This window comes from Phyllostomus hastatus, unplaced genomic scaffold (genome assembly GCF_019186645.2).
Source record: "Phyllostomus hastatus isolate PE091 unplaced genomic scaffold, TTU_PhHast_1.1 phas_scaffold_93, whole genome shotgun sequence".
NCBI lineage: Eukaryota > Metazoa > Chordata > Mammalia > Chiroptera > Phyllostomidae > Phyllostomus > Phyllostomus hastatus.
The window spans coordinates 33400057-33688414 of record NW_025334042.1 but is presented as its reverse complement, the minus strand read 5'-3'; the positions used below and the strand labels follow the sequence as shown (position 1 = coordinate 33688414).

Sequence of the window (288358 nt, the reverse complement as noted above, 5' to 3'; positions counted from 1 at the left end):
TAAATCTATCTACTTTTAAGAGGAACTGTTTGGAACACATCATTCCATTTAGACACTTTCTAAGCATCTGTTATCTTTTTCTCAAAGAAAACTCAAAAGGAACGTATTTCATTAGTTCATTTATAGTTGAATATGAACAGATGCTCTGAGCATCGAGGTGCTAAGGATGGGAGTCATATTCATCCCTGATGACACCAACAGCCAGAGGAATTCACAGTCCACTGGGAGGGAAAGAGAGATAAAAGGAGGCTGTTAAAGGCTGTCTTAGAGACACAGAAAGGAAGTACCTAAAGCAGACTAAGAGTTAGAAAAGGTTTCTTTCTTTTTTTATTTTAATCATTGTTCAAATACAGTTTTCTCCTTTTTACTCCCAGTCCAGCCCCCCCTCCCCACTTCCCTCCCATTACCACCCTCCCCCTAGTTTTTGACCATGTGTCCTTTAAGTTTGTTCCCGTGAACCCTTACCATACCACCCTGAACTCGCCTGATCTCGTCTGATCTCGGAAGCTAAACAGGGTTGGGCTTGGTTAGTAGTTGGCTGGGAGAAAAGGTTTCTTGAAGAAAGTACATCTAAGTCAAGGCTTGAAGCAGGAACTTGAATTAGCCTGATAACATGGTAAGGAGAGAGTGCCAGAAGCAGTGGGAACAGCCTTTAGCTATAGATACACTCAGAAGATATAAAATAAAATAGGCTTCCACACAGAGAAAGACAAATATTTCACAATCTCATATATATGTATGATCTAAGAAGGAAAGATAATGTTGAACTCATAATAACAGAGTTGAATGGTGGTTACCAGAGGCTGAACGGTCAGGAGAAAAGAAGGGATATAAAATCAAAGGGCACGAATTTTGAGACAAGGTGAGTAAGTGATGGAGTCCTAATGGACAGCATGGTGACTGTAGTTAATAATTTATTGTATACTTAAAAGAAAACACATGTCTGAACAAAAATGCAAGAACACAACTGTTTTAGCAGCCTTATTCACAATATCCAAAGGATAAAAACAACCCAAATGCGTAACAATGTATGAATGGATAAAATGTGACATATCTATGTGTTGGGTTGGAATATTTTCTGCTATAAAAAGGAAGTACTGATCTGTGTTACAAAATAAATGAACCTCAAAATGTTATATTAAATTAAAGAAGCCAGTCACAAAAGGCCACACACTATATGATTCCATTTATATGAAATGGCAAGAATAGGCAAAGTCATGGAGACACAAAGCAGGTGAATGGTTCCCAGGGGCTAAGCGAAAGGAGGGGAATAAATGAGCAATGGGTAGAAGGTTTCCTTTTGGGGCGATGACAATGTTTTGGAACTTGATAAAGGTGGTGGTTGAGGGTTTTCATGGCTACATCGTAAGTCATGTGCAGAGGATGGGAGAAAACTGGGTGGAGAGTCTGCTTGTTTGCATTAATGCAATGAAGGAGACTATAGCTTGCACTAGAATTTCAGGACCACTGGCAGTATTTAGAGTCTGTAGATGAAGAGCTGGTTTTATATTTGTAGAAGCAAATATAAAAAGTATGAGCACTATAGGAGAACCTCCTCAACATATCATTTTTAAAAGAGTATGGCTTTCTTGTTTCCATGCCTCTGGTTCTGTTTTGCTTGCAGTGACCAGAGGGGAGAGGGGAAGAGGATAAGTGGGGGAAGGAGGGGAAGGGCCTAGTGAAAGAACAGGTATAAACGACCTATGGACATGGACAACAGGGTGGGGGTTGACTGCGGGAGTTGGGGGGTGGGCCAGGCAGGGGTGAGCAACAGGGAAAAATTGGGACAACTGTAACTGAATAACAATTAAATAAATAAATAAATAAATAATAAATAAATAAATAAATGTATGGCTTTCCAACCAGACTGCCTGGGCTCACATCTCAGCCCTGCCATTTATCAGCTGTGATCTTGAGGAAATTTATGTGACCTCTCCATTCCTTGGGTTTCTGATCTGTGAAATGGTGGTAATCATTTACCTTGCAGTGTTATTGTAAGGATAAAATAAATTATCAGGCTTTAAAATCACAAGATAATTCCTTGCATATATGAAGTGCTTACTAAATGTTTACCTATTTTTTTGTTACATGGTTTGCTGAGATTCAAGTGACCTTACCATCTCAGAAAACCCTACCACGGTTTACAAGGAACTCTTATCTGGCCTGCCTTTCTCACCATGGAGAACTTCATCCTCAAGGAAGGAGACTCTAAAAAAAAGTTTCCAGAGTGTCATTCTAAAATTCACATCAATTACCTGAAAGGGGGAAAAATCATTAAACATTAAAAGGTGGTACGATGGTTGGTTTTATGTGTCAGCTTAACTGGCTAACAGGTGCCCTAATTGAATATTATTGCTGAGTGTCTTCAAGGGTGTTTCTGGATGAGATTAGTACTTGAATTGGTGGACTCAGTAAAGCCCATTCTGTCCCCCGTCCCCCCACACACACTGCACTTGAGCATCATGGAATCCACTGGAGGCCTGAATAAAACAAAAGGTGGAGGTGGGAGGAACTAGCTCTTTTTATCCCTGCTTCCCAGCTTGAGTTGGGACATCCTGTTCTATCTTCTCCAACCCTCAGATTAGAATTACTCCATCAGTGTTCCTGGTTCTCAGGCTTTTGGACCTGGACTGAGTTACACCACCTGCGTTCTTGGGTGTCCAGCTTACAAATGTCATACTGTGGGACTTCTCAGCCTTCATAATCACATGAACTCATTCTTCATAATAAATCTCCACCTATATCTATATCTATCTATATCTATATCTATATCTAATCTACATCTATATCTATATCATCTATATCTATATCTACATCTATATCTATATCTATCTCATCTATATCATATTGGTTCTGTTTCTCTGGAGAAACCCTGGCTAATACAGTGGTCCCAGAAAAGTCTGTGAGTACCTTGTCCAACCTCATCATTATCACAATAAGGAAAATAGGTCCAGGGGAGGTTAAAGTTGCCTCTCAAAGCATACTCATGGATCCAAGATTATCATTCCATGGATCTACCTCCCAATCACTTTTATTTGTTTTCCTTCTGCGTCAAATTTTCTTCCATAATAAAATTGCTAAGATAATAGTATACTGACTGGCTGATGCTAAAGGCCTTCAGAAAAGACTGTGGAGAGCTGAAGGGAAAGTAAGGGATATCCTACCAGGTAGGCAAGGGACAGCAAAGATTATCAACCAAGGAGCACCCCCAGAAAAGAAAGAGAAAGAAAGGAAGAATAAGGAAGACAGAAGAATACACCTAGCTCAGAAGGTTTTTCCAATACACGTAATGGTAAGACAGGCCAGAGAGAGATGATTGGTGTGCTTCCTGGGGGTTTGGTTGTGAGGATGGAAAGGGAAGAGACAGGAACCAGTGATGCTTGGGATGACTGAATCTGACTTTCTTCGGGGATTTCCAGAGAATCTATTCTGGAACTTCACAGTTGGAGGGAAGTAAACGCCCAAACCCAACAAACGCTCTAAAAGAAAAAGCATCCCTAGATAAAGAGCTTAAATGTCGGTTACCCTCTCGACAGAAAATTGGAACCTGGTGGGACTTTTTCTCAGCAAGATTGAATGTCGTACAAGAAATCTCAACTCACGTGTCGTTTCTCTTCTGAGAAATCTGAGGGTCTTTGAGTTTTCCTGTCAACAGTTAATGACTGCAATGTGACTCCAGAACAGCACAACTGTGAGTAATAGTCTAAGACATTGAAATGTTTGGACTCGATGTCTTTTGATTTTCTACAATATGCAAGCAACATGTTTTACTGGTAGATTGGATTTTAATTTATGTTTATTCTTTGCCACTACCATATTATAAGACTACATAGTAGTTTTCATAGTTTGAGAGAGGACACCAGATATTTGCTATGTAATTTTTTTTATATACTCAAATGCCTTTAGACAAAACAAGAACTTAATTTAGTCACCCACTAGCCATGAAAGCATCTGGGGTACATAATATTTTTTCCACGGGGCCTGGATGACTGCTTTTAGTGCTTGTTTATTTGACCTGGGAAAACACAGCTCACAAACAGCATCTGGATTTCAGAGAAGGTTCCTATATTTGCCCCCAAATTCTCCCTTTCATTCAATGATCTCCAACTGACTCATCTACAAGGTCAAAGAGTTGACTCGCTCGGCAGAGACTAAAGCATAAGCGTCTCTGGCTGGTTCCCTGTAACCACCAAACCCCACAATCTTCTCCCTGGGTATGTGGCATGGGAACCTGCCTGAGGTTTTGCCAAGACCACCAGAGACCAGAGGAAAAACAGATCTCATAGCCAAAAGTGGGTACCACGGTCCTGACAAGGGTAAGAAGGACGGTGGAGAGGTTTGGGAATTTGTTTGTTTTATTTAAAGAGTTCACTGTTAAGAGCAGAACGTAGGGTGGGGTAGGAGAAGGGACTTTTTTTCCCCATTAAAAGGTGTGACTGAGAACTTGCAATATTTGATGACATGTTTCTCCCTGAGAGATCTTCACCCTTGGCCGTCCCATTTGAGACACTGATGAAAAGCTGTGAGCACAGTTTTCTGAGGTCTCCAAGAGAAACCCAATAGATTTAACTTAATCCAGTTTCAGCAATGTGAGGGCCTCAGAGTAAATGAAGAAATAAACAGCAAGAGGTGTTTTTGAACACATGAGCAAAGATGAAACAAAGCTAGATCATGAGAGTGTCACCTTGACCTATAGCCCCTAATCAGCCTGAGAATTATGGCCTTCCTGGTTTTTGCCCAGTTTCTTCATTTCCTTTATTGTATGATTTCTGGTAACAGGCTGCTGCTTAGCTTAAAGCACTTGCCACTGTGATTTTTAGCAACACCAGACTGAATTCCATAGTTGATTTATTGTACTGCTATTGCATCATCAAGACATATCTCAGCATAAAAGGAGGGTTCAAGGAACATGGACACTTGTCATTTTAATAAATACATAATAAGGCTAGATAAAGTGAAGAAATACCTACTCATTTTTTAAACAAGTTCATTGGTGACCTTGGTTAATGCTTAAATTGAGTCTTCTCTCACATTTTTTATCTTCTTTTCTTGTTTCTTTCTTTCTTAACTTTTGATGTAAGGAAGAAAACTCCAGTTATTCTACAATGTGTGAAGTCAAACCCTAATTATACCTACAAACCTGTGAGAATTGAAATTACTATTATGTTTAGAAGAATATATAAAATAAAAAATAATACTTATAAAAAAACAATTATATAGGGATATATCCTCAAAACAAAATGAGAAAATAAGCTTTTCCCTTTACCTTATAAGTGGAAAAACCTAATTTTTAATCATTCCTAACTTCATACAGGCAGAGTTAGTATTTAGCTCCCTCAACTCCTCCCACAGAAGGAGGCTGGACTGGAGCCCCTGGCTCTATTTACTTCTTTTTCTCTCTATTTTTTGTCCCTCTTTTCCTCCTTTCTTCTCTTCTTCTCTTTCTTTACCCATCAGTTCATATCTTTTGGCTCCAGGTCATCATTTTATTTGTGGGGTTTTTTTGCCTTAAATAACTGTGCTTTTCTTGTCTGCATGTAACATTATCTTCTTGAGACTCACAGCTTTCTTTGTATTCTTAAAATGAATTCATTGTTACAGACAAGACCTATGCTTATGTTGGTATCTTACAGTTTTGAAGAAATGTGCATAGCATTTAGAAAACTAGTTAGAATTCCTCTCAAATCTTCCCAGTGCTTTTATGTTGAAACCCTATCCATCCCAAAGCTAGGTACAGTACTATTTGTAACAGACCTGTTCCAGTGCTGAATGATAGTACTGGCAAGGAAACATTAGAGGTGATTGAACCCAGTTTAGTCTGTGAAGTAATCCCATATCACAACATTTCCTTCTCAACATGTGCATAAATTCTCATGATTAAGGGAGGCAGATTGTAGATTGAAACAATTACAGCTTTTGAAATAGATGAATTTTGCTTAAATATTACCTCCACTAGTCAGTAGCTCTGGAATCATGGTTGAGTTAATCTCTCTCCCTCCGTTTTTTTATAATCTCTGCTACATAGTACTATGGTGAAGATTATTGAGAAATTGAATTGCCATGTGCAGTATTAATGCAATGCCTATCACATAGTATGTGCTTAATGGACAAATATTTTTACTGATAGTAAAGAACAAATCAATACAATCACATTACATAAGCTTAATAGTGGGATAAGAGAAAGGCATAGTTCCTACAAGGTAAATTCAATACAGGTAATTATTTTCCATGGAAACTGGATTTCAATTTGAGTCTTAGCTCAATTAATTTGATCATAGGCCCTGGATTTGGGGGGTCTGGTAATTCACTGTAGATGCAAACCTCTTTTCTGAACAAAGTCCACTCCCTATGGTGGTCCCTAGTTGGCTAACGGTAAGGCAACACTAGTGAGTGTATTAGTCATCATAATATACTAAGTGCATTGGCATTGCAATAGCAAAATCCACAGGGCTCTATTCCACCATTTCTATAACTCCCCAGGAAGAACTGCTTGAGCTCACTTACAAGCCTGGTCTAGAAAACCAGAATGTCATAAACAAAGCCAAGAAATCCATGTTTCTCCTGTTTTCTAAGTGTTGTAGATACACTTAAGAATTGTGACAAAAGCTATAATGTGACATCTACAACTTTTCTTATCATGTCCAGATTCTTCATGGGTTTGCAATTTTGAAGCCTGCACAGCCCACAAAATCACAGGTGTGGGATATAAGTGCCCCTTACTGGATCCTAACCAAAAGAAAGATGGGCGCTAGCTTCGACGGCCCATATACTAAAATTGGAACAATACAGAGAAGATTAGCATGGCCCCTGCGCAAGGATGACATGCAAAAGACAGATGGTATATCAGACACATTTATTTAACATCTGACAAAGGACACCTTAAGAGAAATAGTATTATAAAAGATAAGGATATTTCTTTATGATAAAAAGCTTAGTTCATGCATGGGATATCATAAAAAATTGCCTGTTAGAAATGAGGGGAGACAGTAAACAAATAACAACCAATTTCAAAAATTTAAAGTATACAGGATATAATTCCTCACTACATGGCAATTAAGCTAGGAACCAATAGTAAAAAGATGACTGGAAAATCCTCCTGTGATTGAAAATTGAAATTTAGTTCTAAATAATCCATGTACAGAAGAAATCCCAGTGAATATTAGAAAATAGTTTAATCTAACTGAATGTAAAGGTAAAGCATTTCAGAACTTGACTAAAAAATAAAATAAAAATTTGGAAATATTTTTACCTGACTTAAATTGTACATGGAAATTTGTGAAATGCCACTAAAGCCATACTTAGACATCTATGATGTCGATATTTGTTTTTTAAAAAAGAGAAAGAAAGCTTGAGAGTCAATGAGCTAACATACACCTTCAGAAGGCAGAAAAAGAACATCCAGTTGAACAAAAAAAAAGTGGAAGAAAATAAATACAAGAGAAGGTGGTGAGATAGCAAACATATAATAGAGAAGATCAATAAAGAAGCAAGTTAATTCATTGGAAAATCTAATAAAATAAATAAATGCTGGGCACTACTATCCAGAAAAGAAGAGCGTAAGCACAAATAGCCAGTGTAACCAATACCAAAAAATGGGAAAGAGGCAGCACCACCGAAGACCCTGCAAACATCTGAAAGAGTCTTCAGATGAAACAAAATAGTGACTGAGGTTTACTTTAAAATGATCCAAGGGAACGGGATAGTGGGAAGACTGCAGATGAAATAAATTGGCCGGGTGTTCAGAGTTTTTGAAGCTGTGAGATAAGTACATTAGAGTTCATCATACCAGTCTCTCTAACTTGATAAATGCTTGGATTTTTTCAGAAACAGGAGGATAAGGAATAGCAGGAGAACAAAGGAATGAAGGAAGAAACAAAGGGAGAGAGAATTTATTAAAGAGTATCACTGTATTTCCCAGTTTACATCTTTTGCCCTGCTTCTTCCCATTTCACCTGAGTTTTCCTTTTACAACAAAGTAGTGTTTTTACAATTGCAGTAAAACCACCCAGGACGGGTTGAGTAGGTGCTTCGTTGTATTTTCACCTTCCGTCTTGGCTTTATCTAGTGGTATTTGAGATGTATGTTCAGCAAGCAAAGTTCTCACTATTGAACTGAAGAGAGTAGAGAATGCCCTCCCACTCTGGCTAACTCTAACCAGACACAGCATAACACTTCTCTTCACAGGCAACCAGCAAGTGCCCGACTGATTAAATGAGGTGCACTTTGCAGGAGGGGCAGCAGTAGCTAGACTCTAGGTTCTGGTGGGAGGCTATTCAGCACAACTGCCCATCAGCTACTCAGTGTTCTAGTAAGTTTGGCCATGACTCATGCTGCAACCTATGAGATGCATGAACCATCCAGGCTGCCAGCAGCCGAGTCTTTGCAAAAAGTGAAAAATTACAGTTCAAATGAGAAATTTATGTGGGAAAACAGCTGTGTGGTCCAGCTATAACGTGTATAGACTTGAGAATTCTTAACTCTCTTGTTAAAGTGCTCTTGTCATTTATTAAGTGAAGTAAAATCTAGAACTAAATATTTCTTTTTTTACTCTTAGGTAATGCTTTTTTATTTTCTGTTAAACACTTTTATATTGAAAATATATATTTGGTTAAAAAATGTACTGAATTGTAGTTTCTCAAGCATGTTGCTCATAAACATTACTTACACAAAATGTAGAGCTTACATTTACCAGTCATCAGGGGAGTTACAGTGCCATTCCTGACTGCACACACAAAAAAGGCAGAAGATACAAGTCTGCTAGCTAACATATTAGCATTCTATTTCAAAATTAATAGTCATTTTGAGAAGACTATTCTTGAAGCCGACAACTATCAAAAGCAACTGCAGAAGGTGTATTTATCTATCATTCTGTGAATATAGCTTTTCATCTGGATCAAACAACTGCTCTAAATTAATTTTGCTCATTTGTTAATATAAGGCTTCTTGTGCACGTCTGAAAAGTGAAGTGACAGCTATGAACATATTGGTTCCATTAGTTCACTAACTCCTGAAACATGTGAACACTGGTTTCATACCAGTGTCATCAGATGCTACAAACAGAAATTTAGTTAATCCAGTAATGCTTTCTTGCTTACATGGAGTCAAATGTGTAGGAGTTTATTCTGTTGAAAGTCAAAATAGCTCATTTTTGTGAATACTATTGTAAATTGTGTTCAGAAATTCAACAAGGAAGACAAAATTATTTGGGGTTTTGATTAAAAAAATACAAGTTTTGGTAAAGCATGACACCAATATAAGGCAATTTTCTTACTAAACTTCAAACAGGAGTCTTAATCACTGGCTGTGATACACACATAATTCATAATTATATCCAAATAAGCTACTATATTCTAACTAAAAGTGCTTGTTTTCAGTACTTAGCAATATATGTAAATTTTGAGAATGAACTACAAAAAAATTTGTGACAAACTTGTTATTAAAGTAATATAGTAGAAAGCATGTTCTGTCTTTGCCATCCACCATCAGCTTTTAGATATATTCAAGGCTTTCAAAAACTCCTTAATAATTCAACCTCAACATCTTACAATACTTTTGAAGTTCTTCATAAACAAGACCACTAAGGTTCAGTTTCATTTTTCCGAAAATCAGTTTGAAATCTTTAATGAAAATATTCAACAAATGGAACATAAAACTTCAACTCTTGTAGTGACCAATTGCAATTAAGTAACAAAGCACTCAGAAATATAAATATATCACTTTAAAAATAAGAAGGAACTAAAGAAATAAGCTATGAAAATTCAAATGGTGTCCAAGATTTAAACACCATATTTGAGATTTGTGATATTTGAGCTTGTCATAAAAATCTTTTGATGGAGCTCCCCTTTCTAATTGGATAAATTTATATTCTGAACTAGAGTGCAGTGAAATTGAAAAGCCCCACAATCTTACAGCATATAAATTTAGTGAATTCTCAAAAAAATCATAACCTAGACAACTTGTTTGATGAATTTTGCCTTATAAAAATATTTTTCAAAGAAATGTACTCTGAATTGAAGCAAAAAGACAGAACCTGTGAAAATATTTGGACTAAAATATTTATAAATTTCATTATGAAATAAATAATAAAATTTATTCCAGGAAACTACTATGAGCTTTGAGGTACTTCAACACCTGTAGCATGCTCTCAATTAAAAATATTTTGATCTATAGAGAAAAGTCAATTGAAAGTGTCAACCATTTCAAATTTAGAAAGATAAAATTCAATTTTGAAAACACTGCAGGCAATTATAATCATGACCCACATAACAACGTTTTGTTCAATGATGAACTACATGCACAATGGTGGTCTCTTAACATTATAATGGAGCTGAGTTTCCTGTAAGAAATGGAACAATGTGTCATTCAAGAGGAATTTTATGTTTCTGATGGGAGCAATATCTATGGGGTTCAGGAATAGATTCCCTCTCAGTCACAGCACCTCAATTTTGAGTGCACAGATTACATCCCAGTAAGTTAGCCATCGATTTATTTCAACACAGAGGAGCCTGTCTCTCCAGTGCTATATATTTGGAAGGTGCTACAGCCCTCCCAGATCTAGCTTGGTGGTCTTCAGAGGACATTGTTGTACATATTTTGTTGAGGACCCATGATCTTTATATGGCAAAGGTCCCCCGGAGATTCCTTAGCAAGTATTGTGTCACTGTCACTTTAGTAAAAGCTCTTTGTGGTAGAGTGAAGCCAGCCTGTCCCTGTCCTTTGGAAATATTTTCAGGTTGTAATGGTGTAAAGCACAGATACATTTTATTTCTTTCATCAGTTCAGTGACATAGAGAGCCCTTTGTGCCAGACAGGGTCAATGGGAAAAAAAAAATTTCCAAAGTCAAAATATTGAATCCTCCATGTAAAACACCTTCTTTTTTAAAAAAATGAATAAACAGAGTTAATAATGCTACAACATGCAATAGCCAAAACCATACCATCACGACAATCCCCTATGTTCCTTTATTTCTCCATCTTGATTTCTTATTCTACTGATCCTCAGGCCACTTTTCGATCCCTACCGACAGTCACTATTACATCGATCTACAACTTCCCTGGCTGGTTTCTCCTCGGTATTTCCAGTTAACCCAACCCACATTCCTGTTTATGGAGTAGCATCAACAACTTCTATGTTCTATTTCTGACCCTCTCAGAAGGAAGCAGGGGGATGGTATGTGGGACTGTGTTATATGCTATGCAGTAGGACATAGCAATGTCCTTGGCCTTCACACTTAGTCACTGCTCACCCACTAATGCACCCAGGCAGAGTTCTGCAAGCTCCATTGGTGATAAGTGCCCTGTACAGGAGTATCATTTTGTATCTCTTATGTTGTAATTTTACTATAACTTTTCTTTGTTGAGATACACAAACATTTATCATTATGTTAAAATTTCCTACAGTATTCAGTATTGTAAAATGCTGTACAGACTTGTAGCCTGGGAGCACTGGGCTGTACCACAGAGCCCAGGTATGTAGTGGGCTGGACCATCTAGGTGTGTGTGATTGCACTCTATGATGTTCACATAACAAAATCACCTAACAATGCATTTCTCAGAACATGTCCCCATCATTAAGCAAAGTATTACTGTATATGAAAAATTAAAAATATGATAATATTGGAAAACATTTTCTTAAGGAAATATCAGGGATCCAGTAAAATTAGTGACAAATACAGCCAAAGAACTTGTTGAGTAACATGAGGATTCACTAATGACAAATATTTTAGGTCATTTAAAAGTATGGTTATTCTACATAAGAAAGTTTTTTGTATTAATGAAAATAGATATGCTATTATATATTATAGAAAAACTTTTCTCTCTTGAAAATAGACTTTCAATGAAACCATTTTATAAGTATACTGAAATAACAATCAATCTTAGGTCCATAAATAAACACTTCTAAAATTACACAACTTCAGTTATTTGTAGTACCCCTCTCACTCTCAAGAGTGTTCCAGTAGGATTATAAATTGTATGGTCTTTATAGTTATGAACAAAGTAAAGGAAATAAGCTTGCAATTAGCATGAACAAATTTTAAGAAAAAGTTACTTAAAAATATATAGCTATCAAAGATGATAGAAGGAATGAAATTGTAAACAATATTATAATTATTAAACAAAAAACTGTATAAAGAAATATCTTCACCCAAAGAAAATTCCAGGTAGAGAGAAGTTAGCAGTGAATTTTAGCAAACAGTCAGAAAGGAATAATGCCATATTTACACAAACACTTAAAAATATATAGTGAAATAGCTTCCCATTCTTATTTTATAAGGCCAGTAGAATCCTGATAATAAGAATTGAAAGAAAACATGGGGGGGGGGGTGGAATTACAGATGCATCTAACTCATGAACATAGAAGCAACACTCTTAAACACTGTAGTAGCAAGGCATGCCAAAGTTAATATTCAATACATCACATGCCCAATTTGGGTTTAGACCAGGAAAGCAAAGTTGGTGTAACATTAGAAAGTCAATTAGTGTACTTTACCACATTAAGAAAATCATGGAGAAAAATGATATGGTTACCTCAATATTTGCAGAAAAAAATTGAAATGATTTCATTTATATTTATAATTATAAAAAGCCTAGTGAATTGTGAATATAAAAGAAACTTTCTTAATATAATGAAGGCCATGTATCCACAAAACAAAACTTCAGCAGATGTCTGACTTTATGGTAATAAATTTTGAAAGCTTTCCCTTTGAGGTCAGAAACAAGAATAAGATGCCCACTAATGTCACTTCTACTCAAAATCATAATGCAAGTGCTAGAAATGTAAGTTCTGTAGGAAAAATAAGAGGTATTAAAAAGGAAGAAACCAAATTCTTAACATTTACAGATGATGTGATATAGAAAAATCAAAATAACAAGTAACTTTTTAAAAATTTCTAGATAAAAATCAATATGCAAAATATCAATTACATTGTGTTTAATTGCAGCTAGCAAAAAGTGAAGTTGAATTTTTAAAGATGTCATTTTCAGTAGTATCAAATAACAAAAATTTTAGGAATAAATATAAAGAAAGCTTTGTACAACTGCTACACAGAAATTTATTAAATATATTGCATAAGAAAGAAAGAAAACCTAATAAATAGGTGGCCATATCGTGCTTATGGAATAGAAGAATTAATATTGTTAAGATGTCAATTCTCCTCAGTATAATCTTTAAAATTTAATGCAACTTCCCCCCTCAAACCCTGAAGTTTGGGAGAGGGGTTTGGATAACTTTGGTGGACCCTGTAAAGCTAATTCTAAAATTTATATTAAAAGATTAAGAATGCCAAGGCTTCCTGAGGGCTATTTGAAGGAAAACCAGGTGAGAGGATTTGCTCTCCCAGATATCAGATATCAAGACAGTATAAATCCTCAACAAAATACTAGCAAATTGAATACATCAATGCATCAAAAAGATCATACACCATGACAAAGAGGGATTTATTCTGGGAATGCAAGGTTGGTACAACATTTGCAAATCAATAAATGTGATTCACTGCATAAACAAAATGAAGGATAAAAACCACATGATCATATCAGTAGATGTCAAAAAGCACTTGATAAAATCCAACACCCATTTATGATAAAAACTCTCAGCAAAGTGGGAATAGAGGGAACATATCTAAATACAATAAAGGCCATGTATGACAAACACACTGCAGGCATCATACTCAATGGGCAAAAACTACAAGCACTCCCATTAAGATCAGGAAAGACAGGGATGTCCACTCTTACCTCTGTTATTCAATATAGTGCTGGAAGTCCTAGCCACAACAATCAGACAAAATGAAGAAATAAAAACCATCCAAATTGGGAAGGAAGAAATAAAAGTGTCATTTTGCAGATGACATGATAGTGTACATAGAGAACCCCAAAGATCCCACCAAAAAACTACTAGTACTGATAAATGAATTCAGCAAAGTAGCAGGATATGAAATTAATATCCGGAAATCAGTTGCATTTTTATATGCCAATAATGAACTAACAGAAAGGGAAATTAGGAAAACAATCCCATTCACAATTTCTATAAAAAGAATAAATATCTAGGAATAAACCTAACCAAGGATATGAAAGACTTGAACTTGAAAATTATAAGACACTGAAGAAACAGAAGAAGATACAAATAAGTAGAAGCATATACCATGTCATGGATAGGAAGAATTAATGTCATTAAAATGTTCCAAATTACCCAAAGCAATCTATAGATTCATTGTAATTCCTGTCAAGTTTCCAGTGATGTATTTCACAGAATTACAACAAATATTTCAAAAATCTATATGGAACCACAAAAAGTCCTGCATAGCAACAGCAATGCTGAGAAAGAAGAACACAGTTGGAGGAATAACGCTCCCTAATATCAAACTATACTGTAAGGCCATAGTAATCAAAACAATATAGTACTGTCATAAAAACAGACACATAGATCAATGTAACAAAATAAAAATCCCTGAAATAAACCCACATCTTTATAGTCAATTAATATTTGACAGGACACAAGCACATGCAATGGGCTAAAGATAATCAATTCAATAAATGGTGCTGGGAAAATTGGACAGATACTTGCAGAAAAATGAAACTAGACCACCTTCTTATACCACATACAAGATTAAATTCAAAATGAATCAAAGACTTATATGTTAGACTTGAAACTGTAAAAATCTTAGAAGAAAGCATAGGCAGCAAAATCTTGGACATTAATCTTGGCACTATTTTATCAGTCATATACCCCCAGGCAAGGAAAACAAAAGGAAAAAAAAAAACAAATGGAACTATATCAAACTAAAAAGTTTTTGCACAGCAAAGGAAATCAACAACAAAATAAAAAAGACAACCCACAGAATGAGAGAACATATTCACCTATACATCTGATAAGGGGTTAATATCCAAAATTTATAAGGAACTTACAAAACTCAACCCCAAAACAAAAGACCCAACTCGGTTGAAAAATGGGCAAAGGACCTAAATAGACACTTCTTCAGATGGCCAATAGACAAATGAAAAGATGCTCCAAAGAGGACACACAAATGGCCAATAGACATATGAAAAGATGCTCAATGTCACTAATCATCAGAGAAATGTAAATTGAAACAAGATATCATCTTACACGTGTTAGAATGGCTATCATCTATAAATCAATAAAGAGCAAGTGTTGGTGAGGATGTGGAGAAAGGGGAACCCTTTTGCACTGTTGGTGTGAATGCAGATTGGTGCAGCCACTGTGGAAAGCAGTATGGAGACACCTCAAAAAATTAAAAATGGATCTGCTTTTGACCCAATGATCCCACTTTTGGGAACATATCTGAAAGAACCCAAAACACTAACTTGAAGAACATAAGCACCCCTATGTTCACTGCAGTGTTATTTACAATTGTCAAGATACAGAAGTAGCCCAAGTATCCATCAGTAGATGAGTGAATAAAATAACTATGGGACATTCACACAATGAAATACTGCTTGGCTGTAAAGAAGTGGAAAGTTTTATCTTTGCGACAGCATGGGCAGACCTGGAGAACATTACACTAAGCGAAATAAGCCAGTCAGAGAGAAACAAACAGCATATGATTTCACTCATATGCGGAATCTAATGAACAAGCTGAATTAATGAGGAAAATGGGGACAAACTATAGATAGAGAGCAGGCTGGCAGCTAGTGCGGGGTGGGCTAAGGTGTAGAGGGATTGAGCAAAAGGGGGAAAGGACTCATGGACATGACAGCAGTTGGTGATGATTGCTGGGGGACAGTGTATAAGGGAACTAAATGGTAATAAAAAATACAATAAAGATTAAATTTGTACAAAGACAGTATAAAATGGCAGTAATTAAGACAATATGATATTGGCTCAAGGGCTGACAGATCTATGGAAATAACATAGAGTGTGTATCGGCTTACCCTTATGGTGACTCTAGATCAAAGACAAAGGTAACACTGTACAACCATGGAAAAAGAAACACCTTTTTAATAAGTAGAATTGGGGCAGTGGTGGGGAGGGGTGGAGGGAAAAGGCAGAAAACTGCACTTGAAAAATAATTAAAAAATAAGCAGTATTGGGACAACTGGACATACATATGGACAAAATGAACCACTTCTACCTCATATTATGTGCAAATATCTACTTCAGATAGATTGTAGATCTAAATGTGAGAGACAAAAATAATAAAATTCTAAAATACAATGTAGAAGAGTATATGCAATCCAAGAAAGGAAAAGATTTCTTAACCCAAACACAAAGAGCATTATTATTAAGGGAAAATATTAATAAATTGGGCTATATTGACTTTAAAAACTTATATTCCTCAAAAGACATCATTAAGAGTGAGAAATGCAAGCCACAGGAGGGAAGATATTTATAATCCTTAAAACTTACAAAGGGCTTATACCCAGAATACATAAAGAAGTCCTACAAATCAATAAGACAGTCCATGATAGAAAAATGAGCAAACAATATTTCACAAAAGAGGATATATAAATGGCCAATAAGCATATTCAAATATGCTCACCTTCATTGTCATCAGGGAAATGCAAGTTAAAAATCACAATGCAATAGCACTACATACTTGCCAGAAAGGATAAAATGAAAAAGACTTAACAATAACAATGGTTGATGAGAATGTGGAACAACTGGAGGCCATTGCTGGTGGAACTGTAAAGCACATACCACTTTGCAAAACTGAATAGTATCTTCTACAGCTAAATATACACGTCCTGTATGGCAATAATTCTACCCCAACAGAAATGCAAGCACATGTTCATCCAAAGAAAGGCACAAGAATACTCATAGCAGCATTATTCATCATAGCTCCAAACTGAAAACTGTCTGAATGTTCAGCTATGGTATACTCATCCCAGGGAGGCTATTCATCATTGAAACGAATGAACTACAGTTGTACACACAGCTTAAATGAACTTCATAAACATACTGTTGAATGAAAAACATCAGATACAAGAGAATATTACTGTTAAGTGTCAGGACAGTCACAGAGGAAATGACCAGATGTTTTTTAGATTACCCAGAAATCTCAAGGTTTCTTAAGGTAACTCAGAAAATAAAATTAATCTTCTCGATCATTGAGTAAAAAATACTCTTTCTTCTTGATAAAATCTGAATTAGAGCTACAAATATTTTCCCTAAACATAATTGTGCACGTTTGGTTAGCAGGCTCAGAGGGAAAAAATAGAGTACAATATTTTAGTGTCATAGTGTGTAGATTCAAATCTTGATACTACCATTTACCAGTTGTTAGATTTTAGGTAAGTTACTTACATTTTCTGTGTCCTAATTAATTAACCTATAAAAAGAGGATGATAACATTTACCTGACAGGATCATTGCAAGAGTTAAATTACAAAATGCAGGCAAAATGTATAAAGCACTTAGAATTTAACAGTCATTCAATGACCCTCAGTAAGTGGGTGATAGAGTCATTCTTCTACACTTGTGTGTTTTAAAAGTTAGGTTCAAAGAAAGGAAGAGAACTAATATTCTCTTAGTTTCTTATGCATTAAGTACCACATTTGCCAATTTCTATACTTTAATTTAATCCCCCAAATAATACTATTGTATAAAGAAAATCCCTGATTGTATGAATGAAATATATTATGGAAGAAGTTAAATAACTTGCCTAAGATCAGACAGCTTGTTTTGGAGTAAAAGTCTCTTTGTCATAAATAATTTGAATATAATTTATCAGGCAGTAAAACTTGATGTCTTTTCCATCTGCCCGCTCTTTTATAGAAAAGCTCCCCATTTTTCAGGTTCAGAAATATTCTCAGACTCCACTTCTTCACCTGACCTTGCGTTTCCTGCCTAGGCTGTATCTGAGTAGCCAAACCCCTCCCAGACCCCAACCAATTTCTTGGGATCCAGACCTACTTTTCACTAAAAGGTAGAAAGGGTGAAATGGATAAAACGGGACATCCTACTACTTGCTTGTTACATGTCCCCCTCTAGGGGATGAGGGTCATTGGCTTCCCACCTTAGGAGGAGCGGGACACTTATCCATTCTGGGTTCACGCCGCACCCTCCTAACTACACACCCCTTTGTGGTTGTTTGGGGGGTTGATTAAATTAGCCTCTAGGTATAAAACGTGGAATAATGAGGTTCTAATATCCCGAGGACCCCGTCAAGGAGTCGAATTCAAGGGAACAGAAACCAAGAACAAGACACTGTGGAATGGAGGGGAGGGCCCTTCATTTTTATTAGGAAAAATAAATGCACTGTTTTTGCTTCCCTGAGAAGTAAGGGACACAAGCTGGAAGAAATACAGTCCTTAATGTGAGGTGCTCAAAACCGCCCCAGTGGCGAAGTAAAGGGAAAATAGTCAGGGCATCATCACTCCTTGGCTGAGGCTGCTCCCCAGAAGGGCTGCCCGGCTTCCTGTGGTCGGAGGGAAGCAGCGGCGTCTTCAGTGTAAGCACAATGGGCGCTGCTGACAGAGCTGTAAAAAGGCATCTGCCAACTCGGACCTCGTGAAGCTCCTAAAGCGTCTAAGCAAGATGCCAATTTTCTAAACCCCTCTTTCCGAGTTAAATCATGCCACGTATCATTCAAATTGCGTAAGTGTTCGTGTAAAATGATCATCAACGTTGTCTTGATGCAGTTGTAGGCACGAGAACTGAGCTAATTTTATCTATACTTAGTTTGGCCACATCAAGACCTATTGATAAGCAGGTAGCTTAAGCAAACCAGACTGTAAAAACCAACAGTTTCAAAACAAACAGATCAGGGAGTGCTTTTTCATGTCAAAAAAGTCTTTGTTTTTCTAAAGCATTCACCATAGGATTTCTTTTTTGAAATATAAGAGCTCTCTGGTGCATTCAAAGTATGACTCAAAAAAATTTTCTTTCACATCAGGGACTCCAACCAAGTGAAATATCATGTCAGGTCAAGTTGGGTTGGAGAATATTTTGATGTTCTGATTTTGTTCCTTTTTAATTGCTTTAGAATAATTTATAATAGTCATCACTTGAACTGACTCACCGAGGCTTTGTGGAGGGAGGGGGTTGAGAGCGGAGGGAACCTGTGGTTTGTTCACAGTGCCATAGAAAAGAATAATTCAGGGTTTTAATTTCTCTCCAAATTGAATCTATTAATGGAGTTCCTCCTGCTTTTTAGCTCATAGTTTGATTTTGGTAAAACCTCTCGATTTACGTACTTTTTTTTTCAGAAAAGAAAACTTCTTTGCCTAATATGAGGCAAATCTGAAACAAACCCTGATCCTTCTCTCTGTAAAAGTAAAAGGCAACAAAAATGCAATTTTTATAATTAGGTATATGGTAAGTGCTACTATTATTGTTCTTTTCTCTAAACTGAACAACTCAAATGTCATTAACACTTACCCATCATTCCTATCTTCAATTTCTCCCATGTATTCGTAGTTTCTTTACTGAAACATCTTTAACTTTTCTATCTTTAAGTGTAAATGAAGTTTGCCTATAATATGTTGACAAGAAAAGGCTTTATCATTTCTCATATATGGTAAAAGCTCATTTTCCTTGTCTTTTTCTATTCAATCCCATCCCATAAACTGTCTTAATTTTTTTTCTTTTTGTTTCTGTCTTTTGTAAAAAGGTAATACAATGTATGTTTTGTTTCCCAGATCATTTTCAGATGAATTGGTGTCAGTCATTCCATGTTTTGCATTCTATTGCTTGTATTAATTAAATCTTTGCATTTCTCTATTAACCATCATTCCATTATTAATATTATATATTCCTCTTTTTAAAAAATAATGGGCCAGGATATGATCAATGTCTTAACATAACATTATCCAGAATTCTTTGAGCTAATTTCTATGTTTATCATTCATGTCACTGGAAAGAAGATGTAATAACAGCAACCCCAAGATCTAAAGTAGATAACCTCCTGGTCTGGTCCTCCGAAGTCACAGATCAACCTTGCTCTTGTTTGAACGGAGGAGACTGAGGATGTCCTGCTGGAGAGCATGGATTTTGGAGACAGCAGACCTGGATTTGAGTTTCAGCCCTGCTACCTTCTCAACATGTCACCTTGGGACATTTACTTAACCTGTCCAGAGCTTCAGGTCCTGTATTTTAAACAACAGGATCATTGAGTTACTGGAATGAACAGATGTCATATCTATAGAAACTGTTTAGTGAAGACATAGTATGTCTTGAACAGTATTTTTATTTGTGTAGTCATTTTCCTTTTGCCTTGTCTGGGAAGAGTTGTGAGAATGTGTAAGTCTGGTAAAGAAGGCAATGAGAGATTCTCTAGGATCACATGAACAGAGAAGTCTGACTATCTCAAAAATTGCTGGAAGATGAACAAATGTACTAATTCCTATTAGACATTCATATGCCATCATGAAGAGACTTCAGTGTAAAGTCTCAGACCCTGAGCTTAGATTATGTTTGCTTTTACCTGGTGACTTGTTGATTATTGTTATTCTGAGCCCTTACTGAACAGATGTCCAGGGACTTTGACGATGTGCCCCATTACCCCCTGAACTCACCACACCTCTTTTACTGAGGGGGATTCTAATTCAAATCCTGTTTTATGGTTCAATGAGAAGGCTAATACTATTAACTCTACCTCTTATTCTACTGTAGGAAAGTGAAATAGTGGAAAAGCAGAGGTACACATCCCCTCTTTTATAGACTATTGGCCCTTGTTTTGACTTCCTTTTGCTCTTAATACTCTATTATGCTGCTTTTGAGAGAAGGTCCTACTTTATTTTTTTAAGACTAGATGTTATTATGAACTGTGGTATCTCTGTGGGTTTGTCCACACATGTCCATCATCCTGGGATGCCCTTCCCTCTCTGTCTGTTGACATCTATGTATGCTTCATATTAAAGAATAAATGTGTTTATTCAGAGAGAGTATTTTATGACCCGTCGCTGAGCAGAATCAATAGCTTCCTGCTAGGCATTCCTCCTACACCTCATTTAAACACCTGTCTGACTTATTTAATGTCACTTGTGCTATACTAGTAGAGGTCCTCATGAACAGCAGTGGCACCTCAAACAGCAGTGGCAGTGGCACCTCAAACAGCAGTGGCACCTCAAACAGCAGGGGAGGCACCTCTGAGGGTCAGCAGTAGTGGAGGCTTCCGTGGATTTCGATCAAGTCAAGAGGCATTAATTACCACAGTGAACTGGAACAGGAGAGAAAAAAAATGGTATTTGCAACATGGTGACCAATGGCTTAGTGAGTGGGTCACTCAAAAACAGCTCTTAGATACCTGTGTCAAGAACTTGAGCAGTAATAGAGACAAAGAAAAACTTTTTTTTGTGAGAATCATTTTGATCTCATTTTAACCCCTAAAAAAACACTGGTTGTATTTATGAACTCATCTTTTCCCCTTTAAATTGCAGCTCTTGAAGGCAGGGAATTTTTTTACCCCCTCTAAGTCTGGGTCATGGTCTTGCATATAGAAGCTACTCAGAAAAATTTGTATGAAATTACATTATTTCAATCTGATTCTTTGAATATTATAACATTTAGCATATTACTTTAAAATTTTTGAGGAGTCATTCATCATAAAAAATCAATGATGATTTGATGATTTTTAGTATTTCTCAGACTGAAATGTGCTTTGGCTTACAAGCTGAACAAACCAGAAGATGAGAACATTTGAGGTTTTATTTTTCTTTCTTCCTGTGCACTGATGAAACTTAATTTCCTATTGTCAGTTTTTGTCCTTTCTCCCAAAATTACTTTCAGAAAACATAGCTGTTTTTGGCATAGCTCTTTCTACACAGAAATTTTCTATTTAGCTCTGAGCATAAGAATCACTTCATTAAATAATAATAATAATACCCCTAATTTATATACCACTTTATACTTATAATACACAGACATATGTTCTCTTATATGATATTCAAACCACCTCTCTTGAAATAATCAGGATAACTATTACTGAAGCCATAATCTGTGTGGAAACTGAAATCATTAGAAGCAAGTAAGAGTTTAAACTAGGTCTTCTGTCCCATATTTATATTTTTTCCATTGCAGTAGAAGACATCACCTCCTGGTACTGTCCTCCAGTTTTGTTCAGGGAACATCTAGAAAGCACTTGTGAGCTCAGGTTTCCTATTCTCCACCATCTCTCTCTTTCTTGACCACATCCCTTCAAACTCTGCCCTTTTCAGATTTTGACTTCTGAGTGTCTCTGGACTTACATAATGTATTTGTTCTTCCCAGAGTAACCAAGTGAGATATATCAAATACAAGGAACAGCAGAGTGGGCAAATACAAGTATGTATCAGCCTACTGAATCATCTATTCCCAAGAACAATGCTTCACAGAAATTGGAGATGGAAAGGACCTATGAGGTCATCTATCCACCCCCAGGCCCGAGCAGGTTGAAGCCCAGAATACTGACAGCCAAGTTGTTGTTTAGTTTCCAGCCCAGCCTCTTGAGGTTCTAGATTGTATCTGCCATTGAAATGGGCTGGAGGGGAAACAGCAAAGTGATCTCAAAGTTGGAGCACTGGCTGGCGTCCCAAGGGCCTTTTTGCTCTGTGCAAAGGACAGTGTGACAGTGATTGACCAGTTCTCCCTTGATGGAAGTGATCCTGATCAGGAATGATTCCCACAGAAGCATTCACAGGTAACTAGCTGAGAGTGAAAAGTCCAAATGAATAAAAAGCACACACACTCAAATCCTTTCCGAAGTCAGAAGTGACCGATGGAAATGTCATCCCACACACAGAGGCGGAGTGACTAGGCAACATGCCCAAACCAATGCCTTGCTTCTTTCTCTATTGTTTCCTAATTAGTCTCTGAGGCACATCAGCAGCTGGAATGCAGAAAATTGCTAGAGGTCTCAAAGGGCCCCCAGAAAAAACAGCTATTTGAAGAACAGCATTAGCATAGAGGAAGATCCTTTACATAGGTCTTTTTTTCTTTAACTCTGCCCTTATTTGAGAAAAGACCTCATCCCGTACTTGGGCAAAACATTACTGAGAGAAAGTAGTTACACCATTTTAGAGTCAAAGGAAAAGAATACTGCACTGAGAGTTTTCAAAAACGAAATAATAACCAAGTTCTAATCTAATCACTCACCAGCTATGTGACCAGAGGCAAGCTGACTCCCTCTCCTCTCCTATAAAAATAAGAGCATACAGTCATACTGCCTCTAAGATGTTTTCTATTTCTAAAACTCACAAAAGAGCCCAAAATAGCTGTTCAGTTTAAGCAAAGGCTGTGGAAAAATGACCCCCCACTTTTTTTCCTGGTTTGCCAACATGTTCTCCACCTGACCTAGGAGAACTTGAAATGTTCAGAGATGGGGATCCCCTTTTTATGCTTTGGTTTCAGAGTTTAGTTGCATTAGTGTCTTCTATGGAGTGAGATTTCAGAAAAGAAAGAATATGTTCAGGAAACACGGTGCCCTGTATGAGTTTTGATTCTTACAGAACCTTTGGGCAGGAACAAGCTCCAAAGGCAGCACCTTCCCCCACCTCCCTCAGCCTCCCTCCCTCCCCAGCCGTGGCAAGTCCATTTGTACCGCATTTGAGAAATACTTTCATGCCATGAGTGCATTGATATTCTTAAAGAACTGCTAGTCTGAGCCCCTTCTCATTAGAAAATTCATTGCTCAGTTGCAGCCTCAGAGGCAATAAAGATTTATCCCTTCAAATAATCAATCTTTGGCCAAAGTTGATGTTTAAACTCAGCTTCATTTGAGGGCCAAGTTGTAAAACTTTCTTCTTCTTACTCTTTGTCCCTCTTCCCTTCCTTAGTCAGTTTCCAGGTTACCATTTGCATCATATGAACCCTCTCCATGAATTGCCTACCCCTCCTGGGACCAGCCTCTACCCCACTTATCTCTCCCTGCTCCCTCTCCTTCTGCCCTACTCCAATGGCCTCATTGTCCCTTGACCATTTGTCAACAGGTGAGATGTTAAATTAACACTCAGTACACTGCAGGTTCTAAGAATTCCAGGGAAGCTCGGCTCTGCCCCCTGCAGCCCCCAGTCATCACCTACAGAATATAGTCTGCCTATGTCTTCAGTGGTCAACAGTAGGTAAAATAATATATTCACTTGCACACATTATCATTTATGTTTGCAGATATTTTATTGGTAGAAAAAATAGGATAGCATATTGAGAATAAAAAAAGAAGAGGAGAATGGAAAAATTGAGTAAATTTTCCCAGGTCATCTTTGAACAAATTAGGAGAAGCTGAATCAAAGTATAAGTGGCTCTTTACTTGAACTCCTAGGTTTTCCCAGGGATGCAAAGAACTGACTTAATTATATCAGAGGGAACTGCTAAATGTTCATCGGGCAGAAGGAAGGCAAAATAAGTTTTTACGTGAGGACACAGCTGGGGCATGATAATTTTGGATACAAACAGGGTCACCTATCCCAAGCACCTAACTTACTGAGATATGTATTTGGAGACATGAGGAGGTAGGAGCTCACACCATGGTGATGGGGTAAGAGTGAGGAGGTAGGAGCTCACACCATGGTGATGGGGTAGGAGGAGAAATATCAGGAATGGTTCTGTGCTGCAAATATCCTCAGTAACTTAAATGGGTTTGTTACCCTGTCAGTCCCGTTTGTTAAGCAAGTGTGAATTAGAACGGAGAAAATGAGATTCCATTTAATTTCAAATTTTATTTTTATTTTTTTAAGATTATTTATTTATTTATTTATTTTTAGAGAGGAGAAAGAAGGGAGAAACAAAGGGAAACATCAATGTGTGGTTGCCTCTTGAGGGCCCCCTACTGGGGACCTGGCCCAAAACTCAGGCATGTACCCTGACTGGGAATCAAACTGGCAACTCTTTGGTTCACAGGCCAGCACTCAATCCACTGAGCCACACCAGCCAGGGCTTAATTTCAACTTTTAGATTTGAATATTTGCAAAGAGGGGGAAAACTCGGGCAAATATTACAGTCACTAACCACTCACACACACATGCACACACGCAGAGGTTAGTCACGGTCTACTTGCTGTTCAGAGGATGATTCCTGAACCAGAAGCATGGACCTCACCTGGCAACTTGTTAGAAACACAGAATCCTGGGCTCCACACTGGGTCTATGGGCTCAGAATTTGCGTGTTCACAGAAAGTCCAGGTGAACTGTTCAAGAAGCAACCCAACAAAAAGAAGCAGTCCTGAAAAAAGGAAGGAGGAGCAGGAAGTGGAAAGAGAGTGGTGAATGCTGGGCAGCATTTTCCTAACACTGTTTTCAGCCTAGGTGAAGCAGGCCACTCACCCTTTAAAGAACTCCAGTGTAGGACAATAATTAACACTTTGTTGTTTTTAAGGCAAGTCTGAATGTGTTATTGTCATCCTAGAGAGCAATCTGAAATTCAAATGGTGCCTCCAGCAGAACCAGGGTGTTTCATACACAATTACAGGCTTTCCTTGGGGACTATAACTGGGTGCCCATTATGGTACCCAATCCAATCAATGCTGCTTTTCTGAAGAAAAAAGAAAACAAATAAACCTTTAATTAAAAATAAGCATAAATACGCATGGTACTTAAGGCACTAACTGAAACAATACTACACAATGTAGTGTAAAAGGAAAAGAAATACCATTGGGTATCCTTTTCACTAAATAGTTTTCAATTGCTGTTTAACCTAATTGCTTTATTTCCATAGAAACAAAACTCACAGCAAGCCTTTCCTTAAAGTCCAAATAGCCTTTCACGGCTGCAGGGCTTCAGAAGCACTTTGAAGCTTAAGAGCTGTTTGGCAGACCGCTGTCTTCTCCTTGTGAGCGGTACCTGCACACAAGCCCTTCAGTGTGCCCTCTCCTCGCTCCAGGTATCGAAAGTGCTCCCCACTGCTCCCCTCGGGGCTGTGCTGGTGGGAGAAGAAGCTTCCGCATCCCAGCCCCCCTCATGAAAGAAAGCCCCCTCTCAGCATTCACCTATGCAGCAGACCACACGTTCCTCCCGAGGAAGCCAGGCATTCATTCCACCTCCTTCCTTTTTCCTCCAAGAGTCGGAGCTCGTGTTGCAATTGTCCTCAAGACTGATTTCTGCACCAACCCCACTAAGTGTCTATATGCTTTCTTTGTTTTTCCAGAGACTTTAGAGATTTCATTAAAAGAAACAGACTGTGTCCCCCTTATGAACATTTTTAAAATAGGTCTTTGTATCAGCCTACAGTGTAGTTTTTCCCCATGAAGACAAAGCATGTTTGTCTGAAGATGGCTTCATTGGCAGTGAGTATGGAGATGGCAAATTACAGGGAAATGGTTTGTGTGTGTGTGTGTTGCTTTATTTTAACATAATTATTTGCTTGTGAAGTACATGAGTGGGGAAAAATTCATGAGGATATTTGGAGATCAGAGAACTCAGAGGGAGGATTGGGATCACCTGGCCCGAAGATGAAAGGGCTTCACCCTGTGGACATTAAGACCAGGGACTCTGAAGTTGCGTGGTTCAAAGTTTGGCTCTGCCCACATGGCAGTGGCAAATTGCTTATCTGTGCCTTGGTTTCCCCATAACAATGATAAAAGTACCTACTTATTAATGTTGCTGTGAAGATTGAATGAGTTGATATGCATAAAACACCTAAAATACCTGGCATATAGGAATAATTACTACTATTAATGACAGGAAGTCCAGATGAAGCAATTTTCCTAACACATTCAGTGCTGCACTTGATTTCACTATAATTCTAGACTTTGTGTAATGCAGTTTGTTATTGTTTCTTTAATCCAACAGCTTTGCCCTCAAGAAGTTTGAAGCATTTCACATTATCCTCCCAGCAATTATTCAGATTTGGATACATGCACACACATTCCTCTTGGAATATGGGAAAACTGAGGAAGGAATAGTACAACTGACTTAATTATGGGGGAAAAAAGGCCAACCTCCGCCCATTTCTTTTGATGCCTAGCTAAGTGCTCTTTCAACTAAAATGTGCTTCTTTCAGTCTAGTTCTAATCTGTTTTGACCTTGTCAGGGCTGAGAACCTCCGGTTTCCAACTTTTCTATCATTGGAGCTTACCAACCAATAAACAGTCCCGTTGCTGGAAATCCCCTAAAGGCTTAAAAAGAAGTAAGTAAAGGGGCCTGAACTAGGGCAATTTGCACTACAGAAATGAAAAATATTCTCATACTTTTATATCCCTACTAATCCACAAAAAGTGGCCAGGTCTTAGATAACTGGGAGTATAGTATACAGCTGAAAACAGGAATCTTTGAGAAGCAAAGGGAAAAGACCTACATCATCTTTTTAAAAGGCAAACAGGATGTGAAAAGAGGGGAAATGTCTTTAGTCTCTTTGGGGATTCTTAGTTTACTGGAAAAACTGAATTGCTGGGCGGCCGGGCTGCTTCGGGTCCCTTGTTCCCTTTCCAAGGCAATTGCTCGGTGCAGCATGATCCACGTGCCCCTGAGTCAACCTCAGCAAGTGGGGGATTCCCAGGAAAGGCTTTCGGCCCCTAACCCCTCCAAATCATGGTGCTGGTGCTCCTGTGAACCACACTCAAATCTTTGCCTTCAATGAATAGAGCCGGAAATCTTGTGACAGCGTTTCCTGGAGGGTGATTTGGGGACTTCTTGCTTCTGGTCTCAGCCGAGATGAGAAGAGACAAAAGCAGATGCTGGATTAAAGCGGGGGAGAGAGGAACATATGGTTGGGGGAACATCTCCATGCTTAGTAATTGTCTGATTAAAGTGCAGTGTAGAGGCTTAAGTTGGTTCTCATTTGTGGATTCAGTTGAATCCATTTTATTGCAATATCATATGTAAGAAATTTGTGTTATCAGGCCCCCCAAAAGCACAGCCAACTGCTTTTCTTATGCATTACTCAGAGATGAAATACTTGGGCAAGGGGGTTAGGCATGTGCCCTGTTTGGGGTTTGGACAACCCCAGCTTTGCTTCCAAGTTGCACTGCACCATGAACTTCGTGTCTCTTTGCCTATACAAACACCGCCGCAGTTTGGGAAATGGGTGTCTGCCTGGCTGCGAGTTTGCCGTTGCCATCCCGGGTGGGCCAGCCCTGTAGGGTTGGGCTTACTCGGACACCTCAAAGTGCTTTTCGAATGTTTTGGGTTCAGCAAAACCGTAAAGTGTATTTGGCCTGCTTTTTCCCTCCTTTTTCAAACCCCTGCGTGTTTCAAGGGAAATTTAATCCATATGTTTCTGATACATTTACACTTAACTCATCAAAATATTGTTTTGTGAAAAACCACTGGATGTCCAGGGCTCTTTAGGAGTTCTTTTAGTGGAACTTTCTAAAGCTTTTTTTTTTCTTAGAAACAGGAAGTCATATCTGTGCCAAAAGTTAAAAGAACTCGAACCTCAAAAAAAAATGGAATTCTATTTGGAGTTCCAAATCCACAGGTTTCCAGGGGGTTCTAAAGTTGGCAAAGCATCCCATGTTTTGCAAACCGAAGGCCTATAAACAGAACCCAGCACTAGGTTCCACATTCTATCCATGAGCACACCCACTTCTATGCTACTTTTTGTGAGACATAAAATGCACTCAGCAAGGGAGCTAAGGTGATTACCACTGCACATAAAAGAAAACCTTAAGTGCGTTGGTAGGACCATCAAAACCTGTACAGGAGGATCTGAGCTCCATCCGTGCCTTGAGGTGGATTTGATTGTTTCAAGTGCTGGGTAAATTATAGGCTCCCCTTTACTTTTAAATCCTTGCTTTTTAAAAATAGAAAGTGAGAGATTTGGGCCAAAGGTGCTGTGTTGCTGCAGAGCCCAAAATGCAAACCAGGGCCAGGAGCTTCAGTTGTAAAACCAGAGGTTTAGGGCTGCAGGGGAGAACAAGTCTCTCCCCTCCCAGCACTGTAATTACTATTACTTGGCATTGGTCTTGCCAAGGGCATTGCTCTCAGGCCCTACTCTCTCGCCCTCCCACTGAAGGTTTTATTTTCTTGCTCAGGGTCTCTAACTTAAGCACTTTAGAGACGGGTTTAGTCATCTGAGTTATCCCAAGATTCATTAGTCCTCTGCCAGCATTGTACTTTAGGATTCTCATAAAAGCTACCTTACTATTACTGCCTTGACGTGATTCTCTACAACCCCTCCAAATTAAACACTTTTCATCCTGGTAAAACACAACTATGTTTTCCTGTTCAAGTCTGGGGTGATCCTAAGCTACTGTCCTCTCAGGCCGAAAGTGAGGGAAGAGCGTTACAGCTCACGTTGGCACCCCTCTTCTCACAAACTGGCTCCCCAACCCCATGCGGCACTGCTAGCCAGCTTCGCCCTCCTGTGTGTGCGGAGCCCATGGGAAGTGCACAGAGACCTTAGGTGAGCCCCTGGATGTGGCCAGGGAGAGCTCCAGAGTTTCCATGCATTCACACCACTGAGCACTCCCACTGTGCAAAGAACGGAATGAGTGTGTCCCCCTAAAATCCAAATGATTTGGATTAGTAGAAACCCTAATCCCAACGTGATAAGAGGAGGTGGAGCCTTTAAAGGATAATTAGGTTATGAAGGTGGAGCCTCCAGGAATGGCATTGCGCCCTTATAAAAAGGACCCCAGCGAGCTGCCTCACTCTCTTCCTGCCCTGTGAGGACACCGAAAGTCAGCAGTCTGCCACCAGGAAGAAGGCTCTTACACCCAATAGCGATGGCACTCTGATCTTGGACTTCAAGGCTTCAGAACTGTAAGAAAGAAACCCCTGCTGTTCAGAAGCCACCCGGGACTTTGTTACAGCAGCCTGATCTAACACACAGCTTTTGGGGCAGGCATTCCCCCGGCAGCGAAGTAATAGCCTTGAGCTTTAGGATAAAGACTTGCCAGTCCCTTGTAGGACAGGGAGCAACATCTTGGTGTTGTCTCACCCCCACCCCATATGCGCACTCAGGAATCTATGTTCACAGGGTGCTTTGTCATCCAGAAACCATAACTTTCCGTATGGCTCCCCCATTCAGAGCATGGTCGGGACAACTATCAACCTCTTTGTCAGCGCGGTTCCCCGTGTCTCGTACTCCAAAACTCGTACACTCGTCGAACTACTCCGGTCCCACCACGCGCATGCTCTGAGGGCTCATTCAGGGATGTGTGCATGTATTACACACACACACACAAACCCCCCATGCACACATGCACACAAACGGCGCACATGCTGTGACCAGATCAGGGCACCGGAAGCAGCTGGCCGGGGAAGCAGCACGGGTGATGCAGAATGCTAAAGGAGGTGTTCAATTTGCTCAGGCTCGGCCTCATTCCCCCCACACAGGGCCCCAGCGACTGCACATGGAGAGGAAAGGCCCCCATCTAGGACCCAAGGCACTTTCCTGTTTGCTTGGCTGCATTTGCACAATCTCTCTGAAAAATCAACTGTCTCCCCTTTCAGTCTCCCCCAGGGAAGGCTCTGGCAGTCCATGGATGTACTGTGTACAAGGTCTGTGAAATGAAAAAATTCCCAGGAAAACAGTTTTGGCCCAAGCCTCTTTTCTGTTAACCTTGGGTATGCACTGCTGATTTGAAAGCAGGAAAAAAGAAATGCCATATTGTTTCCTCTCAACTTCTTTTACCTTGCTTGGCATGCCATTTGCCAGTTTGGACCACCTATCATGCAGACTTGCCTTGGAAGAAAAGGCTCTCTGATGACAAGAAAATCCAAGAATTCATGAAGCAAGAATGCCCTCTAATGGAAATGCAAAGGACACATGTAATTCACAAACTTACTTATCCTACCTGGTTCTTTCTCTCAATCTAACCGGCAATGGAACTGGCATACATTAGAGATCTTAGGCTCATATGTAACATTTATTTTGCATGTGATTCCAAAAGAATGACTGCTTCAAATGATCCTGGCCTCTACAACTAAGCCCCTTGTAAACTGTGTTCTGAGAGAATCTTTGGGGTTACTCCAGCCTCCTATGTCATTCCAGCCTTTGTATGCAGCAAATGATCCAGCCATGCTGTGATAGAGCAGTGCTGAGAACCAACAAAAATTATTCCCTGACTTTTCTAAAAGCGTCTAAGCTTTGTATGGCGATAGTTCTTCTTACTACTTTCCCTTATATTTCTGTTTAAAAGTGTTTCCCCTACTCTGTGCCCCTGTGGGTTGAGAAGCATAAGTTTTCCATGCTCGATTTCTTTCAAGTTCAAAATGGAGTACCCAAGTTCAAGATGTGAGTACTTTACATTCATTTCCATCAAAGAAACTTCAATTTTCTTTCAGAAAGGCACACATCCACCGTTGAGCCAATCTCGCTTGGCCCAGAGTGCCACCAGAGCCCTCCTGGTCTCGCAGTATTGCAGGATGTGAGTCCAACTATAGTTGTGTCAGACAGCACAGGAAGGTTTGGTTCAGACTTGCTGGCTGCCCTTAATGAGAAAAACCCACATAGGCATTTTCCAGAAAGTCTGATGATTAGCTTAAATTGAACCTAGGATAACGCTAAAGCTCTTTGGGTATTACGTATCTATTTCCTCTGTTAGTCAATTAAATAATTAATACTGAGTGGTGCGGAGGTGGTTGCCTTGGGACTTAGCAGTCCATGTCTCCAAGGCCTTTCCACCTACAGGTACTAAGCCATGATGATGGCTCAGGCAGCAGTGGGATCTAGCCAGGGGAGGACTTACTCCGCATACCACCCAAGCAGCAGCCCAGAATCCAGTCCATGGGTGGAACTACACACAGACCAGGGACTTCTGAGGGTGGAAATTTCTGAGATAAAAGCTGCAGAGATTGGTGTTGGCAATTTGATGTCATTAGAACCAAACCCCACAGACAGACACTGCTGCTGACTTCTCTCCCACTGGGGTGGAAAATTGCTGTCGGGCAGACAGGTTGGTGGGTATTTGCTTGACTTCTGACTGGACAAGCCAAACCTGAGCCAGTAAAAGTCTCTGCCCTACTCTCAGGTTTTGATTTGTGGTCTTGTTTCTGACTTCTCTGATTTAGAACATTAAACCACGTGGGGGAGGGGCTCCGTGAAAGGTCTGTGTGATTGTGCTTATATAGATCTCTTGCCAAAAGGCCTCAAGTCTTGGCTGGAGGGGGTGAAGATACAAAGTACAATAGCACTGGGACCTAGTTACTTCACATTAAGTACACCTGTGCAAAAATCAGGACATAAGCCACTTTCATCACCATATCCCACAGCAGGGCAGGCCTGAGTCAATTGCTTGCCTGGCCTCGGCCTCTGTCCTTCCATCTCCAAAATGAAAATGATTATTTCAACTCATAAAGGTACCAAATGGTAAAGTAGATCAATTACCTCTAAATGAATAGATGGTTTGCATTTGGTCGGTCACCTTGGAGATATGCTTTGCATTAGAGCTCTTGTCTTGAAAACTCAATAATGAACCTGATATTCAGCGTTCCATTGTTCTCAAGTTTTGTCTGCTGTTGATGATTTGACCCAATAGAGAAGCACATAACTAGTTCTTGTGTCTACCTGACACAAGAAGGACATGACCTTTGTCACGAAGGACATGACCCTCCCCTGATATCCTCCAATGGGTGAAATCACCCTGTTAAAAATCACTCCAGAGGTAGAGTTATTTACTTTCCCATGAAATAATTCTTATTTACACTTCGGCAGAGTCAGAGTCTTTCATTGAGAAGACCCTATTTAAAGTTCCACTTTAGTTTCCAAACAGCTTTCTAGCAAGATGAATCTTCCAAAATCATTTTGAAATGTTCAGCTCTCCTCAAGCAGTTGAACACCACTGTTCACTATTCTATTTGGTACACTTTGGCTAGCTCTGAGTCTTTGCCCCAAAATCTCACTTGCTGCAATATAAATTCTGCCATCACAGTACTACACGGTGTTCAACTTTTCCTTTGCTCTCTGTATTTTAAATTGTAAATGCACCAGGCTGGGTAACATTGATCAGCAGGGAAAAGTTGTGGAGAGTAGAGTGTGTTTTGCCTGAGAGCAAACGGGAACTTCCTTGAATCTTCCTAGGGGCCTTCTCTTGCTTTGAAGCAGCACAAGAGCAGAGCCTGGACGGCCACTTTGAAAAATGCTCCCAGGCTCTGGCAGCGAACAAATTAGTTCCTTGCCCTGGCTGAGGCCTCAACCCCTAGGGCAGAGTCCAAGGTAGAGCACAATGAGAGGCTGGTGGCCAGTGGAGGAGGCACAATGTAGGCGCAGTGCTGTAGGCCAGACGAGTAGGTGTAGTGATTGAATTATGTGTGGGCTGAGGATTGAGGAGCAAAGTGTGGGCAGCCTGGCCTCAGGGGTACATGAAGAGCTGTGTGGCAAGATCCTTGTCTGACCTCTGCCCAAAGTTGACTCAATCTGGTTCAGGCCAAATATTATTCATCCCTCATTTTTAAGAGTGACATAGTCACTCACCAATTCCCAAAGTCCTGGAATTAATCAAATTTAAGAGAGAACTGAAAAGAAGTACTGCCTCGTGATTGCCTATAAAGCTTACGGTGGGGAGCCCTCCAGTGGCTGTGGGAAAAATTGAACCCTGTTCAGATTGTTGCCTCTCTGAGAAATGGCACAACTGACATCACAGAACTGCACATGAATTACCCTCAGTCATGTTATAACATCTAAGAGTAAAATGAAAAGGATATCCAAGAAGAGGTAAAGGAATCTTGCTCTCCCGGGAAGATACAGGTCACAGCCAGGGAAAGAAAGCTGACATTGATGTTGGCTACCTGAGTCTGTTCTGGTTCCCTTTGCAAAGTGCCTGACATAGGGGCTTCGTTGCCCCTCTCTGCTCTCTCAGTTCCTCCGTCTGTTTCTTCACTGCAGCACTGTTATGAGGATTCAGTAGCATAGGGGATTGACCAACTGGCACACGAAAGGTGTCCTAAGAATGATAGTTCTGCCTGCTTTTCCCAAGACCATAATCTATGGTTGTAGCCCTAACTTTGGACTGTACAAAAAAAAAACAAACCCAAAACCAGAATTGTTTAGTTCTTGTCTACTTCTATGATTGAGTGTTGCCTTCCCAACCTGATGACTAGCTCTTCAGGCTTCTTTGCAGCCACCACCGAGGGTCTATCGGGTACTCAGTCAGCACCAGGTCAGTGGTGCTTACATTTAACTATTTATATAATAAGTATTTCTCAGAGTCTACTGTATCAGGCACTCTGCTGGGTTACCTGGACTGGGATTCACTTCCATCCCAGGAAAAAGAGGCACCTTCTTGCTCTCCTGCTCTCTTGCTCTTGTGCTCTCTCTCTCGTTCATTTAATTAAACACAGAAACAAAATCTGACCTAGGGAGGTTTAAGCTAAGATAATGATTCCACACCTTTTATAAGGACCAGTGTGGACACAGAAAGGTTAAAATTTACCTTTTACGATAGAGGCTGAAATGCTTCTTGCCATCAAAACCCCTTGCTTCATTATCCCTAGATATTATGAGTAACTGTCAGGAGTTTCTGAAACTCGAAATCCTCCTTTACATATTGCAGGTTCCCAAGTCTTTTCTGCCTGGGATGGTGAGATGTGAAGATGAGGATACTCTGAGAGTACCAAAGAGGAAAAACACAGCAAGCATGTGGAGCCATCTTGATAAAAGGTTAACAAAACAGGCGAGAGTACTGAGAGATCAGAGGAAAGAAGGAAGAGTAGAGTAGTAAAACGGACAAACTTAAAGAAATTCCTCCCTGGCTGGCGTAGCTCAGTGGATTGAGTGCGGGCTGGGAACCAAAGTGTCCCAGGTTCGATTCCCAGCCAGGGTACATTCCTGGGTTGCAGGCCAGAACCCCCAGCAACCGCACATTGATGTTTCTTTACCTCTCTCTCTCTCTCTCTCTCTCTCTCTCTCTCCCTCTCTCCCCCCTCCCTCCCTTCCCTCTCTAAAAATAAATAAATAAAATCTTTAAAAAAAAAAAGAAATTCCTAGGATTATTGCCTCATCCTTCCATATTAGCATTTGAGGGTAGAGACTCTGAGCATAACTCAGTGGATAAGTATAAAGCCTGACATAGAAATGCATAGGTCAAGTTCAGAAGGTTGTACAATAAAAGAGAATATAAAATATGAATAAATATGACCATATTTTCTTTGGGGTTCAAAGTGTATCTTAACGTGTTTTTTAATATGTGGCAGGTTGTATTTCCCTAAAAGGTCAAGTCTAATTCATACCTCTTCGAATCTGGGTAGGCTTCAAGAATAAAGTATATCAGAAGTGACACAGTGAACTTTTAGGGCCAAGTCATACCAGGCAATGCAGCACCCACTTTGCTTGAACCTTGCACTTGGAGCCCTAAGCCTTCACATAAGAAAACCGATGACTCTTACGTTGATTGCTACACTAGAGAGGCTACATGTCGGTGTCCTGAGCCAACCTAGACATCAGGCCCAGTTGAGCTGTCAAATGATAGGAGCTCCAACCAACATCTGATTGTATCTGCGTGAGGGACCCTAAGTGAGAGCTATGCAGATAAACCCTGTCTGAATTCTTAACCCACAAATCATGAGCACAACAAAGTCATTGTTTTAAACTGCTAAGTTTTGGGGTGTTTTGTTATGCAGCAACAGTATTCAAAACAATATGTGTAGTTGGTGGTTTATCAGGCTTATTTCAAACACAAGGGTGGTGTCACATCATTAACAAGAGCTAACGTGAGCCCTGCCTCAACAGCCTACCAGCCTACTAGAGAAAAATGCCTGGTGGGTAACGGCTGTCAGAGGGCCATGAATAGCATACCTAAAATACTATAGAAATGACAAGAAAGAGCTGGCTTTAATTCTCTCGATTAGAGAAGACTTGTTATAGTTGGTAACATTTGAAGTTTGAACAATAAGATGAAATATCATAGTGCATTAACAAAGATGCAGAGCTAGGAATGGGAAGTGGTTTTGTGACAGTGAAGTCTTTAAGCAACTGAACGTTGGCTCTCAGCCTTACCGCTCCGTCTCTGATCATTGTGTACTGCTCTCTCAAGTTAAGCTGCCCATCAAGAAACCGAAGGAACAATTCCACCAGGAAGAGCAACGAGCCTTCGCAAATGCCCAGAACTGCCAATAGACACGCTCCTGGCAGAGTCTCCAAGGCTGAATTTACCGGGGTTTTAAAAATAATTGTAATATAAACTCTCTGAGGAAGTCTTTGGAATTGTCTGGGACACTCAAAAAACAGCTAACAAATACCCATTCCTCTTTTCTGTTCAGCATTTTACATGCTAACTGTTTATTTATAAAGCAGTATAATTTGACCTTTAATCAATGGCAAATATTGCTTATATCCCAGGACTTGATATCTGAGCTCTCCCAATTGGTTGTTGTTAAGACAGTGGTTTTAAAATTCAAGACAATTTTTATTACTTATGTGACCTTTTAACTTTGAAAAATAAGTAATTCCTTCTCTTCCTTTTCTAATCCTCCACCCCTTAAAAATACCCACTTTAGTACTTATGAACTCACAGTCATATCCAGGCTCTCAGACACTGAATAAGTATTGAAAGAAACAGTACAAAACATAATAGAAAAATTAAATGCAAGGGAAATAAGCAAAAACCATTAGTTTAAAAAAATTATTTAGATAGCATGGTTTGTAATAGCTATGTTGCAACAAAAATGTTCATTTGCACAATGACAACAGCTTAGGGGGAAAATGCATTTAACTGGGGAGGGAAACATCCCAGCATAGTTGATAAGTGCTGAAACAATACCTAAGAGGCAAAGATATCTGAGGAATCATCGATGAGAACTGCTCCAGGTAATTTGGTGGACAATAACCACTTGTGGCCATCTAAACTTAAATTAATTAAAGTTAAATAAAATAAACAATTCCATTGCTCTGTTGCAATACCTACACTTAAAGTGCTGAATAGCTGCATGTGGCATGTGGCTACCAGCTACCATGATAGACGGGCAGGTGTCAAACATTTCCGTCATCACAAGACGTTACATTGAACAGCTCTGCTCTAAGGAAGTAGCTGTTTCCCTTCCTTAATATTCAGACAGCGGTGTGGAAGTAATTTGAAATGGAAAGTATCTAATAATTCTTGAATTACAAAACACTATTTGTTTGTTGAAGGAGCACATTAATGCCAAAGTAAAAGGCCTTATTTGTATACTTAACTTTGGAAGAGGGATAACATTTCAAATGTGACTATAAACTTTTATTCATTTTGAAAGTATCCATCAGTTTTGAGTTTGTGAATATCCAAATAGGTGTTAAGTCAAAAAAGCCAGTTTTGAATTTGGAGGGCATTTAGAAATTATAACCTTATAACATACATCTTAAACAAAATGAGTATTTGCCCACACCTTCCCCAAATCTGCCCAGACATCAAGTAAAAACAATTGAAAGACAGTAATTGCTTTTTCTAAAATTAGCAGTAAGATTTGATATAGAGACCAAATTATTTACCTTATTTTATATGTCAGCTTTCTATGGCAATAGGTTTCATTTATTCATTTACTCACTCAACAGATGTTTGACCATTATCTGTAAGTCTTATGTAATAAAAGTTTCTCTTTTCAAAAGATTTCTGCTCCTTCTAAAGAGGGCAGCCAGGATGGAAAAACCATGCTAAGTGGGAACAGTTGAAAGGACTGCAAATGTTTTCTCTTGCAAGAATAATTCTTGGGGGAACTACTACTTTCTAAAAATACGAGGAGGACTTTCATGTGGAGAAGACATGAGCCTAGTTCTTTGTGATCCAAATGGAGAAGCGGAATCAATGTATGAAAGCTGCAGAGAAGTTGATTTGGAATCAAAGTTAGTTCAAAACTATCTAAAGTTAGAAAAGATGACTTCAAAACAGGGACTTAAAAGCCACAGAAGAACTTCAAATCCAAGTTGGGTTGTCGGGGATGTAATGCAAGGAATCCAAAGATCAGATATGTGATTACTCAGGAACTTCTCTCAGGTTCTTTTGAATTCTGCACTTCTATGATGTCAAGGTTAATCTGATCACAGAAGTCTTCTGAGAAATAATAAATTGTTTTCTGATGTTCATGACTAATGATATTTATCTATGGCAAATAGGTAAGATTTGTGGAATGAGTTTATTTTATATGATATCCTGTTTTATAATCTAGTCATTCTATTCATACATGAAACTCAATAAAAATATCTTTAAAACTATAAATTACAGCATTTGGCAAATTATATTATTTGCAATTTTAAATCAAGAAAACAGAATGAGTCATAGATTGACTCATAAAATTGGATAACTCTGGGACATCTAAAGTTGTCAAGGGACTAATAAACTGATTAGTAGTAGATAAAACTTGATAAGCAAGACGAGAGGCCGTGCTTCCTCTTCTGGCGGAAGACAAATTGCAGTGCTATTTGAAAGACTCCCAATGCCACAAATTATAGACTTGACATTGCACAGTACCCGTGTCTCTCCGACTGCTATGTAACTACGGAACTGTATTGAAATCTCTTATAAAAGGGTGATGGCCATCTCCATTTGAAAAACTAAATAACTGAGAAACCATTTCTGTTTCAAGGTGGCAGAATGAACCAGAAAGCAAACTTAAGAATATGGGTAAATTTTGAAATGTTTCAAGTTTTGTCAGAATCTGCCCACTGTTTTAAAAGTTATTGTGAAACAAATGCACTGACAGAGAAAAGGGAAATGTGAAGCCATCCAGAGACATTTCCTTTGATGGTATTGGAGCCTCTGTGAGTGTTTCTTCATGTCCCTGCATTGCGGCCTGTTAACTTGGAGTGAATCTCCCATTCAGTGGCATGAGCACTGAAGCAAGGTATGACCTGTGTGCTGTAATTACTTTATCACTGTTTGGCTTATGTTAATAATTCTTTTAATTGGTTATTAATTAACACTAAAAGTACATTGCCTTTGATGTCTTCATCAGAAAGAAAGTTTTCATTCCTTTCCTTCTTAGAAGCACTGGCAATAGATGAATATAATTAAACACTTAAAAGCCCATCAAAAGAAGAGTTTAATTATAGTCACCTGTATTGTCCTGGCATTTTTTAGAACAATGAAACCCCACAAAAATGGCATCCTATCTCAACTGGGTAACACATGTAACAAAAAAAATCATAAACAAAGTTCTTAATTTAAATGACTAATGTCATTTGCACTTTCATTTCTTCGTTGGTTTCTTGCCATCCATAGTTAAGGGTGTTATACATTTGGGTACATATTGGCCTTAATTTGGAACACTGACAGAATAGCCTTATAAAATTCCTCTGGGATACTATGAAAGTCTAAAATGGCTCCTCGTTAGTTATATAAAAGTTTCCACAAGATTATGACATTTCTGTCCAACTTCTTTTCAAATTCCTCACCCAGGTGGTTTTTAAATTTTAATCCTTTGACAACCTATAGCAGAATATTCAGGAAAATGCATAAAAATGCAAATACCCAATTTTTTCTATACGATCATATTAAATAGATTTCTATAGGAATCAGAATTTTAAAATAATTCTTAACTTATCAAATTTGAAGAACCTTTTCTTTATTAAAAAAATAATGAGGTTTTCATTTTAGCAAAGACGGAGAGACCAGGACCATATTTACCCTCCAACATAAAACTCTTTTTAAAAAAACAGGTAAAATATAATAAAAAGTAGTTTATGTACATGGGATATTAGCAGTGCAGTAATCTCTAAAAGAGGGGAAACAAATGAGGTGATCCTTACACTTGCCCCCGCAAGAGTTTCCCTGCCAGCGTGCCAGCGTACAGGAAAAGGGTAATGCAGGTAGAGCTTAGTGGTCCCCTTGAGTAGAACAGATAGATATGAAAGTCTGGAAAGCCAAAAGGGCTAGAGTTTGCAGGGAAGGGTGCCAGAAAGGGGAAGGCTGCAGAGGAGGAAGCTTCAGAAATCAGCAGAGGCTGCACCTCATTTCCTCAGCTGAATACCATCCAGCATCCTCACATTTTTTAAGGCAGAGGTGAAATTTTTGAGTTAAGGTTTTTTCTCTTTTCTAATATAAGCAGTTAATGCTATAAGTTATCCTTTGCATGATGAAACTCAATAAGCTGCAAGAAAACTCAGAAAGACAATTCAACAAAATCATAAAAAAAACATAGTGTCAAAATGAGACGTTTTTCAAAGAGATAGAAAGCATAAGAAAGGAACCAAACAGAAATTCTGGAGCTGGAAAATTCATTGAGCGAAGTTAAATATTCAGTAAAGAGCTTCTGCAGCCAAGTAGAGAGCATGGAAGGCAAAATAAGTGAGCTAAAAGACAGGGATTTTGGAAAAAAAACTGTTGAAAATAATAAATCCGTTTAAAAGAGTTGCACAATAAAAATGCAACATCCAGAAATCAGTTGCATTTCTATACACTAATAATAAAACATCTGAGAAAGAAATAAAGAAAACTATCACATCCACAGTAGCTTCAAAAACAATAAAGTACCTTGGAATACATTTAACCACGCAGGTGAAAAATCTTTACACTAAAAACTAGGTGGAAGAAATTAAAGTCACAAATAAATGGAAAGATATCCTCCACTTACAATTTGGAAGAATTAATAGTGTCAAAATGTCCATACTACCAAAGCCATTTATAAATTCAGGTCAATCCCTATCAAAATTCCAATGGTATTTTTCACAGAAATGGAAAAAAATCCTAAAATATGTATAACACTACAAAAGACTCACAATAGGCAAAACAATCATGAGAGAAAAGAGCAAAGTCAGAGGCATCACACCTCCTGATTTCAAACTATACTGCAAAGCTATAGTAATTAAAACAGTATGGTATTGGACAAAAATAAGCACATAGACCAATGGAACAGAATAGAGAGCCCAGGAATAACCCCCCACACTATGGTCAACTAATATTTAACAAGGGAACCAAGAACACTCAATAAGAAAATGATAATGTCTTCAACAAATGGTGCTGGAAACACTGGATAGCCCCATGCAGAAAAATAAAATTGGATCCTATTTTACACATTTACAAAAATTAACTCAAATGTTTTAAAGACTTGAACACAAGCCCTGGCTGGTTTGGTTCAGTGAACTGAGTGCCAGCCTGCGAACCAAAGGGTCACAGGTTTGATTCCCAGTCAGGGCACATGCCTGGGTTGCAAGCCAGGTCCCCAGTAGGTGGCGTGTGAGAAGCAACCACACGTTGATGTTTCTCTCCCTCTCTTTCTCCCTCCCTTCCCCTCTTTCTAAAAATATTTTATTTAAACAAAATATTTAACAAATATTTATTTAAACAAAATATTATTAAATATTTTATTTAAACAAAAAAAGATTTGAACACAAGACATTACGCCATAAAATTCTTAAAAGAAAAACATAAAGAAGAATTTCCTTGACATTCGTCTTGGCAATGATTTTTTAAATGAGATGCTCAAAGCACAAGGAACAAAAGCAAAAATCAACAAGTACATCTACATCAAAGTAAAAAACTTTTGCACAGCAAAACAGGCCATCCAAAAAAAAGCAACCTATGAAATGGGAGAAAATATTTTCAAAGCAATTATTAGATAAAGGATTAATATCTATAAAATACAAAGAATCCAAATAATGTTTGTTCTGTAATCTAATATGCTTAAGCATTCCAGCCCACTCTTTATGGCTGATCCCCCAGGCAAGAGGTTGTTGTCAACCTCCTACAGCTGTCCAAGAGTACTGCTTTCTTTCTTCCCCTGTGGCCCTTCTTCCAATTCCAAAGGTTGCTCCTCTACTGACCATCCTAAACCCAAAAGATACAGTATTAATTTTGCTCTGAAATGAGTCAGACCAGGGCATACATTAAAGTATCCACAAAGCCACTCTGTACTCGGAGGCCAGAAATCCTTGATCTCCCTCCTTTTACAACTGATGTCCAGCCACAGTCTTCATTACAGTTCATTAGAGGTTATATAATGAATCCAAATAACTACATAAATAACCCCTAATAGTGTAGTGCCAGCAATATTAAAAGTCTCTCAAACTGGAATATGAGCATCCTTCTAGTAACAAATTCCTCAAAAAAAAAGCCAAAAATTAAATATCCTTCCTTGGTCTATGTGTAAAATGCAAAAAAATTTAAAAAAACAACAATGTTCTTTCTTTACTTCCCCATTTCTTATTCTGCTCAGTCTCAGCCACCCTGATTTCATTTTAAATATCTGGGTAGAACTGGGATTCTGTACAGGGCTACAGCCAAGAGCATTTCACCAAAACAAGTCATCCGTTCAGCACCTCTAGAATTGAATTAATCAAATCCCCAACTCTTAAATAAGTCTAACAAGTTAATCAGAGATATGAAATTATCAAAGCACCAGCCCTGTACCAAGAAAATCTAAAGAGCATAATAAATGCTTATTAGAGTAGAACAAGAATTCCCAAAGCACGCCTAGCATAAGGTTTGACCACGTGAGGGATGCTTCAAACACTGCCGCAGACACCTGGTGGGCCCTTGAGGATGCAGGTCTGATCAAGCAGTCTCAGCTCATCAGTCTGCAAACATGACGTGGGTCTGCGTATTGCCCATAATCACCACCATCTTTGCATTGCCGAGATCTTACCCTAATGGGTAACGAGGCTGCTTAAACTTCACAATTGTTTCTTTCGTTTCAGGTCAGTTCAATCCAATGACGCTTCCCCCAGCTTTACTGAAATATAATTAAGCAATAAAATTGTAATCCAATGACTTTTCTAGAAATCTTGTTATAAATACCTTGGTCTTATTTTGGTTCAACATCTTCCCCCTTCTATCTCATAAATATACACTATTCTGCCCCCCTTCGTTCACTTTCCCACTCTCTTTCCCATTCTCTTTCCCATTCTCTTCGCCTTTCTCCAGCCTCTTGTAAGGGATGACCCATCTAGGAGTGGCCAGTGCTTTATATAATTGCCTATTAAGTAAATTTGCTGTTTTCTGTTTTCTTTTTTTAATTAATCATTTTTTTTGTTTTATATTATGTATTACTTGTACATTTGTCTATTACCTCTCTCAATGAATGGACAGGAGACCCTGTATCTGTATGGCTTACTGTTCTGTCCCTTTGCCAATAGTAGTTCTTGGCAAGTAGTAGGTACTCAGTAAATACTCTGTTGACTGAATGAAGGCCTGCTCATCGAGCTCAGCTTGCGGATTCTATATGCAGAGGTGGCTGAATGATCCAGTCCCTCAAAGGTTTCTTGTCACAAGTAATTGATCCTCTTGAAAGATGCAGTTCGAGGTCACCAGATGAAGGCATCACATAAATATTTCCTTGCTCCATGGGCCTTTTCCCCCATGCTCTGAAAATCTCTGACAAACTTGCAAATCAGTAATTTCACCTGTCCTCTCTAACCCTAAACTGGGACCTGTGGACAGAGGCTGGAGCCATTTTCCTGCAGGGACTTAGGATGAAAGGGGCACTCCATTCTCCTGCCTTAAGGGCCTTCCCTTTTGCTGTGGCCCTTACACAGGTCACCATGTCCTTGTGCTCAGCAGTCATCCTTCTAGGAAACATGATGCCAGTCCTTGTTTTCTACAGACATCTGCAAGCTTCAGGAGCAAGGTGGCACGCTACCCCACAGAACAGTTACTACTTCCAGCCCTCCGCTCTCCTTCAGAAGGTGGTATGTATCATTTTCACTGTCCCCAGCTTCTTTGGGGTGTGTGTGCAGACTAGACAGAATAGGGCTTCCTGTGATGATTTTTCTAGAATTCATCTTTGGACTATTGTCACTGTGATATCCACCCTCAGTAACTCTGGGAGAGCAGAAAAAGATTATATGTAATTCATAGCTGCATAATCCAATGGAGAAGGAAGATAGACAAACAATGTGATAGTAAAGATAACTTATTCTGTTTCCAGCCTTGCCAGCCAGTTTATAGAGCTCGTGTTCACTCCCCCATTTCTGCTTCTGGAGTGTCCCTAAGAGTGCCAACGGGAAGCAGAGACCCAAGCCATGGACGTTTCCCCAAACTCTGCTTTTGCAATTGTTAATCCTAAAACACTGAATAAACGTTATCTCCCTGTGACAGTCTGAAACCCCCTTTTCACCACCTAGTACCTTTAGCAGCAGAACCAGAACTTCTATAAAGGCCTGTCCCTTAGTACAAGTTGGGAGACAAGTACATAGGGAGGGGGGATTAAAAGGAAGAATCAGATACATTCTCATGTCCTCGTGGTCAGCATTCCCAAGGTAAGGAACAGGGGAGATAGGTCAGTACCTGCTGTAGAGCTCGGTGTGCCGAGTCCCGCCAGAGGTGCTGGAAAGGAAGCACTGCCTCTTAGAGGCGAGCAGGTTCTAGCTCAATGCTGGTGTCCCCCGACTCCTGAGGGAGTTTGAAATCCTCCAGAGATAAGCTTGTTCTCCAGAGTCAAGATAGTCTTTTCTGACTACTGGGAAGAAATCACCATTTCTTCCTGAGTCCAGAAATCACTCACTCAATTGAATGCTCCAATTACTTTAATTCCTAAACTGAATCCCTTTATTTACTAAACCCAGATAGGGTTCCATGCTCAAAGACACCAGGCAAAAATCGGGCGAATCCTCCAAACTTGGCAGTGCTTTTTATAACCCATCACATGCCTGCAGACACCAGCCACAATATAAACTGCTGCAGTCCACAGATTCAAGGACCAGCAAGGCCTGTGTTTAAAGTTACTACCCAAGCCACTCCAAGACACGCTTTCTCATTATTCTAACTTTTATGTTGATTTCTTGAGGTTTCCAGACTAATGTGCCATGCATCAGATTCCTTGTCCTTCCGGATTCTGATCCATTTAAAATAAAAAGACACAAAACCTTTGGCCACTGACACAGCAATGATTGGTTAAGTCAAGAATCAGCAGTGGAAGCTACCACCAATGAGTCACGTTCTGTTGCTCAACATAATCAAACTATTTAAATATAGACTACACATTAATTACAGAAGGGAAAATGGTTCCTTTATGGTGGCAAAATGACACTAACCAAGTGATCAAAGTGAAGGTCATCTTGACTGAGACAAACTAACCCCATGTGCCTCCTGATGTAATAAACTGGGAAAAACTGATCACCTATATTATACTTTTGACAAAGATACAAAACCTAAATCCAGTCCTGAGAAGGCAATCAGATACCCCCCGTGAAGAACATATCCATTAAAAAAACCAAAATTGTGTTCTTCAGTAATGTCAGTGTCACAAAGCCAGGGAAAGGCTGAGTAGTTCTTTCAGATTAAAGGGGATTAAAAACACAAATGCAGTATGAAGCCTGGATTAGAACATGGATCAGGAATAACAACTGTTATAAAGAACACTCCTGGAGCAACTGGGAAAACTTAAATACGAACTGTCTTGAATTCTATATCTTTCTTCTTAGATACGTGTACACAGGAGAATGTCTTTGTTCCTAGTATGTATGTACTGAAGTATTTAGAAGTTATGGCTTATGATACCATCAACTTACTCTCGAATGGCTCTGAGCAGTAATAATTATATTCATATGCACGTATTTGTAGAGAGAGATAAAATGTGAAAAAAATTAACAATTGCTGAACCTAGATAAAAATATATGTGTTTTATTGCCTTATTCCCACATGTTTTTGTAGAATTTTTCATTTTATTTTTATTGTTCAAGTACAGTTGTCTTCATTTTCCCACCACCACTTTCCCCTGCTGCACCCACCCCCACCTCCCACCCTCCATCCTTCCCCCCTTTGGCTTTGTCCCTGGGTCATTCATTATACTTGTTCCTTGATGACCCTTCCTCTCTTTCCTCCACTATCCCCCTTGCCCTGGTTACTGTCAGTTTGTTCTTTATTTCACTGTAGGTTATCAGTTTTAAACAAAACATTAGAAAATAAATTCAAAACATATTAAAACAATAAGAATAAATCTAAAAAATAGAAATGGCTCAGATTAAGGCAAAATTGGTTTGGAGAACAGTAAAAGTAGTGGAGAAAGAAAAGTGTGCTTCGACTCCTTCCCGAAGTGATCTGCTGGAGACAGAGCCCTGAGGAGCCCCAGACATTCCCCGAGCTGCCTCGCCCCCGTCTCCTCTCCCAGGAACAGCAGGCTTCTCCAGTGGGTTTAACCACAGAGTGCATTCTGTCACTTCTTTCCACTCTTTATATTGTCACTTCCAACACATGCACAATAGTTTTTATTCCCAGAACTCCTGTTTGTCTCTGAAACATCTGTCTGTTCATTCTTGATATTATACTCCTCACTGTAATTGCATACTATATTGTAATATGTACAATATTTTCATACAGAGTTCTTCTGCATCCTGTATCTGCCTATTCTAACACTGTCAGTCTTTCAGAATTTCTGTATTTTGCATACTGTTTCTGTTAACAAGCATTTACTATGATTGCTTGTCTCTCGTTTTTCAGCAATCTTGTTTCCGAAATCATTCTTATTTTTACCTTTGAAAGTCATATTCTGAGGGAGTTCTGAGCAACTCTTCAAATTGTTCTCGTCCATATGATTGATCTCCCTGCACAGGGACAAGCTCAGATTCCTCAATTATTTTGGCTCAGCACAGGTGTCTCAGACGCAGCTTCCCCCCTGTTTGTTTTTATGAAATCGATATCCCCTCCACTCTGATGCTATAAGAATCTGGACGGCTTGAGGGAAATTCTCACTGCCTGCTGGCCCAGACAGGGCCTCTGCCAGCCTGGCTTCGAAACTCTCCCTCATTCCACCCTGGTTTGGCTTCCAACTATTCCCCACTTCAGTTCTGGTCATAAATATCTGGGCTCTGTACCCTAGAAAATCCAGGCTTGTTTTTACTACTGTCATTTTTAAGTGATTGCTAACTTGGGTGATATGCCCTCACAGTGGTATATTTCCTCGTGTATTGTTTAAACTTAGATTGGTAACCCATCTTCAGTTTTTTCTCCTCCTGGGAAGGTTCTATGTCCTATGTAGGTTGTGAAAGTGCTCCCTTCAGAATGGTTTTGAATTTTATGCTTCAAAAGACCCCCAAGGTTTTAACTTCTTCTGACTAATTTTCTAGTTTGTATTGTTGACAACTAGGGGTGACTTTTTTCTATACACATTTCCAGGTGGATGACGAGTATATTGCTGTCATTTCCTGTTTCTAGATCTGTAGGTGGAGTTGCTCTAGTCCTTCTTTCCACAGGCGGAACTTCAAGGTTTCCAGCTTTATGTAGGACCTGAGTTTCAGCGTTCCTCCTTACACGGATTCAAGTCCATATCTTCCGTCCCTCATTTCACGCCAGGGACTTGTGCTCCTCTGCACAGCTGTGTTATCAGCTCCTGATTCTGTCTGTGTCTTGAGTTTCCTCTGAGTTCCGACACCTGATGATATCTCATTTTTTCTTAGAGTTAGGTTTAACCATATGTTCAATGTGTTGGTAACAAAGGATGAAAACAGTTGTGGAGTTCGTGGTCTATTTTATTTCAACCCCCGATTTTTCTGGCTATTTTCATGGTAATTCCTCTATAACACCATTTAATCACATGCCTGATTGTAATTAGGTTGACAGCTCGGTAGGATTGAGCCTACCCTTAAATCTGTGGGTAGACTTAAGCCAATTAGTGACTTTGTCCATAACCCTGGACAAGGTGATCGCCTTAGAAATGGTCACATCCACTCAGTAGACGTCAATGAGATGAGAGAGGACATTTTCTGAAATACTTGATAAAAGTTAAATTTAAAAAGATACAGGATGGTAGTACCATAATGTTATTGACCGCAATACATATGACAATTTTTATTTTAGTTTTATGTTAAATTTTGTTGATTATGCCCACAAATCACTCAAATTAATGCAATTGATTTATTACAAAAATGTAATGTTTATTTACTTTGGACCCAAGAAGCATTCACATGGAAACCTAGAAACCCTTTTCTGAGAGGGCTTTTATCTGAAGATTTGTTTGTTCTTAATTCTATAACACAGTTTAATTTTGTTCTTCATTATACAATACAGTTTAATTTTCCTCATACCATGTATCACAACCTGAGATTAACAGTTTCTTTGATTACTTATTTTGTCTACTCCACAAAAGTTCAATCTCTAAGAAATGAGGACCTTCTCTCTTTTATGCACCACTACATGCTCAATGTCTAAAACGGTACAGGACACTTGCCAGAGGCTATGCTGGGTGAATAAACCTTAGCTACAGCTCAGGCTTTTTCTGCTGCACCCCTTCCCGATAATTTGTTCATGTCACAAAAGAAAATATCATCTCTGTTAATAACAATTTCAGGAGTATAAGGTTGCTTTTTTCCCAAGAAGTCACCAAAAAAAATGTCTGTCTGAGTTCACTGGCCTATGTCTGAGGCAACTGCATTGGCCAGAACCATGGTTTTCACTAACTGACTTCAGCCAAGCAAGACCCATCCATATTGCTGAGGGGAGGAAGAAGCTACTCAAATCAGTTTGGTAAATATGTGAAAGAGGCAGGGACCCCAAGGAATATCTGGTGTCGTTACCATGAAAATAGAGGGATTTTCACAAATATCTCCAAAAGCCGTCCTTTATACCACTGAATCTGTAAAACAGGATCTTACAAATGATGATTTTAGACCAAGAGGGCAAGGGACTCACACAAGGTATTAACGAAAATTTGCCCTGACTGGTGTGGCTCAGGTGGGCAGCATCCCACAAAACGAAAGGTCACAGATTCGACTCCCTGTCCAGACACATGTCTCAGCTGTGTGCCTGGTCCCTGGTTGTGGTGCATGCGAGAGGCAACCAGTGAATGTTTCTCTCTCACATCAGTGTGTCTCTCCCTCCCTCTTTCTCTCTCCCTTACCCCCTCTCTAAAAAATAAATAAATAAAAATTAACATAGTAACAGGGCTAAAATTGGAACAGAATCTCCAAACTTTTTTCCAACTATTTAATTATTGTTTAAATTACTTATTATTTAATTTATTGGTATGCATTCATTAATTATTCATCCACCAGCAAATAGTTATTAACCATCTACTGTATAGGTGGCAAACACAAGGCCCGTGGGCCTAATCCACCTTGTTTTATCTGGCCCAGCACCTTATTTCTACCCGGCAGCAGCACCAAGCTCTCCCTTAACTGTTAAGGAGTAGTTACATGCATACAGTCCTAAAATTACATTCAGCCCTCTGAAGGCAACCACCAGGCTGATGTGGGCTCTGGTGAAAATAAATTTCACACCCCTGGTCTACTGTGTGCTAGACATGTGCTACACTGGGTATTGAGGCTGGGGCCATAAACTGTATAAGAAAGGTCCCTGTCCTAATGGAGTTTATATTCTAGGGTGAAAGACAAATAATAAACCAATGACTAAGAGCTTATATAATGTAATGGTAAGTGGCAATAAATGCTATGAAGAAATAGGCAGAGTAAGTAGATGACAAAGAGTGATACCTTATGAACGGTGATCAGTGAAGGCCCCGCTAAGAAGGTACAGTTGAGCAGAAACCTATTTACAACAAGAAAGTGAGACATGAGACTCTCTGTTGGAAGGGCATGGTAAGCAGAAAGAACAGCAAATAGCAAAGGACTTGAGATAGAAACAAGCTTAGCTCGTTTGTGGAAGAACAAGGAGATAGTGTGAAATGATAAAGCAAACACAGGCTGTATAGCCTTGGCCAGTGAATCAACCTCTCCTAACTGTAGTGTCCTCTTTTATAAACAAGAGATAGCTTACCTTGTACTATGGATAAAAGGTGACTATACATAGAAAGCCTCTGACACACAGTAGGTGTTCAGCCAAAGATATCTTTATTTTATGCCCTTCACCTTTCCCATGGGTCCAGTCCTCCCCCAAGTCATCTTAGGACACTAACTAACCATATGCTCAATTTGCCTTTATAAACCCTTTCGGTCTGAAGGCAGCTGCTGCTTTGAAGTGTTCCCCATCCAAACCATGTGGTTTCATGACCCTTTTGTTCATGATCCTGTTACAGTAACCACAATCCACAAAGAAGACTGCAACACTCTACCTTCTTCACTCTGGGTTGTTTTTTTTTAAACTAAGTGGGCTGTGTGGGTGTCTGATTATATGAGTCAAAGGTTCCGACCAGAATATAAATAAAATCTAGCTCCTGGACAGTAGAAGCCAGTGTCAATTGGTATAAACCAGACCATGCATTGTACCATAAACCCTTGTAAACTATTGAAATCCATTCTCCAGTAACGTTTCCAAATACATCAGAATAATATTTTTATTTGGCTTCTTTGGTGCCTTTTTCTAAATACATAGCCAGGTCTCACTTTATGTGTACTTTTTATACATACCTCCTGTCCAGAAGGTATCCAGCAATGCAATATGAAAAATAGAGACATTTAGTGAAGAAGATACATGATACAAGAAACATCGTACATAGGACAATGACGCCTCAGTCTCCTTCAAAGTAGGCACCTTGGTACCTCACACAGTTCTCCCAATGTCTTCCACTGCTCAAAACACTCTGCAAAATCTTTTGCTGGAATCACTACCAGCTGCCCCATCGTATTTTCCTGAATCTCATCAACAATCTGAAATTTCCCTTTAAAGGTGATTTTAGATTTGGGAAAAGCCAGAATAATCACAGGGTGCCAAATCTGGGCTGAAGAGGAGCTGAGTCACTTGAGTGATTTGATGCTTCTCCAGAAAACTCTGCATGAGACATGATGCATGAGCAGGCAAGTTGTGGTGATAAAGCTGCCAATCACCAGTTGCCCATAGCTGTGGCTGTTTTCATCATATTGCATCTCTCAACCAATAAAGAACAGTGAGATAGTACTCATTATTAATTGTTTGGTCTGGAGAGGCATACTCATGATGGACAACACCTTCCCAATCAAAGAACACAGTTAACATGGTCTTGATCTTGCAGCAACTTCGCTGCGTCTTCTTTGGGCGTGGAGAGCCAGGCGACTTCCATTGGGATGACTGGGCCTTCCTTTCCAGATCACAGCCTTAGACCCACTATTCATCTCCGGTTATGACTTTCTTGAGGAAATCTGGTTCATTGGCCACAGTTTGAATTAAGTCATTAGCAAATGCAGCATAATGTTCCTTCTGCTCTGGTAGCAGAAGCTGCAGAACAAATTTCGCCATGAAATGTTTCATGCCAAAATCCTGCATCAAAATCTTGGACACAGTAGTTTTTGGAATCCCCAGATCAGCTTCAAGTTCTCAGATTGTCAGTCACCGCTCTTTGTTGATTGCAGCCCTTGCACTTCCATCATTCCCAGGTGTCCTGCTTGTTGCAGGCCTTCCAGAATGTGGATCATTTTCAACAGATTCTCAACCATCTTTGAAGAATTTGTGCCACACTTTTATTTGTGCTGCACTCATTATATTATCCCTGAAAGCCTTCTGAATCATCTTAATGATTTCCGCAGAGGAATGTTCAAGTTTAACACAAAATTTGATGCAGATTCTTTACTCTACTTGCTCAGTCATTTTGCTTTTGAATGCAATGACCACACAGTACACATGCTCACTCAATGGTGTCTACTGCCCCCCTTGACTAGTACAGTCAAGTCTTGCCTTTAAAGGTGATTTTAAAGTCAATGTTCACACATACACATTCCAGTTCACTCTCTTTGGCTACCAGGGATGTCACGTAAACCATTCTTATTATATTAATGACTGGATTTTTTTCCCAGACATATCTGTGTGTGAATACATGTGAAGTGTGTATGTGTGTGTGTAAATAAACTAGTGTAAGACTATTTACCTATACTGTTTATAGATCCCCTTATGGCACTTCTCCACAAAACCCTTTATACCAGGGGTGTCCAACACACAGTGGCCCCGGATGGCTATGAATGCAGCCCAACACAAAATCATAAATTTACTTAAAACATTATACTTAGTTTTATTACTAAGTTTCATACTAAGTTTTATTACTTAGATATGTACATTTTCTATATTAGTGATCACAGGCTTGGGACCTGATCAACAATTTTAAAAGATTATCAAAAGGGCCACTGCATAATTAGGGTTATTATATGAGGAACTTTTTGCTTATCTGTGATGGCGGGAATCATGAAAATTACACATGGACCTTTCTTTTGCTCCTTAGTTTCTGTTAGTGTTTGTGTATGTAATGCGTGGCCCAAGACTGCTCTTCTTCTTCCAGTGTGGCCCAGAGATGCCAAAAGTTGTCTTCCTGGGATACCCCTGCGCTAGATTGAGGGAGATGTAGGGAGCAGAGGTGTATGTGGGCTGAGGGGTGGGCCGTGCGCCATTATTATTTCAATTAGAAATTTGGCCTTTAAATATTTCACATAGTTGGTATGATTTTATTTGAATAAAGAGTCCTGCTAATAATAAAAATGAAAATGTCTTAGAATTCCAGAATAAAGCCGAAATGAGATATGCTTGGAAATCTAATGAAGCAAATTATGCCATATTATCAGTGAAGAAAAGAGACTTAGATTTGTTTGACTTCTACATCAGTGACAAGTAAGTGTCACTTCTTTTGTCTAATTTATTGTATCAGGTATACTTTACATATATGTAAATAAAGTGTTCAAGGGAAAGACAGAAAAAAAAACAGAATATTGTGCAATTGCTATGAGTTAGTAAATTATAACATTAATGAAATAAATCATTTTGAACTTCCCAGTTAGCAGCAGTTCCGGTTTGCTAGTTACACTGCCAGCGAAATGGCTTTGCATTCCAGGGCATTTGTCATCCCAGAGTTACAGGGCTATTTCACAGTTTTAGAGTTGAGAATACAAAAGATTTATATGAACAAGGTCTCATGAGTGATACAATTTTGTTAAAATTCTAATTAGAGTACACTGCCATAAGGAGCCTTACTTATCTAAGATTCTTTTTTTAAAAACCACTGGAATCATTGAAGGGGGGGTGTGTGCCCCGTGAAATTGAAGAAGGTAATTTTGTGAGAAACAGGCAATGGCTTTTGTGATCAGCGGTGTTCCAGCCCGACTGCCGGCCTTCCGTCCTGTTGGCCTCTCCAGGGCATCCTCGTTGAAAACGAAGCCCTGGTCCATTCGACCCAGGCGCCTTCCAGCTCAAACATCCTAGGGTCCTATGAAACTCTGCCTTGTGGAGTTTTCCACATCTCCCGGGGTGTTTGTTCTGGAACACATCAAGGCAGTGGAGAATCTCCAGTTCTTTTTACTGATTTGTTTTTGCATTTCCTTCCACCTAGATTCTGAAGGGATGGCGGGAATCTCTGAACCATTTTTTTTTCTTAAAAAATAAAATATCCTAGTCTTAAAAATAGCCCTTCAGAAAGAATAAATTCTTATTAGGAGTTTCCTGTTTTCGTTCATTCGCTGTTTTGTAACTTAGGTGCCAATTTTTCAAAGCCAAGGAAGAAATGAGCTGCATGCTATGTTTGGGTCTCCCAGGTGGACTCACCGTGCTGTAACTGATAATGCAAAATCTGCTTTTGCTCAGTTTCTGGCCATATAACCCACTGGTGAGTGGAATTGTGCAGCTTCATTATGTGCCCTGCTCATATGTTTTCTAAAACATTATTTTAAATTTAGAGTGTACCTAGGGCCCCCCAGAGACTCTCTAAAGTCTAAAGCCTAGGCAGCTGTCTTATTCCTGCTTTCAACAGCCCCTCGCCGGTGTCATCTACTAACATCCCAGTTGCTCTATCATGTTGACCAAAGCCTCTGTTCCCATTTTAACGTTGTCCTCTCCATCTCAAGTTCTCTGCCATCTTGAGCGATGTGAAATGCACTTGTATCACACATCCAACTCCCTGACCCTTTGGTTTCTTGATTTACTCATTCTTGTGGACTTTTTCCTCTATTCCATTTCTGTTTCTCATTCTCATGACTAAAATTGTGTCCTTGTCATCAACTTGGAGGAGCTCATCCCTGATATTATCAACTCCAATAATTTAGACAACATCTTCTCTTCTATTCTTCCTACTTATCGTCATTGTTCCTGCACTCTGACAGTACCTGCATATTTTTTCCTCATCTACTTTATCTATATTTATCCAGACTTTCTCTTTACTCTTTCATCTCTATCTAGTTGTTGTAGCTTTCATAAGCCATCCTGTCTAGTAAATCCTTACAGTACTCTTAGTCATCTTGCTGCTTTTTTATTTGATCTCTGCCAGTGTTAATTCGGCTAGCTCCTTTTTTTATTGAATGTCATAAGCAACTCAAACTATAATCAAACCTGAACTCATCATACTCCCATCAGTTCCAGCCTCCTGTGTGTTATCTTTGTACTGGGCACTACTATCTATTCAGCCGTCTCACAGAAATTAAAATATCACACTAGACTTGTCTACCTTCTCACCAGCCCTCGTGTCCAATCTATCATCAGCCTTCATGATTTAGCTTTAGCCCTTGTTTCTTCGTTCTCACTTCCACTCACTTAGTCCAGTCTCTCTTCATCCCCTAGACTTCTATAAGAGCCTCCAAACTGGTCTCCCTATATTCAGTCTTGCCCTTGTCTAATTTATTTTATACACTGAGGTTAGAATGATATTGTTTAAAAAACAATTCTGATCAAGTTACTCTTCTAATTAAGACCTTCAATAACTAACCATTGCTCTTGGAATCGAGTCCAGACTAACAAAATGGCCTGAGCCTGTCCATGCTCTGAGCCTGGCCCCTTCTGCTACCTCATATCTAATCACACTGGAGTTCTTCTAATATGCCTTGGTCTCCCTGGCTTATGAAACTTTTCGAATGAACTCTGCTTAAACAACTAATCTTGTATTCTCTTTGTTCCTGATCCACTAATCTACCTAGTTGCTAGTATTAATTTAGGCCACATTTAGACCCAAATATGAGAAGGGATCTTTCCTCTACTCCCATATCATACTCTTCCCTTATCATACTCTTTATCATGACCTTGTGATGGCATTGCCTATTCATTTAGTAGTGCCACCCAAGCCCTACTCAGTGGGACTATAATCGCTGAGAAGACAGAAATGTTATTTATGTGGTTTGCACATACAATCCCAAAAATTAGCATAACAATAGAACATAGTGGGTACTAATAAATATTTGTTGTATTAATGAATGGTGCAGTGGGTGTAGTCTATCCATTAATTAAGTTAGTCACTGAAAAACATGTAATGCCATTCATAATTATAAGTGCTAAAAATACAAAATACAATCTTCTGGGACACATTGGAATATATTTCTATGATAAAGACAATGAAATAATATTAAACCTTTATCAAATACTACATGCCAGTCACTGTTCGAAGTGCATTCCATGCCCTGTTTAATCTTTATAATAGCATTATGAGCTGGGTAACTTGATCTACCTATTACAAATATACAAACTGAGGCAAAGGGAGGTTAAATAACTTCTCTAAGTTTAGGAAGCAAGTGGCAGGATCTAAGTAGTCAGGTTCAAGAATTAGTGAAGTGCCAGTTCTTTATTGCAATTGTTTTGGGGGGGAGGTTATAGTTGTTTCTGTGCCTATATTTATTTTGAGAAGTGAACCATTAGTTTGAAAAGCAAAGAGACTTTATGAAGCTCAGTTACATAAGAGAGGTAGGTGTATTGTTGCCCTTAAGGCTTTCACAACCTGCATGGGTGCAGTGAAGGTAGAAGATACATCAGTACACAAATAATCATGAGTGATGCAATTGGACTGTGAACAGAACTTTCTAACAGTTCAAAGGAAGTTGTGATTTGTTTTGCCCTCAGAAGGTGAGGAGTCAGACAAGCTGGGTTTTGAAGGATAGAATAAACAAAGGCGAGAGCATGGATGACTTGGAAGAATAGTCACAGTCCAGGCTAGTCGGGGCATGGGCTCCTTGGGGTGTTTTTAAAAGCCATGAGGCAGCAAAGTAGGGTAAAGTTTTATGCACCTTGTTAGAAAATTTCAATAGTATTCTATGGTAGTGTGTAGCAGTGAGGAGTCCAGCCAGACTTTGACTCCACCTCTTCCTAGCTTTGAGACCAGGTAAGTGACTTAAGCTCTCTGCCTCAGTTTCCCCATCATGAGATAAGACTAATAATAGCATCTGCATCACCATGTTGTTGTTGTAATGTTTAAATTAGTATATGTATCTCACATACATATATCATATATATGTGCGGTGTGTACATTTGTACATTCTGGCATATAGTAAATACTACACAGATGCTGGCTATTATTATGATGTAACTTTCAAACACTGGTTAAAATACAGCATGATAAAATATGTTAAAATGAAACTTAAAATTTGTTGAAGTGAAATATTTGTTAAAATGACATCTTATGTGGAATTCATATGTAAAAAGCAAGTTTAAAGAACCAGAAAATAAGTGAAAGCAGCTTTGTTAAAGGAGCTCCACCGCCTGAGCTGTGTCTCACTTTGTCAAGTTGGCCCCGTGGTATTTCCCGGGGAGCCTACAACTGTGGAAGAAGAGTTTAAAATCCTCCATGGTGGACACTGGAATGAAGCCCATAACTCTGTAGGGAAAGGAGGGCTATCTCGAGCCTACATCTCACTGCTGAAATCCACACTAAACCTCTCTACAGCAATGTCAAATAGACATTTCTAACGTATTAAAACAAAACTCTTGATTTCCTTTCCTTTGCCCCCACAATCAACAAGTCCATTTCTCTCTACCTTCCCCATGAGTAAATGTCGCCGCCATTCCATTGGTTGTGAAGCCAACCCTTTAATTCCTTCCCGCCTCTCACCTCGTGTTTATTCTGACCTGCTTAAAATCCTTTCAGCCTTATCCCATAGCATGTAGCATAAAATTCAAACTGATTGTTATGAGCATCAGTCAGAGCTGTGCGTGATTTGGTCAGACCGGTGCCTTCTCCTCCAGCATGGTTTTGTAACTGTCACTGGTTGCTTTTCCTGCTGGAACAGGCTGACCTGCTTCCCTCCTCAGGGGGTTTGCACTTGATATTCCTTCCGATCTATTCCAATCACTGCAGTGGGGTGTTCTTTTATTTGCAGTGGGTGCATTCCTGATGTCTGGGCTCCATCGCTGACCTGATAGTGTAAGAACTATTCTGTCTTACATACTCATGACTGTTCTTTCAGCTAGTTCTTATGTCTTGTAAATCCTCCAATTCTTTTACTGTGCAGCTTGAAGAGTTTTTTGTGGGGGTTTTTTTGTCCAAGAAAAAGCCAAAGGTCACACTAGGGAAGGTGAGTGTGTGTGTGTGTGTGTGTGTGTGAGAGAGAGAGAGAGAGAGAGAGAGAGAGAGAGAGAGAGAGAGAGAGAGAGAGAGAGAGAGATTCGCTGGGGAACCCACACCTGATCCTGAAGACTACCAGGTTTTAAAGCAAGAGAAAATTTTTATTTTATACAGATTTCTCTGTCAGTCACATGGAGGTTAGTTCCATCTCCATTTCACAGATGAGAAATTTGAAGCATAGAAGCTCAACAAATACCCTGACCATAAGAAGAAACCAGATTTGAATCCTGATTTTCTCATTTCAACTTCACAATCATTCCTTTACTGTCTGATTGGAATGGATTTCCTTTAGCTAAATGTCTGTTTGTTCTTTTCTTAAAAATCATTTATTAAAATGTTTACAAAGTGCTTTTCTAGGTCCTGCCAATTGAGAAATCAAGATTCAGCCCCTGCCCTTTAGAGTTCAGTCCTCTTCTGTTTTAGCTCCAGTTTGATTTCCTATATCCTTCTGTTTCCCTCCCCACGGAGGTGGCTGAACCCTTCCCCACTCCTCCTGGGGTGCCGGCACACAGAGTGTGCTTCTGTAGCATTTGTGTGGAAATTGCCCCTGTTTCGGTCTGAGAGGAGTCTGGCCACTCTTGTGGCAGCTAAATTGGTTGGAAGACAAATAGGAATTTGACCAACAGCCACACTTGACGCTCATTGTTCCTGCATCCTGAGCAAGTGTTCCGAGGGTTCTGGTTATACAAACCGTCACAAAGTTTCCGAGAGAAGAGACGCTGAACCTGTGAGGCAATGAACCTCGCCCAAAGGAGCATTTGTCCAGAACGCTCAGTGGCTTCTTTAATGTTAAAAGAGAGGAAAAGAAAACATTTATGCATTCTCAGAGGTTTAAGCTTTTTCACTGTTTCGTCTCTGAAAATACTGTATTAACCCTGAGTCATAATAACATTTTTTTGGTTTGAGGGCTATTTTCACTATAGAAAAGATGATCTTATACAATGAATAGTGTGGGGGGTTATATAGCAGATGCCTAATATTGATAAACTGAATGATGGAAAGTAATAATTAATAGTGCTAAACACTTAAATAGGTCTTTTAGATTTCTCAAATCACAATCTTTTCAACCTTGTAAGAACCTTGTGGTTAGGTGGAAAGCAGGTAACCATGAGACAACTGAAGAAAATTAAAATACAGAAGTCTAAATAATTTGTTTAACATATTGATGGCTATCTTGGCATTAAAAGCCAGCTCTCTGAATTTGCAGATTATATCTTTCCTATTAAATTACACTCATGTGGTAAAGTCAACAAAAACACAAGTTCTGGACTCAGACAGCTCTAAATACACACCTTTTTAAATTTTACTTATTTGCACATGTAATGACAGATGTCATAGTAAAAATAATGCATACACTGGGGCTTCTCTGTATAGAGTATCTAGAGTCACTCTTGTTACCTTTTAATATATATGAAATTTTGTTTTGCCTGATATAGAGTCAGGAATTTTGGGTCAGAGATTTAAAAGTGATTCAGCTTTTTAGATATGAACTTGAGCCCTTGTATAGAATTAATAGATCACCCATATGTATCTTCCAGCTGTACTACTGTGGCACAGAGCACACACTCTACAGTCAAGTCTAAATCCATGTCCTGACTCACCTTTCCACTGTGTGAACTTGGGCAAGTTACTTCATATTTCCCTACCTCAGTCTCTATATCTATGAAAACGATAGGTCTCTACATATGAAACTATAAAGATTAACTGAAAGAACACAAGTAAAACACCTGGAAAAATGCCTATCACATGCTTGGTTCTCAATAAATGTCAGCTAATTACTATAACGTCGCAATTATATTAATTAGAGTAGCACTTTCCCTTTATGTGTGGCAACTTACCTAACTCCAATCATTGGCAATTTCTTTTTCATTTTAATTATTCTTATTATGTTTAATTATTTTCCAAGTGAGGCCACACCATGGCAGCCAGTCCTCAGATATTCCATCTTCTATTGACCTGTCAACTGTCCCCTGCCTTCCAGACTTATTAAGACAGTTGACAATGGTAAAAATGGTCAACTTTGTTTTAGCAGGTAATTGACCCTTTTAAAATAAATTCAATTTCCTTAGATATTTATGCTTTACTCTGTTATGAGGATGTATTATGCCAATGCTATACTTGGAAAATATTTATGTGCATTGAATTTTTCTTATTTAAATTCTTCAATAAACACTCATTAAGCACTGTGGTCTCTGCCCTCAAGAAATTTACAGTACAATAGGGATAAAAGCATATCAATAAATAATTCTAACATATAATTCCCCTCTTAAAGCTGATTTTGAGATAAAGCCTTGTATGCAAGTGGTTTATTTGAGAATATGGACTAAGAAGCAGGTGTAAGGGACAGAGGGAATGAGAAAGGAAGTAAAAAAGCAATTGAAGCATGAGTCATAAAGTTGTTCATTGCTTCGGGTAACTGTTGCTTGATTTTATGGGGCTGTCCAAGAAATATTGGGAAATATGTCTCAGAGCGATGTCCCCAAGAGAAAAAGAAGAATGCATTCATCCTTGAGCTCCTATATTTTATCAATCAATTTTGTCCCCACAAACCTTAACTCTCCTGCACTTTCTAATTTCATACTGTGAGTGTCAAATTAATATGCACAGATATCTCGTATTCTGGCATCAGAGAAACCAGGAAACAGAAATGAAGAAGTATACATGAAGCCCACATAAAGCTTGTCAAAAGTGAAACAGATTTGGGTACCACTACAATAGTTAGCATAAAATGTGAGGCTTAGAATATGATGCACAAGAGTTATCTGGTACAGTGTACCTCCTGCATCCTGTCCATGCCCAAGCTCTCTATTAAACCTAATATGTTACAGGGCCTGCTTCAAGGGGTTGGCTAACTACAATATCTGCAAAGACTTAATACTGGGGGATTAGGTGAAAAAAACTAATGTCCTTGTTGTCACAGCCAGCCCCAAGGCAACAATTGTTAGTCATTATCTCTCTCTTCCACTCTCTACTTTTTGTCACATGCTAATTTATCTAGATCTCCTGGAGAAGTGATGTAGAGCACCATCCCTGAGACAACGAAACCCTTAGTTGTTTTTCTCTTGTCAGGAAGGGAATGCTGTTGATTGCCTGTTCATTATCCATATGCGGCATGGAAACAGCAAAAGATGCAGCTGGTGGGTTCCCTGAGTTCCAGACTTCTTCCTCTCTACCTGCATTGTACAGAAATAACCCTAGCTTTCTCTGCAAATCAGGCAAATCACTCTCATCTTTTCAGTCACTTTACTCTTCGCTTGCTGGTCTGATGTTTTTTGGAACCAATAGAATTCTTACTCTGTCCTCTGGCAAAAGCCTTTCTTCCTAGGGAACTAGGGCCTCTAATAAAGTAGAAGTTCAGGTTGTGAAGATAGCATAGGCTCCAATCCAGGTTCCTGCAGAGGTGGAGAAAGACATGAAGCAGAAGGAGAAAAGACGCCTGGTGCACTGTGGGATGCTGCACGAGCAAGGCGACTCCAAGATCATGTTCAATTCGCGTCACAAGTGTGTTTGAAATCAGAGGTGGGCTAGGGAAGTGAGCTGGTATCAGAGGTATCGTTAAAAGGTGAGATGACATAGAGGGGAAATGTATTGGTAGCACCCAGTAATAACCATCTAAGTGAATATAAGTACCAAGAGGATGTGTGAGGTGGCCTCACAGACCAACAAAGTGGAAAAGCTGGGGAGCCAAACCTAAGACCAATTGTCTAAACTGTTTTCACTTCTTATGTCAAACTGCATCCAATTTATGATCCAGGGTGTTAAGCCACTTTAAGACAAAGTAGATTCAAGGAAGTTTACACTTCTGAGTTCAAAAGGAGGAGTGCCTACTGTTCGCTACACTGCCTCCACAAAGCCCTAGACACTCAGGCCTGTCCTGCCTCCCAGAGGGACCCTCTGCTTTGCCAGTGCCAGGTGAGCCAGGTCTGAAAGTCAGCACCCAGCAGCCTTCCTCGTGTGTTGCTCTGCAGGACAAATAGACAGCTGCTTACAAAGCCAGGAACTCCTTGCCTCTATTTTATTTTCAATTCTACTCCCAAAGAGCCTCAGGATAACAATGAGAGGAGGTAGAGAGAAAGTTAACAAACCTCTATTAGTACTTTGATATTCAAACCCAAAGTAAGGCCAAAAATAAATTGAAAAAAAAAACGCATTAAGAATAAGATGCTTAATGTAATACTATGTTTAAAACAGAAAAAAAATGCCCCAGCCACTGTGGCTCACTTGGTAGAGTATCGTCCCACGAAACGAAAGGTCACTGATTTGATTCCCTGTCAGGGCACACCCCTGCGTTGTGGGTTCAGTCCCCCATCGGGGTGTGTGTGAGAGGCAACTGATTGATGTTTCTCCCTCACATGATGTTTCTCTCCTTCTCTCTCTCCCTCCCTTCTCCCTCTCTAAAAATCAATAATAAACATGTCCTCAGGTGAGAATAAAAAATAATAAACAGAAAAAAGCTCTAACAATTAATCTAAATGAGAAAATTGTTACATAAATATACAGTTATATTATAAAATATTACTATTATCTCACATTTTAAAAATACCTGAGAACATTAAAAATAATCACAATATAAATGCAAGTGTGAACAGGCAGAATATAAAATGTCCTATATGATTATCTAGTCTTTATTGTAGATGAGTTAAGTGATACATTTTCTTGTCACTGCGGGGTTGGCCTTATTGAGGGCCTTCCAGGGACACCACAATGAAGTGGAGGGAGATTGTTCACAGGAATGGTCACTTGTACAAGGTGGAGCCAAGGGTCCTCATTGGTGGATTCCCAGACTTACATGCCTTGGAGACTGAAGAACTGAAACATTGTCCCCTCCATGGACCACAGACCAGAGGTAAAGGATGCACAAAGCTTCAGCTGACTCAGAACTGGGCACTTCCAAAGTGTCCACTGAGCGTATCAGAAGTCTTGTGGTACAGAATGGATGGCAGTCTAGGAGCATGACGACTAGTTGTTCTAAATAATGTTGAGAAAACTGGGGCACACTCGTAAATATAGAAACAGAAGTAATAAAAGTCTTTCATAGTGTAGGAATGCAACTAGCAGTGACTAATGTCTTGTGGTTCTTTCTAGGATAATAAAAAGTAATGTTTATGGAGTTTGGCCTGAAAATGATTTCAGCTATTTCAGAAACACAGTCTTGGACAATCTGTTGACACCCTGGCAAAAGAAAGACCATTCTCAAATAGTAAATCAGTCTTCAGAAGGTAAGGAATCCTGATTTCTTGAAATAAAGACAGCATGACAGATCTGAGGGGAAGCCAACCCTGAACAAGGAGAAGAAAGGGAAGGCAATGTTTGTAGGCTAGGATTTTGAAAAGAGATTAGATGGAAATTTTGTACCTGGAAGATCCTTATTTCTGGGGTGGAGGTGAGCGGCACTCAGTTTCATTTTGAATTCTTGGAGTGATCTACAATGTCTCTCCCCTTCATTTGACTGTTTCTAGGGGTTTCTGTGGGGGCTCACACACTGTCTCAAGACAGTGACAGAGGCAGCAGTTAGCAGCCCTATGACTCTGAAGTTACTGGATGAAATTTATCTTTTAGTTCAGTTTAGCATCCTCTTGATTCAAGAATAATTTTAGGCTTTGTTAGAATCATTAGCAATTTTTTTTATTTCTAGTCTAAAAAGAATTCAGGTCCTGAAAATTATAGAATTGCTGAATTGTGTGGGTGACAAATCACTGTATCAGAAACAAAATAGAAAGGAATCTATTAAAAAAGCCCATGTCTCTTGAAATTGTTTGTATCAGGATAGACATGCTCAAAAAAGAAAAAAATTGGAAATTACCATTTGCTTGCATTAAAATGTTAAATATGTAATATTCCCCCAGTGATGTTTCATTCGTAAGGGTTTGATCAGGCTGGTCTCTATCTGGTGTATTGGCAGCACCTTCAGATATCAGCAGGACTTGGGAGGGACAGGTCTTGGTGCTGCCCTCAGAACCTGTGACCTGCCAATAGTTCTTTGGCCAGTGGTCAGAGAACTATCGACAGAATGGCTCTTCCACTTAGTGTGCATCTGTTTTGAGTTAATTCTCAGTGAAAAACAGGTGACCTAAACTGTGAAACTTCTTTCCTGGAGCAAATGACCTACCAAAAAAATTACATGTTATTACTATTATATAGAAACACCACAGTCTTATTTAGTCATCTACTCCCTTGGCAAAGAAAGAAGAATCCAGTTCAACTACTGGCTATCACCAAGTGGAGGAATTGCTACAATAATATCACAAACACCAGTCATAGCAAGTAACCAAGATTAACAATTTAGCTCTTTGAGAAAGTTATCTAAATAAATTACTGCCCATTATATATTTTAGTGTTGAATGTTCAAAATTCTTTTTCTGTTTATTCTAGAGAATACTGACCTTTATTTATGATTTTAATGATATATCTAAAATATAACAACAGCAACAACTCAAACACAAATGTCAAAGTGAGCTGCTCCTTTAAAAATGTACACGTAGCATTTGATGATGATTCTGGAGGGGATTTAGAAGGTTTTCAATGTGTTCAGGCCAAAAATTTTTCAAGGCACAGTATTATTTCATTTATTCTACCAATTAACTCCAGAAATACACTAAAATAGAATGGAAGTTAAACAAATAGGTTAAAAATGAAGTGCTTGCAATATGAAAGGTGTTGTGGAATGTACTATAGAGATGGCTAATTGTCACTCTCTGAAATGAAGGTCTTTAAGGTTTAGTAGGGCTGTAACACAGTCTCTGCCAGGCCAGGTAGCATGTGGTTAGCGCCCCCAAAAGAAACTCCAACCGATAAACTGTAACAGGGATGAACAAAAAAAAGGAGTATATGAAAATAGCAATGACTAATGAGCAAGATTTCAGTGGATAAAGAGAAAGAGGGCATTTTGGGTGAGACTACTCTCGCAATAATATGTAAGCAGGAAAGTGCACAGCGTATTTTGAGATGAGCAAGGAAAACACTAGTTTCTATGGGAGCATAACAGGCAATGAGCTAGGGCTATGTATTGGTTGATACCTGCTCTCTTGAAAAAGAAAACAAAGAATCTAATTCAACTACTGGCTACTAGAGGAATGGATAATGTATACACCATTTTGATGGATTACAGACGTGCAAGGATTTGTTGGGAACAAAATTGTCAAGGGGATGAAACTTGCCTTTGGTTCCCACACTGTACACCTTAGTACCTTAATGCTTCCCTTAATCCTCTTTAAAATCCACCTGCAGCTCTTCACTTCACAGGTAATTGAAAGCTTTTGTTTAACATCTTCAACTATTATACCAGAGATATTCTCTCTTTGTTAATTAGAATAAATGAATTATTAAGGATGGAACAAGAAATTCAGGCATAAACAGTGGATGAAGCATTAGGAAGGCAATTAATTAGGCTTCCCAGATTCCTAAAATAAGTTACTACATGTAGAGTCAATGTTTGTTCTCACTATTACCTGGGATCTTTTTTTTTTTTCAGGCAGAATACCTTTTCCACCCCCGCCCCCAGCTATGTAAATCCCCCTGGGAATACATTTCTAACTGTGCAGAAGATGAAAAAACCCATCAAGGAAAAAGGTCTCAAGCACCTAGGGAGGGAGCATGGGTGGTTAGCCCGCATCCATTATGAACTTTCTCCTTTCCATAGGAGCTGATATATCCAGCCAACCTTTCAGCTAGAGATGGTCATGTCACATCCTTGGCCAGAGACTAAAGCGGAAGTCTGTTGGAGTCATCTGAAGAACAGGGGGCAGTGAGAGTTGGCAATGCCATGTCATGACTTGAACATGGACCTGATGTCTGAAGCAGTCACAGCAGCAGTGTGAACATGAAGATAAGGTCAAGAGAACTTCAGAAATGCTAGGTGCAATATCTTTGAGCTACTAAACCATCATCAGCTGCTACATTTTCTTGTTGAGGGGGAAAATAAACTCTTTTTCCATAAGCCATTTGTTGGCTGAATTTTCTGTTACTTGCCGTGAAAGTACTCCTAACGATAAAGGGCCAACATCAGAATCGACTGAGAATTTTTCTTTAAGTAATGTGTTTGTCTCAGGGTTGGGATCAGAAGGGCGAGGAAGTGACGCTCATTACCCAAAACCATGACCCTCCCTTACCTTCTCGCCCTATTTCTGGATTAATTCTAGATGAAGAGAGGAGCTTCTCAATTTTTACCCAAAAATATTTAGTCATCAAAGAAATGTTCACACTCTGAATTGTCCAAGCAGCTTAGAAATAGCCACTCACAATGAAGTACATGTATGAGCATCATTCACAAAGCAAAATTGAACACTGCCTAGGTACAGCAATTTTGCTACTAATTTTACACATATTCCTTAACATTCTCAAAAAGTTTGATTTTTAAAAATTTAAATCAAATTTAATGGGGCAGAATTATATACAATAAAATACACTCATTTCAAGTGTAAAATTCAATGAGTTTTGGTAAATATACATTCATGTACTCACCACTACACTAAAAATAGAGGAAAATTCTCAAATCCTAAAATGTTCTCTGCTGTCCCTTCACGATCAATATCCCTCAACTCCCAGTCCAGGCAATGATTAATTTGCTTTCTGTCACTACAGTGCAGTGTTCAATTATTTCCTTCCCTTTTACTCACTTTGGGTTTACTTTCATTTTCTTTTTTATTATATAAGTTTCTAGGCATATAATACTAATTTGGCATCTGTACTCACTGTAAAGAGATCAAACCTGAAAGTCTAGTCACTACCCATCACCATGCAATTGACCCTCTTTCCCCCTTTTGCCAACCCCTCGACCCCCTTCCCCTCTGGTCACCACCAATCTGTTCTCTGCATCTATAAGTTTGTTTTTTGCTTTGTTTTATTTATTTATTTTTTAAAATTATCATTAGATTCCACACAGGAGTGAAATCATACATACTTGTCTTTCTCTGTCTGTATTTCTTAGCATCATACTCTCAAAATCCGTCCATATGGTTGTAAATGGCAAGATTTCGTTCTTTTTTATGGCCAAGTAGTATATCATTGTGTATACATACACACATTTTTTATCCGTTCATCCATTGATGGGCACTTAGGTTTTTTCTCTATCTTAGCTATCGTAAATAATGCTGTAATAAGCATAAGAGTTCACATACCTTTTTTAATTAGTGTTTTCATAGTGTTGAGATAAATACTAGAAATGGAACGGCTGGGTTATATGGTAGTTCTATTCTTAATTATTTGAGGAATCTCCATGCTGTTTTCTATAGTGGCTGCACCAATTTACAGCCCCACCAGTAGTGTACAAGTGTTCCCTTTTCTCCACATCCTCTCCAACACTTATTCTTGTATTTTTGACAATAGCCATTCTAAAAGACATGAGGTGATATCTCATTGTGGCATTGATTTGCATTTTCCTAAAGATTAGTGATGTTGAACATCTTTTTATGTGCCTGTTGGCTGTCTGTATGTCTTCTTTGGAAAAATGTCTATTTAATTCCTCTTTTAATTGTTTTTTTTTGTTGTTGATGAGTTATTTATATTTTTTGTTATTAATCCCTTATCAGATGTATGATTTGCAAATATCTTCTTCCATTCAGCTGGTTGATTTTTCATTTTGATGATGGATTCCTTTGCTGTGCAGAAGCTTCTAGTTTGATATAGCCCGATGTGGTTATTTTTGCTTTTGTTTCCCCTGTGTTTGGAGTCAGATCCATGAGAGCATCACTACGACATAATTCGAGGAAATTGCTACCTGTTTTCTTTTGGTGTGTTGTGGTTTCAGGCCTTACAATAAAGTCTTTAATCCATTTTGATTTAATATTTTTGTATGGTATAAGAGAGTGATCTAGTTTTATTCTTTTGCATGTGACTATGTAGTTTTCCTAACATCATTTATTGAAGTCATTGTCTTTTCTCCATTGTATATTCTTGGCTCCTTTGTGATAAATGTTTGTATATATGTAGCGTTATTTCTGGCCTTTCAATTCTGTTTCATTGGCAGTGTGTCTGTTTTTGTTCCAATAACATGCTGTTTAGATTCCTATAGTTTTTAATATAGTTTAAAATCAGGAAGTGCAATCTTTAAAATTCAATCAGTGGGATCAACCTTAATAAAATAAAGGAGTAAAAAACATAGTATCATTTCAGTTGAAGAAAAATTGTTTAATAAATTCAGCAACTACTCATAGTAAAAAATGTCTCAACAAAGAATAAAATGAAACTCCTCAATTTAATGAAGGACAACTACAACAACTGTACAACCAACATTATACATAATGGTAACAGTGTGACAAGAGAGAAGTTTCTGGGGCTTTCATGATAGACGTTTGGGGTTACATAGCTATATGCATTTGTCAAAACTTAATAAATGTTTACTTAAAATTTGCAAATTTTGTTGTTTATCAATTATGTCATTAAAGAAAAATACTGTAAACAAAGTTTGAAATTTGGTTAAAGAAAAGCATGCTGAAACATTTAGGAAGGAGTATACTTATATTTGTTTGTACTTTGAAATGCATCAAAAATTCAGAGGAATTGGTGGATGAAGAACAGAATGAATAAAGGGATGAATGTGCAGTAAGGATGACATGATGCTGATGGTAGAATCTAAGTGGTGAGCAGCAGCATCCCATGTGTCTAACCTGAATATAAATCAGCATCAGAAAGACCCTATTAACTTATTACTAAAATTTCTGTTTAGTGGAAAATCTTTCAGGCTGTGCAACCCAAAAAGAAAATGCCTGCCATTGCTCACCTGGCGGAATCTCCCCTTGAGCACAGAGCCATTTGAAGGGGCATCCTATGACAAAGATATGATCCCTGACACCGTGCTAATGAGAGCATTTCTCCAGGTCTATTCTAATAAACTGGCTACTGGCTCATTGCTGAATGCCAGCTAAAAACAGAACCATCTGGGAAACAGAGTGCAGAATGATCTCTATTTATCCAAGAATCAAAGCAAGGTGGAATATTACTGAATTAAACCACGGATGTTATTCATAAAATCTGGGCCACATGAGGTTAGAGGCATATTGATTTCCAGTCTGAGGATAAATTGGCCACCTTTGGCCTTTCAGGAAAATGACCAGAGATTAAGATGATGAAGAACAGATGCCACTATTTGAAACTTCAATTAGAAAGCCCTAAATGGGCTTAATTGGCAAGGCAGCCATAACAACTGTGTCCTGCCACAGATTTATGGAAGGATGACAAATGTTTTAATGTGGTGAAGACAAATCCTAGGTCTAGTTGCTTCCGAATGAATGATTGAGCAGGTTTGAAGCAATCGAACTTGCCAATACTTACCGAGTTCCAGGAAGGCCTTAGATGGGGACAATTCCATGTTGGGATTAGGTTTCAGAACAAAAAAACTATTAAAATGTTTTCTTAGAGGACTTCTTTAGTGAGAACATCCACACCTGGCAGGGCTTAGAGAAAGCAAAGATATAGGCCTGGCCCGGGCTCTTCTAGAAGGATCTGCCTCCTTTCTACTATTCCATCTTCCCTTTGAGCAACCTTTCTCTCCCTACTTTTCCAAAATCCAATTTTCACATGATGTTCCAGACAGTGTTTATATATACGTACACAGTGTCCCAGACCATATATATTCACATAAGTTATAAGTGACAACAGACTACTAATGTTGGACTATTTGCCTTTACGGGAAAATCTACAGTGCTTAAGTCAGTGAAATGTATCACTAATAATTAAATCATGTGTCAGTGACAAGTTGGAAAATTATTGGTAGCAAATAGTATTTAATACATAGTCATTTATTCATCAGGTAGGTATTAATACCTCCTTTTTAAAATATTTTTATGTTATTATCAGAAATAAGATGAAATATAAGTGAGATTTCCTGCCCTCTAAGAGTTTGCAAATAGAGAAGAAATGTATATAACTAACCAAATATGCAATCAGTGTTTAATATAGATCATGTGATTTTTAAAAGATCAGATATTCTCTAGAAGTTCAGGGAATAGAGAGAACTTCTTCTAAATGAGGGCTTCATGGAAGGCTTCAGGGAAGACATTGACAACGAGTTGTCAGTGAAGCTAGGAATAAGAAAGGCAGTCTGGTGGGGAAAATGTCACATGCAAAGGTGTGGAGGAAGGGCAGCTTGGAGAGTGGGCACCGCTAATTCCTATGTGAGTGATCATTTAAGATTATGTCTTACACTGGGCTTCTGTGGAACAGTCAAGGAAACTGCTATTTATTATTTTCTATTTGATTTGGCAACTCTATTACAAGCTGAAAGTCTCTATACTATTCCTTATGCTATTTTCACATGAGAGTCAAAATCTCTTGGGAGTCATGGTCTTCTAATTTATATATGCCAAGTTTGAGTTATATTTTAAAAATAGCAAATACACTTGATGCGAAACAATTTTTTGAAGTCCTAGTTTTGTTTTGTTTGTTTTCCTTCTCCTTGCTGAAATCAAATTAAATTCCATACATTCCCTCTGAAGTAACCAGCCTCTTTGTTTTATTTCTTTAATAAAGAGAAAAACATTATGCTTAACTGCACTCTTAAAATAATTTCCAGAGATTATCCAGTCAACACTTCTGTTTCCAGGCATTAGTGCACTCATTTCATTTCATAAACAAAATAATCAATACTATTGATAATTAATAGTTTTATAAATGAATAACAACTCAATATCTGGGCTTAATATAATAACTAGGAAGTTAATTTAGCTCATTGTTATAGTTATTTTGACAGGGATTTCTACTTGCAGGATAAGGATTTAGAGGCTTTGTCCTCTAAACTAACTCAAGAATATGAGAAATCATTTTTGAGAGGATGGTTATTATTGTTAGTATTATTCCTGGATCTGAAGACTTGCATGAATCACACAATGTAGGACCTATAAAGGGAACACTCACTCAAAATTTAAAGGGCAATGCCTAGTTAGTTTCAGCATATTTGTATCTTCCTGACCTGCACACATGGACACTTCAAGCCAGGAAGGGAGGACGTTGTAGAGGAAGGAAAATGGTTGGCCTTGGCATTAGACACTCACTAGCTGTTTGATCTTTGGTAATTGACCTAATTTTTCTGAGCCCCAATTATTTAAATGCCAAATAGAGCCCCAAGTGCCTACCACATATGCGTATTAGGAGGAGTGAGTGACATCAAGTCTACGCATATCCCACAAGCTGCGAATATCCCACACAGGCAGGCGTTCTGGGAGGACTGCTTTCTGATGTTGATAATAATCAATGCTCATGTATCTGACAGAGTAACTTGCTCATCAAATGATCTATTCTCAGAATTATTACAATGAGTGTCTGTTCTAAGTCTACTTATACAGAAGTTCTCTCAAGGAAATGAGTTTTATTTATTTTCACTTTCTGGAAGGAGAAAAAAAACTATGAAAATAACACTGGTGAAAGAAATCTTTCTTATAATACGATCTGAAGTAATGTTTTCAGAAGACTTAGGAATGGCACAGTGTCATTTGCTTCTGCATAGTGCTATGCATGACCCCACCAAATACTGTGCGCTTCATTTCTTCCTTATCATCATTAATATATTTTAAACCTATGAAACATGCATCAAATTCATAATCAGAGACATAGAATTCCTCTTCAAAAAACTACTATATTCTTCACACAAAAATATTTTTTCTGATATAATGTGGGAGAAACTCAATCTCAGACTAATCACAGCTCTCCATTCCCAGTGTGACACGTGGGGGCTGCTGACCAAGTCCCACCGATGGGGACTTTGCTGGTCTGCCCTCTCCCGCACTCACGTGCTGCTTGTGGACCAAGACGTGATTGTGTTTGTCCCCAAGCCTGTTTATTTATGTTCAATGTATTATTATTAGTTCACAATTCAATTGAGTATTACAAAGGCCTATGAACTGATGAGTGAGAAATAAGGTTGCTGTTTCTATGAAAGTTAAGTAGAATTTTTGAAAAGACTCAATACATATAAATGACAATAAAAATCATAATCAGTTTGATGGAAGCAGACAAATGTGAACAAATTAGGAGAAAAGTAATAAAAACCTAGTATTCTTTAAAATATTTTTCCTTTTTAAAGTTCTTCTTTCAAGGTAAAGAAACAGAACCCGGACATTTCAAATGATGTACAGTTGGTGTGATTGTTATCACAACATTAAGAGAAACAACATTGAACTTCAAATGGTGCACTAATACTCAAAGAAAAGATTTTTAGATCTACAAAAGGAAAAATAACTGTACATGAAGATCCAATTATATGTTTTAAGTTAAAATAAAATGTTATTTGTTGATTTTTATAGTGTTTTGATTCTTTTTTCTTTACCTTTTGTGCATCTACTAGAGGTTTCTTTTTCTAGTTAGCACTGAGTTCACATAAAAGCACCTGATAGCTATGTCTATTTTAAGCTGATAGCACCTTACCTTCATCTCATTAAAAAAAAATTTACACTTTTACCTCTCAACCACCCTCACATTTGATGTTATTAATGTCACACTTTGCTTCTTTTTTACATTGTTCCTATTGAAAGATTATAGTCATTTAAAAAATTTGCCTTCTAACTTTTATAGTAGAGATAAAAGTGATTCGTGAGCCACCATTAACGTATTAAGAGTATTATGAATTTCACTCTATATCAACCTGGATTGGTGAGTTTTATACTTTCATGTTTTCATGTTGTTACTTAGCACCTTTTCATTTCAACTTGAAGATCTCCCTTAAGCATTTCTTATTGTCGGGTCTAGTGGCTATGAACTCCCTCAGCTTTTGTTTGTCTAGAACAGATTTATTTTTTCACATGTTAATGTCCAGTTGTTCCAGCACCATTTGTTTAAAAAAGACTATCTTTGTTCTATTGTATTGCCTTTGCTCTTTTGTCAAAGACCTGTTGGCTGTGTTTATGTGGTTCTACTTTTAGGCCCTCTATTCTCTTTTATTGAGCTATTTGTCTATTTTTTCACCAACACCACACTGTCTTGATTACTGTGGCTTCCCAGTAAGTCTTAAAGCTGGGGAGTATCAGTCTTCCAACTCTTTTTTTTCCCGTTGTGGACTTGACTGGTTTTTGTTTTTGTTTTTGTTTTTGTTTTTTGTCTCTCCATTTTTGAATCAGATTGTTGATATCCACAAAATAACTTGATACAATTCTGACTGTGATTGCATTGTATGTATATGTCAAATTGGAAAGAACTGACATATTGACAATATTGTCATCCTAATCATGAACATGTAATATCTCTTTTTATTTAGTTTTTCTTTTATATCTCTCATCAGAGTTTTATAGTTTTCCTCATACAGATCTCTGCAAAACCATCTCAAAATGGCACAACACACTGTAGAGGACACTTGTTGTTTCTCTAGCTTTTGGTAGTTCCACATTCATTCTAGGAAACTACAATTTACATAAATGATTATCTTGGCTATTATTATTGATTGAGGAAGAAAACAATCTACTAATTAAAATCCTCAGGGAGCATATTTTCAGATTAGGAGTGTGAGGCTGTGTTATTTAAACCAAAGATATCATTATTTTTATGTGTATTATTTCTCCAAAGATAGCTATAAGCACATGCAATGGTTAGTAAAGATGTCTATGAAGAGAAATATTCAGAGCTGGGATTCTGAATTCTTTTTTTTAAGAGTTTTCTTTTCTTTTTAAGATTTTATTTATTTATTTTTAGAGAGAAGGGAAGGGAGGGAGAAGAAGAGGGAGAAAAGCATCACTGTGTGGTTGCCTCTTACACATCCCCTACTGGGGACCTGGCCCACAACCCAGGCATGTGCCCTGACTGGGAATCAAACCGGCAGCCCTTTGGTTGGCAGGCCTGCACTCAATCCACTGAGCTACACCAGCCAGAGCAGATTCTGAATTCTTGATCATCTATATCCCATGGTCTTCAGGACCCTGGCTACATTACTGAAGCATGTGTGCATAGAAGACCCTCCAGAAAGGGGCACACCTTCTATTACCAGCTGGTGTTTTCTCCCAGATCTTTATGTAATTCCATACTCTGGTATATCAGCCAGAGTTCTCCAAAGAAGCAGAACCAGGAAGATGTTTATCTACAAAGAGAGAGATTTGGTTTAAAACATGTCTCATGGGATTATGGAGGCTGGTGGGTCCAGAATCTGCAGGGTAGAGACCATCAGGCTGGAGACTCAGGAAATGCCAGTGGGTGGTTCCAGCCCCAAACTGAAGGCCCAAGGTCATTTGCTGGCAGAATTCCTTCTTGCTCAGGGGCAGGGAAACTTTGGTTCTATTCAGACCATTAACTGATTAGAGAAGTCAACACCTATTAGAAAGGAAAATCTGCTTGATTCAAAATTCACCAACTTACATGTTAATTTTTCTTTAAAAAACGTTTTTTTTTAATCTCAGCATATAAATCCCTGCTAATTATTTCAGGATAAATTACTAAATTGGAATTATTGAGAAAAAGTGTTTATCTATTTAAAGAATTGTATCATTTCTTTCAAAACTTGGTAAATAGTCAAAATATAATATGAAAGTTCCCATTACGCATAGAGAGAGAAAGCAAGAATGATTGAACTTGAAGATGGGGCCTCTGTAACTGACATGAAGTTTCATAAACTCAGACAGGATAATAGCAAATTAATCTGACAGAACGGTGAACTTCAGAAGTGTAGGAAATGACTTCCCGACCAGACTAAAGTTTTCCCCACTCACATGAGGCAAGTCGGTCTGTGGGAAGGAATGCCCTCACGTGTGTTTGCTGAGGTTACCTGGAGGCTGGTGCTGTTGTCTGAAAATGGGGAGTTAAAGAAGCCGCTCACTATGCTCATTATGGACTCGGTCACACACTTCTCCAGGAAGGCGTCTGCGTGTTTCCTGTCCGTGGTCGTGTTGCACAGCTGGGGGTATAAACAAAACAACACATTGTATCACCTCTTTGAACTGTAACTCATGCTGGGACCTTCTAAAAACTGTCCGGAAATGACTGTTTAAAACATTTCTTCTGCTTTTGAAAGTTGCTTTGAATAGAAATATTCTTGCTTAAAATCCATTAAAATTTTATCATTCTACAAAAAGCAAATAAAAAATAAATGTTAATTTCATCCAAAAACACTCTCACAGAAACATCAGAATAATGTTTGATCAAATACCTAGGCACCGTGGCCCAGCCAGTTTGGCACCTAAAACTAACCTGGCTCACTGCCCTGGCCTTTGTTACTTTAGAACAGAGTTAGATACGGGCAGAACCCAAGGTCTGTTCGGCTTTCCAGTAGACAGGCAATAAATACAGAGATCCAAAGGATTTTTTTTCTCTAAAAAGAGTATAAAAGAATGCTCTGAAATCAGAGCCTTTGGAGAAAGATGGTTGAAAGCATGGCGTGGGTCCTCTTCCATTTTAACCTTTATTTGGGCCACGCTAACCTCTGCCATGTTTTCAGTGGTCCCGTTTTGTGTTCCTTGAAGGGTCCATACCAGAACCTCATCTTGGGAGAAGAGTGAGATCCAGGCGGATGGGTGCTCCACTGGGAGGCGACCCTGTGCTGGAACCAGAGGCACACATCACAAAGCTTAGTGATAGGAACTCACAGAGCCTTGCTGGTCTAGTCAGAGCGTTGCCCAATAAAAAGGTGCATATTCTGTAGATCATTTTAAAACAGTCATAAAACATTAAATGTTGGCCCACTTTTTATTTCCACCGTATGCTGGTAATTCTAAGCAAGGTCAATGATACCATACTTTGTCCACCAAAAAGGGCCACTCCTGCAGCCCGTCTCTTTGGCCGCTACTAGGACAGAGGCTTTTAGAGCATCTGTAAATACGCTCCACAAGTGGCAGCCTTTTGTCAACCTCAACATGTGCAGTTGGGAAATTCTCTTTGACTGCAGCAGCTGTCCCACCCATGAATTCCCGCCCCTTATGGCAGGAGGAGGGGTGTGTAGCTGGGGAAAATGTTGCTGGAAGGGGGCTCTAATGCACTTAGCCTGGGGAAACTAAAGTTCCAGGAAAAACAGAAAAGGCGAGGAGAACTAAATTCACAGTGTGCAGTTAAGTTTTTGTTTCATTTACTGAGACACGTCTATGAGTGTATTTAACCATGAATGTATGTACATATGATAATTGTAAATTTTATTAAGTATGAATCAGTCTACAAATTCAAGTGTTCATTCACACATCTGAAAACAAAAAAGGTGGGGGATACATACTAAACCTGACCAGCTCAGGGGATGCCCATGGGCCTTACAAGCTCAGAGACCACAGGTAACCACTCTGGGTGGTCCAAACCCAAACACAGCCACCAGCACCAGAGCAGGAGACCGGAGAACCCCTCATCGTTGTCCTGTTGCCCACACACCATCTCCATGTGCTGGATCTGCTGACGATCTTGCACTCGCCAGCATGAAAGAAGAATGTGTCTCTACACTTTGCTTTTTATTCAACCAGAGATTTCCCCGCTTTGCTCTTTCCTGCCTCGCTAAGTTACCAACAATGAATTTCTTGTAACCCTCCTTCCATCTCTTCCTTCGATTCTAATGTATAAAATAGGCTGCAAAGCCACCATTGTCCATAGCACTTTCTCAATCTGTTGATATTTTGTCTCCCAGAAACTGTCATTAGTTTGGCTAAAATAAATGTTCATAAGACTCTTTCTTAGGCTGGACATTCTTTCATTGACATAATAAAAAAATGTTGCAACACCTACCGTGTACTGGACACTCTTGTATTCTGGAGCCTTGGATTCTGATGGTAAACACTGCAGAGGTGTGTGGAACTCGGCACTCCTACTTCTTTAACGGCTGAACCTATTGAATCAAACAAAAACACTCCTGTCTACCAGGGATATCAATTTCCAGTGACAGAACAAAGTAAACTCATAGTGAGAAAAAAGGGTTTCCTTTATTGTCTAATAACTACTTAGTGATCTTCCTTGGAAAGACCAAGGTCCATATAGAGCAGAGTTCAGTTCTGTTCTCTTTCACTGGAGGGCCCATCAGAAAAACAGAGGAACCACATTATCTTCCCAAGGCTGCTCCTTGGTAGCCCGAGGGGGACCTTAGTTCCACTATTCTTGTAAGGACTCAGATTATTTTTCTTTAGTCTTCCGTGGGGATGGGACAGAGAAAACAGCTGCAAGTGAATTAAGGCAGTGGTGAATTCTTCCAGTTACACATGCAGATTCACATGATTTGTGCTGAAAAGAACAAAGAACATTCCCGGTATAATAGGCACACATCTCAGTCACGTTAATTGAGACTTAACATGAGAAGACTATTTGTCATTTAAAAGGTTCATTCTTGGTAATTTTCAGAAAACGTATTCCCATTATGTCAAACAGAGAATGGAATGCACCTTAATTCAGCATTTAAATTTGGTTATTGATTTTCCCTCCGAAGCCAGAAAGACTTTCTCTTAGCTTGATTCAATTGAGACACCAAAGGATACAGTTTTGAATTGGCCCAAAAGAAAAACAGATGCAAAATCAGAAAATCCTGTGAGCTATTGATGCCAATTAGCACAACCCCACAAAGGCTGTGTCTGCAGAGGTCAGCGCTTCCTTTCCCCAGGACCGAAATGCTCTGCGGAAAGGTGCCCATACGATTAAAAGTGACATGGGTTGGGACACTCAGAAAGGCTTCTCTGGAAGTTCTGCCTCCTTAGGATCCTTTCAAATTGTGAGATAACTTAGATAATTCCAGGCCACGCAAGATCCAAACCAGAGTGCTGTGCTATACTCAACAACATTTTTACTGTTTCCCTCTTTCACATGCCTTTGAGAGATTGCACGACAATGCATGCAAGTTAACTGTCAGAGCAATGTAACCACCAGGGATCACCTAGGCACGGATCAATTCAAATCCATGGGAGGACAAAAGGGGAGGGTGAAGAGGAGTGTGTGCTCCTATTGGCCAGGGGCATCCTAATGGCTGGGGGTGTGGTGATGCCTGTACCTACAGGTAAAACTCAATGGCAAATGACCCCTTTAATGTAGAGGGTGCCCAGAGGTGCCATGATCTGGTGCTATTCCACCGTATTTAACAGAGCAAGAGTGTCTCCATGTATATGTATGATACAAATACTTTGTTGTAGACTCGAGGAAAACCCACATTCCATAAGCAGTAGAGGACTGCCAGAAAGGAGAATTTTTGTACACATGTAAGAAATACAGCTGAAGGATTCTTCAGTAAGTGTTTCTTCTGTGGTCCCTTTCAAATAAGATATCATGATCCCTTGTGATTTCAAGATTTCAGGAAAGAGAATAAGCAGTCGAAGAATGTAAATCTTCTACGAGGCCTGTGATGGTTAATTTTATTAGTCAATTTAACTGGGTCATGGGGTACTCAGTTATGCGATCTAACATTGTTCTGGATGTATTAGGAGAGCGTTTTGGATTACCATTTAAGTTTATAGGTTGAGTAAAGCAGATTGCCCTCCTTAATGTGGGTGAACCTCATCCAATCAGTTGAAGGCCTGAATAGAACAAAAAGGCTGACTCTCCCCTGAATCAAAGAGAATTCCTCTTGCCTGACTGCCTTTGAACTGGAACATCAACTTTCTCCCACCTTCAGACTTGAACTGAATCATCACCTTACCTGGGTCTGGAGCCCACCAGTCTTCAGTCTGGATCTACGGCATCAGCTCTCGTGGGTCTCCACCTTGCCAACTCGCCCCGCAGCAGATCTCGAGATTTGTCCGCCTCCATATCATGTAAGCTGTTTCTTATCATAAAGAAGTGAGTAAATTATTATATATATATGTACATCAGTAACAAGCACATGTAAACAGCTACACATTCCACTGATTCTGTTTCTCAGAGAACCCTGACTAATGCAATGCCCAAGAGCATTTTTCTCAAACATGAATTACCTTTCTCCTTCCTACATACCCCTTTCCCTTTCCTTCTTCCTTCTTTCCTCCAAACAACAAAACAGATATGTACAGTTATCCCCAAAACATATACTGAGTAGTTGATTGGATGTCTGCTGGCTACTTTATCTTTTATTGAGTTTCTATATGCACTTGGGTATATTTCCAGATTTTCTATTCTATTTCAACAGTCTATATATTCATATGTCCTTTTAAAAATTGTTCATTTTTTAAATTATAGTATCACTTTTTTTAAATATTTGGATTTTATGACTTTTAATATAGGGGTTCTTCCTCCTCCTATTATTGCTCTTCTTTTCCAGCATTATGTAGGTGTTTTTTAGTTATTTTTTAATTGATGCATAATTTATATGCAATGAAGTGCATAGATCTTAAGTGCAAAGTCTGATGAGTCTTGAAAATTTTAAGCAGCCATGCTCATTTTAACATGCAGTCTTGTATTTTTAATTTATTCGTTTTTGAGAAATGATATTTTCATATTGTTGACTTTTTGATGCCAGCATAAAGTACTTTTTTTCCCATGTGATCAGGGAGCTTTTTTGTGTCATTATATGGAAGGAACATTATATGTTCACAGCTATGATCTGTTTTTTTCTGATTTTGTGCTCACACACTGAGCACGGGCACTGTTTTGAGGGTACTAAGTTAACTGTTATATGAAGCCACTAAGAATTTGGAGGTTGTCTGTGACAGCAGTTAACCTGTACTGGCCACACAGCTTGACAATGTCATGTTTGGCTTGTAGTCTGTGTCGCATCATGCCTGCGTTATATTCGGCCACAAGACCCTGGTACAGTGGGTGCTGTTAATAGTCCAGTGTCCAGTGTTAAAGTAAGAGCATTTCTACAAAGCGCCACTAGGTGTCCTCTACTTACAATTTTCACTAAGCTTCTTGCTGCAGGACGGACTGAAACTGTTTCCCTTGTTTGTGCGTCCCTTTCCCTGTGCTGGCTGAACTCATCAAAAGTTGAACTGGGACTCCGCCCTCCTGCCATCATTGCTAAAACACACAATTTTATTGGAAAATAGGAGCAACTTGGTTTTTATTTTTAAAAACATTGTTTAATAGGTCATGCTTTCTTCTCAGAAACAAAAGTGTAGCCTTTATCACACTATAAAGATAAACCCAGAATCAGAGACTGGTTGATGATTTCTCTGAGAGCGGTTTAATAATAGATTTGGAACAGACAATTTATACTGTCTACCTCCTTCATCTCCCACCTCCTGTCCAGCACTATAACACAGCAGGAAAATGTCTCAAACTTCATCATTGGGAGTGGTGAGGAGAGATGCAATTAAAAGTGGGGCATCTTGGAAAGGAGTGGCTGAAGTCACATACCTTGACTTCATGTATGTGCTTGGAAGGAGGCGTTGGAACTGGTTGAAGGTCATCTTCAATGGCTATTGGTTAAACCACCCCCTTCCCCACTGGCTTCAATATTCTTATCTGGATAAGAAAAGAATAAGAATGATGAAAAGGAGACCAGGTTAGAGGCTGTCGAGGCAGAATAAGCACAAATCAATGGTATCTAAAAATAGCAGCAGGGACTGAGCAGAGGGAGATGGGTTTAAAAGGTATCCAAGAGATGAAGTACGTAAGATTTGGCAGCCGAAAGGTGTGTCAGGAGAGAGAAAGAAAGATGTCTAGAAAACCTCCAGAATTCAGAACCAAGTTACTGGACATGCTGCTGCCTCTTCCTAAGGCAGGAAAACCTCAAGAAAGAAAAGAAGTGTGGTAGAAGAAAGAAAGAATATGTTTTCACTTTTTAACATGTTAATTTCAATGTAACTGGGGCACATCCAATTGAAAATATCAAATGGACTGAAATCATTCTGAAGAAGATTTTTGGTTAAAGAAGAGGGAGTAACAGAATTTTTACTCTTCTCCACACCCTCAAACTTCACCAAAAACAAACAAAAACTAGAGGGAAAATAATCTATCTTCAGTGAAACATGGAAAGGGACACAACCACAAGCCACAAATTGGGAGGAAGACCTGCCAAGCACTGTGCAGTCTAGCCTAAGATGAGAGAAGAGCAGGAAGAGCCAACCTCGTCCCCTAGTATCCAGACCAGGATAACAAGTTTCCTCTCCTGTCACCAGCAGCCCCCAAATCTTTTGATGTGTGTGTTGAGCTCTGTGAGTAGAGGAGTCCGTGAGAAACGAGGGGCAAGGGGTGTCCTGGCAAAGTCCCAGGGTGACATCTCAGAATGCAGGGGACATGCAGTAGAAAGACCAATCATGCTTACTTGGTGTCTGTATGAGTGAGAGAGAAGGGAAGACAAAGGAAGGGAAAGGGAAAAGATTCACGATAGAGTGTCCTCACCAAGGGAGACCTCTCAAGGTAAAGTGGGGTGAGAGGGAGGAGAAGCAGTGATGGTGAGACACCAGCAGAGCTTGTGACTTAAAAGACGTTGCTGTTATGTTATCCTCAACCACTCCTAGCCATAGGATTTACTGTTTCATCTTTCTATCTGTCTATCTATTTATCTGTCTACCTATCACCTATTTATTTTTGCCAAGTGGCTGGCTCCCATTTGAAGATAAGTAATAATTGTGAAGAAACCAGCATGGGCTAATATATAATAACTCTAACACACACATGCAAAAGTCAGATAAAGAGCAGTCCACTCAAAGGAAACAGTAATTACCCAAGAAAGCCGATAAACAGTAGTTCTCCACTTGAGATTGAAGTGTGTGATCTCTATTAAGAAGAGACAACATGAATGAGATAACATTCATTGTAGATAGTTGCTGGTTTAAACTGCCTGGCATCTACGTCCCCTTTTCTTATTAACAGCACCTGCCCTGCCTTCGTGTAACCAAAATGCTTTACAAGAACATGAGCCCACCCTCATCTCTAGGGGTAATGTTTCAGCCATAGTGATCGGTTCAAGAAAGGGCCTGTGACCTCAGTTGCTCAACTCACAATGAAGCTGTTATTCCTGTGCAACTTCTGGTGGGGGCGGGGGGGTTACTCTTTCAGTTTCATGTGCATAAAAGATAAAATTCCGGAAGCTGCTGATAGCCATCTTTCTACCATAAGGGGAGCTCTTGCCTATGAATGGAGCCAATGCCAAAGAAGCTAACTTGAGACTAAGAGAGGCAGACAGACTGACAGACACTAAGTACTGAACAGGTTGTTTCAACCATAGGTAAATTCAGTCCCTCATCTCTTCAAGATCCAATCAATTTTTTCTTATTCAAGCCATTTGGGTAAGAGTTATTTATTGCCTACTTCAGAAATATTTCTAATTGAAACATGAAAAATTAAGAAACACTATTTATAGTAATAAGTAACATTAATTAAATACTTTTTGTTCCAGGAATGATACTATATATTTTATATAAAGTATCTTACTTAAACATCAAAGCAAGCCTATACAGTAAGTGCTATTATTATCTCCACTTTGCAAATGAGATCACTGAGGGACGCAGATGAGATAAATGTTTCCAAAGTCACAGAGCTAGTGACAAATTGAGCAATAATTTGTAGCAAGTGAATTTAATGTCAGATCTATGCTAAAAGCAGAAGCTAGATTTGCTTCTGCATATCATCATTTAGAAGACATAAGAAGATAAATTCAGTAGCTACAACTAAAGTGGAGCACAGTAAACTATGCAAGTCTTTCTGTGCGCCACAGGTTTGGTCTGTTTGTTCTTGAACATTGTTCTATGGAAGCTGAAACTCCTCAGGATCTTCCATACTTGTCATCCTCTCTATAAAAATGTTTATATCCTTCTTCTTTTCCAAGAAATTTTGTGAGATTTCTTCAAGGTTCTTCAAAGTATTTCAGTGATGTTTATGGATTTACTAAAATTTTGCTTGGTCTGTAATGTTCTCTGTTTATCTTTTCCCATTTCTGGCTTTCCATCTCTTGTCTTTATTCACAGATGGCACGACCACTTGTGAACAAACACTACAGAACTGTGACGAAGCTCCTGGAATTAATAAGTGAGTTCTCTGAAGTGCATGGATTCGAGGCTGATATGCGCCAATCAGTGGTGTTTCTCTCTACTCACAACCAACACTTTGAAACTTGAAAGGCACCATCATCTGTAACAGCATCAAACAATACAAAATAAAGATGAATTGAGCAAAATATCTGTGAGACTTTACACTAAAGAGTACAAAGCATCGTTTGGAGAAGTTAAAGAAGGCCTAAATAAATGTAGAGATAGATATGCTATGTTCATGAATTAGAACTACTCAGTGTAAAGAAATCAGTTCTTGCTAAATTAGTCTGTAAGTTTAACAGAATTCCAGTCCAAATTCTCAAAGACTCTTTTGTAGAAATTGTTCAATAAAATAAAAGACATCAATATTTGCTATAAAACTACAACACAGTGAAATTCTGATATATTGTTATAAATCAAGCAACAAAACAGAATCCAGAAATAAAACCTCACATATACTATAATTCTCAACAAAAGTACCAAGAAATTCAATAAAGGAAAGAATAATCTTTTCAGAAAAGCATTAAAAATAATTGCATAAATATGTACATTCAAATGAATCTCAACCTTAACTTCACACCACATTAAAAAAAAATACATGAATTAGATGACACAACTATATGTAAGAATTAGAACCATGAAACATCTAGAAGAAAACCCAGGGAAAATATCTTTGTGAACTTTGAATAAGCAAGAGCACCCCAAGCTGGGCATAAATTTCTTACCACTAAGTAATAAAAGAAAAACAACCTAATTTTTTAATAAACAAAAGCTTTGAATAGTCATTTTCACCAAAGACATATAGGAATAGCAAAAAAAAAAAGCACAAAATAATTAGCATAATCTATAGGGACGTTCAAAGTAAAACCACAATGAGATATCACTGTGTACCCCTAAGATGTCAAAAATTAAACAGATTGACAACATCAAGTGTTGGTAAGGATTTAGAGCAAATAAACCAACTCACACATTGCATATATTGTTATCGTATGCGAAATAATAAAGACACTTTGGAAAACAGTTTAGAAACTCAAAGTATTTACACGCAATTTCAGTAAGACATAGAAATTTATACCTAAGTATTTACCCAGAAAAAAATGCACATGTCCACAAAATTTATATGGAAATGTGCAGGATAAAACTCAAAGCAACCCAAATGTTAATCAGCTAGTAAAGAGTTAAACAAACTGTGGTGTGTTTATAAAATGAAACACTACTCCATAATGAAAAGAAATGTACTACTATACACACAACATGGGTGAATCTCAAGAATACTATGAGTGAAAGAAGTTAGACATAAAAACTACATATGGCATAACTTCATTTATTTAAATTTTGAAAAGGTAAATCTTGAGTGACAGAAAACAGGTCAGTGATTGCCAGGGACCTGGAATGAAGAAATAGGATTTACTACGAAAGAGAATGAGAAAACTTTTTAGCGAAATGGAAAGGTTCAGTACTCTGTGACTGGCTGCAGTTGTCATTGCGTAGCTGTATACATTCGTTAAAACTCAGAATTTCACATTAGAAGCTAGAGCATTTTGTTGTATGTAAATCATATCTAATAAGTTGATTTTTAAAAATGGAAAAACCTTTTATCTATAAATCATAACCATTAGATATACAAAGATGCTGTTTATTCTGAGTGACTTTTGGAATCGCCAGACAAACCAACGAAATCTTGTGTTTAAAACAATTCATACGAATGGCCAACCAATATGTGAAAAGATGCTCAGCATCACTAACCACCAGAGAAATACAAGTCAAAGCCACACTGAGCCATCTCCATATATCTGCCAGAATGGTTATTATAAAAAGTCAAAAGATAACCGGTGTCGGTGCAGATGTAGAGAGGGGAGCCCGTGTGCACTGTTGGTGGGAATGTAAATTGGTACAGCCATTATGGTAAAAAGTATAAAGATTACCCAAGGAATTAAAAATAGGGCTATCGTACGACCCTGCAATCCCACTTCTGGATAGAAGTCCAAAGGAAATAAAATCACTGTCTTGAAATATTTCCATCACTATGTTCATTGCAGCATTATTGACAACAGCCAAGGTATAGAAACAACCTTAATGTCCATCAAGAAATGAGTGGATAAAGAAAATGTGATACATACACACACACACACAATGGAATACCATTCACCTTTAAATAAGGTAGAAATACTGCCACTAACAACAATATGGATGAGACTGAGAGGACCTTACACTAACTGAAATAAGCCAGACACAGAAAGACAAATACTTCATGGTCTCACTTAGATGTGGAATCTTTAAAAAAGTTCCCGTTACAGTAATACTGTAGAATAATGATTCCCAGAGGCTGGGAGGTGAGGAAAAATAACAGATATTAACCAAAGTGTTCAAACTTTCAGTAAAAGATGAATACATTCTGAGACCTAATGTACCCTATAGTGACTATTAGTTAATATTAATATGCTGTATATTTAAAATTTGCTAAGAGGATAGATATCAAGAGTTCTCACCACGAGAAAGGTAATTATGTGTAGTGATGAATATGTTAATTGGCTTGACTCTAGTCATTATTTCACAATGTGTACATATAAAAATATCATGCTGTACACCTTAAATATACATTATTTTTATTTGCCAATTGTACAAAGCTGGGGGTGGGAGGGCCAAATCAATAAAAGGCTCAAGGATCGAGCTATTTTGATAGCAGAACCTGTTGCCACGAGAAAGAACACTCACACGGTTAACAATAATGTCAGCATGTAAAAGTAGAGTGACTAAATGCTCGGACAAGATGCAGGATGAGAAACTGAAAAGGTCCCCCTCTTGAATAGTACATTAAGTCAACATATTGATCACTGGCCACATGAATCTTAAGAAGTTTTGTGTAATAACCTTAAGAATACCACCTTCTTATCCAATATGATAGATCAACAGACTTAACTAATAAAAGCCATGGTATTTAGCATTTATGAAATTCTATATGCTAGTGAAATTCAAGAAATTGTCTGCTTTGAGAGCTGGCCAAAGCAAGCAAAGCCCAAGATCCAGGTGATGTTTTGTCACCATGTCTGAACACAAGGTCTGTGCTGGTGTTTGTACAGACGGCGCCCTTTCAATTAATTATGTTCGTGGAAGCTTTCACCTCTCTTGTGAAAAAGTTGACTTTGTTACAATGCACTCCTTTTTTCACACAGGGATTCTGGTGCCCAATATTCTTAAAAATATTCTAAAAAATTATTAACATGATGCTAAATGGTTAGCTTTGTTAAACAACACCAGTTTGTTCCAAGAAAGAGTAGTGTGAAAATCTAGACTAAGAACAAACAAATCTGCTACACACAGAAATCTGGTGACTCAACTGGGGAAGAGCTCTTAACAAGCTGTTTGAATTGGAAGATCGATTTCAGGAGCATTTTCAAGAAGTTAGTAGTCCAGGTTTTCCTGCATGACTTAAAGATGAAGATGGCTGGCTGCAGAAACTAGCCTTCTCTGCAGACATTTTCTTCACATAAACCGGTTGAACAAGTTTTTGCAAAGCCTGGGGACAATGTTTTCAGTTCACACGACATGATTTTTAGATGAAAAAAAAAAGAAAACACCAAAGGACCTCAGTCTTGGGGAAAATGATGTTGCAAAATGACATTTTTAAACTGCTCTTTGGACCTGAGGGTGAAAAAGAATATTAACAAGTTTTAAATATTGTTGAAAACCTGCTAGAAGAACTGCAGGTTAGAACTGAACAATATTTTTTCTTTTTTTATTGTTGTTCAATTACAGTTGTCCCCATTTTCCCCCATTGCTCTCCCCTGCCCTACCCCTTTGCCCCTCCCCCCCCACAGTCAATCCACACCCCATTGTCTGTGCCCATGAGCCCTCAATTCATGCCCCTCAACTTGCCCCTTCCCCTCTTTTCCTCCATTATCCTCCTCCCCTCTGGTCACTGTCAGTTTGCTCTTTGTTTCCATGTCTCTGGATCTGTTTTGTTCACTTGTTCGTTTTGTTGATGAGGTTCCACTTATAGGTGAGATCATATGGTATTTGCCTTTCACCACCTGGCTTATTTTCAATCCCTTCTCTCTGAATTTACCACTCAGCTTGAGAATGTGACTTTAACAGAAGAAAGAACTTTGTGATGTACATTTAAGATGACATTTACCAATCTACCCCAGAGCAGTCCTGGATTTCTGTGTAAGGGAGTATGATGGGAGTCACAGGGAAGCAATGAACACTCTACTGAACATTTCAATTTCTTGGTCATGTATGACCAAGACTTTTCTTCCTTAAACATGCATTAAGGACAAGGACAGAAATTGCATTTCAGTTAAAAATAAAATGTGTGTGTGCTTATCTCAAGTTTCATCCAGAATTGAGTGTGTAGCAAAAATCATGAAGAGGATTTAAAATAAGGAAGTGAACTTTATTCTTCATGTTTAGTGTCAGAACAGCACCATTATGCATCAAGAGTTCTATTAAAAAGGTCAAGAGTGCTTGCATAACAATTTTGAAATGGCTAGGTCTATGAGCCTGATCATGTCACGTTGAGTAAAGTTGTGTCTCGGTGTATTTTCATTCATATAGCTTCAGTCTATGACTTCAGTAGTTTTACTGTTCAGCATTGTTAACAAATTCTTATGTTGTAAATAGCATTAGTTAAAATCAATTAATAATTATTATTTAAATTAAAACTACCAAAACCATCGTTAGGAAATTGAAATTTCATTTTGGCTTGTGGCTATAGTTTACCAGAAATTTATGATGTTTGCCTTATGGATTTTTTTAATTTATAAAAAGCAAAGATTAATTATGAGAAAAGTAAGCAAATCTTAGTTATCTAGTTCTTTTTCAAGAATGTGTGGTTAAAATGTTGTTTTTAGTTTTAGATACAAAAATACTTGTACATATACTGTCTATTACATATACTACATGTTGTAACTCAATAGCATCTTACATAATGAACTTTTGTTGTAAGACTTTTAGACCTTCTTGAACACGTTTAAAAATTAAGTGAGAAAAATTTGAAGTTTTCAATATTTGCATCAATTTTTTTTGCAAAGGAAAAACCTCCTTTGTAGGGTAAAAGAAGTTACACAAAAAGAGTAAGCTAATAAATTGGTCAGAAAAACAGATCATGAGAAAAACATCATTCTTTTCTCAGTGATCATCAACAATTGACTCATTTTATCTACAACTTATTTGTTACATTCATGTGCAATGAACTGTAAGTATAATTTTTATGCCAAAGTTCCTGAGACCTAGACATTATTACAAAGATTCCTCATAGATAAAAGATTAACAAAGTTTTACTATAATATCCATTGGGAAGCCTCAAAGTATCATCCATAAGTCCTCTGAAATGGAATGCAACATTTTACAATAATTATGATTTTACAATAATTTTTAGAAATTTTATATTTTTCTACTGTAAAATTAATATTTCCTTTCATTATATTCTCTAATTGGTTATTGGTATTACAAGACAATTACAGTTTTCTGTATACTTTGTACCCAAATTCCTCACAGAGTTCTTACCATTTGCTATTAGCTTCAGTTGACTCCCTAAAAATAATTTAACCTGCAAACGGTTTGGTAAACAACAACAATGACAGCAGGTAGCAAACATGTGCCATGTAGGGGTGTCCAACAGTCCAGCTGCCTCCTTCTGTTAGCACTCCACCTCCATTTGGAGAGTATTCCAGTTACACCTATATAGTATTGCAGTGTTGGTGGGAGAAGACCTTGACTTAGAGTTAGCCAAGTGACCTCCTAGGACTTGGCATCTCGAGCCGGTGACCAGACCTTGTGCACGCTGCTGGAGGCCATGATCACCGAAGGCAGGCAGCTCTGTTGGGCGGGATGCACCGGGACTGTTTCAGATCAGACGGACACCGTCCCTGCCGTGTATCCCCCATCCTGACCCTCAGGAGGTTCTCGAATCTTGTTTCCGAGCCTGGACTTCCGGGCTGTCAACAAATCTGTGAGCCCTTGAGAATTTTCAGCAAATTCCCTTTTTTGGTTAAAGTGAATAAAGTTCTAACTTATGCCATTTTCATACTTAATTTTTCCTTGGTTTTAATTATATACTGTGTCTAGTATTTTACATATTATTTTAGCCATTGGTCTGTAGCAAATATTCTTTTTTAGATTAAGGAAATTAATTTCAAAATGTAACTTGCTAAAAAAAGTTTTCAAACAAGAAATGGATATCAACTTTTAGTGTATGCTTCTATTCAGCAGTTACTGAAAGAATCATTCCTGTGAGTTGACCGACTACCGTGACCTGTCATAGGAATAGTTTCTTTACATTAAATCATTCCTGGGTTCAAGTCCACTTGATTGGTGTGAACTATTATATCACTTTACCTTCATTTGTTGAGTATTTAACTCTAGATAACCTAATCTACACTGATAAGTAGGATATTCTATTAAGGGCCATCTTTGTTAGTTTTTGGTACTAGATTTATACTCAGTTAAATTGGTTCATATTTTCATCTTTTCTACAGTATAGAACAGTTTATACATTATAAGAAATACACACTCCTTAAGAGCTGGAAAAAACTGGGGAATATAGCCATACACCCTGAGACATTTATTGGAGGTAAACCTTTGACCATAGTTAGACTAAGATAATAAATAGTCAAACATCTGAATGAGATTTTTAATGTAAGATTTAGTTATATTGCTTACACATTCTGATGTTTTAATTTCTGAGCATATTAAGTGGAAATGTCATGACTCTTTTTCAGATCCTAGATATAAAACACATGCTCTACATTCAGGCCATAAACACACCCAATCTCTATGTCCACCTGGTGGCAGGTTACCATGGGTAAAGGCTAGGTACCTAAAATAATTTTTTTCATGTGTTAAGATTGTAAATCTCCAAAAGATTCTCCTACCTACTTCTTGGTACTTTGAGTATAAAATGGAAAGCTGGGTGATTTGACACATAAAAATACAATTACATTGTACTGCCTTTGCTTTGGGTATGTGCAGACTCGGCTGAAGCAAGGGACAAGGTTTCATGTGGACTCCCTCTGGCCCTTTTTCCGGTCTTTTTATTCTAATCCACTTTTATCAGGTTTCTATTTAAAATCAGGATTTAGTTTTACAACTGGGAACTATGGCACATCGCTTTTATTTTTAAGGTATTTCACAAATTTCTATTTGCTTTTATTCACTTCACTGTCCCTTCAGGCAAAGAAAGCCACCTGCAGCCAAGGATCTTACTTTCCTGAAGCCAGCAGGCTGCTGACTCATTCATTGCTTAGTAACAAGAAACAGGAAATATACAAAAAGCAAAAATTGTTTTAATAGTGTGAATGTTACATGACTACTTTTTGTGAATGTTACATGATTACTTTGTTAATAGAAGTAATCATTGAAAACAATGGCTTAGCTGCATGATTGCAGTTTTTAAAAGCAAAGAGTTGCCCAGCAATTCCACTAGCGGATACATGACCCCCTAAATGAAGCAGGGGCTTGAACATTCAGATATTGGTACCCCAATATTTATAGTAGCATTATTCTCACAAAAGGGTTAAAATAATCTAAATGTCCATTAACAGATGAATGGCTAAACAAAATGTGGTATATACATGTTCTGAAATACCGTTCAGCCTTTAAAAGAAATACAATTCTGATACAAGAGAGTGACTAGACAAGCTGCAGACTGGGAGAAAAGTTTTGCATAAAACATCTGATAAGGCACCAGCATGCAAAACATGCAAAGAACTCTTAAAACACAACAAAAATAAAACAAACAATCCAACTTAAAAATTAGCAAACTATCTGAATAGAAACCTCACTAAGGCAAAGTACACATGACAAATAAGTATTGAAGAGGTGCTCAGCATCATATATCATTAAGGTATTGCAAATTAAAATGAGACTGTACTATATACCTATTAGAATGGCCAGAATCAAAAACTGGTAAGCATGTGAAGCAACAGGAATTCTCATTAATTGCTGGTGGGAATGCAAAAACGGCACAGACTCTTTGGAAAACAGTTTGGCAGTTTTTTATGAAATTAAATATGTACTTACCATGCAATCCAGCAATCATACTCCTTGGTATTTGCCATACTGAGTTGAAAAGCTACATCTAAACAAAAATCTGCACATGGATATTTATTGCAGCTTCATTTATAGTTGCCAAACTTGGAAGCAGTCAAGATATCCAAGAGATAAATGGATAAACAGGTTCTGGCCCATCCAGACAATGGATTATTATTCAGTGTTAAAATGAAATGAGCCATCAAGCCACAGGAAGACTTGGAGGAAACTTAATGACATGTGTATTACTAAGTAAAAGAAGGCAATTTGAAAAGGCAACATATTGTATTACTCCAACTGTGTGACATTCTGGAAAAGGCAAATCATAGAGACAGTAAAAAGGTCAGTGGTCACCACAGGTTAAGGGAAGGAGATATAAATAAGCAGATGAGAGGGTGTGTTTAGAGCAGTGAAACTATTCTGTATGATATTACAAAGATGGATATATGTCATTCTTCATTTGATAAAACCCATGGAATGTACACCATCAGGAGTGAACCCTAATGTGATGATGATGGTGATAACAATGTGTCAAAGTTGGCTCACCAATTACAACAAATGCATCACTCTTGTACAGGATGTTGATAGTGGGAAAGGCTGTCAGGGCCAGGGCAAGCAGGAAGAATATGAGAATTCAGTACTTTCCACTCAATTTTCCCATCAACTAAAAACTACCTTAGCAATAAAGTCTATTGAAAAGAAACAAGTTCTGATGCATGCTACACATAAACGAACCTCAAAAATTATGCTCAATGAAATAAGCCAGACAAAAAAGAAGAGACAAGTAATGAATGTATTATTCCACTTATGCGAGGGTCAGGGGTGGGGTAATGATGAGTTGTTTAATGCACACAGATTTTCACTTTGAGAGGACATACAAGTCTTGAACGTGGATAGTGGTGATGATGGCACCACAGTGTGAGAGCACTTAATATCAGTGAGTTACACACTCAAATTTGTTAAAATGGGAACATGTATGTCATGTGTGATTTATCACAATAAAAAAGGCAAAGAAAAGAAAATCTTTGCTTTCTTGTCCTTTAGATTTGAATAATATCATATGAAATTAAGTCATAACCAAGTCAAACATTTATATGAATAATCCTTGAGCACAAGAATTATGGTTTATTTGACTTAAGAGTTGACATGTAGTGGAACTTTCTCTTTAGTTCCATCTCTTTGTCCAAAGACCTAAAATTCTCCATGAAGTACCTTCCATCCCTGGACAACCCTTAATTCTCCTGATGGGCTTCACAGTTTAAAAATGAAAAATTCAAAATTGTCATACTGAGTGACAGAATTCAAATTGCTCCTGAGGTAATTGAGTTCAAAGTAATATAAGACTAGGGATAAGGTAATACTAAATTATGAACAATATCTTGTGATCTGCTCTTCCTCAAACTAAAATTGTTCCCCTTGTTCTGACACAATAAAATATATATACTCAAACAGTACAACTAGACTGGAACATCCAAATATATTAGCCAGCCTGTTGCACCATGTAATAAGAAGGGATTCCCAGTTCCCAGCTTCTACCTGAGGAAGAAAGGATTTGGACCACACACCAAATGCCCCAACTTTTATAGCTCCTGCCCAAAGGATAGACCCCAATGGGTCGATATCTAGTGATAAAGAGGTCAATTCATCAAGACCTGAATGTAAAAACTTATATGTAAGACCTGGAAACATAAAAGTTCTAGATGAAAAACCTAAGCAGTAAGCTCCTTGACATTGGTCTTAGTGATGAATTTCTGGATCTGACTCCAAAAAGCCAAGGTAAGAAACATAAAAATAAATAAGTGGGACTGCATTAAAAAATAAAAAGTTTCTCTACAGCAATGGAAATCAACAAAATTAAAGGTAACTTACTGATGGGAGAAAATATTTGCAATTCACATATCTGATAATGAGTTAATATTCAAAATACATAAGAACTCAAGCAACTCAATATCAAAGAAAACAAGCAATCCAATTAAAAACTGAACAGGAGATCTGGATAGACATTTTTTTTCAAAGGAAATATACAGACAGCCAGCAGGTACATGAAAAGATGCTTGACATCACTACACATAAGGGAAATGCTAATTAAAACCACAATGAGATATCATTTCATACCTCTTAGAATGGCTATTATCAAAATGTCAAACATCATTGTCCTATGTACAATGTTTCTTGTATCTTTTTCAATAAACATCTTTATTTTTCATAGTATATGGCTGTACACTTTCTGGACAGACCGTGTGTGTGTGTGTGTGTGTGTGTGTGTGTGTGTGTGAGTGTATAAAAATATCATTTAGCTTTTTAAAAGAATGAAATTCTGACATTTGAGATAGCATGGATGAAACTGGAGGGCATTTTGCTAAGTGAAAGCAAGACACAGAAAGACAAGTGCTGTGTGGTATCACATTTATGTGGAATCTTAAAAATGAAGGTGAGCTCATAGAAATAGAGAGAATGGTGGTTACTAGGGTCTGGGAAACAGGGGGAAGCCGATAAAGGACACAAACTTTCAGTTATTAGTTATAAGATACACAAGTTGAATGTGTAGTTTGGTGACTATAGTTTATAATAGTGTATTATATCACTGAAGTTTGCTACAGAGTAAAACTTGTGTTCTTACCAAATTAAAAAAAAATACGTGAAGTGATGGATGTGTTAATTAACTCAATGGTGGGAATCCTTTATATAATATATAAAGGATTCACGTATATATGTATATTCACATATATTCACGTATATATGTATATATATATATATTCACATATATTCATGTATATATATATATACATATATATGTGAATATATGTGAATATATAATATATATTTTATATATATATAAAATCATGTCCCCAGCAGCAGGGAACGGGTTGTGGTCCCTCACACACACTGCATGGTCTCTTATTTAGTTTCTCAAACACTCAAGCCACTTTTTCTTGTGCAAGGCTATTTCTTCCCACCTGTGCCTCATTCCATCAAGGAAACACCTCCTATTCACCACCAAAAATTTTTACCATACCAAATACTGCTCTGAATCCCACACTCTTCACGGGGTGATATGCCCTTCTCTGTGCCAGCAGACTGTCCCCTAAAATTTTATTTGTGACACTGTAGTGTAGTTGTAATACAAGGGTCAGCCTCTCCCTCTAGACCACAGGTTCTTTGGAGGAAGAATAGGTTTCATTCACTTAAATCTTATATAAACATTACATTATAAAGGAATGAGAACAATTCTGGGAGGTGAAAGAGCAATCCAGTGTCTAGCTTGCCCCTCAAATAACTCTCCATGATCATCTGTTTGAGTGCTTTGCATTCAGGTCACTACTACTAAGAAAATTCAGGCATAGAAAGAAAGAAAACCAGTAGCTACACATTTCCTGGGAGCTTAATCAGAGGCCCAACTCCCGGGAGCTCACCGAGCCTCTTGTGTTTTCAGCTCCTGAGTCGTTTGCTGTAAATTGGACAGATGTTAGAATGAGTGGCATGAAGTGCATTAAAGCTCAATGTGCTGGTTTCAAAACAGGACCAGGCATTAAGAAACACATGGATCCAGGCGCTGAGTTGGCATTAAGGAAACTCCTCAACTGCATCATGGCTTCTTTAGAAAAAGTTTCATTGAAAATTCTTGTGATTTATTTCATATCATTGCTTTGCACATAACGGTCAAGCCATAAATCTTAATACAACAGGATTCCTGCTTTAATTCAAAGCAGTTTGGTTGGGAAGGGAATGAAAAGTGAGGGGAGGGAGGGGGAGGGGGAGGGGGAGGCGAGGGGGAGGGGGGGAGGGGGGAGGGAGGGAGAGCGAAAAGGAAAAGGAAAAGGAAAAAGAAGCCACCACACAGCCATGTTTTTAATTGAAACAGGAAAGCTGTTATTTTTCTCTCTCCAATTCTTTTTAGAACCAAGTGTGATCTAATGTCACTTTCTCCCTTTTTGCACACCTAACACTGCTCAGTTATTTCTTGGTCTTAGCAAGTCACTTGCTTCAGTGTGTCGGTTTTCTCAAAGGGAAGGTGCCTGTAATAGAACTACCTTGATAACTTAAAAATAAAGGCTATGAAAGCAATTTTTAAAGGTAAAACCCTACTATTTTAAGTTTTTCATAGATGCTGAGGCCAAATCATGCTATTGACATAACCCCACAGATCTGAATTTCAGTTGGTTCATTCAACAAGCAGGTACTGAGACCCCTACATTTGTAAAATTAGTTTAAAATAGATTGAAAGACTTGTTGTCAAGGAACTCATTAAATATCTCCTAAACCTGTTGGCGTGAATAACCCCTGACTCATATTGAATACAGAGAATTATCAGAAATGAAGTGTTTAGTCATCTTCCTTTTTGTCAGTCAGGGGAAAAAATCAACCTTCTAAAGAGGAAAAGAAAAAATCACAGAACCTAGAATAATAGAGCTCAAAAGGGAAATAAAGCCACACTAACTCAGCTGTCCACAGCACACTCAAGTCTGGAACCCAGGTGTGTCCTGATCTCACGAAAAAGATCAGCAAGAGGGGGCCAGGCCATTACTAAGCATTTTCATTGCTTTTTTTACAGTGAAATCCCAAGTGTAAAATGTAGTCCTATTCAAAGATCAGGGGAAGAAGGCATCTAAGAGCCTGGTTTTTCAAATAGAGTTTTAAAGTAATCACCCTGTGAGGCTACCCATCTCTGTTGTCTCCTGTTTGTGGAATAGAAAAATTGTTACATCATTTTCCAAGAGAGCAAGTATGTCAAAACCATGGATTTAGAAATACAGTTTTGCTTACATTCACACAAACTAAAACACACACACACACACACACACACACACACACACACACACACATTTAGGTTAAGATACTACTACCATTCTTCACTGCCATCAATTTTTAATGCTTTTCCTATATATAATTTACTCTATTTTTTCCAGTCATTTCCACTTTAATGTGGGGATAATAATAGTGCCTATATCTACACTTTCTATGAGAATTAAACTAGCAAATACATGAAAAACACAACAATGTGGCACTTGTTGGTGTGATTAGGTGATTAGGTCATTTAGATTATTTAAAGGTTAGCTATTATTATGCATCAAAAAACTATATTTTAGAAGTGAGACATTTCCTCTAATTTGCATCCACAGGTCAGATGGCACAAAAGCATGGGCTGAGGGAAACCGAACCAGCTTTGCCAGTACCCAGTAGGAGTACAAGTAGTATAAAAATTTATCACCGTGAAAAGGGGATTATGTAAGGAGGCTAGAGTTCCAGAGGCTGAACTTTAAATGTGCATGAGGGGCAGTCCTAATTACTTTTGAGACTGGGAAAGCCTATCTGTGTTGATTTGAAAATGAATGTGTGTACTGAGAAGACGGTATTCTAAAGCATAAGTGACCCCGACTCAGGCCAATGAAAAGCCTACAAGGGAGTTGGAGGGTGGGGACTAGACAAAGAGCTGATAGAGCACACGATGAAGAAAGGGAGAGAAAATGAAGATAATTAGCTGGGAAGGGATGTATAGAGGTGACAGATACCATGGGAGAGAAATGGAAAATTAACAGAAAGGAGAAAAATGAGGTAGGAAACAGAAAACAGTGGGATGGAGGAAGGACAGAACCTACAGATAGCAGGTGGAATAAGGGCATGAATTTAGTGTGGACGTGGGAAATTTGGAGTTCAGGCAGCAGGTTTAATTAGAAGTATTATCAGGACTGTTAAGATCACCAGCAAAGATTCCAAAAATCTCTCGGAGTGGTGGAGATCAGATGGCCAGGCACCAAACTTAGACTTTGGTCTTGGGGGAAGGTGGGCAAGGCAGTAAGAGCAATATGAAGCTTTGGGAATCTGCCCTGCACAAGAGGCTGTAAGCCTCTGAGCATCGTCCGTGCTCACAGCTTTCTCCGGAGAAAAGTCACTGTAGGTCAGTCTTTTGCTTATGAAGTTGCAAAACCGTAAATAATGTGACACTGCCACTTCAGTTATAACTGAAGGGACCAGGAATTGGTGTCCAAACCAAAAGCAGCTGTGAATACTAGTGCTGGAGGTTAATTACCAGGGAGGCGCTTTGGTACCAAATGCCACTCTTAGAGTCCTATTATTCGAGAAGATGACCAAGTGCCCTTAGTCCAATCTACTGGAAGTAAGTTGTACCCCCCAAAATCAGCAAGAATTAGCAGACGCCTGTCCTAAGGGACCAGTAAGTAAAATGAAGAACACTGACAAAATTCATTCAACAGTGACTTTGACAAGATGCATCTCTGGGCCTCATTTTCCTAAATTTCATTCTGTAAAATGGAGATTATCATGCTACCTTCTGCATAGGGTTGTAATGAGAAATAAATGAATTAACTGTGTAATGTACTTAGAGCCATGAACGAAGTAAACATTATGTAAATAGTTGTTAAATTTTTTTAACTATTTGCTTTTTTAAAACAAATCAACTTATACCAGCCCATTTCTGTCTACAGAGGAATCTCAGGCACTCCAGGGCGTCTGACACACATCCCAGGTCAAGTTAGCCGATCATCAAGTGTACACTGGATGAGCAGATTGCTCAACTGAACTACAGTTAAGCTTGTTTAGTTTGCTTTATTTAATAATTGTCCTCAGGACTGCCAATACTGGCACTCTGTGTTTGGTGACCCTGGGTAAGTGACAAGTGGTGACGACACTGGATCTTCAGTTCTTAAGGTTACTTGAGATCTGCAGTGCCCGATAAAGACACCGATCAACAGTAAAATAGTGTATTTCAAAGTGAAGAAACAACTATTAACAAGACCAATTGCTGTGAGTTTTCTATGTCTTTTATTTCGATAGGCTCACTTTGTGTTTAATAATAAGCATCTGTTTTGATTTTTTATAAGCTAGGTTAATTCTGCTTTTAAATTAAGTTTTCTAATCAATGTCTTCACAATTTATTTTCATATGATTTTTAATTGACCAGAAAGTAAAATAAGACAAATTTCCACTGAGAAGCTAATATAGTTTATATACTACACTATTCATAGTTATATATATCTTTCTCATTTAATTGTCATTGCAAGCTTATTGAGTTAGCATTATCCTTTTTGCTTTTACAAGAAAAGAAAGACAGAATGAGAGAGAGGGTAAAAACAAAAGCAAGCAAGTGATAAAGGAAAAAATCAACTAGAATTGTGTACTTCTCTGTAATGTGGCATCCAGAAAGATCATATTAAATTTTAAAAAAATTTTGTCCACATTTTCATAAATAATGAATTCCACATTGGTGATGAAATAATTCAGGTAATGCAGTGTTTTGCTTTGAATTGCTATTTTAGCTTTTAATTTTAAGCCCTTGTCTTCTAAGAACCTCCTCAGGAGTATTCACTCTGCCTACTCCTGATAAATGCTCTATTTGTGACATCTTTCCTTCCCACTAGACTCTCAAAATCTTCCGCAAAAGAGGGCACAGACTTGCTCAAGCGCAAAGATGCAGTGCTGCCTTGGAACACGACTCAACTCCAGTCAACTGGGAGACCCTCAGGTTTAAGGTTTAACAGAGAGTCCTCGCAGGGCATGTGCCTTCTTGTTTCAAAACAAGCAGGTTTTTGATAATGCCACTGTTTTGTTACAGCCAGAAATTTTACTAAAGCAGCAGAAAGGAGAAAAGAAAAAGCCACCTAATTGTTAAACTTTTCTTTAACTGTCCAGATTTAGCGAAGCGGCACCCTTGTTTTTTTAATGATCTAAGTGTATCAATTGAGAAGAGTTTCTTCTTTACCCAGTATGCACAGTAAAAAAGCTTCAAAGATTCATTTGACAAAACAAAAATAAGCCCTGACTGGCGTAGCTCAGTAGATTGAGCGCGGGCTGAGAACCAAAGTGTTGCAGGTTCGATTCCCAGTCAGGGTACATGCCTAGGTTGCAGGCCATGACCCCCAGCAACTGCACATTGATGTTTCTCTCTCTCTATCTCCCTCCCTTCCCTCTCTAAAAATAAATAAATAAAATCTTTTAAAAAATGGTGACCAGAAATATCATCAAAATGATTATCTTCTCAACTCATCTTTCTCCTATATCTGTTCTTTGGGTGAGCCATTTTAAAGCACTGACAAAATATAGCTGTAGCCACTGCAGAAAATTATCATCTCATAAATTATGTTAGCTAAGGCTTTTTCTTGAAATAAAAGGAAGTGAAATTTGCCTAACTTGAACAAAATAATAATAATAAATTACTTCTATTAGAATGATGACATATATATCAGAGTCCAAGAAAGAAAAAAGGCCTTGGGAAGGAAGGAACTTAGTAGCAAAAACATTCATGAATTTTCTAGAATGCTGTGTAGAGTTACTGAGGCTCCAGAAACTTTGAGTCTGTGTCTTTTGGGTCAAAAATTTCAAATTCCTGGGAGGGAAATCCTGATTAGTTTAGCTAAGGTCAGGTGGCCATCCTTGGATGAATCAATTTCAGTCACAAAGGCAGGCTCTTAAAACCCTTCCTCAGTGCAGAAGCACTGTGGTACTTCTCCTCAAGTCCAAATACCATCTGGTGCCTACGTATTCTCCACATTCACTCAAACCATGCACCCTGTTACCCAAATACACTTCCCCTTGAGACCTTTATACTTGTTCTCTTGCCTATAAATTTCCCCATCACTCTCATCCTTTACATATCAACCAAAATGTCATTTGACAGAGCTATTTAAACCTTCATCCACATGTAAAACAGGTTTCCACTGTTAATCTCTCTCACAGAGGTCCATTCTATACCTTCATAGCACTTACCACAATTTGTAACCAGATGTTTATTTTGGAGTTGTTTAATCTCTGTCTTCTACTCTCTCTAACTATAATCGATAAGAGAGAAGAGATTTTGATTCTTTTGTCTCAGTTGCAAAACTGGAAGAGCGCCTGATACATAACAAATGGTTCATGAGTGTTTGTGAATGAATGAATGAATGAATGAATGAATGAATGAATGATGGTTGATGGATGATCACCCGTATATTTCAGGGGCAGTTCTCAATCAGGGAAACTGATCATCACTGTATACAGTATCAAGCACCTGATCATGGTGACAACTGACTGAAATTTTGAAAACAAAATTGGCAGAATTTTTACCCCAAGCTTACGTATATTAAATATTATACTGAATCCAAGTAACTTTTTTTAACTTTGTATAGATATTTTTCTTCTGAAAGAAAAGCAAAATTTGATATTTATTTGGGGGAATGTAGATGGGATTTGATTTGACTTACATGTGCCAAACACTATAGTTAGACAGCATTAGTAACATGAAACAAGTATGCAGATGAAGGAAATTACCTAAATAGGCCATGCCTCTGAGTACTTGAAATTCAGAGGCACATAGTGCTTTAATTATTAAGTAAACAGCTGAAAACTTTGTTGTTGTTTTTTGCTTAGAAAGCTATTAAGACTGTGAAAGATTATGTGAGTATAAATATAATAGCAATTCTGGTCCTAATCTCATTATAGAAGACAAAAGGTGATGATTTATATTGGTATCTACTCATCTATTGGAATTCTAGGCCTGGAATATTCATGCCCAGATCAGAATATACTCATTGTAACCTGTTGCAATGCTGAACAGCACGTGTTGGTGGGGGAAGTGCCTCTTTCACTTTTCCTTGCTGTGCTTGTTTTCAAACTCCCACAGATTATCAGAGGTTATTGGGAGTCGGGTACCTGAACTCCACCGGTATCCCATGCCCAATGATGATAATGCTTAATGGGTTTCTTTTTTTTTTTTTAAAGATTTTATTTATTTATTTTCAGAGAGGGAAGGGAGGGAGAAAGAGAGAGAGAGAAACATCAATGTGCGGTTGCTGGGGGTCATGGCCTGCAACCCAGGCATGTACCCTGACAGGGAATCGAACCTGCGACACTTTGGTTCGCAGCCCGCGCTCAATCCACTGAGCTACGCCTTAATGGGTTTCTTATAAAGCAGAATTAGTGCTGTGGAATGAACCGCCATTGCCCAAACCATCAAATTTCTGCAAGAATAAGCCCAGTGGTCTTCTTCCACCAAAACCTACGTTAAACAATCATGGATCATAGAGCAACACTATACTGCCTATGATTACAGCAAAAGGAAGAGAAAAACATATTAATATTATACCTCATATCTTGATCTTGGGTTGTTTCTTATTGTTGAGTTTTAAGAGTCCATTGTATATTTTGAATTAGAGTCCTTTATCAGATATATCTTTTACAGGTATTTCTCCCAATTTGTGGTTTGTCTTCTCATTCCCTTGATGTCTTTTGCAAAGCAGAAGTTTTAGTTTTAATGAAATCCAGCTTATCAATTATTTCTTTCATGGACTGTACCTATGTTGTTGTATCTAAAAAGTAATTTCCAAATGTAAGGTCATTTAGGTTTTCTCCTGTTTATCTTCTAGAAATTTTAGAGTTATGAATTTTATGTTTATTCTATAATCCATTTGAGTTAATTTGTGTGAAAGATATAAATTCTGTGTCTAGATTCTTGTTTTCTTTTTATGTCTGGTTGTTCCAGCACTGTTAGTGAAAAGGCTACTTTTGCTCCATTGTACTGTCATTGCTCTTTTGACAAGATCACCAGTGGACTATGTTTATGTGGGTCTATTTCTGGGCTCTCTATTCTGTTCCCCTGGTGGGTGTGTCTGTTCTTCACCAATACTACACTATCTTCATTACTATAGCCTTATAGTAATTCTGGAAGTTGGCTACTGTCAGTTCTCCAACTCTGTTATTGTCCAATATTGAGTTCTCCTATTCTGGGTCTTTTGCTTCTCCATATACTCTTTGGAATCAGTTTGCAGATATCCACAAAATATCTTGCTGGAATTTTTATTGAGTTGGGTCAAGGTAGAAAAAAACTGACATCTTGACAATATTGAGTCATCTTACTCATGAACAGGGAGTATCTTTCCATTTATTTAGTTCTTCTCTGATGTTGTTCATCAGAGTGTTGTTGTTACACATTTTTATAGCTGCCTCACTGCCCTTCAGTAGTCGGTTCTGCTTCTCTCTGTTTTCTCTTTGCTTTGCAGCTTTGGGAGTTTCTGTTGTTATATCCTCCAGCTCAGACAGTTTTCCTCAGTTGCATCCCACCTGTTAATGAGCCCATCAAAGGCATTCTTTATTTCTGCTACAGTTTTCTTTTATCTCTAGCATTTATTTTTTTATTTTTTCTTAGAATTTTCTTCTCTCTGTTTACATTATTTAGATGTTCTTGCATGTTGCCTACTTTCTTCATTAAAGCCCTTAGTATTTTAATTATAGTTTTTAAAAATCTCTGGTCTGATAATTCCAACGTTCCTGCCATATTTGACTCTGGTTCTGATGCTTGTTTAATGCCTACAAAATGTGTTTTTAGCCTTTTACAAGTCTTATAAATTTTTTTTGTAAGGTGGACATGAATCCTGGGTAAAAGGAACTGCAGTAAATAGGCATCTAGTAATCTAATGATAAGATGTATGGAGGAAAGAAGCATTTCATAGTCCTATGATTGCCTCTTAGTCTTTTGGTGAGTTTGTGCCCTGGGCTGTGGGCATCAAAGTACTGCTCAGTGGTTCCCCCTTAGGTGGAATTGGATGGCTGGAGTGGGGCTGGAGTTGGATGGTTACCTTAGGCTCGGTAAAACTCCAACAGGTTAACCCTCTGGTAATATAGTTTCTCCTGAATGCAAGCCTTGTTAAGAAGAGCAGAACACTCTAGCCTGTATCAAATGGTCCCTCGTTTCTTTCTCCTGCTGGAAGCACCAGGGGATTTTTCTTTACTGTTCACTGTGAGGACCTGGTAGAGGTCCTGGAAGTAAAACTCACAAAAATGTGCTCCCCTCCAGCCCCATTACTGGGTTCCCTTGGGAGCCTTTTTAACTCTCAGCATTATTCTCAGAGTCTCCAGTAATTTATCAAGTACAATTCAGTTTTTCTACCTAGACACTAGTAATTTGGAGTTTTCTGTCATGGGCTCTGTTCCTGTCATTTGTGATTTTCTGTGTTGGCTGGTCTCTTTCTCCAGTTTTGGTGGCAGCAGTTTGCCCTGTAAATTCACTTCTCTGATGAATTATGAAAGAGAATTTGCTTTTCAATTTGTTCAGATTTTTACTTGTTAGGAGGGAGTGATGATTCATAGCATTTTTTTAAATTAAAATATATATTTTTTTAATTTTGCTTGTTTGTTTTCACTTTATTTATTTTTTTAATTTATTTATTTTTAGAGAGGGAAGGGAGGGAGAAAGAGAGAGAGAGAGAAACATCAATGTGAGGTTGCTGGGGGCCGTGGCCCGCAACCCAGGCATGTGCCCCGACTGGGAGTTGAACCTGTAATGCTTTGGTTCGCAGCCCACACTCAATCCATTGAGCTATGCCAGCCAGGGCTTAAAATATTTTAATATAATGTAAATAAATTCATAGGTGTGATCATACAATACCTTCCTGTATATTTTACTCTTTCTTTATTGTCCTTCTTTGCCTGGCGCTTTTCCTTCTAACTTCCCTGTATGTATCACGGCCTCTCTTTCACCCATCAAGGTAACGCATTAATAACCGAGTATGTCTCCTCCATGTTTTTCTCTATATATCAATGTATACCAGTATTAATTCCAAGTTATTTGACATTGGTTTAGTAGAAACAAGTTCATATTTTACATGTTTTTCAGCATGTAACTTTCTTCATAAACTAAATCTCTTGAAAATTACTGCAATTCAACTGGAACAGCTTTAATTCATTCCTTTTAATGTCTGCACAATAGTCAATGGAGAGGATGTGCCTCTAGGTAATTCAGCTGCTACCCTATTGCACTCTGAAAACAGGATTCTCAAAAGAATTCTCAATAGCACTCTCAAAGGACTCTTGATGTTTATGACACAAGGTTTAAGGAACCGTCAGCTCAGAATACACTACGCTTAGAATCAGGAAATATGAGTTTAGTCTGCACCTGTTACACTTCTACAATTGTGAATAAAGGAGGTATAGAACTTTTAAAGACCTGTATATCTCTGTAATGAAAAGGAGCCAAGAAAAAAAGCAAACTACAAAACTCTATAGTTATCTGCTTTGTTAAAAAGGCCAGATCATGAAACAATTTTTTCGTATGCAAAAGAAACCCTTCAAATGAGTAGGAAACAACACCCTGCTGCTGCTGCTGCCGCCGCCTACCATCGCAGCAAGTGATGAGACGGGCTCCCTTCCGAGACAGACCAAGCTCACTGCACCCTAGCGTCTGTGTTCTATGTAACGCTTTCCCCAGGAAGGGGTGGTGCTGTGCCTATGGTGGGGTTCACTCCTGTCATTGTGTTATGTGATGACAGCAAAGGCCCCAAATCCATTGATTTGGAGTTAATAAATAGCAAGATTATCCCAAATGACCCCCACATAACTGAATTGAAGCCCTTACAAAAGGTTGGATTTGAAGAGGGAAAGATATTTTCTTCTGTTGGTTTTAAAGAAGCAGACAACCATGCTACGAGAGAGCACAAGGGTGTCCAGATGCAGGACAGCCTCTTAGAGTTGGAAGCAAACCCTCCCTGAGGGCCAATAAGAAAACAAGGTCCTCAGTCCTATAGCTTCCAGGAACTAAATCCTGCCAGCAACCAATGAGGAGCTCAGAAGAGGACCCCCAGGCACAGATGAGATCAGAACCAGGGCTAACATCTTGACTGCAGCCTTGTGAGACCCTGGACAAAGAACTAACTTGATTACACCATATCTGGATGACTAACTGATAGGACTTAAGATAATATATGAGCATTGTTTTAAAACACAAAGTTTCTGGTGATGGACTCTACAGCAACAGAAAACTAATACAGTGATATTAAAAAAGACACAGGTCTAGTCTTCACCACTACCAAGTAAGATAGTGGGCTCAAAAAACTAGCTTTCCAGTTGCAGAACACTATATTTTTATGATGCTACTGTAGATCAAAATAGAACCTCTGTTTCCATGATAACTGTCAGTCAACAGACACAGTATTTGTTTAAAGAAACAGTATTGGGGAAGGATAGCACTTTTTTGGAGCACTGCATTTATTCACAACCTTCCATTTTAACTGGTCATTAGAACGATCTGACATACTTTCAATCCGGCACATTTTGTGAGTGTTTTACAATTAAATAAAATCTTCCAGGCAGATTTAGAAAGAAACATTTTTATAGGGTTAAATAAAACGGTAAGTGAGTGAGCAATAGTGAGGTAGAGAAGACTTGGAAAGAGAGGTCAGCTGTTGTAGTAATCCATTTCTCAACATTGACCTTGAGCAACAGTCTTTTTGAGATAAAACATGGAGACTGCCATTCCCCCTGGTACTTTGCTGCCCCTACTCCCACCACCACCAAATTTATATGTTGAAGTCCTAACCCTAAATACCTCAGAATGCGGCCTTATTTGGAAACAGAATGTAACAGGAGTAATAAATTCAGATGAAGTCATTAGGGTAAGTCCTAATCTGATATGACTGGTGTCCTTATAAAAAGGGGCAATTTGAACATAAACATGCACACAGGGAGAACACCTTGTGAAGATGAAGGCAAAGATCAGGGTTGTGCTCCTACAGGCCAACAAAAGCCAGAGATTACAAGCAAACCCACCACAAGGGAGGCAAGAAACAGACTCTTCCTCGAAGGCTTCTGAAGAAGCAAACCTTGCTGACAATTCAATTTTGGACTTTTATCCTCCAGAACTGTGAGATGTTAAGCCATCCAGTCTGTGTACTTAGATATGTATGGCAGCCCCAGCAAACTAATACATTATCCATACAGAAATATAATATTAATGGTAATAATCAAATTATGATTTTGCATTCTATAACAATGTTACATTTTATCTATCAACGGCCCATTGAAAATTTTTTTTCTACATTAATAATGCTGTAATAAACTTGCAACTTTGTCCATACAGCATTTATCTTTTTGTGGGTAATGTCCTTTGAACACATTCTAGGATATGGGAATCCCTTACCAATCTTTTACTGTTCAGAACGGTTTAAAAAAAGTGACAATATTTTATGCCTTGGAAAAGTTTTGCTAAATTGCTTTCCAAAGAACTGTAACAGTTCCTTCTACCTGCTTTGTGATGAATGATTTCAACACTTTCTCACCAACATTTGACAGTATCTTTTCAGGTACTGTCACACACATTTTGAGAATATAAAGTGTATATTTATTTGGTCTTAACTTTTCCTCTCTCTGTTGCTTTCAGGCAGTCACCAGAAGAAATTAACCACAAGGTCTTTAGGTTACGCTGTCCTTAACCATTTTAGTCAAAGAGAGTCCAGAAGAGAATTCAAATGGGTGTAGAATTTTTAATGCAAGAAATAGCTCATTTCATTAATTCTAACCTTCATGAATTTTATGTCTTTGTCTGATGGTGATTGTTGTAATGAAGAGAATGAAGACAGCTTGTAAAGCAATATTCTTTTCAGGATTTTCTTAACGTAGCTTATTTATACGGGAAGTCATCTTTCACTGTGTCCAAGGAATTAGGTTGGACGTTGGCCGGTTTTCAGTACTGCCCGATGAAAACTGTGACAGCTCCACTGACCTGCCTGTCCTTCCTTCTGTAAGTCTGCCCTGACAATAACCAAATCTACCCCCCCTAGAAAGCTATCACGCTAAGAAACCAAACGTCTTTTAAAAAAAAAAAGAAATCTGGAGAATGGCTGCTGAGCAAAGCTAGCCTGCCACTGCTCCTTCACCCCGCGTCCGATCCTCTCCAGTCTCTACCCACCTGCCCACTCCCCCTGCACCTTACGGAGATTTCTGCCCTCCACACCTGGTTCAGAGTAAACCGCGTCTCCAGCCCCTCCTGGGTTTTTGAAAGGACACCGCGCTGGTGGGTCGTTTAGGGGCGCCTCCCGCAGAGTTTGGGGCAGGTAGATACAAGAGCATCCCTCCCACGGGGTGTGCAGAACGAACGGTTGAGCCGAGTAAACTCGGGTGTTTGCCTGCCTTCTCGGCTAGGGTGGGTGGGGAAAGATGTGTCCTCCAAGTGTTCAGACCAGAACTTTTGACCCTCTGTCTGTCTGTCTGTCTTTCTCTATCCTCCCACCATCGTCTCCTTTCTCAAGTGTGGGAGCTCTCCTTTTCCAGACTAGAGACGGGCGCGTCTCCCATTCCCATTCCCCTCACCCACCTATTGAAAAATGAGGGGGGCGGTCCCTGGAGTAATAGCGTGGATCTGCTGGGTGCTGAATGAATGGAGGCTCGCGGCCGGCCTGAGCGCGCGGCCGCCCTGCCCTCCACTCCGTCTCCCCGCGGCCCGCAGGACCCCTGCCGACCGCGCGCCCTCCTTCCGCCCCAGCCGGGGCCGCCGCGGGCTGGGCGCCCGAGGCGGAGGCCGTGGGGAAGGTCGGGGGGAGGGCGGTTTCCTCCCGCCCCACACCCAGCCTGCGAGCCGGATATATAGTGTAACGTTCGGGAGCCGAAAGACCGGAGCCGTTTCCTAGCGGCTGGAGTTACTGCCCGTGGCCTCAGGGAAGGGCCGGGATTTGGAGCAGCACTCGTTGAACCCCAGCCCGGGCCGGGGGCGCAGGTATTCCGGGGGCCGCAGCCCAGACGCTGGCAGAGCCTACGTCTGGCCGGGCGGAGAGCGGGCTGGGTGGGCGGGAAGGGCGGGTCCCCGCAGGGCCCGAGGCAGGGTCCGGTGGGCGTCGGGCCTGGCAGGGGGGCCGAGGCGCGGTCGGAGGCTGCCCGCCGCAGCTGCCCCCGCCGCACACTGCGGGCAGCCGGCGGTTAGGGTGCGCGGGCGCCCGTGCAGCCCGCCCAGGTAGTGCGCGCAGGGGCGGGAACGTCGGCGAGGGGCCCGGGCCCGCGAGGGTTAACGTGGAGAACGGCGCCGGAGCTGCGGGGGTCGAGGGGGAGAGACGCCCGGCTGGGGCTCTCCTTGGCCTCCTTAGCCCCAGGGGCTGTTCCTAGAGAGAGCACGCCGACCCTCGGACCGCAAGCGGTGTGGCGCCCTCCCTGCTGCCCTGCCTGCGTTTCCCGCTTCCCACTGCCAGACCCCGAGATCGCAGCTCTGCGCGTCCCCAACCCTGGGCTGTGCGTGCGCATCTAAACCCCGTCCCTAAAACCCCCTCCCCGCCGGAGCCTGGCTGGTACCCAGCCGGAGGCTGAGGAGGCCTGGGGCACCCGGGCGGGGCCTGTCCCAGTTGAAAGTTTCGACCTCTTCCTGTGTCCCGGGCGTCGTGCAGAGAGCAGGGGAACCAGTGCCAGAAGACTGCAGTTGGAGTAGATGGCCTTCGAGAAGGCAAGTTAAGATTACCCGCTGCGGGGCAATTCCTTTCCATTGAGAAAACACATGATCAGCTGAGTCCTAGAAACCGCTGGAAGGCGCCCCACCCGCCAGCCTCCTACTCTTTCAGCGTCAGGTCTGGGTAGGTTTATGAGCACATTCTTCAGTGGATGAGCTTACCTGGTAGGAGCAACGGTTCTCTCTGGAACCCAAGAGCTTTGGCAGCCAGTGAAATCATGATGAGTGTCCACTGTGCTATGATAGCAAGAACCGAGAGGGCATGGCAGAGTGGATCAGGAAACAAACGACGCGTGCTCTTTCTGCTTTCGAGGGGCCACATCAGGAGAAGTTTGGCACTGTGCAAATGGAAATATGAGGATTACTCTGTGGATTCAATGACCCATCTCTCCGTATCCCCATTTTTAGTCTAAAAAGTGCAAAGGGGCTGAATACAGTTTTAAGGCAGCCACCCAAACAGCAAAAGTAGGCTGTTCAGCAAAATCCACATTCAGGGATATATTTGTGTGTGACACTTCTAAGAGACGACCACCGCTGGCAGTACGCAGGTCTTTTGAGTTCTCTTTTCCTTTTTCTGAGGGCATCTTCTCCCCGGGCTTTATTATTGTAACAAAATCCTACCTTACTCCAATTCCTAACATTGGGTTATAATTATATATAAAATAAATATAAATTACAATGAGTTGGCAGATCTTCCAGTGATACATTTCTCCTTTATTTGAAGGAAAGGCTGTGACACCTAATTACAGAAGAAGAAGAACTTTCCTTTACGGGGGTGAAAATAAATAAAATAATTCATTTTCAGCTACTACTTTGGGGTTGATAAAGAATATGGTCATCGTGAATACCTCACTATTTGATTTCCTATATTTTGAAGATGTGTTCTTGAGTGTATTTCTTTCTGGCAACATCTGGGCAGCCTTAATCATTTTTGGTTCTTGTATTCATTTCCCTGCCTTCATGAGAACTCACTCATTCATAAATATTCCCCTGAAGGGTCATGCACAGTAACCACCTGCATGCTGGTCCCTGCCAATCTGTTCTGACATTGTAGGCTCTGTGAGAACATTTACCACTCTTGAAGATTCATTCTTAACACTTCATCATATTAACAGACCACTGTAAAAATCTGACAAAAGCTGTGAAATCAAGAAACAGTCATTTGCACATTCACACAGAATTCTGCCTAAAGTTCCAGGAGTTCAGGGTCTCCTTAGTACCCAAATGTTAGCCATCCACAGACCCCAGGCAGACCCCCCTTCAGGGACACACAGGTGTGCTGTCACACAGGGCCCTATATTTGGAAGACCCCCATGCTCGGTTTAATGTTCTGTCCCCTTTGTCTGCCTCAATAAATTTCAAACAAGGAGCTCCAAATGTTCACTGTACAGGAGATTCTGCAAATTCTGCAGCCAGTTCTGACCCCAGGGTAACAACCCTGCCCTAGAACTCACTGAACAGCAGGCATTGTCTCATAACAATTCTACATTTCAGGGGAATTCTCCAGCACAAGTTAGCTGTTGCAGACTATGTCAATAAGCCCTCTATGCCCAGTTTCCTCATTGGCAAAAGAAAGACAACAGACTGTATCTTCTACTCTATTCATCTTAAAAGCTTGTTGTGAAGATACAGCAGGCAAAAAGAGTCAGGATTGTGAAAACATCTACTTACCTTGAACAATTCTACACTAACAAAGACAGTGTTGTTACATGCTTAACTTTTCTACACCATTTTCCAGAAGTAAGTTGAGGAAGGTTGGCTTAGTATAATAAAAGACTGCAGATCCTTTATAAGTCTTACATTTTGGTGGAAGGGGGGGGGAAGTAGCTAAGGTATTCAGTTTTTTAAATATTCCTCAAATATCATTATTTGGACAAGATGAGAAGTGGCAACACAAAGCACAGAATAACTTCATGGATCCCAAAGACACTTTCTGAATTAAGTCGATGTTTGAGTCTAATTCATCTAAATATTAAACAAAGAGAAACTGAGTCAATGATTGAAGTTTTTGGAGGGTGTACTCCTCATAGTTTCACTTAAGTTTTCAAAATCCCTATTTTCAAAATCTCTAACAAGTCACCTTTTATGTATTCTAAGAGATGCCTAGCAAGATAAAACACACCTATTCCCTTATCAAGTTGTCCTCACCTCCTGTAACACTGCTGGAGGAAGTGAGAGACTGGGCAAGTCCTCTGTCTTCACACCCCTTCCTTAATTACTTCCCTGACCTCAGAACTTATCTTTGTTCCAGCTGTCATTCCCAGCATAAAGGCAACACACTCCGAAAGGCTGAGGAAGAACAGAGAGTGAAAGGAAATTGGTCAAACTCCCATATCAATGTTTCACTAAAGAGGGTGGATGGAGCCCTGGCTGGCATAGCTCAGTGGTTTGAGTGCGGGCTGTGAACCGAAGTGTTGCAGGTTCGATTCCCAGTCAGGATACGTGCCTGGGTTGCAGGCCATGACTCCCAGCAACCACACATTGATGTTTCTCTCTCTCTCTCTCTTTCTCCCTCCCTTCCCTCTCTAAAAATAAATAAATAAAATCTTTAAAAAAAAAAAAAAGAGGGTGGATGGAGACTCCTTCCATGCAACTACTCTGTTCAGGAGCCTGCTATATATTTTAGGATATGAATACTAAGTCCTGTGCTTGATAGACTTATGACATCATTGGCAAAACAAAATATGTAAATGTAAGGTGTTAATTAATAAGAGCAGAGAAGTTGTTACAAGATATTATAAGATTTGGCATGGAATGGATGGTAGAGAAAATAAGTGCAATGAGTTCCCCAAAAGAGAGTAAAAGAAACTGAGGTGGTTAGTGAAGCTTCAGTGGGGAATTACATGAGGTATCCCTTAAAGTCCCAGTCCTAACAGAGAAGAATGAACCCGTGAGTCATCTGCATGGCAAGTTTGCAAAAAAATGAAAATCTGGATGGGACTAAATTTCATGTCAAAAAAAAGACAGGAAATAAAACCATAAGAGAATTTTCCACTGCCTAGCTTCATTCACGTAACAGATAATTATTAAGCCCATTCTGTGACCAGAGACATTGCCAATTTTACAGCATTTAGCAATAAAGCAGATATGCTCCCTATTCTTTTGGAACTTATAGACATTGAGAAACAAATAAATGTACAATAACAAATTGTTGGAAGTAATATGGAAAACAAAGTGTTATGATGTAAAAAACGGGCTGATTCAGATTTGATGCTCTGGGAAGGTCTTTTTGGCAAAAAGAGATTTAAATTAATATTTAAAAGAAGCATATGGGTTAACTTGGCAAAAAAATGGGGGGGGGTGGAATTCTGGGCAGAGGAAATAGTAAATGGGAAGGCTTTAAGAAGACAAGAGGGCCAGAAGTGTACAAAGGCATGAGTGGCTGGAGTTTGGTGAGGGTTTTGCTGAGTCTGGATGTGAATATGAGGAGGTAAGAAGGAGCCTAGTCATGCTAAATTTCACAGATCTTGGTAAAGATTTTGAATTTTATTTTAGTGGGAAGCCTTTGAAAACTTGGAAGCCAGAGACTGTCTAACTTATATTTTAAGGAGATCTTTATGGCTACCATCAGAGAATGGACTAGAGGGATAAAGGACGATAAGTGGGAAACCAACTAGGACAGAGCGCCGATGACAATACCTTCTGGGCAGATGGAGAGAAAAGAGATGCATTTTGAGAGTAAAATTGACAGAAGTCAGTGCATCAGCAGGTGTGAGAGGGGGCGAGGCAGGAAAGATGGTGAGAATAAAGTCCTTCAATAGGTACTGCTGAATGTTTATAATGTAAAACAATAGGCTTACATGCATGTGACTGAGAGTTGCATAGGAAGAACCGAAAAGTGAAACGTGAACTGCTAACCCTAGTTCTTGCCTCTAGAACGTAGGCCGGGCTGTGGGTAGAGATGGGAGAGAGGTGAGAGGACACTTTCGCTTTTCATGCTGTCATTTGTACTGTTGGGATTATTTTAAAATCATGCATGCATTTCATGATCATTTAAAGGTTGCCACCACAACAAATAAGGCTTCTGTTTTTCTGGCTTGGGTTCATGGATAGAATATGCGGTAATTTCTTAAAATGACAAAAACTAAGAGAAAAAGGACTGACCCTCACTGAAGTGGTGATTGTTCTAAATTATAACTCATTCCTGTGCATAAAACCTTTAAATTCTTCCTCCTTGTCTATATCAGGGTTTCCCGAAATGTTTCCTGTGGATTATTAGTTTCTTGGAATATCAATAACAGTTGCGTGAAAGGAAAAAAAAAGCTTTCCCGATCATGTAAGCTTGAGAAATCCTTGATTTAGCCTAGTTAAACAGTTTTATTGAAAGAATCTTCAGAACCTTTAATACACTAATGCTTATTAAGAATCATCAAAAAAGAAGAGGTATTTTATGCCACATCCCTTGGACTTACTTGACCTTGAAATGCTTTTTTGGCAGAACATCTAACAGTCAGCATTCAACATAACACGCTTTGGGAAATGCTGCCCTATATTAATAGATTAAACATTTTAACATCCATAGCTCTCTGTTAATCATCAGCTTCTCTCATGTCTTTCATGCTACTTAGTTGGGAGAAAGCAGGAGGCCAGAATTGACCCCGTTAATAGGTTTTAAGTTGAAAACAATTCTGCTATATTGATAAGGCATAAAGAGATATTCACAAACAAGATCTGCAATCTGATTAAAAACATTTATTTTTTTAAAATTCTGCTCCCTGATAAGGCTTTGCAGGACCTCTCTAAGGTACATACTGTCAGGTCTAGATTTACACTCAAGGAACCTGACACATAAACAGCAGGGAGGCCCTCACAGGGCCTCTTGTGTTTCGTGGTAGGTCTGGGCCCCGTTTGATGTTTGTAATGTATCTGCTGCAGAGCCACACACTGTGAATACACAGGGCGTGTGATTTTGAGGTGAATCTCATACATACATTCTTTCTTGGTCCCCAGTGCATTTGCATGGTGGTGGGGCGAAAGAAGGAATGCAATCTGTGGCCAGAGAGCAAGGCAACAGAGTGAAACAGAAGAGAAGGGTTTACACAGCTATGAACTCGGCGGCTGCTTCATCCGCTTGGTGCTGGAGCCCAGGATCAGTAAGCTATGGCCTGAGTGCCAAATTTGGCCCCAGCCTATTTTTGTAGAACCTTTGAACTAAGAATGGTTTTTATACCTTTAAGAGGTTGGAAAAAATAAAAAAGAAGAAGAATGTTCTGTAGCATATGATCTATGAAATGCAAATTTCTGTGCCCATAAATTTGGAAACCAGCCAGAATCATGCATCAATTCATCACCATGTCTATGGCTGCTTTAGTGCCCCACTTAATGAATAGTTGTGACTTGTGAAACCTAATACGAGGTCTGTCTGGTAAAAGCCCACCCATCATTAATATAATGAGAATGGTTTGTGTGACATTGATGTAACCTGGCAGCCAAGGAGAGTGGACTGGAATGCACATGCCTGAACAGTGATGACTTCATGTACAAGTCAGTGGGGGCAGTAGATGCTACTGAGTGAGCATGTGTGTGTGTGGATATCGAATTCAAAATAAGCAAATCTGCATCAAATTTTGCATTAAGTTTGAACATTCCCCCTCAGAAACTAGTCAAATGATTCAGAGGGATTTTGGGGGACAATGCAATGACTTCAACACAAATAAAAATGTGGCACAAATACTTCAAAGATGGTCAAGAATCTGTTGAAAGTGATCCACATTCTGGAAGGCCTGCAACAAGCAGAACACCTGAGAATTTTGAACGTGTATGGGATGCAATAAACAAAGATCGTCAGTCCAGGTGACTCAGCCCCTTACAGCCCAGATTAGGTGCCCTGTGGCTTCTGAGTTTCCCAAAATTAAAATCACCTTTGAAAGGGAAGAGATTTCAGACCGTCAATGAGATTCAGGAAAGCATGACTGGATGGCTGATGGAGATTCCAACAAAGGATGTTGCAGAGTGTTTTGAACAGTGGAAGAGATGCTGGGAGAGCTGTGTGAGGTCCCAGGGTGCCTACTTTGAAGGGAACTGAGGCGTCATTCTCCTATGAACAATGTTTCTTGTATCTTGTATCCTTTTCAATAAATACCTCTGTTTTTCATAGTACATGGCTAGGTACTTTCTGGACAGATCTTCATATATCTACCACCTGGCCTTTTACAGAAAACATTTCATGGATCACTACTCTAGGATGTTAAACTCACTAGCCATTGATAATTTTAATAGATTTGTTGTTCATTTGTTCATATTTAGGGGGTAGCCTTAATTAATTCAGGCCACTATAACAAAGTACCCTCCCTAGACTGCTTGGCTTATAAACAATAGAAATTTATTTCTAACAGTATTAGAGGCTGGGAGAGCCCACTTCCTGGTTCATAGATGACTTTTCATCATCACCTCACATGTTGGAAGGGGCAAGGGAGTTCTCTGGAATCTCCTTTGTCAGGTCACATAATCCCACAGTGGAAGGATCCACCCTCAGGCCCAAGCACTTCCAAGCACCATCACACTGACAACTAGAAGTCAATATATGAATTTAGGGGGCACTCCAACATTCAGTCTATAGCAAGAGTAGACATACAAATATGTACATCAACTTCCTAGAAATGCCTCAATAGTTATTGGCATTGGAGTCACGAAAGTGCTATTTACTTATACTTGATAACTGGTGTAGCTAATGTTACATACTGATGTGAGGAGCAGAGGACAGTCTTGAAGTAATAGTCTTAAAGTAATAGCTTTTGAGAGTCATTAAAATATTTGAACTCATATGTAAAGGATAGACATGCAGATCAACTGAAACAAGAGCCCCAGGAGGTAGAGGGGCTAATTAACCCTTATATTACTTAGTTGTTGAAATCTGCTACCTCTGAGCACGGATTTCCTGTGGAGAAAAATTTCCTCCAATTTTTATTTCAATAATGAGGCAAATCTACTTTTTATTAATGCACCTTTTTATGAAGAGTGATGGTTTAAGGATAACAGTCTTAATTTGGTGGTGACAGAAATACAGATTTCATTGTCCTTACTGCATACTTATTGAATCAGAATTTTTGGCGTGAAAATCACCAGGTGCTTTAGAAACACCCCACATAGCTCAGGTACCAAATGGGGGAACAAGTGGTCCAGGTACTTCCATGAGACTTAGAACTAGAAGATAGCACACCTGAGGAGTAATGCTCAGGTCTGTCAGTGCTACCACTAAACCTTCCCAGATCAGGGTATTCTGAGGGAATCAAACAATATTGGGCTCCTTGCCAGCCTCATTTCTCTGGGCATTTTCCATGACTAACTCAGAGACCTACCTTTAAACAAAGAATGGTTTTAGGTGAGATCATTCAACAGGTATGTTTCCATTTTATTCAACACCTGTATCAAAGGAAAGAAGATTGTGCAGTCAACAGTGTGATTAAGTAGATAACAAAAAAATTACTGTAATTACCAGACACTAAGAATAGCATTTATTTATTGTTTAAGTCATGGTTTATTTTAAAAGTCTCGGATAATTTTTAATCCTTAACCCCTACAGTGCAGCAGAAGTATTTTCAAGCTGCAGTTGACAACATGTGTACCCTATGGCTTTTGGACATACTGTTGTTCTAGGTAAGGCCTTTTAACTTCCCAGGCCCCTCCAGAGATGGCCCCAAAACATGGAAGCACAGAATTGAGGGGAGGAAGGGAAAGCAAAGGCTCTCTCCTGTGCACGAGTGTAGAAAAGGCAGAACCAGAGCCTGTCCTATTTGCTTTTTCATCCCTTTACCTCAGCTGAGGAGTTGTTGGGGCAGTAATATTAGCTGGTGAATAACAGGATGATCACAGGAGGCAAGCATAACATTTCCTGAGCCAAGAAATGAGAAAAAGTCATTGTGAAAATGCTCCACATTTTAGAAAAATAGGGCTTTATTTATCACAGGTCAGTGAGAGGACACATTCCACCAAAGTCAGTGCAAACCCCAGGTATTCTTGAAGACAGGATAGTAGGAAATTAGGAAGACTATTAAATTATATGTTTGGTCTCAACATTTTTGAAATCACTTGAGTATTTCCAGTGGAGTTAGATCTACCAATGCACAATATTGTGGAGAAACTGGAGGAATCTACCCAGTTGTGTGTAACAATTCGGTGTGTGCGTATATTAAAGTATTTTTGCTTATTACTTTGCAGAAAGAACACTTAATACTATAAGATGCCTAGATGGTAGGAGCATAGTTTTATGCAGTAATAAAAGCATCTTAGAGATGGACATTATTCATTTAATAAAAAGAGAGCCATTTAGCTAAAACTTGAGAAAAATTGTCCACTTAATTTCACTTGAACCATACATGTAACTAAGATAGCCTGATAAATATTAATGAAATCAACTTTATGTCAGCTTCTATTATGCTGTAAGTATTGTCTCATTCTGAATTGAATCTCATTTCTATCATGCATTGTTTATATAAGACCTTCAGGATATATCTGCCCTCAAGACAAGTATATAATCTAAAAGTTGGACTCTTGTTCTCTTACCAAAAGGCTTCAAGGATATTAAAAAGTGGTTACAAAACTACTCTCAAAGCTTTAGGAATTTTTGGTGGTTTGAAAGAGTTAATTTCTCTCATCCAGATGAGCAGTTTCCTTCCTTCTTTCAACAGCGTGTACTTGTCAAAACGTTCTCCTGGTGGAATTGAGACATTGCCTCTTCCTCCTGCTATTTTGGTCTAGTCTTGACTGAAGCAGTGGTTATGCAAATTGCCTCAGAGTGCATGCTGATCATAGGATTGCACGTTAGGTAAATTAGGTCTCAGTTTCTTTTAGGACAGAGTTAAACTTGCTGGAATTACACATCCCTGAACTCCTAGCCATCTATGTGTTGGCACATATCATACCATCTTATCACCTGTACATAGTGGTGACTACAAATAGCTTCGCCTTCACTAAGTATATTCATATTCTGTATTGTAGAATGTCTGAGTGTCTCATCTCTATTTGGTCCAGTTCCCACATTTTATAGAAAGGAAAAGTCAGTCCTAAAGATACAAAGTAACTTGTCACATATCTATGTAATGGATGAGTAGACTGGTATCCAAATCTTACTACTTCTAATCCTATAACCATTCCATTCATTCATTCTTCACTTACTCATTCATTCATTCATTTGTTCATTCTTACAATTTACTGAGTGTCTTCCATATGACAGATAGGGTATTTTGCTCTTCAAGTACCATGGTGAACAAGTTAAAGAACCTGCCCTTATGTTTTAATACTCCTTACTGTTTGAGGAATATTTAACCAGTTACAACTTAGAAGTCTGTGAAATATTTTAGTTAAGATCCTCAGTGTAAAAATATAAAATACTTATGCTTTTGCATCCTTTTCTTTCCCCTTTGACCAGCTCTGTATGATGATTTGGCTTCCCATAGCTCTGAGCAATAAGGGCATGATGGGAAATGGAGTTAAAATAAAATATTAAAAAATCCAGAGGGAAGAGGATGAAAATTCTTCCCAAGGAGACAATATTCTGTTATTCACAAGTCCTGAAGACTAACCAGCCTGAGCTCCTCTCCTCTCCATTTTTCACTCCCCAAACTTGGCTATGGAATGGGTCCCATCCTCAGGCTTCCCCCTTCTTTCTGCTCCTAACCACAGCCTCTTTCATAGTAATTAACTACTAATCGCAGTGGGAAAAGATACGGGGAAGAGCAAAATCAACCAATGTGGGAAAGCTAGAAAGTTTCCAGAATACCTTTGAGTCTTGGCATGGGACCAGTAGTTAGTTGCAGTCTTTTGCTGAGATGATGAGTGGGAAGCCCTGTTTTCTTTACCCATTTATCTTTATTTCTAGAAGAGAGAGCAAGAAACCAATCCTCTGCCTTAAAAAAAAACCTTATCTGTACTCTTAAACCTGGGTGAGTATGACATTTGTCTGATGAGAAGGTTTATAGCTTTCAGCAGATTCTCAAAGAGGTCATGATTGAAGCAAGATGGGAACCTTTGGGAACAATCAAGTTGTTCCCTTCTGTCTTTGAAATACTCCAGACCTAGGCTACTGCTGGGTCAGGGATATCCCTCCTAAAGGTTCCTCCCAGGCCCAGAGAACTGTTTTGGAGGCTTAGGTTTTCATGCTCCATCTTCAGTGTGTCACATGACTCAGGGCACTACATTGTTCCAAAACAGGAAGAGGATTGTGCCATTCCTCTGCATAGCATTGCTCCCCATTTTTTAGAGCAGTTTTGCTAAGCATGTGAGATGCTAACTGAAGTGTGTGTGTTGAGCAGAGAAGGGCAGTCCCTTGTACACAGGAGCCTTTAATATCACCTTCCCTTCCTGCTGTCTGGCTGGGTGTCCATAGGCAAGACACTTAACCTTTTGGTTTCCCCAATGTATAGGTTGCTTGGACTGCTGTAACAAAATAGCTCAAACTGAGTGGTTGAAATAACAAAAATCTATTGTCTCACAGATCTGGAGACTAGAAATCCAAAATCAAGGCATCGCTGTCTCCTGAGAGTTGTGAGAGAACAGTCTGTTCCAGGCCTCTCTCCTTGCCTTGCAGGTCCATCTTCTCCCTGTGTCTTCACATCATCTTCCCTCTAAGGAGTTCTGTGTCTGAATCTCCTCTTTGATAAGGACCTGAGTCATTTTGGAGTAGGGGCCCACCCTAGTCCAGTATGACCTCATTTTACCTAGTTACATCTGTAACAACTTATTTCCAAATAAGGTCACACTCTGACACACTGTGCTGTAGGCCTCCCATATATGTGTTTGGGGCAAGGGGCACAATTCAACCCCTCACCCCCAGGAACCTCATACCTGACCTAAAACTTGACTTCTCCCTACTACAATGGAATGAGGTGATGAAATTATATCTACTAAGTATTTTGCATTATAAAAATAAACAAATAAATACCAAAAAGCCTTATATACATTGGAGGTATGAATTCATAATGAATATAAGTAATGACTGTTGCCTTCACCAAGAGATTCTTCTCCATGTGACTTTTATTATTTTTATGATGTATAACTCATGTGTGGAAAATTTTTTTTCCTCATGTTTACATGAGAAACTATATTCATATATTGTAAACACAGTAAGTTGAACATGTTCAAGCATCTCTCAGATTCCAGCTTCTAGACACACGCACACGCACATGCACACACACACAGAGCGCTCTGGGCACTCCATGAGCTCACACTGTGCTCCCAACAGTCACCACCTATTTCCCCCCAAAAGACTTCTAAGCCATAGATTAGCTTGGCAAGTTTTGAGAGTTCATATAAAGGAAACCATACAGCATGGCTTCTCTGGTGTCTGGCTTCTTTACTCAACATGATGTTGGTGAGATTCACCCATACTGTGTAATTTTGTGGACTATTCATTCTCACTGCTGTACAGTACTCCAGGCTATAAGTATACCATATTTAATCCCTCTGTTCTATTGATGATGAACAATTGTGTGGTTTCCACTGCGGGATTCTTAGGAACAGGGCTGCTAGGAACATTGTTATGAATGTCCTTTGTTAAACATATGTACACGTTTTGTTGGGTATACTTCAACATTGAATTGCTTTCTATAGAGCACTTTAATGAAATCTGCTAGAGTTTTCCAAAGTGGTTGTACAATTTATACTCCCATAAGCATATTTAAGAGATCTCCTGGTTTCAGATCCTTATCAACATTTATTTTCTATCCTCATTTTAGCCATTTTGGCAGGAGAGTAGTTTTGTGGCATAGTGGTCTTATTTGTTTATATCTTTGATGACTGACAAGATTGAGTACCTTTTCATATTGGCTTTTTTTTTTGCCATTTAGATCTCTTGAGTAATGCCCAAGTTTTTATCTACTTGTTTATTGTCTTTTTCATAATGATTTATACACATGCCTTATATATTCTAGACACAGTTCCTTTATTGGATATATGTATTGAGTATATGTATTAGGGATGGCTTCTTCCAAGCTGTAGCTTTCCTTTTCAGTCTGTTTTTTTTTTCTTTTGATGAACACCAGTTCTTAATTTTAATAGAGCCCAATTTATAAGTATTATTTTTCTGTAGTTAGTGATTTTTGCTCACTCACAGGTCAAAATAATTTGTAAAGAGTTAATTATTTTGCCTTTCCCATTTGGAATTAATTTTTTCAATATGATGTGAGAAATAAAAATACATTTTCCCACTTGGAGATCCCATTGACTCAGCACTATTTATTTTAATTCTGCATATGGTTTCAAACCATGGCACACAGTAGCAGTCTAAACACCTCAGTTAGAACTAACAAATTTAAGCATAAAATCACTTAAAATCTACCTCATTGTAGTGCCTTCTGAAGCTCCCTCTGACTGTGAATACTCTAGGACCCTCAGTGTTTCTTTGGCCTGCTTGTAGGGACCTAATTTCTGGTCTAATGGGTTAGGTTAAATAAAATAAATTAGTTTATTTCACCCTCAAAAGTCCAAGTATAAAATTTAAAATAATTTGGGTCTGAGGTAGTGACTATGAATGAAAAATATTACTGTGTTAATAGTGTTATAAGTTCATGGCCAGACATTTAAGAACCAATAATCAAAAGGCTTATCTTTGGTTATTAAGGAAGATAAGTGAAGGCCTTATCTTTTTCCATTGCACTTACAACTAAGGGTCTCGCTAAGTTTCCCCAGCTCACTTCAAGATGAAAGATGGCTGGAATAAGGAGAAATTGAAGGCAAGAGGAGTAGTTAGATGGGCATTCAACAATATTCATTGGTAATTACTGTTAGGCATTGTGTCAAGTCCTGTGGATGTTAAGAATAGTAAAACACAGGCACTTCTTTCAGGTGTGTTCAGTCCTGTGGAGAGAACAGATGAATAGGTAGATCATTCCATACAATGTGCTATTTACTGGGGGTGGGGGACTCTGAGGGTTTGGCAGATCAGACTTCCAGCTCATCCCAGAGTGGGGGAAAATTGGAAAATGCTTCCCAAAGGCAGTACATCTGAGCTTTGTGCACTGAAAGGTAGGATGGAACAAAGGGTATGTGACCAAGTGGTCTGGAATATGGTTTTGGGAACTAGTCTGCAAGATGTGTGACCTGAGGTTAATCATTTTTAAATTCTCTGTGCTTCAGTTTCCTATTTGTAAAATGGAGTTTATAATAGTAACTTCCATAGAGTTTGAGCTATTGTCACATGGAAAGGTTTGGTCCTGAAGCTCCAGAGAAGCAAGGAGGGATTATCGATAGCTTTAGTCCAGTGTGAGAACCAGAACCCAGGAGTACAGACTCTTGTCCTGCTTGCGCAGTGACTCTATCCACATTAGAAAAATGACTAGGTTATCTCTCAAGTCCCTTCCAGTTCTCAAGCCTTATGCTTCTGCAGCTCCTGCTAAGATGGACTTAATAAATAGTATGTTGATTCTGATCATTTCGAAATAAAAAGAGAAATCAAATTTAATTCTGAGATTTCCAGCTGAGTGACTGGGTGAACAGTGGTATTATTTTAAAAGAAATAGGTGATTCAGACAAGAGATTGGTGTGTGTGCAGACTGGGAATGATGGGGCATAAATTCATGGACAGAATTTTGAAATTGGAAGAAACCCTTTCTGTCATTTTGATTCAGTGTGGTAGAGAGGTGGCATATTTCAGTAGTTAATAACAACCATAGAAACTGAGCCCCGGCTCTGGGAAGTGCTCCATGTCTTGTTAGGTTCCTTCTAAAAAATTCAGGCAAAATGCAGGCTGAACTACACACAGTTACCATTCGCAGGTCAAAATGGTTGGATGTGGGGGGGGGGGTCTGTGGGCTGCCATGGATGAGAATAAGTCTATCAAGATGTGATCTGCTTGGGGAGGAAAGGTGGCCAGTCCCTCAGGGGAGAAGGGCCTTGAGCCTATTCTCTAATGGGCTTTGATTGTGTTTAATTTGTTTAGGAATACAGGGCATAGCTGTAAAGTTCATCAATCATCACCAGGCAGTAATGATCAAAAAATAGATAACATTCAAAGAAATATGAGGGCTTATTCTGAGTCAGGGTCAAATAGACAAAGGGCCATAAAACTTTGGGAAACAAACTCATTTTATGTTTGAACTCTTATCATTTAAATTGAAAGTATTCTTAGCAAAGCCAGTTTCACAAGGTTTTATGCATTCTGTCTTAGGCCTGATTGCCCGGGGAACCTGCCTTTCTGGCACAGGGCTGCACCTACCTCTAGCATTGTTTCAGGCTTAAATCAGGCAGGGGAAAGTAAGGCAGCCAAGAGATTAGGAGACTTCTTATGGACAGAATGAGGACTCAGGCTATGACATAGCTGAGGGGTGAAGGTCCATCACCCCTTTCCTGTCATCCCATAAGTCCTTCCCTGAGGGCCCCTTCATGACCGTGCCTGTCTTAGGTTGTCCCTCCCTTGAGAAATCTTACCCATCATTGGCTAATCAGTCATCTGCCTGGAGCCAAGCAAGGTAAAGTAAAGGGGTAAAAGACTGTGCCCCTGTTGGGAAGATAAGCTTTGTCTTCTTGGTGGCTTATGGTCCCAAGGTCTTTTTATTCAGCCTTAGGCATTGGGGGGTTACAGTTTCTGAAACCGGGCAGGGTGGTTCCCAACAGTTGGATGCTGGCAATTTTACAAGTCTCAACATAACAACACACACTTTCTAAAGGGTTGTACTAAGAAACAAGTGAGTTCATAAGTGTCACATGCTAAGAACAGTGCTTGGCACGTAATAAGATGCCCCAGAAGTTTTCCCTTATTGTAAAGCTATCTGGATTGTTCAAAAGCTATGGCACCCAGTTTATTTTGGCAAAACAATTAGGCATTGCGTAGGGCAGCTGCTTAGGCCTTTCCTGTCTTGACAGTTTGGCAGGCATGAGGACCTGACTAGGCGATTAGTCTGGAAGGAGCCATTGGGTTGTTTTCAGTGGTCGCTCCCACTGCCATTTTGCATATTTCAGTGCTTTCATCTACATGGGCATAGGTTTTTACTCCAAAGGGAAATTTAACATAAAATTTCCTGAACTGAAATTAGCTTTCTCCTTTCCACCACTTGCCCTCCCCAGTCCAGCTCTTGGCACCGTGGGGCCTAATTTCAGTCTGCTTTAGAGTATCATGTTGCTACTGGCCATCTACACTCTGAGACCCCTCAGCAGGCATTCCAGACACCAGGCTGGCCCTTCAGGGAGCGTGAGAGGAAGGGACATCTGAGAGTGGTCCTGGGTAGAGACTCAGCAAAGGGGAGAATTGAGAGCAGGGTGGAAGGAGCCCCAGCCAGCCCTAAGCCATGAGTTAGGGGGTGGGGCAGAGGCAGCGGCTGTTGAAGAGCCATACTCTGGCTGCATGACTTCGGACAAGTATTAGTGTGTTTGTATGATGAGGATCTAACTGTGCATGAGCCAAGATGAAGAAAGATGTTAGAGAAGTAGCAAAAAAGAAGCAAAAACTCAAAGCTTGCCTCTCCGGAATAAAACCAGGAATAGCAGCAGTTTTTTGCAAAACTGTTTACTGGTCATTGCCCAGCATACTGTATATTAACCATGGCTCACATTGCTGAGTTCATATAACACAGGTCCTCATCTGTGACTTGCCTTTTGACTTTCTTTTTGGTGTGTTTTGAAAAGTAGAGTTTCTTAATGTTGGTGAATTTGCCAAGTGTTTTTGTATTGAGATTTGTGTGTCTTGTTGAGAGAGAGCCTCTCCTGTCTTACAGAGTGACAGCACCACCTTTTAAGAAATTAGCTTGTGAATGCCTCCTTAGTGAGACCGCAGTGTCCGCCTCACAGCAGTTGGTTTCCTCTCGTTGGTGTCAGTGTGGTGACACAGTTCCAGAAAGGAAGGAAATGCTCTTAACAGCGATATGCAGGACACTAAATCATGGCTGAGTAAAATAGCCCTTACTGTGTACCACTTGTTTAACAAGTCTCAGGCCTCCCACAGGCACTTTAAAAACTCTGTCACATCAACCCTGGGGGTTACACATTTTACAGAGGAGAAAACCAAGGCTCATGAACTGTAAAGCAGGGTCACAAGGCAGGCATCAGCATAAAAGTGTAGTCCTCACTGAAGCATAACTTCAGTGAAGAGAGGCTTCCAACGGAAAAAAATCTATTTTAAGAAGGTCTTTGATATTGAAACACTCCCATTTGGATAGATTAGAGATGGTTATATTAAGAATAGCATCATATTTTCCTGAAAAGCAACCAAAAGTGATTCTATATCCTTTTGCAATGAGCTGTGTCTCAGGGACAGAATCATGGCCTTGTCTTTACTACCAATATGTGCAAAGTAATTGTACCGATGGGGACGTATTTGAGGCTGTAGAGGAGTCTCCTTGCAAACTCAGAACATGTGAGGTCCTAGAGTTCTAATATTCTAATATGCAGTGGTTACAAAAAGAAATACAGAATGGAGAGCTATCAGGTGTACAGGACAGGTGTCCCAGGTGTTGTCATATAGGAAAAGCAAGAAGCAAATGAACACCTGGTGAAAGCTTTTTCTCTTTATAACCTGTGAAAATATGAAGACTTCAATTTCTTTTATCAAAACTTAACTGCTGGCTCTGTCCCTGGTGTGGGCCTTAGTCAAATCCCTTGGTGTCTCTGTTCATCAGCTTCCATGGCTGTGGGTAACAGCATATTCTCTGTTCATCCCCCAGGGCTGCTGTGAGAAAGCACTGAAGTGCACACATGAAATGCTTTAAGAACTGTTAAAATAAAGTGTAAGATGTTATAAGTTGATAATGTCAATAGTGTTAATAGCATATAAGACTGATAATTTTGCATATATAAGCTCTAATAGCAATGTCTATGTGTACTTTTGTACACACACACAAAATAATAACTTTAATTTAAATTATAATTTACACTCCTTGGGGGACTTTTATATCCATTTTTTCCTACCAGCCTCCAAACAACGAGTGAGGCGGGCAAGGTGCTGTCCTGCCTTTCCATGCCGCTGATGCAGATCTCTGCTTTTTACACGAAAGAAAGCTTTCCTTCATTTGAGACTTCTGTCAGTCCTTGTCACCGCAACCTTTCACCTCCAGCTCCTTCTATGATATTTGTCAAATATGTACCTCACATATGCATGTCCATTCCTTTCCAACTTCGGAGCGTATCTGTAAGTTCCACATGCCTGTGGAGGAGCGCACAGCACCCTAGGTAGAGCCTTGATCTTGCTTCTTGATTAGCTTGCGGTTCAGGCACAGAAGCACCCTGGTCATAGAGACCTACTTCCAAGGCCAGGCCTTGGCTTCAGCATCGCTCCAGACTGATGGGTCTGAACTCTGTAAATGGACAGTTCCCATGTGGGCAGTGACATTCTGTGCTCCCAGCTCTATCATTTTCTTTTCCACAGCAAAGCTACTGTTCCCATTCAGCAAGACCTCTGCCAGTCATTTGACTCCTCTCCACCCAACAAACATGAGTGCACTTATGTACACACTCTCTCGCATACTTATACACAAATGCATACTCTCACACTCTCTCACACATACACTCTCTCTCTCACTGATACACACACACACTCACACAAATACAAACACTTTCTCATAGTCCATGAAGTTCCTCCTAGCTATCTTCCTTCCCTCTGCAGCCTTGGTCCATTGCTTTAATTACCCCTTTGTCAGCTTCCTCTATTCCCTACCATTTATCATCTCTTTCTCTGTAAGTCCACTGTTCATATGCCCAGATTTGGATCTGGCCACAATCCATACACCCTGCTCCAACCACAGGCAGTCAGGGGTTGCGGGAGAAGACCAGGTAAGCATTTGTGTGAAGTAGAGATCGTTCGAATTCATCTGTAACCTTAGCAGGACACGCTGCTGCTTTCAGCTTCTTTGCTGGTTTCTGGGCTGTTTTCTTTCCTTTCTAGAGCAATAGTTCCAGATATTTTGCCCTTTTCCCTGAGCACCTTCCTTTACTTGCAGGTCTTTAACTGACAAAATACATGTGGCCTCATACTCATTAGAGGGAAATAACCAAAGATCTATTTGAGGTTCTGCTCCCACCTACAACTTTATCTGCCTCCCATGCACGCACCATTACCTCTTGTCCTCCTTTTCAGAGGATGAAATGACCTACCTGTGTTTGGGGTTGACCACTCTATCCTCTCTGCTAAATGCATTCCCTGTGAGCTTCTCTAGAACCTCAGTTCCACTCATTTTCATCCTGTCCTTCTTTTTTGTATAAGTCTTCTCAGATGCTATGTCCAAATAGCCCATGTCACCAACTAACGAACCCCCCCACAGGCCCTCAGGTGTGTGTCCTTCTGCCCTCCTGTTGCCGCTGTGTGACTCTACCTCACTTTCCCTCTGTGGACGAACTTCTCCCAAAGCTAGTTTACACTGGCTGTTCTAAAGACCTGTCCAGAGCTGTCATCTAAAATACTACAATCAAAAAGCAGTTTGTGAATTTGGGGCGGGGGGGGTTGGCTTATTTTGGTGCTTTATTTAGTCATTTTCTTCTTCTATGTTGACATTTTATCTTTCTCAATAAGGATGTTTGCTTTGGATGAGCGTGTGAATGTGCTTTGCTGTTTTGACCAATGAGTGACAGGAGATGGTATCGGAACACTAACCACAAAACCTCAAGTCAGAAACAAGAACTTGAAGGACAATGATGGGAACTGTGAGAAAAAATAAATGCATTTCTCATTATCAGTTGCTATATGAAACCCTTGGAGAAATGTTGCATCAAAAAGAAAGTGCAGTCAAAATAAATATGCTTAGCCTCATAAATGAAATTAAAATGGCTTCTGTACTTGAGATTCCAGAAGGTACTAGAGGGTGAGTTCTTGATAATGTATCAGTCGGGAGTAAACACAGATGTCAGCAGAAGCCTTTTCTTTCCAGTTTCTTGTGCCTTGAAACAGAGACCAAGAGGGAGTTGCTGAACCTTGGTTCTGCTCCATAAAAGGGGAGAGTGAACCCTCGCCTACGATGACGGAAGTAACTGAGGTTTATGATCCTAGGAAGTGGCATGAGGAACCTTTACCGTTAGCAGATGTCAAGTAACCGGGAGCCTAGTCCCAGTGAACTAGTTTCTGGGGGTGGAGAGTGTGGTACGCCTGCTGAGGGGTGGGGCCTTTGAGCATGCTGACAGGCTCAGAAACAAATGAACAGAAGGTAATGCAAGTGATAAGTAATAATTTGGAATTCATCTTATAAAAATGCTAGAAGACAAACTGAAAAATAGAACAAAGAACCTAAATTTAATATCAAGGGTGAAAACTAAGTGATCTCAGTTTATGAACTTTTAAAGGGTGAATAATTCAAATATTGAACTCCTTTAGTTTTACAAAACTGTGCACCTGTTACTTAAGTTTTCCAAAGCACTAAACATAAGAGGTCAGTCTTTATGGTTTTCATGATCAAATTTTATTTTTAAGCTTCCTAGATTGCTCTTGCCTCCTATGAAAAGTTTGGAGAAATGCAGAGCAAATTTGTTTAGAGAGAATATTTAATTTCTGATAAAAGCTATTTTTACAATGATTGCAAAGGGTAATCATTGCTATGAAAACATGGAGTACATTTGTTTTTCTTGGTCAGTTTATCGACTGGGATATCAGGGTCGCTGGCCTGTGACTAAGCTCTCTGAGAGACCAGTAACTGGGGCTCCAGCTGAGTTTAGACAAGCACAGCAAACACAGGCAGGTAATTGGCCAATGGTAGAGACAACATTTTGAACATTCTTATTTAGTTTGCATTATTTTCTTCAACCTAGACAAGAACAAGCTGTTTCAGGAAAACAAAAGCCAACTCATTTTTATTTAAAGAAAACAAAGTTTAGACGAAGCAGTTGAAAGACTATCTAGAGGAAAGTAAGAACCATGGCTACTGCTCCCTCCCTTACATTAACAATCATGGTATTTTGTAACCACTTATGGCAAAGGCTGAGGAGATGATGCTATGAGTATAATTTTTATAAAATACAGAGGAGTTACCCTCACCCAGATCTTTATTCTGGTGTGTTGTCCTCAGGCTGTTTGGGTTCTGCCTTAGCCACTCTGTGCTCCCGTGGGCTAGCACCCACAGCAATATCAGAGGGAATGGCGAAAATGGAATTTTACGTATATCAACTGAATACTTTTCCAGAGAAAAAGTGATGTGTTTGGTTGTGGAGGAGCCAGAAACTGTGAGCTAAATTAGCATTCTTTTTTTAATATATTTTATTGATTATGCTATTATAGTTGTTCCATTCCCTCCCCTTCATTCTCCTCCAAAATTAGTATTCTTTAACAAACTGCTAGTGAATTTCATGGAGCGATGCTGACCTCCACTCCTTCATCAGTTTGGTTAAGCCAGGCAGCCTACACCCAGCACTTACCTCAGGAAATGAAGCAGTGGCCAACGTTATATAGAGCCAAAGAGCTTTCTGAAATGCAGTGAATTTAAAATAACCCCAGTAAGAGCTTGGGGAAGTTTATACAACAATGAATAGAGCCGAAATGTTCAGAGATGCTGCTTGAATACTCTCAGAAGATTTCCAGACAGTGAGGCACTCGATACAGATATCACCAGTGTCATTCCCGTCTCCTCTGGCCAAAGTGGATCTACAGGAGCAATACAGGTGAAGCCCGGCCACATAAACCCCAGTGGTCTGCAGAGCAAACCTGCAGACCAGAAAGCTGCAGAACAGAAAGCTGGCTGTGGCTGTGGTGTTGATGAGCGATGTTTGAGAGAGGCTCTGCTATTATGCTTTAATTACCATAGTGTTGAAATGCGTCTGTGGGAAAAACATGGATAGAAGTACGATGCCACTGAGGACTGTGTCAGTGAATCTGTTCATCATCTCAGTTGATTTCTCCAGAAGAAAAAAAAAGGAGTGTACCAGTTTTTCTGTGGCTGATATAAGAAGGTCTTATACAGCTGGAGAAGGAATAAGGTATTTAGCGGAACTGTACTTAGTGCACTCATTCATAGATCTCAGATCTGGATGGATTTCAACTGAGCATTGGCTCTGGGATCTGGAAGGTATTGTTATGCTTATTTTATAGCTATGCCCCAGGATTTCACGTAATCATCAACTGTATCATTAAATAGCAATTGTGACATAGTCTAAAAAATGTAGCAATTGTATTTTTGTCCAGAAGACAAATTGACTTTGTGAACAAAAACCATACAAAAGGAAGTAAGAAAAACTGAGTTTATCTACGTTGCTGATGTGAGGAAGCTATGTAGCAGTACAAAACGGTGGATGATCTAAAATTTCAAGTGCAGCCAGTGGTAACTCTTGGGAGACACATCGCTCATGGTCTGCTATATGGTGGCTAAAGTAATCATTTTCATCTGGTGGTCAGCATAAAGTTAACGGCCCTGAGAAACGGTGATCTAAATAGATGCAGATCTATTATAACAATTACAATGATAACAATAACTATAAAAAGAATTCTCAATAAAATTGGTTTCCTATACCACCACTCTTTTATGGTCTTAAAACTTACATTAAGTAGTCATTTTTTAAAGTATGCATGTAAAATTAATGTCTTTTTTAGAGTAGAAAGGGAGGACAGTTTTGTTTTTCTAGCACATGAGGCCCAAGTTCTTTGATCCTGCTTCTTGGAATATAAGCTATAAAGACTAGATAAACTCTATCCTAGATGACTTATTGAAAAGTTATCTATTTTTGCTGACAATGTATGGCTTGCTTCTCATGCTTATTGGATTTACAGACATTATTTAACTGGAAGAATATGCTAGCACTCTCATCACCAGGTACCACCACAGAATCGATGGCTTAAACAACAGAAATATAGAAGTTCATGATCAAGGGGTCAGCAGGTTTGGTTTTCTCTGAGGCCTCTCTCCATTGCCACCTTCCCAGTGTGTACACACATGGTCTTTTCCCTGGTGTCAAAATTTCCTTTTCTTATAAAGACACCAGTCAGATTGGATTAATACCCACTCTAAACACCTCCTTTTAACCCAACCTCCTTTTTAAAGGTTTATCTCTGAATACATTTACATTCTGAGGTCCTGGGTTTGAACACATGAATTTGGGAAGGGAGGAAACACAATTCAACCCACAACAATGTCTTAACTGCATCACATCTGAATCCTGATACCAAATTCAGAAAGTGGCTGAGATATATGAGAAAAGGAAAGAGGAAGGAAACCAACATTTATTTGCTTCTCCTGTGTGGTGCTCTAGGCTAGGTAGTTCAGAGAGTTTATGTACACTCATAGCCACCTGCCATAGTTAGGCTGTGCCAGGACTTTACGTAGTTCTCATTAACCCTCACAACCAGGCTTCAAGCCAGACACGATGCCCACTTAAGACAGAATTGAAGTGACAGTGCTTTTCGTAGCCGGGATTCACACACAGGCCTAACACGATAAGAATCCCGGCTAACTCTTCATGACACCAAGCTGACACCTGTCTACTCAGATAGATCCTCGATAGGCAATCCAGGGCCATTCAAACTCGTACGATCTAGTTTCAGGAACATTGTCCTGTTTTGAATGGAAAAACTGAGGCTCAGAGAGAACCAAGCCAAGCCTGTCCCCATCTGTCTCTTCTACTTCAGGGCTCTGTCATCTGAGTCCATTAATCTGTTGCAAATTTGGTTGCATCAGTCAGATATGGAGGTTTTGCTGCAAGGCACATTGTTGATTGGAATGAAATGGGCTGTTTGACATAAAATTTAAAACTCCCACTATAACTACCGCCAAGAAGAGAAAAGTGGCTGATGCAGAAAAATCATGCTTTTCAAAGTAGATGGGTTAAGGAATGTTAATATAAAAGATGTCGGTGTTTAGCTCATATTTGAAATGAAAAATCCTCTTTAGGAGGAGTGTTGGGACATTTAAGCAGTTTACACGATCAGTCAAGGAGAGCAGAAATCAGCCAGCTTCTGAGGAACCACACTACAGCAGCTCCCCTCAGAGGCTCAGCAATGCCAGCAGAGGCATAGCTAAATTAAAGGCAAATTTACTGCTGGGTGACAGTAAGGGAATGCCTATGTGTTGCTTTTCTTGATTTTTTTTAATCAAGAAAAAGATATCCCACAGTTTCCTATACAGGAAATTTTTCTATATAATACCCTTAATGTTTTGCAGAGCAATAATGACTAATGGTTATATTAAGAAGACTTCTCTGTGAGAGCACAGTACCACCAACTATAGAATACAACTTACAGATATTCAAGCCTGTTGAGAATGCCTCTGAATTCTTATTTTCTTCTGTCAAAGTACTGCTCAGAGTCAGGCCCCCAAACTGCCCTTTCCCAATGAAGTCCTTCATCCAATATCCTTGACCTTCAGGGAATTCCTCCACATCTAAATGTATTTATTTACTCCTGACCCTACTAAATTAGTCTCCCAAATGAGTTGCTGAGAAGATATAGCCATCTGACATGTGACCCCGTCAAGAACACTTATACAGTGAACCAGAGCCTGCATTGTCTTCTGATAGTGTTTTCAGACCCCAAGGAAGACTTCTACTGGAGACGTACTTGGTATGGGGAATTTTTTCTCTGTTCAAAGCACATGTATTTTCATAAGATCTCTTGTATTATTCAGTGACTATCTATCTATCTATCCATCCATCTATCCATTTATACATCCATCTATCGTCTACCTGTAAAAACCACACACAAGGTCCAAAGGGCTGGAAATCTGGATTTCCTGAGAGGGCATTTGGTTTTCTCATTTATTAACCCTTTTCTCTGCAGAAAGAACATCAGTTCATGATATATCTTTTGGTGTGGGATATCTTTTTCAAGCATATGTATTTTTACATAATCAAAGCTTATTGTAACTAGTTTTATTATCCTTTAAAAGTTCATTAATCCCATGTACTTATCTATAAAATATATTTCACATATTTTTACTTGACTAAATGATCAGTGTTTATCTTTTTATTATCTTTGCTATTTTTCAACTATATCATGTAACAATGGGTAAACATTAGAGGAACAGACTTTTATATTCATTTTCCTGAAGTTTATGCACAAATTTCCCCCCTAAAGACTAAATTTTTTACAGTTTACAGTAACCAAATTTTATTTGCAATGTGCATTTGGAGTGTTGTGCATTTTCATGTTACTCCAGAAGCTAAAATGAAGAAGTAAGATTTTTCTCCAGAACCTTTTCCAGTTAACATTTTATCTTGGTGGTCACTAGCACTCAAACTTAATATGTTATCATTCGTTTATCAAGCACAAACATGTATCATTCCAAGTGAAAGTTTATTGGAAACCTTCAGATTTCCAGAGTCTATACCACATATTATTATTTTTAAGGAAACCTTAAAAAGAAATGTACTAAAGTCTGACTCAGCTGCAAATAACACAAATTTGGAACTTGATAAAGGTGATGGTTGTATGTCATGGTGAATGTATCAAATGCCACTGACTTGTACATATCAAAATGGTTTATTTTATGTTACATGACTTTCACCACAACAACAAAAAAAATCAATACAAAGATAGAGAATGTCTGAGATGCTCATATCCCTCCTCTATAAAAAAAAAAAAAAAAACAACCTTACATAACTCTGCCAGGAGAGTTATCTATCCAGACCATAGAAATCAATTTCAATCTAAAGTTCTGGGAGAGATCAGGTCAGGCTTTCAACAAAGAAGTTGTAGGCAAGTTAAGTTACCACTGAATTCTTACAGACCACTCGAGTCCAAGAACTGTACTTGCAACCTATTTGTCTTCCCTGTAATAAATTATATGGCTTGTTCCCAAGATCCAGTATAATGGCTAATATATAACTTTGCTCTTAAGCATACCTAGAAAGATAGTTATTTCAACCTTTGGTGGCATCTTCTAATATTTCATTCTGAGCCTCAAAGTTTATGAGGCCCAGTTAAATCTCTCCTTCAGCTTTTAAAATCTACTTCTTCTCTTTTAAATTCTCTTTTGCAATAGATAACAGGTGGTCTGAAGCCAGCGATACCACTTCAAAAACTTCAGCATTGTTGCTGGTCTTTATTTCTCTATTTCTCAGATTTTATAAGCTTTTCCTCAAAGTTTTCAAACAGATTTTAAACATGTTTTATTGTTTACTTTTTGCCTCTTTTTAATATTTCCATTTCATGCATTATTTCAGAGGGCTCCCAACTAGATATGATTGTTACTCAGATATATAATGAAAAAATTAATTTCTTCTTTCAACATGCTATTCTTTTCTTCTCTAGACTCATATTAACACCATCAAGCACTGTTGGTGCAATGAATTAAATGAGCATTCACACCCTTACCTCATTTGTTCTATGTTAGTCCTGTGTGCTTTACTTACAAGGACACTAATGTTGTGTTACTGTGCTGAACTCTGCGGTAGGACTCAGTTTGAATCTTAAATCTTTGGCAATAACTGGTGGCTCTTGTCTCTCTGAAGTGTTTTTAACTCTATGTGTGTTTGCTATTAGAATCCATTCTATACCCTGAATTCCAGCTCTTCCAACTCTTCTAAATTCTGCTACCTGAGTCCTAGCTGGGCAGGACTGTCCCCTAAGGTCTTATTCAAATGAAAATGGATGTGCTACTGTCTGTGAGCAATACTGGAACAGAGCAGAACAAGGGTCAGGAGCGAAAACAGGAAGCAGGTGGGGACATTCTGAGTGGTCTCCAGGTCAGAGGTCCAGCAAGCTTGACAAGGAGAGCATACGAGAGCGTGAGCACAGAAGGTGAAACCCAAGTATAACTGTTCAAACTCCTTCACTACTTGGGAGGGAAAATTCCAAGTCATGGTGGATTAACTTGCTAGGGATGCCATATCAAATTATCCCAGACTGGGTAGCTTAAACAGTAGACAATGATTCTTTTCACTGTTCTGGAGGCTAAAAAGTCCAAGATCAAGGTGCTGGCAATATCATTTCTTTGAGGCTTTTCTTCTTGTCTTACAAATGACCACCTTCTTGTTCTGTCCTCACGTGGCCTTTCCTCTGAGGGTGCACATCCATGGTGTCTCTTTGTGTGTCCAGATGTCTTCTTATTTGAACAAGAGTCAGATTAGTTGAGGTCCCACCTTAACTCCCTCATTTCAACTTACTCATCTCTTTAAAAGCCCTGTGAATTTTGAGGGGCACACTTCAGCCCACAACACATGGGTTTTACACTGTTTAATTGTTTCCCTGAGAAGTGAAGGCCCCTTTGCCCAGAGTGATAGCCAGCTTAGTATCACTCCTTACTGGACACCTTTCTTTCCCTGTGTGACAGCCCCACGCCCCTTTGGTTGTTTCTTGCACCTCCCCAAACTTCCACTCAGATCCATTTCTCAAGGTGAAATCAGTGGGAGCACAGACTAGGACACATACAAAGGAATAGGTTAACAATGCTGTAGAGTCACATGAAGACTATCAACCTAGTACAAGATGATCTAACTTCAAATTCAAGGTTCAGATTCTGACACCATTGTTGTCAGGTTGTCAACCTCCTGAAATCTCAGTTTCCTCTTAGGTGAAATGGCTTTGTAGGATTTCTTTGATCCAAATTAGGAACTGTATATAATATCATAAAGTTATTCAAAAATATTGTTACTACACTAAGATATAATTCTCTGCCCTCAAAGAATTCTATTTAATTTGGATAATCAAATTTAAATCTAAGAAATGTTTATAATACATAAGGTAGAAGATGATTAAGTTTCAAATGAGTGATGTATTCCAACACCACAGTTACTGCTGAAAATAATAAAGAGCACCAGATTCTAACTCAGTCCAGAAAACTACCCTGAGCACTGGATCCCTCTACTTCACTGGTATCTATTATTCATTTGTTATGGGAGAGGAAATCTGTGTCAGGAACTTTTCCTGCTGCCAGAGCTCATCATCTGCTTGGAGCACAAGACTTCTGTATAAGGGGATGAAAAAAAAAGCAGCAGGCACAAAATGTTAAGTAAATAAACTTCAAACAAACTCAGAACATTATGCAAGGTAAACACCAAGAACAGTTTTATAGTTCAGGCCTCAAGTAGGCTGTCATCAGGCCCTGGGTTAGTAAATTAACAAAAAAGTAATTTTCATAAAACCAAGGCTAAAAAGGGAATTTTATAAAAGCACACTGCAGAATTATAAAAATTCAGCCCTGAAAAGGACCTTATAAGCATTTCCTAGGCCATTGGTTTTCAACAGGAGAGGATGTCAGCCCACATCACCCTAGGGACACTGGAGCTATGAGAAGAATGTTTGTTGGCTGCCATGACTAGAGATGGGCAAACATTGGTGGGTGGGACCTAGAAATGCTAACCATAATGCAATGTAGGAGACACACCCTCCACACAGTCCAACAGAGAACTGTGCTGTGTCCATCCCAGGAGGCCTACTGACCTCCCAACCTTCCCACCCCCATAACGTAGGAACAACTGATGCTCGTGAAAGGCAGGAGATTCTCCCACCATCCACTGGGTTTAGCATCACTCTATATCAGCAATTTTCAACTGGTGTGCTGCAGGAACTTTTAAAACATGCAATGCCTGACTGTTAGTCAGGGGCACTGACCTCTTTTCCCTTAGCTTGCCAAATAAAAAAATGAAAACAGTTAATACAATTGAATCAAAATTGTATACAAATTTTTTGCCAGACCAGCAAAAACCATATTTTTTTGGTATGTCACAGAATTTTAGTAATTAGTTTATGTGTGCATGAGATGAAAAGGGTTGAAAAACACTGATCTGTATTACAGAGAGTGCTATCTGATAGAAATGGTAGGAGCCACGAATGCAAGCTATCTTGTAATTTTAAGTTTGCTAATAGACACATTAAAATATTTAAAAACTGGTAAACTTACTTTAATAATACATTTTATTTAACTTAGTATGTTCAAAATATTATCATTTCAATATGCAATCAATATGCAACTATTAATGAGATATTATGGGGAGGTTTTGTACTAAGTCTTCAAAATCTGTTATTTATTTACACTGCACAGCACACCTCAGCTCAGACCAGCCACATTTCAAGTGTTTCGCAGGCCCCTGTAGCTCCTGGCTCATGCAGTGCAACTCTAGGAGATTCTGATCATGTTTTCTAAATGGTTCTCCATCTTCCCTACAAGGCGCGTATCATGAACAGCTGAATGAAAGACCTCAGCTGACTTCATCTCTGATTCCTATCACTGCATCATAGAAAGAAGTGTGATTGGTCTGCCTAATGTGTTTTTCAGAAAGCAAAGACATGTTGATTATTACCATCATTTTTTTAGGTATAAAGTTAAATTAACCATTTTATAACCCTGGGCTTGGCTTCTTTTCTGAAAAACATGCATTTTTTGCATTTGTCATAATTGCTTTCTTTATTTGGCACATTGCCTGAACACAAATTTTTAGCCTTCTAGTCAGAATTTATACAACTTAGTTCTTCTTATGACTCTCTCTTTTTAAAAATGATATTTTGCCTAAGATTCCCTTGCTGAATCTTCCATAAATATTTCCACATTTTCTCCAGCTAATAAAACTATTTATTTCTTACTCATTTTTTACAAGATCAGTTTTGCATGTTGCTAAGTTCACTCTGGCATTCTTTCATGCTGTGTTGAATGTAACAATTTTTTCCATTCTTCCCCATTTCTCTAGAGGTTGGTTATTAAATGATGAACACTTTACTTGGGGCATTGTTTAATTATTTTTCACAAATATTGTATTTCCACTTGACTTTCAGTAAAAATACTCCTAAAGTAAAGAAAAACATAAATATACTCTTCAATATTTGGATAGCAAGTACAAAATAGTAAGGTTTTAAAATGTATCAAGCTTGAATTCAGTAGTTTACACTACGAAAAAGATGCAACAATATCAGATTTTCTGAATATTTTAAAGGGAATGATTTATGCACATTTTAGTTGAGATGGTAACTTTATGGCCCGAAAGAATGATGAAATAAATGGTCATTTCTAGTCCATGTGGGGTTTGTGTGTTTATTGTTCTTTCTTGCTCAATCAAAACAAGGAGTTATATATTCCAGGCAATGGATCTATACATCTGCTTTTACTTAAGCTTTTTGGCTGAATTTTCTGTTATGGACCAGATTGTAAATGTGCCAACCTAATGGTTCTGTCACAACGACTCTATCTGCCTGCCCCTGTATCATGAAAACAGCTACAGACTATATGTAAAGGTATCAGCCTGTTTATATTGCAATAAAACTTTACTTACAAAAACAGACTTCAGGCTGTTTGGTCCATATATTTGGCCCATGGGCTGAAGTTTGTTGACCCTTGTTCTGGATATTCCAGAATCACTCACTTCACTTTGACTATAGAGACCGGCCGTTTGATCTGCTGTGATTCTGGCATAATGTCGAGCTGTTACACTGAACTTTGACTACAAAGAAGACAGATTCAGAGATCATTAATTCTTGTCTGACTATGAAACGATATTGTCTTTTAGTTTTCCTGCTATGTATACTATAAAAGTAACTTATACCTCTGCTTTTAAAACAAAATGTATCTGACGTCAGCACTGTTGTTGTTTTGTTTCAGTAGTTTCTGTGAAACCTCATCCTCAGCTTTGAGCTTATCACTTCCTGGTTTTTGAGCCTTCGTTTTTCTGTATCTCCCACTTCGAGTTTATTTGCTGAGTGATGAATACTGCTAAGTTTTGTGATTTACAACATAGTATAAAAAGAGTCTTGCAGTTCACCAAGGAGGATTTATATAAATGTTTCTCCATAAAAGTGTAAGGATGCATTTATAATGCTATTGGCTGCAATGGACAATTGCAAGATACATGTGGCTGCAGCCATCACCACTGAATCAGTGAGGCCAGTTTGAAGAGCTTTCAGTAGTAACACCTGACAGCTGTGCTTTGGAAATACTGATGTGAGTAAACACACCAACACCAATGCAACATAACAGCTAAGACTCTTCAAAGACAGAGAGGCCTAGGGCTGCGACAGAAATGCTTCCTATGGTTGTGGATACCCTGGGTTGTTACGGTGCATGTTACAGTTGCTATGGGAACTGTAACTGAAACGACCTTTGGTATAGTTACGTATTCAACCCTAACATTGTATTAATAGGCTTTTGCATTTTCTGGATCCTTGTAAGTGGCTTTGTTTTAGACTTTCAAGGAAGAGTAACTTGAAAAGCTTGTTTAGGAAGAATAAAGTGGAAAGCTTGATTGATATCTTTCAGAATCTCATCACTGATAGCATCCTAATTTACTTTTCCAGTTTGCAGCTACGCTTTTTGAGGTTAGCTAATGAATTCCCATACGGAGACTACTGCTTTAAAGTAAATAGTGGACTCCTATTTATCAGAAAGTCAGTTGCCTGGCTATTTGTGTTGGCTGATCAGGACATTGCCTGTGGATTCCAAGCAGGTGGATTTCCTTGGCTTGTCAAAAAGCCAGAGAAGAATAGTCGTAAAAATAACTATCATTATATTTCTCATTTTCTCCATTGCATCAAATTCAAGAATGGCTGAATCAACACATCACAGTAATTCCTGCCATTGTTTTATTATTGCACCTCCACAGATTTCATCAGTTAAACTCTATGATTATGCAATTTAAATATTCTGAATAAATATGAACTATCAGGTTCATGAAGCACTGACAAGGATTCAGAGTACCAAAACCCAAAGGACCCTAAGAGAGTAACTTGAAAGGAAAGGAGGTAACACTTATTAAGCACTGCCTGTGTGCAGAACATTATGATGGCTGTTATATGGATTCAACCTCACTGAATCATCACAAGACCCTCCGTGGAACAGATAAGGTTAAGCGACTCTCCCCACAGTTAATAACAGGTGGAGCCAGTATTTGTACCTAGTTCTGGATAACTCCAAAACCCCAGAGTTCTCAAAAATCATCGATGTACTTGGAGAGATTTAGTTAAGCAAATAATATTTGCCATATGTTTATCAAATTGCCCAAAGCTTCCATAAAATACTGCATTTCTGCATGAAATACCAAAGGCAAGTAATACATCTAGGTTTACTTAAGGAGTGAGGTCCAATAAGTGAGCATCAGCTTTCATAAAAATTAATGAAGCATAAGGTTCCGGTCAGCATGAAATATAAATAAAAGTAGAAATGTAAAGCAAGAGAGAGTTGGAAAAAGGCCTTGGTGTCTTCGGTAGCACTCTTTTCCCATTCACATGCATGTCTGTGAGTTAGTGAATACATTGCAGGTATCAAGAGATTTTTTTTAAATTTGATAACAAAAGGGTAAAAATTGTGATATTTCTAGTTCATGCAACTTTCAACCTTAGCAATTACAGCTGGGGAAAAAAGCTGGCCATACATTGCCTTTTAAAGCACATGCCTTGTAAACAGTCAGCGTTTTAATAGACAATGTAATGGAGCCAGGTTATTCTGAGTTGTAATACAGAAACTGAGCACATCTTTTTTCTCTTGACTGCCCCGTTTAAGGTAGCTACTGCTCCTTGCAGGCCTCTCATAAAGTAGTTTGCCTCTCATAAAGTAGAACTATTCCTTCAAATGCAGTGGGCAGTATTTCTTACAGGAACAAAATTGCTTTTCCATATGTTCATGGAAGCAAAAATAGACGGTTCTGATAGTAGTCTGTCAGTGCAGTTACCTATTTCCAAAGACTAGTCTTCAGTTTCCCAGGTTCTGAAATTCAGGCTTGACCTCATTTTTTACTGGATTACCAGTATATATACTCACAAGAAATTGATATATAAACTAGAATCCCAGTTCATTAAGTTTCTATTGGATGCATATTTCTTTCTAGGTACTAAAATTATTGCATCTTCATTGAAAGGGACCCTCCTCCCAGTGTCCTGGTGACTTGGCTGCTGTGGCCAGTCCAGAGAGTTGGAGGGATCCCCAAAATTTGGTTGGGACTTCCAAATTGCTGATCACACACATGCACACGCACGCATGCGCACACACACACAGAGGGTATAGAAAGGTGTTTTGTTCCCATAATGAAGCTTTCTGAGGAGAGCAGGAGAGATCTCTCATGCTGAACTAAAAATGTCTTGTAAGAGCTATGAAAAGAGGAAAGCAGAGAGGATTTGGGTTTTTTGGGGGGCTGGGGGTTGGGTTGAGGGTTGTAGCACGTGATTTGAACTTACTGCCAGTGACAGAGCACCTGGGCTTTCTTATCAGCTTGCACAGATGTGAGGGAGAATGGGAGGTGGGAAGGGTCAGGCTTAAAAGATGTCTATAGTCATAAAAAAATGGAGTCAGCCTCTTAAGTGTACTGCGTCTGCAGGTTTGTAAGGAAGAAGATTGCTTAGTTAACATGAAATTAAAGTCAAATGCAATGAAATGGTTCATACAGTGTGTGGTGGAGTCTCAGTGGAACCTGCGTCCCACAAGAGCCTAAGCTGTTCTGGCTTCCAGAGTATCTGGTTTTTATGTATTTACTTTTGATCAATGGTAGGGGTGGGGCAGAGCCTGAAAATTATTACTATTTACTTTGCTCATGAGACTTTTCTTCAAACCGTTCTTTGATATTAGAGAATTCAATATGCTTTCTGATCTAGTCTTCCTTACTTTTTTGCCTGGAAATCAAAATATCTTTTCCAATAATTTCTTCAAATTAGTGAACCTTACATATATTGGATATAATTAGATAATTTTAATTCACAATGTTCTGAAGAAATTGTACTTTTTAATCATTTTTTATTGTTATTTGATTACAGTTGTCCCAATTTTTTCTCCTTTACCTCCTCTGCCCAGCTCACCCCCGGTCCCACAGTCGGTCCCCACACCGCTGTCCGTGTCTGTGGGTCATTCACACATGTTGCTTGACTAGTCCCTTCTCCTTCTTTCCTCCATTATTCCCTCCCCCCTCCCCTCTGGTCATTTTCAGTCTGTTCCATGTTTCCATGCCTGTGGTTCCATTGTTTGTTAGCTCATTTTTTTCATTAGATTCCTCTTACGGCGAGGCCATATGGTATTTGTCTTCATCACGTAAAACCACTTTTAAATTCTTTTCCCAAAATGAATGATAGTGAATCTTCCTTCTATTACTTATGAATTTTCATCTTGCATATTTCTCCAGAATACTGACCCTATTCTCACATACCATCACTGAGAAGGAAAATAATATCTATATTGTGAAATATTGGTAACAGAGAAAATTCTTATAAACAACTGTGTATCCCATAAAGAGTAAAGTAGCAAAGTTAAGATCAATTCTGAATGACTGTGACTAACTCTTCTGTGCCTGCACTGAGGAAAGGACAAAAGAATATACTCAAAGGGAAACGGAAGAAAGTCAGCATACACTTGAAAAACATCTGCTGAAACAAGAAACATTTGGAAAAAGCTCTTCTCCAGGGCCTTTTTAAAATGATATTTTAAAATGTGTTTATATGAAGAATAAAGTTGGTTCCGTGATGCAATAGTCTAGGCAGTGGTTCTTGATCTATTTGGAGACAAGAGAATTGCTGGAAACCCTTGGAGAGAAAAGTCCCGTGAAGCAACATTTGCATTTGCCTGTGTGTTATGCTATTCGACACTAACTTTATGCTGCATTGTATGCAATAATCATTGCAAAGGAAAAGAATTTATTTTGCTTTTTTTGCAGTGGGTTTGCTGCCAGAACATAGGTATTGTGAAAACCACCACTAAATCAAATCCAAAATGGGAAAGGGAAAGACTGGTACCAACATCGTCATCATTGGACACGTGGATTCCGGCAAGCCTACCACTGTTGGCTGTCTGAGCTGCCAATGTGATGGATTGATAAGAGAACCATCGAAAAATTTGCAAAGGCAGCTCCCGAGATGGGGAAAGGGTCCTTCCACTATGCCTGGGTCTTAAGTAAACTGAAAGCTGAATGTGGCTGTTGTATCACCATTGATAGCTCCCTGTGGAAATTCCAGACCAGTAGATATTACATGACTGTCATTGATGCCCCAGGATACATTTTAATTGTTTTCTCATTGCTTTTTACCTTTCACAATCTCCATTATCTGCACCTGGCTCAGCACACCCAGGTTCCCCTTGGGCTTCAAAATCATCAGTTTCAACACAGTTCTCATAGAGTTCTATTGCCCTTTTGATATATTTGTGAGGACTGTATTTATAATTGCATATAGGTGCCTTAGGAACAAGGGATAAAAGCGAAGGCCAGGTCTTCCTCATACTTGCCATCATCTTTTCAGATGAGGGAAATTTTATCAGCCTGATTTTATTTATTTATTTGGTTTGCATTTATTTATTTATTTATTCCAATTATAGTTCATTTTTATATTAGTTTTAGATGTAAAGCATAGTGGTTAGGGAATCATACACTTTACAAAGTGTTCCCCCTGATATTGCCAGTATATACCTGGCACCATTTGTATTTATCATAACGTTATTGACTATATTCCCTATGTTGTACTTTATATCTCCGTGACTACTTTGGAAGTATCCATTCGTACTTCTTAATCCCCTCACCTCTTTCACCCATCCCCCAGCCTCCCTCCCCTCTGGCAATCGGTCACCGGTCAGCTCTCCATGTCTATGAGTCTGTTTATAGTTTGTTCATTTCTTTTGTACTTTAGGTTCCACGTATAAGTAAAATCATACGGTATTTGTCTTCCTTTGCCTGGCTTATTTCACTTAGCATAATACCCTCTAGATCTATCCATGCTGTCACAAATGATAGGATTTCACTTTTTATGGCTAAATAATATTTCATTGTATGTATGTACCACAGTTTTTTTATCCACTCATTTATCCATAAGCTTTTGGGGTTGCTTCCATACCTTATCAGCCTGACTTTAGACAGTCATACCAACTATCTGGTTTCATAGCTCAAGTGAGATTTCTGCCTTCTTATCTATATGTAGGCTGGAGTTAGGAGCATAAATGAAGGTTAAGAAGTAGTCTCATTAAAAAAAGGCCTTCACTTTTTACAAAAATATTTTATTTATTTCTTTTTAGAGAGAAAGGAAGGAGAAAGAGAGGGAGAGAAACATAAATCTGTGGTTGCTTCTAGCACTCCCCCTACTGGGGACCCAACCTGGCCAGCAACCCAGGCATGTGCCCTGACCAGCAATCAAACCAGTGACCCTTTGGTTCGCAGGCTGGCGCTCAATCCACTGAGCCACACCAGCCAGGGCAAGACCTTCACTTTTTAATGTGTGTTACAGAGAGATTTGTAATAAGATGAACTGGTTAGTCATAAGTTACATGTCTATTGGTATCATTTATCTTCTTAATTGTGAATGCTGACTCTGATGTATCTGGTTCAAATTTGAGCTCATTTCACTAGAACTACACTTTCCAGTTTGGAAGCCATTAGCCACATCTGGCTGTGTAAAACTAAATTTTAATTAACAAAAGTTAAATAAAAACAAAACTGTGTTCCCCAGTCACACTAGCCGAATTGCAGATACACGAGAGCCACATGTGGCTAGTGACTGCCACACTGGACAGTTTGGGTGTGTAGAGCATTTCCCCACCACGGAAGTCCTGCTGGGGAGCATGACCCCCAGACGGTGTCAGTTATTCCTGTCGGTCCTCCACTGCTGAGGGTTTTGTGGAAATAACTGAGCCTCTCAGCAACCATGCACAGTTTCAGTTCTGCTACATAGAGGATTTTCAGGTTCTCGATATAATTTAAGAAAAAGAAAAACTTGCTTCCAGTCAGCATCTGATTGTGTTCCAAGTATTTTTATACTCATGATCTAAATTAATCTCCACTAATTCTGTGTTACTATTATTATTTCACAAGTGAGGGGAATAAGGTGAAGAGAAGACAAGCGGCAGAATCAAAACCCAAAGTCTATGTGGTCCAAAGTCCACTATTCCACGATGCCTTGCAAAAATCACCATATGGTAACCTTTCCATTTCCTTGAGTAAAATAAGGATGGACATCGGAATGTACACAGAATATAAAGGCAGAACCGTCCGACTCTTTCAGGAACTATTCATATTCATGAATGAACAGTGTTTTCTTTAACTAAGGAACAGGTTGGTAGTTATGTACTCGCTCTTCAAGAACTTACTGAGAAATTTGTTTATTTTCTTACCCTCAAAAGCAAGCTCTGAAAGGAGCTGCCCCTAGTGAAACAATGATCCCAGATCCATTATAAATATATTTTCATGGAAAATCTGAGAATTCTAGAATAAATAAATCTTTGTAATGTTTTTCCAGAAAACAGATACTGCTTGATTAAATTATACATAGACTTTAAGAATTCATGGGGACAAGACAGCACAAATAATTTTATAATTCATTTTAAAGATGACTTTTTTAAAGATTCTATTTCTTTATTTTTAGAGAGACGGGAAAAGAGGAAGGTAGAGAGGGAGAGAAATAAGAATGTGTGCTTGCTTCCCACATACCCCCAAATGGGGACCTGGCCCACAACCCAGGCAGGTGCTCTGACTGGGAATTGAACCAGTGACCCATTGTTTTGCAGCCCATACTTAGTCCACTGAGCTACACCAGCCAGAGCTTAAAGATGACTTTTGAAGAAAGAACTGATACTTGATATTTAGTATACTATAAAAAAGAGAAGTACTTTACAAAATTTGATTTTGCTAAAGTTTTGGCTCTAAAACTGTGGTCTTTGGTTTATGTGACATCCTAATAAGCCAGAAGTCTCCTCCTTCAACCTTAGGAAAGTAAATGAAAATATAGCAGCTTTCTTGCCAGTGTAATTGTTTTTGCTTTTATGGTTTTTGCAGGAAAACAACTCATGCTACATATCTACCCCTTTTTAAAAAAATTTTTGGCAAAGAATTACTACTTAGGTATGAGGTTTCCTTGGTTCTTAGGTTCCCATGGGAGAATCACTCAAGAGTGAAGCCCCTAGTATAAACCTTAGTTAGTGGGAAGGGGTGACATACTTACACTGGGAACCCAAGAAAATCCTAAGTCATGTTTACTAAAGCCATTTCATTTCCCACAGTTTTACCTGCATGAAAACTGTGTGTGTTAGTGTAGGAGGGAAGGTTGTAAGTGGGTGGACACTGGATCACCACAGCACCTTACAAATTGCAGAATACTTTGAACTACATAGAAAATATCTCAGAGGTAAAACGTCATCTTTTGGCCAGTAAGATCCGAAGTGGGAAGACCTACCATGGTGTTGTAATCAAAAACTTGAACAGCAGTCAATTTATAGCAACTTGCGTCTTGGGCGTAGCAACAAAGGAGGTCCGTGGAGCACAAGCCCTCCACAGAGGAAGCAACCTGTGCAGAGTCCCACAGGTGAGATGCTCTCCCTGCACAGCTGCCGCGGGCTTTTCCAGGCCTTTTATTCTTGACAGAATCATACTGAGGATTCCTTTATAATATTATAATTATTACAAATATGTGGTGTATTGTTGCTCTCATGGAGAAATTTGAGTCTCCCCATTACATTATTGTTCTACAGCGAAAATGAGCTCTTGAAAGTCTTCATTCCTTTCAGTCTATGGAAATCACCCAGGTACCAGGGATTAGGTATGGCAGTAAAAGTTTATGCATGTTACCATGTTCAAGAAATGTTGCTTGTTGACCCCCTGCCAGACCTGGATTATTACAGAGATTTTTAGGGGTTATGGAGAGAGATCTGTCAAATAGTAACAAAATATTATTTTCTCTGGTCTCAGCAAAGAACAGGCCTGGTAATTTTCAGTGTACCGACATGTTACACAAACTTTTGATGTCTTCTTTGAACGGTTCTGCTGATCTGAAGGCACAACATTTCCACTTTACAGTGTATGTTGAATGACTAAACGAGAAAATACATACATAAAATGTGGATTCTAAAACCTACACCATGTTTTCAGCACTTGCTGTCTTGGTAAGTGCATAGTGAAAAAGCAGCCAAGTAGCACCCAAAGGTACAGGCCAGGCTCTGAAGACACAGACCAGTGAAATGAAGAAACCCCATAGGATCCTTTAGATCGAAGTGAAGTAATAGTACCAGCCAACCTCAAAGGGTCTTACACAGAGGGAGAATACAAGGCATCCTCAAAACTTGAGAGGGTCTTGGACCCCCATGAAATTCTCAGAAGGCTCAGTCTCTGAAATAGCAGTGGTGTCGCATAGCAGGATATTAAAGGAGGCTGGAGGCCGACAGTTAGAGTTCCAGAGCTTACTGATTCTTATATCCACTTGTTAAAAAAAACCCGTATTTTATTTTTCTGGCTTGTGGCTACCAGATGCTCATTATGAAGTTCTTTCTTTTTAAAAAATTAGTATCAATTTCCTTTGATTTGAGCCTAGGGACTATGCCTTAATGATAGTATCTCCCAGAAGTAAAAGCATAATAAAGATGCAGTTTCTTAAATCGTGCTTTTCTTATATTTACTCTCCAATATGTGTCATCACTGAGAAGCTTATTCTGTGCGAATGCATCATCACCCACTGAGAATGGCCCTGAATCCCCTGCTTACCTGACTCTTTCCTGGAGAACTGGGCAAGAATCAATAAAGGATCCAGCAAGCATCACCCTTGTGCAGAATTGGACCAAATGCCTATTTCTTATCATGCTTGGTGCTGTGAATCCCAATGACATGTATAGCTTACTTGAATTTTATCAGACTGTTGCAATGTTCCTACAAGGTTCAATGCCCAACGGTGAAAACACTACATTCCAAAGGATCACCCAAGTTTACTTAACACAAATTCTTGCCTTATCCAGACAATGGCTGATTGAGAAACTGTGTCGAGTGTCTACAACTATGGCTTGTATTATCCTCTCACAAGGACTCAGACGCGGTAGTCACACCCACAGCACCACGGAGCGCACAGCTCTCGCACCACACTCCTTTTTATCTGACGTAGGTAAAGTAACAGTTTGATGCTTTTGACCCTTTTCAGGCAATTCAACATTTTTATAGACCACTACTTAAGTGGAAGGCACAGTGCGAATCATCTCTCCTGGTTTCCGCCTCCAGTTGGGGGGTTAAGACAGACAGACATTTAAGGAAGCGAAAGAATAGTGAAAGTGCTAAGTAAGAATAAAAGAAGACCACAGCATGAAATGACGTAACTGCCATGGGACCGGTGGAGGAAGGAGACATGCCTAGGTCCCGGAGCAGCCCAGGCAGGAACCATGGATGGGGGAGCATTTGATCTGGGCCTTGGCTAGGCCAGTGGTTCTCAGCCTTCCCGGACATGAGGCGGTCTTGGGAGGTTTCAGAGATTTCCGGGAGTGAGATATCCCGGGCAAGCATAAAAGGAAAGTTGGGGTTTCATGAGAAGGAAGAAATGGTTTAAGAAGCAAAACTTGTTTGGTCAGGTAAAACCTTAGTGCAGGAGGAGAAAAAAAGAAAGCGGGAAAGTCGGGTTTCAACTCATTTGTAAATAGCCGTGTGTGCCAGGCAAAGGCATTTTGGAATCCTGTTTGAATCAGGAGAGTGGGATATATTTAGCAATAACATCTGACTTTTACAGTTGGAGAAAAATAATAGAATTCTTCTGTATCACATAACTCTTCACTTCCCATTTCTGCCCTCTGGTTGGAAGCTTAAGTTAGGCAGAAATTACGTGTAGACACATGCCAATACTTCAGTAGTTCCTCATTTCTCTTAGATACAGATCCAGGCTGTTGCTGTGTGGATGTGGTGATTCATACAAAACTACAGCTATTGCGTAGAATCCCCACAGTACTGGCCAGAAGGGGGCACCACTGAGGCAGCAAAGCTAGCGTCTCCCACAGAGTAATCAGGCCTCATTGGGGTCTCATCAGTATTGCCTACAGTGAGGGTGCCCTGCACTTGGCTTCTCCTGAATTACATAGACACTCTCACCATGACTTTGATCCACTTGCACGTTGGTCTGTTTGGGTGTCTCTGCTTCTTTCTCATTTTCCTTGTTTGAAGGGCAGGCCTGGGTAAGGTTTCAACCATATTATGGCTGATATTAGGCTGACACAGGTTAGGATGGATGGATGCATGGATGGATGGATAATTGATTTTACTGAAGAAGGCCACCTAACTAGATGGAAATGGTTTAGTTTATTGCTGGCTTTTCATGCTTCTTTGCAGATAAAATTCTGCTAGACATTGAAAGAAGATAAAAATCACACTACTATACAAATTCAGGAACTTGGACACAGCACAGCACATAGTCTCTGCTTAGTCATGTAACCTGAAAGACTATTTCGAGTAAGTTTGTGTTTCAGCACTAACTGTACTGCCTCGACACTAACCAGACACTGGGCATTTCCTCCCGACGGGATGAGAGCTTTGAGCCGGCCCACAGCCCTGATGTGAGAAACACACACACACACACACACACACACACACACACACATTCTGAAAGCAACTGAAACCCTCTTCCTGTGCCTGTTCCTCTGAATTGAAATGTAAAGACTGTGGGCATTTCTGGTTGCTGCTATCTATTCTCATTCACCTACTCATCTGTGAACAGCTGCAGGATAGACAGGGCAGTCTTTTGCCCAAACTTCAAGGACAGGAAACTCGAGCCCTGCTACCCAGTCCCATGAAATAGGAGAAAGGCTTATTAGAAGCCAGAAGTCAAAGAATGTTTCCTCTGATTTGTGTGTGCACAGAGCCTTTCCTGACTTGTAGCTATGCCAATGCACAATTGTTACTCTTCACTTACATTTCTATCAGGCTAAACTAGAAGGTTTATTATGGTCAGTTTCTTAAGGAGAAATTTGATTGTCTGTTATTCAGGTATTAGGAATATTTATTAAGAACTCAGGTCTCCAACTATGTGCTGGAAAGAAGAAAGAATAAGAGCCTCTGGAGATGAAATTATAAAATATAAGCCAATTAGAGAGTCAATGAATACTAAAGTGAGAGACACTTACAACAGCTGCAGCACCAGTTCCGAAAATGAAATGATTATGTGCACCGGAGTGTTTATCTGAAACATGGGATTGGACTAATGAGTGGGATTTCACTTCCGAGTAGCGGGGCAAAAAATGAACAAAATCATGGGAGAATGTGTCAAAATGCAACCTGGGTGTGACCAAAACAGAAATAGAAACTAATATGGGGGAAGCAAGCTGCTTTTGTTGGGTTAGTGTGTGGATGATTAGTGTGTGGATGTAACCAAAAGAGGGTACATCCAAAACACGGGCAAGGAGGCTGTTGGAGAAATTTAGGCAGGAGGTAATTTAGACCTGAACTAAGAATGATGCATTGCACAAGAAAAAGAGGATCCAAGAGAAATTTCACTGGAAGAATTCAAAAATCATATAATGTTTCTAATAAAAAAGAAACATTAGATGTCACATAGTTTAATGAATACCAGATATTTCCTGTGCTATCGTTTGTCTTTTGAAATGCTTTTGACTTTACAAGTATAGTCCTAAAGTCTTCTCTTGCCATGTTTTTCTTGTTTTCTGACAGATGAAGTGGATTGGGTCCATCATCAATGTATTTATTTTGAGATTGGATTAGCTTGGGCCCCAGGTCGTCTAGAATTTACACAGTTCAGAAGGCGATGCACTCCTTTAGGACAAATACCTTCGAATGGTTGATGGAGACCATGTTGAATTGGTGATGGGAGCAGTGTCTTCACTCCCTCTGACTCTGGAAGGGGTCGTGGCTGCTGCTGAACTTCCAGCCCTGCTGGTGGAAAACTGGAAGTTAGTGTTGCTAGGCAGGCTGGACAGAAATGAATTGAGTAGGCTTGCCTCCTTGTCACTAGTCTCTGTTCCCATAAAATTCATATGTTGAAATCCTAACCCCAACACACCAGAATGTGACTGTATTTCGTTATATGGTCATTCGTTAAGATGAAGTCATATTGAAGGAAGTGGGCCTCTAATACAATATAACTGGTATCCTTGTAAAAAGGGGAAATTTGAACTCAGACACACACAGGGAGAAAATCATGTGAAAATTGGGGCTATGCTGTCACAAGCCAAGGAGCCACCAGAAACCAGAGGAGAGGCCTGGAACAGGTCCTTCCCTAGCACCTTAAGGGAGAACATGGCTTTGCCAACACCTTAATTTTGGGCTTCTGGCCTCCAGAACTGTGAGACAATCGATTTCCATTGTTCTAAGTTTGCAGTACTTTGTTACCGCAGCCCAGAAAACTAACACAGTGAGCAATAGGGCAATGGGTGCAACAAGATGATATGAACTATATTATAACACAAAGTAAACCTAAGATCTTTCTCTGAACATCAATGTTGATTAAGATCATTCAGAAAGTAAATCACTTGATAGAAACAAACACTTTGAAAAAATAAACAAATTCAGTGTTTTCCTTATCTCCCTAACTTGCATTATATATTAAGCCATTAAACATGACTTTCATGTTTAGAAGGAATAAAAAGTTCATCTAGCTCAGTCATCCATTGGCTATTTGAGTGTCTTCAGCAATGCACAATGCATCTTTCACCCATTCATTGTAGCTTGGCTTCTTAAAAGCTAGAAAGAACATATTTAATTCCTTTTTCTCATGTTAGTCCTTTCAGTGTTTGAGAGCTATCGTGACCTTCTGAAGTCACTTGTTCTGTAAACTAGCCCTTAAGTTCTTTCAACTATTACTCGTATAACATAATTTTTAGTTTTTTAACCTCCATGATCAGCTGCATAATGTTTGTTTCAGTTTATTGTATCTCTTTTAGAGTGGAACATAAAAATCTTGGTTGTGATCACAATCATGTAGATTAGAATAGAATTAAGTATACTATTACTCTAGATACTATCCTTTAATAAATGCAACCTAACATTATATTACCTTGGGGGGTTATCACAATGACCCACAATATTGCACTAAAGTGAACTAAAATTCCTTCATTTTCCCACTAGATAAGCTGCATGATAAATTCTGGTTTGATCGTCAAGTACCACAAGTAGCCTGGCACAAAATAGGAGCTGACAAGTCATTAACCAATGAATGAATGCATGCATGAATGAATGTGTACTGATAGTAAACTGTGTATTCCCCCTTGAACTTGCAGGTATTTTTTTTAATTCTAAGAAGAGAACATTGCTTATTTTACTTCATTTTGTCAAATTCAGCTATAGAATATATACCTTCCTACCATTCATCACATATCTTCCAAACAGTAAAAATTTTCCTTATGTTCACAAATTGTTTCTTCCCCACACTCCAGCAACATTGATAAACAGCAATCTTCAGACTTGATTTATATCTTTTCTTCAACTAAGGCTTATTCTATATCCCATACAAGTACTTAAACCCTCTGCTTTCTCTCTTAGTAAAATGGTGCTAATACAATATGTAATATGTGTGTGCATGTGTGAGTTTAGTAGATTATGTATGTATGCATACACATTTATAGATGACTGTATCATCAGGATATAGTATTTAGATACTAGTAAAAAGGCAATACTTAGTCCTTTTTCAGTAATTACAGTTATAACATGATCAGTTTTGTGCCCATATGTAAATAACAACTGAAAACTGTAACTTTATGTAAAGAAGGAAAGAATATGAGCTGCAATCCATTTCTACTTCCACGATGGATTATTCAGTCTCCTGAAATGATTGAGTCAGTTTCTCGTGCTACATTTTCTGTATTCAAATGAAGAAATTTTTTCTTCTTGATTCATAGACATATTAAAGGACTGATGGGATATATTTTTAAGGTGTATAAATTAGAGGAAAATTCACTTGGATAACATCTTGAGGGAAACACAAATACTTGGTATAGCAAGAAAAACTAGTGTTTTAGATTCTTTTTTAAATAAATAGTTTTCCACAAGAAATATTTGGAATAGCTTACATTCTCTGTTTGACATGCCTTTGGTCCCTTAGTTGCCTTGTCAAATTAATTTAATTATAGTCATTTTAATGAAAAAATGTTTTGTGTTAGTTTTCTCTTTTTAAATGAAACAATCTTTAGTTTTCTGTTTAAATGCCAGTAAAAAATTCTAAAACAAAATATAAAAACATATGGTCCAGAAGGTTTTATTTAGTGACATGCAATGAAACCACATCAACTAAAAATACAATTTATGCAATGATAATGAACACTGTTTCATGGGCTTCCATTTTGTCTTTGTTAGAAGAGCTACTAGACTTTACTGGTGAAAGAAGGATACTAGAATGATGGCTTAATCTCCTATGAAAAATCCAAACTTTGTTTTGGTATATGACATTCTCTGTAAATCATTCAAATGACATAGATATAAAAAGTGACTCGTATATAGCCTTATGGTAGCCTGTAACTTCAGCACATGCTTGAATGGTTGTGTATTTTGGCACATTATGGGGTTCTTTGCCTCAGACTATTTATTTAACATGGTGCTCATGGTCATATGTCATTTTTGGACAAATTTAATTTCAGATATTTTGTTATTTCTGTAAGAATATCTTTATTCTATGAACCAGACTATAGATAAGACATATTTTTACTTAATATATTGACATTTCTTCCATATTATTAATTATACCCAAACATTTTTTAAGTAACCTCACAGTATTTAATTCAATGACTATACTAATTTCTATCTTCTCTTATTGTCAGATATTTGTTTTCAGATTTTCCCCCTGTTATAAGAAATGCAGTGATAACAAGGACAAACTTTTGTTAGGGAAAATAGAAAAATATAGAGAGTGGGGCCAGCCTTCATAGTCTGGGGCAAAGAAGAAAAAATAAAAAGCCTGGATGGTACTGGGGTGAGCCCTAGAGGTATTACAAGGAAACACGGTGCGCCCCAGGAAGGGAAGGAGACTGTCAGCAGTACCATTCATCTGCACCCCTTCCCAGAGGCGTCCTTCTGTTTGCTGGGAAGATGCCCCTGGCTGGGGCTCTCATGGACCTGGAGGATCTATCCACAGGACTTTATTTGATCTGAGTAGAAAATACATTTTAACCACGAATCTGTGGTTGACATACTCTCTGTTTCTATTAGTGTTATTTTGGTTAACTACTTTTTAAAAAATAGTAGTTAGAAATTCCCAGTGTATACTTAGAAATATTTTATTCTATTTTTTGAGAAATAATACATGCTCATCCAGATACAACCAATAAGAAGTATATGAATCTGAACCTGAACAATGTAAGGCAAATCTTGAAAAGTTTGGATTTTATTTCCACCTCTGCCCTAAAAACAAAACAAATGCATTTTCTCGAGAAAAGCATGCAGCTAAGTCTAGCGGCCCACTTCTAGCCTCTATTCTTGCTGACCTGCCTAGTCCATTTCCCACTGTCCCGGACAGTACCACTTCGTGACTGTGACCTCTCCCCTTGGATTTTATTTTACTTCTCTAGCTACTCCTTCTATGAATGTTTTTAAAGTTTTTAGTTTGTAGGGTTTACTCAAGATGCTATTTTTAACCGCTGGCTCTTAGGTCTGCCTTCACCATCACTTGGCAAAGTCATTCATTTATATTTTATTCCACACGCAAATTTGTGTTCATCATGTGTTCCCACATCCCCAAGAAGGATGAGCACAAAGAAAATGACACCTGGGATATTGCTGTAAAGTAAAGACAAAGAGAAATTATCTTAAAGCAACTGAATGGGAAGGGAAAGGTTACATTCTGGAAAACCACAATAAAAATGATGATGAACTTCTTAGAAACAATGAAAATCAGAAGATAATGGAATGATATCTTTAAATGCTGACAATAAAACCCTGCCCAGTTAGAATTCTATATCCAAGGCAGGTACAGCTGTTACCTACTACCTACCTCATATGGCTCATATGAAAATTAAATGGGTTATTGTTATAAATCTGGTCCATAGAAGGGTAGCTGGCCCATAATTCTAAAGAAGTGTTTGTTACATAAAATAAAAACCATAGGGCAGTTGGGATTATAAATTGCTACAATCTCTCTTAGAAAAAAATGCCTAAAGCAAATGGGATACAGAGAGGAACTTGGTTCCTTAACAAGTGGTGTCACCATAACCTGTCTAAAACTGGAATTTTCGGCCCAACATAGAATGTTAGTGGTGCTATGCTAGTTATTTTATAGCTCTTGTGAATAAGCTCTACTATTATTCTTAAGGCTCATCCATGGATGAGCAAAACCAACTGTCGTAACAGAACAAAATCCTTTAGCAGAGCTGCCCACACATTGACACTGTGTTACAAATTAAATCTAGAAAATTTGAGAAATATCAAAGGATGATGAAAATATTTGTAACATTGATAGTGTGCTATTTGTCAGGCATTGTCCTAATTTCTGACAATTCATCCCTTTAATCCTCCCTGCAATCTTGTGAAGGAAGCACTATTATTACTCTCATCCCAGGGTTACAGACAGAGAAAAGGAAGCACATAGCAGTTACAAATTTGTCCAAAGTTACTTAATTAGAATATGTCAGGTTGGTGATTGGAGTCTGAACAACATGATTTTTAAGGTGGTGCTCTTGCCCACTGTATATCTCTGCATCTACAAAATCTCTCTCCTTTCCCCAAGCAAACACATAGAACTGGGTAAAGGGGGAGGTGGAAAGATACCTGCGGAAGCCCATATATTTTGGTGCACTTTTTACCCTCAGAACTCATTGTCTTTACTACCTAGCACCATGCTTAATATGTAGCAGGTCACCATTTATGATTGATTCATGCAATCAATCATAAATGAATGATTGCATAAATTACAAGCAATGTCCAGTTCCTGATCCCCAACAAAGTGACCAAATTATGTTTCTCAAACTCTGTGTGTGGGCTGCAACAGCAACATTGTTGAACCAGAAGACGTTGACACCATTTCATAATGCACAGGTGATTGCAGTTGTCCCCAGGAGCCCAGCCCACAGAGCCTTCCTCCAATGTTAGCCTGAGGTGAGCCTGGACCTCACGCGTGTAGATATAACAGTGAGACGAACCTTTCTCCCCTAGATGAGAAAGCTTCCTTAATAAAAGGCTGCTGGTTGCGGGATTCCCTGAGAGCCCCTCCTGCAGCTCTTTAGGCCTGCGTTAGATTCTTCTGCCACATCTCCTGCCCAGCTCTTCTTAGTCATATTTTCTGGTCCTAAAGAAACCTGAAGCAAGAGAGTTAAGACAAAAAGGTAAAAGAAACACAAGCAATCAATGAAGTCCCAGATGTTGATAAAGTTGTTAGTAGGAGTGACAAGCTCCATTAATCTTGGGGTGAGAGACTGGCCTTTCTAACTCATCTTCACTTTTCCTTGGTCTTTACCATGGCTCATAAGAACTCATTTATCCTAAGAAATCAATGGCTAATTTCCTATGAAGTAAAATCGATAAATCTGCAATGTTCTACATTGGTTAAAAATGAGTTCTTGGTTTAACTTGCGCTGTGAAGTACAAGCCAAATGATTGTTGATGTTATTTAAATGTTTGAATGAAGAGAAATTGCTTTTCACTATAACTGCATTATATGAAATGTTTTTGTGGAGGTGGAGTATTGGGTGGTGGGAGAAGAGGGGGAGAGACTGATTGCTAGTGTCGTCTGAAATCCAATTTTATGTCATTTTGTGTCAATTATGAGTCATCTTGGCAAGCATGGTACAGATTTATAGTCCGAGGGCTTCCACATGGGATTCAAGTATAGATTACCATAGAGGGAACACGAGAGGTCCAGGGGAGAATATGGTATTTCAGTTGCCTTTGATCATTTTATTGAATTTGCCTGGGAAAGTCAATTAAAAAAGAAAATTGAAGTTTCATACCCAGATCAGACGTAATTTATTCTAGCTCATGTCTGACAATAGATGTGTGTTTTCAATTAATAATGAACTCCTAAGTGCTCAAAAGGCTGATTGTTCGGGTCTGTTGGGTATGTCCAGTTCGGAGCGGGGCCTTCGTTCCCCAGCCGTTTCACCTCTTTTTCCTTCAGCTGGCTTCTCCACAGGACACGTTCAGACCCTGCATACATATACCAAAGTAGGGATGTATTATGCTTAAACAGTATTTTAAAAATATGTTAATAGCATATTTAAATCGCAAAGTAGAATGAGTACAATGATATGAAAGATGTATGATGGTGTGGACTACTTGAAGGGTCACCAAGTGAGTACTTATTTGCCCCACGTCCTTTTCTGAAGCTAGGGGATATGAAAGTAACATTAATTAACAAGTAACTAGCTAACTTTATACATAAAAAATACTTTTGGGCAAGTTGCTTCCCCTCTTTAAGCCTCCCTCTTCTCACCAGTCCTGACCTTGCCAGCTCCCTAGGATTGTTGTAAGGATTAAATGTGATCCCTTAGCAGAAGGCCTGGGGCACAAATTTGTGGCTATTCTTGTAATTATTGTTGATAAAAGTTCACAGTGACAGAACAGCTATCTTATAAGAAAGGAGGACAAATGCTGATGTGGAGATTATGAGGTAAACAGCAAAAGTGAATGAAGGCAATCACATTCCCCCTTGTCTGGACTTGCCAGAGCTTTGCCCAATAGTTATATATTAGCAAAAGTTCAGACACCTTAAAGCCTCACCTTGCTTTCGTTTTTTAAAAGATTTCAGCTCTCCTGTTATTTCCAAACTGAATTATGTGTGAAGGTGCATGCTCTTCACCCTGGAGAAATATTAGGTTGACCAAAGAGTCTATTTAGTTTTTCCTGTAAAATAAAAGACACATTTTTCATTTTCACCAATAATTTAATGATTTGGATATTTTGAGTATGTCGGCTCTCTCCCATGTGGTAGAACGTGGATCGTTCTCAATGAATACCTCAGCTTGATCGCTATCAACTTCAACTGGTCTACCTGACCAAGGAGCATCATCCAGCGAGAAATCTCCAGCATGAAACTTCACAGACCACTTTTGACACGTTCCATTGGTCACAAGCCATGCAGGGCGTCTTCTCCATACACTGCACAAATCTTGTTTCGCATTTCAATTGTGTTTTTACCTCTCTTGAAATAATAAAGCATAATAAGCCCAAATGCTTATTTCTTTCCATCTTCAATATTAAAATGGCTACACAAAAGCTCACAAACTTTGATTTCTTTTTAAATTCAGGCCAATATGACAGTACAATACAATCTAACAAAATTGTTTCCAATGAAGCTGAAGACAGTTAAGCAACACTAGAACCATCTTACGGAAAAAAAACAAACGAACTTTGGTCAACCCCGTATTTGGATAAAGGCATCTTAACTGGTTTCCTATAGAAGAAAACAGCCTCTGGTGATAGAGTTCCTGCGTTCAAATTCCTGCTCTTCTTCTGTTACTGGACTTGCACAAGTTAATTAAGCTCCCTGGGCTGAGAGTCCTCGTTTGTTACCTCATGGTATTATTGGAAGGATTATATGAGAAAATAATTATATGGGACATGGGACATTTGTCTGCAACATAGTAACTGCTCGACAAATATTAGCAATCCTTTTCATTTCTTTTGTTGGATGATATTTGCACTGAGAGGTGTTAAAAAATAAGCTGGCACATACTTAAAATTTTTATGAGTTCATTTGAGCAAAAATCTATTAGAATTGGGCAGTGCCACCCCAGAAGTGCTTGGAAGCCCTTCACAGACAGGAGCTAGGGGAAAGACTTTGTCTGATAGAGAAGAGGTGGAAACAAAGCAAGGAAATTATTTGATTGGCTATAGCTTCAGTCATTTCATTTTGGGAAAACCTAATTGGTTGGTTGTGATTGGTTGTCCTTGGGTTTCAATTTCTTAACTTTGAAGTACAGCAGGCTTAGGTTTTGGTTTGCTTGCATAGTATACTAAGACATTAGTATTAAAGCCACCTCGATCTAATGGCCTCCTTGTTTAATTATCTTAACAGAAGTTAGATATCATTCTGGTTTTATTATATAGTTTCCTCCATGAGTTAAGTTCCCTAAGAGTAAAGGAATTGGGAGAAAGGGAAACTAGAAGTCTTGTTCCCAAATCTATCGTCAAATCTCTGTACTTACTTCATGTATTAATGTAATAGCACAGAACCTGAGAATTGTCTTCAGACTTCAACTGCTGCTCTTTCCACTTCTCACAGTGAAGACTCACAAAGACTGGGACAAGGTCTTTGTTACTACAGTGACTATAAAGTGTTAATTCAAAAGTTCTTATGCAAATTTTGCTTTGGAAAAAGGTTTAAACTGTTAGTTTCCTTTTTGAACTATTTTGGAAAGACAAACCTATTTATGATGGCGAGTTTCTTCCAAAGTGAGTTTCTAATCCATCCAAAATCATTTTGATTTAGTACAGCAGAGTGCACATATCTTTTCTGTCAGTCTTGTCAGAGAGTTTGGATGTATATCTAATGTCCGCACTTCTTTCATTCCACTCTGATATCATTTTAGTCCTAGTTCCATCCTGGTTGAGAACCAGTGTGTGAAGCCTCTGAATTCCTCTAAACGGTTGTTTTGAACAATGATATAGAACACTAGTTTATTTTAGAGCCAAAGGGTGCCACTTGGGAAGATCGTAGAGACAAGATGGCAGAGCACCCTACAAAAGTATAACGAGGTGGTGTATTTGAAAGAACATAGAACATTCTTAATATTTTTCATGCACAAATAACCTCCCCTTTTTATTACAAAATCATAAGCATGTAATTCTGCAACACAGCAATATCACACTTAAGCACAGCATATGACATTTTAGGTGAAATGTTCAAATTAAAACTATAAATTATTACACCCGTATAATCATCCTACCAACCATACTCAAGTAGGTGTTACTTCTGCTGGACCATGTATTTTACTTAGATTTTTAGAGATAAGAATAGAAAATAAAATTTAAAGCAAATGGCACTTTCCCGCTTTATAAGAAGGTTATTTTTTATCTTGTTGAGAAATGAGGGATCTGTTGGAGTGTAGAGGTTCCTCATTTTCTGCAGGGCACCCTATGTGCTGTGATGGTTGTATTTCTGGTTTCTGGCGTCTGTCAGCAGATTTGTCTCCTTAGCTACTAAGAGCTAGAAAAATATTTTTTTCAAGGCATTTGGCTGGCAATATTAAAGAATTTACTTAAAATCTTTGTGAAGGGAATATAAATTAAAGAAAATGGAAACATTATACTGAACTCTCTGAGACAAAAGATTATTCATGTATATAGACGATGTACAGAGGGCTAACCCTCTATCCCTGACACCATGGTTTCTTATTATCTGTTTAATTCCTGATAATCAACATACATTATCCCTTCCATCTTTCTTGGGGTTAAAGAACAATGGGTGGGTAATTTTAAGTTATGGGTAGGAAGTAGGTCCCTTTCCTTCTCTGTTGAGCAGACACTGTATGTATCTATAGTACTTCCCCAAGCCTTTCAGCACAATTATGTTGTTATTTTGCCTTTTACAAAAGGATGTTACAACTGATTATTTCCAGAGAGTTTTATCAAGGCAAATTGCTTTATTGAGCAATCATTTTTTTTCAAGAACACTATCTAAAAGAAGAAATTTTGTGTCAGCCAAGGAAACATCTGAAAAAGCAACATTCTCTTGATGGTAGGAAAAATTCCTTTTCTGAAGAATTTTTATGTTGCATTTAATTTTCCAGGGCAATTAACATCTGCCCTATTCTAAATTTAATACTACAACAGAGTAATAGCCACAAATATGTATATTTTATTGGTATACTTTGCTAAGATTAATAAAATTGGTTTTTATTTTTATTCTACTATAAAGAATAGGCTTTTCAAACCACATTATATTTGCGAACCTAATTTACCTTCTCCACAGCAAAATATTCTAATAGTGCTACATTTCTACCTTGCAGATTGGTCATTTTGTTTCCAATGCAACAAAAGTATAATTGGGATTTTTAGTTTTAAAGTACTGGGTGATGTCTCAATATTTCCTTCTGAAAAATGACATCCTCTTTCTTAAGATTACATTTACTTTGAAGGTTTAAATTTTAAAAAGTTATTATTTTTAACTGTTGTACTATAAAATTTTTCATTTGAGAAACTTGCTATAAAATTATTTTTATATAGTGACTCATTTCATTTTTCCCATAATACTCTGGCAGAAAATCTGAAACTCCTGAAGTGCGGGTGTCCCTGACCAGAATCCGCAGCAGCTCAGGGCGCAACTCATAAAAGAATGCCTTCCTCGTAAAAGAAAGGACAGCACAGAGACTATTAAGGTTATTTCCCCCCCTCCGTTTGCAGAAACTCAGCAATGTTCTTTCTGGAGTTACTCAGTTTTGACATTCTTTGCAGTAGGTTGACAATGGTTGTTTTTAAAAGCATTTCCACCCATGACAGAGGATATTCTGAAACCTATATTCCCCACTGAGTACAGCATGCTGAGCTTCCTGTTGAGGTCTATGTCAGAATTCATATATTTTGAAGTTGTTGTTTTTTTTAAATGCTTCTAATGATGAAGAAACAAAGTAAGATAAGGTTCGAAGTTCCTGCGAGCTATCTGATATCTTTTAATAGAGCCAGATGAAAAACTCAGGTGTGAGGCTTGGAAATCTGATTTTTAAACAAGCTCCACAGGTGGCCCAGATAGGTGTCACTATTCTAACGATCCCACTTTAAATTCATGAGGTACCTGCTGACAGTCTCATCTCTCAATTTAAAGAAAATGCGATGAAAAACAAAGTAGTCCTGAACAACAAAAAGAAATTGATTGGCAAAGGAAAGATGTCAGAAACTCTTTAAAAAGAGTATCCATTCTTTCTCTGATTTATTCACCCATTATTCAAAAAACCGTTACTGAGTGCCGACCAGCTGCCGGGCTATGCACTGAATCTGGAGGATAGTGTTGAGAAAAAGCAGGTAGCAGATGTCCCTGCCCTCATGGAGTTTAGAGTCTAACTGAGGAGCAGTTTTAATCTGTACGTCACATAGACAAATGTCGAACTGCAATTGTGATACATGCTAACAGAGAAAGGAGCGTGGAATGAGTTTAAATTACAGACCAGACTGAAACCGAAAGGTCAGGGAAGGCTTCTCAGTGGAAGTGACGATTAAACTGGCATCTGGAGGTTGCCTGGGAGACAATGAGACAGAGATGGACTGGAGAACAAGCCCATGGAGGGAGCACCGTGCAGTCAGTCTCAGAGTCAGGCTGCTGCTGAGCAAACAGCAGTGAACAAAACAAACTTCCTGCCTCTGTAGGGGAGGAAACAGACTACAAACAAATGACCAAATAAATGTAAATAATGCCAGGTGGTTAGAAGTGCTGGGGAAAATAAAGATGAACAGAACAGGGAGTGCAGGGTGACGAGGGGAGGAGGATAGGTTAGGTGGGACAACTGGGGGAAGGTCTCCTGAGCCAGCTCCGGCTGAGCTGAGACTGAAGGGGAAGTGGCAGGTCTTGGGGCTGCGGGTAGGGAGGCTCCCTGGGCAGTGGGAAAAATGAGAGCTGGGGCCTAGGGTAGAGCTTCCCTTGGACAGAAGGAACTGGGTCCCAGGGTGAGCGGGGAAAGGTCAGCCAGGATGGAGGCAGGGTTAGTAGATGCCATCAGAGAGGTAATAGGGCCAAATCATTCAGCACCTTTTATGTGAGAAAGGGAACCCCTGGAGAGATTTAGCACAGAATTGATAGAGCTGACTTGCCTTTGAGAAGGATCAGTTGAGCTAATAATATAGAGAGAAAGAACTGATAGAGGGGGAAGGCAGCAAGCACCACTTAGAGGCTATTACAGTTTGGACAAGTTTGGTACAAGCAAAGGTGGTAGAAGTGGTCAGATCCTGAATACACTTGGTAGGTGGAGCTGATGGTACCTGCCGAAGATTGGGCAGAGTGAGAAAAAGAAAGTCAAGGTGGCCTCATGGTCTTTGTGCTGGTGAATCCAAGGAACAGAATTTGTACTGAGACAGGGAAGATTGAGAGGAGTATGTTGAGAGGGGTGGTTCAGGATCTTGTTTTGAGATATGTTAAGTTAGGGAAGGCTCTTAGACATGTGCCAAGTCCTGTGGTGGGTGGAGCTTGACATGTCTGATGAACTGAAAGTGTGTCTGAGCAAAGCAAGCACAGGGGACCATGCTGTCCAATGTGCTGGAGAGGTGGACTGAGGCCAAGCCACATCAGACCTTTGAGGTCACCTTGGAGATTTCAGCCTTTATCCTAAAAGCAATGGGAAGTCATGAGGTATTTAGGGATACTTAAGGGTATCAGATTCTCATTTCCAAAGTGGAGCTGGCTGCCTGTGGCAGAGATTGCAGGTAGGGATTGATGTGAGTAAGAACAGATGCAGGAACACGCACTAGTTAACACAACAATCCAGACGAGATATTGTAGTAGCTCAGAGCGTGCGGTGGTGGTGGACATGCAAAGTCAGGTGATTAGACAAATTCAGGAGGCAACTGTCAGTACTTGGTAATGGGTACCTATGGAAGTGAAAGAGGCGGAAGTGAAAAAGGTGACTCTTGATTTGGGGGCTTGTACAAGATGATGGACAGTAATTCCATTCAATACAGGAAAAAGCTGGAATAAGAACCAGTGATTAAGGTGTCTTTGTGGTATCCAAGTGGAATGTCAAGTAAGCAATTATATGCCACGGTCTGAAGCTCAGGGGATCAAGTCTAGGCAGAGAAAATAATTTGTAAGAGATAGTCCAAAGCTAAAAAAGAAGGAAAGTTTTGAGTGAGGCAGGTTGATAATGCAAGAGGGTGGAAGGAATAATCAATCATATCGCTCTCAAAGAAGACCAGAGGAGATGGACTCCCAATGCAAGTAGAGGAGTGAGCCCTTTACAGAGAGAAGCAGCTTTTTGTTTTCTCCTGAAAGGGATGGATACACATGCAAGTAGACTTATCTGCATGCTTCATTTATTCAATAAGCACACATCGTGTGCCCACCATGTGCCAGAGGCTCAAACTGCAGCGGATGCAGAGATGAAAAAGAGACAGCCATTCCCGTCAAGGATTCCTCAGTCAAATAGGAAAGACTGTTGTCTCGGCCACCGACCAGTAGTGACCGAGGAACACTGCGGATGGCTCATCAACACACAAGAAAAACATACACAGAGACAACCAGGTCCTGTGGGGAAGTAGGAACAGAATGGCCACTTTCTCTAGTGGGGAGTGTCTCATTCCCCCACCGGAGGGGCTTTTTATTGGGTTCGTTTGCATAAGAATTCAGGTAAAGCTCATTACGCATTGCCAGGAAGCAAGGATCAAACAATAGGTAACAAGGAGGTCTAGGGCCTATTTTTGAGTCAGGGTCAAAGAGCTGTAAAACTTTGAGAAACAAACTTACTTCTTCCTTGGACCCTTATCATTCAACTGAGAGCATTCTAAACAAAGCAGGTTTCACAGTAATTTACATATTCTTTCTTAGGCCTGTTCACCCGGGGAACTGCCCTTTCCAGCATGGAGTGTCACCACCCAGTCATTGTTTCAGGCTTAGGTGGAGCAAGGGAAGTAAGGCAGCCAACAGATTAGGAGATTTTCTCGCAGACAAAGAGGACTCAGGCTTGTCAAAGCCGAGGGGTGAGGGTCCATCACCCCCTTTTGCTGTAGCCCCCAAAGTCCTTTCTTGGGGCCTCCCATGTGATCGTGCTTGTCTTAGGTCATTCTCCCCTTGGGGAATCTTACCCATCATTGGCTAACCGACCAAGCATTGGGGGCCAGGCAGGGTGAAGTAAAAGGAGCAGAAGCAGTGCTCCTGCCAGGGAGATAAGCTTTTGTCTCCTTGCTGGCTTAGGGTCCAAGGTCATTCCCTCAGCCTTAGCCTTAGCCTTTGCGGGGGTTACAGCTTCTCATACCAGGCAGGGCGGTTCCCAACAGACTGTCTGTACAGGTGTAGCAACAGAAAAGTTCATGAGAGACATGGGGACACTGGGCATAGTTAGATGTACGTCTGAAACTTCGGGGGTGTCGGTTTTCAAATGTTCAGACAGGAGAGGTAGGCACGATGTCATGACCATATTACAATATCATGATGCTGAAAAAGGGCATATCCTGAGCATTCCGGGGATCGGAATACAAGCATTAGGACTTTGTAATTTATCCCTGGAAAGAGACAAATGCTGTTTCCACTGCACGATCCTAGGATTGAACTATTTGTTTGGAATTCTGTGCTAAGATCTCTTCAAAGACATTATCTCAACAACTTTTCCTTGAAAACTGGAGCAAAGTCCCCAGTGCAAGCCTGTTGTCAAGCCTTTAGCAGTCCAGGGATCTGTACTGACCCTGAACCGGTTTCAAGCTGGTCTCCCTCTCTCCACTCTTGGATGCTATACACACTGCAAACCTCTCTAGTATCTGTCTTCCCCCTATTGTCACCTCCACATTGCTTTGTCCTTCGTTCCCTTCTCATGGCTTTTTCTTCCTACTGCATCCCTCCTTCCTAATCTTACGTCGTGTTTGTGGGAGCCTTCTACATCTTCTACGTCCTTACTTTGACTGAAATTTCCATATCCCAGTGGGAACTATCACAAATAGTCTGTTCTCGTGGTCAAGAGAGTGCTCAGAATTCTCTTATGTCCCAACCCTTATACCTCCAGGAATCTTTTCCGTAGGCCATGCTATCTGATTATTATTCTGCCTGGTACCACTGCTATCGGTCAACATAACAGATATTCCTCCATACTCTTTCGTAGCTTATCTGAGTCACAGTCTTGCTCTTTACTCCAAATTCTACTACATCAATGTAGAGGACCCAACAAATACACCCATTTGTACAAGTTCTCCTCAGTCTGTTCGGTTCCAATGGTGTTCACGTGAGCTCTTCATTGGCAGTCACTCCCGTGGCCACATCATGGACCATGTCACTGGTCCATGAGCTGCTTCAACTCTGAAATCCTGAACTTCAGCATCTCACTGTCTGAAAACAGTTTGCCCCTGGAAAGTTGGGGTCCTCAGTGTTGTCATCACCACGCCTGTTCTTTGACCTCAGTGAGTGCTCCAGTCCTTTGACACCAACCTCCAGTCCTTTGACACCCCCCTCCATCGCCTCAGTCCTCCCCGGTCTCAGCTTCACTTCCACCTGTAACCAGCCTAGACTATATAATTTTTAGTTATTCTCCTAAACCATTATTTTAAAATCATGTATTCATTTCTTCAGCTGCCTTCTATACTTTACTTCCCGAATCTAAATTGGGGCAAAACTCTAATGTCCGGCCTCTCTGCACCCACTCACGCACCACCAAGCGCAGCTGTAGAAAATTGCACACGTGTGCAGACTGATGCCACTAATGGTTTGCATTTTGACTAGCCCCTCAATCTTGCTCAGTAATTTTTGTGTCTGTCCTGGTCATCTGCTTCTAGGAATTTTCAGTACTTCAGCCTCCTCCTCAAAGTTCTCCAAACCGCAGTTTGCCATGCCATTTTCAACACCTGATCTTCCTTCTTATTTATAAAGAAGGTAGAGACTGTGTCAATTTACCTGTCATGGATAAATTGCACAATATGTCAACTTCCTTCTTTTCCCTCTTACCAACCACATACCTGCAAGGAATTATGTGTATTCACAGAAAATTAGCACATAACTCCTCCTGTCAAAGGTTCACTCATTCACTTGTCTCTGGATTGCATTTGCATTTATCTCTTCTCTTTTTGGGACTTCTCTCTATCCATGTTCTATAGTATTTAAGCAGTAGGAAAGATGTTTGTATGGAAGCTGGGTGAGATTAATAGACTAGAATGAAAATAAAGATCTTGAATCCAGATGACAGAATAAGCAGCGGTTGGAAAATTTTAAGTGCAAATTAGAAAGTCTCATCATATTTTCACTAGTACATGCTGGGAATGTAATTTTAGCTGCTTTGTGTTGTGGAAATGTACCTTTATGCATCTCTCAGCATTTTTCCACAAGTCATTCATTTGAAAATTTATTACTAAGCCACTTCCTGAAGTGTGTGGTCAACAAAACACACATTGAGGAGTCCAGCTATGGCCTTGTAATATAGTTTAGTATCAGGTATTGTAATCCCTCCTACTTTACTCTTCTTTCTCAAAATTGCAGCAGCTATTCGGGGTCGTTTATGGTTCAATATAAATTTTTGAAGTGTTTGTTCTATGTCTGTGAAATATGCCATTGGTACTTTAATAGGTATCGCATTGAATGTGTAAATTGCTTTGGGTAGTATGGACATTTTGATGATATTAATTCTTCCAGTCCATGAACACAGTATATGCTTCCATTTATTTGTGTCTTCCTTAATTTCTTTCTTCAGCGTTGTGTAGTTTTCTGAGTACAGGTCTTTTACATCCTTGGTTAGGTTTATTCCTTGGTACTTTATTTTTCTTGTTGCTATAGCAAATTGGTTTCTTTAAGATTTTATTTATTTATTTTTAGAAAGGGGAAGGGAAGGAGAAAGAAAGAGAGAAAAACATCATTGTGTGGTTGCCTCTCACGTGGCCCCCACTGGGGACCTAGGCCGCAACCCAGGCATGTGTCCTGACTGGGAATCAAACCTGTGATACTTTGGTTCACAGGCCGTGCTCAATCCACTGAGCTATGCCAGCCAGGGCAAATGGGATTTTTTTTTCCTGGTTTCTGTTTCTGATATTTTGTTGTTGGTGTACAAAAATGTTTTCAATTTCTGAATACTGACTTTGTATTCCACAGTTTTGCCAAATTCACTCATTAGGTAGAGTAGATTTTTGGTGTAGTCTGTAGGGTTTTCTCTGTACACTATCACGTCATCTGCAAATAGTGACAGTTTTACTTCCTCCTTTCCAGTTTGAATGTCTTTTATTTCTTCTTCCTGTCTGATCGCTGTGACTAGGACTTCCAGTGCTATGTTGAATAGTAGTGGTGCAAGTGGACATACTTGTCTTTTTCCTGATTTTAGTGGGGAAGCTTTTAGTTTTTGTCTGTTGAATATGATGTTGGCTGTAGGTTTTTCATTTATGGCTTTCCTTGTGTTGGAGTATGCTCCTTCTACTCCCACTTTGCTGAGTATTTTTATCATAAATGGGGGCTGTACATTATCAAATGCTTTTTCCATATCAATTGATATGATATGTGATTTTTGTCTTTCCTTTTGTTTATGTGATGCATTATGTTTATGATTTGCAAATATTGTACCATCCTTGCATCCCTGGGATGAATCCCACTTGATCATGGTGTATAATCTTTTTAATGTATTGTTGGATGCTGTTTGCCAGTATTTTGTTGAGGATTTTAGCGTCCGTGTTCATCAACGATATTGGCCTGTAGTTTTCTTTCTTTGCTGTGTCTTTGTCTGGTTTGGGGATTAGGATGATGCTGGCCTCTTAAAGAGAATTTGGGAGTCTTCCTTCTTTTGAATTTTTTGGAATAGTCTGAGAAGTATATGGGCTAGAGATAAAATTGAAAAAAACAATGCAACAATAACTACCCTACCCACAACATACTAGCAAAGATTGTTAAAAGTGGAGAGAGAACATGGGTATTTTAATAGCAGGGGGAAAGGATGTGAGAGGACCCTTGACAAGAAAATTGGTTTTGAGTGTCTGGACAGAGGAGAAATAGTAAGAGTGTGGAATAGAAACAAGTTATAGCAAGAGAAAAAACAAAACTTGAAATGAAAATAATGCAATGAAAGAGGAAAGTAAAATGGGCTAAGAGGAGGGTGGGGCAAAATATGTGAATTTAAATACACTATACTATAAAATCTAGTGACTATTTATGTTCAAACTTGCTGGACAAGAAATGAATGTTAAAAAGCTATGCAGGAAAGAAAACATCGCAAATCATGGAGAAGACCACAGTGGCTTTCGTCTCAGTAGCTTCTTGTATTTACCACTGTTTTTTCTTTCTGGATCTGCCTCTGGTGATGTCAGATGTCTGACCTTAGGCAGCCTGTTTGATACTTCAGTGACTTGCTGTCCCTGGCTATCTCCTTCAGTTGTTAATCTGGTCACTCTGCACTCAGCAGTCAAGTTTAAGCACCATCGGGCGGGGCAGAATCACTCCTGGGGTTGGGTCTATTGTTTCCCCTCCGGCTACTGCAGCTCGGAGGGGAGTGGTCTGCCTGAGTGGGACCAGGATGGTTGCTGCATATGGGGTTTGGCTCAGCGCCCAGATCCTGGTGGCTACTCTTTCAGTTCTCTCCCCAAAGCCTCAGTCCTTAGTCTCCCCTCAGGTGTCACCAGCCCACTCTGCCTCTACCTTTGCTAGAGCCCAGAGTAAGTGGCTGCAAATGAAAATTTGTGTGTCAGCCTCTTAAACAGCTCCTGCATCTCTAGCCATCTGTCTCTGGCAGAGAACAACCCTGCCACTTTTCGCTGCTGGTTGTTATCTGTGTACATTTTTGGCTCTGGTGCTCTAGGCTGGGCATCCAAGCTTAGGGTTTGGACCCCATTCTTCTCAGAGGGATCCAACAAGCTGCTCAATTATCCCTCCAGCGCTGCCGCCTGTGAGAGCCCAGCCAGCCCTCCTTACCCCACAGGTTGTGCCGAAGCTGATTCTTTTGTCTTTCCAAAGTTATAGGGCTTCTCTCTAGCTATGGCTCAGTTGTTTGTCCCAGGTGGTTTCAAATACAATTTTTCTGATGGGAGGAGGGAGGAAAATGATATAATTGAAAAAGGATAACTGAGTTATGTAATTATTCATTTAAAAGGTACACATTTTTTAAAGTGCTAGGAATTGTATTCTCTATTTAAAGGCTAGTTTTGAAAATTTCATTATGAATTTCTAGTAAAGAAAAATTAAGCTATGTCTAGATTACATAAAGTGAGTGTGTATGTGTGGATTGTGATATAATGTATGGATATTTATCTATGTATGTAAACATGTTAAAATGTACTTCCCTTTCTTTTTTCTTCCTCTAACTCTGTATTACTGTTACTTTAAATTTGAAAGAAATCTAAAAATACTCTCTCAAGAAAATGAAGGTGGAATTTCTGGAAATTTTAGATTTATCTTGCCTAGATATTCTGCAAATTGTGGTTTCTGTTTTTGCATGCATATACTACTCAGTTTCCTTTCCTTCTCATCAAGAAAAAAATATTCTCTCCCTCCTCTTGTCTCTTTAGCTAAATTTATTTATTAATATTTTTATTTTCGCTACTGTAGTGTTTTTGCAGACTTCACTGCAACCTCACGATATTCCTAATGTTTCTTTTGATGTTTTATTTTGAGCTACTGTTAAAAAAAAGGTATGAAATGTAAAATCTTCCTTTCCTTCCTGTGTCAACATTTGAAATGAAAGCAAACCATTCCCTTTTTCTTGTCTCTTATTCCAGCAGCGACTTGTGTTGCTTGCTGTCTCTCCTGCCTTTCATTCTTAAGGAGGCACCTCAGTGGCTCCAGGAGGTGGTTGATTCCTGGGACAGTCGCTGATGGGTATAGCCCAGAACCCTAGGGTGTGTGTCTGAGTAGTGAGGAGCACCCCCCGCCTCCCTAGAGTCTGGGGAGAAATCACTCAGTCAGTATACACAGTGACAGCACAGATGTCATGTGTGAGGGTTCTGGAGAACTGAGTCTGAATGCCAGGCGTGGATCTTGCCTCGGGATATTTTTGTGCATCCATTTCAATGTACAACATTTCATGTTACAGAAAAGGATTCATGTAAGTTTTGACCAAAAAAGTCAGGGTTTCTGTGGGCTGGAGAGGAATGCGTATACAAGGCCTTTCTTGTTGACATTTTCACTCCATTTAGAACTGGGTCACTCAAAAGGACCAATAAAATACAGTAACTTAAAAAAGTTGCTTCTTTTCTTTAAATCAGCTCCCCTTTGTGACCTCTGAACACCATTTCGCTGGTGACTATATTAGTGACTATATTAAATTAGTGACTACACATACACATGCTAACATTCTGCATTCTGGAGTTAGCGTGTTATTTTTAAACCCTTTAAAGCTACACAGAGGCCCACCTTCAGTAAGTCAAAGGCCCTAATTCAGTCATTGGAATGCCGCGGAAGTGGGCAGCACTATGATCCCATGAATCTGTGACAATACAGCCAGAGAACTATCTCTCCATGAGCACCTAAAGTCTCACCACCTGCTGGGTTCTAGACCTGTTCATATATTCAATTCACAGTAAAGAAGCATGGAATCAGGATTACCATATAGTGCTAATCTCCTTGGAATCTCCTTAAATTCTTAGTAGTGCAAATGTGTTAAACTTTCCAGCTGCTCCAGCAGGCACACAGACTAATAGCATTACCCTTGGAGTCATTTCTTTTTAAGGAAAGGGAAAAGTACCCAACAGTAAAATTACCTTTAGCTGAGGAAAAGCCTCTTTTATCTTTTCATGTATGGATAACAGTTCATGAAATAACTTTGGAATTAGTGAGATCAAGTGGAAAACCTTGCTCCACCATTTGTGTGGCCCCATTCAAAACTTAGTCTCTATAAATTCCTTTCTCTGTAAAATGAGTATAATAGGTGTGTGGAAGTAAATGAAGACCAACCACATGAGAACAAATAAAGCCTATTTATTCTGAGCTCACTGCACCAAGGGAGGCAGCCACCCTCACTTGCGTCTTGGCACAGACCCCACAGGCAGGCAAAGGAGCTGGAAAGCTTCCTAGTGGAGAAGGGGAAGCCTTTGGGTCTGCCCTGATTGGACATCATTGGCACGGGGAAGCTGTAGTCATAGAAACTAGAAGTGGGGCATCCTGTGTTGTTGGTTAATGGTACGTATGTGGCATTCTCTGGTGCTAGGGTGAAAACAGGGACAAATATGAGGGGAGCTATCAGCTGTTAATCATGTCCTGGCTGTGTGGGGCCAACTGTTAGAGCAGTTATTGCTTAGTTTCCTGTATTATCACAAGAAGCAGCAACTTGGCTTCCTGCAAACCTGACTTTTAGCTGGCTTGCTTCCTGGATTGTTTACTATAGATAAGAGATGGGGTTCCTGAGCAGGTTGCTGCAGGTTCTGGGTCAAAGCTCAATTTTTTCTATAAGGTCTGGCCATTTTCCATTAGTATATTCAGTCTCTGAGTTGCACCAGTGAAAAGCATTCATCACAGTGCTATCCTGTAGCAGGTGCTCAATAAGTAAAAGTACAGTCTTTGCAAGTGTTTGAAACCACTCCTATCTGGTAAATTTTTCTTGATGTCAGGGCCGAGGTTTGGATCACAACTGGGGGGATGTGGGAAAGCCAGATTATGTTGGTATTAACTAGGTCCTTTTCTGTAGAATTATGTCAGAGCTGAAATGAATGGTGTATCAGTTGTAAGAAAACACCTGCGATTCCTTAGGAGAGCCTAAAATTTCCCATCCCGTTAATTGCACTTCTAGGAACCGTACAAGTCCAAAAAAACTCCAGGGTCCTAATAGTTCTCTAAATTCATGCTGAGTTTAGGAGGTATTCAGAGGATACCAGAGTTTAAAGCCACTTACAGTCGTTAAAGGTTCTGTAATAAGAACTCACATGATTCCCAGCTTCTAGCACAATGCCAGGAACACAGTATATACTTAATCAGCAGTTGAATGGATGAATGAATGAGTTTTTCAACCCAGATTAAGTAACTCTTATGAAGAAAGTATGTCACCTTGCCTTCTATTTGCTGTGTTAGCATATAGCTTATAAATATTGTGTCTAATTATTGATACTAACAAATTCTGGTAACCCACTTATCTACAAAAGAATTATGTGTTTTTGGATATAAACATTATAATGCAAGCAATACTTTGCATTATGATTTTGTAGCAATTTTTCAGTGTTTTTCTATGAATCTACCATCTTTTTGGCAGACTGAGTTGAAGATGTTAAGTCAACCTCCTTTCACCCAGGTCTTGTTGTAAAAGATCTTTACACATTCCAACTAATTTTTTCCACGTAATTTCTTTGGTCAAATGAAAGATTGAGATACAGTTGTATGGACTGGGAAACAGAAATCATCGACTTCATTTCTAAGCTCCACTTGAATGAGTCTGAGTAAGTCTTTTAACCTCTGTGAGTGGCAAAGAAAATGACTTCCAAAAAAAATTAGGGCACTTTGATATATAACCCCATCATGTCAGGGTAATACAATATATTTATTAATCATTGGTAAATTATTCTACTATCTGTGCATAAATTTGCATTACATTTTTTAAAATCCTTTAAATAGCCATTTATTTTAACTTTTAGTTTGGGAAGCGGGAACACAGAAAATAAAATAACTATTAAAAGCTTTAGTTATTTATTTGAAAAGATGTGCCTCCATTCGACTTTTCCCAATACGTGTATTCTTGTGGGTGACACCCGTGAGCTCTGATGCTTGTAGTGAATACGCAGAAAGTCTCATGATCAAAATGACCTCAGTGCGAGCCGGAGGTCGCTGAAGCGTAGACTCGGGCTCCAGGTGGATCGAAGCCATTCTCTGCTACTTCACAACTGTGTTATCCACATTCTACTATTACTATAAATGAGAACTATCAAGTGAAAAAGGCTGCTTTATTGTTTTACAGATCTTAGGGACAGCACGGGTTTACATCAAAGATATAAGCTAAGGTACCAAGTATGATCTGGCATCAGAACATGCTCAGTAAACTTGCCCACGCCAGCATTTCTCTCACCACTTGGATGTGAATCACCTGGGGTGCTCACTAAAATGTCTCTGCCCTGGCCCTACCTCCGACTTTCTAAATCAGAACTTCACTTATCTAAGAAAAAGAAGATAAAAAACATGTACAGTAACATGACAGCAAACTCACAATTATTAACTACCACACCTAAAACAAAAAGAAACTAAGCAAACAACTAGAACAGGAACAGAACCACAGGAATGGAGATCACATGGAGGGTTATCAACAGGGGAGTGGGAGGAGAGAGGGGGAAAAGGTACAGAGAATAAGTAGCATAGACGGTAGGTAGAAAATTGGAGGAGGACAAGAATAGTATGGGAAATGTAGAAGCTAAAGAACTTACGACACATGGGCATGAACTAAAGGGGGGAATGTGGGTGGGAGAGGGTGTGCAGGGTGGAGGGGAATGAAGGGGGGAAATGGGACAACTGTAATAGCATAATCAATAAAATATATTTTAAAAATAAATAAAATAAAATCCTAAAATTAAAAAAAAACTTCAGAGAATGGGATACAGTAAAGAGCTATTTTAATAAGCTTTCCAAATGACTCCTATGCCCACTAGGGTTTGTGAACCAGCCCGTTTTTTTTTTTTATTCAGTGGGTAAATGATCAGTCCTTCAGTCCCGAAGCATTCATTCATTGATTCAACAAAACTTGTTGAGCCTCTTTTCATTGCATTGTGATTATTATTGTGATTATTTTGATTATATTGTACTGTGGTAGTTCACCTGTGAGGAAGAATACAGAATAAAATGCACCATCCATGTCAAGTGTTTTATTACCTAATTAGGCTGACATGGTGCGTCTTCAATATTTACTAAGAAGTAAGCACAAAGTACTTGGATTTTGGCTCAAAGCAGTGTTAATAGTATAATATGTAACATCCAGAACAAGAGAGACATCATTTCGTTCTTGCAGGTGATACTTGGAGTAATAATCTCTCCTGTACATTAAAACCATCTGTGATGGCTTTAATCGTTTAACATCCATCTGTGATGGTTTTAATCATTTAATGGAAAGAAAAAATTGAGTCTAAGAGCTAAGATTTGAGATGCAGAGTTATGTGGACAGCGGAGCAAATTTCACATCTAGATTTAATAATTCTCAGACCAGTGTTCTTCTCACTGTGCCTACATTGTATCACATACAGTTTTTTCTTACTTAAGCAGTCCAGAGATAGAAGAATTTAGATAAGGTGAAATTATTTTACTACTTAATACTTTGGTTGAAAAACAAACATAAGAAATACTCCAAATCAAATAAATAAATGAAACTTCCTTCCCATCAATAAACATTTCATGTTCAGCTACCAAGCAATCAAGCAAGGATTCTGTTCCTTAAAAAAAAGCGTGAGAGAAGCCGTGCATCTAGCGTTTGTGTTAGGAGAAAATTTAATCACTGTGATCATTAGTTTTATGTGTCAGCTTCGCTGGACCACAGAAATAAACGTGGGAGGGGAGCTCCCAGTTTCCTTGAAGAGCTCCGCCATCTCTCTCCTCTGCAGCCCAGAACTTAGAGTGGAAACTGCTATTGTTGAATTGGCAAATGTAAATGTTATGACGATCCTAGGACGGCGAGGGCCAGTTGGTGACCTTCAATTGCCTAAGTCAAGGTGGTTGTGGTTACCCTAAGAGACAGAAAAGTCAAGGCAGCCATCAGAATATTCTGAGCTGTAGAGTACTGTGGCCTTGACTGCTAGATCCTGGTGTTCCTGTGAGTGAATAGATGGGAAGCCTAATAAATTATTTCTTGATTTGCATAAGCAGAAGAGTTCCAAGTCGACTAAAGAGAAGTCTGACTTGAATCACACATTCATGACCTCCTCCAAACATTCATGACCTCCTAGCCAATCCTCAGTTGAGCCAGTTTACAGACCCAGTTTACAGACCCTGAATGCAGGAGAGGCTAGGTCCCCTTGAGAGCAGTCCCCAGTACCTTCCTAAAAACTCATACTCTGAATCTTTCTCCCAGCCATCCCCGGGGCTTTTACTAGGCTAACTGGGCAATAGGGGGAGGAACTAATGAGGCTTTGGTGAATGACTGAACCCTGGCTCTGAACTGACCTGGATTCCAGGAAGCCCAAAATGTCGCTGTGCTCCACCCTTCAAAATAGGAGCTGAAGGTCTGATAACCTTATCTCAGGTCCTTCTAGAGGTGGGCCCAGTGAGTCTTCAAACTCACCATGTGGTTATTTTTCCAATTCTGGAAAGCATGATTGGAGTAGATACACTCAGCAGCTGGCAGAGTCTTTGCACCAGTTCCCTGACCTCGACGGTGAGGGCTGTCGTGGTGGAAAGGGCCACGTGGAAACCACGAGCACTGCCTCCATCTAGTAAAATAGTAAACCGAAAGGAATACCTCCTTCCTGGGGCTCCATTACAAGGATGGTGGTATTATGCTGGTCAAGAATAGCAACCACTCTAGACTTATTGGTAAGACATTTGTGTATCAGAGAGTGATAAATAAATCCAACAAAAATTCAGGAATCTTTAATCTCAGTGAAATTTTATGGGTCCAGGGCATGTCAAGATGTTTTCTCTAAGGCAAAGGCTAAGTCACTGCATTTGTAGCTGGTCTTTCCTACAACAATCAATCAAGGCACAATCCCTAGTGCACCTCTTTGAATTTGGAGCCAACTTACTCTTCACTTGGATGTGTTGCTCTAGCCTACTCAGTGACTCACCCAAACAGCTGCTTGTTTTGAATGGGACCCGGAACAGGAGAAGACTGCAGTAGGTCCAAGATGTTATGCAAGCTACTCTGTCACTTGGGTCATATGATCTAGCTCAATGTCACGGTACTTGAAATGTTGGTGGCAGATAAGAGTGCTGTTTGGGGCCTTCAGTGGGCCTCTATTGGTGGGTCATAGCATTTAGCACTTCAAAGCAAAGCCCTGCCCAAGGTGGATACCTGCAGTACTATGACCCCTTTCTGGAACATTAGTGAAGGACAGTTGGAAAGGAAAATCGTCCCAGTGAACATAATTTCAAGCAGTGCACCTGCTCAGATGTGAGTTATGTATTGATTCATGGCCTGTGGCCAATGGTTTGGCTGAGTGGTCAGGGACTTGGAAGAAAATAACAATATTGGAAAATTGATGATAAGGAAGCCTGGGAAAGATGTGTGTGAAAGGGACAGAAACATGAAGATACTTGTGTCCCATATAAATGCTCAACAAAGGAAGAGTTTAGTAATCAAGTAGAAGGATGACCTATTCTGTAAACAGCAGCCAGCCTCTGCCCCCCACCCCACCCCATCGTGGCCCGATAGACATTATGCCCGGGCTCAGGAGCACGAACTTCTGCTCGCCAAGGCCAAGTTTGCTGCAACCACTGCTGAGTGCCCAGTCTGCCAGAAGCAGAGATCAACACTGAGTCTCTGACCTGGCACCGTTCCTCAGGGCGACCAGCCAGCTGCTCAGTGGCAGACCGATCGCAGTGGACCACTTCCATCAGGGAAGGGTCAGTGTTGTGTTCGTACCAGAAGAGACACATTCTGGAGATTTGGGGTTTACCAAGCCTCCACAACCTCATAAGCCAATTCTCTCACTCTCTCTCCCCCGACCCCCCACCTCAGGGAGCTGTGTCATGTCAGCTCCAAAGTAAAAAGTCTTTAACTCTAAGCAGAGGGTTGCTTTTGTCATTGTGTTGACCAACCATGCATTTATGTGAACCAGACCAATCTATAATCCCAGAGAGAAAATAGGGAGCATCATGACTCACAATTGATTTTGACCTTCTTGATATTTTAGATTCTCTCCATGCTGACTGATGTTTGACTTACCTATGAACAATTGTAATAATACCATGCATTTGCAAATGCTTCACTGGTTAGCAAGAATGTTTACATATTAATTATCCACACCTAATATGGTATTAACACACTGTAGACACACAATATACCTATTTAATTAATTATTATAAAATGATGAATTTAGGTCATATCTTTTTCCTTTTTCATTTCTATTAAATCAGGACAATTTCTTTTTAAGCCTTAATAATAAGCCAAGCTGAAGCAAAGTTAGAAGAATGTGTTGAGGAAATTGCTAAATTTTGTGTTCTTAAAGCCAGCCTGAACTATCTCTCCCCAGCTGGGACTCTTTCCAAATTGGTTTTTCTTGTCGGCAGAGCATTGCTAATCCAATTAGTGAGGCCTGTGCCCAGGGCTGCCCACAATACCTCTGGGTGTTAATATGCCCCCATCAAGAACTTCAGAGTTCTCTCAGAAAAACTTTTATTTCACTGAGTCCTTCACACACAGATATGTGACATGTATATAGGGGTTTCAGGCCTGGATTAATGTAGTTTATCATAAAAGACCTGTCCATAATTTCACAAGCCTGTGAAAACCAAGGACCAACATTGTACCTCTATGACACAAAGATGGGAAAATGAAACAGATACATTTGCTTCATTATAAAGGTTTACACCACAGTTAGAGATGTCAATGCAGATTATTGTCAAGAATTATTTTACTCTCTTTCCCAAAATGTGCGTGTCTCTGTTCTAGTGTGTTTGTGCCTGTGTTAGTCTGTTCAAGCTGTCACAACAAAACACCACAGACTGGGGCTTAAACGTCCGCCTTTTATTTCTCACAGTCCTGGAGGCTGGAGGTCCATGATCAAGGTCCCCAGAAGTTTAGTTTCCGGTGAAAGCTGTCTCCTAAGACAGCCTTCCCTTGGTGTTTGCCTAAGGAGAGACTGTTCCCTGGTGTTTCTTCTTACTATTATTTTTGGACACTGGTCCTATCACATTCGGGCCTCACCCTTCTGACCTCATGTAACCCCAATCACTTCCCAAAGGCCTTATCTCTGAATGCCTTCACGTTAGGGTCTAGGGCTTCAACGTATGAATTTGTAGGGGACACAATTTAGTCCAAAACAGTGTGTAACATCAGCTGAGCTACACATCTTCAAATAACTTAACTACACCTTAAACTAAGGAAACTTAGCAAATTTTTTTATATTTCTAGTGCCCACAGCACCAGCTGCTATTACTTTCTAAGAACTTCTTTTTTGGGTGTGTTTTCATTAAATTACCTTTTAAACTCATGAAAAGAAATTACTGCCACGAAACAGAATTTACCTTTAATCCCCTCACACTGTTCTGCAGCCACTCTCATTTATCTCACTGCCCTCCGGTCCTTTCCCCAGGGGTTTGTAACCGGCATGATGATGTTGTGCAAGTTTGCGTTCTTATCTTTTAAATTAAACGTTATTTTTGTAAGTGTATTTCCTTAATTCAGCATACTTATTGAAAGAATTACAGTGTTTAATTTTGATGAAGATGAACAACTCCTATTTACTGGATTTTTTAAAAGCAGTATTGATTTTTTTCAATGACTTAGCCCGTCTTCCTGGGCTCATTGCCAACCAAACTTTCATTTGTTTACACGAGATACCACTTAACACACAGCATATTTGATATCTTCAAAAAAAGGCAACAGAATTACTTATAGAGGAGGTTAACTTGATTATCCATAGAGTTATTAATATACAGCAACCATTACTAAATGACTTTTTTCTCAGCTGATCTCATGCCGGTCTGATTGCCATCCATTCTTAAATGTGCCTATAATAGGTTTAGATTCATAAAAGAAGGTCCTAGAATAATGGTTCTTGGGGCAGGGGGAACAGAGAGGGACCGTTTTCCTCCAGAGCACATTTAGCAAAGTCTAGAGACATTTTTGACTGTTCCACCTGCCCGGACAAAGGAGGGATGCTATCACCATCCCGTGAGTGGAGGCCGGGGTGCTGCTGAACACCCTCCGTGGCACTGAGCAGCCCCACAGCAAAAACGTATCTGTCCCAAAAGGTTAGAGTGCCAAGACCAATGAATCTTGGTCAAGAGTTAGATTTCTCAGAGGCAGAGCACCTCATTTCTTTTTAAAAAAAATGTTTCTCTCTAAAGGACTACCAAGAAATTTGAATAAACTTGTCTCCCTTAAATGTTTGAAAGTTAATTTTTCATTTTCCAGAAGAACCACCCAGAGAATAATTCAAGTTCCCATATGCTATAACTTGCAAAAAATATATAACTTGGCATAACTATTATGATTCAGTATTTTAACATCTGTTCTGAAATTTTACTATCCAAACGAGAGTAAAAAAGTACTGTTTTCATTAATGGCCATGTGGAAACTGGTGCTCTTAGGGAAAAAAAATGTGTTCCAGAGCTGAAAGGAAGACTCTAAGCTGCCTGTTCTCTCCCAGTCCCAGAGTCTAGAGTGTGGGAGGCAAGCACAACGCCCTCAGGCCAAACCCAGCCCTCCACTGAGCTCCTTGCCCCTAGTTAAGGAGTAGTTACATTTACACAGTCCTAAAATTACCTTCGGCCCTTTGAAGGCAACCTCGAGGCTGATGTGGCCCCCCGGTGAAAATGAGTTTGACACCCCTGCTCTACAGAAAACCTGGCACGTAATTGACATTCAATAAAAATACACTGGGTGACTCTCACAGGTTCCTTATTTTCTCATTCAAACATCAGACATACTGGGTGATTCTGGTGTTTGGCAAAGTGACTTAGGCTTCTCACAAACCCTACCACGAGCTTGAAGAATAGGAAGCTGTCTCCCTGCTCTCTGCACTGGTAATCTGAGAAGACACAAAAATCAAGCCATGACCTGGTCAGCAGTTCTAAACATATTACTCCTTCTAGAAGAATATGTTTATGTTAATGACTCTAAAATTATTTTAATTTTAAAATAATTATTTTAATGAATTATGTTAGAAGTTAACAATTCCTGGACCTTGCACAGCTATAAGTCCTGGAATGGGTTTCAAGAGCCAAGTTTTGTACAGGAGTCTCTGGGGCTAGCAGCCAAGCCATGTCTTGAGAGGAGAAGCAAGAAATAGAGGAAACATCCCCGATGCAGTTTTGACCTGAGGATGGGGAAATCTCTTTGATATTTTTCAGAATCACTTGCCTTGAGTCGAGTTGTGGCCACCTGGGCCTGACGGTTGGGTGATGAGTCCAAGAGACACCGGTTGATGTCGTGGTTTCCTCTCAGAGCACGCAGTGTGCCCTGCCATGGTTTTTGTTGTGCCTGGGGAGTGTTTGGACTGTGGACAGAGCGGGCAAATTCCATTCTTTGGGGACATATCAAGTCTTTCCCTGTCCCTCAAGAAATAAGCTCGCTGGCGATGTTACCTGCTTTCTAAAATTCTTTATCCCGTGTTGCAGAACTCTGTCTGGAACCAAAATATCTTAACAGTATATGCACATTTCTAGAAAATACGATTCACTAAAGCATATAAGCATTTAACATTTTCAGAAGGAATGAGGTTAGGAAGTCACCCTGTCCAAACTCAGTTCCTTTCCATAGTTTTCAGACCCAACCATGCTCACTTACGCCTAATATCATAGTGGAGGATCATGTGCCTAAACATTTTCGTATAGAAAGGAATTGGCAGGATTTGTCAGGAAGTAGAGTTGTATTTGGTGAAAACAGTTTACTTGGCTTGGTGATTGAGTTACAAATTGTCCCCTATTTCTAAAGGAGGACATATAAAATGTGTAAGACAGAACATTTAAAGTAACAGTCAAAAGGAAAGGCCAGAACCATTAAGAGGAAAATGTAGAACTAGTGACTATATTAACAGCTAGTACTTACTGAGTAGATACTATAGGTAACTTACATTTTTTAAGAGTTTTCCATGTATTCACACTACAGTTCTTACCACAGCACTATTAAGTGAATACTTTTGTTACCCCCATTTCACTGCAGCAGAGAGATTAATCATTTGTCTGACACCCCACAGCTCGTAGGTGACAGACCGGGTTTTGATTTCAGGCAGCTCTCGTAGAACCGGTGCCCTCACCTCGGACGTTGTGCTGCCTCCTAAACTCAGGACACCAGTTTTCCGAGCTGCAAGGCAGACAGGGCAAGAATATTTAATATTTTTTCCAAGTGCTAAATTCTTGGGAAAGTGGTTGGAGAGCTTATCACATGAGTAACATGATGTAACATGAAAAAATGTCATTAATTGATCTTTTCAACCAGATCCAAATGTATTCTTCAGAGTGATATTGCTCACATCAACCCTCAGTAAAAGGGGTTTAAGTAGTAGCTCCATGAATCTGCAAATGTGATCTGAAATCCGGATTTCCTGAAGTGAACGGCACTGATGACTGGGTGTGATTGCCGTGGCTGATTCCTGTTTTATTTGCATTCGTAACAGTCAGCACTGTCTTGTTTGCTGATGTGCTTGCCTTTGTAACCCTGGCCTCCTCTGCCACCCTGAAGCAGGTATGGCATAAATTCATGCGTGAGCGAATCTTCTAAAAGCAAAGAGTTCTGAAAAAATTTGAATAAACTTGTCTCCCTTAAAAGTTTAAATCTGAATTTTTCATTTTCCAGAAGAACCACTCAAAGAATAATTCAAGTTCCCATATGCTGTATTCCCATATGCTGCAAAAAATATATATAACTTGGCATGACTATTATGATTCAGTATTTTAACATCTGTTTTCTAGAAATGAGAACAGCCTCATTTTACTATCCAAAGGAGAGTAAAAACTAGTTTTATTAACAACCATGGGAAAACTGGCACTCTTAAGGAGAAAAAAAAAATGCTCCAGCACAGAAAGGAAGAATCTAAGCTGCTCGCAACCTGTTTACTACCATTCCCAAGAACATAGTAGCCTCAAGTTCCTCAAAGTATATGCATCATGACTACAAACTGTAACTGTGAAAAGTCATTGTTCTTAAGAGTTACTGGCAGAGTGACCTTGACTGGAGTTGAAGAGGCAGCGTGTTGACTCTTGGCCTTGCTGTTTATTTCTTCTTTACAAACTCTAATGTCAGGGTCAGTCCCCAAAGTTGTGTTATGCAAGATCCACGTAAACCCCAATCGAGCGGATGGCGGAGGACTTGCCGTAGCGGGAAAAGTCAGAGAACAGAACGGAAGTCTGCTCCCACAAAGCCAGCATTGCCTTCCTTCAAAGCCCGCAGCCAATGCTTCCAATCACCAGTCCGTAACCTGGGCCTTAAAGACAAAACATTCCTACAGGATGGGTGACTTTTCATCGGGAGTCACAGCAACTAAGTGCGGACGCTGGCCTCCCACCACCGCCTGCCTCCTGCTCCTGGAAACAGCGCCTCCCGTGGACTTAGCACCGGACCGCACCCAGTGCTATCTCAGGGCTCAAAAAGCAGTCTGAGGCCTCGCTTGTTCAGCCTTCTCTGCCCTTCCTCGATTGCACTGTTTCACACCTACGAGCAGCATGTGAAGGAAAGGATGGCACTCGACCCATGTTCAGCTCAAGGAAAAGAACACCACAGTAATTCAGAAATGACTGGGTAGGCCAGGGCCAGTTAGCCCAAGTGAAACCAAAAGTTGTTTGCTCCAGTAATGTCTCTAAGTAAAACTTCAACTGAAATACTAATTACATCATAAAAGATTTGATAGCTGTTCTCAGCTTTCAAAGCTTTCTATAACTGTAACAAGTTATAAGGCCACTCCTAGCCTTATCATTTACATTGTTATAATCCTGAATTCTCTCTATTTCGACCATACAGCACGCTGTGTCACACCTTGGACCTTTGCTCTCTCTCTTATTTGGCTCAGAACACCCTCACCACAGCCCTTCTCTGTGCTCCAGGTTCACCTCAGTTGCCACCTTCCTGAGATTTCCAGATCCTGCTCTGCACCCTCCACTGGGTCCCTTTTGTTTTACCACTTGCGATGTGATGTGTAACAATCTCTTAAAATGTCAGGTTCTCGCATTAGACGACGAGAAATTCCTTGAGGGCAGGAGCCATGGTTTACTCATTTCTTGCCCACAGCTCCCGGCATAAAGTCAGGCATGTGCAGTGAGCTGAATAAATATTGATTCAATGTACGGTCTTGCTAATAAACCATGTTATCATTCTGTCTAATCTTCTTCCACACTCAAAATTCTGCAAGCACCGAAAATATTTTAAATGACTGCATCTTAGAACTTCTAAGAATGTAATCTTTTGTTCCTTCTCTTCCTTTTCAGGAACCTCTTCCTGGAGCCTTAAAAGACGAAGGGGAGAATCATGTCCATGATTGCAGCCTTCTATAGTGGCAAGTCCATTCTCATTACTGGGGCCACAGGCTTCCTGGGCAAAGTGTTGATGGAGAAGCTCTTTCGCACCAGCCCTGACCTGAAAGTCATTTACATCCTTATGAGGCCCAAGGCTGGCCAGACACTGCAGCAGAGGGTTGTCCAGATCTTAAATAGTAAGGTATGGCTTACGGAAGAGCTGTAGGCGGGGCGACTCGCGACAGTGCTGCCTTACAACCTCACGCTGCGGGCGAGGGCTGGGATGTCTGGGCAGATGGAGGAGAGGAGACGAAACAAGATAGCAGCCAACTGCTCCCAGGACTCTGCCGTGTGGGAACACAAGAGAGAGAAGAGTGCTTGGGCTCTGTTCAGGGCAAGCGAGCAGATAACCTATGTTCTGGGAATTACCGAGTAAAACTCCCGAGTATACTCTCCAGGCTTGAAACCTGTTGTTACTGGACAGGGACCAAACAGGAGCGGGTCTGCCTCAGACTGGCCTGTGGTGTGTTGGTTCTTTTTTTTTTTTTTTTAGACAGAGGGGAAACGAGGGAGAGAGAGGGAAAGAAACATCAATGTGTGGTTGCCTCTTTCGCGCCCCTCACCAGGGACCTGGCCCACAACCCAAGCATGTGCCCTGCCTGGGAATCCAACCAGTGACCCTTTGGTTCACAGGCCAGTGTTCAATCCACTGAGCCACACCAGCCAGGGCAGGTGTGTGAGTTCCTGACTTTGTGTAGGAAAGACTTCACAACACAAGTCCAGGTGATTTTGAGAGTGTGTTTTTTAAGGCTGGGAACAACGAGACGAAGGAAGGGCTCAGGGTAGAAGTAACAGGAGACAGCCTAGGCAGTGCTCTGCTTTGGCTCCCTAGAAACATTAAAAGAAAGAAGTGAGTGGAGGTAGCTCACTGGGGAGTCTGAGAAAAAGGCGGCCTTGGAGACAAGATCGGGGGTAAGCCCCGGTGGAGCTGCTGCTGCCTGATGCTCCACTGTCTCCAAGTTTCATGGGAACCCTTAGAGTTTAGGAGGAAGTAAAAAGTTCATGCCCAGGAAGGGGCATGGGCGTGCTCTACAGTAATCTTGTGCTGTGTCTTTGTTCTGAAGGCTTTTTATCTTTCTTCTGCAGGTGAGAACCTTAGGGGAGGGTTTGGGATTAATCTTTGGTCTGCTATACTGTTTTACTTTTATCTTGGGTCTGTCTGGCTTTTAATGATGTTTTTGGTTTTTGTTCCCCTGACTTTCTCTTTTCTTGGGTTTGTTTGGCACAAATGAATGACATTAATTGGGTTTCTAATTATCTGTTTTCCAGACCGGGTGATTTAAGCTGTGTACTCTTTGGTTAGGGAGGAGAGGTATAAACCGTTTGCCCTCCAGCCCTTGGTTAGGAGAGATAAGCTCTTGTGATTCACCAGCTGGCTGTAAGTAGTTCCCACTGTTCGGCCCTGGTTAATTCTCTTGTCTCAGTTTCCCCACTCCACTTGCCCAGGAACTTTCCCAGCTTCTTCCTGTCCTGCCTCTCACAGGGTTGTCTGAACTTTTCCTTAATTTTCTTCTAAATTTAAGGTAGTTTTCCCTACATTTTTTGATATTTTAATATTATATTATATTATATCAAACAACTATGGTTACTAAGTAGCCATGAAGTAATATTTATAGTTATTTAAACTCCACAAGGTTATACACCTTATATTTATTTCTTGTTATATACTTTATCTATGGTAACTTAATATTTCTATTATCCCCTTATATTTCTATGATCCCATAAGTTGTTCTACAGAAAAGACATAAAAAAATAATATTATACATGTGAATGAGCATTTGAGTATCAAACCCTCATGCCTACAAAAAAATATTATGTATGTCCTCTCATGGTTTAACTTATAAATTTGAAAGCAGTATATGTAGGCTTTGTTCTCAAACACATGTTGGCACAAATTCTGGCTGATCAGTTTGTTATCATTTTACCTCTTAAGCTCCAGTTTGCATTATTTAAGATAGAAATAATGAAGACAGTCATCCAGGACTGCCTTAAAATTAAATGAAAAAATGCAAATACCTTTTGGGATATAAAGGGTCACTTAGAGTTGGCAAAAAGGAAAATTTAAATAAGATATTTTTTGATAAGGTCTTCTTTCCAGTGTGTAGGAATACTAACATCTAATGTGTATCTGAGAGCACCACACATCATAGATGCCCAGTAGACCTCAAGTTCACATTCATTTGCAGACACCAGGATGACATGTGGGTACAAACATCAAGAGCATCAGGAAAGCTTCTCCTCTGTCTCATGGGCTGGCTCAGCAGAGGACAATCATAGCTTAAGTTCCTTAGTACACAGCAGACACTCATTCAAAGGGTTTTTCATGCCTTACCTCATTGATTTTTGAAATGACCTTGTAAAGGAAGAACAATCAATATCCTCATTTTATAGACAGCAAAGCTGAGATCCGAAGTGTTAACTTAGCAAAGGTCACCCAGCTCATCAATGGAACAGTCGGACTATAGGCCCCCACAGTCCAGCTCCAGGGCCAGCCTGCTGATTCCTACCCCAATACTGTCTGCATCGTAACTAACGGTTTGTAAGAATAAGACTCCACGCCTGATGTGGCATCAAATAGACATCTAGAAAAAAGTCTCAGATATCTCATCTGAGACACTTCCTCAGTTACCTATCCCTAATGGGCTTTCCCTACCTGGTAGACCTGTCTCTGCAGTTCGGTAGCCAGTGTATGGATTTCCAATTCACTTTAAGTAATCCAGTGTTCTTGACGGTGGGTTAAGAATACCAGAAATGTGAGGCTTGGATATTTTTCTTTAAAACATAATACATGAAAATGTTACCAGTTTGCCTTTGACTCCCACTATGTCTTCAGGAAATATGGTCAAGAGAACATCTGTTCTATCAAAATTTGGACATCTGCTTCATTCCTTTCCTTCTTAGTATGGATAGCGACCGCCTCCCAGGTCCTGCTCTCAAGCTCTTGGAGGGAGACAACCAAGAGGGGGAAACCTGGGGAAGAAGGGTGTTTTTAATCTGCTGGTCACATAAAATGGGGGCTCAAGAATCAGAAGGAAGGATCCTTTTCATCACAGATGACCAAGTTTCTTAAGTATTTTCAGAGAACTTAAAGGACTATATCAATGGAGTGAAAGGTGCCTGAATTAATGACAGATTTTCCAGGACTTCCTCTTAAAGTTAATTAAGGTCTTACTGTAAGAAAACAACCAGACGCACATACAAATACTATACAAATATATATTGTTGTAGTATTATTTATAGTAGCAAAAAGAACTGGAATTGATCTGAATGGTCCACTGTAGAGGAATAATTAAATAAACAATAATACATATATGTGATGACATATTACACAGGCATTGAAACTTATGTTTTATTAAATATTAAGTGACAAGAGAAATGCTTATATTATATTCAATGCAAAAAAAAACAGACAAAACTATATTCAGTATAATCTCAACTAATGGCCCTAAATGCTGATGGGATCTTAGATTGATTTTATTTTTGGCACTTTCAATTTTTTTAAGTTTATTTAATTATTTGAGAGAGGGGGGAAGGGAGGGACAAAGAGAGGGAGAGAAACATCAGTGTTAGAGAGAAACATTGACTGGTTGTCTTCCTTACACGCCCCAAATGGGCCGAACCCTCAGCTCAGACACATGCCCTGACCAGGATGTCAACCAGCAGCCTTTGCGGTTTGCACAAAATGCCCAACCCACTGAGCCACACCTGTCAGGGCAGCACTTCCAAATGTTCATATTACCATTACAATGAACATGTTTACTTTATGGTGAGAAAAAAGAAAGCGCCCTTTTCAAAGTGAAAAAATAAGAAAAATAATCTTTTTCCAAAGTTTTCCAAATACAATTACTATGAACATGTTTCACTTTTATAGTGCGAGGGAAAAACACTTTTTAAAATAGTAAATAAATAAGGCAGGGAACACAATCAAAAATTTCCCAAATGATGACATTAGACATAAGTTCAGTTCATTTTTAGTTTTGAGGCTGTTTATCAATATTAAATAGTTTGACTCATTTTTATTAGAAATATAATTCCAAGTGTTCAACATTGTGTTTTAAAAATATGTTTTTGCTTCTTTCACCAAACCTGAGAAGTTTCTGAGGCCACTACGCCGGGTCTCGTGAGGGGGGGCGCACGGGGAGTGCCGAGGGCTCCCAAGCCAGCCGCTTCCTCTCTTACTTATGAAAAATGGGCCTGTGTAATGTGAACAAACCAGATTTCCATCTTAACCGAAACAGGCTCAGATAGAGAAATTGATATTTTATCTGTTGCGCTACCTTGAATGTGGCTTGGCTTCACTCCACATGGAGGTTCTCCCCACTATCACAGATAAGTAGTGGCCAGTAAATCCTGCAGTTGTGAAGTTCAAAGAAGTATTGAGAGCATTTTGAGGTTCCTTAGTGCTTAAAGATGTGGTGTTTTTTGTTTTGTTTTTTTCACACAAAAAATACACAGTGATGTTCCACGTACATCTATTTAGGATCTTAAACTGGCTGTGATCGACTCTGAATAACTCTTTAAGAAAACATCAAGAAAACAAAATCCATACCTGAAAAATAAACCCCAGATAGTTCAAATTATGTTAGGAGTGAGGTAGTTAATTAAGAGTGATTGTGATGTCAGAATCTAAAAAAAATGTCTCATTCAGGGAACAGCAAAAACGGTGGGCATTTCCTAGTAAGCTGTGTACTCAGATCATGGGAGGGTTGCAGGGAGATTATGCTGGGTTTAGGATGTGTCATCAGAGAAGGCCAGATTCAAGGGTCCAGGAAGGGCCTATCCTACATGAAAGTGGATTTATAAGCAAAGGCAGAGTTTGGCAGGTTGCACTGGATATTTCAAGTCAACTTCTCTGGGAAAATGTGAGTTATTCAATAATCCCTCAGTTGGCCCTGAGTTAAACCAACTTTGAAATACCCTGGAGAGCTTTCCATAATGAATCACGCAGGGCCACACACTGGGCCCCAAACCACAGGACTGATTATGTTTAAGACAATAGAAGATAATAAAATTTAATGAAATATTTAATTGAATTCTTTTGCAAGACTATCACTGTTCAGTAGTTTCTAGAAAGCATTGGATAAATTAATCCCTAAGAGGAAAAATAATGCATTTATGCAAATCAACTTTGAACTAAAAATAAAGTACCTCTGAACTAAAAAAATTAACTCTGAACCAAGTAACATCTGCAAAGGCCAGCAATCTGATCTTTTTGAGTATTAAGAAACGCCCAACTGAAGTGTTATTTCATTTTACACAGAGTTGCTTGTTAACTTGTGTTGCGCGTGGGTCACCGGCTAGCAGTGACCACGGCACACTGTGGATGGCTCGACAATACGCGAGAAAAAACACACATGCACAGAGACAAACCAGTTTCTGTGGGGAAGTAGGGACAGAATGGCCACCCCCCCTAGTGGGGAGCGCGCTGATCCACCGTCCATACCTGCTTTTATTAGGCTCATTTTGCATAATAACTCAGGTAACGTACAATACTCATTAGGGGAAGTAAGGAATATAGGAAACAAAGAACTCTGCCGGTCTATTGAGTTGGGGGTCAAAGAGCTGTAAGGCTGAGGAACAAACTAGCTTCCTCCTAAGACCCTCCTCATTCAACTGAGAGCATTCTTGAACAAAGAAGGTTTCACAGTAATTTACATGTTCTTTCTTAGGCCTGATCACCCCCGGGAAATCCGCACTTCCCAGTACCGAGCTGTACTTCCCCGTCATTGTTTCAGGCTTAGGTGGAGCGCGGGAACTAAGGCCACCGAGAGATAAGGAGATTTTCTTCCGGACGCTGAGAACTCAGACTTTGTCAAAGCCGAGGAGTGAGGGTCCATCACCCCCTTTTGCTGCAGCCCCCCAAGTCCTTCTTTTTGGGGGGCCTCCCAAAGTGATCGTGCCTGGCTTGGGTTGTTCCCCCCCGTGGGGAATCTTACCCGTCTTTGGCTAACCGACCAAGCTTTTTGGGGTTCGGCAGCAGAAACAGCATTACTGCCAGGGAGATAAGCTTTTGTCTCCTTGCCGGCTCACCGTTTCAAGGGCGTTCCCTTAGCCTTAGCCTAGGCGGGGGTCTCAGTTTCTGATACCAGTCAGGGCGGTTCCCAACAAACTTGTAAAGGCTCTTTGATAAGGGGGTGGGAAACCACTTTTACGTCGGGTCTAGGCTTCCCTGTGTAAAAGCTGCTTGTCGTTAATGATTCTGTTAAGTCTCTGTATAAGGCAAAGGCAACTGGAAACAGAAGTTTGTATTATGAATCTCAAAACCAGTTTTGTTCCATTACTATTTTTTATTTTTCCTAAGAAACTAATTATCCCACAAAAAACAAGAGGCTTCTATAAACTTGGGACAACTAAAGGGAATACAACCTTGCCAGCAGTTTAAATTTCCCATGACTAACTAATACACACTTTTAAAGGAATGTAACCAGTTTTCAGTTTTTACAGTTACTCAGCACAGATTAGTTGAAGCATGTTAAGCCTCTCCCCTATGGGCTATTCCCTTTCTTTCAAGAAATAAAAACAAATTAAAGAAATTGATTTAGTCCTGGGGATATACTAAAGATCACAGAAACAGAAGTGATTTATTTTCTCAATTTATTCTTTTCCTTTAAAATACCATTCACTAGTTAATTCAATCATTGGCATGATTTCATATATCCAACTTCATTCCTTCTTTTTAAAATTGTTTCCAATCATATCAGGTCTTTTTTTTTTTTTTTTTGAAGCTTTAAATCGCCTGTACTAATTTTACTCAGTCACCAAGCCACACAGTCAGTGTGACACTGGAATACATCCAGTTTTCAGAGGTGTCTGGATCACATGGTACAAACACAAACCTCGAGATGACCCAACACACACAAATACACATACACACATAGCTGCCAGATTAGCAACTCTTGAAAAGGGAGTATCGTTGTGGAAGCAGAGAGGGAGTTTTTCTATTATTAGGAACCTATTAAGTGGCAGGCACTATGCTAGGCATCTGACTTTCATTATCCTACTTAATCCTCACAAAATTGTGGCATCCCTTATGGCTCCCTCAACAGATGAGAAACAAATCCAATATAGTTGGCACCCATCCAAGGACATGACAAAGTAGAATTTCAGTTTGTCTCTTTCAACTCTGAAAAGCCCCTTTTTCCCCACCCCCCCTGCATTGCATTGCCTCCCCTAGGGTATCTCGGCTTCTACCCAGGTACTCAACTCTCCGGAAGAGAGCTAAACATGTCCCCCCATGAACGTGTCCTTTGGTGTGGGAACAAAGCTTTAACAAGACAATGCACTGAACATCGTGTTCACCTCTAGCATTTATTATCGGTGCTTACTTACATAAACTAAAATTTTGTTAAATACAAAACAATAGCAGAGTATCTGCTGAATCGTTAGTTCTCTAAGATCATATGAGATAGTCCACTGATTAGCATTTTAGACAAATGTGCGAACAAAGCCCCAAGGCCCCACGAGGTAAGTAATTTGCCCCAGTCACACAGCAAATAAATGACAGAACTGGGATTCAAACCCTGACATTCCTGACTCCAATCCGCCTGACTGATCTTTTCCAAGACGTCAGTGGTCCTCCCCTTCCACGTGATTCAGACTGACTAGAGAGCTTGCACAAGGCACGGATAGATGTCCAAGCTCCAACTCAGAACTGTGGAGTCAGAATTTCCACAGTCAGGACATCTGGGTTTGGTTTTTTGTTTCTGTAAACAACTTTCCAGGCAACGCTGCTATATGCCAAAGTTTGATAACCACACTACCACACCATCCTGCCTTATGGTCCTGTAGCATCGGTCCTATACGAACGCAGTAAAAACTTCTAAGTTAATCCTTTATATCTTGTGGGACCTGTTAATGAACTAGCCAAATCCTAACATTTTGTAAATTTTTTGAATTTTTGCATTGGGTATCATAGTGTCTTTTTCTTAATTTGCAAGCACTTATTTGTGTTTAATCGTTCTCAATTTAGATTATACCCTTTCTTAATTACATCCAAGTCTTTCTTGTTTGAGAGCTAGCTTGCACAATCCGTTGGTTTGCTTGCACTCAGCACTCTAAAATTTCTCTGATAAGTGCTGCAAGCTCTCTTTTGCATTAGGACACCAGACATTGCACAAAAATTACCCTTTTGTTTAAGAGGTCTTACCTTTTTCTTTACCAACTTAAAAATATTAAGCAAATTTTAGTGGGTTGTTGGGAATAAACAATATGGTTATAACTAAAGAGAGGGACTCAGTAAACTGAATAAGGATTAAATATTCACATCATTGTAAAAGATTTGATTACCTTCAATGGTCCCCAGGAAATAGTGACCGAAACCCTTTGTAGATACCTCTAAAGTGAGGTCGTGTGGATTGCGGAAGTCCAAGTTTGGGACCTCTACATTGTTTCAAAAGCACAATATAAATGTCATGCCCCCACCCCTTGCCCAATTCCTGCTTCCAGTAAAAATGCAGTCTTCGGGTCTGGCTACAGAATTTGAAACGTTGTACCCAAGGAGTTTACTGGTTCCAAAATAATTTCTCTTTCAGTTTTGTTATTCTGCTGAATTTTCTTACTTACCCTTTGCAAAGTTTCTCTCAGCCTCTGGGCTATAAGTAACTATTGCCATAAGTAAGATAGCCATTCATGTTTAAAACCAAATTATAAGAAATACTTGCCTGTATAATGTCAAATCAAGGGAACACTCTTAAACTTCCCACTGAAAATGTACAAATGTATAGCTTTGTTATCACTTCAAAATGCTTGGATCCCCTCCCAGCTGTTACCTCCCAGCGACCATGGAAACGCTCTGCTTCTGCCAAGAACACAGTTTCGTAAATGGAAAAACAATAGTCCCTCAGCTAGAGTTTTCCTAAATGGCAAGTAGTCAGTCAACTCTTTACCTTCTCAGTTTGGGGCCATTACATGAAGAATATATGGGAAGCGATAAAATAAACTCTCAAAATCTAAAATAATAATAGGAAGTTCTTCATTGGTGGTCCATCAGTAAAGTTTTTGAGGTTACATTTTTCTTCACTCATTTTTGTTCCATCTACCTTTCCTTACCTTTAATTAATATCCCGCATTAGCAGTAGAAACTTTCAGGAGAGCCAGTGCTTACTGAAGATCCACTTGTGTCATCTCCTCCGTCCTGCATTCCTGTCATCATTACAAGGGAAGTAGGTACCCCCTGCTCGGAGATTTCCCAGCTGCCAGTGGCCGTTGATATCGAAGACCCCAGGGTACATGTTGTGTCTTCTTTTAGTGGCAGATACCTGCATCCTTTCCTCCTACCAATGCAAGAGAGCTGGTAACCAAGCAATTTCAGGAATCTAGCTCCCATTCATGATTCTGTTAGTATTCTTACAGTAATTAACTTTAATTTAACAGGTAAAATTTGAGTCCTTTCAATAAACGGGGTGCTGTCAAACAGAGATAAACAAGAAACAAGTGGTTTACAAAACAGTGGGTGGGGGCGGTAGGTAGGGGAATTTAAGCCCTGGCTTTAAAGATGGACATAAATTTTCAGAGTCAGTGCTTCTCCAAGTGTGGTACCAGGACCCTCACACCTGCCTGGGTAGCTTGTTGAGGGATACAATGTCTTGGGTTCCATACTGAGCCTACAAAGTCAAGATCTCTGAGGATGGAGTAAGGAAATCATTTTTAACCAGTGTCCAGATTATTTTTATGATAACAGTTTGAAAACCACCAATACCCTGTAACTGCCCTCAGCTGTCATAAAGGAAAATGACATTTGTTCATCAGTAATTATCTGTGTTAACACTCCAACTAGAGAAGTTCTCGTCTTGGGATCAGTTAAAATCAACTAGAGAAACTGACATGAAAGATGAACTCTTGATTAAGCCCCAGTGATTTCGTATTTAATAGGCCTAGGAACATACTGTGTGTATACTGAGGTTAAAAGGCACGCTTGGGGAGGCAGACACTTCAGGATAAATTGAGTTTATACCCCTTATTGGTCATGGGAGCTTGTGCAGGAACCTAAAATCTGTATGGCTTGGCTATCTAAACTTTAAAATGAAAATGATAGTACCTACTTCATGGCATTGGTAGTTTGATTGGTTTTTTAAAATAAATTTATACTCTCTCCCATATTTCTCCCAACCTCAGCCCCCACCTCTGTCAGTAATCACCAATCTGTTCTTTGTATTATCAGCTTGCTTTTTTTTTCAAGATCACACATGTAAACGAGATTATACAATAGTTGTTCTCCTTCTGACTTATTTTACTATAATAATGTCCTTGAGGTCCACCTGTGTTGTCACAAATGATAAAATTTCATTCTTTTTCATGACAGAATTATAGATAACATACACACACATTTTTTTGGATCCATTCACCCATCAATGGACATCTAGGTTGTATCCATATCATGGCTACTACAAATACTGCTGCAGTGAACATAGGGGTGCATATATCTTTTTGAGCTAGTGTTTTGGTTTTCTTTGGATAAATACCCAGAAGTGGAATTGCTGGATCATATGATAGTTTTGTTTTTAATTTCTCGAGGAAACTCTATACTGTTTTCTCTAGTGGCTGCACCAGTTTACATCCCCACAGCAGTGCACAAGGGTTCCCTTTTCTCCACACCCTCCCCAACACTTGTTATTTCTGATCTTTTTGATGACAGCCATTCATTCAAACAGGTGTGAAGTGAAATCTCATTGTGGTTTCGATGTGCGTTTCCTTGATAATTAGTGATATAGAACACTGTTTCGTGTGTCTGTTGGCCATACGTATGTTATCTTTGAAAAATGTCAGATGTTTTTGCTATTAATTATATATAAAACTTTATATATTTTGGATATTAACCCCTATTCAGATATATGATTGCAAATATTTTCTCCCATTCAGTGTGTTGCTTTTTCATTTTTGTGGCTGGTTTCTTTTGTTATGCAGAGGCTTTTCACTATGATGTAGTCTCACTTACTTATTTTTTCTTTGTTGCTCTTACTTTTGATTTTAAAAAAATCATTGCCAAGACCTATGTCAAGGAGACTACCACGTATGTTTTCTTCTATGGGTTTTATGATTTCAAATATCACGTTCAACTCTTTAATCCATTATGAGCTAATTTTGGAGTATGGTGTCTGAGAGTGTTCCAGTTTCATTCCTTTTCATATAGCTCTCCAGTTTTCCCAACTAAATAATTTTTTCTGTTTTCTTCATTTTTTATTTTTTTAGTATATGTTATTGATTATGCTATTACAGTTTTCCCATTTTTTCTCCCTTTTATACCCTTTCCTCCATGTACTGCCCTGCCCTCCAGCATTCCAGCCCCCTTAGTTCATGTCCATGGGTTGTACATAACTTCTTTGGCTTCTCCATTTCCTATACTATTCTTAACCTCTCCCTGTCTATTTTATGCCTACCAATTATGCTTCTTATTCCCTGTATCTTCCCCCTTATTCTTCTCCTCCCCCTCCCCACTGAAAACCCTCTGTGTCCTCTCCATTTTTCTGGTTCTGTTCCTGTTGTAGTTGTTTGCTTAGCTTTTGTTTTTGTTTTTTAGGTTCAGTTGTTGATAATGTGAGTTTGTTGTCATTTTACTGTTCATAGTTTTTGATCTTCTTCTTTTTCTTAAATAAGTCCCTTTGACATTTCATATAAGGGCTTGATAATGATAAACTCCTTTGATTTGACCTTATTTGGGAAGCACTTTATCTGCCCTTCCATTCTAAATGATGATAGCTTTCCTGGATAGAGTAATCTTGGATGTAGGTCCTTGCCTTCCATGACTTCAAATACTTCTTTCCAACCCCTTCTTGCCTGTAAGATTTCTTTTGAGAAATCAGCTGACAGTCTTATGGGAACTCCTTTGTAGGTAACCCTCTCCTCTCCTTTTGCAGCTTTTAAGATTTTCTCCTTATCTTTAATCTTGGGTAACTTAATGATGATGTGCCTTAGTATGTTCCTCTTTGGGTCCAGTTTCTTTGGGACTCTTTGGGCTTCCTGGACTTCCTGAAAGCCTATTTCCTTCATCAGATTGGGGAAGTTTTCCTTCATTATTTGTTAAAGTAAGTTTTCAACTCCTTGCTCTTGTTCTTCTCTTCCTGGAACCCCTATAATTTGGATGTTATAGTGCTTAAAATTGCCCCAGAAGTTCCTAAGCCTCTCCCCATTTTCTTTTGAGTTGTTTCTTCATTCTGTTCCGGTTGGATGTTTATTTCTTCCTTTTGTTCCAAATCGTTGATTTGAGTCCCAGTTTTCTTCCCTTCACTGTTGGTTCCCTGTATATTTTGCTTTATTTCACTTTGCATAGCCTTCATTTCTTCCTTTATTTTGCAGCTGGGCTCAGTCAGTTCTGTGAGCATCCTGATTACCAGTGTTTTGAACTCTGCCTCTGACAGGTTGGCTATCTCCTTGTTGCTCAGCTTTTTTCCTGAAGTCTTGATCTGTTCTTTCATTTGGGACATAATTACTTTGTCTTGACACACCTGTTATGTTGTAAGGGGGTGGGGCCTTAGGTATTCACTAGGGCAGAGCAACCGTCTTTGCTAGGTCAGGGTGCTATATGTGGGGGAGGGGCTAGAGAGGGACAAAGCCCCTTGCTTGCTCCGTTCTTGCCCCACTTTCCAACCAACTCTCTTGTGTGAGACTGGGAGTTTCTCCCACCGAGGCAAGCTCTGCAGTAGTTCAGAGCTAGCTTTGAGTCTTCAGTTTCCCGTTCAGCCATCCCTGCCTTGTCCACATGGACCGTGACCTTGCCACGAGTCCTCTCAACCAGCTGCACTTCACCTGCACTGTCTGCCACAGTGTGTCCTCTCTGCCCGCCCAGCTGCCCATCTCTGTCCCTCCTACTGGTCTGGGTGAATGTTTCTTTAACTCCTTGGTTGTTAGACTTCCATGTAGTTTGACTTTCTGGCACTTCTGCTTGTTTATTGTTTTTTAGATTGGTTGTTAGCCTTCTTTTGGTTGTGCGAGGAAGTGAAGCGTCTCTACCTACATCTCCATCTTGGCCAGAACTCTCAACACAATTTCTTAAAGAGACTATGTTTTCCCCTTTGTATACTCTTGGTAATTTAGCTGTAATTTCTTGACCATATATGCATGAATTTACTTCTGGGCTCTCTGCTGTGTTTCATTGATCTACATGTCTGTTTTTATGCCAATACCATACTGCTTATAGCTTCAGGATATAGTTTGGAATCAGGGAATATAGTCTTGCCCAGTGCAGATGAATCATGATTTCTCCGACTACCTGAGATCCACTACTTATCCCCCAATAAAAAAGCCCAGGGTAGATCTCTAACGAAGACAAGATGGCTGCTGCTAAGGATCGAGGACTAGATGGAACGTGCTTTTGGGGTTGGAGTGCAGAGGAGAACTTGTCTCTGCTACTGTATTATGATGAAAACCACAGGCTTATTTTCCTCTGCTCTTAACCTTTCTAAACATTTAGCCTTACTTTTCTTTTCCTCATGTCAACATATCATACCAATAGTACAGTAAAATCCCATTTTATCAAAATAGGTTGGAACAGAGACCATTGTATTAAAATTGTGTTTCCTGACAAAACAGAAGATATCAGTTTAATCTAAGAACTTCTGTGTGGAAGTGAAAATAGAGACTTCAACCCTCACGATAATTACAATAAAAGCTAAAGCTGCTAGTGTTCTTGCTTTTTTCCTTTATAAATTAGATTATTTTTTAAAAAATCAATTATGATTTCATAAAAAGTACATGAGCTCATGTAATTCTCTTACCAGGCAAAGACTGCCATTTATATTAGAAAGAGATGATATAAAATTTGTGTTTGTTTTACCCATTACAAATTTGCTTAATTTGTTTCTCATTATGTTTGTGCTACTAGAACATCTTGTTAATCTGTCCAGTTAAACAAATTGTTTCAAATTTGTGCTCATGAGATTTTGTAAAGGTTAATCATCTATAAAGGCAATGTAAAAGGCAGGTAATTTTGCACTGAAAACAATATTTTCCAGCAGAAAATGGTAACAATCACCATGTATAACCACAAGGTTGCCTTATAGGGAGAAAGGGGATGGGGCAGGATATATTTAATTGACCATCACTCCACTCTTTAGGAAAAGTTCAAAATATACTTTTTACTGGCTATTGGAACTTTTTCAAATGTTTACCAAGCCCTGGCTGATGTGGCTCTGTGAATTGGACACCAGCCTGTGAACCAAAACATCATGGGTTTGATTCCTGATCAAAGCACATGCCTGAGTTGTGGGCCAGGTCCCCAGTTGGGGGCATGCGAGAGGCATCTGAGGCAACCGATCGATGTTTCCATTGCACATGGAAGTTTTTCTCCTTCCCTACCTGTCTCAAAAAATAAATAGACAGCAATTCATTTATTTTAAAAATGTTTATCAAATTAAGAGGAACAGGAATTATACTAACCTGGCTTTGAATTGCATGAACTTAAGCAAAATGCTCTTGAGTGACGACTAAAACCAGTTGTTGAGAATGAAAATGAAACAAACCAGTGAGAACAAGAACAACATGATGGTGATGGTGATCTCTGTATATTGATTTATATTTATGTTTTAGCTGTTTGAAAAAGTCAAAGAAGTGTGTCCGAACGTGAATGAGAAGATCAGAGCTATTTATGCAGACCTCAACCACAATGACTTGGCCATCAGCAAGGAGGACATGCAGGAGCTGCTGTCCTGCACGAACGTCGTCTTCCACTGCGCCGCCACCGTCCGCTTCAACGACTCTCTCAGGTTTGCGCCTGCCTCGCTCCCTCTCATGGCTTCTGTGTGTGTGTGTATGTGTATGTAAGTACACATGTGTGTAAGTTTCTTTATGGTTTCTGGGGTTTTTTTAAAGATATTCTCAATGAAAAAAAAATACGAAGGAGTAAAACTTCTCCAAGATACCACATTCCAGAGATAAGCATTTAATATTGTGGAGAATATCCATTCTAGTTTATCTTTATGCATCCATAATAAAATAGAATTATGTTTGAATTTGCAAACAAAGGCATCATGCTGAGAATGCTTTGCAAGCTTCTCAATTGTATTTTTATCTTTCACTAGCAGTGAATATTCTATTATACTTTGTAGTGGCGGCATGATACTCCGTTGTACACAAATGTAATATACTCAACCAGTTCTGTGCTGGTGGATAGTTTTTAGATTTTTCTAATTTTTCACTACTCTAAATAACTCTGCAATCAACATCTTTGTGCATATGTGTTTTTTGTACTTTTGTGTGCTTCCCTTGGAATAAATTCCCAGAAATAGAATTGTTAGACATGTATCAAATACACTCAGATTGTGAATAGCTGATATTTTGTCACGTAATGCTGTTGCTCTCCAAAGAGGTGGTATCTCAATTTTCCCTGTCCCGATGCATATGGATGCTCCTTTCTGACACCCACAACAACACTGTGTTGTGATTCTTTTATTCTTTTTAATGTTGTCAGTATGATCATGGAAATGACATTGTATGTTTTGATTTTTTATTTCTTTGATAATCAGAAAGGTTAAAGATGTTTAAATGCTGGTTGGCATTTTACTCTTTCGTGAAATATCTATCCATGCTTTTTGCCTATTTTTCTTTTGTGTCATTTTTTTTTGTATAAATTTTAAGATTTCTTGAAAGATTTAGCAATTCTTTGTTTTTTATTTTCATAAGGTTCCAAGTATTTTAACAGTTCATAATCTGTTATCAACCTTGTTTTTACTAGTTATGAAATTATTTGAAAACACTTCTAGTATCTTTGTTTTATTTTCATATTTCAACATTTGACCCATTTAAAATTTATTTAGTTATAAACAGGGGTGAATAGTGGGGAAAGTTCTATAAAAAGAAGAGTGATATAGGTATGAAAATAGAGTATGCTTTTTTATTAATTCCTAATAGATGGTTATTTCTGAAACAACATTTATTAAATGATTTATTTTTGCTCTTTATTTCAAAAGAAACATTAAATTCCCATTTTAACTATTTACTTTCATTAATTAGACTTCCTCTTTCAATATCATAGTACTTTAATTGCTGTAATTTTATTTTATTAGGCAATTATACACACATTATTCTTTGTAAATAAGATTTCCTTGACTATTCTCACCTGCTAATATTTTCTGATTAAACTTACAATAATTTTACCAAGTTTTTAAAAGGGTTGGAAATTTGATTGGGATTACATTGAACATGTAGATTCATTTAGACAAACTTTAACATATTAAAAACATCGGTTTTTCCTATACAAGAACAATATACGTCTTTCCATTTATTCAATTTTTTTTGTCATGACCTTAATGAAGTTTTATCATTTTAAAATTATAGAGTCTACTCATTTATTATTAATTTGATATATTTTTAAATGTTGGATTTTAAATGTGTGCCTCTCTTCTATTCTTTCATGGTTGTTTCTATATAAGAAAGCTAGTGATTTTTTTTTTTTGCATAACTTTTAGGAATGGACACCTTACTGAATTGCCTTATTGTCTATCCCAGATTTCATTTTAGCTGCTTCTGTTTGTTTTCTAGATATACAATTATATAATCTGACTTTGGGTTTGTGACTGCCTTTACCACATTTATACCTGTTAATTTTATTTTCCTAATTAAATTACAAGGCTGGAACTTTAGAGCATGTTAAGTTATAGTCGTGATTCTAGGCATGCTTGACCCTGACTTTGAAACCATGAAGCATGGCTCAGGCTAGCTGTATTTCCTTCTGCTTAATTTTCTCCAGACATGCTGTGCAGCTTAACGTTACCGCCACCCAGAAGCTCTTGCTCATGGCGAGTCAGATGCCGAAGCTCGAAGCCTTCATACATATCTCTACTGCCTTTTCCAATTGCAACCTGCAGCACATTGACGAAGTCATCTACCCATGCCCTGTGGAGCCAAAAAAAATCATTGATTCCATGGAGTAAGTTGGGTCACATGAAGGGACAGGGGTGGGTAGATTGTTGTTTTCTTTGATTGTTGGCAGTTATTCATTAATGAGGTAACAATGTGAAACACCCTTGAAACAAAGTGCTTTGAAGTGAAGTTAGCTTTAGCCACTGGGGCCCTGCTATTCTCTCCATCCCCAGATCTTGTTAAATAGTTTAGGGTTGAATGCGGTACTTGGGCATACTTTACATAAAAGTGATATCTCACTTCTTAGTGAGCTCAGCATTGTCACTAAAGAAAATTTACCATAAGGTTTAGAAGTTCAGAGGGCAGGTTTTGGAGTCAGACTGACAAGCACTCAACTTGAGGCTCTGCAACTTTCTAGCTGTGTGATGCTGAGCAAGTGCCTTGGCCTCTCTGGGCTTCAGTTCCTTCATTTATAGAATGAGGCCAGTAATAGTGCCCATCTTACAGTCATAATGATAAATTGACTAACACAAGCAATTATTTTAGTGTTAGGAGTGTTGAACAGCAGATCATCAAAAGGTTAGTAAAGAAAAACTAATGGAGAGCAGGAATTCCTCCCAGATCTGGCAGAAGGAGTCAGTCTCGACCTCTTCGGCCAATATATACTTTCCTATTGTGCAGGAGAAATTGTGTCTAGCTTTCTAATCTTCTTGCCAATCAACAGGAGCCACCTGATTCTTAGCATATGACCTCAGTCTCAGAATAAGTATGTTTTCTGCTTCTTTGTTCTTTCCCTCCATTTACTAAGTTTACCTTTTTCATTTGTTTTATTTTAACTCTGTGTAAAAAGTATTACAGCACAGAAAAGACTATTTCACAGTGAATTTGTCAGACTGTAATTTCATATAACACTGTATTTCTATTTAAGATATACTCTTTAGCACAAAGCTTTAGCTAAATCAAGAGTTCAGTCCCCTCAGGGCAAACATTTTTATCTCATATACTCTGAGAATAGATATTTTGACCTGCCATTAAAAATATCCAGGACAAAGAAGACTGAAAGTCATTTTAAAGACCTGGAGGTTCCTTAAAGTTGCTAATAAATCATGATTTGCTTAATTGGTGAAAAGAAACCTCTCAGAGTCCAGAGTCTGTCAGGAGAGGCAGAGAAGACACGAGTCGTTGCGCCTTGGGGCACGTCTAGGGTGGAGCTGATTTGTTTGTCTGTAGGCTACGGGCCTCCTGAGAGAGTTTGGTCTTGGTAAATAGGTGCTGACGTGTAGGCGGGCCCAGGAAAGGGGCCGCCCCCCTTGGATCCCAGACCCTGGCCCTGAGATTCCACGGACTCAGTCCACCGCTGACCTCTCGCTCCCAACAGACAGTAGCGCTGTCTGCGGCAGCACAGACGTTTCTGGGGGTGCGCCGGGAAGAGGTGGGAAATAAACACTTGGTTCACCCGCGGGGCGAGGGCTCTCCAGGTCCGTCACACAGCCTTCTCCCTCCCAGACTGGGTCCAGACACTCAACAGCCCTCGGTTTCAAAGAGGAATAAACGTACCTTCCAGAGCAGGTCTGGGATTTATTCCCATGTATTCAGCATTCCCCACACTCAGCCACTGTATGTCAGCCCATAAAGGCAGCTAATAGCTACATGATTTATGATCCCGCTGTCATTGACACTTGTCCAAAAGGTATGTTTCTGTCATTTACTGCTCTCCAAGGAGAATGAATATTTAAATAAATATGCAGCCAAACAGAACTAGGAAGGAAATTATATTTTATCTCAGCAGAATGCATTTTGAATGCAATTTAGGAGCTTAGGTATTTTTGTAAAATTGGGGAAAAGGCATACTCACCGTTTATTAATTCAGAATCTTATGTTCAGGACCACCTGTTCAACTGCGCCCTCTCGGCCCTCCCCTCCATTTGCACTGCAGTCACGCTGAAGTAATTGCTCCTCTGTCTCATACTACCTGCCTTTGTGTATTGCGGTTCTGTGCCTAAAGACGACTTCACCTCTGCTTCAGACATCAGAGTTCTGCCCTAGAATCCCTCAGGCTTAGGGCCCCATGCTTGTTCTAAATATCCGGATGCTTATTCATGTTCTCCATCAGACAGTAAGCTTCTCAAGGGAAGGGAGGGTGGCTGGCTCCTTCTTGCTCTCCATTGCCAGCAGACAGTAGGGACTTAAATATTTGCTGAATGAATGAAAACTTTTATTGCATTCATTAGCTGATGAATATAGCATTCAGGCAGTTCTGGCTGGGGGTGGGTGATGTTTGTTAGTTTTTGACAAATCAAGTATAGATGACAGAATTCATAGTAAGTTGTTATTCTGGGATGTAAAGTCTTATTTGTAAAATACCTAGAAGGTCCTGACTAGTGTAGCTCAGTGGTTTGGGTGTTATCCTGCAAACCTTTGTTGTCCTGCAAACCAAAAGGTTGCCAGTTCAATTCCCAGTCAGGGCACATGCCCGTGATGAGGGCCAGGTCCCCAGTTGGGGGCGTGCGAGAGCCAACTGATTGATATTTCCCTTGCACATCGATGTTTCTGTCAAACATTGATGTTTCTCTCCCTCTTTCTTCCTCCCTTCCCCTTTCTCTAAAAATAAATAAATAAAATCTTTAAAATAAAATAAAGTAATATAAAATAAAATACCTGTAAGCTCACAGCTTAGCCCTGTTTCTGGGTGCTCATTTTTCCCCCTTAAACTTCAAATAAAGCCTAGGTGTTAAAGTTTTGAAGAACCAACTACATCAGTGATCATGGCTCTTTCAGCAACTCCTGTACCAGATGGAATTTTTTGAAGTTCAGGAATAACAAATACCATTAAAGTTATTCTGAATAAATATCAATTTACCTAATTTAATTGCTTTGTTTTAAATACATATTTATTCTCTTATTTCATCTCTATTTTGTAATGGACATAAAATTAAAATAAAAGTGTTTCCCAAGATTTTTAGGTTTTTATTTCCTTGAAAATTGTTATTAACAGTAACCCCCTGGGATCTCACAGCTCTCCTTGTTCTTAGTATTCCAGTGGCCCTCATAAAAAAAAGTAATTTTAAAAAAGGGGGAAACCAGGAATTAGACAACAAGATGATCGGTCTTAAAGCTGTCCCTGGGCTTTGTGATCTTGAGACAATCCCTTGTGTAAATATGTTAATTGACTAGATGTGGGGAATCCTGCACAAGGTAGATGTATACCAAATCATCACAATGTGCACTTTTTAAGTATTTCTCAATTTTATTGATCAATTATACCATAGTAAACCTGAAAAAGACAATAATAAAAAAGAAACTCACCCATGAAAAACTAAAGTGAACCTTCTTTTTCCAGAAAACCAATTTAATGGGAATTCCATTTCTGGGAAATAAAAAGAGGACTGGTGCTTTTTGCCAGGAACTTTCCCAGTTGGGAAGGCCCAAGTGCTCCTGCTCGAGCTGTGAATAAAGGGAAGGGGACCTTGAGCTTAAACCTGAGACCCACCATCCCGGCCTGTCCTTTCCAGCCCAGCCCGCAGCGCGACCCCGCTGACCCTCCGCTCCCTTCCTCCAGCTCAGGTCTGAAACTCCGGCATCATGATCGTCCTGAACTTATCCCAAAAGATAAAACTTGATTGTATTAACATAAAAGCTTTAGCATAAACGCATTTTAATAACCCCAGTTAAGAGTTAACGGTGTTAACTGGCGTGAGAAGCACGGCCATGAATCAGTGTTACACAACTGATTTTCTTGGCTCTCAGGCCTGCAGCTGTCTTCCGCGCCTCATCCCACCCTCCGCCGCAGTGTGAGAGCGTGTGCTGTCACCGCTCCTATTCCCCTCGGCCTTCAGCGCTCTAGCTTCCACACAGTGAGTGCTATTCACCTCTAGAAACTCTTGTGCACAGATGGATCAGAGATTGCCAGTGAAATTCCATTTTTTCAGAATAACAGCTGAAGTATGTTTATTTTTAAAAATACATATAACTGACAGGAAAGATAGGGCTTTGTGGCTGATGCTTTCCATGTTTTTAAGGCCAAGGTCACTTCTCGTAGGGGAGCCAGTAGCTGAAAAGGCCTTTTGCACCTGCATAAAAGCCTGAAATAGCCCTGGCTGGTCTGGCTCAGTGGATTGAGCACCAGCCTGTGAACCAAAAGATCAGCTGGTTCAATTCCCAATCACAGCGCATGCCAGCAGAGGCACGCCGGAGGCAACTGCACGTTGATGCTTCTCTCCCTCTTTTTGTCCCTCCCTTCCCCTCTGTCTAAAAGTAAATAAACAAATAAAATCTTTAAACAAAAACAAAGCCTGAAATAACTAGAGTTAGGAACTAGAAAAATGGGTCTGTACATATTTGCTGCTTTATTTAACGTACTTCAATCAATCTAGTAAATTTGCATTAAGAAGGAAATGATGGCTCTTGATGGCACTTGAAAGTATGAACAAAGACACTTTCTGACATTTGATTCCTTAACATGACATTCTTGGGTTGATATTACCACTATCACTGCTGTACTAAGAAAGGGACAATCGAGTAGAGAGGCTAAGTAACTCGTCAGAAGCCTCTCAGCCAGTAAGTCACAGTAACACAATTTTCCTCCATAGACACGTAATTCTGTCTATGTGGACATAGTCCTTCCAGTACATCCACAGGCTTGGCAGGGCCAGACATTAAAAGGTGCTTTCTTAACAGACAGGCTGTGTTTCCAAGGAGCTCGCCACCAAACATGAACAGCGCAGGGCAGAGTATGTGTGGGGTGTGGTGGAGCAGCTGGCACGTATTAAGTCTGATGGAACTGGACAGAGTGGAAAGACTATAAAGACAGGCACAGGAGGTGGACTAGAAGAGCAGATGAAGCAGGGGACACGTGAGGCAGAGCGGCGGCCGCAGGCAAACCCGGGGTGAGTTCCGGATGCCGGAGTGAGTCCATTTCGGCAGCACACACGCTACGTGTGGGAATCAAGCTGGAGAGAGAGGCTGGGCCCACACTGTGGAGATCTGGAATACCCTGCGGAGGATTGCACTTACCTCTAGGCAGTGGGGACCCACTGAAGGAGGGCTGTGTCTGTGTGTGTGTGTGTGTGTGTGTGTGTGTGTGTGTGTGATTTATTAGTCAGTTGTTTTAACTAAGCAAAGACTTGGATGAAAATGAGCAGGAACATTAACTTGGTCATGCTGGGCAAGGGTTGTAGATGGGCCTGGGAAGTGGCCCGAGGCAGGCAGACCAGAGGGAGCGGTGGAGAGGACTGGAAAGGGGCGTGGCAACAGACGTGAAACACCCATGTTTTGGGAGATAAAACACAATAGGACATGGTTAATGTTTTGCCTACGGGTATTACACATATTTAATTAGCTATCAGATTAGAATATGCGTATTGTCACAGTTTACATTTTAAAATAGTACCAGGATTTTAAATCTTTTAAAGCTTCGTTCTATTGAAGTTTTCACTCAAAGAAGCAATGACTTTTTGAGAGCTAATCCCAATTTATACAAATTGACTGACTTACATTTATGAAGTGGAGGTCTTTTAAGTAAGTGATCCCCCAGTTTGCCTGGCCACATGAATCACCAGATTATTAGGTATCACTCCTGAAGGTTGAATTAGTGGTTCTAAGATAGAACCTTAGAATCTTCCAGGAATCTGGATGTCTGTCAGAGGCCTCCTGTGAGTCTTAGAAATAGTGTCTTAAAGGGCTTTCTCGGTTAGCAGCTTTCATCTGCAGTGGGGTGCCTTTGTATTCCAATAATCAGTGCAGCCCTTTCCCTGACTCTCCTCACCTTCTGTTGTCTTTTAATTTCTAGATGCTTTAATTCAATAAAAAAGTTCCTGATAGATTTGTACCTGCTAGAAATCACACTTTTGAAGCTACCAGGCACAGCTAATCTGCCATGTGACAAAGAAAAGGTGTTTCTTGATCAAACACAGCTCGGGCCAGCTCTGGCGGGTGGGCTGAGGGTGGAGGGTGAGGAGCGGGAAGATGAAAGCCACCTGCAGCCCCAGCCCCCAGCGTGGCCCTTTGGGAGCGATGGAACAAAGTCAAATGGGGGAAAGTAGCTTTGCCTCGATGCGGAAGCTCACACATTGTGAGCAGGAAGAAAGTTATCTGTGCTAGGGGCCAAAAGACTGAATTCAGCATCTGTGCCTTTGTTTTCGGGATTGTCTTGTCTCAAGATGGCATCTAAGTAGCCGACACAAAATTGAAAATTCAGTGTGCTTTTAGTAGTATTGGGCTTTAACTATAAATCAGAGCAGGGTCAGATTGTTTCTTACACAAATTGAATAATTTCTATGTTATCAAGCTATTGGAGGCCAGAATAAGAGCTCAATAAAAGTTTGGAGGAAAATACTGGAGCCCATTCAACACAAGCATTGGGCTTAGATATATATATCCTCCTTCTCCCCAGTAAAAGTTTAAATTTGCTCTGAAGCCAGTGCTGACAAACTGAAGTTGGTCAACATCTACAAGCTTTCAGCTTCTCAATGTTTTCCCCACTACCAGTGGATGCTTTCACTGTCAGTTCTGCTTCATTCTCCGCAAAGACATCCACCCTCTTTCTTCCTTCCAGTCTCCCTACAAACTCACCTCCTTCTGAGTCCACCCATTTGCCCCTATCATGGGCCAGCTCAGCTTCCCAAAACCTTTCATAGAATATAAATTGGCCAAAGAAAACCATCATGTGGGAAGACACCCATTTACTGAATTAAATTAGCTGGTTCCTGGGGGCAGAAAGGTGATTGGACACAGATTAAAAAAAAACATAATCCATTCTCTCTGGACTCCTTGAAAAGTGGGGCAACAGACACATGAGCAAGTACCTGCGACACGGTCATCGCAACGATCAGGGCGAGAACACAGTTCCGAGGAGAGGAGGAGGGAGCAGACGCTCCCACGAGGCGGCGTGTCCAGTACTCACTCTCCGGAACGTCTTCCTGACACACCGGTCTGCTTGCCCTGCTTACTGAATAATAAAATTGAGAGGAAAAAATACATATTCCTCATGGTATCTCATTCAGGAAGTACATAAATTACGAAGTTGTGAATGATATTAAGAGATTGATTCCACAAGTTTCAAACCCAAAAGTAATATTTAGAGGAAATTGTGGGTGTGTATACACACACACATTACTTTCTGAAATCTTTAATAACTTTTTGCATCTTTTGAATCAATTTAAGTAGCTTAGAATTTGGGGCCCATGGGTTCAAAACATCTTCTTGAGTACACACCAGAGGGCATTTGGTTCATTTCAGAAATGTGCTTTGGTTTATGTGGTGTCTTCTTTTCCGTGCTAACTTATTTGCTGTTTTAAAAACACACTAGAACAAGCCACAGCAGCACATCAGACTTTGGTAAAGAAGAGCACGAACTGATTATTCGTCTTAAAAAGGGCACCACCTGACCACGTGCGTCCCTGGTACACTCAGCTCTGTGAACTCCGCAAGTGGCTGGATGAGACAGGCCCTGGTCTGCTTGGCTGCACTGGAAAAGATATGTTAAAAGCCACTACCGCCTCTGTAGATACATGCCCCTTGGTTGTTTTACCAAAAATAAGAATGCCTTAGGTTGATTGGCTCATTTTTGTTTTATCAAAAAGCTTCAAGTGCAGTTGTGAATATTTCTGTTTGCCTTCATGATAACCTAAAACTTTAGAGCAGGTGTAATCATTGCCATCTTCACTACTAAAAATGGGGGACACGAGAAGATGATACAGCCAGATATAGGTGAAGCTACGAAGGGTAGAGGCAGGCCGTCTACAAAACACTACAGCTTCTGAATTTGTGTTCTTGGAAACCTACAAAACCGACACTTTCTGAGAAGCAAACTCAGCCCATTTGGTAAGGGCTCTAGATGGCACCATTCGGTGGGGGCCAGCACCGGCACAGCAGCAGGGATGGCCGTGGACACAGCCCTGGTGCGTCTCTGGGGTCTGCTGTTTGCTTAGAGTTTGTTTTCTTTGCAGCCTCATTAAAATGAGGCTGTATTTCCATCAAATAGGTGAATTGTATGTTTGGTGAATTGTGTCTCAGTAAAGCTGTATTTTAAAAAGAGAGAGAAATTAGGCTGTATTTCTTCTGACCTAGTTTTTGTAACTCTTGTGTCTTTGCAGGGAAATAAAATGTTCGTAGGTTAGTTAATCCACTGCTGCCCCCCAAACACGGTTTGCAGAAGGTAACCTCATTATAAAGATGGAGAGCTGCCTGCATCGCCCCTCACTCTCTCCTGACCCTCTGGTGGCTGTATCATTGGAATACCTATTTTTCTGAGTATTCAGAGTTGTTTTTAATTCTCGGAACTTCTCAGATTTTCCCTATTCAATTTAAGTTGAAAGACATTTGAGTCGCAGCAAAGTAAAAAACCAAACATTATAGACAATGCTCATCGATTGCAAATGAGAGTTGTCAAAATGGAGCATTGTGTTTCTCAACAAGTCTTGGCATAAACACATCTTAAATGCTCAACAATCTGAAATGGGAGCAAAGCAGTAACTGCTAAGATTTTTCTACAATCAAAATAGTATGACTGAGCTCAGTTCTATAAGACAGAAATAAATGTATCAAATCACACTAACATATTTAGGTAGTCTAATTTTTAAAAACTACATTATATCAAAAGTTTGCCCAAATAGATCTGCCAAGAGAAACATCAAATATTTAATCCACAATAATATTATTGTGCTCTTAAAGAACTGCAGATAGACTTGGAGATTATCAGAATGGTTCTGACACCTGTAAAGAAAAATGAGGCTGTTGTCATGGTAACTCGGTTGTTTATTACACATTTCCTTGTAAGCAGAGGTACCCCGTAGTCACTATTACAACTGCTTCAGAGGACTATGACCACTCCACTTGACAGACTATTAGCAGTGATGAGAGCACTTCAGAATTCACTGGGAATCTCTAGAAGTTATTACCAAGTTATTAGAATAGACCCTAAACAGACCTTCAAAATACATTTTATAGATTTGCTAAAACGGATTATAAGTCTGCCAGATGTAGTTGCTTTTATTCATTGAGGCATTAATTGGAATTTTAAAAGTTAAAAGCTGAAGTTTGCAAGACTGGCACATTAGGTGCTCACTGGAAACTCGGAGTGAGTGGAGTGGCAACAGAAGCCTCCCTCCTGAGAGTGCCTTGGCACTCTGAAAACACACCTGGCGCGCTCCCGGGCTCATGATCCACACTCACAAACGTGTGTGATGGATGTGTACTTTTGAACCTGTCGGAGAGGAAATCATTGAAGACAGAGATGATATGTAATCAAGTAGTGGAGTGCACAGCTGTCAAAGCTATCTCTCTAGGCGAGAGGAGGTGGGAGTCAGCTGGTAAGATTGGGCTCAGCAGTGGACAGCAAAGAGCTCACACGTGATTTGAAAATGTACACACTCAGCCTCGGTATCCTGTGGCTCTTCTGACCTCCAGAACTCAAGCTAGAAAGTGGGAGTTGTATTTGAGTGTCTGTGTCTCACAGTGTTGGTTTTGGTCTGTTGTCTAACATATGTCGCTGGAATTCTTTTTCACTCTGATTACCTTCAGGTGGTTAGACGACGCTATTGTTGAGGAGATCACCCCCAAATTGATCCGGGATTGGCCCAACACTTACACCTACACGAAGGCCTTGGGAGAGATGGTGGTGCACCAGGAGAGCGGGAACCTCAACATCGCCATCGTGAGGCCCTCCATTGTGGGAGCAACCTGGCAGGAGCCCTTCCCAGTAAGGCCACTCACACGGATCCCTTGCTTGGCTTCCAAACCTGCGTCCTTCTAGTTCAATCAATCTCTCTCTCTCTCTCTCTTCCCCCCTCTCCCCACCCCCTCTAGGATGTATAGCTGAGTGTAGGAAATCAAACACAAACCCATTTTAACTGGGCAAAATTCCACATTTGGTTCATGAATTATTCAGCACAAGGCCCCCCTGGGACTTACACGGACTGCTTTGGAGTTGGGTGGAGATCCCCAGTCAGCTTCTCGTTAATGCTAGTCTTAGAGTTTCCATAGACAATAGTTTCATATCTTGCCTCTCCCACTATAGTTTAAATATACCAGAATGTTCCTGATGGTGAGATAAGTAGTATTATGTCTGCCAGGATAAATAAGTATCACAAAGCTCACAGAAGGTGTTCAGTTTCAAAATAATAACTTTTAACCTCTGTATACTGTTGTATGCTTTTGAAGTCACCTTGGATTAAATTATTTTCTTTGAAGCAATTCTGTGAAGTTTTAGGGCCATGTAAATTTGAACTCCACTACTTAATGACAATGCAGATTCTGAATTGTCTGGTTTGTAAAATGGGGCTGTAACTACCCACTTTGGAGAGGTACCAGATGAGGCAAGTATGGGGAGTGCAGAGCACTGCCTGGTCCTGAGTAAAAGGCTTAAGAAAGAGCCCCTTCTTCTCCTCTTCTCTGTCTCCTCTTCACTTTACACATGCATTTCAACTTTTACAGATAAAGAAACAGACATAATAAGGTTAACTGACTTGCTCAGGGCTGAAGAGACAAATTCAAAATGACGTTTTCCTCTAACTGCTCCTAAACATACTCTTCCCTCTAATGTCTCTAAGCAAGCTAATTAGATAGATAGATGATAGATAGATAAATAGATAGAGAGATAGAGAGATAGATAGATAGATAGATAGATAGATAGATAGATAGATAGATGATAGAATGGATGGTATGGCTCTTGAAATAAGAAATGGATAATTCCTACAAATCATGTTTGAAATGTTCCCCTGGGGAGATAAAATCAGGTCCCAGATGGAGGAAGATGATGGTTGATGAATTGGGTAGCAGATCATGATATTAATACAAGGTCCAATTTAGCCCCTAAGATGTCATTAAAACTCTCCATAACTCCTGCTGGCAGAATGTCAATTCTCCCACAAATAAAAGGCAGAAACTGTGCAGTGCTTTGCCATTGACCTTTGTTTGTGATGTGAGAACTACAGGATCAGACAGTTAGATTGGCTGGGGTCTCAGTGCTCCTGTTGGAAACGGATTAAGATTAGACTGTGAATGTTCCAAAGGTATTAAAATTCTCTGTCATGTATGACCAATAGAGATCTTTTTTTTTCTTTAGGGTTGGGTTGATAACGTAAATGGACCCAGTGGGCTCATTATTGCGGTATGTATAATGATGTGGAAATAACTCCTTGAAATGTGCTGGAGGGATAGTGACTAACAGCGTGCTTAGTGTTGGCTTAGCTTCATTGATCCAAAACCATGTTACTTTACTAACGTAATTGAAGCATCTTATCTCAGTTTTGCTGATTGAAAAATAGAATCAGGATGAAATTACTTTGATTTTTGGATTTTATTATCAGAAAAACTGACATGCTGTGATATCAATTGCCATTTAGGAATTTGTTTTTGGAAAGCCTTTGAACATTGAGGCCCATGTCTGTAGTTCCCTTTTATCCCACTAGATGGGGGTGTTTCCTCCTTTTCGTTCATTAATAGCTTGAATTAATGCAGCAAACTGGGCACACAATAAAAGTCATATTCATAAAGAGGATCAAATTCTTGATTATAAAACACATGCAAGAATTTATGTGTGTGGATATAGGTTATATAAATGCATAAAATACATCAATAACCAGTTCTTAATAAATATAAGAATGAGAACTACCAATGGAGCAAAGATTTCAAATTAAAAATTGACGACTATAGGAAATTTTTCAACAGTAATTCTCTCACAGACAAGGAGAAACGTGAATGGTCCCTTTAGGTCAGCAGCCTTTCGAGTGTGTCTGCCTGCAGTGAAGACGGAGCCGGCCTGAGCCGGGCTGCTTCACAGTTTTTCATTCTAGGACCAGGACCCCCATGCACTTCTTTGAGTTTAAATCTTACAAACTCAACTTCAGACTCTGCCTCTGTTCTCAGAGCTAGGTCAACATGAGCTAAGATACAAACATAAGGCAATGAATCATGACTACTTGCCAAAGACGGTGATAATGAACTTTCTGGTTTCTTTTATTTTGTAGCAGCGTCCACCTTCTCTGTTTTTGTTCTCTACCTGTCTTCTTCTTTAAGGCTTCGTTAGGGTAAACATTTGGTAACTTAGAACATCATTATTTTAACATGACCCTAGGGTTATGTTCCATGACATTGTTTATAAAATTGCACATTTATTCAAGTTATCTAAAATTCTCTAGTCCTCTCTCCATACCCCTGCCTAAGCGTGTTCACCATTGCGTTCTGTGCTCCTGCATATGTCTCACCAGGAGATTACAAGGGTCCAAGTTTTATTTACACTCTGAAGAGGGGAGAAGGAGGAAGAGAAGGAGAGAAACGTCAAATACTTGCCTCTCCTATGTTCTGACTGGAGACAGACCCACAGCTCAGTTCCAAAGGCGGGAACAAAGAAGACCAATGTTTTTCACTTGGACTCAGACTTCCGGTCAAGATGGAAGTGTAGATAAACATGACTCACCTCCTCGAACAACCACAATAATCACAAGTAAACTACAAACAGCTATCACCCAGATTCGCCAGAAGACTGAGCTGTATGGAAGTCCAATAACCAAGGAATTAAAGAAGTCATATTCATTCAGATGGGTAGGAAGGGCACAGACAGGAAGATTTGGAGACACAGAACAGGCTGTCCCACACTCACTTGTGGTGGATAAAAAATGGGAGGGATATCTCAGGAGTGAGGAGTCCCAGCCCCACATCAGGCACCCCAGCCCAGGGTTCCAGTGCCAGGAAGAAAAGTCCCCATAACTTTTGGTTGCCAAAACCAATGGGGGTTGGGGCTGCAGAAGAAACTGCAGGATTGTCGGGCGTCTCCTCTAAAGGGTCTGCAATGAACTTAGGCCTTACACAGACTCACTCTCTCTGGACTCCAGCACCAAGACAGCAACTTGAAGGGCACTAGTGGCATAAGGGGAGAAACTGAAGTGTCTGGCATCAGGGCAAGTGCTGGAGGACAGCTCCCTCCCAGACAGAGCTCCAGAGGCCAGGCAGCAGTATTGTCCTTTTTCTCAGCCCTCCCCACACAGAATTACAGAGTGGCAACACCAAATCTGAGACTCCATCAACCTGGTTCACACAGGTTGCCCGGCCCTGGTGCTTACCTAAGGCTCCATCCCATCCAACTTATGGCTGTGCTTTTCCACAGTAGGCCATACTACTAAGACAGGGAGTCAAAGCAGCTCTACCTAATACATAGACACAAACACAGGGAGGCTGCCAAAATGAGAAGACAAAGAAAGAACAAATGAAGACCAAATGAAAGAATAGAGCAAAATTCCAGGAAAAGAAGTAAACAAAATGGAGACAAGCAATCTTTCAGATTCAAAGTTAAAAACACTGGTTGTTAGAATGCTCAAGCCACTCATTGGGTACTTCAACTGCATAAAAAAGACCCAGGCAGAAATGAAGGTTACACTGAGTGAAATAAAGAAAAATTCACAGGGAATCAACAGTGGAGTGGATGATGCTGAGAATCAATGATGTGGAACATAAAGAAGAAAAAAATTCAATCAGAACAGCAAAAAGAAAAATTTTTTTAAAAGAGGATATTTTTATATCTATTTTTATGGACTCTCTGTCAGGAGGCTCTGGGACAACTTCAAGCATACCAACATTTGAATCACAGGGGTCCTGGAAGGAGAAGAGAAAGAGCAAGAAATTGGAAATCTATTTGAGAAAAGTAATGAAAGAAAACTTTCTTAATTGGGGAAGGAAATAGACATACAAGTCCAGGAAGCACAGAGAATCCCAGACAAGATCCAAGGTCCCAAAGAGAACCACACCAAGACACATTATAAATAAAATGCAAATGTTTAAAATAAAGAGAGAATCTTAAAAGTGGAAAGAGAAAAGCAGAGAAAAACAAAGGAGTTCCCATAAGACTGTCAGATGATTTCTCAGAAGAAACTTTGTAGGCTAGAAGGGAAGTATTCAAAGTGATGAAAAGCAAGGACCTACATCCAAGGTTACTTTATCCAGCAAAGCTATGATTTAGAATTGAAGGGCATATAAAGTGCTTCCCAGGGAAAGGAAAGCTAAAGGAGTTCACCCTTACCACATGATTATTATATGAAATGTTAAAGGGACTTATTGAAGAAAAAGAAGATCGAAACTATGAACATTAAAATGGCAATGAATTCACAACTATCAAAAATTGAATCTAAAAACAAACTAAGCAAACAAGCAGAACAGAAACAGAATCATAGATATGGAGATCATTTAGATGGTTACCAGTTGAGAGGGGAAGAGGGAGAGAGGGGGGTAAAGTATATGGGGTAAGAAGTACAAATAGGTAGGTACAGAATGGGGGGGAGGTTAAGAATAGTATAGGAAATGTAGAAGCCAAAGAACTTATATGTACAACCCATGGACATGAACTAAGTGGGGGAGGAGTGCTGGAGAGAATAGGGGGTACTGGGTGGAGGGGACCAAAGGGTAAACATTGGGACAGCTGTAATAGCATAATGAATAAAGTATATTTTAAAAAAGAAAAAAAATAAAATTTTCAAACTGGTATTTTCTATACGAAGGAATCAGTTACAAGAAAACAGAAATTAGAAACATAAAGAAGTGCTAACAACCACTAAAATCGATGTTGGAAATAAGCAAGATATAATCAATTACTTCATAAAATAAAACTTTTGACTTATTTACTGACTTATTTGCTGGCATGACTTATTCATTAACATGAGTAGTTCCCAATTCTTGCATCAGTACAACATTGTGACCCGTGAGGTGAACTAAGATACCAAGTGAAGTAAATAATGGTGGCCTTTTCCGAAGGAATAATGAAGTTGTTCAATGGTTGAATTTTATTATTTTTTAAAGATTTTACTTATTTATTTTTTCAGAGGTGGGGCAAAGGAGGGAGGGAGACAGAGAGGGCGAGAAGCCTGGATGTGGGAGAGAAACATCCACTGCTTGCCTGTGGGACATGCCTGATCTGGGACCAAACCCGCACCCCAGGCACACACCCCGGCAGGGAGCCGAGCCAGTGACTTTTCCACTGTGCAGGGTGATGCCCAAGAAAGCGGGCCACATCGGTCAGGGCAGACATTTATTAATTTAAAAGCATAAATATTTCTTAAACTTTTAGTGTCTGCCGTTGCTTGTAAGTTAGTAAATGCTAGCAGAAAACAGCAAAATTCTAGTATTAATGAAAAATTTGGAAGACCTTAATTCTTAAAATGTCTTATGAATTAATTTTTAAGATGTGAAAAACTGTTCTTGGTGTTTGTTATTTAATTAAATATATTACCTCTCACAAATTTGAGATTTCAGTCCCTAAAGGATCTAAGGACCACTCACTAGTGGTTCATAGAAATGTTGGCATTTGAAATGTATGTGGCTGGAGAGCTGGGTGGTCTGAGAGATGTCACCTTTGTACGGTAACCTGGTGAGGGGTGAATCAATGCTAGCTGTTATTCCTAACAGCATCATTGTTAGCCCCCACTGTTACTTAAGATCTGGCTCAATATGCTATGTTCTTCTTCCCATGCAGACTGGGAAAGGCTTCCTCCGGGCCCTGAGAGGTGCCCCAATGGCTGTGGCAGACCTGATTCCAGTCGACACGGTCGTCAATCTCACCTTGGCTGTAGGGTGGTACACCGCAGTTCACAGGTGCGGATGCTGGGCTGGCTTTCAAAGATTTGGTGATAAGGAGGGTAAATATGTTAGGCTTATTTTTAAAATACATGCATTTTATTATAGGAGACCCCAAATGTGAGAGGGTGTCTGCTTCAATAATTTACATAGTTCCAAATATGCCATCATCCATGCAGAGTAGTTTTATTAGTACTGCTTAGTGCTGCTACATTTGTCGTAAAGTAACAAATGCTTTTCATTAGCCATAAAACTATTTATAACTGAAATACCTTTCTTCCTATTTAATAGTCTAATATAGAGCTTCTTTTTTAGGGCAAAGGAGATAAAAGTGGGTGAAATGAGAACATCTTTTATATTTCATGGACCTGAACAATTCCTGATAAATGCCAAAAGTTCAGCTCACCATTGGTGAGGTATTTCCTAGTGTAGGCAAAAAAAACAAACAAACAACAACAATAACAAAAAAACAGAGGTTGTTTGTACTTTTGGCTTTGTTAGTAAATGATAAATTAAATATTTTTTCTTATTTGATTTGAGACACTTAGATGTTTGCCACCCAGCAGGACTTAGCTGGATTTAGAAAACACTAAGCCTATAGTTTTGCCCAATAAACATGTTCCTAAGTTGGAAAAACGATGGTCTTTCTCATCGTGACACCTCCATTTGCTCCACAGCCACACCAGCCTATCTGAAATCTCTTTCACACACACACACACACACACACACACACACACACACACACACACACTTTTCTAACCTTTTCCATTGTGCTTATTAACCCAAAGAAGGAACAAAAGAAGGAAAGTTGCTACGTTGCTTTACTCATGAGAATTATTGAAACAACTTTGTCTAAATATTATTTTCCCTTATCTTCTTTTCATTAGTTCTTCATTTTGTTGCCTTTATCTAAACTTTATTTTCTCTTCCAGACCTAAATCAACATTAATCTACCACTGTACATCTAGTAACTTTAATCCCTGTCACTGGGGCAAAATGGGTAAGTGCCTGGAGCGACGTTCACCACTATGTCTACTGCAGGAAGAACAGTTAGACAAAGTGTGTCCTGGAGCTTAGAGTTTAATGGGGAAAAAATGCACAAACAACTAAGTGAAGAAATAAAATCTTTACAATTCATAGATGTGTATGTACCAAAGAAGGGTTGGGGAAACATCTGCATGATTGTAAGCAGTAAGGGGTCCGATAGCTAAAGAGGTTTTTAAAAATAAGTGAAACCAAGGAGAAGTCCGTGAGTGTGAGCGTTGTCGGTGACAAAACCCTGCTCCTGTGGAGCGCGCTGCTCCCAGGTACACCGCCTGCCCCATGGCTGCATCCCTGACACTGGGACAAGACCAAGCAGATTTAGAAACGTTCAATGATATAAACTTTTACTATTGGTTAGTAATAGTCTTATTAGTTGTGCAGTTAGCCAGGAAAGTAACCTTGAAAGTATCTTGTCGACAAAACCAATCCTGCATAGAATAGAAACTGAACCAATCATGTGCTCCTTTGTCAATTTAGGAGTTGATTTTCTTGTCAATATCTGAAACTTTAGATGGTCTAGATGTTTTTTTTAAGGTATTAGATGCAGACAAAAAATGAAATGGACTTTATTAGAATTTGATTTCTAATTCAGAACACTCAGCTGTGCTATTCCTTTTACAAAGTTGCTACTTCAGTGAAAATTAAATAAATTCTCTAGCAGCAAAGTTCTTTGGAACATATATCTGGTTATTTAAATTACATATCTAAATAATTCTGAAAACACTTGGAAGTAAAAATAAATCTCCTCCACCTCAGTAACAGAATTAAGGTATGACTCACAAAAAGACTCATTAATAGATGCAAGCAGGGTAATTTAAGCTCTTAAAGATGTTGCATGTAAATTTTATTCTGAGATTCAAATTAGTCTTCTGCATGCTAAAAATTCTTGGTATCTGTTTTATAGAATTATGGAGTTTCATAATAGAAAGTGACCTTAAAAATAATCTAGGCGGTTTGCTTTATTTTACATAAGAGACCCAGTGAGAGTAAATGATCTATTTCAAATTCAGATGGGGAGCTGGTCCCTGAAACAGAAGACAGTTGTTTTAAGATTTTATTTATTTATTTTTAGAGAGAGGGGAAGGGAGGGAGAAAGAAAGTTAAAGAAACATCAATGTGTGGTTGCCTCTCATGTGGCCCCCACTGGGTTGACCTGCAACCCAGGCATGTGCCCTGACTGGGAATTGAACTGGTGACCCTTTGGTTCGCAGCCCATGCTCAGTTCACTGAGCTACACCAGCCAGGGCAGAAGACAGTTTTCTTGCTTCCCTTGAATTTGCTCTGATCACTCTGCTAGTGATTCTTAAAAGTGAATATGAATTCCCCCTGGAGGAAAAGAGTCCAGATTCCTGGGTCAGATGCTTCTTTTAAATAGAACAATAATCATGTTATCAAAATAACGGATGTCTTCATCATAACTGAATAATGAATTTAGGCACATCCTTTGAAAGTTCTACATAGATAAAATTAAAATGGGATACAAATGAATAGCTTTGGGAAAGAATTATTGAATTTACAGATTTACATTTAAAGTTTTTAATGATTTTTTACCTAAGTAATAATAAAAAAGAAAAAATATTATGAAAAGAACCCCAGAGATAAGAGTGGACAGTTGAGTCTGCCATGTTCCCAGAGAAGGAGAAATCCCGAGGAAAGAAAAGCCAGTGGCACTCAAAGTGAACCAGCACGGAGGAATCCTGCTGTTATGGTCTCTCTATTCCTTAAACCCTCAGGAGTAAGATTTAAGTAACCCTTTATCAAGGTTTAAGTAAAATGTTAAGAAACTTTCCTGATGGTTCTACAAGTAATGATCCAAACAAGGAAATAAGGTCCATAAGCTCTATCTTGGGACTTTTGGAATAGACTAGATAACCTTAGAACTGAATGGTGGATTTAAATTTTTCTGAACAACGCATCACTATGCTGATTAAAACTCTGTCCCCCAGAAATTGTTTGAGAGTAAAGATTTCAAGAAGAGGACTCAAGTCTTAACCTATTCACAATGCCATGACTACTTGCCAGGATAAAAATCTTTTTTTTAAGATTTTATTTATTTTTAGTGAGAAGGGGTAGGGAGAAAGAGAGGGAGAGAAACATGGTTGTGGTTGCCTCTCGAGCTCCCCCTATTGGGGACCTGTCCCACAACCCAGGCATGTGCCTTGACTGGCAAATTGGACCAGGGACCCCTTGGTTCTCAGGCTGGCACTCAATCCACTGAGCCACAACAGCCAGGGCATTGCCAGGATAAAAACCTTAATACTGTCTCAGAAATTGACTCCTGACTCGACACAACCAGCCCTTATTCTCTATTGTTTTGGCCCATTTACAAATGCCATCCACCACAATGGGCTCAAATGCTTAAGACTCACCACTTACTCTATTTTCCGCCCCCAGGATTCCAAGTCTTGGCAACCTGTGAAAAAATCCCATTTGAGAGAGCTTTTAGGAGGCCATATGCTGACTTCACAACCAACACCATCACTACCCAGTACCAGAATGCGGTCAGCCACTGGGCCCCTGCCATCATCTACGACCTCTATCTCCGGCTCACCGGAAGGAAGCCCAGGTGAGAGAGGCTGGGCCAACAGCTTTAAGAGCATCACAGTATGGAAGATTAGGGCCCTCAAGTCCTTAGCCCTTACTGCAGCTGGGGATCAAAGGTTACAACTGAACCTAAAACAACACACACACACACACACACACACACACACACACACACACTTTGAAACAACTGAAGTAATAGTGGTGAGAGGCCCCAGAGGACTCCCTACTTTAAAAAGCCTACATCATAAAAAAGGAAGTTAAATGTTAAGGAACTTGCTTGATGAATTCAGCAAGTAATCATCCACCCCAAAAGAAAAGCATCCCACACTCTTGTGTCTGGCGGGGCTTTCTAAATTGTTAGGTAATCTAAAAGAAAGGAAAGAAAAAAATGATAAATCGTTAGGTAACCTTCAAATGTGCAGTGATGGGAACAGCCTCACACACACACGGGAAGATGCATGATGACTTCCTTTTCCTTCTCACAACCACCCAAGGAGGATGTTCTCAGCATCCTGATTTTACAAATGAGGAAACAAAAGCTAAGGAAAGAATTTCAAATAGTCTCAAATAAAGTTAATAGAAGAAAGATTTGGAGAAGTCCGAACTAGATATACTGCCACCTAGAGGTGAATGAAGAAATCAGAGGGAACAGGGTGGAGTGAAAAGTGCAAATGCTGAGGCAGCTCTGTCACCATGTGGCTGTGATAGGACATACTCATTTCTCTCTGTCTCACTTGAATGTTAGAGGTGTCTGAGGAGTCATTATTATTATAATTACGGTAACAAAGGCAATTGCTGCAGTCAAGAATCAGAAATATGAACAATCTTGCCTTGTGTGCTAGCTTCTTGATAAAGGAGGAAGTCTCTCAGCATGATTAATTTCCATTCTTATTAGCAGAGCAAACGACTAAAACTTAGGCTATGTAGAGTTTCTCCAAATTTTGCAGAGACCTTCTTAAGAGCTCATCAGTCAGTTATGGCCAGCTTCTCCTTGAGCACAGAGAAAAGGGGACACTGTGGCTATGGGGAAGATACTTATATGGGGCTTATTATATAAGGTGGGAAAAGAAGAAAAACTAAACATTGTAAGCAGAAATGCTAAAGATTTTAAAATACAACAGGGGTGGAAGAAGACCTGGATAAAGACCAAAGTTCAAGAGGCAGAAAAGAAAAACACGGGAGGAAGGGGCCCAATAGAAGTCTTTATGAATTTTGTTTGTGAGAAATTAAATTGAAGTATTTGTGGGAAATGGGTAAGTTTGTTTTGTGATAGAAATTTTAAGAATAATCTTTATGGCTGAAAATACTAGAATTTTTCTAGACCCTTTCCCTCCCCAAGCGTGTTTGTGTGTGATCTGTGCATTTACAACCGCATGTGGAAATAGATATATTTTTGCTTTGAGGTAAACAAATACGAGTGCCCATGCATGTTTCCAGAATGTGCCACTGGGTTTGGGGAAGGTGCTGAGGGGTGTCGTTGTTGAGTTGGAGGGTACGTGGTTGCCCTAAACAAAGGTTCTGTCTGTTTGGCCAACTACACCAGCAGGTGAGGGCACATATCTGTTTTTCTGACAGACTCTCATCAGCACTTTGCAAAAATCAATCTTTTGAATTGTCAAACTAAAGACACGAAATGGCATCTTTTTGTTACTTTTATTCAAGCCCCAAGTCCTTAGCCCTCCCTGTTGTTTGTTAGACAACACATTCAAGTTTTCTTCTCTGCCAGTGGTTCATGCGACATTTGTTCATTCGACATTCAACTTTTCCCTTCTGTGAATTGGCTGCTTCTGTTTCTCACCTAGTTTTCAACTGGGTTGGAGCTGGTGTTATTAATTTATGGAAACTCATGTATATTGGTATATGTGTCTCTGTAGACCTATATTTGATATATTTTCTCCAAGGCTGTTTCTTATATCTTTGAATATGAAATTTTTATACTGAATAATACAAAGAGAGCTACATATAATGTAGTTCTTAAGAGTTTGGAATCAGATTTCTGATTTCACCGATTTAGCCAGGTGAGCCCTAAATTACTTAACCTCTCTAAACCTAAATTCACCTATAAAAAATAAAAACAAAAGGTAGTAATCATATGTATCTTATAGGATTTTGTACAAGAGTGTATAGAATACAGTAATCACTATTATTACTAAAGTTCTAAATTTTTATGTGATAAAATGAATCACTCTGATGACTTTTGCATTTTATGCATTAAGACCTTCTCTACCTGAGAAAAAGTTTTTTCTTTCTAAAAAATATATTATGCTGATATAGTCCCATACATACAATGATATTGTACAGTGATTATTTTAAGAATGAAAATAAATCTGCCCTGGCTGGTAGGTCTCAGCTAGTTGGGCATCATGCTGCAAACCAAATTGGCAGTTTGATCCCCGGTCAGAGCACATGCCTAGGTTGTACATTTGGTCCTTGGTGGGTGGGCACATGAGAGGCAGCTGATAGATGTTTCTCTCCCTATCTTTCTTCCTCCCTCCCCCGCCACCTCTCTAAAAATCAAAAATAAAAAAAATTAACAAAAAGAATGAAAATAAGTCCATTGAAATCACATCAATTACATCCAAGTTATAAAATACATAAAGAATATCTTATTCCATTTGGTCTGTTACAATAGAACACCAGGGATTGGTGGGCTGATAAACAGTGCAGTTTGTTCCCCACAGTTCCGGAGACTGGGGAGTCTAAGGTCCGGGTACGTGGGTAGATGGGGTGCGTGCTGAGGGCCTGCTGCCCTGTCCCTAGGCAGCCACCTTCTTTCTGTGCCTCACATGCTTCGAGAGCCGAGGGAGCTTTCTGGGGTGTCTCTGATATGAGCTCTTCTTCTAAATACCATCACATTAGGGGAAATAAGTTTTGCCATACAAATTTCAGGAGGACACAAGTATTTAGTCTGTAGCAAATATGCTAGATAATGATAGCTAAATGGAGCCCTGTTTTGACACTTGTGTGAGTGAACAATGATTTTACCTCCTACCTAAGAATTTCCCACGACACAATGAAAGAAGTATCTTGTGAGTCATTAGATAAATGGGCATTAAGATTGACCAGAAATAAGACCCAATTCCCAAAACAGCATCATAAGTCATTACTGGGTCAACTACAATAATCACTACTCCCAAGATATGCCTGATGAGGTGAAAATCAAATGTTCTGTAGGCCAAAGGTGATTTGTTGCCAGAAGTCCTAGGTTTGAGCATTAGCTATGAGACCATAAACCTATAATTCTTCTGTAAGATGAATTACAGTAATATAGATCTTTTTTTAATTTTTAAAAATATTTTTATTGATTTTAGAGAGAGAGAGAACATTGGTGTAAGAGAGAAACATGGATTTGTTGCTTCCTGTAGGCGCCCTGACCAAGGATCAAACCCACAACCTAGGCATGTGCCCTGACCGGGAATTGAACTGGAACATTTTGGTGTACAGGACAACAATCCTACCAACTGAGCCGCCCAGTCAGGGCAAGTAATATAGGTACTAATATCACAGGCTCATATTGTGAAGAGAATAGGATCGTAGATGGAAGTTTTTAATAAATTGTTAGGTTGGGAAGTTCACACTGCAGAGCTGGTCCAAGTTCTGACCACAGGATTGGAAGATGTGATCTACTTTAGGTAATGGGACATGGGGTGATAAGAGTACAGAAGCAGAGGCTTTTCGAGGTCAAAGCTGGGTTGGAATTTTGGCTTTGACAGCTATTATTGTGGCCACTTCATCTTAAGCTCACTTTACCCATTCATAAAACTGCAGATTTAGCCCTGACCAGTGTGGCTCAGCCGGTTGGATGTCATCTTGTAAAGCACAAAGGTCACTGGTTCAATTCCCAGCCAAGGCCCATGCCTGGTTTGTACATTTGGTCCCTGAACTTGATATTTCTTTCCTTCTCTTTCTCCCTTCCTTACCCTCTCTCTAAGAATAAATAAAACACTTTTTAAATGCATATTTATACCTACCTAACAGAGAGGTTATGAGAATTAGTGGAGATAGTTTCAAAAAGTACCAGCACTATACTGAACAAGAGGAGGTTAGCAACAAATGTTATTTTCCCTTTCACTCTGAATTACAGTCGGCATCACAGTTAGCATCTGGCGATACAATGAGAGAAGTGCCTAATGAGTCACGAGTCATGTGGATGCTAATACAGCCAACACTTCTGCCCAGAAATTATATGCTAAGACCTTGGGTCCATCCATTTTTAAAAATCCAGTAACGTAATAAAGAAGAGAAATAAGTTTCCTAATTGTCTAGCTCAGAATTCAAAGAATGAATTGTATACCATTAAGGGTGGCCATCTGGCTTGGTTTTTAAAATGTGTGCAGCTCTTGTGAAGGAGATGATAGAAAAGAGAGCAGTTTGGGGGTATAAAGTGCTTCTTCAGCTTCATCCCCTTCCCTTCATTCAATAGAGAATTGTTGTGGAAGGAAAATATGAATAAGAGTTTTAATGAAGATTGGAGGGGAAGAGGGAAGGAATTTTTTTTTATATTTTTCTCAAAAATCTCTCATGCATTCCTAGAGAAGCAGAGAAGCAGCCATCTGTGCTGTGCTGATATCTGCTCCTTTCTGACCTTTGCCAGGATGACGAAGCTCATGAATCGGCTTCTAAGAACGGTTTCCGTACTGGAGTATTTCGTCAACCGGAGCTGGAAATGGAGCACAAACAACACAGAAATGCTGATGTCCGAGCTGAGTCCCGAAGACCAGAGAGTAAGTACAGCACTGCCTTAACCAACCGGGAAGTCTTACTCATTCGGAATTTGAAAGTATTTCATCTGGAAAGCTGATGAATAAAGTTTCAGTTATATACATCCCCCCCCCCCCCAAGAAAATCAGTCAATGCTACCAACACAGTTGCAGGAAACAAGTTTCCTGCGGGCAGAGATCTAGGTTGGTGGACTTCGGTTGGCTTCTCCCTGCTGTCCTGCAGTCACGCTTCATAATCGTACTCAGCTTTAACCCTTCATTCACCCTCACAGCTGTTCCCTTTCCTGCAAACACTCTGCACCTCTGTCTTTCCCCTAACAGCCACAGCATATGACTGATGGAAAATAATCATTGTGTTGCTCACAAACACTCTTTCATCCACTGTCCTTGTCATCAAAACCACTGGTGCCTCTCAAGCTACACAATTTCTTCCTATGTTTTAAAGCTTGCCTCTACTCATTATTCCATCCCGTCTGAGGCCTCCCTCCTTCAGCATTGTCCTCTCGCCAGCTTTGCTGATCTTCCTCCCTGCAATGACTTCCGTGGTTCGGACTCGTGTTTCTCAGAACAGGCCCTCACTTTCATTGCTTGGCATCAGTGCCATTTATTTCTTTACACTAGCTTCTTGGCCGTCACAAACAATAAATCTTTGTGTATTTCTTAAATTCACAAATACAGAAATCTTTTGTGCTTTGTACATGCTCCTAGCTTTTCTGCTCAAGGAGTCATGAGTTTCCTGAACATGTCATTAGTTTTCAGTTCAAGTTTAAAGTTTTCACTCTCTTGATTGACATTTTTCAAATAACTTTTTTTTTAAAAAAAGCATTTTGAGGGGTAACTTGTTCTTGACAGCATGTAGAAGAAACCAAGTCATCTTGAGAAGTAAATGTTAGATGGGGAGCTAGCCTCACATGCCAGCTAAGGATTTTACTTACACATTCTGGCCTCGGAGAGTATTATTCAGATCCAGGTCCTAGAATTTGGGTCATGGAACCTAAAGGTTACTTGCAAAGTCAAACACTATAGATGTTATATTGACAAGCTAGATGAGATTTAGAGGGATATTTTAACCAAAATCATGACTGAGTACCCATATAATTAACATGAAATAGAGCTATTTTCAGAAATATTTACATACCTTCACTAGACAGAATAATTCTAAGTATCTGTTTGAAATGCATGGATGATTGATCAAACCAGCTTATTAAAAAAACCTTCACGTTATTGTACATTGTTTTAAAAATTAGCTTCCAATGTTAGGTAGGCTTATCTTTATAGCATTTTCTCCACGGAGTTTACCCATCTAAATAATTCAAAAGGTAATAAACTTTAATTTTTGACAATTTACTATTTTAACCTAAAATAACCTAAAATAGCATGAAAAATTAAATCTGCAGTGGATTTAACATATGCTTTCAAATTATCTTAGCAAAGGCAATAGTCCTAAACACTTGGATTTAATGGCCAAGATCTGGTGTGGCTCAGCCTCCGGTTTGAATTGCCGTATGGAACCAGGTTTCTACACTAGGGCTGCATTGAAATCTAAATTAGAAAAGTGAAATGGTCTAAAAGTAAAGGTCTCTGTTCATATAGATGAATAAATAATATTGAGGTATTTAGTCATACTGTGGAAAAAGAACACATCCAAACAAAATGATTACAGAATTACTTTGGGAATGTGGTTCAGCTTTTGGACAAGTCTGTGAACCTCTTTGTAACTTCTTAACCTCATCTGCTCTCTTTGTTGATATGGAGGATTATCTCAAATATTTGATATATCTTAAACATGTATAATAACTAAAATAAAATACAATTGAATTAAAATATGGAGTCAAGGATAAGAATGAAAAAATAGAATGTGCATGTGTGGTCTATGAGATCATACCTAAGCCGGTGCAGTTAAACACTCAACTTGTTCTTGAGTTGTTGGTAGAAAAGTAAAAAGGAAAATATAGTTGCATGGCATTTTGTCCAAAAGGAGAAAATATACTAGTGTTCCAAGAAAAGCAAAGCTTTCCTTATGACTTAACTCTAAAAGAAATGTTTTGAATGGCTTCATTGAATGGATATCATAATGGATAATATCACTAAAGCAAATACAAAATACAAATCCTGCTAAATTATTCCTCAAGGCTTTGCTTCCTGAAGTTTGCCTTAATCTGCGTAATGAAGTAGTCACATTGTAGGAAAGGATGGTAAACTAAAGGGACACCCCCGAACTTAAGAGAAATGGAAAGAAAATGACACATAGTTTGTTTTGGTCCCTAACATAGTATTCCCATCACTTTTAAAAATAATCTGCATTTACTTGAAATGAAATTAGGTTTCACTAGACTAATACCAGTTCCTTAAATTTCCCTCACAAAATTTCTTAAAGGTCAAATATTCATGCTTAATCTACGTTTAAATGTTGCTAAGCAAATGGTAATCCATATTATTGCTGCCTTTGAAATAACAGCTCAAATAATCTATTTTGAGGGGTCAGACCTAAGTCTTCTAAATTGATTGTCCCTCATTTACATATAAGAAACCTCAGTGAACAGTGATTGTCCACTTTGCAATTTTAGCAACCCATTGTCTTTTTGCCTTGCAGGTATTCAACTTTGACGTGCGCCAGTTGAACTGGTTGGAATACATTGAAAATTATGTTTTAGGAGTTAAGAAGTATTTATTGAAAGAGGATATGGCTGGGGTCCCAGAAGCAAAGCAACACTTAAGAAGGTAAGCATAGTCAGTCACTTAATATTTACTGAGCACTTACTTTGTGTATCTGATTTTTTATACCAGACGTGAAAATGGAGTGGGTGAGGGGAGGAATTAACATTGTGGAAGCACTTACTACATTAACAGGTCCTTCCCTGTGTACTGTACCCTGTGATACACTGTTTCATTTAAACTTCAGAACCCCCTATGAGGAAGGTGTTATTTCTGTTATCCAATTTTTATCAAAGAACTGGTTAGGCTGAAAGAAGGTAAGTAATTTGTTCATGGTAACATATGGTAAGTTCAAGAGCCAAATCTGAACCCAACTTCTCTGATTCTTCTACCATACCCTATCATAATATGACAAACTATGGAAGTGATCCCTGATAGTCTTACCATACTGTGATACAGAGAAAGGTTCCCCGACAACAGGAGACCTGATCTCACTATTTAACGTGGTGAATCACTTAACCACTCCTCAAGTCTTTCAACTGCCTTCAATTTGTCCCTTAAATGACAAAGAATTAGGACACATGGATAAAAACCAGGGGCAGATGGAAATGGGAGGGAGGAGGGGAGGGCTGGGTGGGTGGGTTGGGATGGGAGTAAAAGATACAAAATTGTACTGCAACAATTAAAATAAAATTTAAAAAAAAGAGACAAAGAATTATAGCAGTCTGGTGTAATTCTGGTAGAAGCAAAGGGTTTTTAATAGAGAGATGGTAAGAATGCAAAAGAAAATTGCAAACAGAGTGGAACTTTGATTAGGAGGCTCAGAACTTTAGAACTTACCCTCTAGTGAAAAAGAACCAGTGAAGATTTGTTATATGGTAATATGATCAAACTATATTCAAGAAAGATTGTTGGTCTTGTTTGCAAGACAGGATAGAAAGAGGTATGAGAAAGAGAAACTGTTCAGGGTAATATTATAGAAATCTGATTATTGAGAAAGATGTAGAAATAAAAGATATGAAATACAAAATCAAAAGGCTATCAGGTCATATCTGTGAGTCTTCAATTACTTGTTTGTCACAGCCCAGAATAGACACTATCTGAAGTGTACGCTTCAGATGGCATTAGTTGGGTACTTGGCACCGTTTTAACTTTGGTTATGTATTCCCGTTCCCCAGGCTCCGCAACATTCACTACCTCTTTAATACCGCCCTCTTCCTCATCGCCTGGCGCCTCCTCATCGCAAGATCCCAGATGGCTCGGAATGTCTGGCTCTTCATTGTGAGCCTCTGTTACAAATGCATCTCCTACTTTAGGGCATCCAGCACGCTCAAGGCCTGACGACGTTTGTCAGTCTCTACTTATCTGGAACCTCTCCGATACCTCTGAAACAGCCAACTGTGGTTCTCAAGATGAGGAGTAACAAAGAATATGTAACCTCATTACCTGTCCAATGTGCTGTCACATATCCATCCCTATTTCTTAGTTGTATGTTCTTTTTATTACAGTGAGAGAAGGAAAGTCATGTCCTACCCTATAATCATATATATTTTAGGAATTATTTCCAGACTGTTTTCTAACACCCTAGTCTATGCCCTTGAATAAAAAACACCAAAGTACAACCCTATTTCTACACTTAGCATGTTTCTCCTTCAGAGGACTAGTTTCAACTCAAAAGAACATGGAAGAACACATGGTAGAAGCTGAATTATGCTTTAAAAAAAACTGGCAGTTCTAACCTTGGGACTATTCTAGGGTACCCAATATAAAGGTTTAAAATCAATGTAAGTGGAGAGAGAATGGTCTCAACATCCTCTTAACGTTAATAGAAATACTTTCATTCTCCACTGAAAAGTTTGCTTCCTTCCTTGTGTTACACCATGGAGTCCTGGTTGAAGGCTGGGGGAATTAGAAAACTGGACTTACATTTAATATTTTTCTTAACTAGATCCACTTCTGAAACCTACAAAGAACTGAGGTGTAAATAATTGTGCACAGAATGAGGGCTCAAGCATACCTGCATTGACTTGGTTCGTTATGCTTTTAACTAAAAATCCTCATAATTTGAATTTGACAACTATTATTTCTAAATCTTTTGAATTACCAATTTTCTTGATAACCTTCTCTCAAGCATTTCCTTCTTCTTCATCCAACTCACCAAACCCCTTATATTCAGACTTGTTTTACTCAGGCCTCAGTGACAAATGGAGAGGAAGGTTCTAGGCTGGAATCGTAAAAACCCAGTCCCCTGATCTTTGCCACTGAGGAAAGGAAAACTTCAAAAATGTAAATTTAGTTTTAGTCTTTTTCTATGAAGTGGGTAAGGTTACTCGTCTGTGATCCCCAGGATCTGCGAGTACTATGACCATCCAACTGTACAATGTACAGCAGGAGAGGTCATTAAGTGACTCCAAGTTTAGAGAATAGGTGTTTTGTTTAAAAATATTTTGTGTAATGAAAATGAATTAGTACTATATTTATTCTCAAATTTCTGTATTATTAATATATCCCAACTTTCCTCATATTTGAGAAGTCAGTGCGTGGTGTAGTATTTGATGTTATAAACATGAACATTCAAATATAATATCTGAGGCCTACACAATTAAAAATAATCACAACTACTAGAAAATTAAATGAGCATAGGATGTTAACAAGTTATATTTATGCTCACTCTCTGGAATATTTGGTAATACTTAGAATGACACATTCAAGTAGCTGATATGTACAAGGCCTTGAGGGCGGCTCCTAGCATTACTTCAGATTTTTCTGAGCCCCTAAAGGACATTTTGCAGGCACTCTTCTGGGCAGTGTCTTTCCCAATCTCATTTAAGTTCTGGGAACTACTTTCCAGGGCAGATGACACAGCTCTGAAACAAAACACCTGGTGATCTTCAACTTGAGATGTCTATTTTTGAGTTACACTGATAAAAGATACAAACTAGGTATGGTAAAAATGAAATCAAGATATACAATTCAATGAGATTGGATAAAACATAATAGTTCTAAGAATTTATTATTTTTTGATTATTGTTTCCCTAATTGAATAAATTGCACTGATCAAGTATTCATTTTGGCTTTTGATTAAATAAAAATTTGCATTAAAAATGTCTCTCTTCCTGTGTTTTATCTTTAACTGCTGACTACTGTGGATCTCCATCCCACTGAGAAAAAAGGCTATTATCTTTCAAAGAACCTACCAGGCTAATATAAATTAACACATAGGCATATAACACTTCACTTTTTCTCACACCATTAATAGGGTTGTGTTTACATGCTGAAGCATGTTCTATCCGCGGCATTAAAGAAATGACATGAAGAAAATTCTCTTGTGATTAAGCAGTGACAGTGGATAGGTGTCTGTATGAAAGAAATTATTTTAATCAAGACCAATTAACAAGGATTTGAGTGCCTACGTGCAATGAGAAAGAACCTTCTACTTTGGGGGGGAAGGAATGGCAAGTAACAGAAAGGAAAGGTATCTATGTTTAAAAAGAAGTTTCAGTAATCCCTATATTCTGTACTCACTAGACACCTGATGCGGTAATAAATACTACCGAGTTGAAGACAGCCACCACCTGAAGCAATTGATACTAGAAAAAGTTGAGGTAGATGGGCCCACAACTGAGAAAAACACTTCTCACAATTTTATATTAATGTAACATCATCATTTTCAGTAAACAATTAACTGACTTAGAATCCCAAGGTAAACAGACTGATCTGAGGGACTAATACCCAAATAGTGTTTTATCTCACAATGACCTTAACAGGTCGGCCTTAACCTTCCAAAAGCATCAATATTTTCCAAAGTTCAGAAGAATCACATGCAAATTTCCACATGGCTATTTTTCTAGAACTGCAAGTCTGATGTACGGAAACATAAGCAACTACCTATAGAAAAAAGTATGGTTGTTTCCTATGCCCACACAATGCTTGGAAACATGTTCACTGCCTAGATTAGTGTGTGTGTGTGTGTGTGTGTGTGTGTATTTTAAAGGTTAATGAAACTGGCAATTGCCAGTTTTAAGATGTAATTTGCTTATCAGAAGGGAGTACCCTGTGAAGTGTAGCTACATAAGGCAAAGAAAGGATAATTGAAATTGAGTTTAAATAGCTAGAAACAACTCTTCTGATACACAAATATTTTTAGTATGCCCATACTTTAGTACATAATCAACTGATTTACACATTAGTATAACTGCTTGAAAGTAGAGAGCAATTTATAAAATATTTATTATATAGTTTATCTAAGTTGTTGCTGAACGTCTGCTTTAGTACAATATGTAGCTTCATTAATGGATACTTTCCCCCACACCTTCTCATTTTTTTAAGTTTTACCTAAAATTAGACAATATGGTGTGAGTTATATTTTGAGGAGCTGTTGATCTAATTCCTTCAGATAAACATTCCTCTGAAAATAATGAGTTTTACTTTCCCTTTTTAATCTGGACGCCTTTATTTCTTTTTCTTGTCTACTTGCTTTGCTGAGAACTTCCAATGCCATGCTGAATGAAACTGGTGAGGGTGGGCATCCTTGTCTTGGTCCTGATCATAGGGGAAGAGTTTTGTTTTCTCCATTGTTATATTAGCTGAGGGTTAGTAAGTATCCCATACAATTTGGAGTTGCTAAAAAAACTATTTAAATGTTTTGCTGATTATAATCTTCAACTCTACTGATTTACAGACTTGCATCAACTGTTCAATTTAAATCATGCATTTATATCTAACAAGAAAAAAATAAAGTAAATCCAATCTCATAATTTAAATTACGAGATTGCTTCATCTGGACAAAAGCAAATATAAATAAGTGATATTTAAAGACTACTATAGTTTTCCTGGGCTGGGAAAGCGCAAACATGAGGAACTGAGGCTTCATTGTGGACACTAGACTGTGGAAGGACAAAGACATTGCTTTACGATGTGTCATTTCATTTAGAGTCCATATGCCCAAGACTGACACTAAACAAGTGGATTTTGTTCTTTGAACAAAAAACACCAAACTCCAAGGTGGTTTGTTTCCTACTCTTAAAATAATGCAAAGTGTTTTCATCACTGAAGAAATATTTCAAAAGGGGAAAAAAACTGTAAGGACCTAGTTGGATATTAATTCAGGCAGCAAGGTGTGAAGAAATGGTGATCTCTTTTAAACAGTGCTGGCCAAGGGCAATCCCCTTTGGCTTACCAAAAGTTTGCTAGAGCTCTGAATACAAGGGGAAGTACAGGTTAAAGGGCATGGTGAAATTTGTAAGGTCCTAAGGCTCAGGTGTAAGTAAATTTTAAACAACAAAAAATATGCATCTTGAATTCAGGTTCAAGATCCAAAGTTTTGAATTTTAAGGCAAGGATGTTGCATGTAAATTTACTTTTTGGGACTAAATTATTAACCTAAGATATAAAGACAGACTGTATAATATTGCCCTCCCACAACACCATTAAAAAGAAATCTTTTTTCTTTGTGAATTCCAAAGTTTGTATTAATTATAAATTTTGCTTGCACTTGTAAATTTATTATAAAAATTCAGTGCTTTGTATCATAAAATGTATGAGAAAAGTATGATATTAATCACCTAAGTTGGAAGTTAGAATTTTGTGACTCTAGTATTGAGTTAAGCCTTTACCAAGAGGTAGTCTGAAGCATACGAATATTGCAGCAGAAAATTATTCACCTAAATATTTCACCTCTTCTTATTGGCCAATGAATGCAAATACATTTTTAAAAATTTTCATGTAACTTGAGGTCTCAGTTTTTAAAATATTTAGGCTGAAGTATATACATGTAGATAATATGAATAGCTTAATAAAATAAAAAGCAAGACTGAGTTAGTAAAGTTAGATATCCTACTGAAGGCACCCCAGGCACCAGCCAAAGTGCCTAATAGGAAGGTAGGTCAGTACAGTGTCCTCTGCAATTGAAAAGAAACACTTGGTGAGATCAAAACACGTAACAAATCTGAATATACTCCCTCATCCATCATCCAAAGGGCTGGTCAGAATCTTATGTATTGATTGCCAAAAATCTGATCTTGCTGTTCAAGGAATTTTAGCTGGAAACCTTTAACTTTTAAAATAAAAATCAATAGCAAAGCTGAATTTTGCTTTAAGAAATTCCTTTTGTAGTTTTAATGGGACAGATTAATTTCATTAAAATTTCAATATGGTATTTGGAAAACATGAAAATAAATATATATATAAATACCAAAATAATTTTTAAAATTCTTAAAGATACCTGTCATAATCCTAACAGTAAGAAAATAATTCTAAATCATTCTTGTTTTTCCTTCCCTAAAAAAACACCCCGAAATTTCATTGAACTTTCTGACAAGCAGATTTACAAAACCAAAATTCAGTCTAAAAATAGCTAAAATTCTAATTCTCTCCAGCTGAAATTCCTTTTGAGACATGTTCTATTAGTTCCTACTCTAACTTCATTAGGAATATCTGAAGAAACAAAAAAATACATGGATTGTTTTGAAATTTTCTGGATTCAAATATCTTTCAAAGCATGTTATATCACCTGTATTAATCAGTTAACTCTGTGGCTCCTAATGATAAAATGTGTATTTTAAACATTGATGCTTCTGTTATTTTCAGCAAAATATCATTCAGTGTAAGCTTTACTGCAAAGTAGGTTTACCAGTATTTCTCCTCTCACTACATTACTGTCCCAACTGTTTTCAAAAAAACTTTTTTAACCTTCAAAAAAATCCACTTGAAAAACTGTAACTGTGACAGCCTGTTCTCTAAAAACCATGATTTTAAATCTAGTTTTTCAGTCTTGGCCTTGTTCCTTACCCGGAGTTTTTGTCTCACTTCCCTAAGTGATTTAAAACATGGAGATGGGTTGGTGACTCTTCTACTATTAAGTATTACAAAAGGAAAACTGATGTTGGCACACACATTCCAAAGAAGTTTTTAATGGCACCTGAGTGATATCTCCCTTATTATTTTTAATCTTTTATAGTCTGAAAATTTTAAATCAAGCCTTAAATAGTACGAAAGCCAGAACAACACAATCTAATACACAGTCTACCACATTCAGGACAGTCTGAATGCAGACACTTCTCCCATCATTTTACAGTGTAATGGACATCGTTTAATATGATCATCTCCCAATGACATCTTGTTTTCCTTAAATAGTTGTCTCACACTTCTGTTTTACTTACAGTTACCCTGTTGCCTGCTCACCACAAAATGTATAAAATATTCTACTTTTCCTCTTAATATTTTACAAACTGATAATTTTCATCATCAGTAGTGGATCTTTTTATTACTCACCCCCCACTCCAAAATATACCAACAATATAAGGATCATATTAGGAAATTTAGCAGGTTTTTAAAAAATGTGCTTTCTTCTCCCCATATAAGTGCCCACTATACAATTTGTGAATGATTTCTGTTACATATTATAGCACCTATATACCTGCCCCTCTAAGAATTCACCTCAGTCTTCCATGACCCTGCCTTGAAAAGTTAACAAAGTCAATAGCCAGAGTTTAAAGAAAAGCAGTTACCTTCATAAAACCAAGTTACTGGATAAACGGTCTTGTCATTATGGCTTAACATTAATATGGCTACAGCACGTGAGCCCATCCCTGTTTGCCTCTATTAACAATGTGACCTGATCACAACTTTTTAAAGTCTAGACTAGTTTTCCATATGTTTTACATATTTTATTCTGACACGGTATTTTAAAAACAAAAGGACGCAGACATTAGCACTATTAATGCCTTTTTCTTTAGACGCGGTTTGACTTCTTTCCTTTAGGTCTTCAAGGTCTGATTTCAAAACAGCCCATTTGCTATGAAAATATCAGGAAGGGTCGTCTTCAAAGCAATATTCCAGCTGGGCTTCTTCACTGATTAGCTGCATAATTTCTTCTAAGACATTTGTAACAGACACAACATATATAGGATTTCAGTTTCCGTTTTCTTTGTTTTTCCTAGGTATGAATCCTGCTTCTTATTCATATTTTTTCTTTTGAATATATTGCACAATATTTTCTTATTAAAAAAAGGTTTTATATCTCAGGCAAAAAGTTTTTCTCCTTCATCTGGGAGATGCTAATGTGTATTATTTTCTAAAAGAGGTAAGTGGTTGTTTGTGTGGCCATCCTCAAAGGGGACCTAGGGAGAAAGAGACCAGAGCTTCAGTTTTATTCCTTATGCCATTTCCTCCAAACACAATGCTTTATTTGGGGCAATTTTTTTTTGGGGGGGAGGGGGACACCAAAATACTATTTAGAGTTAACAATGGTACTGTGAGTTCAAGATCAATACCATTTATTCTACACCACTTACAGAGCTGACGGGTTTGTGGGATCCAAGTCTGAAACGACAGTAAATTATCTCAACTATAAATTTTCCAATTCCATGTAACATGCCTGTAATAAAAATGTTTTAATTAAATTATGCTTTTAATGAAATTATTTCTTAAATTGCTATGTAATATAAAACTAAACTAGTTATAATGGAATAAATTAAGGAAGGAAATAAAGCAGTTTGCTTTACTCCCACAGTTAAAAATAAGAAGACAGTTAAATTAATTTCTTTTCAAAATTACAAGACCAAGTAATTCATGATCTTGACAAAGCAATCTCTTCAAGGGTGTTTAATAATCTCACATCCACATAATTTTGAAAAATAAATAATACCAGCACCACAAATTTAAATGTATTTAAATGAAGCAGTGACAAAGACTTTTACAAGAAAAGCTAGTCATTCATTTAAAAAATATAATTAAAAGTATATAAACTACTCAGCTCCATGTAATATTGAATAGGGGTTGGGGAAAAGAAGGAACTATTTCCTTTTTTTATCTATTGCACTTAACTCTCAAATTTTCATGGTTACAATTCTGCAAGTTACCATTTTTGAGAGAACTCCATAATCTTAGGGCAAAATGACCCAAATCATAAAAACACTGACTGAACTATCATAGTTTAAACTACCATAATATATGATTTTACATATTGCACAGTTAAAAATACTTTAAGTGAGTAAGAAAATTTACATTCAAGTGTCTACTATTTCTAAGTGTCATTTATTTCTAAGTATTTTCTTGTCTAATCCTACAACATGCTTTCAAAGTAGAAACCATCATTCCCTTTTTTATAAATGAAAAACAACTTCGGAAAGGGTAGATGATCTACAGAAGCCGACCACTATGTATATGGAAGGACTTGGACTCACGCCTAGGGTCATTCTAGCTTATTAAGCTGTCTCTCTTAAATCGCTGAATGCAGTAAACTTAATTATGCTTAACGCTTAAGCAATTAATTTTGGAGGTTTGGAATGAAGTCTTAAAGTGTAAATTCTTCATTTTATCAAAACATGAAAATGTGCATATTTCTTGCTCCTTTTAAGTAAAAGCATCTTAATTTCAGTGTCAGCAACACTTTTAGAAATTGGACCAAAAAAAGGAATGAATCTTTACCTGTTGTTGAAAAGATTCCTCCGACAATACCACAGAGTCTTACAAAAAACTGCCAGAATGGCATATGCTCTTCAGTAACTGTCACCATAAGAGAACTGAGATCGTATTTCATAAATATCCCAGAGACTCCGTGGCTGCCTGCAGCATGGTTAACAACGCGCTCCTGAAAGGGAGGCAGAAAGACGGGGAGAGATGGGAGGAGGAGAAAAGCAGGACTCGTGTCATCTGGGTACTTAACTTTTATAATCAGCATGAAGCCCTACACCTGTACCGTATGAGAGAAACACCCAAATCTTTGTACAAATTGTCCTACTAGATTAAAATCTTAAGACAATCAAATTTTTGCATTTTCTTTGTGTGGTTAGATTTTGAAGCAATCAGAAGAACAGAATCATACTTTCCTATTTTCTCTGAAATATCACTTTACATACAAGTTTTCTATTGAACTCAAGAGCTTACAGCTGAATGGCACATTCTTCATGGACCAAATCAATTAAAAAAGTTTATATTTTGACTTTAAACAAATATTTTTTTATATTTATTTGTTAAGAACTTACAAAATAATATTTACCTGTTATTTAAATAATCAGATTTAAAAACAAATACTTTCAGGCCCTGGCTGGCGTAGCTCAGTGGATTGAGCGCGGGCTGGGAACCAAAGTGTCCCAGGTTCGATTCCCAGCCAGGGTACATTCCTGGGTTGCAGGCCATAACTCCCAGCAACCGCACATTGATGTTTCTCTTTCTCTCTCTCTCTCTCTTTCTCTCTCTCTCTCTCTCTCTCTCCTTCCCTTCCCTCCCTAAAAACAAATAAATAAAATCTTTTAAAAAAATAAATAAATAAAAACAAATACTTTCAGTCTGTGTTGTTCATTTTCAACTGCATAATATATACCACAGGAAGAAAACAATGCATTAATTTGAAAGATACCAATATTTAAGTGATTGGTTCCATGTTTAAAGAAAGTTTTTTTCTTTAAAAAAATGTAACTAAAATTATAAACCTACTGCAGTGTGCACACTGAGAAAGTAATAATTCTATTTCATTCCATTCAGTTTACACTTTCAAAAATCAAGTTTGCAAACTTTCTAATAAATTTCTATTATGGCTCAAAACAACCATGCCAACCAAAGTGGTTTGCTATGACTTTTATGTGAGGCCCTACCTATTTTGGCTAAGCTATAACTAAATTGCAAGCTTTAGAATAAAACAATTTTATGTGGACATTACAAAACCCCTTCCCTATTAACACAACTGTGTCTTATGAAGCCATTGTTCAAGTTTCCAATAAAGTGACTTCATCTTAAAGCTCTGGTATGTCCAACCATGCCAAAATTATAAATATACCGTCAACACCTATATGAATTAAAGCTGTTTCAGGGATCAGAGTGTCCACATAACAAAAGACTAATAATGATTCCCTCTGGGGGGCAGGACCAGTGAGTGAAGATCAGTTCTTCCCATTTCTGTCCCCCTCATCTTCCACTTTACCAACTCCAGTTACTCCATTTTTATTTTAAAGTGCAACTCAATTATTTTAGTCACCTTATCAGCACAAATCCCACAATGGTCAAACACTCTGGGATTCTATTTTTTAAATTTAATTTTGTTACTTAAAATACGTTATGGAGATAATGCAACAATTTCATATCAGCATACAGATATCTCTTTCTCTCTTTAAGAAACTGCATGTTCCTCCATTGTGTGGATGTACCACACAATGGAGAGTCTCATACACACATCATTTTTGTATTTTTTACTTGATCTTTGCATTTAACTTCTAGAAGAAGGATTGCTGCTCAAAGCATAAATGCATACATCATTCTGTACATATTGCCAAACTCCCTTCCATAGAGACTATGCCATTTTACATTCCCATAGAATAAAATGTGCGCCTATTTTTTCTGAAAGCCTTGCCACTGTGTGGACTGATGTTCATTCGGGTGGTGCCAGTCTTAGTGAGAAATGGTATTTTCCCACCCCTACAGCAATGCAGAAAAGTACAAAATACACCTGTTCACACTTGACCTAGTCTCGTTGTGTGTGTAAACACACACAGTTACACATACTTTATTTTTTCCCTTGAACCATGTAAAAAGTTATAAACATGTAACATTTCACTCCTAAAATCTTCAATATTTAATCTCCTTACAATAGGGAAATTTTACAATTATTGAGGACACAGCCATCACAAATTGTAAGACCATTAAGAGAAAATTCTATATTGAGGAAAACAAATTTTTAAAGCACTTAAGTGTTGCCTCAGAATTCTTTAGAATAGTATCTGAATATTCACCATTCTTGAACACAATAAGAAAACATGACCCCAGAATAGATGAGAAATGTTAAACCATGTAGTTCCAAAAGGCTGATCCTCACTGTCATATTTATTTATAAGGCAACTCCACCCTGAGATTGCAGAGCATTTGTCCTTTCAAATAGACAAATACAAGGCACAAGTTAGAAAGCCAAACCCTTAAAATCTGTTATTTGAGCCACAATAACCATGCATGCCCTAGGTTAGATACATTAATTAAAAAATAAATAACAAATACATAAATCAGAAAATCTTCTGGCAAATAAGAAAATTGCAGCCTTGACTGGTGTGGCTCAGTGGATTGAGTGCCAGCCCAAGAACCAAAAGGTCACCGGTCTGATTCCCAGTCAGGGCACATGCCTGGGTTGTGAGCCAGGTCCCCAGTAGGAGGTGTGCAAGAGACAACCACATATCAATGTTCTCTCCCTTTCTTTCTCTCTCCTTCCCCCTCTCTCTAAAAGCAAATAAATAAAATCTTTTAAATAAATGAGAAAACTTTACAAAATTAAGATATTCAGAATATCTTAATGTATTGTAAGAATATCTTAATGTATTTAAAAATACATGAGAAAACGTTACAAAATTAAGATATTAAGAATAAAATACCACCACAGTTTAACAATTTAGACTTAACTGAACACAAAACCTTCCAGATTTAAAAAATTTACTTCTTTGTTTGATCTAGAACATACTAACACCTATTTCTGATATTTTATTATCTTAAAATAAAATGTTAATGTATTTCAAAATTCCCACAAATTTTACAAGAAGGAGGACACCAAATGAAACTACAACCTTATTTTGTAACAGGAGGACTATAAAATGTCAAAAAAAATATCATCAGTTGGATTTAACTTACCCTTTCTGTCACAGAAAACTGATGGGTATCTGCTGAAATTTTATATGTATGTAGTTTTGTTGGCACAACTGTAATGAAATACTGGAACATCCGGTTGTCTAGAATAAAACAAAATGTGTTTCTTCCCCCATCAATATAGTAGCAACAAAACTATTGCCAAATATATCCTCCTTCTATTAAATACACTTAACCTGAAATTTAATGCTACTTGTGACTTAATGTCTAAAAAAAGTTTTAAAACAATGAATGAAATCAAAATACTAATACTTGATGAAACAAGTTCTCAGTAATCATAAAATAGTCACACACACACACATCTTTTATATTTAAAAAGATGAACTAGGCACTTAGATACCTTTATAGTCGTTATTACCCTTATACCAAATACGGAAAATAAAAGTAGCATTCCCTTATAGTAGAGAAACTTATAATAATAAAGTTATAGTACCATATTCACTGCACGACAAATTTTTAGTTTATACTGATATCTTAAGATAGGTAAATAAACCAAAGTTGAATTAGCTGGCTTTTGGATAAATATATAAAGAACTGATACCACAGCAGAAAGATATATAAAGAAACTTCTCAGTGATGGCCTGGGGTTATTGTGTAATCAAAAGGATCATATTTACATAGTCATTAAGCATTTTGGGTTTAGTATAAGTCATAAATACCAGTTTATTACCAATTATTAATTTTAAGTAATTAACAGATAATACAATCTAAAACATTAACTCTCTAGGTCTGTATTATAAAAAATTTAGTTAGATATGTTACAGTTTCCAGTAGATAATAGTGCCTCATTATGTTTGACCTGCAAACAAGTGTACTTCACACCACATGGTAATAACTGTCTATGAGAACTATGTGCATGAATAAAATGTACTAATTTTAAACACACAGTTTGATACATTTTAACAAATGCACTCATCCATATGATCATCACCACAATGAAAATATAAAACATTTTGATCACATCAAAACTTCCCTTGCACTCCTCTGTGGTTGATCCCCTCTATCTCTGACCCTAGGCAACCACTTGTCTACCTCCTATTGTCAGGGATTAGTTTTGCCTATTCGAGAATTTCATTATAAATGAAAGCATACATTGTATGTCTATTTTTTTTCTCAGCATGAATAAACTTTTATTTCTAAAAATCCATTTTCTCTCCTCTTACCTCGGTGTAATTCTGAATGGGGGAGGGAAGGGTAAAAGTAGGTAGGAGGGAGAGAGGTATACATAATGGTTTCTTCAATAAACCAAAGCCTATTTCAACTTCACCACTTATTTCTCTTACAACTTGTACCACTGTAACTTTCAAAACCAAACAGTTCTCCCATTACTAATAAAGAAATAGTATCTTCTAACTAATGATTATTTTTTTGACCAGCTCTCCCATTGCTAATTTCTACTTAATATCCTAAATATTATTACAGACAATGTTGGGGTGAAAGGATGCCAACTTTGTCTACCACCAATAGAAGGATTATCAATTGCGGATGGTCTTTAGTTTCATCCTTTCAGTTGTTCTGCGATGTAAGGTGAGTTGCTCAACCTATGCTTAGTTTTAGGTGTTTTACAAATAAACTTTATCATGTCATAGACAAAGAAAGCGAGCTAAAAAATGCTAGGGAAAAAGGTGTTTAGGTATTAAGTATTTTGAAAAAAGATGACACTGAGAGGGGTGAGGCGGTAACCAGTGCTGTACGTATGGGAAACCTTGGGAGGAAGGACAGAGGAAACCTCTCACCGTCAGTTAGGAGTGAAGTGTCACTGCAGTAAATAACAAACAAGGGTCAAAGAAACAGGACAGGAAAAATTGGAGACCTTTAACCAGTGGCCAGACAACTACTGAAGGCCTATTTGTACGATATTAATTCAAGAGAGGGCTATAACTTTGTTAAATAACTTAACTACCAGGCTGGGCAGAGGGTGGGTAGGTGTGGAAAATGCAGTTGAATGACATTTTGCTGCAAGCCGTAAAATGTTCCAAAGGTTTCAGATCTGTCCAAATCTGCATGGTTTTAAACGTGTAACTGCTAAGTAATCCCCTCAAAACTTCTGGAGAACATCAAGGAGGAGGTGGTTACCTGAACACAACAGATTTGTAATGCTGATCTGTTTTTTCTCTTTTGGAAAAAGAAGCCCAACAGAACATATGTTAGGAAAAAGAGTATACCTGCTTTAAAGCTTTGAATAACTTACTCACTTGTCTGATGGCATTTTATAACAAAACCCTAAATACCTACTAGTCTTTGAATTTAGGAACATGTGGACATAAAGTGAGCCTTTTGAAAATTAATGTTTATATTTAGTGCTACTTCTGTAGGGAAATTTATAGTTCATTTTGACATCTTGAAACAAAGCATTATTAACCAACATGTTTTCAAATGAGCATCTCTTAAAGTAATATTTAGTGCATTTTGGTGTAGAATGAACATATACTTAAATTAAAGATGAGATTATAATGAATGCAGTTTATAATTTCTACTCACATTAATGAATTCAGTACACTTAAGTTTCCTTAAGTGAAAAAATTCTCATACAAACATAACATATTCATGAATGAAAGTCAGTATTGTAAGTATAACATCTGATTATGAGACTATGCTAAAAGAGTAAAATACTGAAAAGAATATTAATAAATCTGTTTGGATTAATAAAAATGAAACCCTTAATTCTAGTTCTGCAAAGGTTAGAATTCCTACTAGCACAGGAAGCTTTAGACATCCCTAAAAGGTCTGACAGGTGGGACATGCCATGCAGTATCACTGTTTAAGAAGAGGAAAGCAACCAAAACCCATCATGAAAGTCAAGAATAAATTATTTGCTAAAAAAAGTAATAATAATAATAACCCACCCATATTTGGAAAAACTGATATTTTAAGTGGAATAGAAGGTTAAAACAAAGTAAAAGCTATCTCTGCTATAACGTACAACTTTTGTGTTAATAACCAAAAACCATTCTGGAATAACTCTAGGTTTCTGATGTTTGTGAAGCTCTCCAAAGAGGTTTCTAAAATGGTAAATATACATTTTAGAACTTTGAACCTATACAAACCAGGAAATTCTTCTTGGAATGTTGAAACTTTCTTTTATTCTAATTCTTTCTTTGGTGAATCTAAGAAAGAAGTTCTGCCCTACTGACACATTAACCTTTCATATATTGAGAGAATTTTTTTAAGTGCTACTTCTTCTCTAGCTTATATTTAACTCTAATTTCTTACTCTGTTCTATGGATTTGTTTTTAACATTTAAATTTTATCCACTACTAGGACAAAATCTCTCCATACACATCTCCAATTAAAGGTTATCAACCACTTCAACTACTTAAAGATTTATCTGTTTATTTGTTACAAGGGGGTTAAGAAGAGGATTAAAAATATATTAGTATTCAAGACATAAAACACTGCCTATACACAGATTTCCATAGCAAATATTAAGTACTTACGATCTACAGCAATTTTTTCAGTTCCGTCTAGAGGATTAACAATTCCTGGAACAAGCTCTCCAAAAGACAAATGATCTATTCTGTGAGAAAAGTTGTATGCTGAGGCAAAAAATAAAGGCAATAGGTAGATAAATTACTATTCAAAACACATATTATACATGGGTTCACATTCTTATCTACTTTCAGATGAAAACATCTAAAATCTGCAAGTATAATATAGTATTTAAAACTGCATTAATTTTAAGAAAAATGCAAATAAATATGTGGAAATTAAATGCATGTAAGTAAATTCTGATAAAATGCTATATCTCAAATTTCATGATTACATACAAATTAAGGTCTAAGAAATAATATTACATCCAACCCTAAGAACCTAGAAAGTTAAGTCTTTCTTGGTTCAAATCATCACATAATAATAGGATTGTGTTGTCAAAACAGGGATACCAATGAACCCAAATATATTTGGATCAGGTATATTTTTAATACACTGCTAAATGGGACCAAGATTTTTTTGACCAAATATACTGCTGATTTTTTATGGAATTTATTACTCTTTTATTCTCAAAAGCAGACTTTAAAAACTAAGTTTTATGACAATCATTAGAAGAAACTAACTTGAATACTTTATACATACATGTGTATGTATCCATACTTAGATTTATGTATTTCCTTCATTATCCATAAAAATTAGCAGAAATGTGTACAAAGTGATAAAGGCACACTAAGGCTCTCTCCCTAACTGTGGCAACCTCAGGGCCATGACTAAACAGAAATACAAGTAGCTTAAAGACAAGAGAAAATGGATTAGAGCCAACACATTTATTATTTACTTTCTCCAAAAGGTATCTGTTTTCAAACAGCCCACTTTTGAAGCCCTACCTTGCACCTGTGCTAAAAATTAAAAAAAAAAAAACTTTTTCAAGGACATCTTCATAGAAAAAAATCTCAGAAACTGCTTACAGTCATGGTTGACAAGTGCTGCCAAATGTGCATGACCTCGGGGATGTGGAATTGCCCTGAAAGGAGGAAAAAAGATTAAAGTAATAACATTCAAATATATAACTAATTAAAATCTGAAAAGGGATCTTTCCTAAGTCATATAATTTTCTTAATATAAAATAAGAACATACTTGGCCTATGATTTAAGTAGGTAAGTCTACTCATCTCAGTGGTATTGTAAACTGAGGGTAGGAAAACTTTCCGTAAAGAGCCAGAGAGTAAATATTTTAGGTTTTGTGGGCCAAAATGAAAAACTGAAGTCAGTATGTAGTTAAGCACATAAATAAATTTTCACAAACTTCAAATGAGCACAACTATGGTCCAGTAAAACTTTATTTTAGATCCTGAAATGTGAATTTCATATATTTTTCACATGCTATGACACATTATTCCACATAAATTTCAGTGAAGGAAAGGCTGCTGAAAACTGGACAGCACTGAAGGGAGACATTTTCAATTGTCACAGTTACTGGGGAGGAATTCTACTGACATTTAGTGGCTAGCAGCCAGAGAAGCAAGGGATCCTGCCAAGGCAATGACAGTCTCACACAAAATAATATTGTCCCGCATCCTGCATGACTTCCAAACATTCTAAGTGGCACCACATAAGTGAAAAACCTATGAATAATAATCTGAGTCTAGAACTGAACTCCATTTATCTATACAAAGTAATTTGTTGTCGTTTCCACATAACACTAAATTTCCCAGGAAACAGAGGCAATGTTACATTTTGTTTTGTTCGCAGTATTACAAGGAGCTGTTCCTTATTTCAGAATACCAACTCATCAACAGAGATACCATTCATGACACTTGAGTGGCCAACATATCTGTTTCAGTCTGCATTTGCAGCTGTTGTAATGAGTCTTCATTTAAGTGGCAAGCATCTGTCTACTTCATTACTCTATCTAATGTAGCCATGATCAAGGATTTGCATACTGAAATAGTTCTCATTTATAATACAGTTGAGAATAATTCTGTGCCTGAGAGGTAATGGGAGATTTTTTTTTAATCAATATTGAATTTGGCAAATCTAGTACCAGATTATTAGGAATGGTTTATAGGACACTTCAGAGGTGATAAGTGTAAGATGCAAACTAAATGTTTTTCCATTTGGCTCTCTTATTGCTGGTATGAGTTATCACATGAAGAGAGAAGTGAAACTGGGGACAAAAAAAATAACGTAGAGGTTCATAGACTCACACAATATTTGTTAAAGTTTCCCCCTTTCAGTTAGGTTTGGAGTAGGATATTGCTTGTATCCAAAGATGTAATAAAATCTAAATTTCTCTGAACCAAGTATTATTTGCCTGTATGATACCCAAACATTGTAAGATTCCCAGATACAGACTGAAAATGGAGACAATGAGTTCTGGCAACAGTAACAAAAATGAATGTTAAAAAGAGTGGGACAACAAAGAAATGTGTGATATGATCAATGTAAACACTAAAATAATTTGCATAAAAGTCTAATGCGTGCTCTCGATCTCTCTCTCTCATCTTCTGCCTTACAACCTTCCTCTCAGTGTGGATGCCCTGGTCTCCTTTATGTATAGAATTGCTAATCATCCACTAGTTTGGACACCATTAAGGTCTTCCTCAATAAAGCCTCTGCTGACCTGCAGAGTAGGTCAGGTGCCTTGTTGTGCAGTTTATCAGCTGTACTTCTCTTTTATAGCCTCAATACAACTATAATTAAATAGTTGCTAGTGCAATTCACTGTTCAAAGTTTAGATTCTCTCAGATTGTCAGTACCACAAGGAAAAAAACCTTTTGTTTTTTTTCACTCTTTCATCCTTGGTATCTAGCATGGTACTTTGTACAGAGCAAGTAGTCAGAAAATGTCTCTTACAATGAAGACCTGTTCAGTCCTGCAACTCAAGATGGAAGAGAAGAAGGAAGGGAGGCAGGATCAGAGAATCTATTTATTCATTCAGAAATTTACCAAATACTCATTGTATAACAGTTTCTGTGCTGGGTACTGCTTATGAAGGTAAATGGTCTAATATTTTTCCTTAACTTTTACCTAAGTTAACTTTTCCCCAGACACTACTAATTGCTAACTACATCAAAATACTTGTCTTAAATTAGTTAGGGTTATATTTTTGTGATGATCAGCAAACAGAAGAACAAACAAAAACCTAATGCCATCCTAACAAAATGAACAAATTAATGAAATGTCTAGGTAAGAGCTTTCAGGCTACTAAAACTTGGTTAGTAGGTCTTAATTCATATTTACCTATAGCTCATTTACTTTAACATATAAAATATGAAATGAGTATTTAACCTTTGTTTTGAAGTAGTGTTTAAAGTCAGTAGTCTTCTTTATTCTGCGTTTAAAGCCCTGAACAGCAGTCTTGAGACATCAAAAATACAGATACAAAACATTTTAACCAGTCCTTTAGCAGTCTTATAATATTATTTTAAACAAGAATTTACTTTTAACAAGCTGCCAACTCGTCTAAAGTATTGTCAGTAGGTGAAAAGAACATACTTGCCCACAGTAATGTGAAAGTTCCCTGCTACTTTATTGACATACAGATGACCATGAATTCTGCAAGCATCTGGAGGCTGTGATGGATCATCTTCCCTATTAAAACAGGATATGTTAGGGTTACTTACAGCATGTTCAATACTGTCATCAATATTGATCTGTAAAGATCAATTTTCAGGTAATATCTAAATATCAGAAGAAGTTTTTTGAAATCTATACATTTGTTTTAAAAAGCATGTATCTAAAAAATGGAAATCATATAATTATCACACATATATTACATTTACACAAAACTAACATTCCACAGTTCTTCAAATCTAACCAAAGGACAAAGTCCCATGAAAGAAGACAAGACAACAGGTAAAGAATAAGTCCAACAAAGACAAACTTTCATCATCTGTTTTTGCCAGTTTAGGGAACTGGGGAGGATAGGAATAGAAATGAGGTAAGGGAAAGGCAGGCCATCTAAGTTCAAATAGACAAGGACACTTTCTTCCTATGCAAATGTGAACCTTCTGTATAGTTTTAAACTTAAATGATCATTTTCATTATTATAGCATTTCCAAATATTAGCTATTCTAATCTATAAAAGAAAAAAAACCCCACAAAATTCCTAACCAAAATTTATACGTCATCATAATGGGAAATACAATTAATTTGTTCTTAAAGCATAAAATAGTTTTATATGGAGGTATAACAAAAACATATAAAAGAGAAAAATTAACTGAAAATTAAATACAGTGAACCCTGAAGAACACAAGTATTAGGGGTGCTGAAATCCACGTATAACTTTTGACTCCACCACAACTTTACACAGTTTCCTTTGGGATCTGTAGGGGATTGGTGTCAGGACTCAGGGATACCAAAATTCACAAATGCTCATGTCCCCTACATAAAGTGACACAGACCAGTGCATACAGTGGGCCCTCTACCTACGGATACCAGTGCCAGATGAAAAACATGACAGGCAGTTACTGAAATCAATCTGCATATAAGTGGGCCTGAGCAGTTCAAACTCATGTTGTTCAAGGATTAACTATAATATATTTGTAATAATCTTGATCAATATCACAGGCTATACATTTAAGAGTAAAAAAATCTTTATTAAACAGAATGATTACATTTTCCTGAGAAATATGATATCTGCATAACTAAATCAGTATTAAAATTTTGTCAAAGCAAGTTCATAATAAATAGCTGCACATTTAAAACATACATCTCACCTTGGTGGAAGTGCTGTTGAACTTTTAAAAGCACTTTTAAATAACACATCTTGAAGTGAATGTTCTTCTTGCAGTCTACTCTGAATCAGCTGCAGCATCCTAAACATAACACAAACAAAAGTTTATAAATATGGTAAGATACACAAAGAAAGCCAACCCTTAAAAAAAGTAAATAACTTAGTTAAGCCATGCATTTATTATTTTAGGAATTTATTCTAAAATAAAATACTCAATTTTCTTTGGTCATTTTTCTTGAAAGAAGGAAGAGGTGAGGCAGGGTGGCTACATGTCTAACAGCTCGGCTGCATAATAAACCTGTCTGACTCCATCAATAACAGGTGTGCTCATCTGAATATCTAAATTCATCTTTCATGTTTGCATGAAGTAATTACAAAATCTCTACTTTTTATACAGCACTAAATAAAGTGTTATAGATATTAAAAAAAAGAAAAAAGAAAAATAAGAGATCATGCAGTAGGTCTGAAAGACTTAAAGTAGAAGATTTCTGGCCTATGAAGAAGGCACAGCACCAGCATCCAATTCTCATTACAAACCAAGACACAGTGCCATTTAATATTACCTAGTGACTCCTTTTCTGAAGAAACCTGAACTTTATTCAATGATAAGACCATTCTAAACAAAATATTATACTCTCTCTATATTTTATGAAAAGAATTATCAGCATATAAAGGCAGAGGATTGTAGAAAAGTATCTACTTTCTTTTTCAATATACCTAGCCACAAAAATTAGCTGCTTGAGGGTTTTTTAAACAAAATTCTTGTGTCCAAAATAACTTATTAAATTATTTATCTAAACAACACCACCAAAAATAAAAGCCTTTCCTCTACTACTTCTACCTTTGGACCATATTATCTCCTAACATTTTCAGCAATAACTTTGTATCACCAGACATAATGCTACTTTACCTTCTTTAGTTCTATGTCTTTGGATAACTAACAACCAAAGTCATGTGTATTAAAGTTCAAGCTCAGCAACTATACAAATTATACATAAAAAAAGAGGAATGAATAGACAAAACACAGAGCACTTTTAGGGCAGTGAAACTCTTCAACAGGTACTGTAATAGTGGATACATGTCATTATACATTTGTCAAAACTCACAGCCTAACGTAAACTATGGACTTTGAGCAACAATGATGTGTTACTGTAGGTTCAAAGGCTGCATGAAATGTACCATTCCAGTGTCAGATGTGTGTAATGGTGAAGGCTGTGCAAACGTGTGTAGTTTTCACTCAATTTTTGTGAACCAAAAACTACTCTAAAAAATGAAGTTTTCAAATAAAACTTTAGAAAAATTATAAACAAATACAGGCACTTAAAAAAGGAAGCAAATGTAAATCTGATAATACTTCATATCCTATCATAATGATAAAATAAATGTTTTCCAGAAGTGCGAGATAAAACACTTATGCACCATCAATTAAAAACACTGGTAAAACAGAACTAGTTAAAATAACAAGTCACTTTTAGAATGTAAATTTAGTTCAAAATAAATCTTAAATCTACAAATAAAAAGCAAAAATCAGATAGGTTATGTCCAGGGATTGAAATTTACTTCTACAGGAGGGAGAGTAGTTAGGATGCTAAGTATTTTAAGAAAGCAGATCAATTGAAAGTAAACTTAAATCTCTTTGAGCAAATTCTAAAGGTAAAAAACATTGTTAAGTACATTATTCAGAATGGCCTTGGATAGTTCAAGTCCATTCAAGAATATTTGTTTAGAAGCAGATATCATTTTGTAGGAAGCTTCAAAAAGCCAGATCTTCAGATTTATACATCTAAAGACTAAGATCGTTGAATATAAGCTGGCAGCAATTGAATGCGTCATATTTTTGTGTCTTGTATTTCCAAAGTTCAACTTTTAGTGTTGGGCAGTGAGAGGATACGGTGACACCAAACAATATGTAGATATGTGTGTGTGACTATGTGTGTGTGACTTCTACTTCAAACATACCAACAAATATCCAAGCTTACATTCCATATATGAAGGTACATAGGAAACTCTACTATAACAGAAAATGGCTAACGTCTTATTAGTAAAAAGTTAACCCCTGCTTCCACTTATTACTAATCTTGAACAATGAATAAAATTCCAAATGAAAAATGATTCTCACTTTATTATTTCTAGATTTAAGTAACATATTTCATCTCTAGATGGCTTTATACTAAGACCGCTAGAATCCCAAATACCTAATACTTAGTTCTTTTGTTCAACTACATTCAATTTGAACTTTAATTTTAAAATCTCCCCAAATGGTCTACCTGAAAATTAAAAGAGAAAGGCCTTTGAAATATACTTAGCGATGAGAAAAAAATTTTTTAAAGATGGGTAAAAAAATATGTTTTTGTAATAATCTTAATTTAGGTAAAAGACTTTCTAAGTATAAGACATAGCCTGGAAACCAAAAACACTACACAAAAACTCACAATCTCTCGTAGAAGCAGTAGAGGAACCATTTATAACAAAGGACTCATTTTTTACCATACAAAAAAACAAAAAAAAAATTCTTTCGAGTTGTTAAAAAGAAATGACTAATTAAAACAAGTGCAATGCCATTTTTCACCCATCAAATTGGCAAAAGTACAAAAGTCTTGGTATATCCACTGTTGGTGAGGTTGTACAAAAACAGGTAATCTCATATAGTTTTGGAGTATAAACAAAACTATTTTGGTAAGATATTTGGCATTATCAAATTTTTTCTCCAATTTTGAGATATAATTGACATGTAACATTGTATAAATTTAAGGTGTACAACATATGATTTGATATATATATTTATTGCAAGTGATTATCACAGTCAATTAACAGCAATCACCATACATACTTAAATTTTTTTCGTTGTGATAATCTAGAAACTATACACACGTGCACACAAGTACCTAAAGAATTAATTAGGTTCAAGAATTTTCACTAAGCATTATTATTTTTTTTTTAATTCTCACTCAGATATTCACTGATTTTTAGAGGAGTGGGAAAGGAAGAGAGAGAGAGAAAGAGAAACATCGATGTGAGAAACACTAATTGGCTGTTTCTTGTACACACCCTAACTGGGACCAAACCCCCAACCTAGGCATGTGCCCTAACCAGGAACTGAACCTGCAACCTTTTGGTTTACAGGACCACACTTCAACCAACTGAGTCAAACCAGCCAGGGCCACTCAGAATTGTTTTCAATATTAGACTCTTGCAAGCAATCTACCCATAGTAATCACCCAATTGGATAAACTATAGTTTATCCATAAAATGGACTACTATATGTACATAAATAGGAAGCTGTACAAAGTATCACATTAGATGAAAAAAGAGCAAATTATAGAACAAACATGGAATGATCCCATTTGTATTAGGAAAAAAATAACACAAATATGCAAAAAAAAAGAAAATTATATATGAACAGAAATTTCTAGAAGGCTACACAAGAAATTTAACTCTACTTATTATCACCAGTCATTAGTACTAGGTTTATGAAACGATTACAAGGCTTTTACTTTTACTTTATAGCCTTTCTATTCAAACTGAATGTTAAATAATGATTATATACTGCTTTTTTAGATTTTTAAATAGTTAATAAAATTTTAAATAAAAACTAAAGTATCAGGGCACATGCCTGGGTTGCAGGCCATGATCCCCAGCAACCGCACATTGATGTTTCTCTCTCTCTCTTTTTCCCTCCCTTCCCTCTCTAAAAATAAATAAATAAAAATTCAAAACAAAGCAAAACAAAACAAAAAACTAAAGTATATTCATTATCCAAAGTGCACTAGAAATAGGATAAACATGGCTTTAAAATCTGATAAATTTTTTGAAAGTGTAAAGATTATATTATATACTATATTCTGCTAATATTTCATCCAGAGAAATGCTGAGAGAAATACACTAATGTATGAATAATTTACAATAGACAAAATGGGATCTAGATTTCTGTGGATCACAATACTTTGTTTACTTATTACCTCTGCCACTCTTTTTGCTGTGGTGAAAGATCAAATATGACCTGAAATAAAGGAAAACATAATCACCAACATTGTCAAATTCTCTTGGCTTTTATAATAATAATTTTTAAAAATTTTCTTTGAGTAAGAAACAAGTTTATAGTGTTCTTAAAAACAAGTATTCATATTTATTTCATCCTCTATACGTCAACCTATAAAAATTTAAATATATTTTATTTTTATTCAAAAATAGTAAAAGAAATTGTATCAATCACAAATATTTTCCTGTTAGTTATCTACGTTTATGAGAATGGATACAAGCTGGTAATCTATCATATGTACAAAATAGTATTTTAGGACTTAAAATCACTTAAACAATGCCAGCATGAAACTTCATGTATTTAAAAAGAAAAAAAAAAAGACGTACAGCTTAAGTATAATATTTAAGTTTTCAAAGCACATATTCTTGCTTGGACAATACCATAATGAAATCAACAATTTTTTATAATGACCTAAATAATAACACCATAATTCTTAATTGTATTAACAATAAAGAATAATTCCAGAAATTTTATCTGGGCATTATCTTCATCAATTTAAAATCAGACTTGGCTACTTATATAATTTGGTGAAAATAAAGTTTCTCGTGGTTTGTGGTGATATTCACAACTTAATTTTGCAACAAAAAGTCTTCTTTTGATTTTCATAAAGGCAATTTATAACAAAGCATATTAATCCTACTTTTAATTTATTAATTATCCCTCCATAATTAGGCATTAACCTACTAGTTTCTCTTTACAAATTCTTGGTTTTAAATTAAAGTGGGACAATCTCTCCCTCTATTAAACAGTTTCTGTGGCTTTGATAATTTAATTATACCAACCTACAGGAAATTTCTCCTGTAATTTAGGCCCTTCTGTCTGTCTAAATTCTATAAACCATTTGCTCTAGGTTAAATTGTCCAATCTTTCTGATTTCAGTGAAATTACTCTGATTATTCCTCCTGCTGAACTTGTCTGCAGCATGCTTCCCAACCCTTTTCACACCACAGCACACAAGGATAACACTAACACACCCATGCAATTGCTCCCATTCACCTTGTGAATAAAATAAGTGGCAGTAGAGACTATGTGATTCTTCCTTTGACTTCCCTGAAATGCTTACTATAATGCTTAGCACAAGGGGTTAAAGAAACTATTGAGTAGCCTACTTTGTGCTAGGCACTATACTACTTAATTCTTTATCTCGCTTAACCTTCATAACCATCTTACGAGTTTGTGGTCATTCTTTTCCTTTTGCATATAAGGAAGGCACTCAAAGGTTGAAATCTTTTTTTCAAAACCAGACAGTAAGGGTCAGCCTGTAAATCCAGCATTGCCAAATTCCTCACCTTCCCACATTTTCAAAAATAATTATTTTCTTTAAATAAAAAAAAAGCAATATAACATAATAGCAAATAGCAAAATAGTAACTATCATGGTATATTGTGTGATCATGGTTTGGCACTAATAAAGTTATTAGCGTTAAACTTTTAAAATCCAGAGTGGATATTAAAACAATGAATGAAAATTTGGAAGTAAAATGATCTCTTAAATAATTTTGTATTAATAATATTTATTATACTAAAGACATTTAATATTTTACACTAACTGTAGTATTTATTTTAAATATTTTCATATATGTAAGGACAAGGAAATGAATACTTACCAGAAACATTGTTAAACATTTTTAAAATTACTGATAAAGAATATACAATTAAATATTTTTAAGTTCCTAACTTTCTGGCTAAGGCATGACCTGTAATTATATGACAGTTAAATTTAAATAAAACTTTCCTATTCCACAATGAATGGAAGAGATAGCAGAAACTGTTTATAATGGAATCAATGAAGTTATCACAATTACATGATTCTAACATATTCATTAGTGCTAAATACCTACAAGGCATTATGCTTTACATTTTGTGAACTATAAAGAAAAAATAGTTAATACTTCTTAAGAGCTAAAATCTAGATAGACAAGCTATTCAGAAAAAAATATATAAATAAAATCAAGGACTTAATAAGTGGGAAGAAAAGAGACTGGGAATGACAGACACTCAGAATATAAAGAAAATGCTAGAGAAATAGCATAAATAAATTTTAGAGGATAATTTCAAGATGATTAAGTCTCATCATAATCAAATTTTCACAATGTTCAAAGAAATACAAAAATTAGGACACAATCTATGTCATCATTTTAAATCATTCTAAATTAGCATCCACATGCTAGAAATTTTCAAGAACTTATATAAGACAGAATACAAAGGAAACTAAATTGAGAAAAGAGCCCAATGCAAAATTTATTTCATGGAACAGAAAAGTACATGTAGGCAGCAAGTAAAATCTCCAAGTCAGAGGAACAAAGGACAAAACAGTTATAAAAGATAAAAAGACACTTCAGAAATAGGCAGTTTTCATCCACAGAACACTTTTAGTTCAATCTAGTGTCAAAGTCCATATGGGGAAGGCATTCCACAGTGGTGCTATTTCCTAGCTTATATGTGGCCTGGACAGTATTTTAAACTAAGCAAAAATATTACCATTGCTGGCTGCTAATGAGGACAGTTACACCATTTGAAAGAAGTCACTCTTGCTAAATTTAGCCTGTTAATGCAAACACAGAAAAAGAAATTCGGGATGTCCTGACCACTCTGTCATCCTAGACACATTTGTCACTTCCTCTTTTCCTTTCAAAACCATCTGAGGATCTAATCTAACACAGAAACACAGTATATATAACCTCCTTTCATCTAGGCATAAAAAAAAAAAAGGAGCAAGTATAACAACCAACCACACTCTATTTCAACTCCAATTACTTAAGAAGCCATTTACTTCCCTATTCTAAAGAGGAACAAGTAAATCAATTACTCAAGGGACATATTAAGAGTTATTAATTTGAAAGAAGTGGTCAATATGAAGTACTAGAGCTAATTTTCCTCTCTGATACCACTTCTAAACATAAGAAGAAAAGCGTTAGCTTTTCTAATTGTTTCTCAAACGTACTGGCATCATGAAGACAGGGAAAAAATGGAGCGATCCACAATACAGTACAGGTGGAAAATATAATCATTGAATTTTAAAACATAGTTCTGTCTGGTGTGGCTCAGTGGACTGAGCGTTGGCCTGCAACTATATGCCAAGAAATTTGAAAACCTGGGTGAAATGGACAAATTTCTAGAAATATAATCTTCCAAAACTGAACCAAGAAGCAGCAGAAAGCCTGAATAGACTGATAACAGCTGGTGAGGTTGAGGCAGTAATTAAAGGCTCCTGGCACACAAAAGCCCTGGACTGGACAGTTTCACAGAAGAATTTTACAGAACATTTAAGGAAGATCAAAACCCTATACTTCTCAGACTATTCCAAAAAATTCAAGAAGAATTTTTTGACTTCTAAACTCTCTTTATGAGGCCAGCATCATCCTAATCCCAAAACCAGAAAAAGACCCAACAAAGAAAAAAAACTACAGGCCAATATCACTGATGAACAGATGCTAAAATCCTCAACAGAATATTGGCAAACCACATCCAGCAATACATCAAAAAGACCATATACCATGATCAAGTGGGATTTGTCCCAGGGATGCAAGGATGGTACAATCTCTGCAAATCAATAAACATAATACATCGCATAAACAAAAGGAAAGACAAAAATCACATGAGCATATCAATAGATATGGAAAAAGCATTTAATAATGTACAGTATCCATTTATGATAAAAATACTCAGCAAAGTGGGAGTAGAGGGAGCATACTTCAACATAAGAAAGACCATATTTGAAAAACCTAAAGCTAACATGATACTCAATGGGCAAAACTAAAAGTTTTCCCACTAAGATCAGGAACAAGACAAAGATGTCTGCTTTCACCACTTCTATTCAACATAGTATTAGAAGTCCTAGCCACAGCAATCAGAGAAGAAAAAGAAATACAAGGCATTTAAATTGAAAAGCAGGACATAAAACTGTCATTGTTTCCAGATGACATCATAGTGTACACAGAAAACCTTATAGACTCCACCACAAATCTACTCTACCTAATAAGTCAATTTGGCAAAACAGCAGGATACAAACTCAACAATCAGAAATTGAAGGCATTTTTGTACTCCAACAACAAAGTATCAGAAAGAGAAGTCAGGAAAAAAATCCCATTTGATACAGCAACAAAAATATAAAGTACCTAGGAATAAAACTAACCAGGAAGCTAAAAGTCCTATACTCAGAAAACTACACAACACTGAAGAAAGAAATTAAGCAAGACACAAATAAATAGAAGTAAATACTGTGTTCATGGATTAGAAAAATTAACATCATCAAAGTCCACACTACCCAAAGGAATTTACAGATTCAACGCAATCCCTATTAAAATACCAATGACATATTTCACAGATATAGAACAAACATTTCAAAAACTTATATGAAACCATAAATGACCCCAAACAGCCACAGCAATTTTGAGAAAGAACAACAAAGTAGGAGGGATCACAACACCTGACATCAAACTATACTACCAGGCCACGGTAATCAAATGAGTCTGGTACAGGCATAAGAACAGACACACAGATCAATGGAACAGAATAGAGAGCCCAGAAATAAATCCATGCCTCTCTGGTCAATTAACATTAAACAAAGAGGGCAGAAGCATAAAATGGAGTAAAAATAGCCTCTTCAACAAATGGTGTTGAGACATCTGGACAGCTACATGCAAAAAAAAAAAAAATGAAACTTGACTACCAACTTACACCATACACAAAAATAAAACCAAGATGGATAAAAGACTTAAATATAAGTCACACCACCATAAAAGTCTAGAGGAGAACATAGGCAGGAATATCTCAGATATTCCATGCAGCAATATTGTCACCGATATGTCCCCTAGAGCAAGGGACATAAAGGAAAGAATAAATAAATGGAACTTTATCTAAATAGAAAGCTTCTGCATGGCTAAAGAAAACATCAGAAAAATGAAAAGGGGACCAACCGTACAGGAAAATATGTTTGCTAATGATACCTCTGACAGGGGTTTGATCTCTAAAATACATGAAGAACTCACGTAATTCTGCTCCAAGATGATAAATTAAAAACTGGGCAAAGGACCTGAACAGACACATCTCCAAGGAGGACATACAAAGGGCCCAGAGACATATATGCAAGGATGCTCAGCATCACTAGCCATCAGAGAGGTGCAAATTAAAACCACAATGAGATACCACTTCACACCAGTCAGAATGGCCAACATAAACAAATCAACAAATGCTGGTGAGGTTGTGGAGAAAAGGGAACCCTAGTACACTGCTGGTGGGAATGCAGACTGATACAGCCACTGTGGAAAACAGTATGGAATTTCCTCAGAAAACTGAAAATGGAATTGCCTTTTGACCCAACAATTCTACTGCTGGGATTATATCCTAAGGATCCAATTCAAAAGAACCTATGCACCCCAATGTTCAGAGCAGCACAATTTACAAAAGCCAAGTACTGGAAGCAACTTAAGTGCCCATCAGTAAATGAGCTGATCAAAAAACTATGGTACACTTGCACATTGGAATACTATGCAGCAGAAAGAAAGGAGTTCCTACTCTTCTCGACAGCATGGATGAAACTAGAGAGCATTATGCTAAGTGAAATAAGCCAAGCCGTGAAAGATAAATACCACATGATCTCACCTATAGGTGGAACCTAATCAACAAAACAAACAAGTGAGCAAAATATAAGCAGAAACACTGAAATAAAGAACAAAGATAGTAACAAGAGAGGCAGGGACAAGAGGATAACAAGGGAAAGAATGGGAAGGGTCATCAAGGAACATGTGTAAAGGACCCATGGACAAAACCAAACTGGGGTAGTAGTGAGGGTGGGCTGTGGAGATGGGTAAAGCAGGGGAGAGCAGTGGAGGCAAAATGAAGACAACTATGCTTGAGCAAAAATAAAAACAAACTTTTCTTTAAAAAAAAAAAAAAGAAAGGTCTCCAATTCAGTTCCCAGGCAGGACACATGCCTGGTGCCGGCCAGGTCCCTGGTTAGAGGCGTGTGAGAGGCAACCAATCTGTGTTTCTCTTGCACATGATGTTTCTCTCTTTCTCTTTCTCCCTTCCTTCCCCTCTGTCTAAAAATAAGTGAATGAATGAAGGAAGGAATGAAGGATGGACAAACTGAAAAGAAGATTGGTCCTTCTGGATCAAAATAATCTTCAGAACTCAGAGGCAAAGTTCAAAATATGTATCTAATATAAGGAGCAACAAAGATATTGAGAATAACTCCACAAAATTCAATATCATATGACAATTTTAAAAAGCAGAGGTAAAAGCATTGCTTTGAACATCATTAAAACAAATAAGCAAGCAAAAAAAAAATCCACTTAAAAATTAAGATCACCAAGAATGAAAATCCCTAAAGGGAATCCACACTTGGATATGCAGGATAAATACTTGGATTTCAAAAGTAAAAGAAAAAAGCATTCAAGTAGATAAATATATTACATAGGAAGGAAAAACAAATAATTGTTCCAGAAGACAAAGAATGTCTGTAAAATTTTGAGTGCAAAACATCAAAAAGCAAGAATGAATTTTATCCTCAACCAAGCTTACATGTATGAATAGCAGAAAGGCACAGGCAGTCATTCTAGAGTCCATAAACATAAATCACACATTCCTGCTGATAAAATCCCCCAAAATTCCTCCAACAAAGTAATAAACAAAAATCAAGAAACTAAAAATGTTAGAAAGTAAGAATAGCAACACACAGAGGTAAAGCTGAATAATCATTATTATAATAATGTAAAATGTAATGCAAATCTTGAAGTATCTTATAATAATCATCCAGATCTAAATTTTCAGACAAGTGTAATATGCAGCAACATGGTGCCTAAATTTGTAAGATACTTAACCTCATACAAAATTACTGTGATATCAATTTTTTAAGGGGGAATAAAGAAGAATGACAATAAGTTATTTCTTTAGAAATTTCTATTTGAAAAGAGTGTACCGAAAGAAATAAATATATTTGTTGTTGTAAGCTAAAAATAATTTTGTAATCAAAATGGACCTAAGGGTTCCCTTTTTTGTTCCTCAGATTCAGTTACTTCTAATTCTCCTCTATCACGTTTAGTCTTCACTTTGCAATTTTGCTTAAAAAAGTATTCATGGGGTCAATGGTAAACAAAGAACTCAGGAACGCATAGTAAATGTAAGTACCATAAGGCCAACGGAGCAGTCAGCAACTCAAGGTAAAACTACTTCTTTAAGGCTATCTCTGGTCATGACTTGTTATCAGCCTTTGTAATGTGATACCTGCCCCAGTGATGTGATGGTAATTTCTTTTTCTTTTTTAAAGATTTTATTTACCTATTTTTAGAGAGAGGGGAAGGGAGAGAGAAAGAAAGGGAGAGAAACATTGATGGGAGACAGAAACATCGATAGGTTGCCTCTCCCACATGCCCCACTGGAATCCAACCAGCGAACCCTTGCTCCATGGGAAGACAGCCAATCAACTGAGCCACACCAGTCAAGGCTGGTGGTAATTTCTGAGAAACCAATTACATTATACACAATTTGTTCCATTAAAACAATATGAGAATGTCAACTCACTAGCTTTGGGAAATGGAGGTGTGAAAAAGAAAGAAATAATGCACATGAAATTTCTCCTCTTAGAAACTGCTCCATTCTTGATTATGTTAAGAGAAATACAAACAGGACACAGAATTTCCAAATCATTAGAGGAAAAGAATAGTTCACCATTATAGCAACTCTAAAAAAAAGGGAAAAGGAAAACATTTAGAAAACTATTAGAAAGGAAAACTATTAGAAAACATTAACAAAAATGTGAAATAAGAATAAGATTATAAAACAGACATTAAAGGTTTATTCAAAATGCTAACCATGCTAACAATGATTATCTCAAGTTTTGGTATTATATACAACTCCCCCTTCTAAATTTTTACAAAGAGTATGGATTACTTCTGAATTAAGAATATATATTTTAAAAACTGGCTGAGACAAAACCAAAGAAAATATAAAAACTGTTTTCAAGGGAACAATTTCTCAAAGCACACTATTCTTAAAAATACATGAATCAAACTTACTGGTTCATAAACTAGACCATTTGCAGATGCAACCATTGTTTCTGCTAAATCCAATACATCTGCTCCAACATCTACATAAAAACAATTAGAACAAAAAATTAGAAGTTTTACATTCTATGTTAAGAGCCCAACTATATCTGATATAAACTAACAAATTAACAGAAAACTCACTTTCCTATATTGTTTAAGTTAAAATAGTAGCATTATATAGATTTGGTTGAATTATTCCAAAAATTAGTATTGTTTTTACTTCTTGCTCAGTAAAAAGACAATTCAGAATGTCACAATAACCAGTAGAAAGTTTACTGAAGAGCTCTGCAAAAATTGGTAAGAACCTAATCACGAGTACTAAATGGCTGCTACACAAAATATTAATTATAAGAATTATTTTTAGACATTAAAAAGAAACCTTAAGGCACAGCTACTGATGATTTTTTAAATATCAATAGAAACGTTTATTTGAAAAGGCTAGAATTCTAATGGTATTCAAACATCTAAAATAAGGTAAAATATGATGTATTCAGTATTAACACCAGCTCATAATTTAGATACAAAGTATTTCTCTTAAAATCACTAACATAAGGAAAAAATTAATGGCAAAGGTAAAAAGATTTAAGGTTCCTGTGATAAAATTTCCCAGAAATTAACTTCCTTAAGTGGATAATACTATTTCACGCTTTAAAAAACTTTGTCTGAACTACTAAATTCTTGGTCTCTACTTTTCAAGTGGTAATTTAAAGATAACTTTTATGCAAAAATATCATCATTTTTTGAGAGTGCTATTGATTCAAACATTACCCGTAATATAATATATTAACATTTTTTTCACTTCTACCAGTACAATCAAAACAGAAAAGAGATCACTATTAACTTCAAACACTTGCATCTATATTTTAATATGAAAGAGTAAAGGGTGATAAACTGAAAGAGTGAAGCAGGATATTCTTGAGAAACATGGGTGTAAAAACTGGTAATCCAAACAAGAAAAAAGGACATATACCTACACTAAAACTTTTATTCACAAAAATTTCCTTCAGTTTCTTTTATTTTAATTATACTAATGTGAAAGTTAAGTCTCTTTCTAAAGAAGAAATTTAAAGAATATAAATTGGGGGGGAAACCTGCATTATTAAATAAATAACACTGCAACAGCATTTTAAGATATGGTAAAGGAAAAACAGAGCTAAAATGACCAGTGGTTTTATTTTTTACTAGCAACTGTTTGAACCATACCTATACATGGATTCATCAAGTTAAAGGTATACTCACACTGACACTTCATGGCAACAGTAATATCTATGTTGATTCTCAATTTGCTAAAAGACAAAAAAGAAAGTTTAGTACCCACCAAGTAATAAAAGAACATGAGAAATATATATCAGCTCTCTGAAAAACCTGGATTTCAAGAATATGTCAATTAGAACTTAGAAAGCATTTCTTATAGCAAAAACAAAAGCACTTTGAAAGTAAAATTCTATTTTGTAATCATTCCAAAAGCCTTTCTGATTTCCGAGGTTTTTAATACTGTATCATGTAATTTAATTTTATTAAATTAAATAACTCCAAGAACCTCAGAAAAATAAGTCTTAACCTTTGTTTACATAAATCTTATTTAAAACAGTCCTTTAAAATTTCAAAATCAAGAGTTAGGAACTGCAAGCCTTTTCCTCTGTCAAATAAATACTGTGTACATCAAGCATTCTAGTTATCTTCTTTATTTTTTATCATGGACCTATAAAGTGGTGGCTTCACAGTTTTGTAGATAAAACAATGTTGTTCAGGGCAGTACAAATGCCTGGCTTAAGATCACATAATCATTGAATTGGCATTACTGGAAACTAGCTCTTGGTGACTCAATAAATGCAGCCCAATTGCCAGGAAAAAACTCTGATGCTTCAAGTTTTGCATGGCCTTTTTAAAATGCTTTATTAAATAAATGATGAGTTCAAATTAAATTGATTTTCAAATATCAGAATTAATTAAGCACCATAAATAACAGAATGAGTATAATCAATATCAGTCTTATCCTATGCTGCCTATCAAAACTTCTTTCACTCTAAGAATTTGCATCGAGTTTCAAAAGAAATTTTTAGGGCTTCAAAATAATTTTCAACAGATTTTTAGGACTTAGTAGAGTCTTAAAGTTGTCTGGAGTTCAAACTGTGCTCCAAATAACCCTGGGGTTTAGGCTCAGGAGATGCTGTAGTAACCAGAAGAGAAGACCAAGTAGACAGGCTTCTGGGTATCCCCACTAGACTTATTTGGTGAACTATGCAAGACTACATTTGGAGGGGGGGAGTGTTTCATTGGTGCTAAAAACAAATAAAATACGAAAAATAACATAGCGTTTGAAAACCCATGTTATCAAGAATAATACTCTTCATTTTATAGATGAAGAAACTGAGGCCCAAAATAAGTCAGCTGTGTGACTTATTCAAGGTTACACAGCAATTAACAAATGTCGACTCTCACTAGTGTCACAAGGAAGGTACTATAATTATTACCCCCATTTAACAGAAGAAGAAACTGAAACACATGCAGTACAGATTTGGTAACTTCCCTAAAAAGTCACATAAGCTAGCAAATGACAGAGCTCCGATTAGAATTGAGATGTAAATGTCCCTCCCATCTAGTATAATCTTAATATTATAAACCTGTTATCTGCACTCAATTAAAATATCCCAATAATACAAACAAAATAAAGTGTACTTGTCTCCTTATTAAGGCACTGTATTTTCAAATTTTAAGTGATGTTATTTACATTAAAATTTAGTTTAGATGTAATTTATAACAATCATTACAAGCATATACAATGTATCTTTAAACAGTTTATTTTCCAACTTATGCAAATCAGTAAGCTATTTCAAAATCTAAAAAGTAAACAGTTTTAAAACATTAAATAATTCCTACCATTCAATATCTTTAAAAAAAACATGTTCTCCTAATGATTTCATACAGTGCATATTATGTCAGAGAACCTCCATTTTGGAATTTAACCAGTATTCAAATGATTCTAAAATGTTTTACCTAATGAATGCAAAAATGAGAATTTATGAGAATTATTTCTTCAGAACTAAAACAAACCAAGTATGAAAATATATTGATTTTTAGATAAATAGATATTTATTAAAAAGGCATATTATCTTTAAAACAATTTGATATTTTTTAAAATGGCATATTATCTTTAAAACAATTTGAATCTAAAGGTATTTCAAAAAGAAAAAAGTTACCTAGAAAAATCTTTGTCTACTTCATATTCGTATTTCATCCATGTATCTTGATATACTGAGAATTCCATTATGGTTAATAAAGCCATAGTGGTAAATGCTATTAGAGAAACTGAGAAATCAAACAAAAAAGAAAAACAATTAAAACATTTTTTATAAGTAAATACTAGGAAATTACTTTTAGTGAGATTAAATATATCAAAGAATGCCTCCATGGGTGCCATGAGAATGAATATTATAAAAAGTTTTTCTTAAAATGTCCATGATAGATTATTTTTCCTCAAACAGCTCAGAAAATAAGATTTAATGATCAATGAACATACAAATAAACACAAACATTTGTACTATGGAGAAAGCATTTTATTTCTTCAGTATTTCAAAACACAAAACTTATGCTTTCTTACATACAGCAGTGTCACAGACATAGTAAATAATCAAAGGCGGCATCCATTTTACAGCACAAATTTGAAAATGGGCCCCTCAAATTAAAAATGCATCTATGCCTGCAGCCCAATTTTAAAAATTAGCCTAATTTTTTAGATCTTGAGAAGCCACAATAATCTGTGTGCCAGAAATTCAGATAATATACATCTCCAAATCTCTAATAAAACTCTCATCTACTTTGGAATCTCCTAAACATACCATTTCATTTATAAAAGCAGCTCAAAGACATGACAAAAAGGAAAGAACTATCATATATCTGACAAAACACACTTAAAATGGATTGTAAAAAAAGAACAAGCTAATTTTGTTAAAATTAATCACAAGAGATTAGAAATAATGAGAACCTTAGTACACATTTACCAAATAAAATGTCATTCTTATGTGAAATACTATTTTATCAGTTCTTCTCAGAGAAAGAAATAACAGGAAATACTGTTATAGTTCCATATTGTGCTTATATATTCCCTTATTTGTTTATTTTACTTAACACATACTTCTACCTGTACCAGGTAATGTTCTAAGCATTTTACAAATATTAACTTATTTAATCATTACAGCAACTCTACTATGTAAATACTGACATTGTCCCCATTTCATAGAAGAAGAAACTAAAGCAGAGACAGGTTAACTTCTTCAAGGTCACATGGTTAGGGAGAGGAAGAGGTAGGATTTAAATCGAGACAGTCTGGTTCCACAGCCTGAGCTCTTAACTATTACCCCATGTTGCCTCTCTCCAGTAAGGTGAAATGTAAGAACTTTTACTATAATGTCTAAATTGATTTGTTCTTAACCAAAATAGCACTGAGGCAGTTTAACATCATTAAATAACTTATTCCCAGTTAAATTATATTTATATACAATAATCTTGTTCATATAATCATACATAACTCACCAGAGCCAAGACAGTAAAACTGGATTAATGTTTCAATAAACACTGCTAAATGCACAGACTACACTGAGTTAGATGCCAAAAAGAATACGCACACATACACACACACTCAAATTAGGGCAAAACAGCATTACACGAGGACAGAGCAGTTAAAAAGTTACTACATTGATGAGTTTTTCCTCATGGCTATATTTCCGTATGTTATTGATTGGATCACTTGGAAGTTGCATTTAGTGAAGGTGTTTTAATTTGAATTGATACTCTCACCTGTACCCCCACTGGCTGAAGTCTCTACATAGCTCTCAGGAACCTTTGGAAAGGCATCCAACTCTTTCACCAAACTTAAGGTTTTTTTCCGATTCAGTCGCCTCATCTTCAGAAAAACCTTCTTCTTTCATATAGTCATGCTAAGGAATAAACAATGAACAAATGTATCCTCTAAAAAGATATAAAGGTTTATTTTATTTTTAGATAACTGACAAATGTCCTTGGAAGAACTTAATATTCTCATTCCTCCTTGAGAAAGAAAGCTTAACACTCATTCACACCTTTCCTTTCTCCCTCTCATCATGACAAAAAGTACTAATTAATGAGAGGCAACTTACAGACACAAACACATTAAATAGAAGAAAAAAGAAAGAAATCCACATTCATAATATTTAAATATGCAAATCAAAATAAAGATTTTTCTCCTATTACTTATATATACAAGGCCTCAGCTGGTGTGGCTCAGTGGATCAAGTGCCAAGTCTGTGAACCAAAGGGTCACTGGTTCAAGTCCCAGTCAAGGCACATGCCTGTGTTGTGGGCCAGGTCCCCAGTGGAGGCCATGTGATAGGCAACCACACATTGATGTTTCTCTCTCTTTCGCCCTCCCTTCCCCTCTCTCTAAAAATCAATCAATAAATCAAATATTTAAAAATACATAATTTATATATATAACATATCCCCACTAATAAATAGACATGTTTATATATTGACAATGAAAGTATAACTATCTACCATTCCTCTTTTCACTAATTCCTTTTTTAGGAATGTACTTAAGGCAATAATCTAGCTTATGCAGAGAAATTGAATCTTATGGATATGTCTCATATTGTTATATTTAACTATATTGAAGACAGAAACAAATCCATGGTATCCAATATAGAAATTATGATTAATTAAAAGCTCTGATTCTATGCTAACACTAAAAATCTTATAAAAGACAAAATTTAATAAGAAAATACTCATAATATTTTAAGAAAAGAACAGTAGGCTATATTATGGGTTGTTTCATGAAAGACAGGAGAAAAGATATTCAAGAAACAAATTGAAGGTTTATACACAAAAATTTTTAAAGTAGATCATGGGAGGATTTTAATTTTCCTCTTTACAAAATGTTGGACTTACCAAATTATCTAATTTTACAATAAAAATATTTAAAAATTGACTGCTATTCTTTTTCATCAGTATGCCAACTACATCTAAAGTATGTTACAAGACCATAAAAATAACTGAATTCTCAAATATTTATATAAATTTTTTATAGATTTATAGAAATACTATAAGTGATACGATAAAGCATTACCAGAAATTTTTAGTTTGAGTTTATTAATATTTTATTAATAAATTCAACTGTAGAATAAATCAAATGATTGCAGATGCCACTAAAAGGAAAAGAATCTCTAAAAAAAAAAAAAAAAAAGCAGAAAGATTTGTGTGAAATCCCATGGGTAGGGTTTATACACAAGAATAGGCCATATAGGAGGGCATTCATAGAGACAAAGGAGAGTGAGAGAAGTAAAAATTGGCAGCAAGCAATCACAAACACTGTTCAAAACAGAACAGGCCCTAACCAGGGACACTACTATGCAGTCCACGAAGGAGCTACTGCCCTACAATGAAGCTGGATGCATTTATAGATTGATTTCATTTGCCGTTAAAAACATTCAACCAACTTCCCTTGATGATTCCATGTTCACAAGGTGGACTTCAGATTATAATTTTATGTCTCATGTATATGATTTTCCTAAGAAAAAAGAATATGTAGACAAAACAGATGACATTTTCTAAGCTCCAGAAAAGTTATAAAACTGGTATTCTCATTTTTAAATTTAACTTCTCAGTGTATGTTAGGCATAGACCACAATCCTGCTTCCTAAAATTGTTCAACTGAGAAAACAATCAAATTTATTTTCTGTATCTGCTTAGTAGTAACTGCACCAAGATTGATCTTCCTTCAATCTTCCCATTCCTATTCATGCTTTCCTACTGGAGTTAAATATTAAATATATTCAATCTTCTTATCTTTACAACAAAACTTTCCACTGCAGTTCAAGTCCAACTCCAACTACTGATCTCGGACTTCATACCTATCAATATATACAAACTTAAAACAATGAGCTGTCCCCTTCATCCGTAGTGATTACTTCCTCAGCACAGGCTCACCTCTTAACTGAATTTCTCTAAGTGAAGTCATTAACAACTTCTTTAGTAGTAAATCCAATGACACGTTTAGTCTTTACCTAATTTTGCCTGTCAGAAAATACACTATCCATCACTTGTTTTTCTTCTTGAAATAGTCTCTTAAGTTGGCATAAGCAATAGTAGCCTCCTGATTTTCATTCTACCTCAAAGATCTTCTTTGGCTTACTTTGTGGATTCTTTTTCCTCCCAATTCTTCAGTAGGCCTCCCTCCCAACCTCCACAGTTTCCCCAAGTGATCTCCCCTCCCTCAATTTCCATCTACATGTTGATTCATCCCAAATCTTTACTCCCAGTCCAAAGCTCTCTGCAGACATGTATTATCTTTCTGCCTCTATTACATTTTCATGGGAACATTCCAAAGACAATTCACACTCAACAAGTCCGAAAATCAATACTTCACCCTACCAAACCTATTTCTCCTGTGCCCCTCTTAGTCAATGATGATAGCATGTACCCCAAAACACAAGCCCAAAAACACAAGCCAGAAACATGGTTACATTTTTAAACTAAAGTTCTTCCTAAATTTCTCTCAAATCTGTCTTGTCTTTTCTGAGCTCACTGAGAAGTTCCTTACTAGGATCCTGGTCCCAACTGCCAATCTATCACTTCATGGCTGCAACAATTTTTACTTTTCAATTCACTCTCCATACTATAACCAATAATCTTTTTAATACATTAAAGTGATCATATAAATTTTCTTTTAAAATCTTTGAATAGGTTCATTCCCATTACATTTGAAGAGTTTAGACTCCATCCTAACGAAGTTTACAAAGCCCTCGAAAAACAGGTCCTGCTTACATCTGTTTAAACCTAATCCCTCGAAGTCTAAATTCTACCCAAAATAAATCACTTTCTAGTCCTTCAACTTGTTCTCTCTGCCAGAACTATCCCTTCTCCTGCTCCCCCCACCTCTACACTTGGCTAACTCCTACTTACTCAGCAAGTCTCAGGCTAGACACCTCTCTCTTGGTGGGGGGGGGGCGATTCCTTTTCTATGCCCTCCAGCATACTATAGTATGTGCTCCTAGAATACTGTTTCTAATTGTTTGCTTAATTGTCTGTTTTCTCAGGAGCCACATCTAACTTGATCTTTGTATCTCCAGTGCCTAGCACAGCAGGTATGTGATAAACATTTGTGGAAGAAAAAAAGAAAGAAGGTGGGAAATTTCCCCAGAAACACCCATGGTTGCACAGCTTTCCAATCAAAACAAACCATCATTCTTAGATAAACAAATATATAAAAGTGTAAGGTCCACAAAGATAAGTTTTCTGTTTTGTTCACTGCAGTATATCCTGAGCACCTAAAACAGTGATTGGCATATAGCAGATAGTACTGTTGAGCAAATGAATAAAACTGAATTTTACTTCCTAAATTTCCTATATTTTATAAGCTTTATAGATGCTTACTTTAAATTATATGTAAGTATTAAGATATATAAAAGTTAGTTTTACAAAGCCTCTAACAATTCATATAGCCTATTCAGGACTCCTCCCTTAGCCTAGCTAGTGCTCTGGCTGGGTAGCTAAGTGGGTTAGAGCATCACCCCAGTACACCAAGGTTGCGGGTTCCATCTCTGGTCAGGGCATATACAAGAAGCAACCACTGGATACAAGATGGGTGGAGCAATGGGTGGATGTTTCTTTTTCTCTCTCCCTCTGCTCCTTTCTCCCTCTTCTTCTCTCTCTGGAATCAGTTAAAAAAAAATTCTAGCTAGTTGATCTATCTCACTTGGCTGCTTCTCAGTCTCTAGCCTCTTCCGTTTCTACTTTCCATGATTACTATTCTAGAATGGAGTACCCTGACACTCTACTGCTACTCCTGTCCCACTCCTGTTAGTTCAGCACTAACCTACATCCAAGAAACTCACTACATCTCCAATACTTGCCACTCTATTTTACAGAGCCACTGTTCTGATATGAACAAGTTATCCAATAACAAGTTTGTCTAAAAACAATCCTCCTACCTGCTCTCAATATGAAAACATGATGTACAACTGGTAGTTATTCCCTTTAAATAGTTACTTTATTTCTGAGACTCAAAGGGTAGAAAAAGTAGTATGTTTTTTCATGATTTCTCAACCACTTCCTCCCTTTTCAAGTCTATCTTCTAATAAACACATATACTACATAGAATTATTGTCTAACTTTTATATTATGTGCTAAGTATTATTTGAAACACTTTATATATTAATTCATTTAATCCTCTAAATGACTCTATGAATTAGATACTATTTTTATCTCCTTTATAGATAAGGATACTCGCATAGAAAAGTGCAGTCATTTTTGCAAGGCCACTTAACAGGTGATAGAACCTGGATTTGATCTCCAACACCCTGGCTTCAGAGTCCATGTTCCAAACCATAGTGTACACTCTCACTTTAGCACTTGTTATCATTTTCTCCACCTGGATATACTTATAATTTCCAAGAGAGATAAATGGTGACAGAAGAAGACTTGACTCAGAGTGGTGAACACACAATACAATTTACAGATGATATATTATAGAATTATACACCTGAAACCAATATAATTTTATTAGTCAATGTCACCCCGATAAATTCAATCAGTAAAAATTTAAAAATCCCCTAATGACTTCAGCATCTGGATCACTTACTTTGCTTCTCCCCCATTCCACCACCATCTTTTGGAACTCACGACCTGATGACACTCACATCCTATAGTATTCCTCCACCACGTAAACGGAACAGATGTACTCCAGTGACCTGCCTCTTCTACACAAAGCCTCACACTCACACAAGAAAGCCATGTTTTATCTCCTCTTTATTTTTAAAACTATTCCAAGTCTCTAAAATCCAAGACACTAACTTTCCTCTCTAAGCAGAACCAATTATCCTTCCAGCTCTGTAACTGGCTCACTAGGACAGAATCTGTTCTCCATGTTCCCTGTGGTCTCAGTCCCTGGACTCCTCTGAGTTACCCAGTTCTATTGCTCCCTTGCCCACTCTACTTGTCTCTCTATCCAGTTTAGTCAGCCATTTAAAAAAATGCAAAAGTCAAAAGGTCTTTTTTTTTAATGAAATGATAAAAGTGGATAACATAGGTTTGGTTTGGTTTTTTGATGTCCTTCTTTAGAAAAGTTAAAAACTGCAGTTCTATGACAGTCTTCAAATCCAGCCTCTCTTCATTTTTTCTTCTTCTATATATATTTAGTACTGCTCCACAAAATCTAAAAATTTAGGAGCTATTGCACTAGATTACTTTGCCCACTGGTTGGTGCTGCTCTTCAATCTCCAGTACCATATCTGTTTTCTCCAATTTCTCTCCTAAACTGCATACATGATAAAAAATAAAACAAATAAAAAAGCTCCAGGAAAAGACAACTGTCACTAGGACAATGCTTTGAGAAACTGCATAGGAAATAAGAAACCACCTTTCATGCTGGAACACAGAGACACACACCATCAACCTCAACAGATGCAATGTCATACAGCCCATGTTTTATCATTGAATCAATCTGAAAACAATGAGACTATCAGATGCTTTGCCAAAATTAAAATATAGAATTCATGACTTTTTAGTCCACTCAATTAAGTTTTCTTACCTCTCCAAACAAAAATGAACACATAATTTATCTTCAGCTACCTACATTTTATAAGCTAACTTCTATTTTTAAAATTTATTTGGCAATATGAGAAATATTTAATTGGTTAATAGGTATATGGATATGTTATAGGTGGAACTGTGTCCCTCAGAAAGATATACTGAGCCCTGACCAGTGTTGTTCAGTTGGTTGGGCATCGTCCCGCAAACCGAAAGGTCACTAGTTTGATTCCAGTCAGGGCACAAGCCTGGGTGGAGAGCTTTGTCCCTGGCTGGAATGTATTCAGCAGATAGATGTTTCTCTCTCACACCAATGCTTCTCTCACTCCCTTTCTCTCTCACTAAAAAGAAATAAATAAAAATTTTTAAAAAGATATATTGAGCTCTGGCCAGCATGGCTCAGTTGCTTGGGAGTGTCATCCATAAAACGAAAGGTCACAGGTTTGATTCCTGGTCAGGGCACATGCCTAGATTGTGGGTTCTCAGTTGGAGTGCATGTGGGAGGCAACCAATGTCTCACTCTCACATCGAGGTTTGTCTCCCTCTCTCTCTTCTATTCCCCTCTCTCTAAAATCAATAAGCATGTACTCAGGCGAGGACTTAAAAAAAAAAAAAGAAGATATATTGGAGTCCTAACCTTGTGGATGGGCCTTATTTAGAAATATTTGGTTCTTTGAAGATATTATTAGTTAAAATGAAATTATACTGGATTACAGTGGCCCAAAATCAAATGACTGATGTCATTAAGAAATCCATGTGAATCTACACAGTAGCCAATAAAGAAAGAAGAAGCAAAAACATGTGAAAACATCCAGACCCAAGAAAGAATGTCACGTGAAGATAGAGGCAGAGATTAGATACAAGTACAAGCCAAGGAACGCCACAGATTGCCCAAATGCTAGAGAAGGCAAAGAATTATTCTTTTTCAGAGCTGTCAGGGGGACGGTGGCCCTGCTGACACCTTGACTTCAGTCTGCAAGCCTCCACAACTGTGAGAGAATAAATTTCTATTTTTTTAAGGCACCCAGTTTACAGTAATTTGTTAAAGTAGCCTTGTAAACTAGTAAAAGCCTTTAAAAATAAGAAAGAAGACAAAAGAAGTATCCAGGCTATTACTAAACTTTAGAAATGAAAAGCAAAACTATAACTTATCCATAATTTCACATTATTTAATATTATGATACATTACAACAAAATATTTCTATTAAAGATAGCTTAGTATCAATCTATAAACCTAGATATCCAAAAGAAGTACTTATTCTTTTTACTTTAAAACTTAGTTAAATGTAGCCCTGGCTGGCGTAGCTCAGTGGATTGAGCGCGGGCCAATCTTTAAAAAAAAACTTAAATGTTATGTTTTCAAAATTATTTATCATCATATAATTCAAATAAATCTAATAACCTTCTAAGTGATTAAAAGGTTTACTTGGAAGCCAAGTATGATAGTATAGAGATAAATTTTGTGATCAGAAAAATCTGGGTAATATTTAGGCACTTGTTAGTTGTGTGGCAAATTTGGGAATACCTTCAACTTCTCAGAGTCCTCTATTATCATTTTATATTAAAAGAAGGGATAGGGATATAATGGCTACCTCACAGTTTTTATTCAAGATTAAAATAATAGTCATTTAATAAATGTCTGTTTCTTTTTTCTTTTTTTTTCTTTTTTAAAGATTTTATTTATTTATTTTTAGAGAGGGAAGGGAGGGAGACAGAGAGAGAGAGAGAAACATCAATGTGTGGTTGCTGGGGGTCATGGCCTGCAACCCAGGCATGTACCCTGACTGGGAATCGAACCTGCGACACTTAGGTTCGCAGCCCGAGCTCAATCCACTGAGCTACGCCAGCCAGGACATAAATGTCTGTTTCTAATTCTCAAAATAAATGCAAAGATTCGTAGGATATTTGAGGGTTATGTTAAGTCTTTAAGGAAAATGGGAGAATATATGAGATTAGTTAATAACATGGATAGACTGCGGATGATATAACTCGATCAAATAAAAATTAAGGGGAGGGACTGTAGAGTGATGACCGCACAAGTGCCCAGTAGCAATGTGAACCAAGGACAAAAAAATAGCTTCACTATAGTAATTACTCAATAAAAGTGTATGAAATTTAAGTAAAAAAGGAATGGTAAGGAAAAGGTCAGAGAAACATGAAATATTATTTACAAGGGAACAAATGTCCCCCAAAACAAGGAGAATGGGTTAACAATGCACTTAGAGAGCAACAGTGCTGACCTAGACTAGAATAAGACTACATGAAGCAGTAGGAAGGAGGAATGTTTACCTTAGAGAAGATAACAGCTTAAGAAAGAAAGCAAATGGAAGATGGAGTTTAAAGACATATTAACTACCCATATAAAATGAGTGTTTCATTAATTTGGGGGTCAGAAAGAATTTTTTTAAAGTCTTCTTCAGTCTGTATTTTGACTAAGTACAAGCCAACATTTTGTGAGTAACCTTACAAGTTAGAAAACAAAAATTTAAAAATAGCAAGAGCTAACACATAATGTATGTTAACTTTATGCCAGGCATTGTTCTAAGCACTTTGCATGTTTTAACTCGTTTAATCCTCACCAATCACCACATGAGTTAGGCATTATTATTCCCATTTTGCAGATAAGGAAACTAAGGCACAAAGAGGTTAATTTGCCCATCATGACATTTAAGGGGCAGAATCAGAATACTGAAAACTGTTAACCAGCAAGAAGAGACTACCCGAAAGTAACTTTTATTAAAAATAAAATCACTATTTCTTCTGATTAATTATCACTAACTCCCAAAGAAAGTATTTTTTTCCTAATTCTTTTTTGTTGGTGTTGTTCCAGAGTAGGCCTAATTTCCTTTGATAGAGCTTTCAAGCTTGATATATTTTTATAATATGTACCCTCAAGCCATTACAATACTCAGTTGTGTGGTAAACTATTCTCAAAAAAAAGAAACTCATCCCCTCCGCTATCTCACCTCACCCTCAAAACCATGGATTTCTTTTTCTCATGTTTTTCCTCTGGCACCTGGAACAACTGCATCAATTTAAATATATCAATAAACAAATTTAGTAAGCCAGTATGTCCTGAATGCTTCTGTGAACAAGCGTCTGACTTCTTTCTTCCTTTATAATGCCTGTATACTCGAGTTCAACGTATCACTTGAAACAAATGAATACATCTTGCTTTTTTTCAAGTATTTTAATAGCTTCTGAAAGCTAGTCTTGCAACATTTTAATAGATATTATGTAACTTTGCGTTGTCTCCAAGACACTAAATCCTAAATACAAGTTACTTAAACGTGTTTTCTCAAATAACGATCTTTCTTTCAACTCTATAGCCTTTACCCAAGGCTATTCTCTACCACGGGCTGACAAATTGCTTTCCAAGGCTTTCTTAATCCTTGAAGGTTTAAACAGTGATTCTCGTACCTGTCTCTCCGGCAACATCTCTCTCACCTGCCCTGCCCCTTTCCCATTTTTCCAAGCAAGGTGCGAAACTCTCCTTCCAGGCGAGGCCAAGACCTCGGTCTTTCTTAAAAAGAGGAACAAACTTGCTGCCAAGAATTTGATATTTGTCTGAATGATGGTGGGGAGACAGACACCTGGAACGATCGGTATACAACCCATATGGTCTTTACAGCGCGGGACTCTCCTCGCCTGCTGACGGGAGGAGCCTCCGGGGTACCGGGCACTGTGAGAAGCAATGGGTCGGGTCAGAAGCTACCAAGGAAGCATCTAAACTCCTTCAAGCTGAAATATAGTTCAGAGAAACCGAGCCGGCGAGACGGGAGCGCCAAGGCTTAGCGCTGCCCAGGGTCCTGCCAGTAACGCCCCCGGGGGAAGTGGAGCGGCTAAAGGGTCCGGCCGGCTCTCCAGAGGACAGCGATGAAGACACGGAGCCAATTCCATGACAGGTTCTCAGCCCCCTTAACTACACTCACGCCCGCAACATCCCTGGAACAACCGAGAGAAAAGCACCCGGCAGGGTTTCAGTGTTTTACCTTGTGTTTCGGTCCCAGCCGACCGCCATGTTTCACAGAAGCCCGGGTCGCCCGGGCTCCCGTTCACCCGGAAATATCGCGAGAACAAAAGCAACTACGACCACCGAGACTATCAGAAGGGAAACAATGTAGAGTTCTCGCGATAGGCCCTTGGTTGACAGTGTATCTTGGAATCAAGAGGCGTGGTCAAGATGAAAGGGGCGTCACTAAAGAGAACCGAGTTTGAAACTTATTTTAGGTGTAACCACGTGGCCAGTAAGGAATCAGCTCCTCCAGGAAGGGATAGATTACCGTCTAAGAGACCACAGAACTAATGTCTCTCTACTCCTCCTACTGTACTACATTATGGATGAAAGACTTAGGCGTGGGTTGTGTATCGGTCCTCTTAACTCTGCACCACGTTCTCCGCCTTAGCCTGTATACCACACCCTGCCCGCGCTGAGAATATTTAAACTTACTTTTCAGGACATAGGCAACACTTCTAATTATTTGGTCAATGCCTTTGTCTTCCAGATAGTATGCTCCCTAAGAAAGAGCATTTGTCTTTCTCACCCTTATATTGCCAGTATGTACTATGCACTAAAATATTTCTTCAGAAAAATTAAAACTTCATTCATCTTTTCCTAACACTTCACAGTATAAGAGGTAATAGAAGGGACTTTGGGAAGAAAGGGAACTATTTGAGAGTAAGCATATCTGTTATTAGATCTCCCAATCAAGCATTTAGGTTTTCGGATTGACCAAAAAAGTCTTACAAAGGCATAATGACAACTAATACTTATACAGTAAGCACTGTCCCCCCGCCCCCCGTAAGTACTATTTTAAATGCTTTACTTGCCTGATTTCATTTAAAACTGCAGACAATACCATTATTTCCCTGTTTCATAGGTAAGAAAATTTAGTCAAGTGGCAGTTAAATGATCTACCCAAAGTCAGATAGCTGGAAGAGGCAGAGAAATATATTGACCACAACACTAAACTGCCCTTTTATTTAGTGAATTAACCTTTAATGAAATATTAAATTTTACTAAATTGAAACTATCCCAGAATATAAGGACAGTTTCCACCGATACAATTTCATTTCCAGTCTTTCCTGTCAAAAGACTTTAGTCAAAAAACTTTAAATCGACTTAAAGTTGATTTGTTTCTACCTCCCTCACATTTTTAAGCAGCAGCATCATGAAATGGTTAACCTCATAGACACAGATAAATTAAGTGTTTTATAAACAATTGAAATACCCTATTTTATTTAAACATCAAGTGGTAATATAACCCTGATAAATAATTTCTTAAATAGCCATTGCTCATTGAAATTGTGAAACAGGGACCTCTCCTATCTGAGTGCAGGGTATTATTCTGCTTGAATAAAATTAACAATTTTATGGACTGAATAATATTTGACTCCATGTCTTCCAATCTTTACCAAACTAGAAAAATAGTGAAAGTGTATATTATGGTATTCAACTATGGCATATACATGTTACACTAAGTATGAACTTAATAACATTTCAGATTGTAAATTCCCAGGAGGCATGAAGCAACATTAACTTTCTGTGACTGATGTTTAATACTGAACATATGAGATATACCAAATCCAAGTTCTTCAATACAAGGATTGAGGGAAGTGACATTGAATGTTTTTGCACTGGTAAGAGACTCATTTCCAAGTATACTGTTATGTGTTTTCTTTCCCATTTATAACACAATTCCATCCAGCTTCTGTCTCAGTGATCATGCTTCTCTTCAGTGACAGATGTGATCCAATCCCTGTGTGCAGAAATCCGGGTGAAGACTGTCGATGCAATGGGATTGCAGTTACTGCTTCCCCAGTTCACAATACAGTTGAGTCTGTACTGCCCATCCTGGGCACACTGCAGCAGTCCTCCAGAATCTCCCTGCAACTGATACAAAGAGAAGTTCTCCTGGCTGCATTATTCACAGTTGGAGCTAACCCCAAGGGCAGAGGATGAGCAGACAGTGTCTTGACTCTGATTTCTGTATAGGAAACCAGAACTGTCAGGTCGTTAGATGATGTGATATATATATAATCTGAATCAGATCAAAATCTGTATTTTCAAGGAGAGGCTAAAAGAGACATTGAACATAAACTCATTCAATGCCAACAATAAAGTGTTCCATGAGGAAAGTCTCAAGCATCTACTAAATACAATGACTAAATGATAGTTTTGAATTACGTGAAAACATCTTAATGAATGTCTTTAGTACTACTAGAAGTAGGTACTTTGAGCTACCTAATTCATCTATGAAATCAAACCATAAGAAATTATTATTTTTGTATGTCAAAAAGAGTTGGATATCATTAATTTCACATAGTTTAACTAAACAAATGATTGAGTAATTCCTTTTGAGACTTGAGTCCACTTCAAGTATCAAATTAACAGTTGCAGCACATCAACTTAGCAACATACTTATTCCTCTCACTTTTCATTTAAAAACTACCATACATTTATAACTCCTTATCGTCAGCAAACACCCATTCACGAGACACACTGAGAAGAAAGCTCCTATACTCATCAATGCAATCCTTGAATTACCATGCATGAGGATGATCCTGCAGCCCCTCCACATATGTTGGTGTTTTTAATATCCAGTCCCCAGTAGCTTCGACAAGATGTACTACTGATCAATGGTACTTTTGTCTGCTGCACAATTTTAGAAAATTCATCTTCTAGTAGAGAAGGAATAAAAATACATATTATCTAGGCAAAGGCTTTTAAAAGATAAAACAACAACAAAAAAAGCCCCGTGTTGTAGATAGACTTCAAAGGTTAAATCACACTATTTTTTCCTTTCAGCAATGTGATGGTGCTGTTAGCTGACTTATTAACAACAAAAAAAAGAAAACCAAAGAGCTGCTATTATTACTACACAATAGCTTATATAACAGATATAATAACAACAAAAATGTTATGTGGGGTCTTTTTCCTTTAGTACAGTCCTAAGACAACAGAAAAATAGTATCATTTTTTAGAATTTTTAGAAGAAAAATGATAAAGTTTACACCCAAACTAGTTGTTGATAAAGGAAACAATACAGTTAATATTTTACATGTTAAATCTATAATTCATTCCATTGTTTTCAGGGTGTTCTCATTCTTTTGACTAGAATTTTGCTTAACAGATGTTTTGTCTAAGTGCTGACACTGACTGGAGCTGTCAACTGAAATTGCTTTGTGATTTAGTCTGTCATTCATTGGATGTTTGTAAACTGTTAATTCAGCTGTAGAATACAGTGAAAGTGAGACCAGAGTCATGAGTTGATCTTTATATGGACTAGTTATTTGCACATAATCTTTATACACATTTATACCATTATTACCAGCCTATCATTTCAGGAAAATGTCTCATATCTTTGGGAATAGGCTCATATCATTTTTTTTTTTATTTTTTGAGACAGAAGGAAAGGGAAGGAGAAAGAGAGGAAGAGAAACATTGATGTGAGAAACACTGATTGGTTGCCTTTGGTCCAGACCGGGGACAGAACCCACAACCCAGGCATGTGCCCGGACCAGGAATCAAATCAGTGACCTTTCTTCACTTTGCAGAAAAGTGCCCAACTGACTGAGCCACACCAGCAAGGGCTAGGCTCATATCTGTATGTATGGATTTTCACAGTAGTGGCATATTGTTATGAACACAATTGTGTGTAAGCATGTGTGTGGTCAAAGAGCAATTAGGGAATATTTACATATAAATGAAACACAAATATTTATTAGATGATATAATTACTAGATATACTCCAACACACATTTTTACAAGTATCGATGAACTATACTATCAGTGAACTAACATTAGTGAATATGATGGCCTAAAACACAAGCAGTCACTTGTAGATCCATAAGGAAAAAGACTTTTTCTACTATTATTCCTATAAAAATACAGAAAAAAATTGAAAATAAGTAATATACTCAGACTTCACATGTATTTGGATTCTAATCCAAATCCAATCATAAAGATGAGAAAGAGCCCTGGCTGGCATAGCTCAGTGGATTGAGCTCGGGCTGCAAACCAAAGTGTCGCAGGTTCAACTCCCAGTCAGGGTACATGCCTGGGTTGCAGGCCATGACCCCCAGCAACCACACATTGATGTTTCTCTCTCTCTCTCTGTCTCCCTCCCTTCCCTCTCTAAAAATAAATAAATAAAATCTTTAAAAAATATATGAGAAAGAAAAATGAAAACTTTTTTTGTCCATAGGATTGATATTAACATTGTTTGCTTTTTAGTGATGACTCTAGAAATATCTACTTTGACCCATACTACCCTTTTTAACACTGTAATTTAATAAGTAAGTCTTCAAGAAGATAATATCTGTTAATTTCACAGAAAGGATCATCCCAATTTACATGTTACCACTTTGTTCCATGTAGTTCTGTATCCTCCTAGGACCACAGAAACACATGCTCTACCTGGGGATGTGGGTTTCCTGCTTTCTCATCTACAGCCATTTTTTCACATGTATCTGCCTTTTTGTCCATGTGCCTGCAGGACATCACCTTGTTGAATTTGAGATGACAGTGGAGGAGAATATAATTATCTTCTTTTTTCAACTACAGTACATGAGGAATGGGGAAAACCACATTTGTAGCTACTTAAAACCTTTTACCTATTTTTATAGATAATACATATTTTATATCTAACAAAGACATAATATATAAACTATATTTACACATTATACATTTAAACATTCACATTTTTTATCGTAAAAATTTGTGCACACACAAATACTGTGGGCTTATATGTGTGTCTGTGTGTACACACCCTACACACACGATGCGCTGAATGCAGTGCTCCTGTGTTTGTTTTCCCACAATGCTTCACTTCATTCTTATGCAGATTTTACATACATAAATGCTTCAGCATACCTGCTGTCTGAGGCCATTTTAAAAATGATTTTTCCTTTATTTTTACTGGTATCTCTTAAAATCTTGTCTATTCTTGTGCTGTTTATCTCCATATATGTGCCAACTGCCTCCAAATCTTATGTTATACTGCCTCCACAGACTGTCATTGGTCTATCATATTATTTCCTGCCAAATGTCCTGTGGCTACAAGAAAACATTTTCCCTTTACCTACATATCTTTAATTAGTCATTTTTCTCAATATGATTTTTTTTCATTTACTAAATTATGGTTATATCACTCATATCATGACATTTAGATCGACCACATCATTTTTTCATGGCACACAGTATACATACCACTGTACCATTATTTATTAACATAAAAGGGAAACATTGTGGATTCTTATAGTGATAGAAATGTTCTGTATCTTTACTGAATCAATGTCAATATCCTGCAAGATGTTACCATTGGTGAAAAATGGGTAAAGAGTACATTGGACTCAACAATTCCACTTAGGATCCCACTAAGAATCCCAAAACACCAATTCAAATGAACTTATGCACCCCAATGTTCATGGCAGCATTATTTTCAATAGCCAAGTGTTGTAACACAGCCTGAGTGCCCACCAGGAGATCAACGGATTAAAAAACTGTGGTACATTTACACAAGGGATACTGTGCAGCAGAAAGAAAGAAGGAACTCCTACATTTGTGATAGCATGGATGGAACTGGAGAGCATTATGCTAAGTGAAGTAAGCCAGGTGGTGAAAGACAAATACTATATGGTCTCACTTATAAGAGAGGTCTAATGAACAAAAGAAACTAATGAAAAAAAAACAGAACAAGATACATGGAAACATGGAACAGACTGACAGCTGCCAGAGGGGAGGGGGGATACGGGTGGAAAAAAGGGGAAGGGATAAGTCAAAGGACATGTATGAATGACCCACAGACATGGACAATGGTGTGGGGATTGACTGAGGGGCAGGGGTGTGGGCAGGATGGAGGAGGGCGAAGGGAGGAAAATTGGGACAACAGTAATAGAATAAACATGAATAAAAAATAATATTCTTATATATAAGAGAGAACATTGGTGTCTCTGTTATTTCTTACAACTGCATGTGAATCTATGGTAACCTCAAATTAGAAAGTCTAATTAAAATACATTTTAAAATCAGGATAAAGAGGGAAAAAATACTGATATCAGGTCTCCACTCCTGAGATTGTGATTAATTGGTCCAAAATGCATCCTGGGCTATACCTTTGTTTTGTTTTAAAGCAACCTAAGGGATTATAATGCACAGCCAAGGTTAAGAAGCACTGTTTTAGATGCTCTCACTGACTCAGTTGTACAAGCACAAAAAGCAAATGGTGAACTGAAACATTAGTGGTGGATTGCAAGATGGATGCGTTGAAAAGACAGAAAGGGAGGTGAAGCTCTTGGCAGAGGAGCAGTGGAGAATGCGGAAACATGGGAGAGAGTTTGGGTAAAGCCATGGATATGAATGGGAGGATGACCCACAGGCCTTAGTTACATTTCCCCCAATACGTTACTTTGCCACTAAACACTCACCTGTGTTAAGTAGGTTGGTGTGTTACTGTTACTCACTTTCTGCAAATGATAAAAATGAGGCTCAGAACACTTACATCACCCCCTGCCCAGAGACTGAATGGCTACTAGGTGACGGAGGCAGATTCACACTTTCAAGGTAGTTTTGGCTTAAGGAAACATTAAGGAAAGACAAATTTTACTAAATCATGAAGGTACAAGAAATGTAACATCTGTTGGTTCAGTTCCTGTTCTAAGCTTTTGGGTTAACCTCATAGCATACAACAGTCTCAGAAGAATAAACAGAACAAAGTTAAAAATGTATTTCTTAGAGCAGGGGGAGAGTAATGGGAGGGAATTGGGGACAACTGTAATTAAACAATAAAAAAAATGCCCTATAAACGCTGAAAAAAAGTATTTCTTTGACATCTTCTCCAGACTTCCATTAACTAAAGCACATGGAAAGAAAATGTTCATGCAGATTTTTAGAGAAAATATCTTAGAGTATAAGAAAGTTCTGAACTAATTATTTAACTTCAGATATATATACAGCATTTCGGTCCTGGCCGTTATCTCAGTTGCTTGGAGTGTCGTCCTGTAAACTGAAGAGTAGAAGGTTCAATTCCCAGTCAGGGCACATGCCTAGTTTGTGGGGGTGCATATGAGAGGCAACGAGTCAATATTTGTCGCTCACATCAATGCTTCTCACCCTCTCTCCCTTCCCTTCCCCTCTCTCTAAAATCAATGAACATGTGCTTGGGTGAAGTTTTTTTTTAAGTATATACAGCACATCTAAGCAAAATGAAATACAAACTATATGGCAAAGTTCAAAATATGGAAAAGAGCTACTCATACTGACCTAGTTCAACAGGTTTCTCCAAATGCAACAAGGATAGACCATCATTGGGAGGAAACTGTGTGAAGCCAGGGTGAGTGCACTCAGCTTCCGCTGCTACCAAATCACTATTTTCTATGTGCAAGAGGGAGGCAACTTCTTCCATTACCGGGTTGTCTGTGACAGTGTTTGCACAGGAGAAAGGAGTGAGAGAATAGATACCACTTTTAATGAGGCTGTAATTTTTCAAAATTACAAAAAATGTACTTTAACATTTTAATCTACATTAAAATCTTCATTATCTTAAATTCTTAGAAAACGAGGGTTTCTTTATTAGTAGTAGTATTTTAATTGTTGTTCAAGTACAGTTGTCTCCACTTTCACCACACCTCAGCCCTCCCACCCACCCATTCCCACCTCCCACCCTCGAACATAACCCTTTGGCTGTGTCTGTGTGTCCTTTAAAGTACCTGCTTTCTTGCTTTCATAACATTAAATAAAATGATGTAATATTTCTTTCACAATTAAGAATCATGATACCTTAAAGTAATAATTCTACATATTATTATAATCATAATATTATACATTATATTATATGTTTATGTTATGGTCACTGAAAGCTATTCTTAAAGGTATAGTTACTCTGCTCCCTAACACAATGTTTCTTAAAGAAATGTGTAGGGACTGCATGTATTAAATCTGGCATGTGCACTCATTTATTTCATTTTTATTTTTCTCTCTATCAGGCAAATAAGTTATTAAATTCCCAGTAAATGTACAAAAGACCGTCTTTGGTATGCATGCCAACACAAAATTGACAATCATATATAAATTATAAAAAGTGGACACACAACACAGTTTTCTTCCTAAAACATGTTCCATGTTTTGAGGTGTAACTCAGCTATAGTGTTTAATATTGAAATGAAAAGTAATTTGAAGTGATAGGTTAAAGTCAGTTTTTTAATCAATAAAACTTCACAGAAGCATCAACTAAATTTTTATAAAATAAAAAATTTTAACACATTTTGCTTTTATATATGTATTATATCATTATATTCGGCTATGAAAAGTAATGAAATCTTGCCATTTGTGGATGGATCTGAAGATTATTATGCTAAGTGAAATAAGCCAGACAGAGTAAGACAAACACCATGTAATTTCTCTTCTATGTGGAATCTAACACACACATATTTTTTTTAAACCTTGATAGGTATAGAGAACAGATTGGCAGGTGCCAGAGGCAGAGGTTGGGATGGAAAAAAAATGGGTGAACTATTTTGTTTTATTTTATTTTAAAAACTTTTTTTAAAAGGAGCATTTAAAAAAAACCTTTGGAACTTTACATATTTATTTTGGGAGTGGGTCTAATGATCAGACAAATTAGAACAGGAGAATAAGAAAATGAATCCACATTTGAGCAATCCCTGGGCTCTAGGTGTGAATATGATATTAACAGACTAATTAGAAAATGTTAAAACATCATTATCTCCATTTTATAGAGGAGGAAAGAGAAGGAAGTCTTGTTAGTTGCTTATTAACTAAATTATACCTAGAAGCAAGAAGTAGTTTTTAAAATCAAAAGCAATTAGTATGACATGTATTAGTGAAGCCCAGAAAATTTCATCAGCCTAATAGAGTACATCCATTCATTCGCAAGTGAGAGTTGACGCTGGAAGCTTCCTGTGTCATGAGTAGAGCGGGAGTACAACCACAGTGGGCCCCCACAGTGGGCGCTCCAGCACACCCCATACACCACACAGGAACACGCCTGAAGTTACAGGGAGCTGCTGTCAGGACCTACTGCTTTGCACTCAGAGCACTTCTGCAGTAATGCTATCCTCAGTGCTGCAGACTGACTGGCCAGGGCCACCACATTGGAGGTGCCCGGTGGCCACCAGCCACCCTGGGCTCCCCAGGCTTAGCCAGTAACACCTCTATGTTTCTCTCGGACTCTTCTGTGACAAGTGGATCAACAGCTGGAATTCCACATTTGCCTTGGGTTGGCCATATTTTGGTATTGCTTTTAGTGTCATTCCTTAGAAAAGTAACAACAAAACATTAGATAAAAATGCTCATGAAAATGTATTAAAATTTCAGAGTAGAGGTGTTTGTTTCTTTTGTAGATTCAGAACTAGAATTCTTTTTTTTTTTAATGAGGGAGTTTTTTTATATATATATATATATATATTTATTTATTTTTAGAGAGGGAAGGGAGGGAGATAGAGAGAGAGAGAGAAACATCAATGTGCGGTTGCTGGGGGTTATGGCCTGCAACCCAGGAATGTACCCTGGCTGGGAATCGAACCTGGGACACTTCGGTTCCCAGCCCACGCTCAGTCCACTGAGCTACTGAACTAGAATTCTTAAAATAAGCAAAAATCTGTAAATTTAACTGAAGCATTAATGTACACATCTTTAGGCAAATAGGAGCATACATCAAATTAAAAAAAAAACAAAAACATTGTACTTAATTATGAAATTACTGGACATTGTCCTTTCTGTGGCATTATTTGCATTACCCTAGTATAACATAGATAGACATATCAAAACACTTTATACTACATGTATTCAAAACATAATATGTACATAAAGCAAAAGCATAAGGAACATTTCTAACAGTGTGTTTATTCCATTCTCAGAATTAAAAAGAAGTCCACCATGATATTAAAAACAAAAGACTTATTTAAGTATTTCCTTAAATATTAAGAAAAATAAGGGTGGTAATGGAAAGGAAGTGGGGAGGGTTGGGTGGGCGGTCTAGAATGGGAGTAAAAGGGAGAAAACTGTACTTGAACAATGATTAAAATAAAATTAAAAAAAGAATTTGTACAATAAAAAAGAAAAAAGAAAATTAAACTTCTCTGTAGCCATATAATTTAAGAATTATAAAATATGCTTATTTGTTAAATTATTTACTTGAAATTTCATTTTTATAGCAGAAAGCTATTCTAACTCGGTGGATTTGTTTGTTTATTCAATATTTATATCAAAACTCATTGCAACTTTCTCTTCAGATATGTATAAAACAAGGATTCCTGCCTTGTCCAGATACATATTCCAAACACTATGCAAACTCTTCAAAATTCAGCTATCCTAGCCTCAGAAAAGCCTACAAAAGGTACTTATTTAAATATGTTTTTAGTGCATTAAGGTTTACTGCCTTAGTGCATGTTTTTACTGCATTTACAATCTATATTACATATGGTAATACACAGCAAGTCTTATAACTTTGAGGTATTTGTAAACATGTACTATAGCAATGTTTTTTTAGTATTCAGTTTCCAAAAAAAGGAACAATTTATTTTTTAAACATATTTTATTGATTATGCTATTACAGTTGTCCCATTTTTCCTTCCATTTATCCTGCTCCAACCTGCACCCCTCTCCCTCCAGTGTCTGCCCTCTCCCCCACCTTAGTTCGTGTCCATGGGTTGTACATATAAGTTTTTGGCTCCTCCATTTCCTTTACTATTCGTAACCTCCCCTGTCTATTTTGTGGCTATCAATTATGCTTCTTATTCCCTGTACTGTCTTCCCCCATTCTCCCCCCTGCCCCTCCCTACTGATAACCCTCCCTGTGATCTCCATTTCTGTGGTTCTGTTCCTGTTCTACATGTTTGCTTAGTTTGTTTGTTTTTTTAGGTTCAATTGTTGATAGTTGTGAGTTTGTTGTCCTTTTACTGTTCATAGTTTTGAACATCTTTTTTTTTAGATAAGTCCCTTTAACATTTCATATAATAAAAGCTTGGTGGTGATGAACCCCTTTAACTTGACCTTATCTTGGAAGCACTTTATCTGCCTTTCCATTCTAAATGATAGCTTTGCTGGATAGAGTAATCTTGGATGTAGGTCCTTACCTTTCATGACTTCAAATACTTCTTTCCAGCCCCTTCTTTCTTGCATTGTTTCTTTTGAGAAATTGGTTGACAGTTTTATGGGAACTCTTTTGTAGATAACTCTCTCCTTTTCTCTTGCTGCTTTTAAGATTCTCTTTTTCTGTTAAATCTTAGGTAATGTAACTATGATGTGCCTTGATGTATTTCTTCTTGGATCCAATTTCTTTGGGGCTCTGAACATCCTGGACTTGCATGTCTAGTTCCTACATCAGACTGGGGAAGTTTTCCTTCATTATTCGTTCAAATAAGTTTTCAATTTCCTGTTCTTCCTCTTTTCCTTTTGGAACCCCTATTATTTGAATGTTAACATGTTTATAAGTTGTCCCAGAAGTTCCTCAGTCTCTCCTCATTTTTTTTGAATTCTTGTTTCTTCATTCTGTTCTGGTTGGATGTTTATTGCTTCCTTTTGTTCCAAATTGTTGATTGGAGTCCTGGTTTCCTTCCCTTCACTGTTGGTTCCCTGTATATTTTTATCTCACTTTGTACAGCCTTCATTTCTTCCTTCATTTTGCAACCGAGTTCAGTCATTTGTGTGAGCATCCTGATTACCATTGTGTTGAACTCTACATCTGATAGATTGTCTATTTCCTCATCACTTAGTACTTTTTCTGGAGTTTTGATTTGTTCTTTCATATGGGCCATATTTCTTTGTCTCAGCACACCTGTTATGTTGTAAGGGGTGGAACCTTAGGTATTTGCCAGGGTGGGGCCACCTACTTCATCTGGGTTGTGGCGCTGAATGTAGGAGAGGGGTCAGGGAGGGAACAATGCCGCTTACTCTGCTCTTGCCTGCTTTCCATTACTTCCCTCACTTCCTACAAGTGGACTGTGCCCTTTCAGGTACTGATTCCCAGGTCGGGGGCTTCTGTACATTCTAGAACCCCTGGGTCTCTCCAGTGGACTCTCCAGGGAGACTGCAAGGTTCTTATGCCACTGCAACCCCCATAGAATTTTATAGTCAGAGGTTTTGAGGCTTTAGTTCCCCACACTGGAAACCTGGTTTGTGCAGTCTGTCTTGCTCTGCAGTTGTTCCTCTCAGCTTATCCACATGCAATGTGGAATATCCTGGTCCACTGGTCCACTGCCTTGTCTCACTCCCTCTTCACTCCGTCTTCCCATCTCTCTGCCCCTCCTACCAATCTGTATAAATGTTTATTCTTTAACTCCTTGGTTGTTGGACTTCCAGGCAGTTTGATTTTCTGGCAGTTGTGGTTGTTTTTTCTGTTTATAAGTTTCTTGTTATCCTTCTTTTGATTGTGGGAGAAAGTGAAGTGTATCTACTTATGCCTCTATCTTGGCTGGAACTAAATGCGAAAGGAATACTTAAAACAATTAGGCAGCCTAAATATTTTTACTGCGACAATGAAGTTTCAGTGTAGAGATGTAGAGATGGGAAGATAAAAGCAATGGTCAATTAGATGAGCATCCTAAAACAATGAAAAATCATGCCTATGGCATGGTGAGATTCCCCCCTCTATGGCTCAAATCAAGGACTCTCCTGAGAGCCCATCCACTTCCCTAATAATAAAGACAAAGTGACATCAAAAAGGACTTCAAAATGCAAGTTGATTAGAATTCTTCCTGGAATTACACTCTAATAAAAAAAAATCTCCTAATAACACATTCATTAGGCTTTTAAATCTTAAACACAACTAAAGAAATTCTGGCTAAAAAGTAGATTGGGCCCTGGCTGGTGTGGCTCAGTAGATTGAGTGCCGGCCTGTGAACCAAAGGGTCGCTGGTTTGATTCCCAGTCTAGGGCACAACCCCAGTCTGGGTTGAGGGCCAGGGGCCAGTAGGGGGCATGCGAGAGGCAGCCACACATTGATGTTTCTCCCTCTCTTTCTTCCTCTCTTCCCCTCTCTAAAAAATAAATAAATAAAATCTTTATTTAAAAAAAAGGTAGATTCAATCAGTAGAAAAATATTTAAATTGTTTCTATTTTATGCAGAGAAGTTTTTACACTTTCAGCTACAATATTCTCCTTGGAGGCCTTTGTAGGCATGGGAGGGTGGTTATTTAAGAAAAGAAACATTGTAACACACATGGAAACACTGAACTCTAGCTTTGTTTCAACTTGAATGTCCCCACTGGATCTTTTTAATCACAGCTGACTTTTATGTTTATCATTATTTATTAAATGAAAATAACACACACAAACAGAGAGACACACACATACATGCACACATCCCCAATTAACTTAACTACCTCAGATGATGTATCCGAACTGCCCAAGTTTCATATGGTAAGGAATGATTTGAAATGAAGTTATCCTGTAACTGACCTTTAAACCAGTGTTGCTAGTTCTACTTGAAGACCTATGTGGCATCTGCTTTAATAAACAGTTAAAATAATTACTTACTATTAATAGCCAATTTAATATTGCTTTTCTAAATCCTATCTTCCAAAATAAGTTTAATACCTTTTCCTCTCACAGACTCATCAGTCTTAAAATGCGCAGTAGGGTAAGCACCCCTGGATATCAAAACAAACTCTTTCTTGGAGCCACCTAAATGAGCTGCAATGTGAGAAATACTCAATAATTAAAATATGTCTGTCAATAACATAGGCAAAAGACAGTAAAGAGGCAATATTAAATCCTAAACTGTTAATATTGACAAAAGAGTAATTATGAACAGTATAAGATGAAGATTTGTAGGATGGATTTCATGATTTCATTGCAACAATGAAAAGGAATAGATTTTAAAAGATCAAAAAGAAAAGGCTGGGTTAGCAATTGATATGAAAATGATATACAATTGTGTACTAATCTTGATTGTAAAAAGTGAGAAAAGAAGCATTTTGGTGAAAGTAATAAACAGAGAGACAAATAGTATATGAGCCAAATGTTTATGCCCCACCCCTTTGCCCCTGAAATGAGTGTGTTGAAACCCTGACCCCGATGTGATGGTGTTAGGAGGTGAGGCCTTTGGGAGGTGAGCAGGTCATGGAAGTGGGGCCCTCATGAGTGGAATTAGCCCCTTGATAAAAGAGATCCCCCAAAGCTATCTTGCCCCTTTTTTGCCATGTGAGAGTATAGCAAAAAGACAGTTTTCTGGGAACTGGGAAGCCAGCTCTCACCAGATACCAAATCTTAGACTTCACAGTCCCCAGAACTGAGAAATAAGTGGTTGTTGTTCAAAGCACCCAGGCAATGGAATATTTTTTATAGAAGCCTGAACTAAATCATGCTGGTTGCCCAAATATAGATTAATGAGGATCCTTTCTTACTTTAGAAACACAAAAAGTGATTCTGATAGTGATAGGACATTTGCTGTAATTTATCTGTACATGCTGTAATTTAAATTCTCCTAAATTAAAACAATGACACACTATTGATTTGTCTTAAAGATAGTGTTATCTCAGGAATCTGAGAAAGAAATATGGAGAATAGGGGAATATTTATTCTCTATGTCATTGTTATTCTCAAGTAAACTGTGTCATGAATCGGAAGTGATGGGGAACTTTGGGATGTATCACGTCAAATAATGGGATTCTGGATAGAAACAACAAAACCCCTAGAAGTTTTAAAATAATGGAAATGGGGAAATGTTAATCTGTTTAAAAAGGGGATTGGGGGTTGGGAGAATGGGTAGAAGACAGAAAACAAAGAATTGTGGGGGTGGTTCAAGGTCATTTATCAGTGAAGTGATGCAGTTTAGTGTTTCCAGGCAAATTCTATCTACCAAATGCTGGTCTGAACCAGCTCTGCAATTTATTTACTATGTGGCCCTGGGCAAATTACTTACCCTCTCTCTGTGCCTCAAATTTCTCACCTGCATAGTGGACATAAAAATGATAATACTTACATGGAATTAAATGAAGTGGTATTTATAAAATATTAGGTTTGTTAAATAAAAATAAACCTCAGCAAAATTTTACAGCTAATTGTTAGACAGATGGTTTTTGAGCACTTGGAGATGGACTCAGTTGTCACGTGAGGCCAGCAAGGGATCCTTATCATGCCACATTAAATTAACCTAATTTAATCTTTGGAAGAGATAATTAGATTGACTAGAGGAAGGAGATAAACTTAATGAATCTCGATTTCAGTGAAGCACTTCACAAAGTACCTTATGATGTCCCTATGAGCAGATATAGAATGTAAGTGGATAATTATGTGGCTAGGAAGTTACACTGATGATCAAATAACCATGCACTGTTAACCTGGAGGGAAAGTCTTAATGATGTGGAAATGGTTCTCTCCTTGGTTCTTCCAAGCACAGGATTTCTACTAATAGCTTAGACAGAAATACATGTAACACACTTACAAAATCTGTAGGTTTAGGTGGATGGTGGCTAGATGAGGAGTAAGGGACTAGATTAAACACAGGACTGAGGGATCATTTAATTTAGCATTTCATCTAATACTGAGTTCCTTCTAAAATAACCCTGGACATATGATTATTGGCCTTGAAAATATGACATGGACCTTATTAGCATTTTCTCTTTTTGAACAATTCTAATTGCTAAACTGCTCTTTCTCATGTTGAATCAACAGGCATCACAGTAGTGACTACCATTAGTATAGTGGCCAAGAATGTAAGTGTTTGAATCAGAATGCTTGGGTTAAATATTACTTTCCGTATTTATTATGTCACTGAAGGCAAGTTACTCAGTCTTCTTGTGACTCGATTTCCTAATATTTATGATGAGACTAATATAATTACATCTCTAGGCTTTTTAAGAAGATTAAGAGAGCTTTTAGGACTATGCCTGAATAATGGTAAATACTCAATAACTATTAGATACTACACAGAACAAGTTTCATACATGGCCTGTATAAGAATTCCACAAACACTTGAAAAGGAAGCTTATGATCCTTCTGTCTTTTCTCCAAGGTAAACATGTCCAGGTATCCACAACTTTTAGCATCCTGGTCATTGTACTCTATGGTTGTGTTCCAGTTTGTCAATGTCCCTTAAAATTGTTGCATGACTAAGGGTAAAATAACCAGTAAGGCAGGGCAACAGCTAATCAGATTGGACCTTGGCCGTTAAGATTTGTAAGACTAAGCTAGTGCATGCCAAGTAAGTGCCAACACTAAGTTTGACCACACAGAGGAACCATGAGTCCCTTTATCTTTTAATTCTTTACTAACACTGCTCTGAAAAATCATAGCCATGTGACACTTCTGAAATATTTACTTGAAACACCCACTTTCTAAATCACTACCTCATATCTATCCAACTGTATTAGTATTTCCCTTCTGAAATTGTCTGATCTCACCATGACCATCTAGCCATTGATCCCATAAACTCTCTAAATCTATCAGCCTGTGAGAGACTTTATTGTAAAAGGAAGCAAAAAAATGGGGCAACAGCTAAATTTCTTGTTTGACGTTGTTTTAAATGATAGGTAATATTAGAGCATGTTTGAAACTTTGAGAATGATAGAAGAGATTGACGATGTGGGAGAAAAGATAACTAAAGGGATTTTGTGAGAAGCTAGTAACTCTCAAATTTATATTTCTAGCTTAAACATTTTTTCCTGGTCAAACTTTTTTTCTAGCTCAAGAGTTCTACCTCTAGCTACCTATTGCCAACTCCATCTGGATATAGTATAACATTGAAAATGTAATATGGCCCAAACTGATCTTCTCCAAACAATCTAGTTTTCCTTTTAGTATTTCCCATCTCTAAAAATACTACCCCCAACGTCTCACACCGTAT

General features: G+C 38.3%; 2 protein-coding genes and 1 pseudogene across 2 annotated transcripts; 2 read left to right on the top strand and 1 right to left on the bottom strand.

Moving 5' to 3' along the window:
• The first annotated feature begins 6743 nt into the window (after positions 1-6743).
• LOC123813186 lies at positions 6744-6859 on the top strand (annotated as a pseudogene).
• Positions 6860-105709: 98850 nt separating this feature from the next.
• Positions 105710-225744, top strand: FAR2 (fatty acyl-CoA reductase 2). Its single transcript, XM_045829190.1, has 12 exons — positions 105710-106052; positions 180718-180946; positions 195325-195500; positions 197483-197662; positions 207115-207292; positions 208658-208702; positions 213053-213171; positions 214086-214153; positions 216592-216763; positions 221336-221465; positions 224056-224183; positions 225296-225744. Exons 2-12 carry the CDS (start codon positions 180758-180760, stop codon positions 225456-225458), a joined length of 1548 nt encoding a protein of 515 aa, XP_045685146.1. The 5' UTR covers positions 105710-106052; positions 180718-180757; the 3' UTR covers positions 225459-225744.
• Positions 225745-227002: 1258 nt separating this feature from the next.
• Positions 227003-271668, bottom strand: ERGIC2 (ERGIC and golgi 2). The gene is made up of 14 exons (XM_045829191.1): positions 271544-271668; positions 261789-261928; positions 260192-260300; positions 258231-258277; positions 256962-257032; positions 248865-248905; positions 244889-244987; positions 243666-243761; positions 241136-241191; positions 240176-240274; positions 236724-236821; positions 233547-233709; positions 232412-232494; positions 227003-232237 (listed from the first exon to the last, which is right to left on the bottom strand). The coding sequence occupies exons 2-14, from the start codon at positions 261892-261894 to the stop codon at positions 232175-232177; spliced, it is 1131 nt and encodes a 376-aa protein (XP_045685147.1). The 5' UTR covers positions 261895-261928; positions 271544-271668; the 3' UTR covers positions 227003-232174.
• Between the last annotated feature and the right edge of the window lie 16690 nt (positions 271669-288358).

Excerpts from the sequence above, each read along its gene's own strand:
- FAR2 (XM_045829190.1), top strand. The coding sequence starts at position 180,758 with ATGTCCATGATTGCAGCCTTCTATAGTGGCAAGTCCATTCTCATTACT. Across the intron at positions 195,501-197,482 it reads CGCTTCAACGACTCTCTCAG|ACATGCTGTGCAGCTTAACG; the intron begins GTTTGCGCCTGC and ends AATTTTCTCCAG. Across the intron at positions 214,154-216,591 it reads CTGTCACTGGGGCAAAATGG|GATTCCAAGTCTTGGCAACC; the intron begins GTAAGTGCCTGG and ends TTCCGCCCCCAG.
- ERGIC2 (XM_045829191.1), bottom strand. The coding sequence starts at position 261,894 with ATGAGGCGACTGAATCGGAAAAAAACCTTAAGTTTGGTGAAAGAGTTG. Across the intron at positions 236,822-240,175 it reads TGAAAAAATTGCTGTAGATC|ACAACCGGATGTTCCAGTAT; the intron begins GTAAGTACTTAA and ends GTTTTATTCTAG. Across the intron at positions 233,710-236,723 it reads AGTTTTCTGTGACAGAAAGG|GAGCGCGTTGTTAACCATGC; the intron begins GTAAGTTAAATC and ends CCTCCCTTTCAG.